We start from the raw sequence: 257,091 nt of genomic DNA on the forward strand, positions 1-257,091 counted from the left end.
CCTAGACCCTAATTAACCCTTCAGCCAGTCTCTCTGTAAAAAAGGGAAAAGTTAACCCTTTAAAGATTCACACACATCAGTGCCTGCCAAACTGCCCAACTGTTAACCCCTAAAGGTCATTTACATGTCCCAGATGATGATCCACTAGAGGAATTAACCTCCAAAGTGCTGTCCTTCAGTACCTAGAAGGCAAAGGCACATACCTGTGGATCCAGCTGCAGGGCAGGAACAGCTTCTTAGGTGTGATAGACACTCCACTCTCTATCAGGGACCTGAAGAAAAAGAAAGAACAGAGTAACCAACCCTGGCTTTCTATGAAGGGGTAGCAATAATGTTACAAATAAAGCAAAGACAACCTCGCCAATTTCTAACTGCTAATAGCCACCATTACTCTTATTAAAGAGATTGACATGGAAACAGCATAGCCTCTAATCCTTGCAGGAAAAAGTACCCATAAAAGCATTAAATATCTTCAGACACCAAATTCGCACATCCTCCATTGACAAAGGCAAAGAGAATGACTGGGGATTATAGGAAAGGGAAGTTACGCTTAACAGCTTTGCTGGGGTGCTCTTTGCCTCCTCCTGCTGGCCAGGAGTTGAATATCCCACTAGTTATTGGAATGAAGCCATGGACTCTCCATGCCATAGGAACGAAATACATATGTCAGTGACCTTTTAAAGAAACAGTTTGTAAATGTTTTATTATTAGAACCCAGACGTATGTATTTTTATAAATGTCCTTTTTTAAATTGACAACATGGCAACCCAATACGGGGGGCAGTGGTGCCTGTAGAGGTCTAGTTAAGTCCCTGATGTAAAAAAAATGCAAAAAAGGTGTCCCACTGCCTGAATCCTCCAACAAGGCAATCTAGGTGGATTCTGATCTGTCAACCTTACCATGCAGGCTAGTACTACTTAGTCTCTTAAAGGTAAATGATCTTGTGGTCTCTTAAATATGAAGTATATCCCCATAACGTATCTACATGACGTCTCACCATGCAGTCTATCTCCCCAAGGTGATCAGTGTGTAATCTATTATGCATAGTAAATACTGAAGCCTGCCTTACTTTTGCTCTGGGTCCACTGAGTATATTACCAGAAAAAAAAATGACTCCAGTCTCACATCCTGGAGGCTGGACACACCAGATTCGTACTCTAGGATTGAGCCTGACTAAACAAAGTCTTCAGGGAAATAGTACTTTTTACCCCAGTACCACACACTTAAGTGCGCACCACACCCCTGAAGCACCTTCCCTGAAGCAGAGAGACATTGCTAACTGGATCTTCTCTCCAGTTGTGGACTTCTGAAGTGGTACGCCTACTTTTTTCAGGGAGCAAAATAGCTCCTTCCTCTTCCTGGGCCTGTGCAGAACTAAGCCCTCCTGAGCTAGTTGAAAGTAAAGCAATTACACATTTTTACCTGTTTTTCTAAAACCCTTTAAATGTTTTTTACAACTTTGGAGGGTTTGATAAGTTGCCTTATTGTCAGTATCCTCTAGCAAACAATTAGAAATGAATCAGCACATGTTTAAACTGTGAGTGCAAGTTTCAAGCTGATGCACACAGCCCAGCAAAGAAAACAAATCCAATACAGCAGCACCTCAGATAAAATTCTTCTATATTGCTCAGAACTCCATAAAAACTGACAAAGTTTTGATCAACAGATCGTATTCATGTCACAACACACACCATTCCAACACACATTTTTTTAATCATTAAACAGAGCCATTTCACTGTTGGCTCCACCTCCTTCTCCTTACCCCTTCAACAACTTTAAACTGCTACCTTAAATAAAATAGATCGCCCCCTATAGAGGACACTTCAAATTACTAAACAATGTCTCTACCATACACCATTGAGTGACTAATATGCACAAATCAATTTAATAAAACAATGTTACAATGAGATATATTATTAACAGACCATTAATTATAATTAAATCAATATCCAACTGTGGTACTCAAAGAAAAGGAGACCAACCCATATCTCTATTCATACCATTTGGTTGTACTGTATTAAGAGTATAAATCTAAAAGGTCTCCCTTCATTTGAGTAACCTCTGTCCCTTCCCCTTTGTGGTTTAACTATGTGATCAATAACCTGGTATCTCAATTGTGACACACTGTGGCCAGCTTCTATAAAATGATGTGATGCTGGAGCTGATACATTTCTATTCCTAATATTTTATTTATGTTCTAGAATGTGATCCCACACTTTTCTAAGGGAATCTTCCCACAGGGGCATTTAATAAAATATATAATGAAATCAGTATTGCAAGTAAAGTAACCTGACATCACATATCTTTTACCACTATTAGGCTTATTAAAATACAGTCAATTGATCATATTATTACAATTGCTGCATTCCAAACAGTGGTAGCAACTAAATTGATGTTTGGTCAAAAAGATTTTTAAATGACCTCAATGGACTTATATCAGCTTATACCAATTAAATCTCTAAGATTCTTCAATCTTTTAAAAGCTGGCATGGGAGGTGACTGGAAGATTGGAATCTTCGGATGATATCTCTTTAAAATCTCCCAATGTCTATTAATAATCTTATTTATCTTTTCGCTTTCTTTATTTTATTCAGAGACAAACAATGTACGCTCATTGGCCTTTAGGGACAGATTACAAGCAGAGCGGAATTTAACGCTTGCGCACTAACTCCGCTAGAAGTAAGCTTTTTGCGCGTCAGGTAGCACTCGCATTACAAGTTAAAAATTAAACTGTTGACACAAACACTAACCTGAAGAGCGCATAAACTGAACTTGGAATAGTGCGATCATGCTAACGTATTCCCCCATAGAAGTCAATAGAGCAAAAAAAGTGGGGGGAAAACAAACACCCTACTTGCACGCATATCAGATCAATTATTCTCAAGTGCGCTAACCCAACATGAAAATAGGAATATTTCATATTCCAGTGTTCTTCACATAGAATAATATGTTCTATTTATTTATAAATACATATTTCTACATATATCTCATTGGTATTTTGGTACAATATATATCTACAATAATTATATAGGAATAGCTATTTAGAAATGCATAGAGCCTATTCTGCTTTGTGCAGAACATTGTAATGTGAAATATTTACAGTAAATACACAGTATAACACTTTATTAATATGAATATTGCATAAATATGCTTTTTTAAGTTTTCATTTACTTAAATGCAAAGGGGCTCCAATGCACTTGTATATATGTTTATATATGTATTCATATGTATTTATGTGTTTATTTGGATATATATTCTTGTAAATACATGTATACACATATAAATACATAAATACATACACATACTGTACAAACATATACACATTTAGATATGTATATGTATGTATCTCAATGTTAAAGCCCTTTTCCTGGCTATTTTTTTTATCACATGAGACCTCATATTTTTGAGCCCTTATAACTTTTTGATGCAATTTTTTGAAAAATAATTTTTATCAGATAGTGTTATTATGAGTGCAACTGTACTTTTAAATGTATTTTTTATGTTAAACAGTGCTCTGAGGATAAGCTATCCCGATTTTCCATAGTGTCACAACTTTTTCGGAATTGGGGTTGTATTACTAACTGATTTTTTTTAAAAAAAGTCACCCGTATCTTTAATATATGAGGCAGCATTTGCCACAAAACTTTTAAATTCATCAAGTCATTACTAGCTACTAAGGGGTGGCTCTGGGGTATTCTCTAGCAAGCCAATTAATTGCAGTCTACACCATAGACAAGGATTGCCCACACTTTTTTGTGTTGGGATCTACTTTTCAAATGACCAGCTCAACGAGATCTACCCACTATAAATGGTCAGGCTCCTAAGCTTACATTACTGCTTTTTCAAATAAAGATACGAAGAGAATGAAGAAAAATTGATAATAGGAGTAAATTAGAAAGTTGTTTAAAATTGCATGTTCTATTTACCGGGGCAACACGTTTATTTGCCAGACGTCAATCAGACTTGTTCCTTTAGCATAGCACAGCAGCCTCCGCATTTACTTTTTCTATCTATTGACGCTTACCCTCCTAACTTTACTATATCGCCATATCCATTGGGAGAGTACTCACTCAACCATGCTTTTGATAGGTCAATTGTGTTGTCATTCAAAACTCATCTACATTGATTCGTTGAAAACGATTTCCTTTAAGATCCAATACTGTAGCACCTTTCATGTCCGACCATTAGACTGTTTAATGACATGCCCTTTCACACACTGCGGTAGATAAAGCGGTATCCCTAGCAACCATACGCTACTCATGCCCCAGTTTTGAGATTGTGTAACTTGACTACATCACTTTTATCACATTGGCCGCGATCTGGAAGCAGCGCACCTATTGGGCATCCCTGCCATAGACTGTAACTAGAGTATCTAAGCTGTATATGGCAAGTGATAGGCGGCTATGAACATTTGCCAGTCCTTGTGGCTCTTGAGTAGACATTAAAGGGACACCTTTTACTTTGGATAAAAATCATGTCCACACTCCCTAGAGAGGCGAAAAAGCAAAATCTGTAACCTTGGATTTTGAAATGCTTTAAACCAGTAATTTGATTTGGGGTATTTTCTAGTTACTGAATCTGCACCCCCTGAAGACTGTGGGACATTTAGAGTAAAGGAGAGGACAGGAGAGTAAAGGAAGCTTGTGTGTGGTGCCATGTCAGAAGGGAACGTCACAGGCTGATGGTAGCGGGGTGGCCCTATAGGGTCGAGGTACTCACATGGCTGTGGGTGTGTCTGGGCTCGTTATATGTGTGACTCCAGTAGCTGTGATAGCAGAGAGGCTGTGAGAGGGAAGTCGGTCTGACCTTCAAAAAAAACATATAATTTCATATTCTTATATGATTAACAACTACATATTAAAAATATAAATTTATTGGGCTCTCCTTTCATACATTTTATATCCAAAATTCATCAAAAATTTCCACTCACAAGATTCAAAGAGAAATTCTGGTATCGGATTTGTTCTATATCACAACATTTGGTGGTGCCATGAAAAGTGGCTACAAAGTCAAACATCAAAAATGGACTTCTGTTACCTATTCATGCCTATACTTCCTTTTTCTACTTCTTTATCTCTTTTCTGGCCCTGATTAGAGCTCTAGACATGTAAAAAAAAGGAACTTTCCTGTAAATTCAGGACAGATTGCATGGAGCAGTGTCACTTTTCTACTTAAAATCTAATAATTTAATTTGTGCCTTGATTTTTTAAAATATGAGATTTAATACAAATAGTGCAATACTTTATTTAAAATTTCAACATTTACTACAGTTCTTTTAAGTATATTGTATGTGTCAGCTAATTGTTTCACTAAAGAGCTACTGTCTCCTCTTTACCATACTCATGCTAATGTTTCTATATTACGTTAGTGTGAATGCTGGTTGCACTATTCCAACTCTTATAGTTATTTTCTTATGAGTTCTCAAACTATGTAAAAGGACACTGTAATGTAAAAATTGTTTCCCTTAGTGGCCTAGATTACAAGTCGAGTGCAACTGATAACACATAGCTCGGTTTATATTGTGCTCAAGTGCTTGCCATTGTGCATATTAATACACTTAAAATGCTATCGGCGAGATTACGAGTTTGGCGTTAACAGGGGTGCGTTCCTAACTAGGCTTTTTTTCTAACTCTACCTTAAGCCAACGCTGGTATTACAGGTTTTTTTAAACCTGGCGTTAGCCGCAAAAGGTGAGCGTAGAGCAGAATTTAGCTCCACATCTCACCTCAATACCAGCGTTGCTTGCGGTAGTGGTAAGCTGGCTAAACGTGCTTGTGCACAATTTCCCCATAGGAAACAATGGGGCTGAGCTGGCTGGAAAAAAACCTAACATCTGCAAAAAAGCAGCGTCCAGCTTCTAACGCAGCACCATTGTTTCCTATGGGAAAATAAAAAATATGTCTACACCTAACACCCTAACATGAGCCCCGAGTCTAAACACCCCTAATCTTACACTTATTAACCCCTAATCTGTTGCTCCCAACATCGTCACCACCTGCATTATACTATTAACCCCTAATCTGCCGCTCCGGACACCGCCGCCACCTACATTATCCCTATGAACCCCTAATATACTGCCCCCAACATCGCCGCCACCTCCTTTTAATTTATAAATCCCTAATCTGCCGCCCCCAACGTCGCCGTCACCTACCTACAATTATTAACCCCTAATCTGCCGACCGGACATCGCCTCCACTTTAATAAATGTATTAACCCCTAAACCGCCGCACTCCCACCTCGCAAACACTAGTTAAATTTTATTAACCCCTAATCTGCCCCCCCAACATCGCCAACACCTACCTACATTTATTAACCCCTAATCTTCCGACCCCAACGTCGCCACTACTATAATAAATGTATTAACCCCTAAACCTAAGTCTAACCCTAAGTCTAACCCCCCCTAACTTAAATATAATTTAAATTAAATTAAATTAATGTAACATAATTAAATAAATTAATCCTATTTAAAACTAAATACTTACCGATAAAATAAACGCTAAGATAGCTACAATATAACTAATAGTTACATTGTAGCTAGCTTAGGATTTATATTTATTTTACAGGCAACTTTGTATTTATTTTAACTAGGTACAATAGCTATTAAATAGTTATTAACTATTTAATAACTACTTAGCTAAAATAAGTACAAAATTACCTATAAAATAAATCCTAACCTAAGTTACAATTACACTTAACACTACACTATCACACGGAGCCATCCTCTTCAAACAACGTCCTAACGAAGAATGAAGGTTCCTTTAAATGATGTCATCCAAGATGGCGTCCCTTGAATTCCGATTGGCTGATAGGATTCTATCAGCCAATCGGAATTAAGGTAGGAAAAATCCTATTAGCTGATGCAATCAGCCAATAGGATTGAGGTCGCATTCTATTGGCTGATTGGAACAGCCAATAGAATGCTAGCTCAATTCTATTGGCTGATCCAATCAGCCAATAGGATTTTTCCTACCTTAATTCCGATTGGCTGAGAGAATCCTATCAGCCAATCTGAATTCAAGGGACGCCATCTTGGATGACGTAATTTAAAGGAACCTTCATTCTTTGTTAGGACGTCATTTGAAGAGGAAGGCTCCTCATCGGCTGGATAGGAGATGGCTCCGCTCCGCACCGGAAGGATGAAGAAAGAAGATGCCGCTTGGATGAAGCCTTCTGCCATCTGGAGGACCTCTTCTGCCCCGATCGGATGAAGACTTCTGCCGTATGGAGGACCACTTGTGCCCGACTGGGTGAAGACGGCTCAAGGTAGGGAGATCTTCAGGGGTTAGAGTTAGGGGAGGATTGGGTGAGTTTTAGAGTAGGGGTGTGTGGGTGGTGGGTTTTAATGTTGGGGGGTATTGTATTTTTCTTTTACAGGTAAAAGAGCTGATTACTTTGGGGCAATGCCCCGCAAAAGGTCCTTTTAAGGCCTATTTGTAATTTAGTATAGGGTAGGGAAATTTTATTATTTTGGGGGGCTTTTTTATTTTATTAGGGGGATTAGATTAGGTGTAATTAGTTTAAAATTCTTGTAATTCTTTTTTTATTTTCTGTAATTTAGTGTTTGTTTTTTTCCGTAATTTAGTTTATTGAATTTAATTGTAATTAATTGTAGGTAGTTTAGGTAATTTATTTAATGATAGTGTAGTGTTAGGTGTAATTGTAACTTAGGTTAGGATTTATTTTACAGGTCATTTTGTACTTATTTTTGCTAGGTAGTTATTAAATAGTTAATAACTATTTAATAACTATTGTACCTAGTTAAAATAAATACAATGTTGCCTGTAAAATAAATATAAATCATAAGCTAGCTACAATGTAACTATTAGTTATATTGTAGCTAGCTTACAGCTAGATTTAGAGTTTTGTCGGTAACGACCCGCGTAGCTAACGCTGGCTTTTTTCTGGCCGCACCTTTAAAATAACTCTGGTATTGAGAGTCCACAGAATGGCTGTGTTAGGCTCCAAAAAAGGAGCATAGAGCATATTTAACGCCACTGCAACTCTCGATACCAGAGTTGCTTACGGACGCGGCCAGCCTCAAAAACGTGCTTGTGCACGATTCCCCCATAGGAAACAATGGGGCTGTTTGAGCTGAAAAAACACCTGCAAAAAAGCCGCGTTCAGCTCCTAACGCAGCCTCATTGTTTCCTATGGGGAAACACTTCCTACGTCTGCACCTAACACTCTAACATGTACCCCGAGTCTAAACACCCCTAACCTTACACTTATTAACCCCTATTCTGCTGCCCCCGCTATCGCTGACACCTGCATATTATTATTAACCCTTAATCTGCCGCTCCGTAAACCGCCGCTACTTACATTATCCCTATGTACCCCTAATCTGCTGCCCCTAACACCGCCGACCCCTATATTATATTTATTAACCCCTAATCTGCCCCCCACAACGTCGCCTCTACCTGCCTACACTTATTAACCCCTAATCAACAATTTTAAACTAATTACACCAACTCTAAGCCCCCTAATAAAATAACAAAGCCCCCCAAAATAAAAATATGCCCTACCCTATTCTAAATTACTAAAGTTCAAAGCTCTTTTACCTTACCAGCCCTGAACAGGGCCCTTTGCGGGGCATGCCCCAAGAAGTTCAGCTCTTTTGCCTGTAAAAAAAAACATACAATACCCCCCCCCCAACATTACAACCCACCACCCACATACCCCTACTCTAACCCAAACCCCCCTTAAATAAACCTAACACTAAGCCCCTGAAGATCTCCCTACCTTGAGTCGTATTCACCCAGCCGAGCCAAATTCTTCATCCAAGCGGAGCAAGAAGAGGTCCTCCATCCGGTAAAAGTCTTCATCCAAGCGGGGCAGAAGAGGTCTTCCATCCGATTGAAGTCTTCATCCAAGCGGAATCTTCTATCGTCATCCATCCGGAGCGGCAGCATCCTGAAGACCTCCGACGCGGAACATCCATCCTGGCCGACGACTGAACGACGAATGACGGTTCCTTTAAATGACGTCATCCAAGATGGCGTCCCTCGAATTCCGATTGGCTGATAGGATTCTATCAGCCAATCGGAATTAAGGTAGGAATATTCTGATTGGCTGATGGAGTCAGCCAATCAGAATCAAGTTCAATCCGATTGGCTGATCCAATCAGCCAATCAGATTGAGCTTGCATTCTATTGGCTGATCGGAACAGCCAATAGAATGCGAGCTCAATCTGATTGGCTGATTGGATCAGCCAATCGGATTGAACTTGATTCTGATTGGATGATTCCATCAGCCAATCAGAATATTCCTACCTTAATTCCGATTGGCTGATAGAATCCTATCAGCCAATCGGAATTCGAGGGACGCCATCTTGGATGACGTCATTTAAAGGAACCGTCATTCATCGTTCAGTCGTCGGCCAGGATGGATGTTCCGCGTCGGAGGTCTTCAGGATGCTGCCGCTCTGCTCCGGATGGTTGACGATAGAAGATTCCGCTTGGATGAAGACTTCAATCGGATGGAAGACCTCTTCTGCCCCGCTTGGAGGACTACCGGATGGAGGACCTCTTCTTGCTCCGCTTGGATGAAGAATTTGGCTCGGCTGGGTGAAGACGACTCAAGGTAGGGAGATCTTCAGGGGCTTAGTGTTAGGTTTATTTAAGGGGGGTTTGGGTTAGATTAGGGGTATGTGGGTGGTGGGTTGTAATGTTGGGGGGGGTATTGTATGTTTTTTTTTACAGGCAAAAGAGCTGAACTTCTTGGGGCATGCCCCGCAAAGGGCCCTGTTCAGGGCTGGTAAGGTAAAAGAGCTTTGAACTTTAGTAATTTAGAATAGGGTAGGGCATTTTTTTATTTTGGGGGGCTTTGTTATTTTATTAGGGGGCTTAGAGTAGGTGTAATTAGTTTAAAATTGTTGTAATATATTTCTAATGTTTGTAAATATTTTTTTATTTTTTGTAACTTAGTTCTTTTTTATTTTTTGTACTTTAGTTAGTTTATTTCATTGTATTTATTTGTAGGAATTGTATTTAATTTATTTATTGATAGTGTAGTGTTAGGTTTAATTGTAGATAATTATAGGTATTTTATTTAATTTATTTATTGATAGTGTAGTGTTAGGTTTAATTGTAACTTTGGTTAGGATTTATTTTACAGGTAAATTTGTAATTATTTTAACTATTTTAGCTAGTAAATAGTTCTTAACTATTTAATAGCTATTGTACCTGGTTAAAATAAATACAAAGTTACCTGTAAAATAAATATTAATCCTAAAATAGCTATAATATAAATATAATTTATATTGTAGCTATATTAGGATTTATTTTACAGGTAAGTATTTAGCTTTAAATAGGAATAATTTATTTAATAAGAGTTAATTAATTTCGTTAGATTAAAATTATATTTAACTTAGGGGGGTGTTAGTGTTAGGGTTAGACTTAGCTTTAGGGGTTAATACATTTATTAGAATAGCGGTGGGCTCCAGTCGGCAGATTAGGGGTTAATAATTGAAGTTAGGTGTCGGCGATGTTAGGGAGGGCAGATTAGGTGTTAATACTATTTATTATAGGGTTAGTGAGGCGGATTAGGGGTTAATAACTTTATTATAGTAGCGGTGCGGTCCGCTCGGCAGATTAGGGGTTAAAAAGTGTAGGCAGGTTGAGGCGACGTTGAGGGGGGAAGATTAGTGGTTAATAAATATAATATAGGGGTCGGCGGTGTTAGGGGCAGCAGATTAGGGGTACATAGCTATAATGTAGGTGGCGTCTCTTTGCGGTCGGCAGATTAGGGGTTAATTATTGTAGGTAGCTGGCGGCGACGTTGTGGGGGGCAGGTTAGGGGTTAATAAATATAATATAGGGGTCGGCGGTGTTAGGGGCAGCAGATTAGGGGTACATAAGTATAACGTAGGTGGCGGTCGGCAGATTAGGGGTTAATTATTGTAGGTAGCTGGCGGCGACGTTGTGGGGGGCAGGTTAGGGGTTAATAAATATAATATAGGGGAAGGCGGTGTTAGGGGCAGCAGATTAGGGGTTAAAAAAATGTAATCGAGTGTCGGCGATGTGGGGGGGCCTCGGTTTAGGGGTACATAGGTAGTTTATGGGTGTTAGTGTACTTTAGAGCACAGTAGTTAAGAGCTTTATAAACCGGCATTAGCCCAGAAAGCTCTTAACTCCTGACTTTTTTCTGCGGCTGGAGTTTTGTCGTTAGATTTCTAACGCTCACTTCAGCCACGACTCTAAATACCGGCGTTAGAAAGATCCCATTGAAAAGATAGGATACGCAATTGACGTAAGGGGATCTGCAGTATGGAAAAGTCGCGGCTGGAAAGTGAGCGTTAGACCCTTTTTTTAATGACTCCAAATACCGGTGGTAGCCTAAAACCAGCGTTAGGAGCCTCTAACGCTGGTTTTCACGGCTACCACCAAACTCCAAATCTAGGCCTTAGGGTTTATTTTATAGGTAAGTATTTAGCTTTAAATAGGAATAATTTATTTAATTATGTTAAATGTATTTCGTTTAATTTAAATTATATTTAAGTTAGGGGGGTTAGGGTTAGGTTTAGGGGTTAATAACTTTAATATAGTAGCGGCGACGTTGTGGGTGGCAGATTAGGGGTTAATAAATATAATGTAGGTGTCGGTGATGTTAGGGGCAGTAGATTAGGGGTTCATAGGTATAATGTAGGTGGCGGCGATGTCCGGTCAGCAGATTAGGGTTTAATATTTTTATTATAGTGTTTGCGATGTGGGGGGCCTCGGTTTAGGGGTTAATAGGTAGTTTATGGGTGTTAGTGTTCTTTTTAGCACTTTAGTTAAGAGCCAAACTCATAATCTCAGTGTATAGAAATAAATGAAAGGAGGTAAATTAATGCTTAATAAATATGAAAGAAAGGGTTAAAGGGTCAGTCAACGTTGTTATTGTTACATAATTCTGCATTTTGTTCAGAATTATGTAACATTAACCCAGCGATGCCTGTAAAAAAATTAGGTATTTTAATGTTTTAACCCTTTAAAACTTTACTTACCTTCCTTTCCTCGCCGTCCTCTTCAGCTCCTCAGTTTTTTTTCAAAAGTGCGTCATGGGCATACTGTCTAATCACAGCGCACCCGGTCACACCATTGATCTATATGTAGTGTGCTCCCGCAGAATTGTGTAAAAAAAACATTAAATAGAATGGACTTGACTAATCAGCAATTGCACAATAACAAAACAATGCAATAGCTATTACTTTGAAATTCAGCAGTAGATTTTTTTCTGACAAATTTCAAAATATGCTTACATTTCCTTTTCCTGTATCATGTGACAGCCAATCACAAAATGCATATATGTATAAACTGTAAAGTTTTGCACATGCTCAGTAGCAGATGGTGCCTCAGAAAGTGTCCATATAAAAAGACTGTGCACAGTTTGATAATGGAAGTAAATTGGAAAGTTGGTTGAAATTGCATTCTCTATCTGAATTATGAAAGTTTAATTTTGACTTTAATACAGGAAAAAGGGCTTTGGGGAATGATTAAAGAGTTAAGGTAGTGGGAAGGGTTCAAGAGTTTGTGTGTGTATTAAAGGTATTTAATTCAGAGCATAACAGTTTACTTCTAATAATAAATTTGCTTTGTTCTTATGGTATTTTTTGTTGAGGAGAGGTAGGTAACTGGAAGTAGGCAACTGGAGTATTACATGGCAGGAAATAGTGCTCCATCTAGTGCTTTTGCATATGGATAGAATTCTTGCAAAACTGCTGCCATATAGTGCTTCAGACGTGCACGCTCCTGAACTTACGCCCCTGCTTTTCAACAAAAGATATAAACAGACCAAAGAAAAATTGATAATAGAAGTAAATTAGAAAGTTGCTTACAATTAAACAGCCTATCTGAATCATGAAAACAAAATGTATGCTTACCTGATAAATTTCTTTCTTTCCGGATATGATAGTCCACAATGTCATTCAATTACTAGTGGAACTATCACTCCTGGCCAGCAGGAGGAGGCAAAGAGCACCACAGCAAAGATGTTAAGTGTCACTCCCTTACCCATAATCCCCAGTTATTCGACCGAAGGGAAATGGAAAAAGAATAACACAAAGGTTTAAAGGTTCCTGAGCTTTAGTCAAAAATAACTTAATAAAGGGTGGGGTTATGGACTCTCCATATCCGGAAAGAAAGATATTTATCAGGTATGCATACATTTTGTTTTCTTTTCTATTATATGGAGAGTCCACAACATCATTCAATTACTAGTGGGAACCAATACCCAAGCTAGAGGACACAGAATGAACAGGGAGGGAGAACAAGACAGGCAGACCTAAACAGAAGGCACCACCGCTTGAAGAATCTTTCTCCCAAAAGAGGCCTCAGCCAAGGCAAAAGTATCAAATTTGGAAAATTTGGAAAAAGTATGCAGAGAGGACCAAGTTGCAGCCTTGCAAAGCTGTTCCACAGAAGCTTCATCTTTGAAAGCCCAAGAAGAGGAGACAGCCCTAATGGAATGAGTTGTAATTCTCTCAGGAGGATGCTGTCCTGCAGTCTCATAAGCAAAATGAATCATACTTCTCAATCAGAGGAAAAGAGAGCCTTCTGACCCTTACGCTTTCCTGAGAAACAAACAAACAGGACAGAAGACTGGCGAAAATCCTTAGTCGCCTGTAGGTAGAATTGTACAGCATGCACAACATTCATGTTGTGCAACAGATGTTCTTTATGAGAAAGAATGGGACAGAGAGAAGGAACAACAATTTCCTGATTAATATTTCTATCCGAAACAACTTTAGGAAGAAACCCCAATTTAGTATGCATGAAAGATAAGGTAAGGTGAATCACACTGCAAAGCCAAGAGTTCCAAAACTCTCTGAGCAGAAGAGATAGCAATAAGAAACAAAACCTTCCAAGATAGCAACTTTATATCTATGGAATCTATTGGCTCAAATGGAGCCTGCTGCAAAACTTTAAGAACAAGACTAAGGCTCCAAGGAGGAGCAACAGGTTTAAAAACATGCCTGATCCTGACCAGGACCTGACAAAAAGATTGAACATCTGGCACATCCGACAGACGCTTGTGTAACAAAATAGATAATGCAGAAATCTGACCTTTCAGAGAACTGACTGACAACCCTTTCTCCAGGCCTTCCTGGAGAAAAGACAAAATTCTAGGAATCCTGACCTTACTTCAAGAGTAGCCCTTAGATTCATACCAATAAAGGTATTTACGCCATACCTTAACAGTAACAGGCTTGTGAGCCTGGATCATAGTCTCAATGACCGACTCAGAAAATACACGCTTAGACAGAACTAAGCGTTCAATCACCAAGCAGTCACCTTCAGAGAAACAAGATTTGGATGGAGGAATGGACCCTGAGTTAGAAGGTCCTTACTCAGAGGCAACCTCAAAGGTGGCTGAGAAGACATCACTAGGTCTGCATACCAGATCCTGGGAGACCATGCAGGAGCTATTAGAATTAAAGATGCTCTCTCTTGTTTGATACGAGCAATAACTCATGGAAGGAGTGCAAATGGAGGAAAGAGGTATGCTAGACCGAAATCCCAAGGAACCGCCAGATCATCTATCAGAGCGGCCTGAGGATCTCTTGACCTTGAACTGTACCTTGGAAGTTTGGCGTTCTGCCGAGACGCCATCAGATCCAACTCCGGCACCCCCCATTTGAGGGTTAACCTGGAGAACACCTCCGGATGGAGAGCCCACTCCCTGGGATGAAATATCAGTCTGCTCAGGAAATCCACTTCCCAGTTGTCCACTCCAGGAATTGTGAGCTTCGGCCCACTGAAAAATCAGTGCCACCTCCTTGATGGCTAAGGAACTCCGAGTTCCTCCCTGGTGGTTGATGTAAGCCACTGAGGTGATGTTGTCCGACTGAAACCTGATAATCCGGGCTAAGGACAATTTAGGCCAAGTCATCAGAGCATTATAAATCGCTCTCAACTCCAAGATGTTTATAGGAAGAGCAGACTTCTCCCGAGTCCGTAGTCTCTGCACCTTTAACGAGTCCCAGACTGCGTCCGTGGTTACAATCACCCAGGAAGGTCTCCGGAAGCATGTGTCCTGATAAAGCCACCACGGGAGAGAGTCTCTTGTCGGCTGGTCTAGATCTATCCTCTGAGACAGATCCGATGGTCTCCATTCCATTGTCTGAGCATGCATAATTGCAGAGCTCTCAAATGGAATCGAGCAAAGGGAATGATGTCCATGGAAGCGACCATCAGACCAATTACCTCCATACATTGAGCCACTGATGGCCGAACAGTAGACTAAAGAGAGAGGCAAGAGGAGAGAATTTTGGATTTTTTTACCTCTGTCAGAAACATTTTCATAGATAGGGAATCTATTATGGTCCCTAAGAAAACCACCCTTGTAGCTGGAGCAAGGGAACTCTTTTCCAGATTCACTTTCCAACCGTGGGAACGTAGAAAAGACAACAAGATCTCTGTATGAGAGTTTGCTTGTTGAAAAGATGGCGCCTGAACCAATATGTCGTCCAGGTGGTGCCACTGTAATTCCCCGAGACCTGATCACTGCCAAGAGAGCCCCCAGAACCTTTGAGAAAATTCTGGGCGCTGTTGCAAGGCCAAACGGAAGAGCCACAAACTGAAAGTGTTTGTCTAGAAAGGCAAATCTCAGGAATTTGTGATGATCCCTGTGGATGGGAACATGAAGATACGCGTCCTTCAGGTCTATGGTCATCATGAACTGACCCTCTTAAACCAAAGGAAGAATGGAACAAATGGTTTACATTTTGAAGGACAGTACCCTGAGAAACTTGTAGAGGCACTTTAGGTCTAAAATGGGTCAAAAAGTTCCTTCTTTTTTGGGAATTACTAACATATTTAAATAGAATCTTACACCCTGTTCCCTTACTGGAACTGGAACAATCACTCCCAGGGAGGAAAGGTCCTGAACGCAGTTCAAGAATGCCTCTCTTTTTACCTGGTCTGCAGATAATCTTGAGAGGTGGAATCTGCCCCTGGGAGGGAAAGTTTTGAATTCTATTTTGTAACCCTGAGATACTATGTCCACTGCCCAAGGATCTGGGAAATCTCATCTCTATGCTTGACAAAACAGGGAAAATCTGCCCCCCACTTGATCCAAACCCGGACAGGGGGCCGACCATTCATGGGGACTTAGACTCATCTGAGGGTTTCTTTGATTGCTTCCCCTTATTCCAAGACTGATTGGGCTTCCAAGGAGACTTGGATTTATCCTGCTTGGAAGAGGGAGAGGAAGACTTTTGACCTTTAGAGTTACGAAAGGAACAAAAATTACTTTGATGTCCTTTGAGTCTGTTCTTCTTGTCTTGCGGTAGAAAAACATAATTTATGCTTACCTGATAAATTTATTTCTCTTGTGTGTATCCAGTCCATGGATCATCCATTACTTGTGGGATATTCTCCTTCCCAACAGGAAGTTGCAAGAGGATCACCCACAGCAGAGCTGCTATATAGCTCCTCCCCTAACTGCCATATCCAGTCATTCGACCGAAACTAGCCGAGAAAGGAGAAACCATAGGGTGCAGTGGTGACTGTAGTTTAAAATATAGACCTGCCTTAAAAGGACAGGGCGGGCCGTGGACTGGATACACCACAAGAGAAATAAATTTATCAGGTAAGCATAAATTATGTTTTCTCTTGTTAGGTGTATCCAGTCCACGGATCATCCATTACTTGTGGGATACCAATACCAAAGCTAAAGTACACGGATGAAGGGAGGGACAAGGCAGGTACTTAAACGGAAGGGACCACTGCCTGTAGAACCTTTCTACCAAAAATAGCCTCTGAAGAAGCAAAATTATCAAATTTGTAAAATTTTCAAAAAAGGTATGAAGTGAAGACCAAGTCGCCGCTTTGCAAATCTGTTCAACAGAAGCCTCATTTTTAAAGGCCCAGGTGGAAGCCACAGCTCTAGTAGAATGAGCTGTAATTCTTTCAGGGGGCTGCTGTCCAGCAGTCTCATAGGCTAAGTGTATTACGCTCCGAAGCCAAAAAGAAAGAGAGGTTGCCGAAGCCTTTTGACCTCTCCTCTGTCCAGAGTAAACAACAAACAGGGAAGATGTTTGATGAAAATCTTTAGTCGCTTGTAAGTAAAACTTTAAAGCACGGACTACGTCCAAATTATGTAAAAGATGTTCCTTCTTTGAAGAAGGATTAGGACACAATGATGGAACAACAATCTCTTGATTGATATTCTTGTTGGAAACTACCTTAGGTAAAAACCCAGGTTTTGTATGCAGAACTACTTTATCTGTATGGAAAATCAGATAAGGAGAATCACATTGTAAAGCTGATAACTCAGAGACTCTACGAGCCAAAGAAATAGCCATAAAAAACAGAACTTTCCAAGATAAAAGTTTGATATCAATGGAATGAAGGGGTTCAAAGGAACTCCCTGAAGAACCTTAAGAACCAAGTTTAAGCTCCATGGAGGAGCAAAAGGTTTAAACACAGGCTTAATTCTAACCAAAGCCTGACAAAAAGCCTGGACGTCTGGAACCTCTGCCAGACGCTTGTGCAAAAGGATAGACAGAGCAGAAATCTGTCCCTTTAAAGAACTAGCTGATAATCCTTTATCCAAACCCTCTTGGAGAAAGGACAATATCCTAGGAATCCTAACCTTTCTCCATGAGTAATTCTTGGATTCACACTAATGAAGATACTTGCGCCATATCTTATGGTAGATTTTCCTGGTTACAGGCTTTCGTACCTGTATTAAGGTATCAATGACTGACTCGGAGAAGCCACGCCTTGATAAAATCAAGCATTCAATCTCCAGGCAGTCAGTCTCAGAGAAATTAGATTTGGATGATTGAAAGGACCTTGTAGTAGAAGGTCTTGTCTCAGAGGCAGAGGCCAAGGTGGAAAGGATGACATGTCCACCAGGTCTGCATACCAGCTCCTGCGTGGCCACGCAGGCGCGATCAAGATCACCGATGCTCTCTCCTGTTTGAATTTGGCATTCAGTCAAGGGAGCAGAGGAAACGGTGGAAACACATAAGCCAGGTTGAAGAACCACGGTGCTGCTAGAGCATCTATCAGCGTCGCTTCTGGGTCCCTGGACCTGGATCCGTAACAAGGAAGCTTGGCGTTCTGGCGAGATGCCATGAGATCCAATTCTGGTGTGCCCCAACGATGAACCAATTGAGAAAACACCTCCGGATGGAGTTCCCACTCCCCCGGATGAAAAGTCTGACAACTTAGAAAATCCACCTCCCAGTTCTCTACACCTGGGATATGGATCGCTGATAGATGGCAAGAGTGAGTCTCTGCCCAGCGAATTATCTTGGAGACTTCTAACATCACTAGGGAGCTCCTGGTCCCCCCTTGATGGTTGATGTAAACCACAGTCGTGATGTTGTCCGACTGAAATCTGATGAACCTCAGGGTTGCTAACTGAGGCCAAGCTAGAAGAGCATTGAATATTGCTCTTAACTCCAGAATATTTATTGGGAGGAGTTTCTCCTCCTGAGTCCACGATCCCTGAGCCTTCAGGGAATTCCAGACTGTACCCCAACCTAGAAGGCTGGCATCTGTTGTTACAATTGTCCAATCTGGCCTGCGAAAGGTCATACCTTTGGACAGATGGACCCAAGATAGCCACCAGAGAAGAGAATCTCTGGTCTCTTGATCCAGATTTAGCAGAGGGGACAAATCTGTGTAATCCCCATTCCACTGACTGAGCATGCATAATTGCAGCAGTCTGATATGTAGGCGCGCAAATGGCACTATGTCCATCGCCGCTACCATTAAGCCGATCACTTCCATGCACTGAGCCACCGAAGGGCGCGGAATGTAGTGAAGAACACGGCAGGAATTTAGAAGCTTTGATAACCTGGACTCCGTCAGGTAAATTTTCATTTCTACAGAATCTATCAGAGTTCCTAGGAAGGAAACCCTTGTGAGGGGTGATAGAGAACTCTTTCCCTCGTTCACTTTCCACCCATGCGACCTCAGAAATGCCAACACTATGTCCGTATGAGATTTGGCAATTTGGAAGTTTGACGCCTGTATCAGGATGTCGTCTAGATAAGGGGCCACTGCTATGCCCCGTGGTCTTAGGACCGCCAGAAGAGACCCCAGAACCTTTGTAAAAATTCTTGGGGCTGTAGCTAACCCGAAGGGAAGAGCCACAAACTGGTAATGCCTGTCTAGAAAGGCAAACCTTAGGAACCGATGATGATCTTTGTGAATCGGTATGTGAAGGTAAGCTTCCTTCAAATCCACTGTGGTCATGTACTGACCCTCCTGGATCATAGGTAGGATTGTCCGAATAGTTTCCATTTTGAACAATGGAATTTGTTTAAGATCTTTAGATCCAAAATTGGTCTGAAGGTTCCCTCTTTTTTGGGAACCACAAGCAGATTTGAATAAAATCCCTGTCCTTGTTCCATCTGTGGAACTGGATGGATCACTCCCATTATTAGGAGGTCTTGCACACAGCGTAAGAATGCCTCTTTCTTTATCTGGTTTACAGATAATCTCGAAAGGTGAAATCTCCCTTGTGGGGGGGAAGCTTTGAAGTCCAGAAGATATCCCTGAGATATGATCTCAAACGCCCAGGGATCCTGAACATCTCTTGCCCACGCCTGGGCGAAGAGAGAAAGTCTGCCCCCTAATAGATCTGTTGCCGGATAGGGGGCCGTTCCTTCATGCTGTCTTAGAGGCAGCAGCAGGCTTTCTGGCCTGCTTGCCTTTGCTCCAGGCCTGGTTAGATTTCCAGGCCGGCTTGGATTGCGCAAAAGTTCCCTCTTGTTTTGTAGCAGAGGAAGTTGATGCTGCACCTGCCTTGAAGTTTCGAAAGGCACGAAAATTAGACTGTTTGGCCCTTGATTTGGCCCTGTCCTGAGGAAGGGTATGACCCTTACCTCCAGTAATGTCAGCAATAATTTCCTTCAAACCAGGCCCGAATAGGGTCTGCCCCTTGAAGGGAATGTTAAGTAATTTAGACTTTGAAGTCACGTCAGCTGACCAAGATTTAAGCCATAGCGCCCTACGCGCCTGGATGGCGAATCCAGAATTCTTAGCCGTTAGTTTAGTCAAATGAACAATGGCCTCAGAAACAAAAGAATTAGCTAGCTTAAGTGTTCTAAGCTTGTCAAGTATTTCAGTCAATGGAGTAGCTGTCTGAGAGGCCTCTTCCAGAGACTCAAACCAGAACGCCGCAGCAGCAGTGACAGGAGCAATGCATGCAAGGGGCTGCAGGATAAAACCTTGTTGAATAAACATTTTCTTAAGGTAACCTTCTAATTTTTTATCCATTGGATCTGAAAAAGCACAACTGTCCTCGACAGGGATAGTGGTACGCTTTGCTAAAGTAGAAACTGCTCCCTCCACCTTAGGGACCGTCTGCCATAAGTCCCGTGTGGTGGCGTCTATTGGAAACATTTTTCTAAAAATAGGAGGGGGGGAAAACGGCACACCGGGTCTTTCCCACTCCTTAGTAATAATTTCTGTAAACCTTTTAGGTATTGGAAAAACGTCAGTACACACCGGCACCGCGTAGTATTTATCCAGTCTACACAATTTCTCTGGCACTGCAATTGTGTCACAGTCATTCAGAGCAGCTAAAACCTCTCCAAGCAACACCCGGAGGTTCTCAAGTTTAAATTTAAAAGTAGACATATCTGAATCAGGTTTCCCCCAGTCAGAGACGTCACCCACAGACTGAAGCTCTTCCTCAGCTTCTGCATATTGTGACGCAGTATCAGACATGGGCCTTAAAACATCTGCACGCTCTGTATTACGTCTAACCCCAGAGCTATTGCGCTTTCCTCTGAATTCAGGCAGTCTGGCTAATACCGCTGATAGGGTATTATCCATGATTGCTGCCATGTCCTGCAAAGTAATCGCTATGGGCGTCTTTGATGTACTTGGCGCCATTTTAGCGTGAGTCCCTTGAGCGGGAGTCAAAGGGTCCGACACGTGGGGAGAGTTAGTCGGCATAACTTCCCCCTCGTCAGAATCCTCTGGTGATAATTCTTTTAAAGATAACAGCTGAACTTTATTGTTTAAAGTGAAATCAATACATTTAGTACACATTCTCCTATGGGGTTCCACCATGGCTTTTAAACATAATGAACAAGGAGTTTCCGCTATGTCAGACATGTTTATACAGACTAGCAATGAGACTAGCAAGCTTGGAAAACACTTTAAATCAAGTTAACAAGCAATATAAAAAAGCGTTACTGTGCCTTTAAGAGAAACAAATTTTGCCAAAATTTGAAATAACAGTGAAAAAAGGCAGTTAAACTAACGAAATTTTTACAGTGTATGTAACAAGTTAGCAGAGCATTGCACCCACTTGCAAATGGATGATTAACCCCTTAATACAAAAAACAGATTAACAAAACGAAAAATATGTTTTTTAAACAGTCATAACAACTGCCACAGCTCCTACTTTTGAAGCCTTTTGAGCCCTTCAGAGATGTCCTATAGCATGCAGGGGACTGCTGAGGGAAGCTGAATGTCACAGTTTGTAATTTTAACTGCACCAACTGTAACTTTTATACTATAACAGTGGAAAGCCTCAGGAAACTGTTTCTAGGCAAAAATAAAGCCAGCCATGTTGAAAAAACTAGGCCCCAATAAGTTTTATCACCAAAGCATATATAAAAACGATTAAACATGCCAGCAAATGTTTTATATTGCACATTAATCAGAGTATATACCTCTGATAGCAAGCCTGATACTAGTCGCTATTAAATCACTGTATTTAGGCTTTAACTTACATTAATCCGGTATCAGCAGCATTTTCTAGCAAATTCCATCCCTAGAAAAACTTAACTGCACATACCTTATTGCAGGATACCCTGCATGCCATTCTCCCTCTGAAGTTACCTCACTCCTCAGACATATGTGAGAACGGCAGTGGATCTTAGTTACTTCTGCTAAGATCATAGAAAAACGCAGGCAGATTCTTCTTCTAAATGCTGCCTGAGATAAAATAGTACACTCCGGTACCATTTAAAAACAATAAACTTTTGATTGAAGAAAAAACTAACTATATTTTACCACTTTCCTCTAACTACCTCCAGCTATGTTGAGAGCTTGCAAGATAATGACTGGATATGGCAGTTAGGGGAGGAGCTATATAGCAGCTCTGCTGTGGGTGATCCTCTTGCAACTTCCTGTTGGGAAGGAGAATATCCCACAAGTAATGGATGATCCGTGGACTGGATACACCTAACAAGAGAAAGACCCTTTTCCACCCGTAATATCAGAAATTATTTCTGCCAGACCAGGTCCGAACAAGGTCTTCCCCTTGTAAGGAAGCACCAGAAGCTTGGACTTAGAGGTAACATCAGCTGACCAAGATTTTAGCCTCAATGCCCTGTGGGCTAGGACAGTGAAGCCAGACATCTTGGCTCCCAGTCTAATAACTACCATGTTAGCATCAGAAATAAAGGAATTGGCTAGTTTGAGAGCCTTAATCCTATATTGTATCTAGTCCAATGGAGTCTCTACTAAAATTAATTCAGATAAGGCGTCGCACCAATAAGATGCCGCACTTGCTACTGTGGCAATACAAACTGCAGATTGCCATTGAAGACCTTGATGAACATACATCTTCTTCAAATAAGCTTCCAGTTTTTTGTCCATGGGATCCTTAAAGGAGCAACTATCTTCTATAGGGATTGTAGTTCTCTTAGTCAGAGTAGAAATAGCCCCTTCTACTTTAGTCACCATGCGCCAAGTATCTTTAATGGAGTCAGCAACAGGAAACATCTTTTTAAATATGGGAGACAGGGAGAAAGGAATCCCTGGTTTCTCCCATTCCTGTGAAAAAATCTCCGTCACACGGTCTGGGACAGGAAAAACTTCTGCAGAGGAAGGAACATCATAGTGTTTATTAAGTTTACTAGACTTCTTAGGGTTGACAAAGACAGAAGTGTTGGAGTTGTCCAAAGTAGCCAATACTTCCCTTAACAGTACACGAAGGTGTTCAAGCTTAAATCTGAAGTTTACTTCTTCAGTATCAGATGAAGGAATAATACTGTCCGAATCTGAGATTTCACCCTCAGCGGCTTTACTACTTGAGCAGAATTTTTGAGATCAGCTTTCCAATATAAATAATTAATACAGGCCCTCATAGAAACTGTTGTGTTAGGGAAGTTGCAAGTGGTATAGATTGCGCTCCAGGGATGTTAACATTGTTTGCATTTTCCCGCTCAACTTGTAATCTTTGCTAATGTGTTTCCAATGACTTGTTATGCCAGCTGCAGAGCATTATCTATATTGGAAATCGCTTATTTGGGTTTATTTCTGTTTAATAAATCGCTGGGTTTTTTAAAACCACAACCCATTGTTCTCAAGAGTATGACCATTCAAATGGGCTAAGTCTACAGCAACAGCAGACCTCCCTATTTTTTTTCTCTCTTTATACACGAAGGCCAATACCTACATACTAACCTATTCATTATGGGAGGTGCTTTTAATGAGCAAAACCAGTTATTTAAATTGCAATAATAAACCTAAAAAAACAATTTCCAATACATTTAATACTCTGCACATGGTATTGAAAGTTAAACATTAAGGAGGGTGTTGGTGGGGGATTATCAGTATCTCCTTAGTGCTAAAACTGAGGTAAATACAGAAGAGCAAATGTTGCACACATTAATATTAGTGTACATAATGTGTTATTATTTTCATGGCAGGTAAATATATGTTATAATAGCAATATATCGTTTTGCATCAAATTACTCCTGTCAGTTTCACAAAGGAAAATACATCTGGTAACTGACATCTGCTTACTGACATCTGCTTGCGTTCTGCCTTTTGCTAGTTCCTGCTATGCTTTGAGAAGCTCCATATGGCTATAACACAGACACTACAGCTATATTTATTAGAATTTTTAGGTGAGTGATAAATCTGAATCCTATCTGAATCCTCTGTGCATCATGATGCTCGTAACAGATAATATAACTGTAACTAGGCTAATGTATTGTCAGATCAGGGAACTGATCTCATTAGTGAAACACAGCTTGTATAAACAATGCTCAGCTCAAAATATGAGTCATGCATCACTAAAAGTATCAGACAACACCAAACGTACACAATCTTTACCATATAATAGCACAAGGAAATGTCTTAAAGGGATGCTAAACCTAAATATTTTCTTTACTGATTCAGATAGAGCATGCAATACTAAGCACATTTCTAATTTACTCCTATTATCAATTTATCTTCATTCTCCTGCTATCTTTATTTAAAAAGCTGGATTGTGAAGCTTAGGAGCAGGCCCTTTTCTGGCTCAGTTAGAATGGGTAGAAGAATTGTATTCCAAATCATAATAATAGTTTTTAGCTGTTTTCCTAATCTATATCCTGTTCTTCAGGGGTGTAACTAGACATCACATGGCCTTAGGGCAAAGTCTGAGGTAGCCACCCACTCTCTTTTTTTCAAAAGCATCTCTTCCAAAGCACCACTAACTATTAATAGTTCTATTGTAACACCATATAAGCTATAATATAATCAGTATATCTGAACAAATATCATATCCACCAAAAAATAATATTGATAAGTAGACCCCCTAGAATCATAGTCCCAGTCTCAGCTAAGACCCCTGTAGTTACATCCCTGCTGTTCTTACTTGGTTACTGTACTACTTTTTTTATTTTTTTTATTTTAATTTTTTTATTGAGACAATTAGCAATAAGAAGACATGAACAACATTTATATATTGAAATTGAAACAACAAGAAGCGTCCTGCCCAATCATATATACATGCCCAGCAATAGACCTGCCAGAGCTGTATTTAGGTAATAACTCAGACTCTCGTATTCTGGCAGTGTTATCACAGGTAATGTCCATGTCTTCATTGGTCATTGACCCCACAATAATCAATAAAATGTCTCTTTTCAAGGTATTTTAACACCAGAACAATAGATCATAAACAAAACAAAACAAGGAATACAAAAACCGGTTGCATTAATTCAGGATACAGGTCACAAGACATATTTTACATATCTAAAAATAATGGTCATGAAGTTTATTGGGGTGTTCAAAAACTATGCATGATATATTTTCACGTACCAGTTACCTTCTGTGTATAAGACTCCCACAGAAACAACATATCATGAAAAAGATTTAAATTCCCTGTCCTAAGATAATAAAAACGTTCCATCAACAAGCAATGATCTACTAGTGTTCTCCACTCTTGTTCTGAGGGGATATTGGGTGTTTTCCACTTTCTTGGAATCAGCTGTTTTGCTGAGTTGAGTAAAATTTGGAAAAGGTGCTTCCTTATCTTACATGTTATCAGGGGCCTTTCATTAAGTAGTGTTATGTCTGTATTAAGAGACAGTTGTAAGCCTAAAATATAATTTATATTATTTCCTATCTTTTCCCAGAAGCGCACCAATTTGCTGCACTGCCACCAGATATGTGAGAAAGTCCCTTTCTGCCCACATCCCCTCCAGCATCTGTCACTTGCCCTACTAAACATGTATTGGATTCTTGTAGGAGTTAAATACCAACGCATCATGATCTTGATGTTCGTTTCTAGAGCTTTGTAGGAGTGGGCTGATTTTGCCAAGACTTTAAATCTCGTTTTCCAAGTTTTACTTGATGTTTGGGAACCCAGTTCCCTATCCCAGCCTGTGACATAACTAGGTAGTGTGGAATTCTTACAACTCAGGAGCAGTTTATAGATAATGGATATGAGTCTCTTGGGGACTATGTCGCTGACACAGATTTTTTCAAACGTGGTGAGTTCACGTGTCAAACTGCTATTATGTTTATGCCTAAGTATAAAATGGTACATTTGATGATATCTTATCCATGGTTTTAAAAAACCATCACCTAAATGTTCTATCTGGGCCTTGGGTAGAGGTTTCCCATTATGCGTTAAAAGATAAATGGGGAGTGCATTAGAGAAATCATTTTTAGTTGCTTTTTGGGATTCCCCACCTACAGGGAAGTCCTGAAGATTAAGCAGAGTGCATAGGGGCGAGTATCTGGATGACAATGTGGGATATTTTTTACGCAGGTAGGTCCAGTCTAACCAAGTCATGTTTATGGTAGAAGATAGTGAAATTGTAGGTTTATGAGCTACTTCTGGGTTCCAACATAGAACTCCCAAATTATTTGTGTTTGTCAAGTCATTTGCCAGCTGTGTCCATTTCTTGCAGTTAACTGCCTTAGAGGCAGTCAGTTCGACCACCTTTTGTAAGGATATTGCTTGTTTATAAGTTATCAAGTCTGGGACCCCCAATCCCCCCTCTATGGTTGGTGTATATAGAGTTTGTTTGTTTATCCTTGGGGGTCTACGTCTCCAAATATAGTCATTAATAATGGCTTGTAGAGTATGAATGTCGTGTATTGCCCCTTTCAGTGGCAAGGTTTGTAACAGGTACAGTGCCTTTGGTAGTAGTGTCATTTTTACCTCCTGTATTCTCCCCAACCAGGATAGATTTTTAGGTAGCCAGTTTGAAGTGAGTTGTTTGAATTCTCCAGTTTGCCGTAATTTAATTTTCATAATGTGGTAGGGTCTGGGGACAAGTGAAGGCCTAAATATTTTAAGGATTCTTTTTGCAGTCTAAATGGGCAAGATTTCAGATATGGTTTTAGGGGGCACATTCAGGGTGAGTAATTCTGACTTTTTAAGATTTACTAAAAAATTAGATACCCGCCCAAATTTGGATAATTCCCCCAGTACCACAGAGAGAGATGTAGTCAGATTAGTAAGGGTCATTAGGATATCGTCCGCAAATATTGCCAATTTATATGATTTCTTGTTTACCGATATTCCGCTAATTTTGGGGTTTGATCGTATGTTAATGGCCAGTGGTTCTAGAGAGAGTACAAACAATAGGGGGGATAAAGGACAGCCCTGTCTAGAGCCGTTCCTTATTTCAAACGACTCTGAAAGGGAACCATTGACTTTAATCTGGGCTGTCGGGGATTGGTATAGTGCAGTAACTTGTCTTATAAATTTGTCAGGGAGGCCAAAATGGTGTAGTGTGGATTGTAGGAATGTCCAGTCTAAACGGTCAAAAGCCTTTTCGGCGTCCGTAGATAAGTAAATGGCTGGAATGTTGTTAGTCTGTATGTGGTCTAAAAGGTCTAGTACTTTAATGGTGTTATCTTTTGCCTCTCTCTGTGGTACAAAACCTACTTGGTCCTGGTTTATTATTATAGGGAGAATACGGTTCATCCTGTTCGCCAGGATCTTTGCGTATAACTTCAGGTCGACATTCAGTAAGGAAATCGGCCTGAAGTTTGCAGGAACATCTGGATTTTTCCCGGGCTTGGGTAATACTGAGATATGCGCCTGTAGCATTGAATCTGGGAAGTGGATTTGGTCTGGGATGAGATTGAACAGGCGTGTAAGATATGGGGAGAGAAGATCAGAGAAGACCTTGTAATATAGACCCGAGAAACCATCAGGGCCCGGGGCCTTATTTATCTTCAGGTTTTTGATAGCTTCCCTAACCTCCAATTCCGTAACTGGAAGAGAGAGTGGTTCCAGCAGGTCCTCCGGTATTTTGGGCACCGGAATTTCCCACAAGAAGTCCTCACATGCTTTCTTATGGGTTGTTGGATCCCTATCTGGGAATAGGTTATATAGATGATGATAGAATTGTTTAAATAAGTCCGCTATACCTGTCGTGTCTTCAATATGTCTTCCGGTGTCACTAGTGAGGGAATGTACATATGATTTAGCCTTTTGTTTTTTCAATGCCTTTGCTAACAACTTTCCTGCTTTGTTCCCTTCGCTATAAAATCTTTGTTGGGAGTGTAGGTGTTGTTTTTGTGCCTTCATATGGAGGAGTTTGTTTAGCTTGGATCTATATTCATTAAGTTGACTTAAAATAGTCTCATTGGTCGGCTGCGTTTTGTGGAGGTAATCCAGTTCTAATACCCTTTGGGCTATGGAGTTATATTCTTGTCTATCTCTTTTGTTTCTTTGAGCTTTAAGCTTTATTAATTCCCCCCTAATGTAACTCTTGTGAGCTTCCCATATCGTACCCAGATCCACTTCTTTGTTGTCATTTATTGTGAAATAAGTGTCCAGGAGCTGTAGTAATTTGTCTTTAGAGTCAGCGTCAAGTAGGATTGATTCGTCTAGCTTCCAAATGAAAGCTTTAGGGGGAGCTGATGGCCAGTGTAGACTACAAGTCGTCATGGAGTAGTCTGACCAGGTAGTATGTTTGATATCTGCACCTGCCACCCAAGTGAGAGCCAAGTGATCTACTAGTATGTAATCTAACCTGGAGTATGTTTTTTGGGGATGGGAGAAAAAGGTAAAGTCCCTTTTCCCCGGATGTAGATATCTCCAAGTATCATGTAATGTTAATAACTTGAGATTTTGCCAGATAGAAGCAAGAGTTGTTTGAGGGACCCTAGAGATGGAGGTGGAACAGTCTATTTGTGGATTAAGGGTAACATTAAGGTCCCCAGACAATATGAGAGGTCCTTTTACCAAAGGGATTAGTTTAGAGGTGATTTTTTGTATAAAGGAGTCTTGGTTTTTATTAGGTACGTATAGGTTTACCAAAGTGATTGGCTTACCGAATAGAAGGCCTACTAAACATAGATATCTACCTTCTTCATCTTTGTCAGAGTGCAATAATGTGAATGGTAGAGATTTACTGAGGAGTATGCTCACACCATTAGTCTTTTTGTGTGTGTTAGGGCAGTGGAAGTGTTGGGTAAAATGAGAGGAAAAATATTTAGGTACTTTTCCTAACTTGAAGTGAGTCTCCTGCAGCATTACTATATTTCCCCCTCTATTTTGGATGTCCCTCAAAGCCGCCCTCCTCTTAGCCGGACAGTTAAGGCCTTTTGTATTTTGTGAGATTATAGATATTGTGTTCCCCTGTGTATCATGCATTTGGGTATAAATAGAGTAGCATTTGTAAGACCTGCTTATTTAGACGAGTCCTGTAATTGCAACCTAAACAAAAAAAAATACTTTCAAAACTAAACATGTCATAACTACTAACTAATATATTAGTATGAACATTAAAAGACATAAACATTATGTAACTGAGGAAACATTTCCTCTTTGCCATGCAACAACTTGTAATACTACAATAGCAATAATTGTAATTTTAACTAAAAATAGATACTTCCCCCTTGTATTTTCACCGGAGGAGGAAAATATTATTGCCCTATTGGATATGTAGGTGTCCAGCATAGTTCAGAATGCAATGGCAGATCCACATCTTGAGACACCTTTATTTTCTCCTAAAAGGAAAGGGGAAGACATATAGCAAACTTCAACATGTGAATAACAAAGCACATAAAACACCAAAAAAGAGACATTTGGTCTCTGTGGTAACGCATATATTTAGAAAAAGAAAAAGGATATATGATGTATCTGTTCATGTCCCCACTCCTGGGGTATTGTTTGAGGTCGAGGCTTGTCTACGTGGTTTTTTTGGTTGAGATCTCTGCCATTCCAGTCTCTGTGGAAGAGGGTCCATGAGTCGCTGAGCTGTTCGGTGATCCGCCTGTGGAGGGATATCAGGAGGTTGAGGTGTTGGTAAATCTAGAGTCTTGCAAATTTCTGGGATGTCCTCCCATGACCTTCAGGATATCCTGGTTCCCTTCCAACTGATCAGCAAGTGAAATGGGAATCCCCACCTATATACTATGTTCTGCTTTCTGAGCATGCTTGTAAGAGGGGCTAATTCTTTTCTTTTTTGTAATGTTCTCACCGAAAGGTCTGGGAACACCTGCAGGTTGGAGTTGTCATATTTAATTGGTTGTTTTGCCCTCGCCAATCTCATAATTTCTTCCTTAACTGTGTATTTTGTAATTTTAGCTATAACATCTCTTGGTGGTCAAGTGGTTTAGGGCGCAGAGTGGGTTTAGGGCGCAGAGCTCTATGAACCCTGTCAAACTCCACTATGTCAGCTGCTTCCTCTCCCCTAAGAAAGGTGAATAAGCCCTGCAGGTATCTTTCTAGATCCGCTGCCTCAATGTTTTCAGGGATCCCTCTAAATCTGATGTTTTGCCTCCTACTTCGGTTTTCAATGTCATCAATGTGGTTTTCAAGGTCTTGAATGTAATCCCCTTGTTTCACCATTTGGGAGTGTACTTCTGAAATAGTTTTTGCCTGTGAATCTTGGTCAGTCTCTATTTTTTCTATCCTGTGACCCAGATCATTGAGATCCTTTTTTATATCCAATAATTCATCCCTTATGCACTGCTTCACTTGGGAAATTAAAGATGAGAAATCTTGTTTTGATGGCAAAGAGTTAAAAACAGAATTTATGCTTACCTGATAAATTACTTTCTCCAACGGTGTGTCCGGTCCACGGCGTCATCCATTACTTGTGGGAAATATTCTCCCCCACAGGGAAGGGCAAGGAGAGCACACAGCAAGAGCTGTCCATATAGCTCCCCCTCTGGCTCCGCCCCCCAGTCATTCGACCGACGGTTAGGAGAAAAAGGAGAAACTATAGGGTGCCGTGGTGACTGTAGTGTATAAAGAAAAAAATGTTCAACCTGATTAGGAAACCAGGGCGGGCCATGGACCGGACACACCGTTGGAGAAAGTAATTTATCAGGTAAGCATAAATTCTGTTTTCTCCAACATTGGTGTGTCCGGTCCACGGCGTCATCCATTACTTGTGGGAACCAATACCAAAGCTTTAGGACACGGATGAAGGGAGGGAGCAAATCAGGTTACCTAAATGGAAGGCACCACGGCTTGCAAAACCTTTCTCCCAAAAATAGCCTCCGAAGAAGCATAAGTATCAAATTTGTAGAATTTGGCAAAAGTGTGCAGAGAGGACCAAGTCGCTGCCTTACATAACTGATCAACAGAAGCCTCGTTCTTGTAGGCCCAAGTGGAAGCCACAGCCCTAGTAGAGTGAGCTGTGATTCGGTCAGGAGGTTGCCGTCCGGCAGTCTCATAAGCCAATCGGATAATGCTTTTCAGCCAGAAAGAGAGAGAGGTAGCAGTAGCTTTTTGACCTCTCCTCTTACCAGAGTAAACGACAAACAAAGATGAGGTTTGTCTAAAATCTTTTGTCGCTTCTAAGTAGAATTTTAAAGCATGAACAACATCTACATTGTGTAATAAACGTTCCTTCTTTGAAACTGGATTCGGACACAGAGAAGGAACAACTATTTCCTGGTTAATATTCTTGTTGGAAACAACTTTTGGAAGAAAACCAGGCTTAGTACGCAAAACAACCTTATCTGAATGGAAAACCAGATAGGGTGGATTACATTGCAAAGCAGATAATTCAGAAACTCTTCTGGCAGAAGAAATAGCAACCAAAAACAGAACTTTCCAAGATAATAACTTAATATCTATGGAATATAAAGGTTCAAACGGAACCCCTTGAAGAACTGAAAGAACTAAATTTAGACTCCAAGGAGGAGTCATGGGTCTGTAAACAGGCTTGATTCTAACCAAAGCCTGAACAAAAGCTTGTACATCTGGAACAGCTGCCAGTCGTTTGTGTAACAAGACAGATAAAGCAGAAATCTGCCCTTTTAGAGAACTAGCTGACAACCCTTTATCCAAACCTTCTTGGAGAAAGGAGAGAATCTTTGGAATTTTAATCTTACTCCAGGAGAATCCCTTGGATTCACACCAGCAGATATATTTTTTCCATATTTTATGGTAAATCTTTCTAGTCACAGGTTTTCTGGCTTGAACCAGAGTATCTATCACAGAATTCGAAAACCCACGCTTGGATAAAATCAAGCGTTTAATTTCCAAGCAGTCAGCTGCAGAGAAACTAGATTTGGATGTTCGAATGGACCTTGTACTAGAAGATCCTGTCTCAAAGGTAGCTTCCATGGTGGAGCCGATGACATATTCACCAGGTCTGCATACCAAGTCCTGCGTGGCCACGCAGGAGCTATCAGAATCACCGAGGCCTTCTCCTGTTTGATCCTGGCTATGAGCCTGGGAAGGAGAGGAAACGGTGGAAACACATACGCTAGGTTGAACGACCAAGGCGCCACTAATGCATCCACTAGAGTCGCCTTGGGATCCCTGGATCTGGACCCGTAGCAAGGAATCTTGAAGTTCTGACGGGACGCCATTAGATCCATGTCTGGAATGCCCCATAATTGGGTTAACTGAGCAAAGACCTCCGGGTGGAGTTCCCACTCCCCCGGATGGAAAGTCTGACGACTCAAATAGTCCGCCTCCCAGTTGTCTACTCCTGGGATGTGAATAGCAGATAGATGGCAGGAGTGATTCTCTGCCCATTGGATAATCTTGGTTACTTCCTTCATCGCTAGGGAACTCTTTGTTCCCCCCTGATGATTGATGTACACAACAGTCGTTATGTTGTCCGACTGAAATCTTATGAACCTGGCTTCCGCTAGCTGAGGCCAAGCCAGGAGCGCATTGAATATTGCTCTTAGTTCCAAAATGTTTATCGGGAGAAGCGACTCTTCCCGAGACCATAGGCCCTGAGCTTTTAGGGAGTCCCAGACCGCGCCCCACCCCAAGAGGCTGGCGTCGGTCGTGACGATGACCCTCTCCGGTCTGCGGAAACTCATTCCCTGAGACAGGTGATCCTGGGTCAACCACCAGAGAAGTGAGTCCCTGGTTACCTGGTCTACTTGAATTTGGGGAGACAAGTCTGTATAGTCCCCATTCCACTGATTGAGCATGCACAGCTGTAATGGTCTTAGATGAATTTGAGCAAAAGGAACCACGTCCATTGCTGCGACCATTAGTCCTATTACTTCCATGCACTGAGCTATGGAGGGTTGAGGAATAGAATGAAGAACTCGACAAGCGTTTAAAAGCTTTAGCTTTCTGACTTCTGTCAGGAAGATCTTCATTTCCACAGAATCTATTATTGTTCCCAAAAAAGGAACCCTTGTGGACGGTGACAGTGAACTCTTTTCTATGTTCACCTTCCACCCATGAGATCTGAGAAAAGCCAACACAATGTCTGTGTGGGCCCTTGCTTTGGAAAGAGACGACGCTTGGATTAGGATGTCGTCTAGATAAGGTGCTACAGCGATGCCCCTCGGCCTTAGGACCGCTAGAAGGGACCCTAGCACCTTTGTGAAAATTCTGGGAGCGGTGGCTAAACCGAATGGAAGAGCCACGAACTGGTAATGTTTGTCCAGAAAGGCGAACCTCAGGAACTGATGATGAGTTTTGTGGATTGGAATATGCAGATACGCATCCTTTAGATCCACGGTAGTCAAATATTGACCCTGCTGGATTGTCGGCAAGATTGTCCGAATGGTTTCCATTTTGAAGGATGGAACTCTGAGGAACTTGTTTAATATCTTTAAATCCAGAATTGGCCTGAAAGTTCCCTCTTTTTTGGGAACCACAAACAGGTTTGAGTAGAAACCTAGACCTTGTTCCCCGGAGGGGACTGGGTTTATCACTCCCATCTTTGATAGGTCTCTTACACAATGTAAGAATGCCTGTTTCTTTATCTGGTCTGAAGATAAGCGAGACAGGTGGAACCTTCCCCTTGGAGGAAGTCCCTTGAACTCTAGCAGGTATCCCTTGGAGACTATCTCTAGTGCCCAGGGATCCGGAACATCTCTTGCCCAAGCCTGAGCGAAGAGAGATAGTCTGCCCCCTACCAGATCCGGTCCCGGATCGGGGGCTACCCCTTCATGCTGTCTTGGTAGCAGCAGCAGGTTTCTTGGTCTGTTTACCCTTGTTCCAGCCTTGCATGGGCTTCCAAGTGGGTTTGGGCTGGGCCGCGTTACCTTCTTGTCTAGCGGCAGTGGAGTTATTAGCCGGTCCATTCCTGAAATTGTGAAAGGAACGAAAATTAGACTTGTTCTTAGCCTTAAAAGGCCTATCCTGTGGGAGGGCATGGCCCTTACCCCCAGTGATGTCTGAAATAATTTCCTTCAATTCCGGCCCAAAAAGGGTCTTACCCTTGAAAGGAATATTAAGTAACTTAGTCTTGGACGACACATCTGCCGACCAGGATTTTAGTCAAAGCGCCCTCCCCGCTACTATAGCAAAACCTGAGTTTTTCGCCGCCAATTTCGTTATTTGAAAGGCGGCATCCAATATAAAGGAATTAGCTAATTTTAACGTGTGAATTCTGTCCATGACTTCTTCATAGGAAGTCTCTTTCTGGAGCGACCTTTCTAGTTCCTCGAACCAAAAGGACGCCGCTGAAGTGACAGTAATAACACACGTAGCTGGTTGAAGGATGAACCCTTGCTGAACAAAAATCTTTTTAAGCAATCCTTCCAATTTTTTATCCATAGGATCTTTGAAAGCGCAGCTGTCCTCTATAGGAATAGTGGTGCGCTTCGCTAGTGTTGAAACAGCTCCCTCAACCTTCGGGACCGTCTGCCATGCGTCCCTTCTAGGGTCTATTATGGGAAACAGTTTCTTAAATATAGGAGGTGGGGCAAAGGGTACACCTGGCTTCTCCCACTCCTTTTCCACTATGTTCGCTACCCTTTTGGGTATTGGAAAAGCGTCGTCGTGCACTGGGACCTCTAAAAATTTGTCCAATTTGCACAACTTCTCTGGTACTACCATAGAATCACAGTCATCCAGAGTAGCTAATACCTCCTTTAGCAAAGCGCGGAGATGTTCTAGCTTAAAGGATTACTTTCTGTTATAATTTTTAAGCTAAACAACTAACATATTAAAGTTAATAAACATTAATTAAAACCTACTGACCTATATTTTCTCCAAAACGAAGTTTCATAACGTTCTAAAAGTTATATCTTTTATTCGCCGATGATGTCACGTTATCCTGCCCACTATTTTCAGCACTGCATGTTCAAAATACTTAAACCAATAACTTTGTGTTTAAAGCGCCATTTTGAAACCTAGGTATTGTAAACGGATTGGTACAGAGCAAAGGATACCCACGGAGTGGGTTTGGAAAACAATTAAATTTGCAGACAAGATTTCTGATATACGGTAGAGATATGTTAATGAAATGCTATTGATAAAAAGCATATTTGGGGTAGTTAGTTAGTAACAGGCATAGAAAATATTTACTTACAGTGGCCCTTTAAACTTAAATGCTACTATATCAGGTTCTGCCTGTTGAGAAATTTTTCCTGAGTCTGAAATTTCACCCTCAGACAGCCCTTCCCTCACAGCCAATTCCGATTGATGTGAGGGTAAAATAGATAAAGCATCGTCAGCGTCTGATTGTTCATCCCTTTTATCTGTATTTAAAGCTGAACAATCACGCTTTCTCTGAAATGCTGGCAGTTTGGATAAAAGATTTGCTATAGAATTATCCACTACTGCTGTTAATTGTTGCATAGAAATAAGCACTGGCGCGCTAGGTGTCGCCTGCGCGGGCAAAGCTGGTGTAGACACAGAAGGAGAGGATGTAGAACTATCCCCACTACCTTCATTAGATAAATCATCTTGGGCAACATTATGAAATGTAACAGAGCTGTCCTCATTTTGTTTGGACGCTATGGCACAATTATCACAAACACTCAAAGGGGGAACCACATTTGTCTCTACACACACAGAACATAGGTTATCTGATGGTACAGACATGTTAAACAGATTTAGGCAGGCAAACAATGCAATAAAAACGATTTTAAACAAAAACGTTACTGTCTCTTTAAATAATAAAATGACACACTTTATTTCTGAATGTTGAAAAAACTATGAAGGCAATATCCGATTTTTCTGAAATTTGGACCCCAGTGTCTTAATGCTTAGAAAGTATTGCACAGCAAATATGGAGACTCTAGCTCTTAAAACAAGCAAACCAGAGCTGATTGTTGGATTTAACCGTTTTTATACACCACAATCCCTGCTACAGCATTGCTGCAGCTTTTACCTTCCTTAGGGGTCAACCATCCACAGAAATAAGCCTTCTGGAGTCACTTTCTGAGCCACAGGACCCTCTCACATGGAACTGCATGCACTGCCTTGAAATCAACTGCGCAGCTGAAATGCCAAAATGAGGCCTCCTCCCTCAGTACACTAGAGTGAAGGGGCCTTCCTGACTAGATTTAGGTGTCTAAAGCAAGCCAGATCAATAAAAAACGCCCCCAAGTGTATATGAGCTTATAAAACATTTCAATTGCCATCATATTGTAATAAAAAACAATCGATTTGGCCCCTAACAGTGTCTACCAGCATAAAAATCAAAAGGGGGAAGCCTGTTATCTTTTTTGCTGAGGTGAAAGAAAAATGGCTTACCGTTTTCCCTGAGGGGAAAAATGACTGTCATCTAGCATTAGCCTGTGTTGTTAGAAGGAGACTAGTCATACCTGAAGCAGATGAGTCTGCAAACTGTTACCCCCAACTGAAGTTCTCTGGTTTCAACAGTCCTGCGTGGTAACAGAAATGGATTTTAGTTACTTGTGCTAAAATCATAGCCCTCTTAAACAGAAATCTTCATCACTTTTCTGTTGTAGAGTAAATAGTACAAGCCAGCACTATTTTAAAATAACAATCTCTTGATAGAAGAATAAAAAAAAACTACAACTAACACCACAAACTCCTCACCATCCCCGTGGAGATGCTACTTGTTCAGAGCGGCAAGGAGAATGACTGGGGGGCGGAGCCAGAGGGGGAGCTATATGGACAGCTCTTGCTGTGTGCTCTCCTTGCCTTTCCCTGTGGGGGAGAATATTTCCCACAAGTAATGGATGACGCAGTGGACCGGACACACCAATGTTGGAGAAAAGGGCTTTTGGGATGGTGATTACCTCTGAGGCACTGTCCTCTTCAGAATCTGAGGAGATTGCTGTGTCTTGTAGATTTATTGCAGCCAGTTGTTTGTTAGAGGGATTGGGCTGTTCAAGAGATTTAAAAAAATTTTGTTATTGCATGGCTCAGAAGCGAGAGCTCACTTAAGGTGCAGCCGCCATTGTTGAGCGCTGGCTCCGCCTCACTGTACTACTTTTTTATTTAAATTTTAATGAATACTGTACAAGCAAAAAGCATATTTACACAATTTTGTATAAGACTGTGAAAAATTATAATAACATTTAATTATTGGCTGACCATAACATGTGTTGGTAAATCATGTAGGAATTGAAAAGGGTAATTTTAGTTGCTGGGTAGAATACATAGAAGGACATTATAAAATGACAGTAGTAATGTAACTATAGTAGAATGGATTGCAAAATAAGTAATAGAGTTGTTGTTTTTTCTATCATGATTCAGATAGAGCATGCAATTTTAAGCAACTTTCTAATTTACTCCTATTATCACCTTCTTTTCATTCTCTTGGTATCTTTATTTGAAATGCAAGAACGTAAATTTAGATGCCGGGCCATTTTTGGTGAACACACTGTGTTGTTCTTGCTGATTGGTGGGTAAATTCACCTACCAATAAACAAGTGCTTTCCATGGTTCTGAAGATGCTTAGATGCCTTCTTTTTCAAATAAAGAAAGCAAGAGAACGAAGAAAAATTGATAATAGGAGTAAATTAGAAAGTTGTTTAAAATTGCATGATCTATCTGAATCACGAAAGAGAAAAATTTGGGTTCAGTGTCCCTTTAAGCTCAGGTCCAGAATGTAACCATCCAATATTTTTACCTGTCCACTGCTTACTTAGTCCACAATACTCCCCTGCTTCACTAAATCTGTCTCACATAAATAATCTCCCTTGCAAATGTCTTGTCCTTATATGATCTGATTTTGTGTATACACGGGCATACTTCCCAACATTTCCCATAGGCTGTCTGTGAAAGAGAGGTAAGGAAAGTTGTGGGTGGTGCCCATCACCATTTTGTGGGATGAGCAATGTTGGGAGGAGTGTGTCCTAACCGAGTCATGTGTGGGGCTGAGATGTGTTGTGAATATGGATAGGGAGTGATGTGGATGAGACATGGAGTGCCATAAGTGGAGCTAAGGCAGTCTCTGAACATGGGAAATTTGCACCAGTCTTGAAGCTGTGGGTGGGAAGTGGGTTAGACTTCTCAAACTTTAACAATCCTACAGGATCCAGGTAGTTTGGGACATCTGTGCAGGTATCAAGTACCTTCCCTGCTGGAACGTAGGTGTTTATCTCTGGTCATTAGGGTTGTACGGCTATGCAGGGATCACTTGCTCATGTTCATGTGCTGCATCTGCGTGGACGTGTTTCCAGGTCTCTCAATGGGGCAGGTGTTTTTTCTTGTTCTCATATTCGCTATCCACGTGCATGTGCTTCTTGACTTCCTGGTGGTCGTCATCATAGAATACTTTGCTTATGCACTTATACAGTTAACCGTACACGTTGCTCACCTGCAATGACTGAGATTATTATGTGTGATAAATTACAGTGTTTCCACTGATCCCTTTTATTTGAGAATCCTTTATACATCCCCAACCACACTGTTCCAAATTCCCAACACAAAATATCATAACAGCATTGTCCCCATCCACTACTACACTTCGGCCCAGTACTGGCATGCTAATGATAGTGTGGGATGTTATAAGCAGTATCGCTAGACTGCGCTAACATTAATGCGCAACTTGATATTACAAGTCCATGGTAACTCAGATTTACCAGAGATAAGTTAACGCGGCCAACATCGCTTTAGCACACCCATTACTTTCAATGGATATCGCAACCATACTAAATTTCGCTGATATTACAAGTTGAAAGTTATGGGTTGAGCTTCAGAGAAAGGACAAATAGAGCTAGAAGAATTAGTGTGACGAGACCTCAAGTAAAGTGTAAATGTTAAAAAAGTTTGACAAGACACATCAAAAACATAGTAAAATAAAGTTTTACTGTCATATAGTTATATTTACTTTTAAATTAAAAAATAATAATTTTAATAATGATAAAAAGATTTAAAAAGGGATATGGTATATGGCAAGGTGTTTGACTAGAAAGGGCTCCATAGTATATATATATATATATATATATATATGTCTAAAAATGTTTATGTGTGTATGTCTATATCTGTGCTGTCCTTGACTTCTAACTCTCTAAACACTTAGGCCCAGACAGTGGCACGCTAATGATAGCGTGGGATGCGATAAGCAATATCGCTAGACCACACTAACACTAATGCACAACTTGATATTACAAGTCCATGGTAAATCAGATTTAACAGATAAGCTAAATATTGCTAATATTACAAGTTGAAAGTTATAGGTTGTGCTCAAGCAAAAGGCCAAATAGAGGAAATAATGTGACTTGAGACCTAAAGTAAAGTGTAAATGTTAAAAAGTTTCACAATACACATCAAAAACATATTAAAATAAATTATTACAATTTTTAATAAAAAAAATTTTTTTTTAATATTTTCTAAAACGGCCTATGTGTGTATGCATATATACTATATATATATAAATAAATAATCATATGGATATATAGGTATAGATATATATATATATATATATTTATATATATTTTACAAAAAATATACAGATATATATATATAGAAATATATATCTAAAATAAAATAATATTTTCTTCTAAGTGAAGAACATAAGAGCCTTCGGCTTTAGAGCAGTTGATCTAGTCGTCGCGTTAGTGTAAGAGAGATTAATGAACAGGCTTGTTATTGCGCACTCCATAGAAGTATATTGGGAGGAGTTAATATGGTTGTGATATCCGAAGTCCTTACATTAGCACTCCTGAGTCTTTTGCTCTTGTGCTAACTCTTTACTTTCAACTTGCAATACCCACACTAATTCGGCCGAGCTAATTTTTTCCTTGAGTACAGTTAGAGTTCAAGAGCGAAAGAAAATTAGGGTGCCACTTGTAATTTAGTCCTTAATGTGGCTATCTGAACCCCCTGTGATAATTATCTCTAACCATGAACTGCTCTAAATACAAATACCTCCAGTACACTTTCACAAGAAATGACTGAGGAGCAAATGGACTTAAGGAATGATAATTGTTTGTTTTTTAAACTATCTATAAGGGAGAGAGTTAGGGGTTATTGTTGATGGGGAGGGAATTAAGAAGGACAAGAGTTGCATGTGGGGGTCACGTGGATGGTTACATTTAGTGTTGGATCACGGATATAGGGTCATAAAGGGAAGTTGTTTGTCGTGGAAGAGTTGGATGGAGGGGTTAGAGTTAATGGTCTGTTGTGATGGAGAGATCATAGTTAGGATTAATTGTGACCATAGTCATATCAAATGATGTTTTTATTTAATAGGGCCACTATAATCCATTCACTTGTATTGAAATACTATATATATAATAAATCTGGTATCGTTAGATTTTTATTTAGCAACTCCTATATGACAACTTGCTATCTAGAACTCAGTTTGTTAAAGCATTAGTTAGTTTAACTTTAATTCCAAAAAGTAAATAATTTATCTTTGATAATTAGATATTTAGAAGACTTCTGCCGTAAAGCATCTTATTTAACCCCTCTATTGTTTAAACAGATTCTGAGGACAACAGGCAATATGCTAAACTTGAATCAATGTACAGTTTTGTGTTAAAAGAATAAAAATAAGTTATTTTCTTATAAGTCAATTTGTAATATTTAAAATTATAATTCTGTGAAGCAATCTATTTATTTCTATTGTGAGATGCAAATGGTGAAAACACTTTAACAGATTATAGATTTTAAAAAAAATCGTTCAATCTAAAATGCAGACTATAAATATTCACTACATTTACCTTGCCATTAACCGAGGACACTGATCTGTGACACTCACAAACTCAATCTTGTTCAAATAGGGCCTGTTTCACTTGCAAACTCAAATATCAGTTAAAGGACAATTACAATAAATTAACACACCAGCTGAGTGTGAAAATGTTTGGAATACATTAACACCTTGTTTACCTATTTTTCAGTGGCCAAATTGCCCTTACCACTTGACTTATTTGAAAGTGCTAATCCATGCTTTTTATTGTAGTTACCATTGTGATTTTGTTCCCCCCCAAAAAATTGCATTATTTTGCAGTACCTTATTTCATCAACTATCTTGCGGCCAATTAGGAACAGATATGTGTCAGGGCTATACCTGTGAAATTTGCAGTGTGCACCTCCAATTACCCACACTTCTTAGAACTAAATTACAGGAAAGGAAACAAAAAAAATAATGAAAATGAATTACCCATTTTTTTTATTCTATATAATTGAACATTTTACATTACAATCTCAAAGTGTTTCATTTTCCTTTAATATCCTGATTTATTCCTTTCTTTTATGTGCCTTTTTAGCAATATACTAGTATCTTGAATAAGTGTCAATAAAAAATGATATTTAAACAATGCAAAAACCAGGAAAAACCTATTTGATGTTATTGTGAAATTTCCGAAGGCTCTTCTCTGAAAATCAAATACAACCATTCAGTACCTCCCACACTAATCAGTGCTGGTACTATGAGCATTAAACTCGCTTAGTACTGGAAGCACTAAACCACCCAAGTACTGATGAGAGCTGTGATTTCTGGAGATACTGAGTTTTTGGACATCAATTAGGTTTCATTTGTGGGACTTTAATTGAGGTCACTTGAGTGCTGCAATTCATGAACTTGAAACTGTTGAAGAAGAAATTTGGAACAACTGAATTTTATTTAGATTAAAAAAAATGCCTGAAGGTTTTCAGTCACTTAACCAGACATTGCCATCTGCTATAAGTAGCATAGCTCATTTGGAATCCCTTAATGACAGTTTCATTTTAGGTGCAAAGCAAAGTGAAGATGTATCCCCTGGGTTAGAAATACTGGCTTTAATTTCTGTCACATATGCTGTTATTATTTCTGTCGGTATCCTTGGAAACACAATACTTATAAAAGTATTTTTTAAAATCAAGTCAATGCAGACTGTTCCTAATATTTTCATCACCAGCCTGGCTTTTGGAGATCTTCTTCTACTGCTGACCTGCGTGCCAGTGGACGCATCTCGGTATATAGTGGACACGTGGATGTTTGGAAGAGCTGGCTGTAAGATCATTTCCTTCATACAGCTTACCTCTGTCGGAGTATCTGTGTTTACTTTAACTGTCCTCAGTGCTGACAGGTAGGCAAATATATATATTTTTATATCAAATTGATTTATTAAGCATATATATATATATATATATATATATATATATATATATACATATATATATATATATATATATATATATATACATATATATATATATATATATATATATATATATATATATATATATATATATATTTTTATTAGAAATGTTTGAATTTTTGGAAGTAAAATATAATGTGTTAATTAAAAGCATATTATATTACCATTTGGCAAAAAAATTAAATATTTTAAAATACATTTTTTTACTGCTGACCCTTTTTTTCAGAAATAAAAAAATTATTTTAGTTAACAAAATCTAGATCTCTAGCACTTGAAGCTTGAAGTGACATGAAACCCCCAAAAAATCTTTCATTATTCAGAGAGTACAATTTTAAACAACATTCCAATTTACTTTTATTATCTAATTTGCTTCATTCTTTAGATATCCGTTGTCAAAGAAATATCAATGCACATGGGTAAGCCAAAACATACGAGGCATCTATGTGCAGCCACAAATCAGCAGCTACTGAGCCTATTTAGATATGCTTTTCAACAAAGGATGTCAAATGAAGCAAATTGCAAATTAGATAATATAAGAAAATTAGAAAGTTTTTTAAAATTGTGTGCTCTTACTAAATCATGAAAGAAAACTATTGGGTTTCATGTCCCTTTAAAGGGACACTAAACCCAATTTTTTTCTTTTTCAGATAGAGCATGCAATTTTAAGCAACTTTCTAATTCACTCCTATTATCAATTTTTCTTTGTTCTCTTGCTATCTTTATTTGAAAAAGAAGGCATCTAAGCTAAAGAGACAGCAATTGTTTGGTTCAGAACCATGGACAGCAATTGTTTATTGGTGCTGTCCAATCAGCAAGGACAACCCAAGTTGTTCACCATAAATGGGCCGGCATCTAAACTGACATTCTTGCTTTTCAAATAAACATACCAAGAGAATGAAGAAAATTTGTCAATAGGAGTAAATTAGAAAGTTGCATAAAATTGCCTGCTCTATCTGAATCATGAAAGAAAAAATGTGGGTTCAGTGTCCCTTTAAGGTAAAAACAGGAAGCTAGATGTATTTATTGGGTTTTATTTTCTGCTAAACTAGTTGAGTGAACATACGATTTTATATATTTTTTTCTATTTATAAACTAATATATTTTGCCTCAATATCTGAAAAATATTTAAAAGGACATGAAACCCAAATATTTTCTTTCATGATTCGGATAGAGAATACAATTTTAAATATCCTTCCAATTTACTTCTATTATTTAATTTGCTTCATTCTCCAGATATCCTTGTTGAAGAAATAGCAAAGCATAGGGGTGAGCCAATCACACGAGGCATCTATGTGCATCTACCAATCAGCAGCTACTGAGCCTATTTAGATATGCTTTTCAACAAAGGATATCAAGAGAATCAAGCAAATTAGATAATACATTTGTTTAAAATTACATGCTCTTTCTGAATCATGAAAGAAAAAAATTAGGTTTCATGTTCATAAGTGCATTATAGAACATGTTAATTTGTTTTAACATCAAATAGAATTATATGAGACACTTACGGCTAGATTTGGAGTTTTGTCGGTAACGACCCAAAAAAACTAACGCCGGCTTTTTTCTGGCCGCACCATAAAAATAACTCTGGTATTGAGAGTCCACATAAAGGCTGCGTTAGGCTCCAAAAAAGGAGCGTAGAGCATTTTTAACGCAGCTTCAACTCTCGATACCAGAGTTGCTTACGCAAGCGGCCAGCCTCAAAAACGTGCTCGTGCACGATTCCCCCATAGGAAACAATGGAGCTGTTTGAGCTGAAAAAAAACCTAACACCTGCAAAAAAGCCGCGTTCAGCTCCTAACGCAGCCCCATTGTTTGCTATGCGGAAACACTTCCTACGTCTGCACCTAACACCCTAACATGTACCCCGAGTCTAAACACCCCTAGCCTTACACTTATTAACCCCTAATCTGCCGCCCCCGCTATCGCTGACCCCTGCATATTATTACTAACCCCTAATCTGCCGCTCCGTAAACCGTCGCTACTTACATTATCCCTATGTACCCCTAATCTGCTGCCCTAACATCGCCGACCCCTATATTATATTTATTAACCCCTAATCTGCCCCCCACAACGTCGCCTCCACCTGCCTACACTTATTAACCCCTATTCTGCCGACCGGACCTGAGCGCTACTATAATAAAGTTATTAACCCCTAATCCACCTCACTAACCCTATAATAAATAGTATTAACCCCTAATCTGCCCTCCCTAACATCGCCGACACCTAACTTCAATTATTAACCCCTAATATGCCGACTGGAGCTCACCGCTATTCTAATAAATGTATTAACCCCTAAAGCTAAGTCTAACCCTAACACTAACACCCCCCTAAGTTAAATATAATTTACATCTAACGAAATTAATTATCTCTTATTAAATAAATTATTCCTATTTAAAGCTAAATACTTACCTGTAAAATAAATCCTAATATAGCTACAATATAAATTATAATTATATTATAGCTATTTTAGGATTAATATTTATTTTACAGGCAACTTTGTAATTATTTTAACCAGGTACAATAGCTATTAAATAGTTAAGAACTATTTAATAGCTACCTAGTTAAAATAATTACAAAATTACCCGTAAAATAAATCCTAACCTAAGTTACAATTAAACCTAACACTATACTATCATTAAATTAATTAAATAAAATACCTACAATTACCTACAATTAAACCTAACACTACACTATCAATAAATAAATTAAATACAATTCCTACAAATAACTACAATGAAATAAACTAACTAAAGTACAAAAAATAAAAAAGAACTAAGTTACAAAAAATAAAAAAATATTTACAAACATAAGAAAAATATTACAACAATTTTAAACTAATTACACCTACTCTAAGCCCCCTAATAAAATAACAAAGACCCCCAAAATAAAAATGCCCTACCCTATTCTAAATTACTAAAGTTCAAAGCTCTTTTACCTTGCCAGCCCTGAACAGGGCCCTTTGCGGGGCATGCCCCAAGAAGTTCAGCTCTTTTGCCTGTAAAAAAAAAAACCATACAATACCCCCCCCAACATTACAACCCACCACCCACATACCCCTAATCTAACCCAAACCCCCCTTAAATAAACCTAACACTAAGCCCCTGAAGATCTTCCTACCTTATCTTCACCATACCAGGTTCACCAATCCGTCCTGAAGAGCTCCTCCGATGTCCTGATCCAAGCCCAAGCGGGGGGCTGAAGAGGTCCATGATCCGGCTGAAGTCTTCATCCAAGCGGGAGCTGAAGAGGTCCATGATCCGGATGAAGTCTTCATCCAAGCGGGAGCTGAAGAGGTCCATGATCCGGATGAAGTCTTCTATCAACGGCATCTTCAATCTTCTTTCTTCGGGAGCCATCATCTTCCATCCGACGCGGAACATCCTCTTCTCCCGACGCCTACTAGCCGAATGACGGTTCCTTTAAGGGACGTCATCCAAGATGGTGTCCCTCGAATTCCGATTGGCTGATAGGATTCTATCAGCCAATCGGAATTAAGGTAGGAATATTCTGATTGGCTGATGGAATCAGCCAATCAGAATCAAGTTCAATCGGATTGGCTGATCCAATCAGCCAATCAGATTGAGCTTGCATTCTATTGGCTGTTCCGATCAGCCAATAGAATGCGAGCTCAATCTGATTGGCTGATTGGATCAGCCAATCGGATTGAACTTGATTCTGATTGGCTGATTCCATCAGCCAATCAGAATATTCCTACCTTAATTCCGATTGGCTGATAGAATCCTATCAGCCAATCGGAATTCGAGGGACGCCATCTTGGATGACGTCCCTTAAAGGAACCGTCATTCGGCTAGTAGGCGTCGGGAGAAGAGGATGTTCCGCGTCGGATGGAAGATGATGGCTCCCGAAGAAAGAAGATTGAATATGCCGTTGATAGAAGACTTCATCCGGATCATGGACCTCTTCAGCTCCCGCTTGGATGAAGACTTCATCCGGATCATGGACCTCTTCAGCTCCCGCTTGGATGAAGACTTCAGCCGGATCATGGACCTCTTCAGCCCCCCGCTTGGGCTTGGATCAGGACATCGGAGGAGCTCTTCAGGACGGATCGGTGAACCTGGTATGGTGAAGATAATGTAGGAAGATCTTCAGGGGCTTAGTGTTAGGTTTATTTAAGGGGGGTTTGGGTTAGATTAGGGGTATGTGGGTGGTGGGTTGTAATGTTGGGGGGGTATTGTATGGTTTTTTTTTTACAGGCAAAAGAGCTGAACTTCTTGGGGCATGCCCCGCAAAGGGCCCTGTTCAGGGCTGGTAAGGTAAAAGAGCTTTGAACTTTAGTAATTTAGAATAGGGTAGGGCATTTTTTATTTTGGGGGTCTTTGTTATTTTATTAGGGGGCTTAGAGTAGGTGTAATTAGTTTAAAATTGTAATATTTTTCTTATGTTTGTAAATATTTTTTTATTTTTTGTAACTTAGTTCTTTTTTATTTTTTGTACTTTAGTTAGTTTATTTCATTGTAGTTATTTGTAGGAATTGTATTTAATTTATTTATTGATGGTGTAGTGTTAGGTTTAATTGTAGGTAATTGTAGGTATTTTATTTAATTAATTTAATGATAGTATAGTGTTAGGTTTAATTGTAACTTAGGTTAGGATTTATTTTACAGGTAATTTTGTAATTATTTTAACTAGGTAGCTATTAAATAGTTCTTAACTATTTAATAGCTATTGTACCTGGTTAAAATTAAATATTAATCCTAAAATAGCTATAATATAATTATAATTTATAGTGTAGCTATATTAGGATTTATTTTACAGGTAAGTATTTATCTTTAAATAGGAATAATTTATTTAATAAGAGTTAATTAATTTCGTTAGGTTAAAATTATATTTAATTTAGGGGGGTGTTAGTGTTAGGGTTAGACTTAGCTTTAGGGGTTAATACATTTATTAGAATAGCGGTGAGCTCTGGTCGGCAGATTAGGGGTTAATAAGTGTAGGCAGGTGGAGGCGACGTTGTGGGGGGCAGATTAGGGGTTAATAAATATAATATAGGGGTCGGCGGTGTTAGGGGCAGCAGATTAGGGGTACATAAGGATAACGTAGGTGGCGGCGCTTTGCGGTCGGCAGATTAGGGGTTAATTATTGTAGGTAGCTGGCTGCGACGTTGTGGGGGCAGATTAGGGGTTAATAAATATAATATAGGGGTCGGCGGTGTTAGGGGCAGCAGATTAGGGGTACATAAGGATAACGTAGGTGGCGGCGCTTTGCGGTCGGCAGATTAGGGGTTAATAAGTGTAGGTAGGTGGAGGCGACGTTGTGGGGGGCAGGTTAGGGGTTAATAAATATAATACAGGGGTCGGCGGTGTTAGGGGCAGCAGATTAGGGGTACATAAGTATAACGTAGGTGGCGGTCGGCAGATTAGGGATTAAAAAAATTTAATCGAGTGGCGGCGATGTGGGGGGACCTCAGTTTAGGGGTATATAGGTAGGTAGTTTATGGGTGTTAGTGTACTTTAGAGCACAGTAGTTAAGAGCTTTATAAACTGGCGTTAGCCCAGAAAGCTCTTAACTACTGACTTTTTTCCTGCGGCTGGAGTTTTGTCGTTAGATGTCTAACGCTCACTTCAGACACGACTCTAAATACCGGAGTTAGAAAAATCCCATTGAAAAGATAGGATACGCAATTGACGTAAGGATATCTGCGGTATGGAAAAGTCGCGGCTGAAAAGTGAGCGTTAGACCCTATTTTGAGTGACTCCAAATACCGGAGGTAGCCTAAAACCAGTGTTAGGAGCCTCTAACGCTGGTTTTCACGGCTAACGCCAAACTCCAAATCTAGGCCTTAGAAATTACAGTTTGAGGTAATTACATTTAAAATCTATGTTTGTTACTTAAATTAAAAACTAAAACAGAGAAAAACTTCATAAGCTTTAAACACATATGTAGAAATCACACACAAACATATACACAAAACACACATAATTAATAAACTGTATATGTGCCTGTGTTTTAGATATATTAAAAGTACATGAATTATTTATAAAACACAAAAGATCATACATTATTAGCAATTAGATATTTGTATTATAAATAATTAAGAAATTAAATATAAATTCACAATACTTTGGTATTTTCATAAACTGAATTTAAAAACTGTTTTTCTAGATCAAAATGAATCTATTATATTTTTTTCCAGTTGATAAAAAAATTTTTTATTTTTTTTGCTATTAAGTAATTTATTACTTTTATAATATGCTAATTTTAATATTCCTTTTTCTTTACCTACTTAAAAAAATATTCACTTGTAAAATCCTAAACATTCAATATCCTGTTTAAAATCAATTAATTATGGGTATAAATGATATAAGGGAAATTTATAATATTGGGAACCAGGTACTGTAAAATGTGTAATATTATTAGGAATGGTCAACTAATTCATTTTTGTACTGACAGCAGGATTTTCAACATAAACAACAGCACTTTTTTTTTGTTTTTGGTAGTTCAAGATAAAATTAGATTTAAGGCTCATGCTATATGCCAATGATAATTTACAGCTATACATATGCAATATTACATTCAAATTATTTTGTTCATACATTAATACATCGTAGGACCCCCACACACACCACAAATCTTTTTTTTTCTTGTATCTGATAGTTTACCTTGTAAAATAAGGTAGGTCATAATTTGTGACACTATGGGGCCTATCAAGCTCCGAATGACTCGCCAGAAACATCAGTTATAAAGCAGCGGTCACAAAGAACACTGCTCCATAAACTGTCCGTCTGCTCTGAGCAGGCGGACAGACATCGCCGGAAATCAACCCGATCGAATACGATCGGGTTTATTGACACCCCCCTGCTGGTGGCCTATTGGCCGCGAGTCTGCAGGGGGCGGCTTTGCATCAGCAGCTCTTGTGAGCTGCTGGTGCAATGCTGAATACGGCGAGCGTATTGCTCGCCGTATTCAGCGAGGTTTGGCGGACCTGATCTGCACTGTCGGATCAGGTCCGCCAGACTTTCTTAAATAGGGGCCATTGTAGTGTAATCAGAGTTTTCAAAAGCTTTATAGCTATAAAGAATCAATATTTTTTTTTCTTAAAAAAACTAGCATTTAAACATTTAATTTGCAAAATATGTGCATACAAAATAAATATTTTAAAACCATTTAAAACTTGCAAAACTCTGCAGATTGCACTACCAAAGTGAGAAACAGAAAAAGTAACCAGCGAGTATGTTTTTCTTAGGTTTCTTGATTGTGGCCAGTTTGGAATAGCTGTAAATGATTTTATGCAATGTTCTTAAAGGGACATTAAACCTGTTGGCATTGTCATAAAAATGTGTAATTATATGTAGTAAAACAAACTTGCAATATACTTTCATTAGTTATTTTGTCCCCTTTTCCAGTAATTGTTAGAAATAGGATTCCAGATGTAATACTGCTTTACGCCATTCGGTTATTGGATGCTCAAGTAACCCATTCATAACTGTCCCTTATTGGCCTCAGCAGAAAAGGAAACCTAGGTTATAACATGGACATATCCATTGCTTGGAGGAGACTAAAACTTTTCTTTTTTTAATATTTAAACAGCTAATGTAATTTTTTTAAAAAATGCATTAATCTACTATACTAATCACTGCTTTGAATATATCATTCTTGCTAGCATTTATTTAGTTTTAATGTCCCTTTAAGCAACCACTATGCAGCTGGGTAATGCAATGTGCAGCATTTTGCTGGATACCTATGTTACAGGATATGACCTCCAGTCTCTCTACGGAACATGGAACAAGCACAATTTTCAGATGTATTTTTCAGCAAAACAAGCAAAATAAATAGTGAATGTATATTACAATGTTATTTTATTTTCAATAATTAATGTATGACTATTTAATATCCCTTTAAAAAAAAGAACAAACCTGTAAAAGGGAACAAACTGTAATAAATGTTTACATGATCAATAGAATGAATGCAACAGAGATTTTTTTTGTAAATTCAGTAGAGAAATTATACCTGCATTTGACCTATAGAATAAAATGCAACATATGTTAGTAAAACTATCAATACTAAAGAGATGCAAAAATGTAATAAAAAAACAAAGCATACACATACAGAGTATCTCATTGGATAATACTACAGCAGTAGTGGTCAAATTACATTATGAACACACCTGGGTTTATTATTTCTCTGCATTTGGCCTAATCAATGCAAAATAAATCTTTTAACTAACCCTTGTTAAAGGGACATTCTAGTGCAAAAAATTAAATGCTCTAATTTGTATCCAATTTTTGCACTACCGACGCTGCAACTCTATGGCCCTTATGATCTAAAGCTCTTCGCTCAGGCAAAATGATCTAAGAAGTCATGTCAGTACAGTGAGGTCCCTTAAACAATTTTAAAAACACCAGTTTTATCTAAAAGGGACAATCTACCCCTTAGTCATCTTAAAGTCTTACCTTAGATTAAGCTGCATAGCCTCCTGCACCTTTTCTATATCACGCAGCAGGAACAGTAAAAAATGTTATTTTAAAATGAATATTGTTTCTGGCTACTTTGAAATGGCTGCCAAGCTCCGCCCACTAATGACATCCCAATCTGGCCTGCATATGACATCCAATCACAAAAGGTTCACTAGTTGGATTCAACAGACTGTCAATGCTACTCAGCAGAGTGCCTAGATGTATCCCAGATCGTGATGTCATCAGTGGGCAGAGCTTTGCAGCCATTTCAATATGGCCAGAAACAATATTCATTTAAAAATAACTTTTTTACTGTTCCTGCTGCATGCTATAGAAAGGAGTGCAGACGGCTATTTGCAGCTTAATCTAAGGTAAGACTTTAAGATGACTAAGGTGTAGACTGTCACTTTAAGGAAATGTTTAACTTACTATGCAGGATTTCATAGATTTTGTGTGGTTTCTCAAAATCGATTTGAGTTTTCTTTATCACTGGGCCCTGGGGGGTCGATCCGATAAAAATCGTCGCCCGCAAAAGCCGGCGACGCCAATATTTACGTTGGTTTGGTATCACATATACGGCGTAACCTAGAAGTTAGGCGCGTATATTTCTGCTGTCGCCCGTAGTTTTTTGGGCCATAGGCAGGTATACCAAACCAGTGCAGTTTGGTATCCAATATGCAGCGTAAGGACTTACGTGGCGAAAATGGAGAAAACTTACTCCATTTTCACCTCGCCACAAAATGCAGCCGTAAGAAGCCTTACGCTGACTATTGGAGCCCTGTAACTGCCTAAACTGGCTGCTAAAATAAACCTAACACCTAACGCATGCGCAATGTCTATCTCCCTGTCAACCGCGATCTTCTAAAATAAACCTAACACCTAACGATCGGAACAGCCAATAGAATGCGAGCTCAATCTGATTGGCTGATTGGATCAGCCAATCGGATTGAACTTGAATCTAATTGGCTGATTCAATCAGCCAATCAGATTTTTCTAACTTAATTCCGATTGGCTGATAGAATCCTATCAGCCAATCGGAATTCGGCGGACGCCATCTTGGATGACGTCATTTAAAGGTACCTCATTCGTCGTTCAGTCGTCGGCCGGGATGGATGCTCCGCGGCGGCGGAGCGAAGAAAGAAGATTGAAGATGCCGCCGGAAGAATGAAGACTTTGCTGCCGCTTGGAGGAAGACGTCGCCAGAGGAAGAATTCTTCTTTGCCGCTTGGAGGAAGACATCGCCGGAGGAAGAATTCTTCTTTGCCGCTTGGAGGAAGACATCGCCCGGATCGGATCAGGAGTTCGGCCCGGTGTGGTGAAGACAAGGTAGGGAGATCTTCAGGGGGGTAGTGTTAGGCTTTTTTAAGGGGGGTTTGGGTGGTTTTAGAATAGGGGTATGTGGGTGGTGGGTTGTAATGGGGGGGGGGTATTGTATTTGTATGCAAAAGAGCTGAATTATTTGGGGCATGCCCCAGAAAAGGCCCTTTTAAGGGCTGGTAAGGTAAAGAGCTTTGAACTTTTTTTAATTTAGAATACGGCAGGGAATTTTTTTTTATTTTGGGGGTTTATTATTTTCTTAGGGGGCTTAGAATAGGTGTAATTAGCTTAAAAATCTTGTAATCTTTTTTTTATTTTTTGTAATTTAGTGTTTGTTTTTTTTGTAATTTAGTTTAGTTAATTTAATTGTATTTTTAGATAGATGTTTGTAGTTTATTTAATTTATTGATAGTGTAGGTGTATTTGTAACTTAGGTTAGGATTTATTTTACAGGTAATTGGGTAATTATTTTAACTAGGTAGATATTAAATAGTTAATAACTATTTAATAGCTATTATACCTAGTTAAAATAATTAACAATTTACCTGTAAAATAAATATTAACCCTAACATAGCTACAATGTAATTATTAATTATATTGTAGCTATCTTAGGGTTTATTTTATAGGTAAGTATTTAGATTTAAATAGGAATATTTTAGTTTATAAATGAATTAGATAGTGTTAGGGTTAGATAGAGTTAATATAGTTAATATAAATACTATAGTAACTATATTAACTATATTAACCCTAATATAATTAGGGTTAATATAGTTAATATATATAATGTAATACCTATATTAACTATAATATACTTAGGGTTAATATAGATAATATAGCTGGCGGCGGGGTAGGTAGATTAAATTAGGGGTTAATCATTTTAATAGAGATGGCGGCGGTGTTGGGGTTAATAATTTTAAGATAGATGGCGGCGGTGTTAGGGGCTCACTTTAGGGGGTTATAGATATAATATAGCTGGCGGCGGGGTACGGGAGCGACGGTTTAGGGGTTAATAACTTTATGAGGTTGCGGCGGGGTACGGGAGCGGCGGTTTAGGGGTTAATAGCTTTTTTATTGTTAGGATAGTGAGGGGGGATAGCGGATAGAGGGTTAGACGTGTCGGGCTATGTTAGGGAGGCGTGTTAGACGTGTCGGGCTATGTTTAGGAGGTGTGTTAGACAGTGCGGGTGATTTAGACTTTAGTCAGGTTTTATAGGCGCCGGCAGTTTCTAACGTGGCGCAAGTCACTGGCGACTCCAAAAATCTGTACTTATGCAGATTTGTGGACATCGCTAGTTTGTGAGACTTGCGCCACTTTAGCAAGTGACGGCGCCGCATATTGGATGGCTCGAGTTGCGAGCTGAAACTGCGGGCGACGTGGGTTCCCTCGCTTGCGCCGCAAACTGCGATCTATATCGGATCGCGCCCTATGTGTTTAACTCAAAGCAGTTAAAGATATAGTTAAAGAACCACTCGGGAGCTCAGCCACCAAAAACTACTTATCTAAAAAACAGCAGGTGTGCTCATGTTAGCAGCTGCAGTGTTTGTGGATCTGAACATGACTTTTACTATGTGTTTAACCCCTTTGTGGGATTAAACACATAGGGCTAGATTACAAGTGGAGCACAATCAATAGTGCAGGATGTGTTATCTTGCACTCTATCTCACACAAAGAATGGATGGTTAAATATTTTACCCAAGGCATCTTAACACTCTTTTAGCGTTCCCTATACTTTTAATGGATAGCGCAGAGTGCGCTATTAGCAAGCTCATTTCAAGTGGTGTTACAAGTGGTGAGTTAAGTGTTACTGTCGAGTGCAATGCAAAATACTCCTGTAACATTTAACAGTTTTTGAAATCTTAAAGGGATACAATACCCATATGCTAAATCTCTTGAAAATTATACAGCATAACTGTAAAAAGCTGACAAGAACATATTACCTGAGCATATCTATGTGAAAAAAGAAGATATTTTACCTCAAATTTTATTCTGCTCACCAGAGTAAGTGTTGTGTAAACAGTTATACGTCAGCTGCTGTCAGCAGCATGTTGAACAAAAACCACAACAGACAATCAGTTTCATCAGTGCTTACTTCACACTTTGCTTTACTGTGATCTCATGGGATTTCACTAAAATATTGTGAGATTTCATAGTAAACTTCCTTAAACTGTGGAGGGAAATAACATGACTGCGCCTGAACATGCCAGATGCCTGCTCCCTTGCACGTCCTTGGACTAGCATCTTGATTGGCTGCTTAAAGTCTATTTACAATGGGATGTGACTACTGAGGAAGTTTTGAGGTAAAATATCTTAAATTTTTTAAACATTCAGGATATATTTTCCCTTCAGCTTGTTTACAGCTATGCTGCATCACTTGCTTCAACATTTGGGTATGATGTCCCTTTAAGTAAATGATTATCTCTTGCTAGCTTGCATAACAAAACATATAAAAATGCCATGGCAATAAAGGTATTTACATTACTTTTAAACCTAATGTTCATGAAAGAAAGGTTTATTAATGAATAAAAGGTTTTGTAACAGAATTAGGCATATAATATATAACAAGGGGAGGGATTGGAAAGTGGTCAGGAATGTATGTGCATGTGTGTATATACACTATATGACCAAAAGTATGTGGACACCTAACCCTCACAACTATATGAGCTTGTTTGATGTCCCATAGTCCCCCTTTTTAGCTGTAACAGTCACTACTCTTCTGGGAAGGCTTTCTGAAAGATTTTAGGCTTGTGTTTATGGGAATTTTTAATCATTCAGCCAAAAGAGCATTTGTGAGGTCAGGCACTGATGTTGGATGAAAAAGGTCTTGTTTGTAGTTAGCTTTCCAATTTATCCCAAAGTTGTTGATGAGAGGGATGAGATCAGTCCTCTGTGCAGGCCACTGAGTTCCTCCTGACTAAATTCAAACCATGTCTCCATGGACCTTGTTTTATGCACAGGGGCACAGTCATGCAGGAAAGGGCCTTCCCCAAACTGTTGCAACAAAGTTGGAAGCACCCAATTATCTAAAATGTCTTTGTATAATGTATCATTAAGATGACCCTTCACTATGACTAAGGGACCTAGCCCAAACCTTGAAAAACAACCCCAGACCATTATCCCTTCACTCTCAACCTTCACAGTAGGTACTATACAATCCATTTGGAAGCATTCTCCTGGCATCGACTACACCCAGATTCTTCCCTTTGACTACCAGATAGTGAAACGTAGTTCATCACACCAGAGTTTCCACTGCTCCAGAGTCCAGTGGTGTTGTGCATTACACTACTCCAGCCGACAGATGCCTTCACACATGTAGATGTGAGGCTTGTGCACATCTGCTTGGCCATAGAAACCCATTTCTTTACATTCCTGATCCACACTCTTGTGCTAATGTTGCTTCTAGAGGAAGCTTGAAACTTTGTAGTGAGTGATGTAACAAATAATAGGTGATTTTTACGTGTTAATCACTTGAGCACTCATCAGCCCTGCTCTATGAGTTTGAGCAGTCTACCACTTTGTGGCTGGGCTGTTGTTGCTCCTAGGTGCTTCTGCTACACAATATTAGCACTTACAGTTAACTGGTGCAAATCTAGTGGGGGAGACATTTTACAAACTGACTTGTAGAAAAGATGGAATCCTATGGCAGTGTCACATTAAAAGTCACTCAAAGGGACAGTCTACTTGAAGATTTTTATTGTTTAAAAATATAGATAATCCGTATATTACCCAATCCCCTGTTTTTCCTAACCAACACTGTTATATTAAAAAATGTTTTATCTCTGTGATTACTTATCTAAGCCTCTGCAGACTGCCCCCTTATTTCAGTTCTTTTGACAGACATGCATTTTAGCCAATCAGTGCGGATCAATAAATAACTCCATGGGAATGTCAGGATATCTCTGAGCATTATTAAATAATATGTATATATATATATATATATATATATATATATGTATCTATATACATATATATATATATATATATATATATATATATATATATGATAAGACCAAATAATTAATTTATATATGAAGCTGTTTGTATCAGTTTTATTACTGTAAGTTGTAGTTCTCTCTGTGAGATGGTCTGGGCTGGGTAACACAACCACCCCTTTCTTTGTCAAGGATGCATTGCAAACTTTTGTCCCAATTCATCAAAGGGACAAACATTTGCGTAGATAAAAAGGTAGGTCTCTTCAAAGTAATTTTATCACATGGCACCCTCAGGTCTGAACACCCATATATGGGTTTCCTGTCTAAAAAGCTGAATTCACTACAGACCACCTGTGAAGACAACCAACATACTTTCCGTAATGTCTTTTTGAAGCTAGCTGAAGCTCGGGATGTGTAGTAATTAGCATATGTATGATATACAGATAAGTATCCATTACTAGGCTACAATACACATAGGTGTCTGGACTCATGTTACAGCTAACATATGGGAAGTTGAAAGTACATAGGGAAAAATAGTCATTTGAAATGGTTATAATTTTCAAATCTATTCCAAATGCTCAAATATATATATATATATATATATATATATATATATATATATATATAAACCTAGAAGATTGTCTTAGGCCCAATATACCATATTAGATGAGTGTCTGCTGTATTGAATAGGTGACACAATGCTTGGAATAATAACCAACTGTATTACCTTATTTTAAAATATATAACATAAATAACTTCTTCTGTGTTTTTCCAGGAACTAATAAGCATTACAGAGAAGGACCAGGTGTGAAGATGAGTTTTCTAAATAAGTACAGATACTATAAGTTATCACATAAATGCATCATAGATTTTGAGCCCATGTATTACACTGTTGAGACATGTATTAATAAATAACTATAATGCTCATCTATATATGATATAAGATGGTGACTGGGAAATGAGACCAGTATATCAAATGAACTGATATACAAAATAAGTCAGATATACATATATTTATTATTGGTTTACACTACTAGTCCATCATAAAAAAGTGATTTTTAAACGCAATATTATAAGTGGAATACCTCATGTTAAGTATGAAAATACTCAGATTAAATATTATTATATGGTCCCACACATATTGGACATATTGTTTGCTGATACTGGAAATTAAAGTGTATGTAATAAACACTTTAAACGTTAGATATTAAACTGTTAGCAGTATTGATAATGAAACTGCAGTTCCAGTTGTCTGCTGCCCTCTGGTGGTTTATGCGAGAATTGCAACCAAAGGGGATTGTAGTATCAAATAACCATATGCATTCTCAAAGAACCAATAAAATGTTCAGCTTCGAAGGGCCTATCAGAGACAAGCATTGATTGGTGCGTATCCAAATGTTCACCAATGATTAGAATAAAAAAGGTGTGATTTATCACATTATATATTCTCTTGCACTGGAGTTAAAAAAAAGGGGTTATGCTGCTGAATTTTAAGTCTCTGACTTATCTTGCTGCCTTGGTTAACGGAAAGCAAAATTGAGCCTAATTTTATCTCCGGAAATTGCAAATACCTTTCTTATTTATGACGGTGAACTGGATTAATCAGAAAAAGCTGAAACCTGCAAATTGTTTTTTTGTGTAATGTATAGAGTTTTGAAATTCAATATTTAAAGCAAAGGCATTCATTGTTGCTACAGTTTAATTGAAACTGATAATTTAAAGAGGTACTTTGTATTTTAAATCTATGTTCCATAGTCTGGTATAGTTTAAAAATAATTATAGTTTCTAAGTAAATCCTACTGCTAAGTAAGGTTTTTATATTTCATATTTAGAAGTCAGTCTTACTTATTGTGAAATCTCTTAGAAATTGGCATATAAATTGGCTGTTGCATTAATAATATACAATTTCTGGTGTTTTAATTGAAGTTATATAGAACCATTTGTGGGCTAAATAGCTAATTATACTTTTCTGAAAGTTTTCTTAGATTTATTGCGATTCAGTAAAATTTATGTGAAGTTTCTATAGTTATATTGTTAACTAAGCACTGTAAAGTTAGCAGTCCATATTTTGGCATTGGACTAAGAATTGTTGGCTAATTATAGCTAATTATATATTATTATTGTGGTATTGTAATAAGTGATTCATTGTGAGTAAGGTTCATTTTTTAGAGATATATTTTATGATCTGTTTTGTATTGAATAATTGTAACAGAATAAGCGTGTATAATTGATTAATAATCTAGTTTTCACATAAATGTAATTCAAGGTGTCTATAAAGATAACTAATCAAGAACAAAAGGATTAAATATTAATTTTAATAATAATATTGTTATCAAATTTATTGATATCTATATAGTGTTTTGGAGTACACCAAAGAGATCTCACTGAAGTTTATTGACAGCATTTTTGCTATATTAATTGTAGATATCGCTGACAATAGTTTTTTTATTTATATTGTTTCTTTTATTTTCCAAAAAACACAATACATCTTATGCATTAAGTGTAGAGTAGAAGGTACAAGGTAGTTATACAGGCAAAAATAAAATAGAAACAAACAACAACAAAACAAGTTAGTCAGGGATTTACAGTACAAATATCTCAATGATCATTTTCAAAACAGTACAGCCTTGGGAAATAACAGTCTATAAAAGTGTGATAATTAGGGAAAAGCTCTTGGGTCTTCATCGTACTAGATTTGCCCCGATTAGTCCCAACGTTCTTTATTTATTGTAAATATACTGTTCCCATAGGAACATCATATCCTGAAAGAAGTCCATTTGGCCTATCTTGAAATAATAATATCTCTCTAAAATCAACGTATTCTTTACTAAATCAACCCATTGAGATATAGTTAGTGGGCATCTGGGGGCTTTTCCAAAATGTGGGAATGAGCCTCTTCGCGGTACATCAGTGAGATTATCTTTTTTGGGTGCTGTGGAGAAGTGCACAAAGTTTCAAACACTGTGAGCTGTCTAAACATATCTTTATTTGACTTATGAGTGGTCAGGAAATGTCTTACCTGGTGGTAGTATAGCCAAGACCCACATGGAGTCAACTCTCTATCTATCAATACATCTCTTGTAGCTAATTGGCCTTGTGCCATTAGTAAATATATGGGTAGAAATTTTGTTAGGGAGGTTGGGGTGGAACTACTGGTAAATGTCCCCTGCAAGGATATTGGGAACTCTCTGTTGGGATGTAAGACCATTAATGGTGAGTAATTTGAGGTAATTAAGTGGAATTTACTCCGGATTAATGTCCAGTCTGACCATATTTCTTTTAGAATCTGATATACAGCTAGGACCTCCCCTGAAGGCTTTTGTGGGGCCTAGCACATACTACTAAGTGAGGGGTGTCTAGTAGTTGTGTCTCTAAATCAACGCACCTCTTATAGGAGTTATTCCCCTGCCTGCACCAGTCAATTACGCGATTCAGTGAGACAGCTTGTTTATATGAGTGTACATGGTGGCTTTCAGTATTCTAGGAGGCCTCCGGTGCCAGATGTAGGTATCAATAATAGATTGTAATTTCCGTATATACCCAGTGGTGTTAGGGATCGGGAGAGCCTGTAAGACATATAGAGCCTTTGGCTATTCGTCCTAGCCACAAAATATTTTTTGGGAGCCAAGAGGAGGATAAATATGAAAACTCCTCTACTAATCGGCCATAGTTTAATTTACGAAGATCTTACAATTTTAATGTTAAAAATACGCCCAAATACTTTAAGGCATGGCTTTGAATTTTCTAAATATTTGCATCTGCTACCTATTGGTGACACTATACATTATCCTTTGAGTCAGGGCTGAATTAATACGCCTGACCGTGAATATCCTTTTTCCATTTTTTGGATCACTGTGTGTTTTTTGGCCTCTAATAAGGAGCCTAGCCTTTCTCTGCAAGTTGCCTTCACCGAACTCCCCCTGGTGGGATCACAAGTACCCTGCGCTCATCTCTCCTGGACTCCCCCTGGTGGGATAGAGGGATCCTGCTACCACTCTTCTGTGGCAACATCCATTATACTGCCTGGGTGTCTACCGGACGACTTGAGGTTCCGGACTGCTCATATTGCACAACTGTGCTTTATATCACATGAGTAGCTATTTGGCTAACCTTAATATTTTGGATCCAGATCGCCTGACCTGCACTATGTGGTGCCCTCTATGTTTTGTTTTCTAGGATATCGTGATGTGTTACTGTGGCATAACACACCAGAGGAGCTGCCTAAAAGCTTATCATCAATAATTTTGGAACACTACATGAGAATTCTTTGAACACTGGTTTTATCCAAAGACACTTTTGTTTTAATTTTAAATTCCAGTTCCTAATATTCTTTATACTTTAGTTATTATTATACTTTATTGGGAATACACTTATTTATATGTGATTTATTACGTATTTTCACCTGTTTTTGTTACTCACAATCCTATGATATACATCAGGATATCCATTTTATTTGGTTCACTTTTATTATTACCTTTTGAGTAACTTTTATAGCTGACATTTAGTCATTCCACAATTATATGTGTATACACTAATCATTTATCCTACACTATTAGAGTATTATTTTTAGAGTAATTTTGAATTGTTTATACACTTCAGCACCTGGCGCCTCTTATCTAAACATCCGGTTAGTTTCACTGGTTGTGTTTTTTCATCTGCTTTGAATTTTAAAAGGGTGTTTCTGACTAATCTCTAAAATGTCCCCAGCAGGTAAATTTATTGAGAGTAGCTCTGATTTATTATTGTTAATCAGAAAATTTGAGACCTCGCTAAAGGCTTTTAGTTCATGCTGGACTGCTGGCAAAGAATGGACTGGGTCTGATAATGTCATTAAGACATCATCTGCAAACATGGCCAATTTATAAGTTTCTTCCCTAATCGTGATTCCCTGTATCTCGGGGTTATTACGAATTTTCTCCGCTAAGGGCTCTAAGGACAAAACAAACAAAAGAGGGAATAGAGGGCCCCCTGACGAGTCCCATTTCAGATTTCAAAATGCTCTGACAACACCCCGTTTACTCTGACCTGGGCAGAGGGGCTGGAATACAGGGCCAATATTTTATTTATGAATGTAGTATGAAAACCAAATTTTTGAAGGGTTGCCTGAAGGAAAGTCCAGTTCAACCTATCAAATGCTTTTTCAGCATCAATTGATAGGAGCACTGTGGGAGTATTTAAGGTGGAGTACTTTGCAAATGTTATCCCTAGCTTCCCGTTGTGGGACAAACCTAACTTGGTCATGGTGAATTAAATTTGGAAGTAGACTGTTAACTCTGTTTGCCAGCACTTTCGCATATAACTTCAGATCTACGTTAAGTAAAGAAATAGGCCTAAAATTTGCCGGGGTGGTAGGGGGTTTGCCTAGTTTGGGGATGACCGAGATATGTGCTTGCATCATAGTGTCTGGAAAGCGCCTAGAATCGGAAATACTATTGAATAGGCTAAGGAGGTGTGGGAGAAGTTGTGTTTTAAAAGGTTTATAATATTTATTTGAGAAGCCATCAGGGCCAGGGGCTTTGTCCGGTTTCATATCTTTTATGGCATCTGAAATCTCTTTACTAGTAATGGGAGAGTCTAAAAAATCTCTGTCATTTGAGTTCAGTTTAGGGAGTGTTAAATTGCTAAGATATTTGTCACATAGCTTCTTGTGGGATTCTATTTGTCTATTAGGGAATAGGTTGTATAGCTTATGATAAAATGATTTAAAAGTTTTACCTATACTTTTTGTGTCCTCTATTGTCGATCCCTGATGTGATACAAGGGAATGAATATAGGATTGTAGTGTTTGCTTTTTCAGGGCTCTAGCTAGGAGTTTGCCCGACTTGTTCCCCTCCTCGTAATATTTCTGTTTTATAAACATTTGATGCAGTTGAGATTCTATTTGTAAATGCTGGAGGAGGCTTTTATGCTTCTCTGCCAAGGCGGCGATAAGGGATTGGTCACTCGGGTTTAATTTTAGGAGGAAATCTGGTTCAAAGACCTCTTGCGCTAATTTAGTGTGAATCTTTAAGGATTGCTTATGTTTGTAGGCCTTGATCTTGATTAGCTCGCCTCTTATAAAGGCTTTATGAGCCTCCCAAATTATAGTATAATTAAGCTCTGGAAGGTTGTTAAGAGAGAAGTATAAATCTAGTTGCTTAATCATTTTCTCTAAGGTCTGAGGATCTGAAAGTAGTGAGTCATCTAGCCTCCAAACAAAAGGTTTAATCAGGATTGAGGGCCATTGCATGCTACATTCCACCGAGGAGTGGTCTGACCATGCTGTATGTTTTATCCGGATTGACTTAACTAGGGATAATGCAATGTGGTCTACTAAAATATAGTCAATCCTGGAATGACTTTTTTGTGGATTTGAAAAAAAGGTGTAATCTTTCATTTGTGGATGGAGATATCTCCAGGCATCGTGTAGTGTCATTGATTTTATATCTTTCCATATAGAATGAAGTAATTTTTGATGAACTCTAACATTGGGATTTGAACTGTCTAATTTTGGGTCTAGGGGGGTATTTAGGTCCCCTGCAACAATAAGAGGGCCCTTATGAATGTCAATTACTTTAGTGGTGATTCTGGATTTTTTTTTATCTTGACCGGTATTAGGGACATAGAGATTTACTATAGTGACCGGCTTGCCGAACAGCAATCCTGTTATACCTAAATATCTACCCTCCTTGTCCTTATCTATCTGCAGGAGTTTAAACTAAACAGATTTGTGAATAAGTATAATCACACCATTTGTTTTTCTAGCAGCATTAGTACTGTGATAGTGTTGGGTGTAGTGAGAGGAAAAGTATTTAGGAATGGTAGAGCCTTTAAAGTGGGTTTCCTGCAGCAATAATATAAGTCCCCCTCTTTTGTGCAAATCCCTCAGAGCTATGGTCCGTTTGTTAGGACAGGTGAGGCCCTTAACATTTTGTGTAATTATTTGGATCATCTGTGCATTCAAAGACAACCTTACCATATTATCAAATTAAGTGGGTTACCAGATATCGATAAGACTGGTCCTGATAAAACAATATTTCCAACATTTGTGAGAGAGATCCCTGAACAAACCATAAAAATAAATTGAGATAACAGTAAAACAAAAACAGTAACAAGAACCATAAATACACAACAGGTGTAATTAATAGGTGCAATTAATATAAGAGAGAGTAAGGACCCTCTAGGTTAGGAGAAAAAGTCTCCAGACGGGCAAGTGTATATTTCTTAAAAGTGTTGAACACCCTTGTTTATGTAATAAGTAGGGAAAGAGGGTGTTCCCATGGGCTTACTATAAAGTTTCAAGCGAGCTGTTGGCACCTAGTATGCTAAAGTGTAAGGCTAGCAAATGTCAGCTCTGGTCAAAGATCTAGAGTGGTCTGAAAGATTCCCTGGGACCTTAAACCCAAAATAATGCCCCACTTCTACAGTGTCATAAGAAACTATTCCCAGCATATTTTTATATGAACTCCCATGCCCTCCTCCCAGCTGCTTTAGGCCTTATACCTAACTTATTCTCGTATGGATTTCAGAGTAACATACAGTCCCACACAATATCAGGTCTATGCAATCAAATAGGAATTGATATCATATAACAATTATCAGTTACCGTCCCAAGGTAGTCAGCCCTCCGCTTCAGGAGGTGTAGAGCCCAGCTTAGTTTTGCGGGGCCTCCTAGAAGAGACATCTTGCCATTCTCCCCTTTGAGGGAGTGGTGGTGGATGCAATGTCCCTGTGGTGGCATGTTGATTGGTGTCATCTTGTACTATAGGCAGGCTAATGTCCAGTTCCTTGCAAATCCGGCTGACATCCTCTTGGGAATGGCACAATAACCTCTTGCCCTTCCAGGTGAGCTGCAAGTGAAATGGATGGCCCCATCTGTATGGGATATTCAACTGTCTTAATTTAGACGTTAGTGGTCTGAGTTCCCTCCTTTTCATCAGGGTTCTGTGTGTCAGGTCTTCAAACACTTGTAAGGGATCTGATCTAAATCTAATCGGATGCTTTTGTCTCGCTTTCTTCATTATTTCCTCTTTCATAGGAAAGCTAGTGATCTTAACGATCACATCTATCGGCGGTTGATCTCCTAAAGGCTTAGCTCTCAGGGCTCTATGAAAGCGATCAAGAGCTATGGTGGCATCATCTCCAGTGTCCAGTAAAGATGTAAAAAGGCCTTGTATGTATGACTCAAGATCTGCTGGGGATACCGTTTCAGGAATTCCCCGGATTCTAATATTATTGCGACGACTCCTGTTCTCCAGGTCGTCAATTTTATTTTCCATTTGGGCCAAGGCGACATCCTGCTGGGCCCTCTTAGCACTAAGAAAGGTGAGATTTGAGCCAGAAAGATCTGACTGATTCTCCAGTTTCTCCACCCTCTGGCCAATATCTGCTATTTCTTTTTTAACCTCCACAATCTCCTCCCGGATACACTGTTTAACATGGTTCACTAGTAGAGTAAAATCTTTTTTAGATGGCAGGGAGTCTAGTAGAGGCTTAGGGTCAGTAATAGCTGGGTTTGAGGTTTCAGATTCGGACTCAGATGATGATGAGGAGGGTCTAGAGTGTCCGCCAGCAGGCTTAGACGGCACCAAGGCCGGAGAGTCCAAAGTCTTAAAGAAATTATTTACTGAAAGGTTTGGCCCTTGTTTTTTGTTAGGCTTCTCAGATTTATTTCCCTTTTTGGGCGACACGTCTGATCTGCAGAGAATAAAAAGTGTTTCAGACCTTCTTCCCAGCAAATTCTGCCAGGTAGGTAGAGTGATGGAAAACAGCAGTTGTCTGGAGAGTAGGGGTTTCTAATTAGAAGGGAAGGTATTGTGCCCTATCTACATTCAGCTTCAATCAGCTTGCAAAAGCATATGTACATATATATTCATATATCCCCCATTACTGTGCTTTGTACAGGGGTGTCCACATTTTGCAAAATAGCCTACAGGTTTCCACAGTGTGGGATTTCAGACAGATCTTGTCAGTGTATGTATCCTTCCCCCTTTCTCCCGGTCAAAAGGAGGTGCAGACAGTGATCGGTGACCAGACTGAAATGCCACAGGTCACCTAAGTTATAGCACAGCAGGGCTGCTGAGTTATATGTGATCCGAAGATCCGTTATGTTTATCTGGTATCGCACATGTAAGTGTAGGGAATTCCCCTGTCCTCCGGAATGAGAGCATCACGCTTAGAAACAGTCAGAGTGTTTAAGCGGTCTTACCCGGTTGTCATCCGCTGCATAATCTGCTTTGATAAGCCTCTGTATTTGCCTTCTCTTGCCCAGATGCCGCCACTCCTGTCTGGCATTACACTCCGGATCCAGTAGCCATGTTTAAAGGCAGCCGGCCACGTGGTCTGCTTCTCCGCAGTAATTAATATTGAAAAGTTATGTACACGCTCCGGGCAGTCCTCTTTAGCCCCTGCAGTTCACTTTTAGCGTGACAATATTCACCAGCACACCAAGTTAGGTCAGATCATGCTTCCAATTAGGTGTATTATCAGCAGTTTGCCCTAAAGGGAGCACGGAGCTCACACAAGTGCAGCCATCTCGGTTGAGCGCTGGCTCTGCCCCCCGACAATAGTTTTATATTGATATTAATTATTAATATTCATAATTACAAAGATATACAACATTTTACTGGAGGTTACTACTAAAATAAGAATAAATAATATTTTTTTTTCTCAAAAGAGCTTTATTAAATTTAAACATGGTATACATCTTTCAAACATTGAAAATGACATTACAATCATCTTGTGTCAATTACAACAAGTTATATCGAAATAGAAGATAAAATTGTCCAAGGTTTAACGACTAACATGAGACCAAGTCAGCGCAGTCAAATATGAAGTCCTCAGGTGTTGAAAGGTTATTCTTGAAGCTCTTGGTTTTATATTATAGTAGACCTTTCCTATAATTTTTTGTTGAAAAAAAAAACAAAAAACAATCGAGACTTACAAACCATAAAAAAAGAAAAAGAAATGTACAGACTCTATCGGTCTTGCGTTAGCCTTAAAAAGCAGCGTTGAGGGGTCCCAACGTTGCTTTTTTAACGCACGCTGGTATTAGGAGTCAGGCAGGAAAGGATCTACCGCTCACTTTTTATCCACGATTTTAGTTTACTGCAAATCCCCTTACATCAATTGCGTATCATATCTTTTTAATGGGATTTTCCTAACGCCGGTATTACGATTGCCTGAAAAAGTGAGCGGTAGACCCTCTCCTGTCCAGACTCCTACCGCATTTAAAAGTCAGTAGTTAAGAGTTTTATGGGCTAACGCCGGAACATAAAACTCTTAACTAAAGTGCTAAAAGTACACTAACACCCATAAACTACCTATTAACCCCTAAACCGAGCCCCCACATCGGAAACACTTAACTAAAATGTTTAACCCCTAATCTGCCTACCGGACATCGCCGCCACTTTAATAAATATATTAACCCCTAAACCTCCGCACTCCCGCCTCGCAAACACTAGTTAAATTTTATTAACCCCTAATCTGCCGTCCCTAACATCGCCGACACCTACCTACATTTATTAACCCCTAATCTTCTGACCCCAACGTCGCCGCTACTATATTAAATTTATTAATCCCCTAAACCTAAGTCTAACCCTCAGTCTAAGCCCCCCTAACTTAAATATAATTTAAATTAAACAAAATAAATTTAACATAATTAAAAAAATTAATCCTATTTAAAACTAAATACTTACCAATAAAATAAACCCTAAGCTAGCTACAATATAACTAATAATTACATTGTAGCTAGTTTAGGATTTATATTTATTTTACAGGCAACTTTGTATTTATTTTAACTAGGTACAATAGTTATTAAATAGTTATTAACTATTTAATAGCTACCTAGCCAAAATAAGTACAAAATTACCTGTAAAATAAACCCTAACCTAAGTTACAATTACACCTAACACTACACTATAATTAAACTACTTACCTAAACTACCTACAATTAATTACAATTAAATTAAATAAACTAAATTACGGGGAAAAAACACACTAAATTACAGGGGAAAAAAAAGAATTACAAGAATTTTAAACTAATTACACCTAATCTAATCCCCCTAATAAAATAAAAAAGCCCCCCAAAATAATAAAATTCCCTACCCTATACTAAATTACAAATAGCCCTTAAAAGGGCCTTTTGCGGGGCATTGCCCCAAAGTAATCAGCTCTTTCACCTGTAAAAAAATAAAATACCCCCCCAACATTAAAACCCACCACCCACACACCCAACCCTACTCTAAAACCCACCCAATCCCCCCTTATAAAAACCTAACACTACCCCCTTGAAGATCACCCTACCTTGAGCCGTCTTCACCCAGCCGGACACAAGTGGTCCTCTAGAGGGTCCGAAGTCTTCATCCTATCCAGCCAGAAGCGGACATCAGACCAGCAGAAGGCTTCATCCAGACAGCATCTTCTATCTTCATCCTTCCGGAGCGGAGCGGGTCCATCTTCAAGACATCCAACGCGGAGCATCCTCTTTATCCGACGGCCGATGACTGAATGACTGGTCCTTTAAATGACATCATCCAAGATGGCGTCCCTTGAATTCTGATTGGCTGATAGAATCCTATCAGCCAATCGGAATTAAGGTAGGAAAAATCATATTGGCTGATGCAATCAGCCAATAGGATTGAAGTTCAATCCGATTGGCTGATAGAATCAGCCTATAGGATTGAGCTTGCATTCTATTGGCTGTTCCAATCAGTCAATAGAATGTGAGGTCAATCCTATTGGCTGATTGCATTTTTCCTACCTTAATTCCGATTGGCTGATAGGATTCTATCAGCCAATCGGAATTCAAGGGACGCCATCTTGGATGACGTCATTTAAAGTACCAGTCATTCAGTCGTCGGCCCTCGGATGAAGAGGATGCTCCGCGTCGGATGTCTTGAAGATGGACCCGCTCCACTCCGGAAAGATGAAGATAGAAGATGCCGCCTGGATGAAGCCTTCTGCCGGCCTGGATGTCCTCTTCTGGCCAGATAGGATGATCACTTCGGACCCTCTGGAGGACCACTTGTGCCCGGCTGGGTGAAGACTGCTCAAGGTAGGGTGATCTTCAAGGGGGTAGTGTTAGGTTTTTTTAAGGGGGGATTGGGTGGGTTTTAGAGTAGGGTTGGGTGTGTGGGTGGTGGGTTTTAAAGTTATTGTATTTTTTTTTACAGGTGAGAGAGCTGATTACTTTGGGGCAATGCCCCGCAAAAGGACCTTTTAAGGGCTATTTGTAATTTAGTATAGGGTAGGGAATTTTATTATTTTGGGGGGCTTTTCTATTTTATTAGGGGATTAGATTAGGTGTAATTAGTTTAAAATTCTTGTAATTCTTTTTTTTCTGTAATTTAGTGGGGTTTTTTTTCATAATTTAGTTTATTTAATTTAATTGTAATTAATTGTAGGTAGTTTAGGTAATTAGTTTAATTATAGTGTAGTGTAATTGTAACTTAGGTTAGGGTTTATTTTACAGGTAATTTTGTACTTATTTTAGCTAGGTAGCTATTAAATAGTTAATAACTATTTAATAACTATTGTACCTAGTTAAAATAAATACAAAGTTGCCTGTAAAATAAACATAAATCCTATCGTCTAGATTACAAGTTTTGTTTTTTTCCCAGCGCTTACTTTAAACAATGCTGGTATTACAAGTTTTCTGAATGGCTGCGTTAGCCTCATAAAAGTGAGCGTTGAGCATAATTTAGCTCCACTTCTACCTGTAATACCAGCGTTGCTTACAGTAGCGGTAAGCTGGCAAAACGTGCTTGTGCACGATTTCCCCATAGGATACAACGGGGCTGAGCTGGCTGGAAAAAACCTAACACCTGAAAAAAAGCAGCGTTCAGCTCCTAACCCAGCCCCATTGTTTCCTATGGGGAAACACTTTCTAAGTCTACACCTAACACCCTAACATGAACCCCAAGTCTAAACACCCCTAATCTTATACTTATTAACCTCTAATCTGCCACCCCCAACATCGTCGCCACCTGCATTATACTATTAACCCCTAATCTGCCGCTCCGGACACCGTCGCCACCTACATTATACCTATGAACCCCTAATCTGCTGCCCCCAACATCGCCGACACCTATATTATATTTATTAACCCCTAATCTTTTGCCCCCAACGTCGCCGCCACCTACCTACACTTATTAACCCCTAATCTACCGACCGGACATCGCCGCCACTATAATAAATGTATTAACCCCTAAACCGCTGCACTCCCGCATCGCAAACACTATAATAAATTGTATTAACCCCTAATCTGCCATCCCTAACATCGCTGCCACCTACCTACAATTATTAACCCCTAATCTGCCGCCCCCAACGTCGTCGCTACTATAATAAAGTTATTAACCCCTAAACCCTAATCTAAATAAAATTACTATAATTAAATAAATTATTCCTATTTAAAACTAAATACTTACCTATAAAATAAACCATACGATAGCTACAATATAACTAATAGTTACATTGTAGCTATTTTAGGATTTATATTTATTTTACAGGCAACTTTGTATTTTATTTTAACTAGGTACAATAGCTATTAAATAGTTAATAACTATTTAATAGCTACCTAGTTAAAATAATTACAAAATTACCTGTAAAATAAATCCTAACCTAAGTTACAAATACAACTAACACTACAATATCAATAAATTAATTAAATAAATTAACTACAATTATCTAAACTAAAATACAATTAAATAAACTAAACTATAGTACAAAAAAAACACTAAATTACAAAAAATAAAAAAATATTACAAGAATTTTTTTTGCCCCAAAGTAATCAGCTCTTTTACCTGCAAAAAAATAAAATAAGACCCCGCCCAACATTAAAACCCACCACCCAAACACCCCTACTGTAAAACCCACCTGATCCCCCCTTAAAAAAACCTAACACTAACCCCCTGAAGATTACCCTACCTTGAGCCGTGTTCACCCAGCTGGGCCGAATTCTTCATCCAATCCTGGCGATGTGGTCTTCATCCAAGCGGGGCAGAAGAGGTCCTCCATCCGGCAGAAGTCTTCATCCAAGCGGGGCAGAAGAGGTCCTTTATCCGGCAGAAGTCTTCATCCATCTGCGGCTCCATCTTCAAGACCTCCGACACGGAACATCCTCCTTGGCCGACGGACTAACGACGAATGAAGGTTTTTTTAAATGACGTCATCCAAGATGGCTTCCCTCGAATTCCGATTGGCTGATAGGATTCTATCAGCCAATCGGAATTAAGGTAGGAAAAATCTGATTGGTTGATTTAATCAGCCAATCGGATTGAAGTTCAATCCGATTGGCTGATTGGATCAGCCAATAGAATTGACCTTGCAGATTTTTCCTACCTTAATTCTGATTGGCTGATAGAATCCTATCAACCAATCGGAGTTCGAGGGACGCCATATTGGATGTCATTTAAAGGAACCTTCATTCGTCGTTAGTCCGTCGGCCAAGGAGGATGTTCTGCGTCGGAGGTCTTGAAGATGGAGCCGCGGATGGATGAAGACTTCTGCCGGATGGAGGACCTCTTCTGCCCCGCTTGGATGAAGACTTCTGCCGGATGGAGGACCTCTTCTGCCCCGTTTGAATGAAGATTTCTGTCGGATGGAGGACCACATCGCCCGGATTGGATGAAGAATTCGGCCCGGCTGGGTGAACACGGCTCAAGGTCGGGTGATCTTCAGGGGGTTAGTGTTAGGTTTTTTTAAGGGGGGGATCGGGTCGGTTTTAGAGTAGGGGTGTGTGGGTGGTGGGTTTTAATGTTGGGGGGGTCTTGTATTTTTTTTTACAGGTAAAAGAGCTGATTACTTTGGGGCAATGCCCCGCAAAAAGCCCTTTTAAGGGCTGGTAAAAGAGCTCATTACTTTTGTAATTTAGTATAGGGTAGGGAATTTTATTATTTTGGGGGGCTTTTTTATTTTATTAGGGGGCTTAGATTAGGTGTAATTAGATTAAAATTCTTGTAATATTTTTTATTTTTTGTAATTTAGTGTTTGTTTGTTTTTTGTACTATAGTTTAGTTTATTTAATTGTATTTTAGTTTATATAATTGTAGTTAATTGATTTAATTAATTTATTGATAGTGTAGTGTTAGTTGTATTTGTAACTTAGGTTAGGATTTATTTTACAGGTAATTTTGTAATTAATTTAACTAGGTAGCTATTAAATAGTTATTAACTATTTAATAGCTATTGTACCTAGTTAAAATAAACACAAAGTTGCCTGTAAAATAAATATAAATCCTAAAATAGCTACAATGTAACTATTAGTTATATTGTAGCTATATTAGGGTTTATTTTATAGGTAAGTATTTAGTTTCAAATAGGATTCATTTATTTAATTATAGTAATTTTATTTCATTTTATTTAAATTATATTTAAGTTAAGGGGGTGTTAGGGTTAGGGTTAGACTTAGGTTTAGGGGTTAATAACTTTATTATAGTAGTGGCGACATTGGGGGCGGGAGATTAGGGGTTAATAATTGTAGGTAGGTGGCGGCGATGTTGGGGGGGCAGATTAGGGGTTAATAAAATGTATTATAGTGTTTGCGAGGCGGGATTGCGGCAGTTTAGGGGTTAATACATTTATTATAGTGGCGGCGATGTCCGGTCGGCAGATTAGGGGTTAATAAGTGTAGGTAGGTGGCGGCGACGTTGGGGGGGGGCAGATTAGGGGTTAATAACTATAATGTAGGTATCGGCAATGTTAGGGCCAGCAGATTAGGGGTTCATAGGTATAATGTAGGTGGCGGCGATGTCCGGTCGGCAGATTAGGGGTTAAATAATTTTATTATAGTGTTTGCGATGTGGGGGGCCTTGGTTTAGGGGTTCATAGGTAATTTATGGGTGTTAGTGTACTTTGTAGCACTGTAGTTAAGAGCTTTATGTTCCGGCGTTAGCCCATAAAATTCTTAACTACTGACTTTTAAATATGGTAGGAGTCTTGGAGGTAGAGGCTGTACCGCTCACTTTCTCCAAGACTTGTAATACCAGCGTTAGGCAAATCCCATTAAAAAGATAAGATACGCAATTGACGTAAGGGGATTTGGGGTAGCCAAAATTCGCGGAACAAAAGTGAGCAGTACACCTGTACCTGCCATACTCATAATACCAGGGGGCATTAAAAAGCAGCGTTAGGACCCCTTAACTGCTTTTTAAAGCTAACGCAGAACTCGTAATCTAGCAGTAAGATAGCTACAATGTAACTATTAGCTATATTGTAGCTAGCTTAGGGTTTATTTTATCGGTAAGTATTTCGTTTTGAATAGGATTAATTTATTCAATTATGTTTAATTTATTTTGTTTAATTTAAATTATATTTAAGTTAGGGGGGGTTAGACTTAGGGTTAGACTTAGGTTTAGGGGTTAATAAATTTAATATAGTTGCAGAGACGTTGGGGGGGCAGATTAGGGGTTAATAAATATAATGTAGGTGTCGGCGATGTTGGGGGCAGTAGATTAGGGGTTCATAAGTATAATGTAGGTGGCGGCGGTGTCCGGAGCGGCAGATTAGGGGTTAATAATATAATGTAGGTGTCAGCGATAACGGGGCGGCAGATTAGGGGTTAATAAGTGTAAGATTAGGGGTGTTTAGACTCGGGGTTCATGTTAGAGTGTTAGGTGCAGACATAACTTTTATTTCCCCATAGGAAACAATGGGGCTGCGTTAGGAGCTGAACGCTGCTTTTTTGCAGGTGTTAGCTTTGTTTTCAGCCAGCTCAGCCCCATTGTTTCCTATGGGGAAATCATGCACAAGCACGTTTTGCCAACTTACCGCTACCGTAAGCAACGCTGGTATTGAGGTGAGATGTGGAGCTAAATTTTGCTCAACACTCACTTTTCTAAGGCTAAGGCCGGCTTGCAGAAAACTTGTAATACCAGCGTTGGCTTAAGTGAGCGGTAAGAAAAAAAGGAGCGTTAGCACCGCACAGCCTTACCGACAAAAACTCCTAATCTGGCCGATAGTTTCTCATTTGTCACAGAGTAGCAGACATCCTAAATTATTTTTCAGACTTTGAATAATGGAAAACTTGATACTCCTACTCTTAGTCATCATGTCTCGATTGGTAAACACTTTTATACTAAGCTGTGAAAGGGGCAGTGAAGGCCGTACCCTAGCCCTAAAAAGGGAACTAAAATACAACACTAGTCGTGAATGAATAATACCATCTAGGCAGCCTGCCTGGGGCCCCAAGGCTGTTCATCAGTTGCCCAAGCAGTCCAACAAGCCATAGAGGGTTGGGTGGGTGAAGCAAAATACTTGAGGGGAAGGGAAGGAGGGAAAGACAGGAGGGGAAGTAAGAGGAGAAAAAATAAAAAAATAAAAATTGTCTGGTACTAAAGCATACAGTATGTAAGAGCAGAGTAGTATAGACTTTCTGGGTTATATATTACAGATCCAGTCATTCCAGGTTCCCAATAGGTTTCCAGCCTGTCACTCTCTGGCAACAAATCTCTCCATTTTCGCAAAGTGGTTCACCAAATCGCACACATCATTTTGAACAGGGGGCTTTGTCAGCTTCCATCTTCTTGCAATAGTCAGTTTGGCTGCTGCCAATATATATATTAAGAGTTGTTTTGTATAGACTGGAATTAAGTCCTCAAAAATATGAAGGAGGGCCATTTGTGGGGTTAATGGGATATCTATGTTCAATGACCGAATGAGCACCCCAATGTCTCACCAAAGTGGTGCCAGCTTTGGACAAGCACCAGATATGCAGATCCGTGCCCTGTAAGTCGAAGGATCTCCAACATAACACCACCCCATTACCATACAGTTTTGCTAATCTCGTAGGCACCCTGTGCCATTTTAGAACAACTTTCAGATAGGTTTCAAGAACCGTCACACAATACAGGGATTGTTTAATTAATGTAATTGCCTTATTATTATTACAGGTAGCCCTCAGTTTATGCCGGGGTTAGGTACCAGAAGGAATGGTTGTAAATCAAAACCGTTGTAAATTGAAACCCAGTTTATAATGTAAGTCAATGGGAAGTGAGGGAGATAGGTTCCAGGCCCCTCTCAAAATTGTCATAAGTAACACCTAATACATTATTTTAAAAGCTTTGAAAGGAAGACTTTAAATGCTAGACAGCATTATAAACCTAATAAAATAACCACACAACACAGAATATATAATTAAACTAAGTTAAATGAACAAAAACATTTGCTAAACAGCATTATAAACCTAATAAAATAATCACACAACACAGACTTCTCTTGCATTTTTCTGCAAACAGTTCTTTCTATGCATTCCAATCTGGACTGAGTTATAGACAGGAAGATCTTGTTAATTTGAAATCTGCTCAATAGCTCAGGTCTGGTTAAACTGATTAATTTCAGCTTGCTTGGCTTTGCTGCAACACAAGCGGACAGCTCCACCTACTGGCTATTTTAATTAATGCACTGCTTCTCAATGCTTTTCAATAGAAGTCACATGACTGGGAAAAAAAAGGTTGTTATTCATAAACGGTGTAAATTGAACCGTTGTAAAATGAGGGCCACCTGTATTATCATTTATTTATAAAGCGCCAGCAGATTATGCAGTGCTATACAAAGAATAAAAAACATTACAGGGATGCATTAAATACACAAACAAGTACAATATTTGAGTACATTACAGTTGTAGGTGCAATAATGAGTTATACAAAAGGAGAGGAATGCCCTGCCCTTGAACACAATCAGTATTCAGTAATAGTTCACTTTAAATACAAAGTGGCCTAAAGATAGACAAGCTCTCAAGCTTACAATCTAAAGGAGAGGGAATGAACACAGAAGGTAAGGGAGAATGAAAATAAGTCTGATACAAGGCAGAGTGAATTGAGGGTGAGTGATGATATAGGGAAACAAGTGTTTGGTGACTGAGCAAAAGAGGTTTTGAAAAGTGTAAAAGAATGTGGTAAAATGTCAGTACAAAGGCTGTGAGTCTGAAGTGGTTTCTCTATTCTGGATTATTAGTGACGGCTGCATATAATTACTGTTAGCAGGTATGTGCAAATATTAAGGTAAACACTAGGGTGGGTTGGTGGTGGGAAGGGACTGGAGGGCTAGTGCGTGCAAATCTCTGTAGTCTGATGATATGCTTGTAGAATGGCTGTGCTGATGTGAGGTGTGAAGCTTGTAAAATGTTTTTTTTTTTCAAATCTCTGTAGTCTGATGATATGCTTGTAGAAAGGCTGTGCTGATGTGAGGTGATCTCACTTTCTGATATCATAATGCCTAGTTCCCAGCTCCATGCCTTAATTTGCCATGGAAGTCCTACTGAGTGATCACTAATCAGAGTGGAATAATGGAATGATAAGGACTTGCTCATCCCTCTACCCTTAGTCCATCTCTCCTCCCATTTAGTCCTTTCTCTCAAAGAGCCACTACGGAAGCCCCAAGATTTTATCAGGCTCAGCACTCTTAAACTCTCAAACTGAAACCACATTGGGGCATCACCAAGAGAGGCATATACCTGAGCGGCTGTGCACAAGTGACCCACAGAGTAGAGATCTGCTATTTTAGATAGACCTCTCTCAATCCAAAAGTCAGTATGGATGTTAGGGAAATTCCACAGTAGCCCGCCGAGAGCATGAATAGGGGAAGGGTGGGGTGAGATATCCGTGTGATGACGGAGGTCATGCCAAATATTGATGGCCTGCTTTACAATAGGATTTTCAATCCTACTACCCAGATTCATGTGTCTCGGGACAAAGATAGCATCTTGCAGACTAATCCCAGGTGGAAGCACCTGTTCCTCCAATTTATACCACCCAGGTTTTTTTGCTGACGGTCCCCAGGACTAAATATGGGCTAGTCTTGTCGCCTCATAATATAAGTATATATAAGGAAAAGCGATGCCCCCTCTATCAAAGCGTCTTTGTAAAATCTTGAATGCAATTCTCGGAATTTTGTTTTTCCAAACATTGTGCAAGAATATTCAGTGGATTTGTTGTAAGACTTTGAGTGGAACATTGACTGGCAAACACCAAAAGAGGTAAAGGGCCTTCAGGAGAAGGGACATTTTGATAGTGGCTAATCTACCTAGCCACAAAATTTCATGATAGTCCTATTTCGTCGTGAGTGCCTTAAGGTCAGAGAGAATAGTTTATCAAAATTAAGTTTCACCGTGGTGTCTATGTCACCACTCAGGAACACTCCCAGATGTGGGAGATGACTTGAGGACCACTTGAAACTAAACTTCTGCTAGAGGTTCATCAGCTTGTCTGCTTCGATATTTAAAGCATATGCCTCAGTTTTTGAAACATTAGACTTGTAGTAACTAAGTCTACTGAATTGGTCAATAAAACTAAATACTGATGGAATAGAGGACTCTGGGTTTGTTAGCAGTAAGGTGACATCGTCAGCAAAGAGCGCAATTTTTTCTTCATAGGTGCCACATTGAACACCCGAGACCTGATCCGATTTGCGAATAGCTTGGGCAAAGGGCTCCATCACTAATGCAAATATCAAGGGAGAAATTCGGCACCCTTGTCTAGTGCCATTTGTGATGGTTATTTCAGGCGAGCAAAAGCAGGGACCCCTGATTCTGGCATATGGTGTTAAATAGAGGACTTTAATAGTCTTGATAACTGGAGCAAGAAAACCGAAAGCCTTTAGAACCTCCCATATAAACTCCCACCGGACCCTGTCGAAAGCCTTTTCAGCATCCAGAGACAGGGCCACAAGTGGGGTCCCCTTCTTGGCAGCATCTGAAAATACGGTTAGTAATCTCCTGGTGTTATCTGGGCCTTTTCGACCCTTCGTAAAACCGACTTGGTCAGTCTGTATAAGGGTAGGTAAAAGATTAACTAACCTATCTGCCAGTAGCTTAGAATAGAGTTTGATGTCTACATTTATTAGTGATATTGGTCTGTAACTGCTACATGAGGAGCTTTCCTTGTCCAGTTTAGGAATGGCTATAATTGAAGCTTCAAGACTTTCCTTAAAAATACAGCCTTCAGATTTAATTTCATTAAACACGGCCTGTAAGAGAGGCACCAGTTGCAGGGAGAATTTTTTGAATAAAGTCCCCGAAAAGCCATCCGACCCAGGGGCCTTGTTATTTTGCAGGTTCCTAATCTCTAGTGCCATTTCTTTCCTGTGGAACAGTTCCATCAGGAACTTTTTGGCCTCCTCCAAGAGTGACGGAAGGTTCAGTTTCTGCAAGAAACCAGAGATCTCTGTCATCGTAGCCTCCCCAGGCTTCTTCGGTTCAGCTATATTGTAAAGATCTTTGTAATATTCTGCAAAGGCTTTCCCTATCTCAGCTGGCGTGTAAGCCTTCTGACCTTTATGAACAATAAAAGGGATTCTAGCAGACGCTTGCCGATTCTTAAGTTTGTTAGCTAGCTGTGAGTCGGCTTTGTTGCTCTTATGGTACAAAAGTAGTTTAAATTTAGCTAGCGCCGCTTGGACTCTCTTGAGTTCCAGTTCTTTTATCAAGCCTTTCAAATGAGAGATTTCTCCAGAAACACTCTGAGATGGGTCTCTCCTATTATGACTTTCCGCAAACCATTGCTTGCATAGTAATTTACCTAACGGTGCACTTTTATTTTTTCACATTGATGCTGATTTAGATATACATAACCCTCTTAGATATGCTTTCAGGGCCGCCCAGTGTATTTGATGGGAAGTTTGGCCTTTCAGATTGATTCTCAAGAATTTTTCAATTTCGTCACGCAGGAGTAGCTTGAAGGCATGATCTTCCCAAAGGAACCTTGGGAATCTCCAAGGTGACTTCACAAAGGGTGAATCCACGCCTTGAATCTTAAAAGAGACCGCATCATGATCCGACCAAGCACAAAAACTTATCTTGGACTCTTTGATCAGATTCCAGGTCCAGGAATCTACAAAAAAGTAGTCTAATCTAGAGTAGGACCGGTGCGAGGCAGAAAAGTACGAGTAGTCTCTGGAATCCGAATGGCATGAGCGCCAGACATCATACAGAGAGTGTTGGAAAATCATTTTCCGAAAACCTGGGGGCCGACGATGTAGAGAATGAGTCTACATTCCTATTGGCAGAGGTCTTCTTGTCCATTGAGGGATCCCAAATTAAGTTGAAGTCCCCACCCAGGATCAAGATCCCTTGCTTTACTCTCTCTACAAAGGCGCGGGTCTTTTTGAGGAATTTTATCTGGCCCTGATTGGGAGCATAGATGTTAGCCAACGTGAAAAGCTGATTGTTCAGTTTGCAGATCAGAGCAAGGAAGCGTCCCTCCTCATCCCGCTCCACATGAATTGGGTGAAAGGTTACAGATCTATTAATGAAAACAGAAACTCCCCTGGTCTTTTCAGCGTGAGTGGAATGGTAGACCACAGGAAATCGTGGAAACTTGAGCACCATGAGAGGTCGCCCAATGGGTTTCCTGAAGGAAGACAACTTCCATTTTTAAGCAATTTAGGAAATTTCTAAGGAGAATGCGTGTATTAGGAGAGTTTAATCCCTAAGGCCTAGATTTAGAGTTGGGCGGTAGCCGTCAAAACCAGCGTTAGAGGCTCCTAACGCTGGTTTTTACCGCCCTCTGGTATTTGGAGCCAGTCATTAAAGGGTCTAACGCTCACTTTGCAGCCGCGACTTTTCCATACCGCAGATCCCCTTACGTCAATTGCGTATCCTATCTTTTCAATGGGATCTTTCTAACGCCGGTATTTAGAGTCGTGTCTGAAGTGAGCGTTAGAATTCTAACGACAAGACTCCAGCCGCAGAAAAAAGTCAGTAGTTAAGAGCTTTCTGGGCTAACGCCGGTTTATAAAGCTCTTAACTACTGTGCTCTAAAGTACACTAACACCCATAAACTACCTATGTACCCCTAAACCGAGGTCCCCCCACATCGCCGCCACTCTATTAAAATTTTTTAACCCCTAATCTGCCGACATCACGCCGCTGCCACCTACATTATCCCTATGAACCCCTAATCTGCTGCCCCTAACACCGCCGACCCCTATATTATATTTATTAACCCCTAATCTGCTGCCCCAGCTATTGCTGACCACTGCATATTATTATTAACCCCTAATCTGCCGCTCCGTAAACCGCTGCCACCTACATTATAGCTATGTACCCCTAATCTGCTGCGCCTAACACTGCCAACCCCTATATTATATTTATTAACCCCTAATCTGCCCCCCTCACCGTCGCCTCCACCTGCCTACACTTATTAACCCCTAATCTGCCGAGCGGACCGCACTGCTACTATAATAAAGTTATTAACCCCTAATCCGCCTCACTCCCGCATCAATAACCCTATAATAAATAGTATTAACCCCTAATCTGCCCTCCCTAACATCGCCGACACCAAGTATTAACCCCTAATCTGCTGATCGGAGCTCACCGCTATTCTAATAAATGTTTTAACCCCTAAAGCTAAGTCTAACCCTAACCCTAACACCCCCCTAAATTAAATATAATTTAAATCTAACGAAATAAATTAATTATTATTAAATAAATTGTTCCTATTTAATGCTAAATACTTACCTGTAAAATAAACCCTAATATAGCTACAATATAAATTATAATTATATTGTAGCTATTTTAGGATTAATATTTATTTTACAGGTAACTTTGTAATTATTTTAACCAGGTACAATAGCTATTAAATAGTTAATAACTATTTAATAGTTACCTAGTTAAAATAATTACAAAATTACCTGTAAAATAAATCCTAACCTAAGTTACAATTAAACCTAACACTACACTATCAATAAATTAATTAAATAAAATACCTACAATTATCTACAATTAAACCTAACACTACACTATCAATAAATAAATTAAATAAAATTCCTACAAATAAATACAATTAAATAAACTAACTAAAGTTACAAAAAATAAAAAAATATTTACAAACATAAGAAAAATATTACAACAATTTTAAACTAATTACACCTACTCTAAGCCCCCTAATAAAATAACAAAGACCCCCAAAATAAAAAAAATGCCCTACCCTATTCTAAATTACAAAAGTTCAAAGCTCTTTTACCTTACCAGCCCTTAAAAGGGCCCTTTGCGGGGCATGCCCCAAAGAATTCAGCTCTTTTGCCTGTAAAAAAAAACATACAATCCCCCCCCAACATTACAACCCACCACCCACATACCCCTAATCTAACCCAAACCCCCCTTAAATAAACCTAACACTAAGCCCCTGAAGATCTTCCTACCTTGTCTTCACCATGCCAGGTATCACCGATCGTTCCAGGCTCCAAAATCTTCATCCAAGCCCAAGCGGGGGCTGGCGATCCATAATCCGGCGGCTGAAGAGGTCCAGAAGAGGCTCCGAAGTCTTCATCCTATCCGGGAAGAAGAGGCGATCCGGACCGGCAACCATCTTGATCCAAGCGGCATCTTCTATCTTCATCCGATGACGACCGGGTCCATCTTGAAGACCTCCACCGCGGACCCATCTTCTTCTTCCGACGACTTTCCGAAGAATGACGGTTCCTTTAAGGGACGTCATCCAAGATGGGGTCCCTTGAATTCCGAGGGACGCCATCTACAGCCAATAGAATGCGAGCTCAATCTGATTGGCTGATTGAATCAGCCAATCGGATTGAACTTGATTCTGATTGGCTGATTCCATCAGCCAATCAGAATTTTCCTACCTTAATTCCGATTGGCTGATAGAATCCTAAGCATGTTAGCATGCTCTAACATTTCCTATACAATTTTTGTACTAGAAGAATGTTCTTTTATAGCAAAGATATCCTATGTAGATTTGAATGTTGTATTTTTAAAGACCAACTGATTATTTTCCACAAATGAGATACAAATCATCTGACACCAGAAAGGTTTCTTCTCCAAGTACAGTGGTATATTGGGACATAATTACTAATGCTTTCCTTAATTGGTCCTCTATATTTTTAAGCAGGTGTTACAACTAATCCTATGCTACACCACTCACTTCTTAAATGTAATTAAAGTGATAGTAAAATCACTACTATTGCTTTGTATATTTATAAAGGTTAAGTTTCAGGGAATAAGTGCATGCTAGTTCAAGGACTGAAAACAAATTCACTCGCCTGCCTCTCCAGTGTCTTTTTCTTCATTTGACAAGCAGGCACTGCACCACCCGCACTATGTGTTTCTATAGCAGCATGTTGAAACTGCGGGAGTGCGCTGCTATAGACATAATATAATAGTGCAGGTGGTGCAAGTCCTATTGACTACAATATTAGTGACTTTACTATCATTTTAAGGACTCATTACAAGCTTTAAACATTGTCATGCTGACTTTTTGACCCAAGTTAAATGAATTAATATTTATTAATTATTAATTTAATAAATGTCCTTGAGCAAGTACTTACACTTTAAACATGAGCTTGCATATATATCACACTACTCGAGTAATGTCAAAGTCAGAAATACCCAGAGACTAAGGTAGGATAGAGATTAACCCTACCGAGGTCCTGGCAGAGACTGGACAAGTAGAGTGCAGAATATAAAATAGCACAGTACCTGAAAAAGGGACTTCTCCAATCAGGATGAGGAAAACAACAGAATCCAGAAGCAGAAGAATAGAAGAACCAAGGACTGTGGAAATATCGATACAAGGCCAGGAACCAGACCAATCTTGCCAGGAAACAAAATGGAGTTAGAGAAGGCAAAGTCAGTGTCCAATCCATATTCAAAGGCCAGGTATCAGTCCAATCTTGCAAGGTAACAAAAGGAAGTTAGAGTAGCCAAGGTCAGTGTCCAATCCGTATTCAAAAGCCAGGTATCTAGATTATCACAGAAAGCTCAAACAAAGGTAACAGGATACTATACTTGAGCAAGGAGAGTATGGCAGTTCTGAGATTTAAAGCCAAAAGGTCACGCCAAAAGTGACGCAAGTGTAACAACGCAGAAGCGATGCAACAACATTAGAAGCGACGCCCAAAAATGACGCAAGTAGTGACGTCCAAAATGATGCGCCCATAATGACGCAAGTAATGGTACCCAAGGATGACGCGACCACGATGACGCAAAAAGCACCGCCCAAATATGATGCGACAACGATGACACAAAAAGGTAAACAGGGCAGGCGATACTGACAATACACAGTTTTGTAACAATACTTTTAACTTATTGTTACAAAACTGCATGTGCAATGTTAAATGCCGACAGCGTATGCTGTCGGCATTCAGCGATGTGTGGTGGACATGTCCGCCAGACATTGATAAATCGGCCCCCAAGTAGGCTTTTTTTTCATCTTTTTATTAAATACACAGGGACAAATATTTTGCTTACACTTTTATTTACTACTCTATGCAGTATTTAATAGACATGTGCATGGCGAAAAAATTCGGTTCGGTTCGGATCGATTCGGAATTTTTTGAAGTTCAGTTTGTATCGATTCGAATTCGGAAAATTTTGAATCAATTCGTTTTGGATTCGTTTCGGATTCATTCGGATTCGAAGAAATTCGGCTGGATTCGGTTCAATTCGGTTCGATTCGGTTCGTAAATTCGGCATTTCGGTAAGTGTTAGGTGGGATTAGACTAGTATTATACTGTATATTAGGTGTTAACCTAACATACTGTACAATACTAGTGTAATCCAATGGCCATCCGAATTTATGAATCGATTCGATTCGGTTCGATTCGGAAAATTCTGTAAAATTTTAATTCGGAAATTCGGTTCGATTCGAATAGCCGAATTTGCCGAACTTTCCGAATTCCCGAATCGAACCGAACCGAATCGCACATATCTAGTATTTAAAAGTAAAAGAAAAAACAATAATAAAAATACAGAAAACGCGACCAATGAGAGGACACTCAGTTATGTTTCAGCAGAAAACAGCCACTAGGAAAGGTCGTTGAGTCCATAAAAAGTCCAAACAATTCCCAAAGCTCTACTTTCATCTTTAATGTTGAGAGGATAAAGTCTTAATAATAAAAGATAACAATAATTGGGGAAAAGCTAGTTCCCAACCCCAAATTTATCTACAGAAAAACGAAAAATCTAAAATGTATGATAGCACCTAGTATCCCAAGAAAAGGGAACACCAACTCTACCACTGACCATCGTGGCAAAAACATCAGAGGATTCTTCCCATGCCCGAGCTGTAAGGCATGTAAAAATGGGCAAAAAACTGAGACGTTTTCTTCACATCACAGAAATGAGAAATATAAGATCAGAGACCTGATCAGATGCAGCGACAAGAACGTCATATATCTAATCTCTTGCTCCTGTGGTCTCCAATACATAGGGCAAACATCAAGAGCCCTTAAGGACAGGATGAGGGAGCATATCCTCTGTATAGAAAAGGGAAAAGTAGATACCCCACTATACAAACATTTTGCTACCATCCACAAGGGGAATATGAAGGAGTTTAGTTTCTTTGGAATACAGAAAGTCAGAAGAAACTGGCGGGGAGGGAACCATGAGCAGAAACTTTTATATAATGAATCCAAATGGATATTTATGCTGGATTGCCTTTTTCCCAAAGGTCTCAATCACAAGGAAGACCTTGCTCATCTTCTTACTCTGCACTAGCCAAGATCCTCAGGCAGATCCAAACAACAGAGAGTTCCCTTCTACAAAAGAAGAGAATCATAAAACTAACTGCCATTAATTTAGGCAGTAGGTCCATCTTCTATAATAAGAGTATCCCCTAGATCAGTTACCAAGAACCAAAAGCCAGATAGCCTTTCCATCTAGAGATTTAGTAGCGAAAGCCAGTGGGCCTCTGACTACACGATTGATAACAGATCCATACATATAGCTCATAATCCGGAAAATAGGATTATGAAATAACAAAAAATAAACTAAAATAAAATAAAACCAATCATGACGATACATTTAGAGAATATATCCAAATTATTCCCCATAGATGGAAACCTTTTAGAGTCGATATGAACATGAAGACCCATTTATTTACTTATGTACGTATAGGTCCACATAAGTTTTCACAAACACGTCCCAGTCATACAGTTCAAATATACTCAAAAGAATTATTCCGAATATCAGAATCATCTATCCTGAGCACAGTATCAGCCCTCTGTTAAGAACAAATTATAGAAGCTAACACACACACTCAAGGTTGGGACTATACCCGGATACATATCACGATCGCTAAGTGGTGTCAAGATCGGACTTATCACACACACCACGACTATTAAGTAATGTAACAATCAGGTATGTCATATAAAGAAAAAACATAATTTATGCTTACCTGATAAATTTATTTCTCTTGTAGTGTATCCAGTCCACGGATCATCCATTACTTATGGGATATATTCTCCTTCCCAACAGGAAGTTGCAAGAGTCCACCCACAGCAAAGCTGCTATATAGCTCCTCCCCTAACTGCCATTACCAGTCATTCGACCGAAAACATGCAGAGAAAGGAAAACCATAGGGTGCAGTGGTGACTGTAGTTTAATGGAAAAATTACCTGCCTTAAAGTGACAGGGCGGGCCGTGGACTGGATACACTACAAGAGAAATAAATTTATCAGGTAAGCATAAATTATGTTTTCTCTTGTTAAGTGTATCCAGTCCACGGATCATCCATTACTTATGGGATACCAATACCAAAGCTAAAGTACACGGATGATGGGAGGGACAAGGCAGGTACTTAAACGGAAGTTACTACTGCCTGTAAAAAACCCTTTCTCCCAAAAATAGCCTCCGAAGAAGCAAGGTATCAAATTTGTTAAATTTGAAAAAGTATGAAACGCAGACCAAGACTCCGTCTTGTAATCTGTTCAACAGAAGCCACATTTAAAAAAGGCCCAAGTGAAAACCACAGCTCTAGTAGAATGAGCTGTAATCCCTTCAGGAGGCTGTTGTCCAGCAGTCTCATAAGCTAAATGAATTATGCTTTTTAACCAAAAAGACAGAGAGGTTGCTGAAGTCCTTTGACCTCTCCTCTGTCCAGAATAGACAACACACAAGGTGAATGTTTGATGAAAATCTGTAGTAGCTTGTAAGTAAAACTTTAAAACACGAACCACGTCCAAATTGTGTAATAGACGTTCCTTCTTTGAAGAAGGATTAGGATACAAGAATGGAACAACAATCTCTTGAGTGATATTCTTGTTAGATACCACCTTAGGTAAAAACCCAGGTTGGTACACAGGACTACCTTATCCGTACGGAGAACCAGATAAGGAGAATCACATTGCAACGCAGATAACTCGGAGACTCTATGAGCCGAGGAAATAGCTACCAAAAACGAACTTTCCAAGATAGAAGTTTGATATCTATGGAATGAAAAGGTTCAAATGGAACTCCTTGAAGAACCTTAAGAACCAGCTTTAATCTCCATGGCGGAGCAACATTTTTAACCACAGGCTTGGTTCTAACCAAAGCCTGACCAAATGCCTGAACGTCTAGAATACCTGCCAGACGCTTGTGCAAAAGAATAGACAGAGTAGAAATCTGTCCTTTTAAAGAACTAGCTGACAACCCTTTTCTCAAAATCATCTTGGAGAAAAGATAATATCCTGGGAATCCAGACTTTACTCCATGAGTAACCCTTGGATTCATAACAATAAGATATTTACACCATATCTTATGTTAAATTTTCCTAGAGACAGGCTTTTATGCCTGTATTAAGGTATCAATTACTGACTCGGAGAAGCCATGCTTTGATAACATCAAGCGTTCTGTCTCCAGGCAGTCCATCTCAGATTAGTTATATTTAGATGGTTGAAAAGACCCTGAGGTAGAGGGTCCTGTCTCAGAAGCAGAGACCGTGGTGGAAAGGATGACATGTCCACCAGATCTGCATACCAGGTCCTGCGTGGCCACGCAGGCGCTGTCAAAAGCACCAAAGCACTCTCCTGCTTGATCTTGTGCAAACCCCTCCGGAGGGAATTCCCACTCCCCCGGATGAAAAGTCTGACGACTTAGAAAATCTGCCTCCCAGTTCTCAACACCTGGGATAGGGATAGCTTTTAGACAAGAGTGAGTCTCTGTCCAGTGAATTATTTTAAGACTTCTAACATTGCTAGGGAACTTCTGTTCCCCCTTGATGGTTGATGTAAGCCACAGTCGTGATATTGTCCGACTGAAATATGATGTACCTCAGAGTTGCTAACTGAGGCCAAGTCTGAAGAGCATGGAATATCGCTCCCAGTTCCAGAATATTCATTAGAAGGAGGGTCTCCTCCTGAGTCCACTATCCCTGAGCCTTCAGGGAGTTCCAGACTGTATCCCAACCTAAAAGGCTGGCATCTGTTGTAACAATTGTCCCATTTGACCTGCGGAAGGTCATACCCTTGGACAGATGGACCCGAGATAGTCACCAGAGAAGAGAATCTCTGGTTTCTTGGTCCGGATTTAACAGGAGAACAAATCTGTGTAATCCCCGTTCCTCTGGCTGAGCATGCATAGTTGCAATGGTCTGAAATGTAGGCGTGCAAACGGTACTATGTCCCTTGCCGCTACCATTAAGCCGATTACATTCTTGTACTGAGCCACCAAAGGGCGCGGATGGAATGAAGAACACGGCAGAAATTTAGAAACTTTGACAACCTGGACTCCGTCAGGTAAATTTTAATTTCTACAAAATCTATCAGAATCCCTAGGAGGGAAACCCTTGATATTGGGGATAGAGAACTCTTTCCTTGTTCACTTTCCACCCATGCGATCTCAGAAATGCCAGTACTACGTCCGTATGAGACTTGGCAACTTGGATGTTTGACGCCTGTATCAGGATGTCGTCTAAATAAGGGGCCACTTCTATGCCCCGCGGCCTAAGGACCGCCAAAGTGACCCCAGAACCTCCATAAAGATTCTAGGGGCTGTAACCCAAAGGAAAGAGCTACAAACTGGTAATGCCTGTCTAGAAAGGCAAACCTGAAAAACCGATGGTGATCTTTATGCATCGTAATGTGAGGATAAGCATCCTTCAAATCCATTGTAGTCCTCTATTGACTCTCCTGGATCATAGTTAAGATGGTACGAATAGTTTCCATCTTAAATGATAGAATTCTAAAGGATTTGTTTAAGATCTTTTAGATCCAAAATAGGTCTGAAGGTTTCCTTTCCTTGGGAACCACAAACCGATTTGAGGAAAACTGTGTCCCTGTTCCTCTATTGGAACTGAATGGGTCACGTACACAATGCAAGAATGTCTCTTTCTTTATCTGGTTTGCAGATAAATGTGAAAGGCAAAAACTCCCCTTTTTTGGGGGGGAAAGCTTTGAAATCCAGAAGATATCTCTGAGGTATAATTTCCAATGCCCAGGGATCCTGGGCATCTCTTGCCCACGCCTGGGCGAAGAATGAAGTCTGCCCCCTATAGGATCCGTTACCAGATAGGGGTCCATTCCTCATGCTGTTTTAGAGGCAGCAGCAGGCTCCTTGACCTGCTTATCTTTGTTCCAGGTCCGGTTGTCTCCAGACCGCCTTGGACTGAGCAAAAGTTCCCTCTTATTTTGCCTTAGAGGAAGTTGATGCCACACCTGCCTTGAATTTTCGAAAGGCACGAAAATTAGGCCTTTTTTGTCCCTTGATTTGGACCTGTCCTGAGGAAGGGCATGATCTTTTCCTCCAGTGATATAAGTAATAATCTCCTTCAAACTAGGCCTGAATAGGGTCTGCCCCTGGAAGGGAAGTTAAGTAGCTTATTTATTAAAGTCACGACAGCTGACCATGATATAAGCCATAGCGCTCTGCGCGCCAGTATAGTAAAAAACAGAATTCTTAGCCGTTAGTCTAGTCAAAGGAACAAAGGCATCAGAAAACAAAGGAATTGGCTAGCTTAAGTGCTCTAAGCTTGTCAAATATATTCATCCAATGGAGCCTGTAAAGCCTCATCAAGAGACTCAAACCAGAACGCCGCAGCAGCAGTGACAGGAGCAATGCGTGCAAGGGGCTGCAGGATAAAACCTTGTTGAATAAACATTTTTTATCCATTGGATCTAAAAAAGCACAACAGTCCTCGCCAGAGGTAGTGGTACGCTTAGCTAGAGTAGAAACTCTTCTCTCCACCTTAGGAACTGTCTGCCATAAGTCCCGTGTGGTGGCAACTATTAGAAAACATTCTTCTAAAAAATAGGAGGGGAAGAGAACGGCACACCTGGTCTATCCCATTCCTTATGAAAAATTTTAGTAAACCTCTTTAGGTATTGGAAAAACATAAGTACACACCGGCACTGCATATTATTTATCCAGTCTACACAATTTCTCTGGCACTGCGATTGTACACATTCATTCAGAGCAGCTAAAGCCTCCCTGAGCAACAAGTGGAGGTTCTCAAGCATAAATTTTAAATGTAGAAATATCAGAATCAGGTTAAATCATCTTCCCTGAGTCACAAATATCACCCACAGACTAAGCATATTGTGAGGTAGTATCAGACATGGTTCTTAAAGCGTCTGTATGCTCTGTATACCCCCAGAGCTGTTTTGCTTTCCTTTAATTTCAGGTAGTCTGACTAATACTGCTGCCAGTGTATTATACACAACCTTTGCCATGTCTTGTAAAATAAACGCTATGGGCGCCATTGATATACTTGGCGCCATTTGAGCGTGAGTCCCTGGAGCGGGAGTCAAAGGGTCTGACACGTGGGGAGAGTTAGTCGGCATAACTTCCCCCTCGACAGAATCCTCTGGTAAAATAAACGCTATGGGTGCCCTTGATGTACTTGGCGCCATTTGAGCGTGAGTCCCTAAAGCGGGAGTCAAAGGGTCTGACACGTGGGGAGAGTTAGTCGGCATAACTTCCCCCTCGACAGAATCCTCTGGTGATAATGTTTTTAAATACAAAAAATGATCTTTATTGTTTAACATGAAATCAGTACATCTGGTACACATTCTAAAATGGGGTTCCACCATGGCTTTAAACATAATAAACACAGAGCCTCCTCTATGTTAGACATGTTAGAACTAATAAAGAGACTAGTAAGCTTGGAAAACACTTTAAATCAAGTTAACAAGCAAATATAACAAACGTTACTGTGCCTTTAAGAGAAACAAATTTTGTCAAAATTTGAAAAACAGTGAAAAAAGGCAGTAAATCAAACGAAATTTTTACAGTACATGTAATAAGTTAACAGAGCATTGCACCCACTTGCAAATGGATGATTAACCCCTTAATGCAAAAAACAGATAAAAAAAAAAAAACGACATTTTTTTAAACAGACACAACAAAACTGCCACAGCTGAGCTGTGGATTACCTTCCCTATAACTGTTTCTATGCAAAATTTAAGCCAGCCATGTGGAAAAATTAGGCCCCAATAAGTTTTATCACCAAACATATGTTAAAAAACGATTAAACATGCCAGCAAACGTTTTAAAACACATTCTTATAAGAGTATGTATGTCTATTAATAAGCCTGATCCAGTCGCTATCACTGCATTTAAGGCTTTACTTACATTACTTCGGTATCAGCAGTATTTTCTTAGTCAATTCCATTCCTTAGAAAAATATATTACTGCACATACCTTAGCATATATCTCTATCAATCAGCCTGGTACCAGTCGCTTTCACTGCATTTAAAGGCTGTACTTACATTACTTCGGTATCAGCAGTATTTTCTTAGTCAATTCCATTCCTTAGAAAAATATTTTACTGCACATACCTTATTTGCAGGAAAACCTGCACGCCATTCCCCCTCTGAAGTACCTTACTCCTCAGAATGTGTGAGAACAGCAACTGGATCTTAGTTACGTCTGCTAAGATCATAGAAAAAACGCAGGCAGATTCTTCTTCCAAATACTGCCTGAGATAAACAGCACACTCCGGTGCCATTTAAAAATAACAAACTTTTGATTGAAGAAATAAACTAAGTATAAAAAACCACAGACTCTCACGACCTCCTATCTATGTTGAGACTTGCAAGAGAATGACTGGGAATGGCAGTTAGGGGAGGAGCTATATAGCAGCTTTGCTGTGGGTGGACTCTTGCAACTTCCTGTTGGGAAGGAGAATATATCCCATAAGTAATGGATGATCCGTGGACTGGATACACTTAACAAGAGAAAACTAAGGTACATCTCAATAAAGCCAATAGGGACTTTATCCACTATAAACGTAGCTGCCAAAACTACCATTAGACTAATGTTGTATACAGAGACCCAAACTGGGCGTATCCTAGATTTAGACACAACCACATAGATATTTATTCTAAAAACACTATCCTCATAACTCCAAACTAGTGACATTAATGTAACTGAGTTGACAATGAGCTCACACATAGCTGAGGAACCACATGGGTACATCCTAATTATCAGAGAGACTATCTCACTTACGAGTTAACATACAAACATAAGAAGATACCCAATTATATAATTACTGAATAAAAACGGAGAAACTAAATATATAAATAAACAAATATTTTTAAATATTTTAAACGAGTTAACATACAAACATAAGAAGATACCCAATTATATAATTACTGAATAAAAACAGAGAAACTAAATATATAAATAAACAAATATTTTTAAATATTTTAAATATTTTTGAGGTTTACATAGGAGAGAAAGCTCACACAGGAGAGTAGATTCACTCATTATTTACAACATTTGTGAGCAGCACACAGCAGTAACATTAATGGAGCAATGGGTAAAACCGGAAATCCACATTAGACTACATATACCAGATAGCACCATGGGAGCCGTCATATGCGGTTCTGAAACCCCCTTTTTTCACAATAATGAACTATGTTATCGAAATCCAAGTATCAGCCACTATATCCCCTCACACAAACAAGTATATTTAGTCAGAATTTATAACATCCGTAAGCTACACATAGTAGTAGCAGTAATAGAACAACAAACCGGAAGCCCATGATAGAATTACATACACCAGACAACAACACGGGAGCCGTCACATGCGGTTCTGAAATATCAATTTTCTCCCAATAAAAACAAACTAAGCGATCGAAATCCAAATACTAGCCCCCACACTCCTTATTCCGAAGAAAGGAATACACTGTAAGATGTAACATACTAGAGAAAGATTTATACTTCATAATACGGTAGAAGGTTAACTTAGAGCCCTAACGGCATTACGTATGTTATAGCTCCGGGACACATTTTTAAAATAAAAATAAAAATTCTGATAATTTGCACTATATCATATAACCAATACTGATATAAGAAGATAGAAAACTATGATGAAAATTAGACTAAGATAATATTTGTACATTTCCCAGAGATGCTTTGAGGCAAACAGGAAGGGGATTACCCTCTCAAAATTTCCCAGAGATGCTTTGAGGCAAACAGGAAGGGGATTACCCTCTCAAAATTTGGCGCCAAAACCGCCCACAAACAATCCCACATCTAGGCTTTATAAGTTCCCAGTCCACACAAATTCAGTATAGTCTTGAGAAAGGCCAAATCGTGGCCGAAACGCGTTGACAGACATACTGGTGAGCTTGATTCTTATACCACTATTGTCCCTTATATACAGTGTTGCACTATTGTTCCTTTTTTTTCTCTTTCAGGCTTTTCATCTTTTTATATTTTTACATTTTTGTGATATTGACTTTATGAACAACATTTCTATATATACTATATGGACTTCCATCATAGACACTAACAATATACTTACCAGTTGGTAACTACCACCTCCGGATCTGGCACCTAGGGTGCTGAAGCGGCTCTGTGTTTAGGAGCACCTATATAGAATCTCTGCCAATTAAGACTTTTGCCCATCAAAATTTATATTTGTTTTACGTAATTTTACACTTTTGGATTGCGGATAATTTTGTTTTATTTTTCAAGGGGATTATTCATTTATTTTTGAAGATACACATTATTTTCATCTGTCTCACATTTTTTCATCTGTTCAAGATTGATCTACATTGAACTATATATATATTTTTCTATATTTCTTTATTTTTATATATATTTTTTATATATTTTTTTCTTTTTGAATTTTTTTTCACTAGCGCTAGTGTGGATTCACATTTCTCTGGGGTTAAACACCTACTTTTTGCATCAACGTCACGTTCTTTCACAGCCCCTCCTCCACTTGGTCCGGTAACGGATCTCACACGCCTTTGATTATTGCATTATTTTTTGAATTTTGTATTGAAGTTTGAACGAATGTTTTTACACCATGATGTGCTGAGATTTTAATGTTTATTTGAAAGTTGATATATTGTTTATTGTTTATTGTTACACATCACATTGGTTTGATCTGAACCACAGCCCACACATTTTTTTCATCCACTGACAATAGAACCATATCTAGAATGCCAAAGTCAGGTAACCAACTTATTAATCTATCCTAAACACACATAAGAACTTTGGAGATAGCTACATTCAAGGTTTTGTATAACTAAAGTAGCCAGGTACAAAACTCCTGGAATATTTCATGGATCCATGAACAGAATTTTACTGTATTTATATATGAACATTGTGTTTTAACATTGTATCTGTGATTTTAATTTGAATGTATATGGAATAAATTATTCGCCAGAATATAGTTTCCAGCCTTTTAAGCTATTCAGCGCTTACTATCGCCCCCTATTCTAATAAAAGATAACAGTCAGTAAGACAACAAAAAATAATCAGGAACACAGACCAGGTTATTCAAACTTGATCCACAAACAATTAAAAACTTGAAAGTGGAAGTCATGGAAAATAGCTCTGTATCTGGATATTCAGCCATTCAGAACTTAGAAAAAAAAGAAAGAAAACATGAAAGTTACATTATAGTGCAACAATGGCATGTTCTAATTTGTTAGAGTGTGCAATTTTAGCACTAGCACCCATGCAATGCTGGGGTTTAACTCAGCTGTGCAACCTAGCTGTGCAACTATATCTATTTGGGAAAAGTAGTGCTATGAAATAATGATAGAAATTAGAAAAAGAGAACAATACAGTATAAATAAAGATTTGTATGTAGGTAGTGAAGTTTTTGTTAATATTTTTCAAATATGAGGGTGACGTCCAACAGTTACCATCAATGAAGTGATGTATGGCAGAAGTAGCTGAACAGGCTAAATGAATGGCTCTATAAGCTAGACCAGAAATTAAAAGATGGGAAAGAGAATTATTTGAATTTAAGGTGCTGAAAAGGGATCAAAAGTCCATAGAGACCACCACCTAGACCATCTGGGCCATGCAAAAATGTAATATTATTTGGCCCTTATGATCCATGCTTCTTCCATAAAATTTTAAGAAACTAGAGAGTCCCTTGATTTAACAAGATCCAAGTGAAAAGATAGAGAGATACTAGGGAATGGAAATTGCTTTCTGGATATGAGAATATAACTGAGATAAGCATAAGGATAGGAGGGAGAACTATCCTTTATAAAATCTTTTTACCCCAAGAGAACCAGCAATGAGTTTTTCCCAGTTGTTTTTTTGTTTTGTTGTTGTTGTTTTTTAAAAGGGGACTATTTGCCTCCTTTTAAAGAGGAACCACATCTTGCTCCCTAGCCAGCATTTGATTCTAATCTGGTGTTTTGCTAAAAATGTCTCTCCCATTACAGACACTAGATAAATGAGAGTTACCAGGAGAGTTCCTATTTTACCTCCAAGGATAATAAAACATTGTGAGAATAAGTAAAGACCTTTAAAAATCTTCTGATGTTTTAGAGCAGGGATGGCCAACTGAGGCATATGGGCAACATGCTTTTCCCTCTGCACTAGTTTTTGCGGCCCCAGGAAACAAAATGTATGCTTACCCAGTAAATTTATTTCTTCCATGGTGGCGAGAGTCCACAAATCCATTAGTCCTGGTTTTCAACTCCTGGCCTCTAGGAGGAGGCAAAGATTCCCAAAACTGCAAGAGTACTCAATCCCTCCCACCTGGTAAGCCAGGTTTATGTATAGCCAAGCAAGGAGTAGTAGAAAGGTAGAAAAAGACAGAGCAGGGGAAATGGGGTATAAAACTAGAACTGCTGCCTGAGAAAAATTAACTTAATTTAATAAATTGGGTGGCTCTTGTGGACTCTCACCACCACAAAAGAAAGACATTTTTCAGGTAAGCATGCATTTTGTTTTCTTTCATAAGCTGTGGAGTCCCCGAATAACTTTGGGCATAATTTCCAGACACAGCTGCAAGGAAGACTTTCCTACCATAAATCCCTTCAGAAGAAGCAAATACATCAAAGCGTTAGAACTTAGTAAACATATGTAAGGATGATCATATTGCTGTCTTGCAAATTTGCTTAACAGAAGACCCATTTTTAAATGCTCAGTAATATACAGATAAGTCTCCATCTTGAGAAGAGGCCCGCTCTGAAGTGCCCTGAAGTTTGCTCAGAGCAAGCCTTCAATATATATTTCTTAGTAACCTTGCCTGAAGAGGAGACCAAACTCCTTGTGCTCCTCTGGGCCCACATACTGCGCCACAACCTAAGAGACTTGCGTCTGATGATAGGATTTGTAATTGAATGAAACTTCGCTCAAGTTGTCTGTAACTTTTGCTTTCTTTGATCTGTTAAGGATAAACTCATCGCAAAGAAATTATGGAGCCTAAACCAATATATTGTTCAGGTGTCAAACTACTGAAATACCCTGAGCTCTGATCACAGACAATAGAACCTATGTGAAAATTCTGAAAGCTGCCACCAGACCAAAATGGTAGAGGTATAAACTGAAAATGATTGACCGGAAAGGGAAATAAGAGATACTGATAATGCTCTTAGGCCTAGATTTAGAGTTCGGCGGTAGCCGTCAAAACCAGCGTTAGAGGCTCCTAACGCTGGTTTTGGGCGCCCGCTGGTATTTGGAGTCAGTGATTAAAGGGTCTAACGCTCACTTTTCAGCCGCGACTTTTCCATACCGCAGATCCCCCTACGCCATTTGCGTAGCCTATCTTTTCAATGGGATCTTTCTAACGCCGGTATTTAGAGTCGTTTCTGCAGTGAGCGTTAGAGCTCTAACGACAAGATTCCAGCCGCCTGAAAATAGCAGGAGTTAAGAGCTTTCTGGCTAACGCCGGTTTATAAAGCTCTTAACTACTGTACCCTAAAGTACACTAACACCCATAAACTACCTATGTACCCCTAAACCGAGGTCCCCCCACATCGCCGCCACTCGATTAAAATTTTTAACCCCTAATCTGCCGACCGCCACCTACGTTATAATTATGTACCCCTAATCTGCTGCCCCTAACACCGCCGACCCCTATATTATATTTCTTAACCCCTAACTTGCCCCCCACAACGTCGCCGACACCTGCCTACACTTATTAACCCCTAATCTGCCGAGCGGACCTGAGCGCTACTATAATAAAGTTATTAACCCCTAACCCGCCTCACTAACCCTATCATAAATAGTATTAACCCCTAATCTGCCCTCCCTAACATCGCCGACACCTAACTTCAATTATTAACCCCTAATCTGCCGACCGGAGCTCACCGCTATTCTAATAAATGGATTAACCCCTAAAGCTAAGTCTAACCCTAACACTAACACCCCCCTAAGTTAAATATAATTTACATCTAACGAAATAAATTAACTCTTATTAAATAACTTATTCCTATTTAAAGCTAAATACTTACCTGTAAAATAAATCCTAATATAGCTACAATATAAATTATAATTATATTATAGCTATTTTAGGATTAATATTTATTTTACAGGTAACTTTGTAATTATTTTAACCAGGTACAATAGCTATTAAATAGTTAAGAACTATTTAATAGTTACCTAGTTAAAATAATAACAAATTTACCTGTAAAATAAATCCTAACCTAAGATATAATTAAACCTAACACTACCCTATCAATAAAATAATTAAATAAACTACCTACAATTACCTACAATTAACCTAACACTACACTATCAATAAATTAATTAAACACAATTGCTACAAATAAATACAATTAAATAAACTAGCTAAAGTACAAAAAATAAAAAAGATCTAAGTTACAGAAAATAAAAAAATATTTACAAACATAATAAAAATATTACAACAATTTTAAACTAATTACACCTACTCTAAGCCCCCTAATAAAATAACAAAGCCCCCCAAAATAAAAAATTCCCTACCCTATTCTAAATTAAAAAAGTTACAAGCTCTTTTACCTTACCAGCCCTGAACAGGGCCCTTTGCGGGGCATGCCCCAAGAATTTCAGCTCTTTTGCCTGTAAAAAAAAACATACAATACCCCCCCCAACATTACAACCCACCACCCACATACCCCTAATCTAACCCAAACCCCCCTTAAATAAACCTAACACTAATCCCCTGAAGATCTTCCTACCTTGTCTTCACCATCCAGGTATCACCGATCCGTCCTGGCTCCAAGATCTTCATCCAACCCAAGCGGGGGTTGGCGATCCATAATCCGGTGCTCCAAAGTCTTCCTCCTATCCGGCAAGAAGAGGACATCCGGACCGGCAAACATCTTCTCCAAGCGGCATCTTCGATCTTCTTCCATCCGGTGCGGAGCGGGTCCATCTTGAAGCAGGCGACGCGGATCCATCCTCTTCTTCCGATGTCTCCCGACTAATGACTGTTCCTTTAAGGGACGTCATCCAAGATGGCGTCCCTCGAATTCCGATTGGCTGATAGGATTCTATCAGCCAATCGGAATTAAGGTAGGAATTTTCTGATTGGCTGATGGAATCAGCCAATCAGAATCAAGTTCAATCCGATTGGCTGATCCAATCAGCCAATCAGATTGAGCTCGCATTCTATTGGCTGTTCCGATCAGCCAATAGAATGCGAGCTCAATCTGATTGGCTGATTGGATCGGCCAATCGGATTGAACTAGATTCTGATTGGCTGATTCCATCAGCCAATCAGAAAATTCCTACCTTAATTCCGATTGGCTGATAGAATCCTATCAGCCAATCGGAATTCGAGGGACGCCATCTTGGATGACGTCCCTTAAAGGAACAGTCATTAGTCGGGAGACATCGGAAGAAGAGGATGGATCCGCGTCGCCTGCTTCAAGATGGACCCGCTCCGCACCGGATGGAAGAAGATCGAAGATGCCGCTTGGAGAAGATGTTTGCCGGTCTGGATGTCCTCTTCTTGCCGGATAGGAGGAAGACTTTGGAGCACCGGATTATGGATCGCCAACCCCCGCTTGGGTTGGATGAAGATCTTGGAGCCAGGACGGATCGGTGATACCTGGATGGTGAAGACAAGGTAGGAAGATCTTCAGGGGATTAGTGTTAGGTTTATTTAAGGGGGGTTTGGGTTAGATTAGGGGTATGTGGGTGGTGGGTTGTAATGTTGGGGGGGGGTATTGTATGTTTTTTTTTACAGGCAAAAGAGCTGAAATTCTTGGGGCATGCCCCGCAAAGGGCCCTGTTCAGGGCTGGTAAGGTAAAAGAGCTTGTAACTTTTTTAATTTAGAATAGGGTAGGGAATTTTTTATTTTGGGGGGCTTTGTTATTTTATTAGGGGGCTTAGAGTAGGTGTAATTAGTTTAAAATTGTTGTAATATTTTTATTATGTTTGTAAATATTTTTTTATTTTCTGTAACTTAGTTCTTTTTTATTTTTTGTACTTTAGCTAGTTTATTTAATTGTATTTATTTGTAGCAATTGTGTTTAATTAATTTATTGATAGTGTAGTGTTAGGTTAATTGTAGGTAATTGTAGGTAGTTTATTTAATTATTTTATTGATAGGGTAGTGTTAGGTTTAATTATATCTTAGGGTAGGATTTATTTTACAGGTAAATTTGTTATTATTTTAACTAGGTAACTATTAAATAGTTCTTAACTATTTAATAGCTATTGTACCTGGTTAAAATAATTACAAAGTTGCCTGTAAAATAAATATTAATCCTAAAATAGCTATAATATAATTATAATTTATATTGTAGCTATATTAGGATTTATTTTACAGGTAAGTATTTAGCTTTAAATAGGAATAAGTTATTTAATAAGAGTTAATTTATTTCGTTAGATAAAAATTATATTTAACTTAGGGGGGTGTTAGTGTTAGGGTTAGACTTAGCTTTAGGGGTTAATCCATTTATTAGAATAGCGGTGAGCTCCGATAGGAAGTTTAGGGGTTAATAATTGAAGTTAGGTGTCGGCAATGTTAGGGAGGGCAGATTAGGGGTTAATACTATTTATGATAGGGTTAGTGAGGCGGATTAGGGGTTAATAACTTTATTATAGTAGCGCTCAGGTCCGCTCTGCAGATTAGGGGTTAATAAGTGTAGGTAGGTGTCGGCGACGTTGTGGGGGGCAGATTAGGGGTTAATAAATATAACATAGGGGTCGGCGATGTTAGGGCAGCAGATTAGGGGTACATAGGGATAACGTAGGTTGCGGCGGTGTACGGAGTGGCAGATTAGGGGTTAATAATAATATGCAGGGGTCAGCGATAGCGGGGGCGGCAGATTAGGGGTTAATAAGTGTAAGGTTAGGGGTGTTTAGACTCGGGGTACATGTTAGGGTGTTAGGTGCAGACGTAGGAAGTGTTTCCCCATAGGAAACAATGGGGCTGCGTTAGGAGCTGAACGCTGCTTTTTTGCAGGTGTTAGGTTTTTTTTCAGCTCAAACAGCACCATTGTTTCCTATGGGAGAATCGTGCACGAGCACGTTTTTGAGGCCGGCCGCGTCCGTAAGCAGCTCTGGTATCGAGAGTTGCATTTGCGGTAAAAATGCTCTACGCTCCTTTTTTGGAGCCTAACGCAGCATTTGTTTGAACTCTCGATACCAGAGTTAAATTTATGGTGCGGCCAGAAAAAAGCCCGCGGAGCGTTAACAGCCCTTTTACCGCCGAACTCCAAATCTAGGCCTTAGTGAATAGAGATAAGAAGGTAGACATCCTTCTGAACAAGAGGAAAGATAGATCTTATTGTTTCCATCTTGAAAATCGAAAATCAGAGAAAGTTGTTCAAAGTTTTTAGAACTAGCATAGGCCTTAAAACTTCCTCTCTTTTGAGAACTATAAAGAGGTTTGAATAAAAACCCTGGCCTTTTTCAGACATTCATGAGTTCTAAATCCTGACCACATAGAGAAAAAGGTTTGTGCCTTTACTGAGATCTATGGGATGTTGGAAAGAAGAGACCTTCCCCTGGAAGACCTTGAACTGAAGCCTATTCTGTATCCCTGGAAAACAATGTTCAATACCTAGGGATAAAGAAAAAAATCTGGATCTGGTGCCGCACCATCATGCTGACTTGGAAAAAAGAGGAAATCTTTTTTTTTTTCTTTTTTTTTTTTCACTCTCTCTATTTAAAGTTTAGACTTGTTCCAAGTGAAATAGGTAAAGGTAAAGGTACACAGTTGCATAAGTGTTCCGTAGTTATGCAAATGGAGGATAATATATTGTTATACATAAACATATGTGAAAGTGAATCCAATTACATAGGATCGGTCTAAATTATGTGAATATAGCAAATAAACAAGGATATATAATCCCAGAGTCATGTATCTTCAAAAATCATCCTGTGAGACCGCTACCGTCCATCCATCCTATGTCCAGTGTTCAGCGGTGTTGGATTTCGTCAAACACACTCCTCCTAGACTAGGAGCTGCCATATTGGCGGCGCAGGAACTTCCTGTAGAACCTAGGAGAGTCCTTTGGAAACAATCGATGAAGAATCTATCACTGCAGTTACACCAAATCCAGCCCGGCTGCAATCAGTAGGTTAAAAATAGGAAACTTTATTAAGTCGGCTTAAAACTGAAGCAAAAAACACAACAACATAGTACAGCGGCCAGCAAAAAGGTGCTCACCACTCTCCAGTAAAACACACGGTTGCTACAACCATGGGGCCGTATGATGTCACTGACGCATTTCAGGTCTCCCCATAATCATAGATAATCATACATTGGCTATTCACTACCACTTATCTAAACGTAGCAAAACTAGTCACTAATAGCCTCAAGGCTTTCTAGGGGGTGTGTATGTATCTGCTAAATAACGCTATTAAAGGAGAACTACTCCTCAATATAAACTTACATATAAGAAGACTCATAGACATAAAGGATTAACCCTTATACCGCCGCTACAAAACACTGTTGTCTGCCGTTACAAATGTAACAAATGAGGTACACGTGAACCAGAGGTCTACAGTGTTGCACGCTGCTGGACCAAATACAATATCAAATGGAGAATAGAGAATGCAATATGCAACATTGCTCAACTTAGAGACTCATGTTTCTATCAAACTACTTTTATAGTCATAGAGATAATAAATATTTATATGTCCAGCAGGGCCGCCACTAGAAATTTTGGGACCCCTGACTTAACCATTGATCAGCCTTCCCACCTCCCCCCCTTTGACATGTGCAATTTTTGACCAAGTGACTAAAACGTATATGCAATTTAATCTTAAGTGTCTATTTAAACTTGGAAATGTTGCAAAGGTAGTAGCATACACACACACAGACACACTCATACACTGAAACACACTCTTGTCCAGGCTTAGACAGACTAGTATTTTACATATGACCTGTTACCATAGGCAAATAAGACTAGTAGTGATTTATATACATATTTGAAAAGGTAATTTCAGAGGTAAATAATTAGGGAGGCCTCCTACAAACATAGGCCTAGATTTGGAGTTTTGTCGGTAACAACCCGCGTAGCTAACGCCGGCTTTTTCATGGCCGCACCATAAAAATAACTCTGGTATTGAGAGTCCACATAAAGGCTGCGTTAGGCTCCAAAAAAGGAGCGTAGAGCATTTTTAACGCAGCTTCAACTCTCGATACCAGAGTTGCTTACGCAAGCGGCCAGCCTCAAAAACGTGCTTGTGCACGATTCCCCCATAGAAAACAATGGGGCTGTTTGAGCTGAAAAAAAAACCTAACACCTGCAAAAAAGCCGCGTTCAGCTCCTAACGCAGCCCCATTGTTTGCTATGCGGAAACACTTCCTACGTCTGCACCTAACACTCTAACATGTACCCCGAGTCTAAACACCCCTAACCTTACACTTATTAACCCCTAATCTGCCGCCCCCACTATCGCTGACCCCTGCATATTATTATTAACCCCTAATCTGCCGCTCCGTAAACCGCCGCTACTTACATTATCCCTATGTACCCCTAATCTGCTGCCCTAACATCGCCGACCCCTATATTATATTTATTAACCCCTAATCTGCCCCCCTCAACGTCGCCTCCACCTGCCTACACTTATTAACCCCTAATCTGCCGACCGGACCGCACCGCTATTATTATAAAGTTATTAACCCCTAATCCGCCTCACTAACCCTATAATAAATAGTATTAACCCCTAATCTGCCCTCCCTAACATCGCCGACACCTAACTTCAAACATTAACCCCTAATCTGCCGACTGGAGCTCACCGCTATTCTAATAAATGTATTAACCCCTAAAGCTAAGTCTAACCCTAACACTAACACCCCCCTAAGTTAAATATAATTTAAATCTAACGAAATAAATTAACTCTTATTAAATAAATTATTCCTATTTAAAGCTAAATACTTACCTGTAAAATAAATCCTAATATAGCTACAATATAAATTATAATTATATTATAGCTATTTTAGGATTAATATTTATTTTACAGGTAACTTTGTATTTATTTTAACCAGGTACAATAGCTATCAAATAGTTAAGAACTATTTAATAGCTAAAATAGTTAAAATAATTACAAAATTACCTGTAAAATAAATCCTAACCTAAGTTACAATTAAACCTAACACTACACTAGCAATAAATTAATTAAATAAACTACCTACAATTACCTACAATTTAACCTAACACTACACTATCAATAAATTAAGTAAATACAATTACTACAAATAAATACAATTAAATAAACTTGCTAAAGTACAAAAAATAAAAAAGAACTAAGTTACAAAAAATAAAAAAAAAATTACAAACATAAGAAAAATATTACAATTTTAAACTAATTACACCTACTCTAAGCCCCCTAATAAAATAACAAAGCCCCCCAAAATAAAAAAATGCCCTACCCTATTCTAAATTACTAAAGTTCACAGCTCTTTTACCTTACCAGCCCTGAACAGGGCCCTTTGCGGGGCATGCCCCAAGAAGTTCAGCTCTTTTGCCTGTAAACATACAATACCCAAGCCCCCCAACATTACAACCCACCACCCACATACCCCTAATCTAACCCAAACCCCCCTTAAATAAACCTAACACTAAGCCCCTGAAGATCTTCCTACCTTGTCTTCACCTCAACGGGTTCACCGATCTGTCCAGAAGAGCTCCTCCGATGTCCTGATCCAAGCCCAAGCGGGGGGCTGAAGAGGTCCATGATCAGGCTGAAGTCTTCATCCAAGCGGGGCAGAAGATGTCTTCCATCCGATTGAAGTCTTCATCCAAGCGGGATCTTCTATGGTCATCCATCCGGAGCGGAGCGGCAGGATCCTGAAGACCTCCGACGCGGAACATCCATCCTGGCCGATGACTGAACGACGAATGATGGTTCCTTTAAATGATGTCATCCAAGATGGCGTCCCTCGAATTCCGATTGGCTGATAGGATTCTATCAGCCAATCGGAATTAAGGTAGGAATATTCTGATTGGCTGATGGAATCAGCCAATCAGAATCAAGTTCAATCCGATTGGCTGATCCAATCAGCCAATCAGATTGAGCTCGCATTCTATTGGCTGTTCCGATCAGCCAATAGAATGCGAGCTCAATCTGATTGGCTGATTGGATCAGCCAATCGGATTGAACTTGATTCTGATTGGCTGATTCCATCAGCCAATCAGAATATTCCTACCTTAATTCCGATTGGCTGATAGAATCCTATCAGCCAATCGGAATTCGAGGGACGCCATCTTGGATGACGTCCCTTAAAGGAACCGTCATTCTTCAGTTGGACGTCGCCGGAAGAAGATGGGTCCGCGGTGGAGGTCTTCAGGATGGAGCCGGTCCTCATCGGATGAAGATAGAAGATGCCGCTTGGATCAAGATGGTTGCCGGTCCGGATCGCCTCTTCTTCCCGGATAGGATGAAGACTTTGGAGCCTCTTCTGGACCTCTTCAGCCACCGGATGATGGATCGCCAGCCCCCGCTTGGGTTGGATGAAGATTTTGGAGCCAGGACGGATCGGTGATACCTGGTGAGGTGAAGACAAGGTAGGATGATCTTCAGGGGCTTAGTGTTAGGTTTATTTAAGGGGGGTTTGGGTTAGATTAGGGGTATGTGGGTGGTGGGTTGTAATGTTGGGGGGGGTATTGTATGTTTTTTTTTACAGGCAAAAGAGCTGAACTTCTTGGGGCATGCCCCGCAAAGGGCCCTGTTCAGGGCTGGTAAGGTAAAAGAGCTTTGAACTTTAGTAATTTAGAATAGGCTAGGGCATTTTTTATTTTGGGGGTCTTTGTTATTTTATTAGGGGGCTTAGAGTAGGTGTAATTAGTTTAAAATTGTTGAAATATTTTTCTTATGTTTGTAAATATTTTTTTATTTTTTGTAACTTAGTTCTTTTTTATTTTTTGTACTTTAGTTAGTTTATTTCATTGTAGTTATTTGTAGGAATTGTATTTAATTTATTTATTGATAGTGTAGTGTTAGGTTTAATTGTAGGTAATTGTAGGTATTTTATTTAATTAATTTAATGATAGTATAGTGTTAGGTTTAATTGTAACTTAGGTTAGGATTTATTTTACAGGTAATTTTGTAATTATTTTAACTAGGTAACTATTAAATAGTTCTTAACTATTTAATAGCTATTGTACATGGTTAAAATAATTACAAAGTTGCCTGTAAAATAAATATTAATCCTAAAATAGCTATAATATAATTATAATTTATATTGTAGCTATATTAGGATTTATTTTACAGGTAAGTATTTAGCTTTAAATAGGAATAATTTATTTAATAAGAGATAATTAATTTCGTTAGATGTAAATTATATTTAACTTAGGGGGGTGTTAGTGTTAGGGTTAGACTTAGCTTTAGGGGTTAATACATTTATTAGAATAGCGGTGAGCTCCAGTCGGCAGATTAGGGGCTAATAATTGAAGTTAGGTGTCGGCGATGTTAGGGAGGGCAGATTAGGGGTTAATACTATTTATTATAGGGTTAGTGAGGCGGATTAGGGGTTAATAACTTTATTATAGTAGCGGTGCGGTCCGCTCGGCAGATTAGGGGTTAATAAGTGTAGGCAGGTGGAGGCGACGTTGAGGGAGGCAGATTAGGGGTTAATAAATATAATATAGGGGTCGGCGGTGTTAGGGGCAGCAGATTAGGGGTACATAAGGATAACGTAGGTGGCGGCGCTTTGCGGTCGGCAGATTAGGGGTTAATAAGTGTAGGTAGCTGGCGGCGACGTTGTGGGGGGCAGATTAGGGGTTAAAAAATATAATATAGGGGTCGGCGGTGTTAGGGGCAGCAGATTAGGGGTACATAAGTATAACGTAGGTGGCGGTCGGCAGATTAGGGGTTAAAAAATTTAATAGAGTGTCGGCGATGTGGGGGGACCTCGGTTTAGGGGTACATAGGTAGTTTATGGGTGTTAGTGTACTTTAGAGTACTTTAGAGTACAGTAGTTAAGAGCTTTATAAACTGGCGTTAGCCCAGAAAGCTCTTAACTACTGACTTTTTTCCTGCGGCTGGAGTTTTGTCGTTAGATGTCTAACGCTCACTTCAGACACGACAATTTACGTAAGGGGATCTGCGGTATGGAAAAGTCGCGGCTGAAAAGTGAGCGTTAGACCCTATTTTGAGTGACTCCAAATACCGGAGGTAGCCTAAAACCAGCGTTAGGAGCCTCTAACGCTGGTTTTCACGGCTAACGCCAAACTCCAAATCTAGGCCTAAGTATCTAACAATTTCTTATTTTGACATATCAGGTCCTATTATTAACAGTAGGGTTGCACCGATACCATTTTTTTATGACTGAGTACAAGTACCGATACTTGTTTTCAAATACTCGCCGATACCAATTACCGATACTTTTTTTTTTAATGTCATGTGACAGTTTACAAAGCACAATACAGACTAATTATTTAAGATTCCTTCTTTATAATTATAAAGGACTGCAATTCAAAAGAAATTAAGAAATAATAAAAAAGTTCACTGAACATGCTTATAAATAAAAAATATTACAATAAAATATTAAATTTAAAGGGGTGATGCAATTGGGTTGTAGGGCTATTATATAACATCAATCTGACATTTGTATGGAGGTTCAACTCTAAGTTGAACAGTCTTTCATTTTCCAAACTACTGCATGGGGCAGAAATATATTTTTGGGCCATTTTAACCAGAGCTGGAAATCTGTTTATTAACTGCCCAGTACTTCAGGGGTTTGTCTGAACGAGGTACAGTGATCTCTCCTACAATAATACAAATAACAGCAATTTGTATTGGCAGAACAGTAGTAAACAATTTTTAGTTTAGTCTCCACTCCAGTTTAAAATGAAATGGGAACATGCAGTTTGAAAAAACGCCACAAGATAGCATATGGGTAGGAAGTGGAGGTATCGGTTTAAGTATCGGTGCATTTGCACGAGTACAAGTACTCATGCAAATACTTGGTATCGGTACCGATACCGATACTAGTATCGGTATCGGTGCATCCCTAATTAACAGTATTCCAAATAGATAATCGTGTCCATACAAAACTCTAGTTACCACCAATATTAAACATTATTACACAATATAAACAATATTGAACAATATTATTAAACAGTGACCTAGAGATTCAAATGGAGGTTCCCTGTTGCACATTGGAAAACATAATTTATGCTTACCTGATAAATGTATTTCTCTTGCAGTGTATCCAGTCCACGGATCATCCATTACTTATGGGATATTAACTCCTCCCCAACAGGAAGTGCAAGAGGATTCACCCAGCAGAGCTGCTATATAGCTCCTCCCCTAACTGCCATTACCAGTCATTCGACCGAAAACATGCAGAGAAAGGAAAACCATAGGGTACAGTGGTGACTGTAGTTTAATGGAAAAATTACCTGCCTTAAAGTGACAGGGCGGGCCGTGGACTGGATACACTACAAGAGAAATAAATTTATCAGGTAAGCATAAATTATGTTTTCTCTTGTTAAGTGTATCCAGTCCACGGATCATCCATTACTTATGGGATACCAATACCAAAGCTAAAGTACACGGATGACGGGAGGGACAGGCAGGCTCTTTATACGGAAGGAACCACTGCCTGAAGAACCTTTCTCCCAAAAACAGCCTCCGAAGAAGCAAAAGTGTCAAATTTGTAAAATTTGGAAAAAGTATGAAGAGAAGACCAAGTTGCAGCCTTGCAAATCTGTTCAACAGAAGCCTCATTCTTAAAGGCCCAAGTGGAAGCCACAGCTCTAGTAGAATGTGCTGTAATTCTTTCAGGAGGCTGCTGTCCAGCAGTCTCATAGGCTAACCGTATTATGCTACGAAGCCAAAAGGAGAGAGAGGTAGCCGAAGCTTTTTGACCTCTCCTCTGACCAGAATAAACGACAAACAGGGAAGACGTTTGTCGAAAATCCTTAGTTGCCTGTAGATAAAATTTCAGGGCACGGACTACATCTAGATTATGTAGCAGACGTTCCTTTTTCGAAGAAGGATTAGGACACAAAGATGTAACCACAATCTCTTGATTGATATTCCTGTTAGTGACCACCTTAGGTAGGAACCCAGGTTTAGTACGCAGAACTACCTTGTCTGAATGAAAAATCAGATAAGGAGAATCACAATGTAAGGCAGATAACTCAGAGACTCTTCGAGCCGAGGAAATCGCCATTAAAAACAGAACTTTCCAAGATAACAACTTGATATCAATGGAATGAAGGGGTTCAAACGGAACCCCCTGTAAAACATTAAGAACTAAGTTCAAACTCCATGGTGGAGCAACAGTTTTAAACACAGGCTTGATCCTAGCTAAAGCCTGACAAAAAGCTTGAACGTCCGGAACTTCTGACAGACGTTTGTGTAAAAGAATGGACAGAGCTGAAATCTGTCCCTTTAAGGAACTAGCGGATAAACCCTTTTCTAAACCTTCTTGTAGAAAAGACAATATCCTCGGAATCCTAACCTTACTCCATGAGTAACTCTTGGATTCGCACCAATATAAGTATTTGCGCCATATCTTATGGTAAATCTTTCTGGTAACAGGCTTCCTAGCCTGTATTAAGGTATCAATAACTGACTCAGAAAAACCACGTTTTGATAAAATCAAGCGTTCAATTTCCAAGCAGTCAGCTTCAGAGAAATTAGATTTTGATGTTTGAAGGGACCCTGGATCAGAAGGTCCTGTTTCAGAGGTAGCGACCAAGGTGGACAGGATGACATGTCCACTAGATCTGCATACCAAGTCCTGCGTGGCCATGCAGGCGTTATTAGAATCACTGATGCTCTCTCCTGTTTGATTCTGGCAATCAATCGAGGAAGCATCGGGAAGGGTGGAAACACATAAGCCATCCCGAAGGTCCAAGGTGCTGTCAAAGCATCTATCAGAACCGCTCCCGGATCCCTGGATCTGGACCCGTAACGAGGAAGCTTGGCGTTCTGTCGAGACGCCATGAGATCTATCTCTGGTTTGCCCCAACGTCGAAGTATTTGGGCAAAGACCTCCGGATGAAGTTCCCACTCCCCCGGATGAAAAGTCTGACGACTTAAGAAATCCGCCTCCCAGTTCTCCACTCCCGGGATGTGGATTGCTGACAGGTGGCAAGAGTGAGACTCTGCCCAGCGAATTATCTTTGATACTTCCATCATTGCTAGGGAGCTTCTTGTCCCTCCCTGATGGTTGATGTAAGCTACAGTCGTGATGTTGTCCGACTGAAACCTGATGAACCCCCGAGTTGTTAACTGGGGCAAAGCCAGAAGGGAATTGAGAACTGCTCTCAATTCCAGAATGTTTATTGGTAGGAGACTCTCCTCCTGATTCCATTGTCCCTGAGCCTTCAGAGAATTCCAGACAGCGCCCCAACCTAGTAGGCTGGCGTCTGTTGTTACAATTGTCCAGTCCGGCCTGCTGAATGGCATCCCCCTGGACAGATGTGGCCGAGAAAGCCACCATAGAAGAGAATTTCTGGTCTCTTGATCCAGATTCAGAGTAGGGGACAAGTCTGAGTAATCCCCATTCCACTGACTTAGCATGCACAATTGCAGCGGTCTGAGATGTAGACGTGCAAAGGGTACTATGTCCATTGCTGCTACCATTAAGCCGATCACCTCCATGCATTGAGCTACTGACGGGTGTTGAATGGAATGAAGGACACGGCATGCATTTTGAAGCTTTGTTAACCTGTCTTCTGTCAGGTAAATCTTCATTTCTACAGAATCTATATGAGTCCCCAAGAAGGGAACTCTTGTGAGTGGAAAGAGAGAACTCTTCTTTTCGTTCACCTTCCATCCATGCGACCTTAGAAATGCCAGTACTAACTCTGTATGAGACTTGGCAGTTTGAAAGCTTGAAGCTTGTATCAGAATGTCGTCTAGGTACGGAGCTACCGCAATTCCTCGCGGTCTTAGTACCACCAGAAGAGCACACAGAACCTTTGTGAAGATTCTCGGAGCCGTAGCCAATCCAAATGGAAGAGCTACAAACTGGTAATGCCTGTCTAGAAAGGCAAACCTTAGATACCGGTAATGATCTTTGTGAATCGGTATGTGAAGGTAAGCATCCTTTAAATCCACTGTGGTCATGTACTGACCCTTTTGGATCATGGGTAAAATTGTCCGAATAGTTTCCATTTTGAACGATGGAACTCTTAGGAATTTGTTTAGGATCTTTAAATCCAAGATTGGCCTGAAAGTTCCCTCTTTTTTGGGAACCACAAACAGATTTGAGTAAAACCCTTGTCCTTGTTCCGACCGCGGAACCGGATGGATCACTCCCATTAATAAAAGATCTTGTACGCAGCGTAGAAACGCCTCTTTCTTTATTTGGTTTGTTGACAACCTTGACAGATGAAATCTCCCTCTTGGGGGAGAGAATTTGAAGTCTAGAAGGTATCCCTGAGATATGATCTCTAACGCCCAGGGATCCTGGACATCTCTTGCCCAAGCCTGGGCGAAGAGAGAAAGTCTGCCCCCCACTAGATCCGTTCCCGGATCGGGGGCCCTCGATTCATGCTGTCTTAGGGGCAGCAGCAGGTTTCCTGGCCTGCTTGCCCTTGTTCCAGGACTGGTTAGGTCTCCAGCCTTGTCTGTAGCGAGCAACAGCTCCTTCCTGTTTTGGTGCAGAGGAAGTTGATGCTGCTCCTGCTTTGAAATTACGAAAGGAACGAAAATTATACTGTCTAGCCTTAGGTTTAGCTCTGTCTTGAGGCAGGGCATGGCCTTTACCTCCTGTAATGTCAGCGATAATTTCTTTCAACCCGGGCCCGAATAAGGTCTGCCCTTTGAAAGGTATATTAAGCAATTTAGATTTAGAAGTAACGTCAGCTGACCAGGATTTTAGCCACAGTGCTCTGCGTGCCTGAATGGCGAATCCGGAATTCTTAGCCGTAAGTTTAGTTAAATGTACTACGGCATCTGAAATAAATGAGTTAGCTAACTTAAGGGCTTTAAGCTTGTGTGTAATCTCATCTAATGGAGCTGATTCAAGTGTCTCTTCCAGAGACTCAAACCAAAATGCTGCTGCAGCCGTGACAGGCGCAATGCATGCAAGAGGTTGCAATATAAAACTTTGTTGAACAAACATTTTCTTAAGGTAACCCTCTAACTTTTTATCCATTGGATCTGAAAAGGCACAGCTATCCTCCACCGGGATAGTGGTACGCTTAGCTAAAGTAGAAACTGCTCCCTCCACCTTAGGGACCGTTTGCCATAAGTCCCGTGTGGTGGCGTCTATTGGAAACATCTTTCTAAATATCGGAGGGGGTGAGAACGGCACACCGGGTCTATCCCACTCCTTAGTAACAATTTCAGTAAGTCTCTTAGGTATAGGAAAAACGTCAGTACTCGCCGGTACCGCAAAATATTTATCCAACCTACACATTTTCTCTGGTATTGCAACTGTGTTACAATCATTCAGAGCCACTAACACCTCCCCTAGTAATACACGGAGGTTTTCCAGCTTAAATTTAAAATTTGAAATATCTGAATCCAGTTTGTTTGGATCAGAACCGTCACCCGCAGAATGAAGCTCTCCGTCCTCATGTTCTGCAAATTGTGACGCAGTGTCTGACATGGCCCTAATATTATCAGCGCACTCTGTTCTCACCCCAGAGTGATCACGCTTACCTCTTAGTTCTGGTAATTTAGCCAAAACTTCAGTCATAACAGTAGCCATATCCTGTAATGTGATTTGTAATGGCCGCCCAGATGTACTCGGCGCTACAATATCACGCACCTCCCGAGCGGGAGATGCAGGTACTGACACGTGAGGCGAGTTAGTCGGCATAACTCTCCCCTCGTTGTTTGGTGAAATATGTTCAATTTGTACAGATTGACTTTTATTTAAAGTAGCATCAATACAGTTAGTACATAAATTTCTATTGGGCTCCACTTTGGCTTTAGCACATATAGCACAGATATCTTCCTCTGAATCAGACATGTTTAACACACTAGCAAATAAACTAGCAACTTGGAAATACTTTTCAAGTAATTTACTATAATATGAAAACGTACTGTGCCTATAAGAAGCACAGAAAAAGTTATGACAGTTGAAAATTAATAAACTGAAAAGTTATAGCATCAAATCTTTGTAAAAAACACAATTTTAGCAAAGGATTGCTCCCATTAGCAAAGGATAACTAACCCTGATAGCAGAAAAAAAAAAAAAAAAAAAAAAAATACAGAAATAAAAGTTTTTTGTTTTTTTTTATCACAGTCAACTACAATCTCACAGCTCTGCTGTGAGTGATTACCTCCCTCAAAACAAGTTTTGAAGACCCCTGAGTTCTGTAGAGATGAACCGGATCATGCAGGGAAGACAATAAACTTCTGACTGAATTTTTTGATGCGTAGCAAAAGCACCAAAAAAGGTCCCTCCCCCTCACACATAACAGTGAGAGAGATCAGTAAACTGTCATAAATTAAATAAAACGACTGCCAAGTGGAAAAAAATAGTGCCCAAAACATTTTTTCACCCAGTACCTCAGAAAATTAAACGATTTTACATGCCAGCAAAAAACGTTTAACATTAATAAATTGAGTGTTATTAAAAAGCCTGTTGCTAGTCCCTGCAAATTAGGCTAAAGTTTATGCATACAGTATAATTCCAGTGAAGTGCCATTCCCCAGAATACTGAAGTGTAAAATATACATACATGACAGCCTGATACCAGTTGCTGCTACTGCATTTAAGGCTGAGTTTACATTATATCGGTATGGCAGAATTTTCTCATCAATTCCATTGTCAGAAAATAATAAGCTGCTACATACCTCTTTGCAGATTAATCTGCCCGCTGTCCCCTGATCTGAAGTTTACCTCTCCTCAGATGGCCGAGAAACAGCAATATGATCTTAACTACTCCGGCTAAAATCATAGAAAAACTCAGGTAGATTCTTCTTCAAATTCTACCAGAGAAGGAATAACACACTCCGGTGCTATTATAAAATAACAAACTTTTGATTGAAGGTATGAAACTAAGTATAATCACCACAGTCCTCTCACACATCCTATCTATTCGTTGGGTGCAAGAGAATGACTGGTAATGGCAGTTAGGGGAGGAGCTATATAGCAGCTCTGCTGGGTGAATCCTCTTGCACTTCCTGTTGGGGAGGAGTTAATATCCCATAAGTAATGGATGATCCGTGGACTGGATACACTTAACAAGAGAAACACTGGATTTTTCCAGTAGTGAATACAAAGATACATAATTAATAATTAATAAATAAATACTATGGAAGAAAAGAGGGAGAACACAGGTGCATGTACGTATATATATACAGGGAGTGCAGAATTATTAGGCAAGTTGTATTTTTGAGGATTAATTTTATTATTGAACAACAACCATGTTCTCAATGAACCCAAAAAACTCATTAATATCAAAGCTGAATAGTTTTGGAAGTAGTTTTTAGTTTGTTTTTAGTTATAGCTATTTTAGGGGGATATCTGTGTGTGCAGGTGACTATTACTGTGCATAATTATTAGGCAACTTAACAAAAAACAAATATATACCCATTTCAATTATTTATTTTTACCAGTGAAACCAATATAACATCTCAACATTCACAAATATACATTTCTGACATTCAAAACAAAACAAAAACAAATCAGTGACCAATATAGCCACCTTTCTTTGCAAGGACACTCAAAAGCCTGCCAGCCATGGATTCTGTCAGTGTTTTGATCTGTTCACCATCAACATTGCGTGCAGCAGCAACCACAGCCTCCTAGACACTGTTCAGAGAGGTGTACTGTTTTCCCTCCTTGTAAATCTCACATTTGATGATGGACCACAGGTTCTCAATGGGGTTCAGATCAGGTGAACAAGGAGGCCATGTCATTAGATTTTCTTCTTTTATACCCTTTCTTGCCAGCCACGCTGTGGAGTACTTGGACGCGTGTGATGGAGCATTGTCCTGCATGAAAATCATGTTTTTCTTGAAGGATACAGACTTCTTCCTGTACCACTGCTTGAAGAAGGTGTCTTCCAGAAACTGGCAGTAGGACTGGGAGTTGAGCTTGACTCCATCCTCAACCCGAAAAGGCCCCACAAGCTCATCTTTGATGATACCAGCCCAAACCAGTACTCCACCTCCACCTTGCTGGCGTCTGAGTCGGACTGGAGCTCTCTGCCCTTTACCAATCCAGCCACGGGCCCATCCATCTGGCCCATCAAGACTCACTCTCATTTCATCGGTCCATAAAACCTTAGAAAAATCAGTCTTGAGATATTTCTTGGCCCAGTCTTGACGTTTCAGCTTGTGTGTCTTGTTCAGTGGTGGTCGTCTTTCAGCCTCTCTTACCTTGGCCATGTCTCTGAGTATTGCACACCTTGTGCTTTTGGGCACTCCAGTGATGTTGCAGCTCTGAAATATGGCCAAACTGGTGGCAAGTGGCATCTTGGCAGCTGCACGCTTGACTTTTCTCAGATCATGGGCAGTTATTTTGCGCCTTGGTTTTTCCACACGCTTCTTGCGACCCTGTTCACTATTTTGAATGAAACGCTTGATTGTTCAATGATCACGCTTCAGAAGCTTTGCAATTTTAAGAGTGCTGCATCCCTCTGCAAGATATCTCACTATTTTTGACTTTTCTGAGCCTGTCAAGTCCTTCTTTTGACCCATTTTGCCAAAGGAAAGGAAGTTGCCTAATAATTATGCACACCTGATATAGGGTGTTGATGTCATTAGACCACACCCCTTCTCATTACAAAGATGCACATCACCTAATATGCTTAATTGGTAGTAGGCTTTCGAGCCTATACAGCTTGGAGTAAGACAACATGCATAAAGAGGATGATGTGGTCAAAATACTCATTTGCCTAATAATTCTGCACTCCCTGTATATATATATATATATATATATATATATATATATATATATATATATATACAGGCTCAAACCTCAATTAATCTTCCTAAACATAGAAAAATATACACGTAGGAAAATATTAACATCATTACTCCCAATGGTTTATCAAGTCAAAGACAGAATTGATACCCTTAGGTAGGTGAGCCTGGAGAGTAAAGATCCAAAAAGCCTCTCTACGATAGAGAAGTTTGGTTCTGTCTCCACCATTTTGGTGGACACATGACACGTTCAATCACTTGCCATTTCAGGGTTTCAACATTCTTCGAATGTCTATTAATAAAATGACGTGCAAGAGCTGAACACTCCTTCTCATTGCTGATATTATTCAAATGTTCCCTTATCCTAGTTCTCACCATCCTGGTGGTGAGACCTACGTATTGCAAATTACAGTTAATACAGGTAATCAAATATACCACATATGGCATACTGCAATTGATACATTGTGATGTAATGTAGCTCTTGCCTGTAGCATAGGAAGACAAATTGGTATTTCTCTTGTAAGGTGTATCCAGTCCACGGATCATCCATTACTTGTGGGATATTCTCATTCCCAACAGGAAGGTGCAAGAGGACACCCACAGCAAAGCTGTTATATAGCTCCTCCCCTAACTGCCATATCCAGTCATTCTCTTGCAACTCTCAACACGCATGGAGGTAGTAAGAGAGAGTGGTGAAATATAGTTAGTTTTTTATCTTCAATCAAAAGTTTGTTATGTTAAATGGTACCGGAGTTGTACTATTTTATCCCAGGCAGTAAATAGAAGAAGAATCTGCCTGAGTTTTCTATGATCTTAGCAGGTTGTAACTAAGATCCATTGCTGTTCTCACATATGTCTGAGGAGAGAGGTAACTTCAGCGGGAGAATGGCGTGCAGGTTACTCTGCTATGAGGTATGTGCAGTTACAATTTTTTCTAGAAATGGAAAATGCTAGAAAATGCTGCTGATACCGGATTAATGTAAGTTAATCCTGAATACAGTGATTTAATAGCGACTGGTATCATGCTTACTCTCAGGGGTAATACCCATATAAAATTGCAATATAAAACGTTTGCTGGCATGTTTAATCATTTTTATATATGCTTTGGTGATAAAACTTTATTGGGGCCTAGTTTTTTTCCACATGGCTGGCTTAAATTTTGCCAAAAACAGTTTCCTGAGGCTTTCCACTGTTGTAGTATAAAAGTTACAGTTGTTGCAGTTAAAATTACAAACTGTGACATCCAGTTTCCCTCAGGAGTCACCTGTATGCTATAGGACATCTCTAAAGGGCTCAAAGGCTTTCCAAAGTCGTTTATTGGGGAAGGTAGGGCCACAGCAGGCTGTGGCAGTTTGTTGTGTCTGTTAAAAAAACGTCTATATCATTTTTTTGATCCGTTTTTTTAATTAAGGGGTTAATCATCCATTTGCAAGTGGGTGCAATGCTCTGTTAACTTATTACATACACTGTAAAAATTTCGTTTGATTTACTGCCTTTTTTCACTGTTTTTCAAATTTTGACAAAATTTGTTTCTCTTAAAGGCACAGTACCGTTTTTTATATTAGCTTGTTAACTTGATTTAAAGTGTTTTCCAAGCTTGCTAGTCTCATTGCTAGTCTGTACAAACATGTCTGACATAGAGGAAACTCCTTGTTCATTATGTTTAAAAGCCATGGTGTAACCCCCTCTTAGAATGTGTACCAAATGTACTGATTTCACTTTAAGCAATAAAGATCATATTCTGTCTTTAAAAAAATTTATCACCAGAGGAATCTGACGAGGGGGAAGTTATGCCGACTAACTCTCCCCACGTGTCAGATCCTTTGACTCCCGCTCAAGGGACTCACGCTCAAATGGCACCAAGTACATCTAGGGTCGCCCATAGCGATTACTTTACAAGACATGGCGGCAGTCATGGATAATACACTGTCAGCGGTATTAACCAGACTACCTGAATTTAGAGGTAAGCGAGATAGCTCTGGGGTTAGACGAAATGCAGAGCATACTGACGCTTTAAGAACCATGTCTGATACTGCCTCACAATATGCAGAAGCTGAGGAAGGAGAGCTTCAGTCAGTGGGTGATGTTTCTGACTAAGGGAAGATGATGCAACCTGATTCTGATATTTCTACATTTAAATTTAAGCTTGAACACCTCTGCGTGTTTCTCAGGGAGGTTTTAGCTGCTCTGAATGACTGTGATACAATTGCAGTGCCAGAGAAATTGTGTAGACTGGATAAATACTATGCAGTGCCGGTGTGTACTGATGTTTTTCCAAATACCTAAAAGGTTTACAGAAATTATTAATAAGGAATGGGATAGACCAGGTGTGATGTTCTCTTCCCCTCCTATTTTTAGAAAAATGTTTCCAATAGACGCCACCACACGGGACTTATGACAGACAGTTCCTAAGGTGGAGGGAGCAGTTTCTACTTTAGCAAAGCGTACTACTATCCCTGTCGAGGACAGTTGTGCTTTTTTAGATCCAATGGATAAAAAATTAGAAGGTTACCTTAAGAAAATGTTTATTCAATAAGGTTTTATCCTACAGCCCCTTGCATGCATTGCTCCTGTCACTGCTGCTGCGGCGTTCTGGTTTGAGTCTCTGGAAGAGGCTTTACAGGTAGAGACTCCATTGGATGACATACTTGGCAAGCTTAGAGCACTTAAGCTAGCCAATTCCTTTGTTTTCTGATGCCATTGTTCATTTGACTAAACTAACGGCTAAGAATTCTGGTTTTGCTATACAGGCGCGCAGGGCGCTATGGCTTAAATCATGGTCAGCTGACGTGACTTCAAATTCTAAGCTGCTTAACATTCCCTTCAAGGGGCAGACCCTATTCGGGCCTGGTTTGAAGGAGATTATTGCTGATATCACCGGAGGAAAAGGTCATGCCCTTCCTCAGGACAGGTCCAAATCAAGGGCCAAACAGTCTAATTTTCGTGCCTTTCGAAACTTCAAGGCAAGTGCGGCATCAACTTCCTCTAATGCAAACAAGAGGGAACTTTTGCTCAGTCCAAGACGGTCTGGAGACCAAACCAGACCTGGGGCAAAGGTAAGCAGGCCAAAAAGCCTGCTGCTGCCTCTAAGTCAGCATGAAGGAACGGCCCCCTATCCGGTAACGGATCTAGTAGGGGGCAGACTTTTGCTCTACGCCCAGGCGTTTGGCAAGAGATGTCCAGGATCCCTGGGTGTTGGAAATTATATCCCAGGGATATCTTCTGGACTTCAAAGCTTCCCCCCCAAAAGGGAGATTTCACCTCTCACAATTATCTGCAAACCAGATTAAGAGAGAGGCATTCTTACACTGTGTACGAGACCTCCTAGTTATGGGAGTGATCCATCCAGTTCCAAAAGAGGAACAGGGACAGGGTTTTTACTCAAATCTGTTTGTGGTTCCCAAAAAAGAGGGAACCTTCAGACCAATTTTGGATCTAAAGATCTTAAACAAATTCCTCAGAGTTCCATCATTCAAGATGGAAACTATTCGTACCATCCTACCTATGATCCAGGAGGGTTAATATATGACTACAGTGGATTTAAAGGATGCTTATCTTCACATTCCGATAACAAAGATCATCATCGGTTTCTCAGGTTTGCCTTTCTAGACAGGCATTACCAGTTTGTAGCTCTTATAGGAATGTGTAAATCTCCAGCGCCAATGAGTAATACTACTTTAGCTCCTATATGCAAGATCTCTTATAAAATAACAGAAAATAGTAGCTAAAAGGAGCACTGAGAGAACCTATAATAGGAGTCTCGGCTGGGTAGAGTCGAAGGGGGTTCCAATAAATACTATATGAACCAAACTTAAAAAATATACATATTTATTATAACAAAAAATATATAAAAAATATAAAAATGCAATGATATTAAGCATTAGCAAATCCTAAATTCCAATATATCCTGATCAAATATTCAAAGTGGTCTGAGTTACATTTGGTTTCAAGGATGTTAATCACAAGAGTTTGATAAACAGTGAGCAGAGGTGAAAAAATACAAAATGAAAAAATGCAATTGCTCAAAAGACAAAAAAGGTAAAAAAGTGAAAAATTGATAAAAAATAAAAATTTCAAAATATCAAAAAGATAAAAAAGTGAAATAGGTGTACACCTTCTAAAGTCTTAGTGCCATTATTCCTTGTGGATATTTGTGTGAAAAAATGTGGAGATGTGAAAGTTAATATAAAAAATGTGAAAGTTAATAAGAAAAGTCTCTTGGTGTGGAAATCCTAAAATCTTCTAGGTAACAGTATATATCCAATTTGTATCCTTATTGGAATGTTATTAATGGTAAATAGATCCTAATGTTCCTAATACTCCTTAGTCGAAATAACGGTTTTCACAATTTCTTCATTCTAAACAGAAAAAAATAAAAGTACATAGTGCAATATTGCTTTTCAAAAAAGATTGGTAATGAACTCACCAAATAGGGACCTGAGCCGTTGATACCAGTGTACAGTCTACGCGTTTCGATCCTACTGGATCTTTTTCAAGACTGGTCCACTGGACTTAGCCACATTTTGAAAAGCAATATTGCACTATGTACTTTTATTTTTTTCTGTTTAGAATGAAGAAATTGTGAAAAACGTTATTTCGACTAAGGAGTATTAGGAACATTAGGATCTATTTACCATTAATAACATTCCAATAAGGATACAAATTGGATATATACTGTTACCTAGAAGATTTTAGGATTTCCACACCAAGAGACTTTTCTTATTAACTTTCACATTTTTTATATTAACTTTCACATCTCCACATTTTTTCACACAAATATCCACAAGGAATAATGACACTAAGACTTTTTTATCTTTTTGATATTTTGAAATTTTTATTTTTTATAAATTTTTCACTTTTTTACCTTTTTTGTCTTTTGAGCAATTGCATTTTTTCATTTTGTATTTTTTCACCTCTGTTCACTGTTTATCAAACTCTTGTGATTAACATCCTTGAAACCAAATGTAACTCAGACCACTTTGAATATTTGATCAGGGTATATTGGAATTTAGGATTTGCTAATGCTTAATATCATTGCATTTTTATATTTTTTATATATTTTTTGTTATAATAAATATGTATATTTTTTAAGTTTGGTTCATATAGTATTTATTGGAACCACCTTCGACTCTACCCAGCCGAGAGTCCTATTATAGGTTCTCTCAGTGCTCCTTTTAGCTACTATTTTCAGTTTGTAGCTCTTCCCTTTGGATTAGCTACAGCCCCAAGAATCTTTACGAAGGTTATAGGGTCGCTTCTGGTGGTCCTAAGGCCGCGGGGCATAGCAGTGGCCCCTTATTTAGACGACATCCTGATACAGGTGTCAAACTTCCAAATTGCCAAGTCTCATATGGACGTAGTACTGGTATTTCTGAGATCGCATGAGTGGAAAGTGAACAAGGAAAAGAGTTCTCTATCCCCACTCACAAGAGTTTCCTTCCTAGGGACTCTGATAGATTCTGTAGAAATGAAAATTTATCTGACGGAGTCCAGGTTATAAAAGCTTCTAAATTCCTGCCGTGTTCTTCATTCCATTCCGCGCCCTTCGGTGGCTCAGTGCATGGAAGTAATCGGCTTAATGGTAGCGGCAATGGACATAGTGTCGTTTGCACGCCTACATCTCAGACCGCTGCAACTATGCATGCTCAGTCAGTGGAACGGGGATTACACAGATTTGTACCCTCTACTAAACTGGATCAAGAGACCAGGGATTCTCTTCTCTGGTGGCTATCTCGGATCCATCTGTCCAAAGGTATGACCTTTCGCAGGCCAGATTGGACATTTGTAACAACAGATGCCAGCCTTCTAGGTTGGGGTGCAGTCTGGAACTCCCTGAACGCTCAGGGATCGTGGACTCAGGAGGAGACACTCCTTCCAATAAATATTCTGGAAGAGCGATATTCAATGCTCTTCAGGCTTGGCCTCAGTTAGCAACTCTGAGGTACATCAGATTTCAGTCGGACAACATCACGACTGTGGCTTACATCAACCATCAAGGGGGAACAAGAAGTTCCCTAGCGATGTTAGAAGTCTCAAAGATAATTCGCTGGGCAGAGACTCACTCTTGTCACCTATCAGCTATCCATATCCCAGGTGTAGAGAACTGGGAGGCGGATTTTTTAAGTCGTCAGACTTTTCATCCGGGAGAGTGGGAACTCCATCCGGAGGTGTTTGCACAATTGATTCATCATTGGGGCAAACCAGAACTGGATCTCATGGCGTCTCGCTAGAATGCCAAGCTTCCTTGTTACGGATCCAGGTCCAGGGATCCCAAGGCGATGCTAATAGATGCTCTAGCAGCGCACTGGTCTTTCAACCTGGCTTATGTGTTTCCACCATTTCCTCTGCTCCCTCGACTGATTGCCAAGGTCAAGCAGGAGAGAGCATCAGTGATTTTGATAGCACCTGCGTGGCCACGCAGGACCTGGTATGCAGATCTGGTGGACATGTCATCCTTTCCACCATGGACTCTGCCTCTGAGACAGGACCTTCTACTTTAGGGTCCTTTCAACCATCCAAATCTAATTTCTCTGAGACTGACTGCCTGGAGATTGAACGCTTGATTTTATCAAAGCATGGCTTCTCCGAGTCAGTCATTGATACCTTAATACAGACACGAAAGCCTGTCACCAGGAAAATTTACCATAAAATATGGTGTACATATCTTTATTGGTGTGAATCCAAGGGTTAGGATTCCCAGGATATTATCTTTTCTCCAAGATGGTTTGGAAAAAGGATTGTCAGCTAGTTCCTTAAAAGGACAGATTTCTGCTCTGTCTATTCTTTTGCACAAGCGTCTGGCAGATGTTCCAGATGTTCAGGCATTTTGTCAGGCTTTGGTTAGAATCAAGCCTGTGTTTAAACCTGTTGCTCCCCCATGGAGCTTAAATTTGGTTCTTAAGGTTCTTCAAGGAGTTCCATTTGAACCTCTTCATTCCATAGATATCAAACTTTTATCTTGGAAAGTTCTGTTTTTGGTAGCTATTTCCTCGGCTCATAGAGTCTCTGAGTTATCTGCTTTACAATGTGATTCTCCTTATCTGATCTTCCATACGGATAAGGTAGTCCTGCGTACCAAACCTGGTTTTTACCTAAGGTGGTATCTAAAAGAATATCAATCAAGAGATTGTTGTTCCATCTTTGTGTCCTAATCCTTCTTCAAAGAGGGAACGTCTATTACACAATCTGGACGTGGTTCGTGCTTAAGTTTTGATAAAATAAGCCCAAAAGGTGTGAATTAATATATGTGGTGCCACTCACATATATTCAACCTAAATAAATTGATAAATAAAGTTCATATAAGTATATATGTATACTCTTCCTGGCACTCTTCAATCTTCTGTGTGGTCTCTCTTGATCCTCATAAAAAAGAAGAAATATGCCACATAGCGTAATTCTGTAATTTTGTTGCAATATAAAACTTGTGTCTGTGCAAATGGTTACTCACATGCGGTAGAGCTATAACCAAGCTCAGGTGGAAGCGCACACCCACTTTTATACTGTTGGGTAAAACAGATTCTTATCGTTCCTTGGCGCCTTCCTAAGTACCTGCACACCAATAAGGAGAGCAACAGTTACTGGACTTTCTGGGGGAGGTTGTGTGGTTCAGCTTCTACACTCCTTACCACGGTTTCTAGTATTCTGTTAAGCTCATATTGAGCAATTACTACACTGTATTGCCTATACTTATTATAAAAGGTGTTGTTAGCAGGTCTGGTGACGCTATTTTATATATTTTATATATGATGTTTTAATAAATTCATTTATCTGAACGACTAGAACAAGAATCTGTTTTACCCAACAGTATAAAAGTGGGTGTGCGCTTCCACCTGAGCTTGGTTATAGCTCTACCGCATGTGAGTAACCATTTGCACAGACACAAGTTTTATATTGCAACAAAATTACAGAATTACGCTATGTGGCATATTTCTTCTTTTTTATGAGGATCAAGAGAGACCACACAGAAGATTGAAGAGTGCCAGGAAGAGTATACATATCCTTATATGAACTTTATTTATCAATTTATTTAGGTTGAATATATGTGAGTGGCACCACATATATTAATTCACACCTTTTGGGCTTATTTTATCTTATCACATTTATTTCATCCATTTTCTTTTTGTGATACTTTGGTATTTGTTATTATATCATGCTTAAGTTTTACTTACAAGCTACTAAAGATTTTTTGTCAAACATCTGCTTTGTTTGTTGTCTACTCTGGACAGAGGAGAGGTCAAAAGGCTTCGGCAACCTCTCTTTCTTTTTAGCTAAGAAGCATAATCCGCTTAGCCTATGAGACTGCTGGCCAGCAGCCTCCTGAAAGGATTAAAGCTCATTCTACTAGAGCTGTGGCTTCCACTTGGGCCTTTAAAAATGAGGCTTCTGTTGAACAGATTTGCAAGGTGGCGACTTGGTCTTCGCTTCATACTTTTTCAAAATTCTACAAATTTGATACTTTTGCTTCTTCGGAGGCTATTTTTGGGAGAAAGGTTTTACAGGCAGTGGTACCTTCCGTTTAAGTACCTGCCTTGTCCCTCCCTTCATCCGTGTACTTTAGCTTTAGTATTGGTATCCCACAAGTAATGGATGATCCGTGGACTGGATACACCTTACAAGAGAAAACACAATTTATGCTTACCTGATAAATTTATTTCTCTTGTGGTGTATCCAGTCCACGGCCCGCCCTGTCATTTTAAGGCAGGTAATTTTTTCATTTAAACTACAGTCACCACTGCACCCTATGGTTTCTCCTTTCTCTGCGTGTTTTCGGTCGAGGAGTTAGGCAGTTAGGGGAGGAGCTATATAACAGCTTTGCTGTGGGTGTCCTCTTGCAACTTCCTGTTGGGAATGATAATATGCCACAAGTAATGGATGATCCGTGGACTGGATACACCACAAGAGAAATAAATTTATCAGGTAAGCATAAATTGTGTTTTATTTTAATGTGTTCACACGCCTTACATTTCAAATTTCCACACAAATGTTCCTTTATGCCTAAGCCATGAGCTCTTGGCTCCACTTTTGTCTGGCAACTGTATAGGGGATAAAATGTTCCCTAAAGTCAACCCTCTCCTATATGAGAAGCGACATCCATTTTAATTACATCCTTCAGTCTTTCATCAACTAGAAGGATGGGCAGATGTTTTTAAATTATGGAGCATACTTCCCTATATTGGTTACTAATGTTAGTTACAAAGTTTCATTAGTCTGGGATACCTCACTTCTCTTTGTCATCCCTTTGTCTTTGTCTCTTAGAAGGTCCTCTCTTTCACAGGCATCCGCCTGTGTCCTTACTTTTTTAATAACCCTATTCGAGTAACCCCTCTCTCTTCTTTTTATTTTTTTTTAAATCTCTTTATTTATATGTAAAGAACAGTAAATACATGAAAATCAAATTACATATCTTGCGCCACGCAGGGCCCAGCATACTGTATGGTACAAAGAACAAGAAAACACAAAAAGGGAAAATGAAACCAACACTGTAAAGATTTTATCTAAAAATCCACGAATTAAGGTATATCAATGTACAACATCTAAAACCAAATATATACCTGTTGGGTCCTTTCTTTCCCTCGAATTCCGATTGGCTGATAGGATTCTATCAGCCAATCGGAATTAAGGTAGGAATTTTCTGATTGGCTGATCGGAACAGCCAATAGAATGCGAGCTCAATCTGATTGGCTGATTGGATCAGCCAATCGGATTGAACTTGATTCTGATTGGCTGATTCCATCAGCCAATCAGAAAATTCCTACCTTAATTCCGATTGGCTGATAGAATCCTATCAGCCAATCGGAATTCGAGGGACGCCATCTTGGATGACGTCCCTTAAAGGAACCGTCATTCGTCGGGAGACATCGGAAGAAGAGGATGGATCCGCGTCGCCTGCTTCAAGATGGACCCGCTCCGCACCGGATGGAAGAAGATCGAAGATGCCGCTTGGAGAAGATGTTTGCCAGTCCGGATGTCCTCTTCTTGCCGGATAGGAGGAAGACTTTGGAGCCTCTTCTGGACCGGATTATGGATCGCCAACCCCCGCTTGGGTTGGATGAAGATCTTGGAGCCAGGACGGATCGGTGAACCTGGTATGGTGAAGACAAGGTAGGAAGATCTTCAGGGGCTTAGTGTTAGGTTTCTTTAAGGGGGTTTGGGTTAGATTAGGGGTATGTGGGTGGTGGGTTGTAATGTTGGGGGGGGGGTATTGTATGTTTTTTTTTACAGGCAAAAGAGCTGAAATTCTTGGGGCATGCCCCGCAAAGGGCCCTGTTCAGGGCTGGTAAGGTAAAAGAGCTTGTAACTTTTTTAATTTAGAATAGGGTAGGGAATTTTTTATTTTGGGGGGCTTTGTTATTTTATTAGGGGGCTTAGAGTAGGTGTAATTAGTTTAAAATTGTTGTAATATTTTTCTTATGTTTGTAAATATTTTTTTATTTTCTGTAACTTAGTTCTTTTTTATTTTTTGTACTTTAGCTAGTTTATTTAATTGTATTTATTTGTAGCAATTGTGTTTAATTTATTTATTGATAGTGTAGTGTTAGGTTAATTGTAGGTAATTGTAGGTAGTTTATTTAATTATTTTATTGATAGGGTAGTGTTAGGTTTAATTATAACTTAGGTTAGGATTTATTTTACAGGTAATTTTGTTATTATTTTAACTAGGTAACTATTAAATAGTTAATAACTATTTAATAGCTATTGTACCTGGTTAAAATAATTACAAATTTGCCTGTAAAATAAATATTAATCCTAAAATAGCTATAATATAATTATAATTTATATTGTAGCTATATTAGGGTTTATTTTACAGGTAAGTATTTAGCTTTAAATAGGAATAATTTATTTAATAAGAGTTAATTTATTTCGTTAGATGTAAATTATATTTAATTTAGGGGGGTGTTAGTGTTAGGGTTAGACTTAGCTTTAGGGGTTAATCCATTTATTAGAATAGCGGTGAGCTCCGATGGGAAGTTTAGGGGTTAATAATTGAAGGTAGGTGTCGGCGATGTTAGGGAGGGCAGATTAGGGGTTAATACTATTTATGATAGGGTTAGTGAGGCGGATTAGGGGTTAATAACTTTATTATAGTAGCGCTCAGGTCCGCTCGGCAGATTAGGGGTTAATAAGTGTAGGCAGGTGGAGGCGACGTTGTGGGGGGCAGATTAGGGGTTAATAAATATAACATAGGGGTCGGCGATGTTAGGGCAGCAGATTAGGGGTACATAGGGATAACGTAGGTGGCGGCGTTTTACGGAGCGGCAGATTAGGGGTTAAAAAAAATATGCAGGGGTCAGCGATAGCGGGGGCGGCAGATTAGGGGTTAATAAGTGTAAGGTTAGGGGTGTTTAGACTCGGGGTACATGCTAGGGTGTTAGGTGCAGACGTAGGAAGTGTTTCCCCATAGGAATCAATGGGGCTGCGTTAGGAGCTGAACGCTGCTTTTTTGCAGGTGTTAGGTTTTTTTTCAGCTCAAACAGCCCCATTGTTTCCTATGGGAGAATCGTGCACGAGCACGTTTTTGAGGCCGGCCGCGTCCGTAAGCAACTCTGGTATCGAGAGTTGCTTTTGCGGTAAAAATGCTCTACGCTCCTTTTTTGGAGCCTAACGCAGCATTTGTTTTAACTCTCGATACCAGAGTTAAATTTATGGTGCGGCCAGAAAAAAGCCCGCGGAGCGTTAACAGCCCTTTTACCGCCGAACTCTAAATCTAGGCCTAAGTGACTTCATCACTTCTTTTAGCTCTTTACTCAGATTTGAGTTTTTTCTTCTGATCTCACTATTCAATATGGTCAGTTCCCTTTCTACACTCTTGTGAAAGAGCTCCAAGGTGGACCCCCTACTATGTATTGGATAAGAGGAGGACTTACTTGTAAAGGTCCTTGTGATCCTACCACCTCTATAATCCTCCTCACTGGCCTTTAAAGATGTCTCTATAGGGGTATCCGTTGTGATATCCTCTAGATCCTGCAAACAGCAGATATCTTTAAAATCAAGAGCATCTCCCAAGGCTAGACCTAAGTCATCTGTATCTCTACTGTTATGATCAAATACCTCACTAACAGAAGTGGGGCACATAGAGGAATCCGGATCAGAAAAATGTCTCCTCAAAGTAAGATTTCTTACACATTTATTTAAATCTTCCAACGTCTCAAATAATTTAAAATTATCTACCGTAACAAAACCCAGGCCTAGGTTCAGTCATTTATATTCATTTGCTGACAACTCCTTTCCTGACACATTAATCACATTCCCTGCCAAGTATACCAAATTACCCTGTTCTGTGTATATGGTCTAAATGGGGGTGTTGGTTTTATGGTTCTTAGTAAATATCTGTTCTTTCCTCTCTGTCCTCTTTTGACCCCCCCCCCCCCCTTTGTTTCTTTCTTTGTCCAAGTGAAAAACCTGCTGCATGTTTTTTTGTTTATCCTCTTGCTCCCCAGACCTCTGACTGACCTCATTAGTATGTAACATATATTTCTTAGCTGGGTTCACATACCCTTTTTTATCTTTCCACTGCCTACTGTTTTGTGTTGCATAACTAATATGATCTGGTCTGTTTTGAACCTTTCCTCCTCTAGTGGAGCCTCTAAGCATGACACTCCTAGGTTGTTCCTGTAACACATTATGATAAGTATTAGAATTAGACCCATAACCCCACTTCTCCTTTGAAATAGGTAGAAAACTTTGATTTCCAGAACAGTCCTCATCAGTAAAGTCTCCTGATTCACAATTAACATTATCCTCCTCAAGAGACTCAGCTTCCGTTTTGGAAAAAGTCACTTTTTTGTGTTTATAAGATTTATTAGAGGGTCCTTTTTCAAACAGGGGATCAGTGGCAATGTCCTCCAACCTACCCCTCGACCTCCCTCTTCTACCTCTTCCTCTCAATCTCCTTGCTTGATTAAATGTCTGGACCTTTCCTTTTTCTTCCAGATGAATACCAGCCCCTTTTGTTAATCATCCGAGTTCCTGATGCACTTGGAATGCTTAATTTGGATAATTTCTGTCCTCACCTCCTCCACAGTGGTCTTTAAGATAACATCCATCTCTGCATACTGTGGACCCTCTGTGAATTCATCCAAGGTTAATTGTAGCTCCATTATCTTATCTCTTGTATTTGTCAGATCTTTTGTTTTATGCTTAATTATCAGCAGTAGGAGCCTTGTGGAACACTCATGTAACACATCGTTCCACTCTTTGATGAAGTCCTGGTCTTCCACATCAAATGTAGGATATGTTAAATCTCAGACCCCTTGGTAACATTTTCATTGAGTGGTAATGTTCAAGGGTCCACTTATCTAGTTTCAACCTTGTCTCTTTTATATCTAATACTTCCATTTCATAAACAGATATTCACTAAAAACAACAAAAACAACACCCAACACCCCCATAGATACCATATAAACAGAACAGGGTAATTTGGAATTCTTGGAAGGGAATGTGAATAATGTGTCAGGAAAGGAGTTGTCAGCAAATAAATATAAATGACTGAACCTAGGCCTGGGTTTTGTGCCGGATGATAATTTTAAATTATTTGAGACGGTGGAAGATTTAAATAAATTTGTTCGAAATCTTACTTTGAGGAGACATTTTTCTGATCCGGATTCCTCTACATGCCCCCCTTCTGTTAGTGAGGTATTTGATCATAACAGTAGAGATACAGATTGACTTAAGTCTAACCTTGGCAGATGCTCTTGATTTTAAAGATCTCTGCTGTTTGCAGAATCTAGAGGATATCAGAACAGATACCCCTATAGAGACATCTTCAAAGTGTGGAAATTCGAAATGTAAGGTGTGTGAACACATTAAAATACCAATTTTTCTTCCTGCGCTACAGGCAATTGCAGTATGACATATGTGGTATAGTTAATTACCTGTATTAACTGTAATTTGCAATACGTAGGTCTCACCACCAGGATGTTAAGAACTAGGCTAAGGGGACATTTTTATTGCTGTAATAAAACAGTTTTTGTTTTCCCGGATCCGTTGTGCAGCCTTTTTCCTTTTTATTAAAACATTTGAATAATATCAGCAATGAGAAGTGTTCAGCTCTTGTAAGTCATTTTATTAATACACATGCAAAGAATGTTGAAACCCTGAGATGGCAAGCAATTGAACGTGTAATGTGTCCACCAAGTGGTGGAGACAGAACCAAACTTCTCTATCGTAGAGAGGCTTTTTGGATCTTTACTCTCCAGACACACCTACCTGAGGGTTTCAATTCTGTCTTTGATCTGATAAACCATTGGGAGTAATGATGTTAATATTTTCCTATGTATATATTATTCTATGTTTAGTAAGACTAATTGAGATTTGAGCCTGTATATATATATATATATATATACGTACATGCACTACGATTTTTATTATCTCTATGACTATAAAAGTAGGTTGACAGAAACATGGGTCTATAATTTGAGCAATGTTGCATATTGGATTCTCTATTCTCCATTTGATATTGTATTTGGTCCAGCAGCACGCAACACTGTAGACCTCTGGTTCATGTGTACCTCATTTGTTACATTTGTAACGGCAGACAAAAGTGTTTTGTAGCGGTGGTATAAGGGTTAATTCTTTATGTCTATGAGTCTTATTATATGGGAGTTATATGGGAGTTAGTATTGAGGAGTAGTTCTCCTTTAAATAGCGTTATTTAGCAGATACATACACACCCCCTAGAAAGCCTTGAGGCTATTAGCCTTGAGGCTATTGGTGACTAGTTTTGCTATGTTTAGATAAGAGGTAGTGAATAGTCAATGTATGAATATCTATGATTACAGGGAGACCCGTAAAAGCGTCAGTGACGTCATACGGCCCCATGGTTGTAGCACCTGTGTGTTTTACTGGAGAGTGGAGAGCACCTTTTTGCTGGCCACTGTACTATGTTGTTGTGTGTTTTTTGCTTCAGTTTTAAGCCAACTTAATAAAGTTTCCTATTTTTAACCTACTGATTGGAGCCGGGCTGGATTTTGTGTAACCCAAGTGGAATAGAACTTCTGCAGTTTTAGAAGAGTCGATCTTTTGCTTACCAGATAAGTTCCTTTCCTTCCTGGAGGCAAAGACACCCCAAAGGCTTACATTTTCAGAAACTCTGCGCACAGAGGCAATAGCCAACAAAAAAATAACCTTCCAAGATAACAGTTTAATGTCAACAGTATGCATAGGCTCAAACGGAGCTTGCTGCAAAACACTAAGAAACACAGGTCTGATCCTAGCCAGAGCCTTAACAAGGGACTGCACAAACCCGGAAGCTTAGCCAATCTTTTGTGCAGTAACACCAACAGGGCCGATATCTGTCCCTTCAGGGAACTAGCAGATAGACCCTTCTCCTGTCCATCCTGGAGAAAAGATAAAATTCTGGCAACCTTAACCTTATGCCAGGAAAAACCATGCTCTTCACACCAGTACAAGTAAGTCCTCCACACTTTATGGTATATACAACGAGTAACTGGCTTACGAGCTTAAACCAGAGTGTCAATAACACTCTCAGAGAACCCTCTGTTGGCTAAGACTAAGCGTTCAATCTACATGCAGTCAGCCTCAGAGAATCTAGATTTTGATCAAAGAAGGGGCCCTGTATCAGCAGATCTCTGCGACATGGTAACCTCCACCGAGGAGATGAGGGCATCCCCACCAGATCCGCAAACCACATCCTTTGCCACCAATGGAGCAAGCAGAATCACTGATGCTCGCTCCTGCTTGATGCGAGCCACCACACGAGTGAGAAGTGGTAATGGAGGAAAAAGATATATGAGTCAGAGCCTCCATGGTAATGATAGGGAATCTATTAGTTCCGCCTGAAGATCCCTTGACCTCGACCCATACCTGGGTAGCTTGGAATTGAGGCGGGATGCCATGAGATCTATCTCCGGCATCCCCCACTCGCTGCATATCTCTGCAAACACCTCGGGGTGAAGAGACCATTCCCCTGGGTGAAATGATTGCCTACTGAGGAAGTCCACTTCCCAGTTGTCCACACCCGGAATGTGGATTGCTGACAGCATACATTTGTGAGTCTCCACCCACTCTAGTATCTGAGATACTTCTCTCATCACCAAGGAACTTCTTGTTCCCCCACGATGGTTGATATAGGCAACCAAGGTTATTTTGTCTGATTGGAATCTGATAAACTGGGATGAACCCAGAAGGGGCCAAGCCTTCAAGGCATTGAAGATTGCCCGGAAGTTTTAAAATATTGATCGGAAGGGAGGACTTCCACATACCTTGTACCTTCTTGGTACCCCAAACAACTCCCCAGCCGGCAAGGCTTGCATCCGTAGTCATAATCTCCCAGGACGGTCTCAAAAAGCACGTGCCTTGGGACAGATGATCCAGACAGAGCCACCAGGAGAGCGAGTCTCTTGACAGGCTGTCCAGCATGATCTGTTGAGACAGATCTGAATGGTCGCTGTTCCATTGTCTTAGCATGCATAGTTATAAGGGTCTGAGATGGAATCTGGAAAAAAGAATGATGCCATACAGGACACAATGAGTCTGATTACCTCCATACACTGAGCCACTGAGGGTCTCAAGGAGGCCTGGGAGGGCAAGACATGCAGAAGTTAGATTGCAATGTCTCTGATCTGTGAGGAATATTCTCATGGATATGGAGTCTATTATAGTTCCCAGAAAATTCACCCTTGTACTTGGAGTAAGAGAACTCTTTCCAAGTTTATCTTCCATTCATGTGATCGAAGAAGATTGAGACGGGACTTTGAATGTTCTTCAGCTACACGAAAAAATGGTGCCTGTACCAAGATATCGTCCAGGTAAGGCACTACTGCAATACCTTGTGTTCTGGCAAAGTAAATATACTTGGAGCAGTAGCTAGGCGAAACGGAAGAGCTATGAAATGGAAGTGCTGGTCCAGAAAAGCAAACCTCAGAAACTGAAAATGTTCCCTGTGAATCGGGACATAAAAGTATGCATCCTTCAGGTCTATTGTGGTCATAAACTGTCCTTCCTGAAACAGAGGAAAGATTGACCTATTGTCTCCATCTTGAAAGAGGGAACACTCAGAAACTTGTTTAGGCACTTTAGGTCCAGAATTGAACAAAAAGTTCCCTCCTTCTTTGGAACCACGAAAAGGTTTGAATAAAACCCCAAACCTCTTTCTGCTGTAGGTACCGGGACAATTACACCAAGAGAGGAGAGATCCTGTACGCAACCTAAGAAGGCAGCCCTCTTTTCTGGTCTTGTAGACAGACTGGAGAGTAGGACTCTGCCCCTGGGCGGATGAGAATTGAATCCTATTCTGTATCCTTGAGATACAACCTCCAGGACCCAAGGGTCCTGTACGTCCTGGAACCAAGTATCTGAAAAAAGAGGCAGTCTGCCCCCTTCTTGATCCGATCCTGGATCAGGGGCCGCCCCTTCAAGCCGATATGTTGTCGGTGGGCTTCTTGGTCTGTTTGGACTGAAGGAGGTTTAGAAACTAAAATCTATGACTCAGAAAGTTCACCCTCTGAAGCTACAGAGGTTAACTGATCCTCGGATAGCTGGGATATAGTAGCTAAATCCGACAGATATTTAGATGAGGAGAGCTATGTTTAACCTTTCTCTTGCATTTGTTAGAGCAAGGTAAGGCACTCAGGGCCGCAGACACAGTTGATTGTAACTGCACGGTAAAGTCTGCTGGAAAAAGCCCCCCTCCAGATGGAGGATTAGTTGAGCCGCAGGGAACTGCATGTGGAGCAGGTAATGTAGAAAGGGTAGTAATTTCTCAGGACACATATTCCTGAGAAGTAGACAGCTCAGAAGGGCTAATAGTGCTATGAGTATTAGCAGGTTTGTCTCTCTTCATATTATTAATCAGTACAGAAGGAGTGGAACCTTCTAATGTAGTATCAGAGTCCTCTATAGCTTTGTATATACCCACAGAAGGACAAACAAAAAGAAACGCTTTTATTTAAAAAACAGCACCTTAATACTCCCAATGGTTGGGGCACTCACCACCTCCTAGACCCAGACAGCTAACAGTGAAAACGCTCTCCTCAGGAGAGCAGCAGGATCTTAGGAAATGAAAGAAACCACATAAGGTCACGTGGTGCGTAAGACAGGACTTCCCCTGCTATGAAAAAGAGCACTACGCTATTATGAGCTGCACAAGACTTCAAAAACGAAAGTGAAACCTGTTTGTTCCAAGCCAAAAAACACAGTCTATGAGCCCAAAAAAACTCTCACATTAAGCAGATATAAATCTCTAACCTGTTTAAATAATCTCACTAAAGGAGATATTAACCCTTGATCCTATCAAGGTATAAAGGAGCCACACTGTGACCCTGTATAGCATTTTAAAGTGTATATATAAAAAATGGTCTTACCCTCCAGGATCCATGCTGTGGAACAGGCACACCCTCTCAAGTGTGACCGTCTTGCAGCAGCGCTTCTGACATGGACTTGAGTGTGTAACAGCAAGCAGTGAAACTCGTCAACACTGATTGCTCAGGAGCTGTTAGCGACAGTCTGGATGGGTTCGCAGAAAAACTTTCCCTGCATATCCAGACTCTAACTTTAATCAATACTCTCACTGAGAGGTTGACATGATTACTTAAAACTCCAGTCCTTTCTTGAAGGGAACATATCCATTACAGAACTAACAAAATCTTCTGACACTTCTCTGCCACCTCCTATAGTGACGAAAGGCAAAGAATGACTGGGGGATAAGGGAAGTTGGAGGGATATTTAAGCCTTTGGCTGGGGTGTCTTTGCCTCCTCCTGGTGGCCAGGTGTTGTATTTCCCAACAGTAAGGAATGAAGTTATGGACTCTCCCTGCCCTATGGAAGGAAGTATAGGTTTTCTAGTTCCTTATTAATTTAAAGAATAAAAAACAACTGTGAGACTTTTCTTTCCCCTTGGAATGGTAATCCTCCAGTTACACAAGAAATAATTGAGGGCAGACCAGAATGAAATTATTTATTTATTTTTTTAAAATGAAGAGATAAAAACCTGGTCTTAGAAACTGTGACTACTGACCATGATTTCAGCTACAAAGCCCTTCTAGAAAAGACAGCTAATATTAGACACAAAAGAACCCTCTCTCACTGACCATGAATGCATTACAATTACCGCCCTCCAAGAGGGCATCCAAAGGTATTGGCTTTATCAATTTCCCATGTCACACATATAATATTTATTTTAGAAAAAGCTGCGTATTGTCATGAAAGCCTCAAAAAACAATCCTAACCCAAACACATAATTACAAACCAGAGTACCGGGAGTAGAAAGCCGCCGCCAGTGAGAAAGGAATATTTTGTGTTGTGTCTCCTATAATAGTGGGGATAATTGTCCTTTTTGTATGAATGCCTCTGCTGTAATTAATTGTGCAATTATAAGATTTATGCCAGAGATAGTGGGAATTGATACAGTGTACATGTGTTTTCTTTATGTTTTTAATCGGCACTGTCAGTATATACCAGGTTATAAAAATTATTATTTATTATTATCTTAGCAGTTGCCAACCAATAAAATGTATATACAGTACATAACAATTAAAAATGTATATTTATTCCTTAGTTCTAGATTAGTTATCTCTATAGACACCTTGAAATATACTTCTGTAGAAACTAGATTATGAATCAATTATTCACGCTTATTACAATACCACAAATGGTTCTATAAAATTCCAATTAAGCCACCAGAAATTGTGTATTGTTAATGCAATAGTCAATTTATATGCCAATTAATCTGAGCTGAAATAACCTCTTATTTAGCCACAATAAAACAAGTTTTAAAATATATCACAATAGCTACAAATAACTTAATAAGCACCAGAGAAATGTAACTACAATAACCAATTTATATGAAATTTCACAATAGTAAAACTAACTTACAAATATAAAGTACAAATTCTTTTCTAGCAAATAAAATTATTTAGCATTAATGTAACTAGTTCTAAACTACACAGGACTATGAATATAAACTTAAAATACCGAATATGCTCTTTAAATTACCAGCTTCAATTAAACTGTAGCAACAATGAATGATTTTGCTTTAAAATATTAAATAATAGCCACTGTCATACGTTACCACATAACCGGATGAGAATTCAGCTTCCAGAGTTTCTTCTGGGTCATATAAGAAGGATTTAGTCCACTATTGCAAAGATACAGGCCTCAAATTGTTGTCTTTCTTATTCCAATTAAGTGTCCCAAAATTTGTAGAGAAGATACTTGGCACAAACCTGTGTGTTTCTCTCTCAGTCAAAAAGTTACGCCTCTTTGAGTCTGTTTTTTTTTGTCTAGTGTGTGTGGGCTGTTTAATCAAAGATATAACCCCTCCTTCTTTTCTTTAATCATTCCCACAATAATTTGATAGGCCTTTATCGAAGATTGTCACCCATTGGCCCTCGGAGCTGAACATATCATTGGTCCTGGAAACATATACGGCTAGATTACGAGTTTTTGTCGGTAATGGTGTGCGGTGCTAAAGAGCCTTTTTTTCTCACCGCTCACTTAAGACAACGCTGGTATTTCGAGTTTTCTGCAAGCTGGCGTTAGCCTCAGAAAAGTGATCGTAGAGCAGAAATTTAGCTCCAAATCTCACCTCAATACCAGCATTGCTTAAGTCAGCGGTAAGCTGGCTGAAAGTGCTCATGCGCGATTTCCCCATAGGAAACAATGGATCAGAATTGGCTGAAAAAAACCTAACACCTGCAAAAAAGCAGTGTTCAGCTCCTAACGCAGCCCCATTGTTTCCTATGGGGAAAGGAATATTATGTCTATACCTAACACCCTAACATGAACCCCGAGTCTAAACACCCCTAATCTTATACTTATGAACCCCTAATCTGCTGCTCCCAACATCGCTGAACCCTACATTTTATTTATTAACCCCTAATCTGCCCCCCCAACGTCGCCGCAACTATATTAAATGTATTAACCCCTAATCTGCCGCCGCCATTATAATAAATTTATTAACCCCCTAAACCTAAGTCTAACCCAAACCCTAACACCCCCCTAACTTAAATATAATTTAAATACATCTAAATCAATTTACTATAATTAACTAAATTATTCCTATTTAAAACGAAATACTTACCTGTAAAATAAACCCTAAGCTAGCTACAATATAACTAATAGTTACATTGTAGCCATGTTAGGATTTATTTTTATTTTACAGGCAACTTTGTATTTATTTTAACTAGGTAGAATAGTTATTAAATAGTTATTAACTATTTAATAGTTACCTAGTTAAAATAAGTACAAATTTACCTGTAAAATAAAACCTAACCTAAGCTACAATTACACCTAACACTACACTATCATTAAATTATTACATAAATTACCTACAATTAAATACAATTAAATTAAATAAACTAAAGTACGAAAAACAACAAACACTAAATTACAGAAAATAAAAAAATACGTTTTTTAGGCTAATTACACCTACTCTAATCCCCCTAATAAAATAAAAAAAGCCCCCCAAAATAATAAAATTCCCTACCCTATACTAAATTACAAATAGCCCTTAAAAGGGCCTTTTGCGGGACATTGCCCCAAAGTAATCAGCTCTTTTACCTGTTAAAAAAAATACAATACCCCCCCAACATTAAAACCCACCACCCACACACCCAACCCTACTCTAAAACCCACCCAATCCCCCCTTAATAAAACCTAACACTACCCCCTTGAAGATCTCCCTACCTTGAGCTGTCTTCACCCAGCCAGGCACAAGTGGACCTCCAGAGGGGCAGAAGTCTTCATCTGATCCGGCCAGAAGAGGACATCCAGACCAGCCGAAGTCTTCATCCAGGCGGCATCTTCTATCTTCTTCCATCCAGAGCGGAGCGGGTCCATCTTGAAGACATCCGACACGGAGCATCCTCTTCCATCCAACGGCAACTGAAGAATGAAGGTTCCTTTAAGTGACGTCATCCAAGATGGCGTCCCTTCAATTCCGATTGGCTAAAAGAATCCTATCAGCCAATCGGAATTTAGGTAGGAAAAATCCTATTGGCTAATTTAATCAGACAGCCAATAGAATTGAAGTTTAATCCTTTTGGCTGATCCAATCAGCCTATAGGATTTTTCCTACCTTAATTCCGATTGGCTGATCGGAATTGAAGGGATGCCATCTTGAATTGTAGGTAGTTTAGGTAATTAATTTAATGATAGTATAGTGTTAGGTGTAATTGCAATTTAGGTTAGGATTTATTGTACAGGTAAATTTTTTTTAACTAGGTACTGGTAGCTATTAAATAGTTAATAACTATTTAATAACTATTGTACCTAGTTAAAATAAATACAAAGTTGCCTGTAAAATAAATATAAATCCTAAAATGGCTACAATGTAACTATTAGTTATATTGTAGCTATTTAGAGTTTCTTTTACAGGTAAGTATTTAGTTTTAAATACAAAAAATGTAATTAATTATAGTAAATTTATTTAGATGTATTTAAATTAAATTTAAGTTAGGGGGGTGTTAGACTTAGGGTTAGATTTAGATTTAAGGGTTAATAACTTTATTATTGTGTCTGCGACATTGGGGGCGGCAGATTAGGGGTTAATAAATGTAGGTAGGTGGCGGTGATGTTAGGGCCAGCAGATTATGGGTTAATAAAATTTAACTAGTGTTTGCAAGGTGGGAGTGCGGCGGTTTAGGGGTTAATATATTTATTAAAGTGGCGGTGATGTCCGGTATAATATATTAGGGGTTAAAACATTTATTTAAGTGTTTGAGATTTTTGGGGGGCCTCGGTTTAGGGGTTAATAGGTAGCTTATGGGTGTTAGTGTACTTTTAGCACTTTAGTTTTATGTTACGGCGTTAGCCCATAAAACTCTTAACCACTGACTTTTAAATGCGGTAGGAGTCTGGACAGGAGAGGCTGTACCACTCACTTTTTCCTGCAATCGTAATACCGGCGTTAGGCAAATCCCATTAAAAAGATAGGATACGCAATTGACGTAAGGGAATTTGCGGTATGCGAAAATCGCGGAAAAAAGTGAGCGGTACACCTGTACCTGCCAGACTCGTAATACCAGCGGGCGTTAAAAAGCAGCATTGGGACACCTCAACGTTGCTTTTTAAGGCTAACGCAAGACTCGTAATCTAGGCGATAGTTATTTGATACTATAATTCCCTTTGGTTGTAATACCATTTTTATTCCATTGGAGGCAGCAGACAACCAGAAATGTAGTCTCATCATCAATACTGCTAACAGTTTAATATCTAACTTAAAGTGTTCATTAAATATATTGATAATTCCCAGTATTAATAAATTACATGTCCAATATGTATGGAACCATTTCACACCACTTACCCTGAGTATTTTCATACTAAACATGAGTATATTACTTATAGTATTTTAAAACGCATTCAAAAGTCATATTTTCTATGAAAGGATTTATAGTATAAACCAACAGTAAATTATATGTATATCTGACTTATTTAGAAACCTCATCCTCACACCAGGTTTCTCCCTGTAAGGCCCACCAGACTTCTGGAAAACAAAGAAAAATGTATTTATTTTTAAATAAATTGGTTAAACATTTTTAATTGAGTATATAGCTACTTATTCAATACATCAGACATTTATCCAACATAGTATAAGTAAGAGAGTCCCTCAAGTTTTTTAAGGACATCTAACGAATCTTTAACAAAGGAAGGTAAAATATCAAGGAAGGGTCTAAGGCAGTAATCAACATATTCAGAGATTTTTTCAGTAAGGGAGCCCATCCCAGATATAATAGGTTGCCCTGGTGGAGTTAGTTTATAGTGATGTCGCGAACCTAAAAATTTTGGTTCGCGAACGGCGGACTCGAACTTCCGCAACTGTTCGCAAACCGTCGAACCGGGCAAACTGCCATTGACTTCATTAGGCAGGCGAACTTTAAAACCCACAGGGACTCTTTCTGGCCACAATAGTGATGGAAAAGTTGTTTCAAGGGGACTAACACCTGGACTGTGGCATGCCGGAGGGGGATCCATGGCAAAACTCACACGGAAAATTACATAGTTGATGCAGATTCTGGTTTTAAGCCATAAAGGGCCTAAATCACCTAACATTCCTAATTTTTTTCGAATAACGTGCTTTAAAACATCAGGTATGATGTTGTATCGATCAGGTAGTGTAAGGGTTACGACCACTTGACAGTGACAGACCAAACTCCCTGTGTAACGCACCGCAAACAACTGCAAACAGTCCATTTGCACAACCACGAGATAGATAGATTTGATAGATAGATACATAGATTACATAGATCAAAAGATGCAAAATAGATATGATAGATACGAATTACATAGCTCAATAGATGCAATATACATTTGATAGATATGAATTACATAGATCAATAGATGCAATATACATTTGATAGATACGAATTACATCGATCAATAGATGCAATATACATTTGATAGAAACGAATTACATCGATCAATAGATGCAATATACATTTGATAGATACGAATTACATCAATCAATAGATGCAATATACATTTGATAGATACGAATTACATAGATCAATAGATGCAATATACATTTGATAGATACGAATTACATAGATTAAAAGATGCAATATACATTTGATAGATACGAATTATATAGATCAATAGATGCAATATACATTTGATAGATACGAATTACATAGATCAATAGATGCAATATACATTTGATAGATATGAATTACATAGATCAATAGATGCAATATACATTTGATAGATACGATTTACATAGATCAATAGATGCAATATACATTTGATAGATACGAATTACATAGATCAATAGATGCAATATACATTTGATAGATACGAATTGCATAGATCAATAGATGCAATATACATTTGATAGATACGATTGATAGTTACTCAATGGGGGATACAAAGGCGCGCTGTTATGGGCAAAAAGGAAATATATAAATGATTAAAGAAATATAGAATAATTCAACAAGTTTTTTTACAAACAAATAGTTACTTTCGGCTAGATTTAGAGTTTTGTCGGTAACGACCCGAAAAGCTAACGCAGGCTTTTTTCTGGCCGCACCATAAAAATAACTCTGGTATTGAGAGTCCACATAAAGGCTGCGTTAGGCTCCAAAAAAGGAGCGTAGAGCATATTTAACGCAGCTTCAACTCTCGATACCAGAGTTGCTTACGCAAGCGGCCAGCCTCAAAAACGTGCTCGTGCACAATTCCCCCATAGAAAACAATGGGGCTGTTTGAGCTGAAAAAAAACCTAACACCTGCAAAAAAGCCGCGTTCAGCTCCTAACGCAGCCCCATTGTTTGCTATGCGGAAACACTTCCTCTGTCTGCACCTAACACCCTAACATGTACCCCGAGTCTAAACACCCCTAACCTTATTAACCCCTAATCTGCCGCCCCCACTATTGCTGACCCCTGCATATTATTATTAACCCCTAATCTGCCGCTTCGTAAACCGCCGCTACTTACATTATCCCTATGTACCCCTAATCTGCTGCCCTAACACCGCCGACCCCTATATTATATTTATTAACCCCTAATCTTCCCCCCTCAACGTCGCCTCCACCTGCCTACACTTATTAACCCCTAATCTGCCGAGCGGACCGCACCGCTATTATTATTAAGTTATTAACCCCTAATCCGCCTCACTAACCCTATAATAAATAGTATTCACCCCTAATCTGCCCTCCCTAACATCGCCGACACCTAACTTCAATTATTAACCCCTAATCTGCCGACTGGAGCTCACCGCTATTCTAATAAATGTATTAACCCCTAAAGCTAAGTCTAACCCTAACACTAACACCCCCCTAAATTAAATATAATTTACATCTAACGAAATTAATTAACTCTTATTAAATAAATTATTCCTATTTAAAGCTAAATACTTACCTGTAAAATAAATCCTAATATAGCTACAATATAAATTATAATTATATTATAGCTATTTTAGGATTAATATTTATTTTACAGGTAACTTTGTATTTATTTTAACCAGGTACAATAGCTATTAAATAGTTAAGAACTATTTAATAGCTAAAATAGTTAAAATAATTACAAATTTACCTGTAAAATAAATCCTAACCTAAGTTACAATTAAACCTAACACTACACTATCAATAAATTAATTAAATAAAATACCTACAATTACCTACAATTAAACCTAACACTACACTATCAATAAATAAATTAAATACAATAGCTACAAATAACTACAATGAAATAAACTAACTAAAGTACAAAAAATAAAAAAGAACTAAGTTACAAAATATAAAAAAATATCTACAAACATAAGAAATATATTACAACAATTTTAAACTAATTACACCTACTCTAAGCCCCCTAATAAAATAACAAAGCCCCCCAAAATAAAAAAATGCCCTACCCTATTCTAGATTACTACAGTTCAAAGCTCTTTTACCTTACCAGCCCTGAACAGGGCCCTTTGCGGGGCATGCCCCAAGAAGTTCAGCTCTGTTGCCTGTAAAAAAAAACATACAATACCCCCCCCCAACATTACAACCCACCACCCACATACCCCTAATCTAACCCAAACCTCCCTTAAATAAACCTAACACTAAGCCCCTGAAGATCTCCCTACCTTGTCTTCACCTCACCGGGTTCAGCGATCGGTCCAGAAGAGGGTCCGAAGTCTTGATCCAAGCAGAGCAAGAAGAGGTCCGGCCATCAGCCAATCGGATTGAACTTGATTCTGATTGGCTGATTCCATCAGCCAATCAGAATATTCCTACCTTAATTCCGATTGGCTGATAGAATCCTATCAGCCAATCGGAATTCGAGGGACGCCATCTTGGATGACGTCATTTAAAGGAACCGTCATTCGTCGTTCAGTCGTCGGCCAGGATGGATGTTCCGCGTCGGAGGTCTTCAGGATCCTGCCGCTCCGCTCCGGATGGATGACCATAGAAGATCCCGCTTGGATGAAGACTTCAATCGGATGGAAGACCTCTTCTGCCCCGCTTGGATCAAGACTTCTACCGGATGGAGGACCTCTTCTTGCTCCGCTTGGATCAAGACTTCGGACCCTCTTCTGGACCGATCGCTGAACCCGGTGAGGTGAAGACAAGGTAGGGGGGTATTGTATGTTTTTTTTTACAGGCAAAAGAGCTGAACTTCTTGGGGCATGCCCCGCAAAGGGCCCTGTTCAGGGCTGGTAAGGTAAAAGAGCTTTGAATTGTAGTAATCTAGAATAGGGTAGGGCATTTTTTTATTTTGGGGGGCTTTGTTATTTTATTAGGGGGCTTAGAGTAGGTGTAATTAGTTTAAAATTGTTGTAATATATTTCTTATGTTTGTAAATATTTTTTTATTTTTTGTAACTTAGTTCTTTTTTATTTTTTGTACTTTAGTTAGTTTATTTCATTGTAGTTATTTGTAGCTATTGTATTTAATTAATTTATTGATAGTGTAGTGTTAGGTTTAATTGTAGGTAATTGTAGGTATTTTATTTAATTAATTTATTGATAGTGTAGTGTTAGGTTTAATTGTACCTTAGGTTAGGATTTATTTTACAGGTAAATTTGTAATTATTTTAACTATTTTAGCTATTAAATAGTTCTTAACTATTTAATAGCTATTGTACCTGGTTAAAATAAATACAAAGTTACCTGTAAAATAAATATTAATCCTAAAATAGCTATAATATAATTATAATTTATATTGTAGCTATATTAGGATTTATTTTACAGGTAAGTATTTAGCTTTAAATAGGAATAATTTATGTAATAAGAGTTAATTAATTTTGTTAGATGTAAATTATATTTAACTTAGGGGGGTGTTAGTGTTATGGTTAGACTTAGCTTTAGGGGTTAATACATTTATTAGAATAGCGGCGAGATTCGGTCGGCAGATTAGGGGTTAATAATTGAAGTTAGGTGTCGGCGATGTTAGGGAGGGCAGGTTAGGGGTTAATAAATATAATATAGGGGTCGACGGTGTTAGGGGCAGCAGATTAGGGGTACATAGCTATAATGTAGCTGGCGGCTCTTTGCGGTCGGCAGATTAGGGGTTAATTATTGTAGGTAGGTGGCGGCGACGTTGTGGGGGGCAGGTTAGGGGTTAATAAATATAATATAGGGGTCGGCAATGTTAGGGCAGCAGATTAGGGGTACATAGGGATAATGTAGCTGGCGGCGGCGTGCGGACGGCAGATTAGGGGTTAATAAGTGTAGGTAGCTGGCGGCGACGTTGTGGGGGGGCAGATTAGGGGTTAATAAATATAATATAGGGGTCGGCGGTGTTAGGGGCAGCAGATTAGGGGTACATAAGGATAACATAGGTGGCGGTCGGCAGATTAGGGGTTAAAAAAATTTAGTCGAGTTGCGGCGATGTGGGGGGACCTCGGTTTAGGGGTATATAGGTAGTTTATGGGTGTTAGTGTACTTTAGAGTACAGTAGTTAAGAGCTTTATGAACCGGCGTTAGCCCAGAAAGCTCTTAACTACTGACTTTTTTCCTGCGGCTGGAGTTTTGTCGTTAGATGTCTAACGCTCACTTCAGACACGACTCTAAATACCGGAGTTAGAAAAATCCCATTGAAAAGATAGGATACGCAATTGACGTAAGGAGATCTGCGGTATGGAAAAGTCGCGGCTGAAAAGTGAGCGTTAGACCCTTTTTTAATGACTCCAAATACCGGAGGTAGCCTAAAACCAGCGTTAGGAGCCTCTAACGCTGGTTTTCACGGCTACCGCCCAACTCTAAATCTAGGCCCATGTCTTTATCGAGTAAGTCTTACTCGGCTGATGGCTGAAAAACAACAATAGTTTGAGTCCGTTTTTTGAGGTGATCTTATTAGTTGGTGCTTTAATGAAGGCAGCTCCTCTTGTTCCCAGAGAGCGGGGATGTAGCTGTTAGAAAAGGAGATAGAGAGGGCGCCCTCTCTATCTCCTTTTCTAACGATTGATAGTTAGATAGATTTGATAGATAAATAGATAATTTGATAGATATATAATTTCCCAGACAGAGAATTACAAAGACGTGCAGTCTGTGACCCATGGTAAGGTTACTTCCTTTTGCACAATCGAGTACAGGTTGGGGTCAGGGATTGCCTTTTGTGCAAAGAAATTGTGGCCGGGTACGAATTATATAGATCAAAAGATGCAATATACATTTGATAGATACGAATTACATAGATCAATAGATGCAATATACATTTGATAGATACGAATTACATAGATCAAAAGATGCAATATGCATTTGATAGATACGAATTACATAGATCAAAAGATGCAATATACATTTGATGGATACGAATTACATGGATCAAAAGATGCAATATACATTTGATGGATACGAATAACATAGATCAAAAGATGCAATATACATTTGATAGATATGAATTACATACATCAAAAGATGCAATATACATTTGATAGATACGAATTACATACATCAAAAGATGCAATATAGATTTGATAGATATACGAAATACATGGATCAAAAGATGCAATATACATTTGATAGATACGAATTACATAGATCAATAGATCCAATATAAATTTGATAGATACGAATTACATAGATCAAAAGATGCAATATACATTTGATAGATACGAATTACATAGATCAATAGATGCAATATATATTTGATAGATACGATTGATAGTTAGATAGATTCGTTAGATAAATAGATAGATTTGATAGATATATAATTTCCCTGACAGAGAATTACAAGACGTGCGGTCTGGAACGCATGGTAAGGTTCCCAGAGGCAGTTGCGGTGCCAGGGGACGTGTATATGGCATGGATTTTCGGAACCGGGAGATGGAAAAAGATGCTTGGTCGGTCCTCCCGCTTCAAATTTGGGGCACTGCGCGTGCAATCTATTGTGCCACCAGATATGAGTGGTGTGTTAAGTAGTACTATTCTTAGCAGTTTAATACCTGTTACTCCCCCATTGGGGGCGGTGTATATGGCATGGATTTTAGGAACCGGGAGATGGAAAAAGATGCTTGGTTGGTCCTCCTACTTCAAATTTGGCCGAAACACAAGTGGCTGTCACAAAACAGTCCGGCCACGAGATATATATATTTGATAGATAGATACATAGATTACATAGATCAATAGATGCAATATACATTTGATAAATACCAATTGCATAGATCAAAAGATGCAATATACATTTGATAGATACGAATTACATAGATCAAAAGATGCAATTTACATTTGATAGATACGAATTACATAGATCAAAAGATGCAATATACATTTGATAGATACGAATTACATAGATCAAAAGATGCAATATACATTTGATAGATATGAATTACATGGATCAAAAAATGCAATATACATTTGATAGATACGAATTACATAGATCAATAGATGCAATATACATTTGATAGATACGAATTACATAGATCAATAGATGCAATATACATTTGATAGATGCGAATTACATAGATCAAAAGATGCAATATACATTTGATAGATACGAATTACATAGATCAAAAGATGCAATATACATTTGATAGATATGAATTACATAGATCAAAAGATGCAATATATATTTGATAGATACGAATTACATGGATCAAAAGATGCAATATACATTTGATAGATATGAATAACATAGATCAAAAGATGCAATATACATTTGATAGATACGAATTACATAGATCAAAAGATGCAATATACATTTGATAGATACGCATTACATGGATAAAAAGATGCAATATACATTTGATAGATACAAATTACATAGATCAATAGATGCAATATACATTTGATAGATACGAATTATATAGATCAATAGATGCAATATACATTTGATAGATACAAATTACATAGATCAAAAGATGCAATATACATTTGATAGATATATAATTTCCCTAACAGAGAATTACAAGACGTGCGGTCTGGGACACATGGTAAGGTTCAAAAGATAGATCAAACATAGATCAAAAGATGCAATATACATTTGATAGATACGAATTATATAGATCAATAGATGCAATATACATTTGATAGATACAAATTACATGGATCAAAAGATGCAATATACATTTGATAGATACGAATTACATAGATCAATAGATGCAATATACATTTGATAGATACGAATTACATAGATCAATAGATGCAATATACATTTGATAGATATGAATTACATAGATCAATAGATGCAATATACATTTGATAGATACGAAATACATAGATCAATAGATGCAATATACATTTGATAGATACGAATTACATACATCAATAGATGCAATATACATTTGATAGACACGAATTACATAGATCAAAAGATGCAATATACATTTGATAGATATGAATTACATAGATCAAAAGATGCAATATACATTTGATAGATACGAATTACATGGATCAAAAGATGCAATATACATTTGATAGATACGAATAACATAGATCAAAAGATGCAATATACATTTGATAGATACAAATTACATAGATCAAAAGATGCAATATACATTTGATAGATACGCATTACATGGATCAAAAGATGCAATATACTTTTGATAGATACGAATTACATAGATCAATAGATGCAATATACATTTGATAGATACGAATTATATAGATCAATATATGCAATATGCATTTGATAGATACGAATTACATAGATCAAAAGATGCAATATACATTTGATAGATACGAATTACATAGATCAATAGATGCAATATATATTTGATAGATACGATTGATAGTTAGATAGATTCGTTAGATAAATAAATAGATTTGATAGATATATAATTTCCCTAACAGAGAATTACAAGACGTGCGGTCTGGGACCCATGGTAAGGTTCCCAGAGGCAGTTGCGGTGCCAGGGGACGTGTATATGGCATGGATTTTTGGAACCGGGAGATGGAAAAAGATGCTTGGTCGGTCCTCCCGCTTCGCACTAGTTGGAAAGTGGGCCTGGCACACACGCTGGCAGGCAGGCAACTGCAATTAAATAACACTAGCAGACTGATGTAAAAGTTTTTTTTAAAAAAAATTTACACTAATGTTACAACAGATATGAGTGGTGGCACTGAGGATGGAAGTAGGCACAGTATATGCTGGGAGCCTGACACACAGGCTGGCACTAGTGGCAGGCTGCCCGGGCAACTAAAATTAAATAACACTAGCAGACTGATGTAAAAGTTTTTTTTGAAAAAAATTACACTAATGTTACAACAGATATGAGTGGTGGCACTGAGGATGGAAGTAGGCACAGTATATGCTGGGAGCCTGACACACAGGCTGGCACTAGTGGCAGGCTGGCCTGGCAACGAAAATTAAATAACACTAGCAGACTGATGTAAAAGTTTTTTTTTAAAAAAAGTTACACTAATGTTAAAACAGATATGAGTGGTGGCACTGAGGATGGAAGTAGGCTCAGTATATGCTGGGAGCCTGACACATAGGCTGGCACTAGTGGCAGGCTGGCCTGGCAACTAAAATTAAATAACACTAGCAGACTGATGTAAAAAAACATTTTTAGAAAAATTTACACTAATGTTACACCAGATATGAGTGGTGGCACTGAGGCTGGCAGTGGCAGGCTGGTCTGGCAACTGAAATTAGATTACACTAGCAGACTGATGTAAAAGGTTTTTTTTAAAAAAAATTACACTAATGTTACACCAGATATGAGTGGTGGCACAGAGCAATTAATCACAGTATATGCTGTGGGCCTGACATACAGGCCTGATGGAAAATTAAATTAGATTACACTAGCAAACTGATGTATAAGTTGTTGTTTTTTAATTTACACTAATGTTACACCAGATATGAGTGGTGGCACAGAGCAATTAATCACAGTATATGCTGTGGGCCTGACACACAGGCCTGATGGAAAATGAAATTAGATTACACTAGCAAACTAATGTAAAAGTTTTTTTTTTTTTTTAAATTTACACTAATGTTACACCAGATATGAGTGGTGGCACTGAGGATGGAAGTAGGCACAGTATATGCTGGGAGCCTGACACACAGGCTGGCACTAGTGGCAGGCTGGCCTGGCAACGAAAATTAAATTACACTAGCAGACTGATGTAAAAGTTTTTTTTTTAAAAAAAGTTACACTAATGTTAAAACAGATATGAGTGGTGGCACTGAGGATGGAAGTAGGGTCAGTATATGCTGGGAGCCTGACACATAGGCTGGCACTAGTGGCAGGCTGGCCTGGCAACTAAAATTAAATAACACTAGCAGACTGATGTAAAAAAACATTTTTAGAAAAATTTACACTAATGTTACACCAGATATGAGTGGTGGCACTGAGGCTGGCAGTGGCAGGCTGGTCTGGCAACTGAAATTAGATTACACTAGCAGACTGATGTAAAAGGTTTTTAAAAAAAAAAAATTACACTAATGTTACACCAGATATGAGTGGTGGCACAGAGCAATTAATCACAGTATATGCTGTGGGCCTGACATACAGGCCTGATGGAAAATTAAATTAGATTACACTAGCAAACTGATGTAAAAGTTTTTTTTTTTTTTAATTTACACTAATGTTACACCAGATATGAGTGGTGGCATAGAGCAATTAATCACAGTATATGCTGTGGGCCTGACACACAGGCCTGATGGAAAATGAAATTAGATTACACTAGCAAACTGATGTATAAGTTGTTTTTTTTTAATTTACACTAATGTTACACCAGATATGAGTGGTGGCACAGAGCAATTAATCACAGTATATGCTGTGGGCCTGACACACAGGCCTGATGGAAAATGAAATTAGATTACACTAGCAAACTAATGTAAAAGTTTTTTTTTTTTTTTAAATTTACACTAATGTTACACCAGATATGAGTGGTGGCACTGAGGATGGAAGTAGGCACAGTATATGCTGGGAGCCTGACACACAGGCTGGCACTAGTGGCAGGCTGGCCTGGCAACGAAAATTAAATTACACTAGCAGACTGATGTAAAAGTTTTTTTTTTTAAAAAAAGTTACACTAATGTTAAAACAGATATGAGTGGTGGCACTGAGGATGGAAGTAGGCTCAGTATATGCTGGGAGCCTGACACATAGGCTGGCACTAGTGGCAGGCTGGCCTGGCAACTAAAATTAAATAACACTAGCAGACTGATGTAAAAAAACATTTTTAGAAAAATTTACACTAATGTTACACCAGATATGAGTGGTGGCACTGAGGCTGGCAGTGGCAGGCTGGTCTGGCAACTGAAATTAGATTACACTAGCAGACTGATGTAAAAGGTTTTTTAAAAAAAAAATTACACTAATGTTACACCAGATATGAGTGGTGGCACAGAGCAATTAATCACAGTATATGCTGTGGGCCTGACATACAGGCCTGATGGAAAATGAAATTAGATTACACTAGCAAACTGATGTATAAGTTGTTTTTTTTTAATTTACACTAATGTTACACCAGATATGAGTGGTGGCACAGAGCAATTAATCACAGTATATGCTGTGGGCCTGACACACAGGCCTGATGGAAAATGAAATTAGATTACACTAGCAAACTAATGTAAAAGTTTTTTTTTTTTTTTAAATTTACACTAATGTTACACCAGATATGAGTGGTGGCACTGAGGATGGAAGTAGGCACAGTATATGCTGGGAGCCTGACACACAGGCTGGCACTAGTGGCAGGCTGGCCTGGCAACGAAAATTAAATTACACTAGCAGACTGATGTAAAAGTTTTTTTTTAAAAAAAAGTTACACTAATGTTAAAACAGATATGAGTGGTGGCACTGAGGATGGAAGTAGGGTCAGTATATGCTGGGAGCCTGACACATAGGCTGGCACTAGTGGCAGGCTGGCCTGGCAACTAAAATTAAATAACACTAGCAGACTGATGTAAAAAAACATTTTTAGAAAAATTTACACTAATGTTACACCAGATATGAGTGGTGGCACTGAGGCTGGCAGTGGCAGGCTGGTCTGGCAACTGAAATTAGATTACACTAGCAGACTGATGTAAAAGGTTTTTTTTAAAAAAAAATTACACTAATGTTACACCAGATATGAGTGGTGGCACAGAGCAATTAATCACAGTATATGCTGTGGGCCTGACATACAGGCCTGATGGAAAATTAAATTAGATTACACTAGCAAACTGATGTAAAAGTTTTTTTTTTTTTAAATTTACACTAATGTTACACCAGATATGAGTGGTGGCATAGAGCAATTAATCACAGTATATGCTGTGGGCCTGACACACAGGCCTGATGGAAAATGAAATTAGATTACACTAGCAAACTGATGTATAAGTTGTTTTTTTTTAATTTACACTAATGTTACACCAGATATGAGTGGTGGCACAGAGCAATTAATCACAGTATATGCTGTGGGCCTGACACACAGGCCTGATGGAAAATGAAATTAGATTACACTAGCAAACTAATGTAAAAGTTTTTTTTTTTTTTTTAATTTACACTAATGTTACACCAGATATGAGTGGTGGCACTGAGGATGGAAGTAGGCACAGTATATGCTGGGCCTGATGGAAAATGAAATTAGATTACACTAGCAAACTGATGTAAAAGTTTTTTTTTTTTTAATTTACACTAATGTTACACCAGATATGAGTGGTGGCATAGAGCAATTAATCACAGTATATGCTGTGGGCCTGACACACAGGCCTGATGGAAAATGAAATGAGATTACACTAGCAAACTAATGTAAAAGTTTTTTTTTTTTTTTAAATTTACACTAATGTTACACCAGATATGAGTGGTGGCACTGAGGATGGAAGTAGGCACAGTATATGCTGGGAGCCTGACACACAGGCTGGCACTAGTGGCAGGCTGGCCTGGCAACGAAAATTAAATTACACTAGCAGACTGATGTAAAAGGTTTTTTTTTAAAAAAAGTTACACTAATGTTAAAACAGATATGAGTGGTGGCACTGAGGATGGAAGTAGGCTCAGTATATGCTGGGAGCCTGACACATAGGCTGGCACTAGTGGCAGGCTGGCCTGGCAACTAAAATTAAATAACACTAGCAGACTGATGTAAAAAAACATTTTTAGAAAAATTTACACTAATGTTACACCAGATATGAGTGGTGGCACTGAGGCTGGCAGTGGCAGGCTGGTCTGGCAACTGAAATTAGATTACACTAGCAGACTGATGTAAAAGTTTTTTTAAAAAAAAAATTACACTAATGTTACACCAGATATGAGTGGTGGCACAGAGCAATTAATCACAGTATATGCTGTGGGCCTGACATACAGGCCTGATGGAAAATGAAATTAGATTACACTAGCAAACTGATGTAAAAGTTTTTTTTTTTTTAATTTACACTAATGTTACACCAGATATGAGTGGTGGCACAGAGCAATTAATCACAGTATATGCTGTGGGCCTGACACACAGGCCTGATGGAAAATGAAATTAGATTACACTAGCAAACTGATGTATAAGTTTTTTTTTTTTAATTTACACTAATGTTACACCAGATATGAGTGGTGGCACAGAGCAATTAATCACAGTATATGCTGTGGGCCTGACACACATGCCTGATGGAAAATGAAATTAGATTACACTAGCAAACTGATGTAAAAGTTTTTTTTTTTAATTTACACTGTTACACCAGATATGAGTGGTGGCAAGGAGCAATTAATCACAGTATATGCTGTGGGCCTGAGAAACAGGCCTGATGGAAAATGAAATTAGATTACACTAGCAAACTGATGTAAAAGTTTTTTTTTTTTAATTTACACTAATGTTACACCAGATATGAGTGGTGGCACAGAGCAATTAATCACAGTATATGCTGTGGGCCTGACACACAGGCCTGATGGAAAATGAAATTAGATTACACTAGCAAACTGATGTAAAAGTTTTTTTTTTTTTTTTAAATTTACACTAATGTTACACCAGATATGAGTGGTGGCACTGAGGATGGAAGTAGGCACAGTATATGCTGGGAGCCTGACACACAGGCTGGCACTAGTGGCAGGCTGGCCTGGCAATTAAAATTAAATAACACTAGCAGACTGATGTAAAAGGTTTTTTTTTTAAAAAAATTACACTAATGTTACAACAGATATGAGTGGTGGCACTGAGGATGGAAGTAGGCACAGTATATACTGGGAGCCTGACACACAGGCTGGCACTAGTGGCAGGCTGGCCTGGCAACTAAAATTAAATAGCACTAGCAGACTCATGTAAAAAAACAGTTAAAAAAAAAATTTACACTAATGTTACACCAGATATGAGTGGTGGCACTGAGGCTGGCAGTGGCAGGCTGGCCTGGCAACTGAAATTAGATTACACTAGCAGACTGATGTAAAAGTTTTTTTAAATTTACACTAATGTTACACCAGATATGAGTGGTGGCACAGAGCAATTAATCACAGTATATGCTGTGGGCCTGACACACAGGCCTGATGGAAAATGAAATTAGATTACACTAGCAAACTGATGTATAAGTTGTTTTTTTTTTATTTACACTAATGTTACACCAGATATGAGTGGTGGCACAGAGCAATTAATCACAGTATATGCTGTGGGCCTGACACACAGGCCTGATGGAAAATGAAATTAGATTACACTAGCAAACTAATGTAAAAGTTTTTTTTTTTTTTTAAATTTACACTAATGTTACACCAGATATGAGTGGTGGCACTGAGGATGGAAGTAGGCACAGTATATGCTGGGAGCCTGACACACAGGCTGGCACTAGTGGCAGGCTGGCCTGGCAACGAAAATTAAATTACACTAGCAGACTGATGTAAAAGTTTTTTTTAAAAAAAAAGTTACACTAATGTTAAAACAGATATGAGTGGTGGCACAGAGCAATTAATCACAGTATATGCTGTGGGCCTGACACACAGGCCTGATGGAAAATGAAATTAGATTACACTAGCAAACTGATGTATAAGTTTTTTTTTTAATTTACACTAATGTTACACCAGATATGAGTGGTGGCACAGAGCAATTAATCACAGTATATGCTGTGGGCCTGACACACATGCCTGATGGAAAATGAAATTAGATTACACTAGCAAACTGATGTAAAAGTTTTTTTTTTTAATTTACACTGTTACACCAGATATGAGTGGTGGCACGGAGCAATTAATCACAGTATATGCTGTGGGCCTGAGAAACAGGCCTGATGGAAAATGAAATTAGATTACACTAGCAAACTGATGTAAAAGTTTTTTTTTTTTAATTTACACTAATGTTACACCAGATATGAGTGGTGGCACAGAGCAATTAATCACAGTATATGCTGTGGGCCTGACACACAGGCCTGATGGAAAATGAAATTAGATTACACTAGCAAACTGATGTAAAAGTTTTTTTTTTTTTTTAAATTTACACTAATGTTACACCAGATATGAGTGGTGGCACTGAGGATGGAAGTAGGCACAGTATATGCTGGGAGCCTGACACACAGGCTGGCACTAGTGGCAGGCTGGCCTGGCAACTAAAATTAAATAACACTAGCAGACTGATGTAAAAGGTTTTTTTTTAAAAAAAATTACACTAATGTTACAACAGATATGAGTGGTGGCACTGAGGATGGAAGTAGGCACAGTATATACTGGGAGCCTGACACACAGGCTGGCACTAGTGGCAGGCTGGCCTGGCAACTAAAATTAAATAGCACTAGCAGACTCATGTAAAAAAACAGTTAAAAAAAAAATTTACACTAATGTTACACCAGATATGAGTGGTGGCACTGAGGCTGGCAGTGGCAGGCTGGCCTGGCAACTGAAATTAGATTACACTAGCAGACTGATGTAAAAGTTTTTTTTTTTTTAATTTACACTAATGTTACACCAGATATGAGTGGTGGCACAGAGCAATTAATCACAGTATATGCTGTGGGCCTGACACACAGGCCTGATGGAAAATGAAATTAGATTACACTAGCAAACTGATGTATAAGTTTTTTTTTTTTAATTTACACTAATGTTACACCAGATATGAGTGGTGGCACAGAGCAATTAATCACAGTATATGCTGTGGGCCTGACACACATGCCTGATGGAAAATGAAATTAGATTACACTAGCAAACTGATGTAAAAGTTTTTTTTTTTAATTTACACTGTTACACCAGATATGAGTGGTGGCACGGAGCAATTAATCACAGTATATGCTGTGGGCCTGAGAAACAGGCCTGATGGAAAATGAAATTAGATTACACTAGCAAACTGATGTAAAAGTTTTTTTTTTTTAATTTACACTAATGTTACACCAGATATGAGTGGTGGCACAGAGCAATTAATCACAGTATATGCTGTGGGCCTGACACACAGGCCTGATGGAAAATGAAATTAGATTACACTAGCAAACTGATGTAAAAGTTTTTTGTTTTTTTTTAAATTTACACTAATGTTACATCAGATATGAGTGGTGGCACTGAGGATGGAAGTAGGCACAGTATATGCTGGGAGCCTGACACACAGGCTGGCACTAGTGGCAGGCTGGCCTGGCAACTAAAATTAAATAACACTAGCAGACTGATGTAAAAGGTTTTTTTTTTTAAAAAATTACACTAATGTTACAACAGATATGAGTGGTGGCACTGAGGATGGAAGTAGGCACAGTATATACTGGGAGCCTGACACACAGGCTGGCACTAGTGGCAGGCTGGCCTGGCAACTAAAATTAAATAGCACCAGCAGACTCATGTAAAAAAACAGTTAAAAAAATTTTTTACACTAATGTTACACCAGATATGAGTGGTGGCACTGAGGCTGGCAGTGGCAGGCTGGCCTGGCAACTGAAATTAGATTACACTAGCAGACTGATGTAAAAGTTTTTTTAAATTTACACTAATGTTACACCAGATATGAGTGGTGGCACAGAGCAATTAATCACAGTATATGCTGTGGGCCTGACACACAGGCCTGATGGAAAATGAAATTAGATTACACTAGCAAACTGATGTATAAGTTTTTTTTTTTTTATTTACACTAATGTTACACCAGATATGAGTGGTGGCACAGAGCAATTAATCACAGTATATGCTGTGGGCCTGACACACAGGCCTGATGGAAAATGAAATTAGATTACACTAGCAAACTAATGTAAAAGTTTTTTTTTTTTTTTAAATTTACACTAATGTTACACCAGATATGAGTGGTGGCACTGAGGATGGAAGTAGGCACAGTATATGCTGGGAGCCTGACACACAGGCTGGCACTAGTGGCAGGCTGGCCTGGCAACGAAAATTAAATTACACTAGCAGACTGATGTAAAAGTTTTTTTTAAAAAAAAAGTTACACTAATGTTAAAACAGATATGAGTGGTGGCACAGAGCAATTAATCACAGTATATGCTGTGGGCCTGACACACAGGCCTGATGGAAAATGAAATTAGATTACACTAGCAAACTGATGTATAAGTTTTTTTTTTAATTTACACTAATGTTACACCAGATATGAGTGGTGGCACAGAGCAATTAATCACAGTATATGCTGTGGGCCTGACACACATGCCTGATGGAAAATGAAATTAGATTACACTAGCAAACTGATGTAAAAGTTTTTTTTTTTAATTTACACTGTTACACCAGATATGAGTGGTGGCACGGAGCAATTAATCACAGTATATGCTGTGGGCCTGACACACAGGCCTGATGGAAAATGAAATTAGATTACACTAGCAAACTGATGTAAAAGTTTTTTTTTTTTTTTAAATTTACACTAATGTTACACCAGATATGAGTGGTGGCACTGAGGATGGAAGTAGGCACAGTATATGCTGGGAGCCTGACACACAGGCTGGCACTAGTGGCAGGCTGGCCTGGCAACTAAAATTAAATAACACTAGCAGACTGATGTAAAAGGTTTTTTTTTTAAAAAAATTACACTAATGTTACAACAGATATGAGTGGTGGCACTGAGGATGGAAGTAGGCACAGTATATACTGGGAGCCTGACACACAGGCTGGCACTAGTGGCAGGCTGGCCTGGCAACTAAAATTAAATAGCACTAGCAGACTCATGTAAAAAAACAGTTAAAAAAAAAAATTTACACTAATGTTACACCAGATATGAGTGGTGGCACTGAGGCTGGCAGTGGCAGGCTGGCCTGGCAACTGAAATTAGATTACACTAGCAGACTGATGTAAAAGTTTTTTTAAATTTACACTAATGTTACACCAGATATGAGTGGTGGCACAGAGCAATTAATCACAGTATATGCTGTGGGCCTGACACACAGGCCTGATGGAAAATGAAATTAGATTACACTAGCAAACTGATGTAAAAGTTTTTTTTTTTAAATTTACACTAATATTACACCAGATATGAGTGGTGGCACAGAGCAATTAATCACAGTATATGCTGTGAACCTGACACACAGGCCTGATGGAAAATGAAATTAGATTACATTAGCAAACTGATGTAAAAGTTTTTTTTTTTTAAATTTACACTAATGTTACACCAGATATGAGTGGTGGCAGTGAGCAAGTAGGCACAGTATATGCTGTGAGCCTCACACACAGGCTTACAGGCAGGCAAATGCAATTAGATAACAAAAAAACAAAAAAACGACTGAAGTTCTAGCCCTAAAAAGGACTTTTTGGGCTGAAGTTCTAGCCCTAACAAGGGCTTTTTGGGGTGCTGCAGAGATCAGATGAGTCCTTCAGGACTGTAGTGGACACTGAATACACTAGCCTAGCTATCAATTTCCCTATAAAATCACCAGCAGCAGCACTATCACTCCTCTCACTAAGAATGCAGGATCATAATGAATCTAAAATGGCTGCTGCCCAGGAGCTGGGAGGGTCTGGGAGGGAGTGTCTACTGCTGATTGGATGAAATATGTCTGCAGACTGTGAGATAAAGGGGCAAAGTTTCCTCAATGATGACGAATAGGGGGCGAATCGAACATCGCATATGTTCGCCAGCCGCGGTGAACGAGAACAAGCTAAGATCGCCGGGAACTGTTCTCCGGCAAACTGTTCACGACATCACTATTAGTTTACCCTTATGCAATTTTGGAATGGTATAAAAAGTAGGTGTTATGGGAAATGTAACTTTCAAAAAATCAAATTCTCTTTTATGAATTATGCCATGTTTAGATCTATAACCTAAAAGTGCTTTCCCCTCTTGGGCTGAATGAGAAAATTAACTGCATGTTTTTTGGGAGAATAAAGTCTTAAGTGCATTCTGTATGTCTGACTAAAATTATTTCCTAGTAAATATGAAATTGAATTATACTGGACAAGGTGGGGTTCATATCAGGGTCCCAAGAAATGAAAAGTCTCCTTAGGGCATTTTTCACATTTTTGACTGCCTGTTTTAACATTAATAGCATTTTTTTTAATGCATATATAAATGTTAGCATAAGAATTGCCATATAACATTAAAAGAGATTAAATTCTCAAAATAAAATGGAGTGTAATAATTACTTTCCATTTCAGATAATATTGTGAAACTAATTTAGATATATATTCAATATCAAAAGACATTTTCGTATCTGCACAGCTTCAAAGGGAGTGAATATAATACTGTATCTTTAAGAATCAAATTGTTCCACTTTGTGTACATGAGTGTACAATATTTTTCTTTTATTTGTGCAATTGTAACCAATTTATTTGTTACAAAATAGTTACCATTTTACCCCAAATATGAAAATAATTTAAAGGCTTCAAGATGGGAGGAGTTTTCCTCCGTTACTACTCTTTAAAAGAAAGGTTGAAGATCTTCACACATGTGATTGTGATTGGAGCCGGAAGAAGCCCCAGAGCCTTAGGGGTGAAACGCGCATAGCTGGCTGTAGTGTTTGTTAGAGCAGCTTAAGCAGATGCCACATTGTTGGGAGTAACCAGAGGATGTGTCAGGAGGCGCATCCACAACTTTACTCCTCATCACCTGCACAGGAATACTTTGAGGAGACGAACACACTAGGTTGGAATAGACTGAGTCTATCTATCCCTGATAGGTGTACCTAGGAGATGTGATACCACGATTGTGGGACTCCCCTTACCGCAAGTCTGACCGTTATGACGGATGCTATGTCTACAGTGAAATCGTATTCTGGATGGTATTCTGGATGGTAACAGTGAGTAATAGTTGAAGTGTGGGACTGCCACGATAACCCTTGACACAGCCTTGATTGCCTGAAGCTCTGATGTTGAGCGCATCTGCCACAGTCGAGGGCACTTGCAGTTTTGTTTGTACCCTGACACCTCTGACTATTTATTTTATATCTGCATATCGTCAATTGTCAACCTCATTACGGGACATTTACCCTTCTACCCATTGTGCTGGAATTTGTTATAATTGTTCCCTGTGCCTTTAACAGGATATTAAGACATTACTAATTGGGGACTGTTTTCTTTTTTGGAGAGCTCTCATTTTTTTATTTACCTATTGTTACTTATATATAAAACATTTTCCATACATCCATATTTATATGTATTTATATTATTTGTCCATAGTGCACTATGGTTTGAGGGTATATGCCTGTTCTTGATGCATAAAAATAGCTGCTTTTGTCTGATTCAATAAAAGCTAAACTTTCTCCCTTTTTGCTGTGAATTTATGATAGATACATTTGATATATTTTGCTATGCTTAGTATTTCTAGCCCTGGGAAACTTATCCAATTAATATTTGGGATTAGTATGTGCTGGATAGGAAAGGTTTTTACTTCTTTTAGATTAATTTTGATTATATTTCTTTCCCCTTGCACCTTTGGCATGTGAGTACTTTAGATACAGGACATCAAACTAGCCCTTAATGGGGAACACTGGTAATTGCTGACAACGCTCTCTTTTTTTATTGATATATATATATATATATATATATATATATATATATATATATTAACTTATATGAATTTAAACTCAATTCATTTCATATTCAATATTATCAAAACAGACAATCTCTCAGACTATTTACATTTACCATACTAAGGTATAAATATTTTGAAATGTATAATATAGGTTGTTTAAAATCCATAACTGTCTCCCCATGCCTGTAAGTGAATTTTGGCATATGTTCCTTCCAGACCAGGATGCGTATTGAGAATCTTCAAGGGGCTTTGTGATCTAACATTTGATTGCCAAGTAAGTGTTAATTACTATCTTCCTGAGGTTCTGTCAGCTTGTTCTGACCTACAGCACAGACTTGTGTCTCTGTCACCCCAGGGGTCTATGGTGATCTGATAGGAAATCTCATTTCACATCTTAGGCAGGAAACCTTTGAAGGCAGTGAGCTTGGGACAAATGTATGCTCTTCTGGGACAGGTCAGGCTTGTAATATGTATTTGAATATAGCTAGGGGGGTCTGTGTTACCCATTCCAGTATTTGCTCACAATGCAGCCAACAGTAATTTAACTGATACAAACAGCTTCATATATAAATTAACTCTTTGGTCTTATAATGTATAAATTATATATATTATAGATATCCTGACATTAATCCCCCTTCCAATTTTAAATATATAGGTAGGACACATGTATTTGAATTGGCTTAAAGTCAGTGGTACTTGGTGAGTGTACGGACAGTATGCATCATAGACATTCTTCTATGAAGGGAGTCTGTTATTTTTTAGTCCTCATGCTCGCTAGCTAGGCATCTTTAAACTACAATATTTCTTTAGTGCATTTGGGGATATGACACTTCATTCTCCCTCTATGACTTGTAGTTGGGATTTAGGATGGCACGCTCGCAACTGGTTAATATGAACTCATTTATCCATAAAAGTATAATTTTTTGGTATCCTTATTTTATAGGGAACTGGAGATATTTTGTTAGTAATGACAAAAGAACCCTTCCATGACAGAAGAAACTACTCCTTAACCTGATCTCTTCCAAAATTATAAAGATAAACTTTATCATTAAATTCATATTCTTTTTGGAAGTTTTGAGATCATAATAGGTTTTAGTGGCAGTTGCAGACTTCTCTATGTTCCTTTGAGCAAATGCAAAGGCATATTGCAGGTGCTTCCTTAAGTTCTCCACATATTGATGTTTATTGGCAGCATTTATTAAGCTCTGATCTGATGTACGGTACAATAGACGTTGATCATCAATTCAAAAGGTGACATTTTAGTAGCACTACTTGGAGTTGCTCTTAATGCCATCAGGATTAGAGGTAATTTTACATAACAGTCCTTACCTGTTTCACTTACAAACTTTTTGAGGATTTTCACAATGGAGTGGTTGTAACACTCTACACCACCACTAGAGGCAGCTCTGTATGCAATATGGAGCTTTCTTTTGACCCTTAGTATTTTACACATTTTGATCATCACTTCACTAGTGAAGTGGGTCCCCCGATCGGATTCAATTCTCTGGGGTAAACCAAATCTGGAAAACACGTGGTTGATGAGCAATGCTGCACATGTCTCAGCACTATTATTAGGTGCACTGATGCACTCTACCCATTTGGTGAATAGGCATGTCACTGTTAACATGTATTTGTTACCTCTTGATGACCTAGTTACTGGGCCAACAAAGTCAATTTGGATATCTGACTATGGCATTACCATCCCCCTTTTCTGCAATGGCGCTCTATGCATTGGCGCAGTGGGTTGGAACTGTGGACAGATTAAACACCCTTGACAGTAGGTTTGAACATCTTTCAACATGTGCGGCCAAAAGGTGTAGTCACGCAATATTTCATACGTTAATTTGGTACCACGATGGCCAGATGTGGGAGCATCATGGGCATGTTGAAGCATGAGACCTCTGAACTTGTAGGTACCACCCATTGGTGGATGCCTGTTTTGGAGGTTCTAATTAACAAACCATCCTGTAACTTGAATTGTGATTTGGATTTCATTAAGATTCTAAGATCTACCTTGCCAATACTGCCCTCTTTTGTAAGGGGGTTGTTTTCAGGATCTTCTGTGTTTTTAGAAGATACCTATAATGGGGTATTCTTTTTGACTAGTGATCAGGTCCTTACTAGGAGAATTCTGACTCAATTGTACCAGGTTAGGCTCACTTTGTTGTTTAGCCTGGTTTCTGGTAATGGCTTCTACCTGAATTGCACCCATTAAGTGGTCGATATTAAGGAGTTCTCCAGTTATGGCTCCTTGTTTGGCTAATGAATCTGCAAGATCATTTCATTGCCTTCCTTATCAGGACCTAGAATTCTGGAATGACCCTTTGTCTTTTTCCAGTGTATGGTTAAACCATTGGACACAACTAATTTATCAATTTCGCAGAACAACTTGCTATGTTTGACTGTTTTTTTGTTAGTTTTCTGCATGCCATTGGCAGGTATTCAACAAAACTGTCACGCACATAATTTGAGTCAGTAATGACCACAAATTCATGAATACCTTGTTCAATAGCCATTTCAATGGCTTTTAGAACATCAGTTAGTTCTGCTACTTGACTGGATCTTGGTCCAATGTTGAAACCTACAGAAATATTTGGGAATCCATTTGGCCAAATTTTACCAATGCCAGCGACTAATCTGCGCTCATTTTCAATAGTGGCATGGTAAGAACAACCATCAACATATACCCAAGGTAATGTCTGACACTGGTCCTCATTATATATTTTATATCAGGAAAAGCAATTGTTCCTCCAGGAAATCAATTTCTAATAACTCTTCCCCATGATCTTTAGCCCCTGTGCCGCTGGATTCTTTTTGTTTTGCTTATAGCGAATTTCTAAAGGCCAGCCTTGTAAGGAAAGAGTCCAAGCTGTTATGCGGCTATTAGACAGGTTCCCATCTCTTATTCTCTCACTTTGCAGATATAGCAACGGCTGGTGGTCCGTTTCTACAATAATTTTCTCGCCCTGTATGTAGCTGCTGAAATTTTGTAGAGCCCATACAGTAGATAAGAGGGATTTTTCGCAATCACTAAATTTTATTTCTACTGGGGATAAAGTTTTGCTCGCATAAGCAATGACTTTGCTTAAATTATCATGATTTTGGTATAAAACAGCACTCATGTTTATATCTATGTAACCTGTCTCTAAGTAGAAAGGTTTACCCCCTTCAGGGTACGATAAGCAAGGTGCTTGAGTGAGTTTTCTCTTCAGTTCTCTGATGGCTGTTTCTTGAACCTCACTCCAGTGCCATTTCACATCCTTCTTAAGAAGAAGTAGCAGTGGTTTAGCTAATTCTGCATAATTATCAATACATTTGCGAGAATAATTTGTCATACCCAGGAATGATCTTAATTCCTTTAAGTTAGTTGGGTTCTTAGAATTTATTATAGCTTCCATCTTTTTCTTCTGAGGATTTAACCCTTCAGAAGTAACTTCATGCCCCAAGAAGTTTAAACGAGTGCGACACCATTGAGCTTTTTGTAGGGATAATTTGACACATGCCCTTTTAAGTTGGCTGAGGACATGTTTAAGTTCTGTGATGTGTTTTTCAAAGTCTGAGCTTTTGATCAAAACATCATCAACATAGGATAACGTCCCCCTTCAGTGCATCAGGCATAGCCTTATGCATGAATACAGCAAATACATGTCCTGAATTTATGGATCCAAACGGGAGCCTTTGGAATGCATACTGGACCTTTTGGAAGGAAAACGCTAGCTTATATTGGTCCAATACCCCTGTGCACAATCAATGGCAGTGAATATTTTTGATGACTGCATCTGCGCTAGGCACTGGTCAATATATGGCACAGGCCATCCAGACATGTACACTCGTTTGTTTAGCTGTCTTAAGTCAGCACACAAATGCCATTGTCCATTGGGCTAAAGAACACCTAGAATAGGATTGTTATAAGAGCTGTGCACCTGTCTGATGATACCCCTTCCAGGTTCCTTATGATTTCTGCGAGAGAATCATATGAGGCTAAAGGAAGTCTGTATTGTTTGGATTCTTGTAATGTGCAGGTCTGTAGTCCCACAGTCATAAGAATCCCTAGCAAAAATATCCTTGTACTTCATCAGGAGTTCTCGTAGCTGTTGGCGTTCATCATCACTGGAACAGCCATTAGCTAAGGAGATTTGCTCTTCGACTATTTGCTGAAATCCTGAAAAGATTTCAGGCTGTCCTTTCTCATAGGCTTCTTCCAACCTAGAGGTGAGATCCCCTTAATTATAATTTACATTGCCGCCATGATTCTGGGTATTGGGGTATTCTTGCTCTTTGATCTGCTGATTAAATACTAGGGAGGCTTCTCCAATTTTCCTCTAAGCTGAAGGGATAAATAGACTGAATTGTAAACAATCCCTCTGGCATAGATGCAAAGGATTGTTCTATTAACTGTTCTTCAGATAAGTATCCTTCAGGTATTAGCCCAATTATATTATTCTGGAATCCAAAAGTGTACTAACTTGATTCCAGCGCATATCCTATGGTAGTTCCCTTGGATAAGGTGATATTCTGTGGGGTCATGTTATACACAATAACATGTATTGGAATAGTTCCAATATTTACCATAGGAGTATGGGTCATTGTTATGCCCAGATTTTGCATTCTATGGGATATGCATATTAGTGTGTCAGAAGTTTTTAATTTCTGACCTCTTTTTACCTGTAAGGATAAGAGGAATTTATCAGCCCCAGCAGGAATTACAACATCGTTAGACACCTGCATATTCACAGCATATAACATTTGCTGGTTTGATTTCAGGGCTACATTTTCATCCTGAAATACTTCAGTGTCCCCTTTAACCTGCTTCAGAGGCAAAGGTTAATCAAATCTATTTGTATGGTATATCTATGTAAGAGATCATTGCCAATGTATATATTTATTATGGGGATTATTTAAAACTAAAAACAGGTGTTTCGCTGATTTATTACCTATGGATATAGATAATAAACCTTTAGCTGTGACGTTATAGCTTTCAGACCTGTCATCCAGGCCATTGACACAGAGATCTTGGGGAGAAAGATATTTAATCACTTTAGGTTCAGCGATCTGCACTAATAAGCCTTCGATTATGTAGCTAGCTTCCTGTTTTAAGTTCAATTTGGCATACTTGGTTTTTCCAAGGTCATGCACTTGCATAGGAATAAATAGATCATCTTTAACTTTTTCAATTTCTGTGAGGAATTGAGAGTGATCTCCCACTTTAGGGGATTTAGGGTCCCCCTTGTGGAGAGATATGGTTAATACATCGCCGTCTAAGACAATATTAGCTATCTTTCCAGGCAAAATTTTAAAAATATTACCATCAGAGTCACTTAGGGGAATCTGATTATCCGTTTGTAGGATAGTGATTTCAGGTACAGAGTTATTCCTGAAATGAATCTCCACAGCATCTGGCTTCTCTTCTACTACAGTACAGTTATGTCTGGTGCGAGATATGAGATCACTCATAATTAATAGGCCTTTTTACTTGTGACCAAATTACATTATTTGACAGATATTGCTTATTATTTTCAACAGTACAGATTCATTTGATTCACTTCTAGTATCAGACATTATTATTTTGGCTTAGTATTTGGTTAAATTAAAACGCTAATACAATTTTGACCAACGGAGAAATTTTTTATTTTTTTTTAAATTAATTATTTTATTTTTTTATTTTTTTCTAGATAATAATTTCTATTTACTACAAATATATTATATCAATGTGATAAAGATAATAATCTTACAGCCATGCCTCCAGATTATATGTCGGTATATACCAGGTTACAAAATTATTATTTATTATTATCTTAGCAGTTGCCAACCAATAAAATGTATATACGTAACAATTAAAAAATGATATTTATTCCTTAGTTCTAGATTAGTTATCTCTATAGACACCTTGAAATATATTTATGTAGAAACTAGATTATGAATCAATTATTTACGCTTATTACAATACCATAAATGGTTCTATATAGTTCCAATTAAGCCACCAGAAATTGTGTATTGTTAATGCAATAGCCAATTTATATGCCAATTAAGCTGAGCTGAAATAACCTCTTATTTAGTCACAATAAAACAAGTTTTAAAATATATCACAATAGCTACAAATAACGTAATAAGCACTAGAGAAATTTAACTAAAATAACCAATTTATATGAAATTTCACAATAGTAAAACTAACTTACAAATGTAAAGTACAAATTATTTTCTAGCAAATAAAAATATTTAGCATTAATGTGACTAGTTCTAAACTACACAGGACTATGAATATAAACTTAAATACCGAATATGCTCTTTAAACTACCAGCTTAAATTAAACTGTAGCAGCAATGAATGCATTTGCTTTAAAATATTAAATTATAGTCACCGTCATACGTTACAATTTAACCGGATGAGAATTCAGCTTCCAGAGTTTCTTGTGGTTCATATAAGAAGGATTTATTCAACTATTGCAAGGATACAGGCCTCAAATTGTTGTTTTTCTTATTCCAAGAAAGTGTCCCAAAATTTGCACAGAAGATACTTGGCACAAACCTGTGTATTTCTCTCTCAGTCAAAAAGTTATGCCTTTATGGGGCATATGTATCAAGCTCTGAATGGAGCTTGATGCCCTGTGTTTCTGGTGAGCCTGCAGACTCGCCAGAAACAGCAGTTATGAAGCAGCGGTCACAAAGACCGCTGATCCATAACCTGTCCACCTACTCTGAGCAGGCGGACAGACATCGCCAGAAATCAACCCGATCGAGTACGATCGGGTTGATTGACACCCCCCTGATGGCGGCCCATTGGCCGCGAGTCTGCAGGGGGCGGCGCTGCACCAGCAGCTCTTGTGAGCTGCTGGTGCAATGCTGAATATGGCGAGCGTATTCCTCGCCATATTCAGTGAGGTCTGTCGGACCTGATCCGCACTGTCGGATCAGGTCCGACAGACCTTGATAACTAGAGGCCTTTGAGTCTGATTTTTTTTGTCTAGTGTGTGTGGGCTGTTTTATCAAAGATATAACCCCTACTTCTTTTCTTTAATCATTCCCACAAGAATTTGATAGGCCCTTACCGAAGCTTGTCTCCCATTGGCCCTCGGAGCTGAACATATCATTGGTCCCGGAAACATATGGTTATTTGATACTATAATTCCTTTTGGTTGTAATACCATTTTTATTCCATTGGGGGGCAGCAGACAATCAGAAATGCAGTGTCATCCTCAATACTGCTAACAGTTTAATATCTAACTTAAAGTGTTCATTAAATATATTGATAATTCCAGGGGGCGTGTCCAACCATTGACCAAGATGGCTGCTAGCTATGACTGAATATTGGAGCTGCTAAAACTGCTGTTTACCTCTCCTAAACCTCGCAGACCTTTTTCTTCCCAAGAGAATTGGGACAAGTATTGCTTGTGGAACAAATTTATGCGATTCTTATATATAAATGAAAAAAGGCAGACCTACATAGAGAAGGTACACAGCAGAGGCCTTGAAATGGCCTATACCTTCCTCTACACCCCCCCCCCACATATTTCTGATAAGTCAGTACACACAGCCGTTTGTGCTGAAGAATGACCACCTCCTACAGCAACTTATTCTGCCATTATACTTTCTAGCATTCCCCATAGAAGTCAATGGAGCAAAAAAAGTTTGGGGAAACCTAACACCTTACTCACGCTCTAACCTGATTGCATATTCTCAAGTGTGGTAACCCGACATGAAGATATAAATGTTGTTTAAAATTGCGTGGTGTATCTAAATTATGAAAGTTTAATTTTTTACCTTTCTCTCCCTTTAATACTATATGGCTAGTATAATAAATAATTTAGATCACATTAAGGGGAAAAATATAACATTACTGTATCACTTTAGCCAAGCTACAACACATTTCAGGATCTTTTTACAGATCCAGTGGGCTGACGAAACACCAACATTGAGACAAGTAAATTGCAAAAGTGAATATTTCTTGATCACTGTGCAAAATGTACTGTTTCCTTTTGTTTATTGTGCTGCTGATAAAAATCTGACCCAATATTAAACTGCCAATTCTATGGTGCAAAGATTTGTCATTGCTGATCCTATCAATTTCATGTCAGGATGGTTGAGAAAAAGGCTGCAGGTTTCAATATCTCTGAAAAGAGAAATTAACACTATGGCCTAGATTTAGAGTTGGACGGTAGCCGTCAAAACCAGCGTTAGAGGCTCCTAACGCTGGTTTTTACCGCCCTCTGGTATTTGGAGCCAGTCATTAAAGGGTCTAACACTCACTTTACAGCCGCGACTTTTCCATACCGCAGATCCCCTTACGTCAATTGCGTATCCTATCTTTTCAATGGGATCTTTCTAATGCTGGTATTTAGAGTCGTGGCTGAAGTGAGCGTTAGAAATCTAACGACAAAACTCCAGCCGCAGAAAAAGTCAGTAGTTAAGAGCTTTCTGGGCTAACGCCGGTTCATAAAGCTCTTAACTACTGTGCTCTAAAGTACACTAACACCCATAAACTACCTATGTACCCCTAAACCGAGGTCCCCCCACATCGCCGCCACTATATTTCAATTTTTTAAGCCCTAATCTTCCGCTCCGTACACTGCCGCCAACTACGTTATCCCTATGTACCCCTAATCTGCTGCCCCTAACACCGCCGACCCCTATATTATATTTATTAACCCCTAATCTGCCCCCCACAACGTTGCCTCCACTTATTAACCCCTAATCTGCCGACCGGACCGCGCCGCTATTATAATAAAGTTATTAACCCCTAATCCGCCTCACTCACGCCTCAATAACCCTATAATAAATAGTATTAACCCCTAATCTGCCCTCCCTAACATCGCCGACACCTAACTTCAAGCATTAACCCCTAATCTGCCGACCGGAGCTCACCGCTATTCTAATAAATTTTTTAACCCCTAAAGCTAATTCTAACCCTAACCCTAACCCTAACACCCCCCTAACTTAAATATAATTTAAATCTAACGAAATAAATTAACTCTTATTAAATAAATTATTCCTATTTAAAGCTAAATACTTACCTGTAAAATAAACCCTAATATAGCTACAATATAAATTATAATTATATTGTAGCTATTTTAGGATTTATATTTATTTAACAGGTAACTTTGTAATTATTTTAACCAGGTACAATAGCTATTAAATAGTTAATAACTATTTAATAGTTACCTAGTTAAAATAATTACTAAATTACCTGTAAAATAAATCCTAACCTAAGTTACAATTAAACCTAACACTACACTATCAATAAATAAATTAAATAAAATACCTCCAATTACCTACAATTAAACCTAACACTACACTATCAATACATTAATTAAATAACTACAATTAAATAAACTAACTAAAGTACAAAAAATAAAAAAGAACTAAGTTACAAAAAATAAAAAAATATTTACAAACATTAGAAAAATATTACAACAATTTTAAACTAATTACACCTACTCTAAGCCCCCTAATAAAATAACAAAGCCCCCCAAAATAAAAAAATGCCCTACCCTATTCTAAATTAAAAAAGTTCAAAGCTCTTTTATCTTACCAGCCCTTAAAAGGACCTTTTGTGGGGCATGCCCCAAAGAATTCAGCTCTTTTGCCTGTAAAAAAAAACATACAATACCCCCCCCAACATTACAACCCACCACCCACATACCCCTAATATAACCCAAACCCCCCTTAAATAAACCTAACACTAAGCCCCTGAAAATCTTCCTACCTTATCTTCACCTCGCCGGGTATCACCGATCGGTCCTGGCTCCGAAATCTTCATCCAACCCAAGCGGGGGCTGGCGATCCATAATCCTGTGGCTGAAGAGGTCCAAAAGAGGCTCCAAAGTCTTCATCCTATCCGGGAAGAAGAGGCGATCCAGACCGGCAACAATCTTGATCCAAGCGGCATCTTCTATCTTCATCCGATGAGGAACGGCTCCATCGTGAAGACCTCCAGCGCGGATCAATCTTCTTCCTCCGACGTCCAACTGAAGAATGATGGTTCCTTTAAGGGACGTCATCCAAGATGGCGTCCCTCGAATTCCGATTGGCTGATAGGATTCTATCAGCCAATCGGAATTAAGGTAGGAAAATTCTGATTGGCTGATGGAATCAGCCAATCAGAATCAAGTTCAATCCGATTGGCTGATCCAATCAGCCAATCGGATTGAGCTCGCATTCTATTGGCTGTTCCGATCAGCCAATCGGAATTCGAGGGACGCCATCTTGGATGACGTCCCTTAAAGGAACCGTCATTCTTCAGTTGGACGTCGGAGGAAGAAGATTGATCCGCTCTGGAGGTCTTCACGATGGAGCCGTTCCTCATCGGATGAAGATAGAAGATGCCGCTTGGATCAAGATGGTTGCCGGTCTGGATCGCCTCTTCTTCCCGGAAAGGATGAAGACTTTGAGCCTCTTCTGGACCTCTTCAGCCGCAGGATTATGGATCGCCAGCCCCCGCTTGGGTTGGATGAAGATTTCGGAGCCAGGACCGATCGGTGATACCCGGCGAGGTGAAGATAAGGTAGAAAGAGCTTCAGGGGCTTAGTGCTAGGTTTATTTAAGGGGGGTTTGGGTTAGATTAGGGGTATGTGGGTGGTGGGTTGTAATGTTGGGGGGGGGTATTGTATGTTTTTTTTTACAGGCAAAAGAGCTGAATTCTTTGGGGCATGCCCCACAAAAGGTCCTTTTAAGGGCTGGTAAGGTAAAAGAGCTTTGAACTTTTTTAATTTAGAATATGGTAGGGCATTTATTTATTTATTTTGGGGGGCTTTGTTATTTTATTAGGGGGCTTAGAGTAGGTGTAATTAGTTTAAAATTGTTGTAATATTTTTCTAATGTTTGTAAATATTTTTTTATTTTTTGTAACTTAGTTCTTTTTTATTTTTTGTACTTTAGTTAATTTATTTCATTGTATTTATTTGTAGATATTGTATTTAATTAATTTATTGATAGTGTAGTGTTAGGTTTAATTGTAAATAATTGTAGGTATTTTATTTAATTAATTTATTGATAGTGTAGTGTTAGGTTTAATTGTAAATAATTGTAGGTATTTTATTTAATTAATTTATTGATAGTGTAGTGTTAGGTTTAATTGTAACTTAGGTTAGGATTTATTTTACAGGTAATTTTGTAATTATTTTAACTATTTTAGCTATTAAATAGTTCTTAACTATTTAATAGCTATTGTACCTGGTTAAAATAAATACAAAGTTACCTGTAAAATAAATATAAATCCTAAAATAGCTATAATATAATTATAATTTATATTGTAGCTATATTAGGGTTTATTTTACAGGTAAATATTTAGCTTTAAATAGGAATAATTTATTTAATGAGTTAATTTATTTCGTTAGATTTAAATTATATTTAACTTAGGGGGGTGTTAGGGTTAGACTTAGCTTTAGGGGTTAATCCATTTATTACAGTAGCAGCGAGATTCGGTCGTCAGATTAGGGGTTAATAATTGAAGTTAGGTGTCGGCGATGTTAGGGAGGGCAGATTAGGGGTTAATTCTATTTATTATAGGGTTATTGAGGCGGGAGTGAGGCGGATTAGGGGTTAATAACTTTATTATAGTAGCGGTGCTGTCCACTCGGCAGATTAGGGGTTAATAAGTGTAGGCAGGTGGAGGCGACATTGTGGGGGGCAAATTAGGGGTTAATAAATATAATATAGGGGTCGGCAGTGTTAGGGGCAGCAGATTAGGGGTACACAGGGATAATGTAGGTAGCGGCGGTTTACGGAGCGGCAGATTAGGGGTTAAAAAAAATATGCAGGTGTCAGCGATAGCGGGGGCGGCAGATTAAGGGTTAATAAGTGTAAGGTTAGGGGTGTTTAGACTCGGGGTTCATGTTAGGGTGTTAGGTGCAGACATAGGAAGTGTTTCCCCATAGGAAACAATGGGGCTGCGTTAGGAGCTGAACGCTGCTTTTTTGCAGGTGTTAGGTTTTTTTTCAGCTCAAATGGCCCCATTGTTTTCTATGGGGGAATCGTGCAAGAGCACGTTTTTGAAGCTGGCCGTGTCCGTAAGCACCGCTGGTATCTAGAGTTGCAGTGGCATTAAATTATGCTCTACGCTCCCTTTTTGGAGCCTAACGCACTGAAAACCCAGCCATTCTGTGAACTCTAAATACCAGCGGTATTTAAAAGGTGCGGGGGGAAAAAAGCATGCATAGCTAACGCACCCCTTTGGCCGCAGAACTCTAAATCTAGGCCTATGAAAATTCACAAAATCAATTGGAGAATCCAAGGGTCTGCAATAATATGGGACCAAGTGGGATACAAATTGGCCAAGAGTTGAAAATAGATAAGGATAAAAAGGAATGGAAATAGATAAATATATTTTATGAATTTAATTATATATGTAAATAATACACAACACAACTTGTACTGAGCAGCAAAGAAAAAAGAGGAGCATTGGCCACTGTATGGACTGTTTATGGATGATACCATGCGGTTCCTATTGGCTAGTGTCTGCTGTGCCAGTGTTGAATGGCCTCTTACTGTTCTCTTTTCTTATGCTTATCTCTGTATGTTTTACTGTCTTTATTAAAGGGACACTCAAGATAAAATATTTTTTTATGATTCATATAGAGCGTACCGTTTTAAGACACTTTACAATTTACTTCCATTATCAAATTTTGCACAGACTTTTTATATGCACACTTTCTGGGGGAAAAGATCCTACTGAGCATGTGTACAAGCTCACAGGGTATACATTTACTACTCTGTGATTAGCTGATGTCTGTCACATGAAAAAGGGGGCCAGAAAATGGGTGGAAAAAAATAAAATTTGTTAAGACAAAAATCTACTTCTTATTTGAAATTCACAGTAGTTGTTAATTCATTGTCTTTTTATTATGCACTTGTTTATTATGCAATTCTACTGCATTGTGTTGTCCTTTAACTGGTTGTGATTGTTTTTTCTTTTATTAATAAATGCTGCATGTAGTTAAGGAAGATTTAGGCAAAATATGAATTTCTCTCTCTAACACAGAGCTGGAGCAGCATATTCCTGTGTTAGTCTAGGGCATGATTGCCATGGTATGTAATTGGCTGTACTGCCTGTCTTTGATAAACAAAGAAAAAAACATTTAAGTGGTAACTGTTTGAGGAGAACTCATAAACGCCTAGATTACGAGTTTTGCGCTATAGAGGGTGCGAAAAGAACGCAACAAAAGTTGCGTTATTTCACCCTCCTTAGCGCTGCCATTACAAGTTTCTGAAAAGCCTCCTTGTGTGTGCGATATGGTGGCGATAAGCACCATACCGCACAAAAGCCAAGGGCTGCTTTGACGTGCTCGTGCACGCTTTCCCCCCATAGACATCAATAGGGAGAAGGTGTTAGAAAAAAAACTAACCGCTTTCCCCCATAGATATCAATAGGGAGAATGTGTTAGAAAAAAAACTAACACCTAAAGTGTGGAATGGCGATCGCCGTAACGCAACCCATTGATGTCTATGGGGGAAAAAAGTTACGTTTAAACCTAACACCCTAACATAAACCCCAAGTCTAAACTCCCCTAATCTGCTGCCCCTGACATCACCGCCACCTAAAGTTATTAACCCCTAACCTGCCGCTCCCAACATCACCGCCACCTTACTAAAGTTATTAACCCCTGATCTACCGCTCCCGACATAGCCGCCACTAATAAAAGTTATTAACAGCTATTCCGCCGCTCTCCGACATCGTCACCATTTGATTCTTGAAATTTAAATCAGCCAATAGGATGAGAGATACTGAAATCCTATTGGATGTTCAAATCAGCCAATAGGGTGAGAGCTACTGAAATTCTATTGGCTGATTTAAATAGCCAATAGAATTTCAGTAGCTCTCATCCTATTGGCTGATTTGAATTTTAAGAATAGCCAATAGGAAATCGGTTTAGGGGTTAATAGGTAATTTATGGGTGTTATAGTGTAATTTGCAACAGTTTAGTTATGAGTTTTGTGAAACTTTTTGTGGCGCAAAACTCATAACTACTGCTTTCAGATAGCGGAATGAATCGTGTCGTATAGGCTGTAACACAAGCATTTTAGACTCACCACACAACCTGTAAAACCGGTGCTATGGAAATCCGTAATTTTTTTGAGTGCAGGATTGATGTTGCATTACAGGCTAAAATGCTTGCTAAAATACCGACAAGACTCGTAATGGCTGCGTTACTGTTTTTACGCTGAAATGGCCATTTTTTCAGCATTAAACTGCAACGCAAAACTCGTAATCTAGCCGAAAATTAGTTGGGATGTTTTTTTTCATGTATAATGTGCAAATTATTAAAAATCTCTGAGGTCATTTTGGTGACAGCAATACATACACTGCATTTCACACATTTTCATAGAAAAATGTCCCATTACAAATAGGTCAATTTAGCAAAGTAACAAAGAAAAAATCAACACTACCAGTATGAGTTATGTATTAAAAATGCTATTCTAGGGGGCGTGTCTGACCATCGACCAAGATGGCTGCTTGTTAAACTCTGTCTAACAGTGGGAGTTGATAAATCTGCTGTTTGTCTCTTCTAAAGCTGTTGGACACTAATTTTTTCAAGATATTTGAAACAACCATTATTTTTGCAGCAGTTCTATATGACATTTATACGCTATTAAGAATAAGCAGCCTAAACTAGAGAAGGTACGCAGCAGAGGTCTGGGCCTATACCTTTCTCTACCCTCCATCATACTGATTTATCAGTATAACCAGCCTGATGTGCTGTAGTAAGAACACTTGCAAGAATTCATCATGGAAGCCCATTTCAGCTACAGAATAATAGAGTCGCTAAGTGCTCATCTCTCTCGTGTTGAGAAGGAAGTGACCAGTGTTTTGCGTCTAGCTATGGAGGAGATCTCTACAAAAAGACTGACGGACCTAGTGGAAGTTCCCCACCCGGGACTTAAAAAGGTTCCATTACTTCAATCGCCATTTATACACGATGTGGGTTCATCTAAAGATTTGGAGAATATGTTTAATTGCCAGGAGCCGGTCACCATAGCAAGACATACGATGTATATGCAACAGGGGACTGTGGTGCAGGAGGCAATCCAGAAATCTACACAGAATAAAGAGCACATGCTGCTACAGGGTGCCATCCCAGACGATTATAGCGGTTGAGAGCTGCATGTCTCTGGTGAAGCTTACCGGTACACTGTGTATTATGATACGGTGGGACCTCCGATCTTCTCCCTTCTGTCAAAAAAGGTGTTGCCAGAGCCCGCTGCGAGGTGGCCGATCGCGGCGGGTAAAGCAGCTTATTTGGAATGGGGTCCCAACCAGGACAGGTCATTGCGCCTACAGAGTCGGACGACGCAGAAGATTTGGAGCTGGATGTTGGGAGTAATTGGGGAGGCTGTGTCAAGTATGCTCTATTGTTATGTCTGGTCACCGGAGACTGCCGTTGAAGAACTGCGGTATACTCTGTTTCACCTCCACCTTCATTCAGAGACATGTTACTGCCCCAGCGTTCAAGAACCAGTCGGGGTTGGTTAAAAGATTGACTATTTCATTAATCAACTAGTTTGATATCTGTTGGGGACCTTCTAAATACCCTATAATAAGTAGCTGAAAATAATCTGGATAAAAGTTTATGTTCCCTGTTATTTATGGCATGTTTTCTCTGCTTTATTTTGTTCAAATGATGTTCCGAATGTTTTTTCTGCCTTCACATATCTTGATTAGTCTCATTTACATTTATATTTAACCTTGGCTGTATGTATATTTGGGTTTCAGCTCATGGTTTCACTGTAGATATACAGGGAGTGCAGAATTATTAGGCAAGTTGTATTTTTGAGGATTAATTTTATTATTGAACTACAACCATGTTCTCAATGAACCCAAAAAACTCATTAATATCAAAGCTGAATAGTTTTGGAAGTAGTTTTTAGTTTGTTTTTAGTTATAGCTATTTTAGGGGGATATCTGTGTGTGCAGGTGACTTTTACTGTGCATAATTATTAGGCAACTTAACAAAAAACAAATATATACCCATTTCAATTATTTATTTTTACCAGTGAAACCAATATAACATCTCAACATTCACAAATATACATTTCTGACATTCAAAAACAAAACAAAAACAAATCAGTGACCAATATAGCCACCTTTCTTTGCAAGGACACTCAAAAGCCTGCCATCCATGGATTCTGTCAGTGTTTTGATCTGTTCACCATCAACATTGCGTGCAGCAGCAACCACAGCCTCCCAGACACTGTTCAGAGAGGTGTACTGTTTTCCCTCCTTGTAAATCTCACATTTGATGATGGACCACAGGTTCTCAATGGGGTTCAGATCAGGTGAACAAGGAGGCCATGTCATTAGATTTTCTTCTTTTATACCCTTTCTTGCCAGCCACGCTGTGGAGTACTTGGACGCGTGTGATGGAGCATTGTCCTGCATGAAAATCATGTTTTTCTTGAAGGATGCAGACTTCTTCCTGTACCACTGCTTGAAGAAGGTGTCTTCCAGAAACTGGCATTAGGACTGGGAGTTGAGCTTGACTCCATCCTCAACCCGAAAAGGCCCCACAAGCTCATCTTTGATGATACCAGCCCAAACCAGTACTCCACCTCCACCTTGCTGGCGTCTAAGTCGGACTGGAGCTCTCTGCCCTTTACCAATCCAGCCACGGGCCCATCCATCTGGCCCATCAAGACTCACTCTCATTTCATCAGTCCATAAAACCTTAGAAAAATCAGTCTTGAGATATTTCTTGGCCCAGTCTTGACGTTTCAGCTTGTGTGTCTTGTTCAGTGGTGGTCGTCTTTCAGCCTTTCTTACCTTGGCCATGTCTCTGAGTATTGCACACCTTGTGCTTTTGGGCACTCCAGTGATGTTGCAGCTCTGAAATATGGCCAAACTGGTGGCAAGTGGCATCTTGGCAGCTGCACGCTTGACTTTTCTCAGTTCATGGGCAGTTATTTTGCGCCTTGGTTTTTCCACACGCTTCTTGCGACCCTGTTGACTATTTTGAATGAAACGCTTGATTGTTCGATGATCACGCTTCGGAAGCTTTGCAAATTTAAGAGTGCTGCATCCCTCTGCAAGATATCTCACTATTTTTTACTTTTCTGAGCCTGTCAAGTCCTTCTTTTGACCCATTTTGCCAAAGGAAAGGAAGTTGCCTAATAATTATGCACACCTGATATAGGGTGTTGATGTCATTAGACCACACCCCTTCTCATTACAGAGATGCACATCACCTAATATGCTTAATTGGTAGTAGGCTTTCGAGCCTATACAGCTTGGAGTAAGACAACATGCATAAAGAGGATGATGTGGTCAAAATACTAATTTGCCTAATAATTCTGCACTCCCTGTAGGTTAGAGATCAGATCAGAACCCTGCATTTATAAACTGGAATTTTTAACGCTCATATAGTTAGTCCTTGTCTATTTATAATTCTTATCATAGTCCTATGAGTTCTTATGCATATGACAGCATTCCCTGTTTTTTAAACTATCTATTTATCTAGTACTGACTGTGACACTGTTTAGCATGTAAAAGGAATATATCCCATACAGAAGCCAGACCTCAGTTAGGGTGAAGATTAAATAGTACTGTTATGTGTTTTTATGGTACTCCAGTGGGCTGGGTTTGTGTATCTCAGTGTATAACAGTGCAGTTTTATGGCCTTATGAAAGGGGCTCCTTTGCTCAGTTACATAGGAATACATATATACAATTCAGTAGGCATTTAAATTTTGTCAAGGGTGCATCAGTTGTTTTTTTGTTTTGTTTTTTTCCATTATTAAGTGCTAGGGGTATTTTATATAATATCATTATCAGAGTAGAAGCTTTGCTCTGTATTTGCCCCATCCCCCTATAGATCCCAGTAGTTATGTCATTATGTCAGCGTAGTCCTTCTGGGGCACTCCTAAATAAGCATAGAGCACACTAGCTCAGTTTTACCAGAGCAATGGCTAAGCCCTTTTTTTTTTTTTTTTTTTTTTTTCTTCTCTATAACCCTTTTACAGTCTCCTCCATGTATATGTGTACGGCATATTTTAACTGGCCCTTCCCTATAGTTGGGTTACTATTTCTTAGTCCTTTATAGATGATCATTAACATATATATTTTTTTTAATATATGAGCTGAATATATAAGCTGTGTTTTATTTATGATTTGGGGGTCCAAAAGTGACCTCAGTATTTGAAGCATAAGACATGGTATTGATTACTATGTTACAATAATCTTTAACAGGTCTATAAGGGATCTGATATTAATATAATCCTCCTGTAATTTTCTTTTCTTTTTGATAGATGTATTGGAAGCCCAAAAGTGGCTTCACTTTTGTAACAGGAGGTAGAAAGCCTGAGGATTTGTATTAGTTAGTTTTTTGCTTTATTTGACCATACGGCAACTATTTAGAAAATATTGGCTGAGCTATTGTATTCTATTTTATGGTTTATATATGCATTTATCTGCTTATAGGACAGCCCATTACCACTGGTATTCTATTTTATTGTTCATGTATACATTTATCTACTCATATGCCGTTCCATTGCTATGGAATATATTATCTACAAGTTTGTATTTATCTTAATCCTCAATAAAAATATTTAAAAAAAAAAATAAAAAAAAAAATGCTATTCTAGCACAAATATTTAATCCCATAACTATGTGGAAGATGCTTTATTGGAGATAATTGGTAGATATGTGATACTGCTTTCCAGTAGAAGATGTAGATTCTCCTTAAAGGACATTAAACTCATTTTGCTTTTGTGTAAAAACTGTTCTTGTCACACGCTCCCTAGAAATGCCTAAAAATTCTGTAACCTGCAAATTCTGCAAATCAAATAGCTGGTTTAGGTAATATGCAGCATTGTTATAACCTACGATACATATTTAGTTTCTTGGCTTCTATAGGGAGTGTGGAACAAAGCACAGTGTTTAAAGGGACATGAAACCCCACATTGTTTATTCATAATTCAGAGAGAGCATACAATTTTACAACTTTTCAATTGACTTCTATTATCTAATTTGATTTGTTCTTTTGATAGACTTTGTTGGAAAACATACCTAGGTGCTGTTGATTGGTGACTGCACATAGATGCCTCTTGTCATGGGCTCATCTGATGTGTTCATCTAGCTCCCAGTAGTGCATTGCTGCACCTTTAACAAATGGGAATGAAGCAAAAGTTGTTTAAAATTGTATGCTATATCTGAATCATGAAAAAATAAATAAATTGGGGTTTATGTCCCTTTAAGTTCTTTAAAAGGGTAATATTTATGACTAATACATGTAGTTTTGCAATTGAGGAAAAGAGAATATTAATGTTTTAATTCAATTTATTTTTAAAACGATGATTGTGACTTTATACACAGGTACAGAGCCATTGTGAAACCCTTGCAATTGCAGACCTCAGATGCTGTTTTGAAGACATGTGGCAAAGCTGTTTGTGTTTGGATCATTTCCATGCTCCTTGCTGCTCCAGAAGCTGTGTTCTCAGATTTGTATGAATTTGGCAGCTCAGAAAAAAATAGCACTTTTGAAGCCTGTGCTCCATATCCAGTCTCTGAAAAGATTCTGCAAGAGACACATTCCCTAATATGCTTCCTGGTATTCTACATTGTTCCCCTGTCAATCATTTCTGCATATTACTTCCTTATTGCAAAAACCCTGTACAAAAGTACTTTCAACATGCCAGCTGAAGAGCACACTCACGCCCGAAAACAGGTTAGTTGCCTAGTTATAACTGCAAAAGAAATAACAAGCTGTACAGATGGATAACACTGTAATACTACAAATAACACTTTATTTGTAAAACAGGCAGTGCTTTGCCACTCTCTTCAAATGTTTTCCTGTGCTTTATAAATTTCTAGAATTGTCTAAATACTCCAAGCACATCTGTGATCTCTTCTAAGAAAAAGCTTTGAATGCAGTATATATTAAATAGATATTAAAAAGCCTCTTGCTTGTCTCGCAATCCATAGAGAGGACAAAAAGCTAATTCTGTAACATAGGTTTTCAAAATGCTGCAAATCAAATAGCTGGTTTAGGCAGTTTGCAGCATTTTGTAAACCTAACTTACATAAGTCCCTTTTTTGGCCTGTCTATAAAGCCCTGAGACAATCCATGTTTTTTACACAACAGAGATGTTTTAGTATCCCTTTAAAGGGACAGTCAAGTATAAATTAAACTTTCATTATTCAGATAGGACTTTTAATTTTAATTGACTTTCCAATTTACTTTTATCATCAAATTTGCTTTTTTCTCTTGGTATTATTAGTTTAAACTAAACATAGGTAGGCTCATATGCTAATTTCTAAGCCTTTGAGGGCTGCCTCTTATCACATGCTTTTTAAATCTCTTTTCAACACAAAGAGACAGAAAGTACACGTGGGCTATAAAGATAACACTGTGTTCAGGCAAAGAAAGTTATTTAAGATCTAGCACAACACACTGCTAAATTTAAGACAATAGATAGTAAACAGTCACAGTCATGTGATCAGGGGGCTGGAAGAAGGTTCCTAGATATAAGGTAATCACAAAGGTAAAAAGTACATTAATATAAATGTGTTGGTTGTGCAAAACTGGGGAATGGGTAATAAAGGGATTATCTATCTCTTAAAACAATAACAATTCTATGGTTGACTGTCCCTTTAATAGGTACTATGTTATAGGCTTTTTCTTAGGAGAGATTGCAGATGTGCCTGGAGTATTTAGACAATTATAGGAATTTATAAAGCCCAAAAAAAAAAGCATTCCAAGAGAGTTGAAAGGCACTGCCTGTCCTTTTAATTAATTTAGTTATACCATGTATATGAAGGAGCACTATTTAAACATGTATAAATGTATTTCTTGTACAATAAAAGGTTAATGTAAAGCTGTTTGAACAAACAAAAAGAACATGTCTGTGCACAGCTGGTCTGTGGGATACGGGTTCACTGGCTGATATGCAATCATCCCACAGTCTTATTGCTAAACAGTGACATCACAACCCACAAGTATCCAACAAAGAACATGGTTTTGTTTTGTCTTTTAGTACAGGAACTTCTGATTCAGAAAAAAAAAATAAAAAATACTGTGAAACCTTTTTACATTTCCTATTATACAGTAGGTACAACAATAAAAACATATTTTATTGTCTTGTTAACCCTTTAAGGACACAGCTTTCAGTTTGTTCAATTGTTTTATGACGGATAAATTCCGTCATATGTCCTTAAGAGGTTAATGCTGTTATAAACATTGGGCTATATGTCTACAAGAAAAAAAAGTATGTGCCTCACTTAAATGGACATCAAAGTATTTTTATAAATGCTTCAGAAATTAAGCACCACATTGCAAAATACATGCATACAAACTAATGGATAAATTACGAGTTTTTGTCGGTAAGGCTTGCGGTGCTAACGAGCAGTTTATGCTCACCGCTCACCTACAAAAAACGCTGGTATTACAGGTTTTTACAAACCCGGCGTTAGCCGCTAAAAAGTGAGCGTAGAGCAAAATTTAGCTCCACCTCAATACCAGCACTGCTTACGGTAGCGGTAAGCAGGTAAAACGTGCTTGTGCACGATTTCCCCATATGAATCAATGGGGCAGAACCGGCTGAAAAAACCTAACACCTGCAAAAAAGCAGCATTCAGCTCCTAACGCAGCCCCATTGATTCCTATGGGGAAAGAAAATGTATGTCTACACCTAACACCCTAACATGAACCTTGAGTCTAAACACCCCTAATCTTACACTTATTAACCCCTAATCTGCCGTCCCCGACATCGCCGACACCTGCTTTATATTATTAACCCCTAATCTGCTGCTCCGGACACCGCCGCCACCTACATTATACTTATGAACACCTAATCTGCTGCCCCCAACATTGCCGAACCCTACATTTTATTTATTAACCCCTACTCTTCCGCCCCCAATGTCTCCGCCACCTAACTACACTTATTAACCCCTAATCTGTGCCGCCGCCAACGTCGCCGCCACTATAATAAATATATTAACCCCTAAACCCAAGTCTAACCCTAACCCTAACACCCCCCTAACTTAAATATAATTTAAAATAATCTAAATAAAATAACTTTAATTAACTAAATTATTCATATTTAAAACTAAATACTTACCTATAAAATAAACCCTAAACACTACACTATAATTAAATTATAAAATAATTACAATTTTTTTTAACTAATTACACCTAATCTAACCCCCCAAATAAAAAAAAGCCCCCCAAAATAATAAAAATCCCTACCCTATACTAAATTACAAATAGCCCTTAAAAGGGCTTTTTGCGGGGCATTGCCCCAAAGTAATCAGCTCTTTTACCTGTAAAAAAAAAATACAATACCCCCCCACATTAAAACCCACCACCCACACACCCAACCCTACACTAAAACCCACCCAATCCCCCCTTAATAAAACCTAACACTAACCCCTTGAAGATCACCCTACCTTGAGACGGCCAGAAGTCTTCATCCTATCCGGGCAGAAGAGGTCCTCCAGACGGCCAGAAGTCTTCATCCTATCCGGGCAGAAGAGGTCCTCCAGACGGACAGTAGTCTTCATCCAGACGGCATCTTCTATCTTCATCCCAGCGCTACGGAATTTGGCAGCGCTATACAAATAAATGATAATAATAATAATAATCCATCCGGAGCGGAGCGGGTCCATCTTCAAGACATCCGACGCGGAGCATCCTCTTCCTTCCTTCCGACTAACACTAAATGACAGTAACTTTAAATGACGTCATCCAAGATGGTGTCCCTTCAATTCCGATTGGCTGATAGACTAATGTTTGCGAGGCGGGAGTGCGGCGGTTTAGGGGTTCATATATTTATTAAAGTGGTGTCGATGTCCGGTTGGCAGATTAGGGGTTACAATTTTTATTTAAGTGTTTGCGATGTGGGGGGGGGGGGCTCGGTTTAGGGGTTAATAGGTAGTTTATGGGTGTTAGTGTACTTTTTAGCACTTTAGTTAAGAGTTTTATGTTACGGCATTAGCCCATAAAACTCTTAACTACTGACTTTTAAATGCGGTATCAGTCTTGACAGGAGAGGCTGTACCGCTCACTTTTTCCAAGACTCGTAATACCGGCGTTAGGCAAGTCCCTTTGAAAAGATAGGATACGCAATTGACGTAAGTGGATTTGCGGTATGTTCGAGTCGCGGAAAAAGAGTGAGCGGTACACCTGTACCTGCCAGACTCGTAATACCAGCGGGCGTTAAAAAGCAGCGTTGGGACCTCTCAACGCTGCTTTTTAACCCTAACGCAAGACTCGTAATCTAGGTGTAATTGTTTTAAAAGTATTTAAAACTGCTATCTTGTTAGCAATATTTACAGTACAGGAACCATCATGGTTTGCAGTGGAGGGACATTAGGTAGCAGAGCAGCTAAAAACTAGAATATAATGGATATTACTCACCATGCTATTGTATTTCCAACTGAGCCTGCAGCTCCTTTCAAAGCTGTTCTCTAATGTTAGCCCTTAACAGATGCCAGCCAAGCTCTACATCTTCATACTGCGTGCCGCCATCTTGTAGCTCAGGTATTCTTGCATCCTGTGACAGGAACTGTTCACAATCACGCATCCTAAAGTAACACTGCCAGCTTTTTGATAGCTGTATTGTGTGCTTTGAGTTAATGTGCACAATACAGTGAAGAAGCTTTACATGTTTGCAGTTATTTTACACAGTTTAAAAGTTACATTCAAAAGTCCTCAGGAACAATATAGAGCAAAGCGAAAATGTAAAGCTCCCTCGATGTATCATGTATACAAATCTAGAGTGCAGAATATAGTTGCAGTTGTCACTCCCCTACCCATAATCCCCATCCATTCGACTGAAGAGAAATGAAAAAAGGAATAACGCAAAGGTGTAGAGGTGCCTGAGGTTCAGTCAAAAATAACTGTCTTAATTAAGGGTGGGATCATGGACTCTCCATATCCGGAAAGAAAGAAATTTTTCAGGTAAGCATACATTTTGTTTTCTTTCCTAAAATATGGAGAGTCCACAACGTAATTCCAATTACTAGTGGGAACCAATACCCAAGCTAGAGAACACAGAATGAATAGGGAGGGAGAACAATACAGGCAGACCTAAACAGAAGGCACCACCGCTTGAAGAACCTTTCTCCCAAAAGAGGCCTCAGCCGAAGCAAAAGTATCAAATTTGGAAAATTTGGAAAAAGTATGCAGAGAGGACCAAGTTGTAGCCTTGCAAATCTGTTCCACAGAAGCTTCATTTTTGAAAGTCCAAGAAGAGGAGACAGCCTTAGTGGAATGAGCTGTAATTCTCTCAGGAGGCTGCTGACCAGCAGTCTCAAAAGCAAAACAAATTATACTTCTCAACCAGGGGGAAAGAGAAGTAGCAGTAGCCTTCTGACCCTTACACTTTCCAGAGAAACAAACAAACAGGGCAGAAGACTGGCGAAAATCCTTAGTCGTCTGAAGGTAGAATTTTAGAGCACGCGCCACATCCAAGTTGTGCAACAGACGTTCCTTATGAGAAGGATTAGAACAGAGAGAAGAAACAACAATTTCCTGATTAATATTTCTATCTGATACCACTTTCGGAAGAAAACCCAATTTAGTACAAAGAACCGCCTTATCTGCATGAAAGATAAGGTAAGGCGAATCACACTGCAAAGTCGAGAGTTCCGAAATTCTCTGAGCAGAAGAGATAGCAATAAAAAACAAAACCTTCCAAGATAACACCTTAATATCTATAGAATGCATAGGCTCAAATGGAGCCTGCTGTAAAACTTTAAGAACAAGGTTAAGGCTCCAAGGAGGAGCAACAGGTTTAAACACAGGCCTGATTCTGACCAGGGCCTGACAAAAAGATCAAACATCTGGCACATTTGCCAGACGCTTATGTAAAAGAATAGATAAAGCAGAAATCTGACCTTTCAGAGAACTGACTGACAACCCTTTCTCCAGACCTTCCAGGTTGATTGCATCAGCCAATAGGATTTTTTAACCTTTAATTCCTTTTGGCTGATATCCTTTAAAGGAACCTTCATTCTTTGTTAGCCGTCGTCAGAAGAGGATGCTCCTCGCCGGATGTCTTGAAGATGGAGCCGCTTCGTGCCGGATGGCTGAAGATAGAAGATGTCGTCTGGATGAAGACTTCTGCCGGCTTGGATGAAGACTTCAACCCATTTAGATGAAGGCTTCTGCCGGCTTCACTGAGGACTTCTGCCGCTTCGTTGAGGATGGATGTCCGGTCTTCAAAAACTGTAAGTGGATCTTCGGGGTTAGTGTTAGTTTTTTTTAAGGGTTTATTGGTGGGGTTTTATTTTTAGCTTAGGGTTTGGGCTGAAAAAAGAGCTAAATGTCCTTCCAAATGCCCTTTTCAGGGCAATGGGGAGCTTAGGTTTTTTAGATAGTATTTTATTTGGGGGGTTTGGTTGTGTGGGTGGTGGGTTTTACTGTTGGGGTGTTGTTTGTATTTACAGGTAAAAGAGCCGATTTCTTTGGGGCAATGCCCCGCAAAAGGCCCTTTTAAGGGCTATTGGTAGTTTAGTTTAGGCTAGGGTTTTTTTTTATTTTGGGGGGGCTTTTTTATTTTGATAGGGCTAATAGATTAGGTGTAATTAGTTTAAATATTTGATCATTTATTTTTTATTTTGTGTAATTTAGTGTTTGTTTGTTTTTGTAATTTAGTTAATTTTATTTAATTAATGTAATTTATTTAATTTTAGTGTAAGGTTAGGTGTTAGTGCAACTCAGGTTAGGTTTTATTTTGCAGGTAACTTTGTATTTATTTTAACTAGGTAGCTAGTAAATAGTTAATAACTATTAACTAACTAGTCTACCTAGTTAAAATAAATACAAAGTTACCTGTAAAATAAAAATAAAACCTAAGATAGCTACAATGTAACTATTAGTTATATTGTAGCTAGCTTAGGGTTTATTTTACAGGTAAGTATTTAGTCTTAAATAGGAATTATTTAGTTATTAATTTAAATTTTTATTTAGATTTATTTAATTATGTTCAAGTTAGTGGGTGTTAGGGTTAGATTTAGGGTTAGATTTAGGGGTTAATAACTTTAGTATAGTAGCGGGGACATTGGGGGCGGCAGATTAGGGGTTAATAAATGTAGGTAGGTGGTGGCGATGTTAGGGACAGCAGATTAGGGGTTAATAAGTGTAGGTAGGTAGCGACGACATTGGGGCAGCAGACTAGGGGTTAATAAGTGTAGGTAGGTGGCGGCGACATTAGGGGCGGCAGATTAGGGGTTAATAAGTGTAGGTAGGTGGCGGCGACATTGGTGGCCTCAGATTAGGGGTTAATAAGTGTAGTTAGGTGGCGGCGACATTGGGGGCGGCAGATTAGGGGTTAATAAGTGTAGGTAGGTGGCGGCGATGTTCGGGGGTGGCAGATTAGGGGTTAATAACTGTAATATAGGTTTCGGCGATGTCGGGGCGGCAGATTAGGGATGTTTAGACTCGGGGTTTATATAAGGGTGTTAGGTGTAAACATAAATTTTGTTTCCCCATAGGAATCAATGGGGCTGCGTTTACGCTCCTTTATTTGGAGGTGTTAGGCTTTTTTTCAGCCGGCTCTCCCCATTGATGTCTATGAGGAAATCATGCACGAGCACGTAAAACCAGCTCAAAGCAGTGCTGGTATTTGAGTGCAGTATGGAGCTCAATTTTGCTCAACACTGACTTATTGCCTGCTAACGCCGGGTTTTTGCAAACCTGTAATAGCAGCGCTATAGGGTGGTGAGCGGTGACAATAACTTAATAACCAAATAGTGAAGCCAAAGCTTCAAGATAGAGAAAGTGCGCTAACAAGCTGAAAGTATACACACCATATAAGGAATTGAAGTGAAAATTTAATAAACATATAGAATAAGATACACAAATATATACACTAAAAATAGGGACGTCTCCCTGTAATGTAAATAAAACTAGGAAAAAATCCTAATGAAAAAACAGGTTAAAACCTATAAATGATGAATAATGCAGATACTAATTGATAATCTATGACATAAAAAAAGATATAGCATAAAAATGATAATTAAAAGATATGGCATAACAGTGATATCATAAAATAAAACTTTAAAGACAAGCACCAAGTTCATATGTATCAACACAGTGCAGGTGGCCGTATGCAAATGAATGCCGATATTGGAACAGTGGAAAGAAAATAACGGCTTGTACCACAAATAGATACAGTTTACTGTACCGTAAGTCAAGAGAGTGTTCAGAGGGTGTTACCGAGGAGAAGAAATCCTTCGGTCAAGGCTTGGACCGCAGCTGCAGTAACTGCCGTTCCTGGAGATAGAAGTGTGCAAACCTCTGCACATGTGAGTCGGCGTCTGACGTCACAGGCTTCTCATCGGCTCCTCTCAGGGTGTTACTCGCTGCTCCAGCAGCGTAAAGGAAAAGCAGCTGATTGCTGTGTCCTGGTGGGAACTTTCTGTGAAGGCAGACTTGGCTGCTGTAGGTATGTTTAATGATCCAATACAGTGTCACAGTGTCACAAATGCAAGCGACGTGTTTCGCCCTCCCTTGGGCTTTATCAAGATAATCTTTATCTTGATAAAGCCCAAGGGAGGGCGAAACACGCATTTGTGACACTGTGACACTGTGACTTTGAAACAGCAAGGGATATTTCAGTACAGCCTGTACTGCAACTTTAAACCCGGGTTACCAGCATCTTTGAATATCCCAAGGTGAGGGATAACTTGTGCCCCACTATTGTATTGGATCATTAAACATACCTACAGCAGCCAAGTCTGCCTTCACAGAAAGTTCCCACCAGGACACAGCAATCAGCTGCTTTTCCTTTACGCTGCTGGAGCAGCGAGTAACACCCTGAGAGGAGCCGATGAGAAGCCTGTGACGTCAGACGCCGACTCACATGTGCAGAGGTTTGCACACTTCTATCTCCAGGAACGGCAGTTACTGCAGCTGCGGTCCAAGCCTTGACCGAAGGATTTCTTCTCCTCGGTAACACCCTCTGAACACTCTCTTGACTTACGGTACAGTAAACTGTATCTATTTGTGGTACAAGCCGTTATTTTCTTTCCACTGTTCCAATATCGGCATTCATTTGCATACGGCCACCTGCACTGTGTTGATACATATGAACTTGGTGCTTGTCTTTTAAGTTTTATTTTATTTTATGATATCACTGTTATGCCATATCTTTTAATTATCATTTTTATGCTATATCTTTTTTATGTCATAGATTATCAATTAGTATCTGCATTATTCATCATTTATAGGTTTTAACCTGTTTTTTCATTAGGATTTTTTCCTAGTTGTATTTACATTACAGGGAGACGTCCCTATTTTTAGTGTATATATTTGTGTATCTTATTCTATATGTTTATTAAATTTTCACTTCAATTCCTTATATGGTGTGTATACTTTCAGCTTGTTAGCGCACTTTCTCTATCTTGAAGCTTTGGCTTCACTATTTGGTTATTAACTTGTATTTGATACATACAGAGATTGTATCTTTAGAGTAGTGTTTAGCAATACCTTCCTTTAGCGCGCACTAATCCACCCAATTTGATTTGGTGACAATAACTTGCAAGTTAGCACTGAGCTGCTCATAACGCAAAACTCGTAATCTAGCCGATAGTATATATAATATAAAGAACATGTACTATAAAAAAAAAAGGGTTAATAATATTTTAAATATTTCTTAAAGTATAATCGACAATATTAAAAATAATGGCATTTTTACTATATACTTTTTGAGTTGCTCGTTCGTCTATAGGAGTGGCGAGACTTAGATCATCTCTCCAGAGAGGAGAGCTTTAGATCATCAGCCACTTAGCCAGAACAGAGAAAATATTTGATGATCTGATGATTTGCTGCTATAATCCTGTTAAAAGGATAGCTGTGTTAAAACAGTATTTTTTAAGCAAAAAAACTGAGAATTTGCGTATCTAATTTGCATAACTTACCCAGAATTCTCTTGTGCATTGGTAACATTGTATATGAGTTATTTATGGGGAAAAAGCAAGTGGGGATTCTTGCCTAGATGTGCTAATTTCCTATGCAAATATATTGATTTAATTTTGAGACATGGAGGATTTTAATTTCAGTTTTTTATCTCCCCCCATAATTTTAATGAATTTATATATATATATATATATATATATATATATACAGTATCCCACAAAAGTGATTAAACCCCTTTACATTTTTGTAAATATTTTATTATATCTTTTCATGTGACAACACTGAAGAAATGAAACTTTGCTACAATGTAAAGTAGTGAGTGTACAGCCTGTATAACAGTGTAAATTTTCTGTCCCCTCAAAATAACTCAACACACAGCCATTAATGTCTAAACCGTTGGCAACAAAAGTGAGTACACCTCTAAGTGGAAATGTCCAAATTAAGCCCAAAGTGCCAATATTTTGTCTGGCCACCATTATTTTCCAGCACTGCCGTAATCCTTTTGGGCATGGAGTTCACCAGAGTTTCACAGGTTGCCACTGGAGTCCTCTTCCACTCCTCCATGATGACATCACAGAGCTGGTGGATGTTAGAGACCTTGCACTCCCCCACCTTACGTTTGAGGATTCCCCGACAGATGCTCAATAGGGTTTAGGTCTGGAGACATGCTTGGCCAGTCCATCACCTTTGCCCTTAGCTTTTTTAGCAAGGCAGTGGTCGTCTTGGAGGTGTGTTTGGGGTCGTTATCATGTTGGAATACTGCCCTTCGGCCCAGTCTCCGAAGGGAGGGGATCATGCTATGCTTCATTATGTCACAGTACATGTTGGCATTCATGGTTCCCTCAATTAACTGTAGCTCCCCAGTGCCGGCAGCACTCATGCAGGCACAGATTATGACACTCCCACCACCATGCTTGACTGTAGGCAAGACACACTTGTCTTTGTTCTCCTCACCTGGTTGCCGCCACACACGCTTGACACCATCTGAACTAAATAAGTTTATCTTGGTCTCATCGGAGCACAGGACATGGTTCCAGTAACCTATGTCCTTAGTCTGCTTGTCTTCAGCAAACGGTTTGTGGGCTTTCTTGTGCATCAGCTTTAGAAGAGGCTTCCTTCTGGGATAACAGTCATGCAGACCAATTTGATGCAGTGTGCGGAATATTATCTGAGCACTGACAGGCTGACCCCCACCCCTTCAACCTCTGCAGCAATGCTGGCAGCACTCATACGTCTATTTCCCAAAGACAACCTCTGGATATGACGCTGAGCACGTGCACTCAACTTCTTTGGTCGACCATGGGGAGGCCTGTTCTGAGTAGAACCTGTCCTGTGAAACCGCTGTATGGTCTTGCCCACCGTGCTGCAGCTCAGTTTCAGGGTCTTGGCATTCTTCTTATAGCCTAGGCCATCTTTATGTAGAGCAACAATTCTTTTTTTCAGATCCTCAGCCAATAGGATTGAGCTCGCATTCTATTGGCTGATTGGAACAGCCAATAGAATGCAAGCTCAATCCTATTGGCTGATTGGATCAGCCAATAGGATTTAACTTAAATCCTATTGACTGATTGCCTCAGCCAATAGGATTTTTTCTACCTTAATTCCGATTGGCTGATAGAATTCTATCAGCCAATCGGAATTGAAGGGACGCCATCTTGGATGACGTCACTTAAAGGTACCTTCATTCAACAAGAAGACGTCGTCAGAAGAGGATGCTCCGCGTCGGATGTCTTGAAGATGGACCCGCTCCGCGCCGGCTGGATGAAGATAGAAGATGCTGTCTGGATGAAGACTTCTGCCCATCTGGAGGACCACTTCTGCCCATCTGGAGGACCACTTCTGCCGGATTCGTTGAGGACTTCGGCCCGGTTGGGTGAAGACTTCTGACGGTAAGGTGATCTTCAAGGGGTTAGTGTTAGGTTTTTTTTAAGGGGGTATTGGGTGGGTTTTAGAGTAGGGTTGGTTGTGTGGGTGGTGGGTTTTAATGTTGGGGGGTTTGTAATTTTTTTTAACTGGTAAAAGAGCTGATTACTTTGGGGCAATGCCCCGCAAAAGGCCCTTTTAAGGGTTATTTGTAATTTAGTGTAGGGTAGGGCTTTTTTTATTTTGGGGGGCTTTTTTATTTTGTTAGGGGGATTAGATTAGGTATAATTAGTTTAAAAATCTTGAAATTTGTTTATTATTTTCTGTAATTTAGTGTTTTTTCTTTTTTTGTACTTTAGATAATTTTATTTAATTGTATTTAGTTTAGGGAATTTATTTAATTATAGTGTAGTGTTAGGTGTAATTGTAACTTAGGTTAGGTTTTATTTTACAGGTATATTTGTATTTATTTTAACTAGGAAGTTATTAAATAGTTAACTATTTAATAACTATTGTACCTAGTTAAAATAAATACAAACTTGCCTGTAAAATAAAAATAAACCCTAATAGGGTCTCAAAACCTCTCTAACAACCTCCAATCTAGGCTCAAATTTCCAGTATCAGATACCTACTCTCCACACAAAAATGCCTCACACTTCCAGAAGACATCTGAAAACCCCAAGTTCTGTTAAAAAACCGGTCCTGGACCATTTCACGCAATCGTCCAAGGAGCAACCTGGTGAGGGTCTGAGCGACTCTGAATCTATAGGAGAGGGGTCTCAGTCGGACCATATGTCGTCTGCCAGACCACAACACTTTATAACGGAAGCCACCGTTAAGAAAATGCTCGCAAGCCAAACCCACTCTATAACCAAAGAGATCCAGCGCAACCAAGCTGAACTCCGTAAGGATATCTCAGAAATCGGGGATAGGGTGGACTCCTTGGAAAGGAAACAAGATGATATCGCCATCGACCAAACTAACTTATTGAGCTACTCAGAATCCCTTGCTGACCAGATCAGCCAGTTGGAGTTTAAGCTTGCAGATGTGGAAGATAGAGCTCGCAGGAAATAATGTCAGGTTTCGAGGAATTCCTGAGGACGTCCAGACGGCCGAACTACAAAACTTCCTAAAATATCTCTTCAAAGACCTTCTGGGTCCTACAGAGGGGCTGATTGACACCATGGAGAGAGATCATAGAGCCTTGCGCCCTAGAACCGCCTCCCAGGAGAAACCGAGAGACGTGATAGTTTGTTTTCATAGTTTTCTCTTCAAGGACAGACTCATGCAGACGGCTTTCCATAAGCCACAGATGTCGGAACGGTTTAAAGATATCCAGCTGTTACCTGACCACTCTGTGCATACCCTACAGCATCGGAGATACTTCCAGCATATTACACTAATTCTTCGCAGGGAGAATATCAAGTACAGATGGGGTTACCCGACCAAATTAGTAATAACAAAAGACAACAAAACATTTACAGTAACTTCCCTTCCTCAAGGGACATCTCTTCTCACACAGTGGGGACTCATGACAGAAGACATGAGAGCCCCCCCTCCTTCTGGCTCTAAACTGAGAGTCGCTGCACCTGAATGGTCTGTTAAAGAACAAAGACCCAAGAGGTTGAAAACACCTCAGCCTCAGGGCTCACTCAACAACAGACGGTACCCTCCTGAATACGTGCTCAATTCTTGGGACTCTGCCTAATCCCGGTATACCATGTCCTCTCTGGACTGAACTTTAGCAACTCACAGGGTGTTATCGAGAGCTTTTGGAAGCCTGACCGATTGACTACGGTTATACTTACAGGTTCGACAAGATAATTTTTACCTAACCCCAAGTACCTCATCATTTGTTTAACTGCATAATTTGACAAGGAGCAGGGCCTGTAATTTTTGTAATATGCCATTTTTTATCCTTATAGTCAATTTCCACTGTTTCTTGTTAGACACTTATTCTCATGATGTTGCTATTTGTTTTGTTGTTGCCCCCTTTTGGGGCCCGAAGGTTAACAAATGTTATAATTTTTCTATGATCTTCCTGTTAATTGTTTGACTAGTTTTGCTTATGGAGTGGGGCTGGATTTTCCGGCTCCCCTGGGTATAGTTTTGCCCTTAGCTCCTCCCCCATACAGGTTAACCCATTCCAGGGTTCCGCCTAGGTGGACTATTTCCACCTCATCTTGTTGGTACATTCCTATTCTAAGAGTTACCTGGTTCCCCTTCCCCTGTACCCTTCCCGACCCGTGCACCCATCCTGTCTGGGTCCTGTCCTAAACCTCCTTACTACTTTCCCTATCCCAACTTACTTTCCAGTAACAAATATTGAAAAATCCTTACACATAATTCCAGAGGTTTAAACTCCCCTTTTAAACGAAGTTTGCTTACCCGTATGCTTAACATCACAACCCTGACCTCGTGTTTCTACAAGAAACCCACTGGCAGTCAGACAACCCTCACACATTTTATTCACGATCATACACGACCATAGAGTTCTCCCCGTTCACAAAGAAAGCTAGAGGAACTGCAGTCCTGATTCATAGGAGAGTAGATTATGAAGAAATCCAGATACTAAAAGACCCCCAAGCTAGGTTCACCATCATAGTCTGCAAGTTAGATCATGTCCTCCACACCCTGGCCTCAGTATACTTGCCTAATTCTCACCAACCAGCATGTCTTAGAAAAATTCTGCAGTTAATAGATTAATACAAACAGGGCAGAGTCATAATAGCAGGGGATTTCAATATGATTTGGGACACTAAAATTGACCGCAAGACCTTATCCCCGACTAAGACTCCTTCCCAACTGATCCTTATCTCTACACGATTTCAGACTATTATGGCTGAGTATGGCTACTGCGACATCTGGAGGTCACTACACACAACAGACAGGGACTATACCCATTATTCTCAGGCCCATAAGACTTACTCTAGGTTAGACCATATATTTTGTTCAGCAGCAACCCTAGACTCAGTCCTTCAGGCCACCATCCCCCTTTGCTCATGGTCAGACCATGATCCTTGCGGTCCTACGTGTGAATGACCCTGGTTCCCACAGCAGTAAGTGGACCCTTCCGCGCCATATCTTGGCAGACACTCCCTTTAGGGAGGAATTACGCAGAGACATAGCAGAACTCATTAGACGCTCGGCAGATTAGGGGTTAATAAGTGTAGGTAGGTGGCGGCGATGTTCGGGGGTGGCAGATTAGGGGTTAATAACTGTAATATAGGTTTCGGCGATGTCGGGGCGGCAGATTAGGGATGTTTAGACTCGGGGTTTATATAAGGGTGTTAGGTGTAAACATAAATTTTGTTTCCCCATAGGAATCAATGGGGCTGCGTTTACGCTCCTTTATTTGGAGGTGTTAGGCTTTTTTTCAGCCGGCTCTCCCCATTGATGTCTATGAGGAAATCATGCACGAGCACGTAAAACCATCTCAAAGCAGTGCTGGTATTTGAGTGCAGTATGGAGCTCAATTTTGCTCAACACTGACTTATTGCCTGCTAACGCCGGGTTTTTGCAAACCTGTAATAGCAGCGCTATAGGGTGGTGAGCGGTGACAATAACTTAATAACCAAATAGTGAAGCCAAAGCTTCAAGATAGAGAAAGTGCGCTAACAAGCTGAAAGTATACACACCATATAAGGAATTGAAGTGAAAATTTAATAAACATATAGAATAAGATACACAAATATATACACTAAAAATAGGGACGTCTCCCTGTAATGTAAATAAAACTAGGAAAAAATCCTAATGAAAAAATCCTAATGAAAAAACAGGTTAAAACCTATAAATGATGAATAATGCAGATACTAATTGATAATCTATGACATAAAAAAGATATAGCATAAAAATGATAATTAAAAGATATGGCATAACAGTGATATCATAAAATAAAATAAAACTTAAAAGACAAGCACCAAGTTCATATGTATCAACACAGTGCAGGTGGCCGTATGCAAATGAATGCCGATATTGGAACAGTGGAAAGAAAATAACGGCTTGTACCACAAATAGATACAGTTTACTGTACCGTAAGTCAAGAGAGTGTTCAGAGGGTGTTACCGAGGAGAAGAAATCCTTCGGTCAAGGCTTGGACCGCAGCTGCAGTAACTGCCGTTCCTGGAGATAGAAGTGTGCAAACCTCTGCACATGTGAGTCGGCGTCTGACGTCACAGGCTTCTCATCGGCTCCTCTCAGGGTGTTACTCGCTGCTCCAGCAGCGTAAAGGAAAAGCCCAAGGGAGGGCGAAACACGTCGCTTGCATTTGTGACACTGTGACACTGTGACTTTGAAACAGCAAGGGATATTTCAGTACAGCCTGTACTGCAACTTTAAACCCGGGTTACCAGCATCTTTGAATATCCCAAGGTGAGGGATAACTTGTGCCCCACTATTGTATTGGATCATTAAACATACCTACAGCAGCCAAGTCTGCCTTCACAGAAAGTTCCCACCAGGACACAGCAATCAGCTGCTTTTCCTTTACGCTGCTGGAGCAGCGAGTAACACCCTGAGAGGAGCCGATGAGAAGCCTGTGACGTCAGACGCCGACTCACATGTGCAGAGGTTTGCACACTTCTATCTCCAGGAACGGCAGTTACTGCAGCTGCGGTCCAAGCCTTGACCGAAGGATTTCTTCTCCTCGGTAACACCCTCTGAACACTCTCTTGACTTACGGTACAGTAAACTGTATCTATTTGTGGTACAAGCCGTTATTTTCTTTCCACTGTTCCAATATCGGCATTCATTTGCATACGGCCACCTGCACTGTGTTGATACATATGAACTTGGTGCTTGTCTTTTAAGTTTTATTTTATTTTATGATATCACTGTTATGCCATATCTTTTAATTATCATTTTTATGCTATATCTTTTTTATGTCATAGATTATCAATTAGTATCTGCATTATTCATCATTTATAGGTTTTAACCTGTTTTTTCATTAGGATTTTTTCCTAGTTGTATTTACATTACAGGGAGACATCCCTATTTTTAGTGTATATATTTGTGTATCTTATTCTATATGTTTATTAAATTTTCACTTCAATTCCTTATATGGTGTGTATACTTTCAGCTTGTTAGCGCACTTTCTCTATCTTGAAGCTTTGGCTTCACTATTTGGTTATTAACTTGTATTTGATACATACAGAGATTGTATCTTTAGAGTAGTGTTTAGCAATACCTTCCTTTAGCGCGCACTAATCCACCCAATTTGATTTGGTGACAATAACTTGCAAGTTAGCACTGAGCTGCTCATAACGCAAAACTCGTAATCTAGCCGATAGTATATATAATATAAAGAACATGTACTATAAAAAAAGGGGTTAATAATATTTTAAATATTTCTTAAAGTATAATCGACAATATTAAAAATAATGGCATTTTTACTATATACTTTTTGAGTTGCTCGTTCGTCTATAGGAGTGGCGAGACTTAGATCATCTCTCCAGAGAGGAGAGCTTTAGATCATCAGCCACTTAGCCAGAACAGAGAAAATATTTGATGATCTGATGATTTGCTGCTATAATCCTGTTAAAAGGATAGCTGTGTTAAAACAGTATTTTTTAAGCAAAAAAACTGAGAATTTGCGTATCTAATTTGCATAACTTACCCAGAATTCTCTTGTGCATTGGTAACATTGTATATGAGTTATTTATGGGGAAAAAGCAAGTGGGGATTCTTGCCTAGATGTGCTAATTTCCTATGCAAATATATTGATTTAATTTTGAGACATGGAGGATTTTAATTTCAGTTTTTTATCTCCCCCCATAATTTTAATGAATTTATATATATATATATATATATATATATATATATATATATATATATATATATATATATATATATATATATATATACAGTATCCCACAAAAGTGATTAAACCCCTTTACATTTTTGTAAATATTTTATTATATCTTTTCATGTGACAACACTGAAGAAATGAAACTTTGCTACAATGTAAAGTAGTGAGTGTACAGCCTGTATAACAGTGTAAATTTTCTGTCCCCTCAAAATAACTCAACACACAGCCATTAATGTCTAAACCGTTGGCAACAAAAGTGAGTACACCTCTAAGTGGAAATGTCCAAATTAAGCCCAAAGTGCCAATATTTTGTGTGGCCACCATTATTTTCCAGCACTGCCGTAATCCTTTTGGGCATGGAGTTCACCAGAGTTTCACAGGTTGCCACTGGAGTCCTCTTCCACTCCTCCATGATGACATCACAGAGCTGGTGGATGTTAGAGACCTTGCACTCCCCCACCTTACGTTTGAGGATTCCCCGACAGATGCTCAATAGGGTTTAGGTCTGGAGACATGCTTGGCCAGTCCATCACCTTTGCCCTCAGCTTTTTTAGCAAGGCAGTGGTCGTCTTGGAGGTGTGTTTGGGGTCGTTATCATGTTGGAATACTGCCCTTCGGCCCAGTCTCCGAAGGGAGGGGATCATGCTATGCTTCATTATGTCACAGTACATGTTGGCATTCATGGTTCCCTCAATTAACTGTAGCTCCCCAGTGCCGGCAGCACTCATGCAGGCACAGATTATGACACTCCCACCACCATGCTTGACTGTAGGCAAGACACACTTGTCTTTGTTCTCCTCACCTGGTTGCCGCCACACACGCTTGACACCATCTGAACTAAATAAGTTTATCTTGGTCTCATCGGAGCACAGGACATGGTTCCAGTAACCTATGTCCTTAGTCTGCTTGTCTTCAGCAAACGGTTTGTGGGCTTTCTTGTGCATCAGCTTTAGAAGAGGCTTCCTTCTGGGATAACAGTCATGCAGACCAATTTGATGCAGTGTGCGGAATATTATCTGAGCACTGACAGGCTGACCCCCACCCCTTCAACCTCTGCAGCAATGCTGGCAGCACTCATACGTCTATTTCCCAAAGACAACCTCTGGATATGACGCTGAGCACGTGCACTGAACTTCTTTGGTCGACCATGGGGAGGCCTGTTCTGAGTAGAAACTGTCCTGTGAAACCGCTGTATGGTCTTGCCCACCGTGCTGCAGCTCAGTTTCAGGGTCTTGGCATTCTTCTTATAGCCTAGGCCATCTTTATGTAGTGCAACAATTCTTTTTTTCAGATCCTCAGCCAATAGGATTGAGCTCGCATTCTATTGGCTGATTGGAACAGCCAATAGAATGCAAGCTCAATCCTATTGGCTGATTGGATCAGCCAATAGGATTTAACTTAAATCCTATTGACTGATTGCCTCAGCCAATAGGATTTTTTCTACCTTAATTCCGATTGGCTGATAGAATTCTATCAGCCAATCGGAATTGAAGGGACGCCATCTTGGATGACGTCACTTAAAGGTACCTTCATTCAACAAGAAGACGTCGTCAGAAGAGGATGCTCCGCGTCGGATGTCTTGAAGATGGACCCGCTCCGCGCCGGCTGGATGAAGATAGAAGATGCTGTCTGGATGAAGACTTCTGCCCATCTGGAGGACCACTTCTGCCCATCTGGAGGACCACTTCTGCCGGATTCGTTGAGGACTTCGGCCCGGTTGGGTGAAGACTTCTGACGGTAAGGTGATCTTCAAGGGGTTAGTGTTAGGTTTTTTTTAAGGGGGTATTGGGTGGGTTTTAGAGTAGGGTTGGTTGTGTGGGTGGTGGGTTTTAATGTTGGGGGGTTTGTAATTTTTTTTAACTGGTAAAAGAGCTGATTACTTTGGGGCAATGCCCCGCAAAAGGCCCTTTTAAGGACTATTTGTAATTTAGTGTAGGGTAGGGCCTTTTTTATTTTGGGGGGCTTTTTTATTTTGTTAGGGGGATTAGATTAGGTATAATTAGTTTAAAAATCTTGAAATTTGTTTATTATTTTCTGTAATTTAGTGTTTTTTCTTTTTTTGTACTTTAGATAATTTTATTTAATTGTATTTAGTTTAGGGAATTTATTTAATTATAGTGTAGTGTTAGGTGTAATTGTAACTTAGGTTAGGTTTTATTTTACAGGTATATTTGTATTTATTTTAACTAGGAAGTTATTAAATAGTTAACTATTTAATAACTATTGTACCTAGTTAAAATAAATACAAACTTGCCTGTAAAATAAAAATAAACCCTAATAGGGTCTCAAAACCTCTCTAACAACCTCCAATCTAGGCTCAAATTTCCAGTATCAGATACCTACTCTCCACACAAAAATGCCTCACACTTCCAGAAGACATCTGAAAACCCCAAGTTCTGTTAAAAAACCGGTCCTGGACCATTTCACGCAATCGTCCAAGGAGCAACCTGGTGAGGGTCTGAGCGACTCTGAATCTATAGGAGAGGGGTCTCAGTCGGACCATATGTCGTCTGCCAGACCACAACACTTTATAACGGAAGCCACCGTTAAGAAAATGCTCGCAAGCCAAACCCACTCTATAACCAAAGAGATCCAGCGCAACCAAGCTGAACTCCGTAAGGATATCTCAGAAATCGGGGATAGGGTGGACTCCTTGGAAAGGAAACAAGATGATATCGCCATCGACCAAACTAACTTATTGAGCTACTCAGAATCCCTTGCTGACCAGATCAGCCAGTTGGAGTTTAAGCTTGCAGATGTGGAAGATAGAGCTCGCAGGAAATAATGTCAGGTTTCGAGGAATTCCTGAGGACGTCCAGACGGCCGAACTACAAAACTTCCTAAAATATCTCTTCAAAGACCTTCTGGGTCCTACAGAGGGGCTGATTGACACCATGGAGAGAGATCATAGAGCCTTGCGCCCTAGAACCGCCTCCCAGGAGAAACCGAGAGACGTGATAGTTTGTTTTCATAGTTTTCTCTTCAAGGACAGACTCATGCAGACGGCTTTCCATAAGCCACAGATGTCGGAACGGTTTAAAGATATCCAGCTGTTACCTGACCTCTCTGTGCATACCCTACAGCATCGGAGATACTTCCAGCATATTACACTAATTATTCGCAGGGAGAATATCAAGTACAGATGGGGTTACCCGACCAAATTAGTAATAACAAAAGACAACAAAACATTTACAGTAACTTCCCTTCCTCAAGGGACATCTCTTCTCACACAGTGGGGACTCATGACAGAAGACATGAGAGCCCCCCCTCCTTCTGGCTCTAAACTGAGAGTCGCTGCACCTGAATGGTCTGTTAAAGAACAAAGACCCAAGAGGTTGAAAACACCTCAGCCTCAGGGCTCACTCAACAACAGACGGTACCCTCCTGAATACGTGCTCAATTCTTGGGACTCTGCCTAATCCCGGTATACCATGTCCTCTCTGGACTGAACTTTAGCAACTCACAGGGTGTTATCAAGAGCTTTTGGAAGCCTGACCGATTGACTACGGTTATACTTACAGGTTCGACAAGATAATTTTTACCTAACCCCAAGTACCTCATCATTTGTTTAACTGCATAATTTGACAAGGAGCAGGGCCTGTAATTTTTGTAATATGCCATTTTTTATCCTTATAGTAAATTTCCACTGTTTCTTGTTAGACACTTATTCTCATGATGTTGCTATTTGTTTTGTTGTTGCCCCCTTTTGGGGCCCGAAGGTTGACAAATGTTATAATTTTTCTATGATCTTCCTGTTAATTGTTTGACTAGTTTTGCTTATGGAGTGGGGCTGGATTTTCCGGCTCCCCTGGGTATAGTTTTGCCCTTAGCTCCTCCCCCATACAGGTTAACCCATTCCAGGGTTCCGCCTAGGTGGACTATTTCCACCTCATCTTGTTGGTACATTCCTATTCTAAGAGTTACCTGGTTCCCCTTCCCCTGTACCCTTCCCGACCCGTGCACCCATCCTGTCTGGGTCCTGTCCTAAACCTCCTTACTACTTTCCCTATCCCAACTTACTTTCCAGTAACAAATATTGAAAAATCCTTACACATAATTCCAGAGGTTTAAACTCCCCTTTTAAACGAAGTTTGCTTACCCGTATGCTTAAACATCACAACCCTGACCTCGTGTTTCTACAAGAAACCCACTGGCAGTCAGACAACCCTCACACATTTTATTCACGATCATACACGACCATAGAGTTCTCCCCGTTCACAAAGAAAGCTAGAGGAACTGCAGTCCTGATTCATAGGAGAGTAGATTATGAAGAAATCCAGATACTAAAAGACCCCCAAGCTAGGTTCACCATCATAGTCTGCAAGTTAGATCATGTCCTCCACACCCTGGCCTCAGTATACTTGCCTAATTCTCACCAACCAGCATGTCTTAGAAAAATTCTGCAGTTAATAGATTAATACAAACAGGGCAGAGTCATAATAGCAGGGGATTTCAATATGATTTGGGACACTAAAATTGACCGCAAGACCTTATCCCCGACTAAGACTCCTTCCCAACTGATCCTTATCTCTACACGATTTCAGACTATTATGGCTGAGTATGGCTACTGCGACATCTGGAGGTCACTACACACAACAGACAGGGACTATACCCATTATTCTCAGGCCCATAAGACTTACTCTAGGTTAGACCATATATTTTGTTCAGCAGCAACCCTAGACTCAGTCCTTCAGGCCACCATCCCCCTTTGCTCATGGTCAGACCATGATCCAGTCCTTGCGGTCCTACGTGTGAATGACCCTGGTTCCCACAGCAGTAAGTGGACCCTTCCGCGCCATATCTTGGCAGACACTCCCTTTAGGGAGGAATTACGCAGAGACATAGCAGAACTCATCCAACTTAACGACAATGGACAGACCGCAGATGACACATTATGGGGAGCCATCAAGGCTGTAGTTCGAGGTTATATCATTCGTAAGCAGGCCCGACTTAGGAAACTAGCTGGACTTACCCTTGCTCAAGCCCACTGTAAACTCAGACTGCTTGAATCCACCAACCGAGCCAACCCCACGGATGCATTGATAACACAGATCTCGGCCGTTCGTTCACACATTAACCAATTAGAACTGCGTCGCACTCAAGAAAACCTCACAAAGCGGACACCATGCTAGCCCACAGACTGCGCCAGCAGAATAACACGTCTCGCATACACCAAATTCTGTATAATAACAAGACACACAGACTCCCCTCACAGATAGGTGACTGTTTCTCAGACTATTACTCTAAACTCTATAACATCGAAAACACTGAAAATAAAACTCCTGCTTCCATACAACAGATTAGACATTTCCTCGACTCATTAAACCTCCCAACTTTAACGTCGGAGCAGCAAGAGATCCTGACCAACCCATTCTCCCTGCTTGAACTTAAGCAAGTAATTAAGGGTCTTAAACCTTTTAAGGCTCCTGGGCCTGACGGTTTCCCTGCACAGTTCTATAAAACCTACTGTCAAGAACTGATGCCATTGCTCCTCCGGTTCTACAGTTTGGCCAGGCAGGAGGGAAGCTTTGGGCAAGAATTCTTGGAGGCTGATATCATTATGATTCCTAAGCCAAATAAAGACCCTTCTCTTTGCCCCAGCTACAGACCCATCTCGCTAGTCAACGTAGACATTAAAATATACTCTAAACTTCTGGCCAACCGTATATGCAAACTATTGCCCAACTTAATTAATCCAGACCAAGTGGGGTTCATACATAGCAGCGAGGGTCCAGATAACACGAGGCGTCTTATCAATATTGTTTGCGAGTCGACGAGGCTGAACAAGCCTTTCTCAGTCATCTCCTTAGATGCTGAGAAGGCCTTTGATAGAGTCAGATGGAGTTATCTTTGGGAGACTCTCAGCGCTTTTAAGTTTCCCTCCGACATATGCCTCGCGATACAAGCCTTATATTCCAGACCTACGGCAGTGGTCAGGGGCTTAGGCTTCCAATCGACCCCATTCTCCATCTTTAACGGAACGAGGCAGGGTTGCCCCCTCTCCCCGTTATTGTTCGCTCTGGCCATTGAGCCACTTGTCGAAACAATACGCTCCGATGCTGGCTTAGAAGGAATTACACTTTCTGGCTCCAAACATAAGATCGCTCTGTTTGCAGGTGATGTTACTGTGTTCTCTGCAGATCCTCTCCGCACAATCCCAAGACTTTTGGAAATCTTGGAGACCTTTGGTACTCTCTCTTTTTATAAGCTGAATACCTCCAAGACAGAAATTTACTGGTGGGGTTACCCTCAAAATTATGTCATGGAGTTGCAAAAGAAGTTTGACTTCAAGTGGTCTGACAAATGGGTCATGCACCTTGGAGTAAAGATCTCTAACAATTTGAAGCAGATGGTTGGAGACAATTATCTCCCCCTTTTTGCAGACTTATGAGCTCTGAAATCCGTATGGGAACACAAGAACATTTCCTGGATGGGCCGCATTGCTTCCCTCAAAATGTCGTTTCTTCCTCGGCTCACCTATCTGTTTCGATGCCTCCCCATTAGAGTACCTACTCACCTCTTGTTACAAGTGAGTGCACAGAATTTATTTGGCAGAATGGGACCCCCCGAATAGCCCATAGAACCTTGCAGCTGCTTATCGAGCTAGGGGGTCTGGCTTCCCTATCCATAGTCAAGTACTTTGAGGGAGCCATGCTCACGCATATCTCCCAATGAGGGGTGCGCCATGCTAAAGACAGATGGAGAGAGGTTGAACAAGCCTCATTACCCTTCGACATCTTCCTAAAGGATTTAATTTGGACCCCAGCCCATAGCCGCAGAACCCTAGGCATACATAATTTTGTAGTACTTGAGTGTTTGGCTATTTGGGATAAGATTCGGCATCGCAGCCTGATCGCACCTCATCCCTCTCCGATCACCTCTGTCCCGGGCCTTCTTACAGGCCTCGCGGAAACACATCCCAATACTTGGGCTCGATTAGGTGTCAAACAAGTTTCAGACTTTTGGTCAAAGTCGAATAGGGACGGTTTTATTTCACTGTCTCAGGGCCGACCCTGTGAAAATATCCCATCCTTTCTTCACTTTGAACTCCTTAGAATTAAAAGTTTCCTCTCCAGCTGGGGCTTCCTCCCTCCTGTTTCTCGCCAGCTCACTCCATGGGAGTCTGTGTGGAATGGGGGCCGTAGACTCCACAAGCCTCTTTCGAGACATTACGGTTTGCTTGAGGGCACCATACCTCCTGCCCTGGCATCACACCTACTAAAGTGGAATGCTGCTCTTCACACCCACATTTCTGTAAACTCCTGGCAGAGATCCATTACTTTAACTAAAAAATCATTACACTGTATAACAATGTTTGAGACCTACTATAAAGTTATTGCTCAATGGTACCTCGTCCCTACACGGTTATCCAAAATGTTTCCACTGACTTCACCCCTGTGTTGGAGGGAATGTGGTCTCCCTGGAGATATGCTCCACACGTGGTGGGAGTGTCCAAGGCTAACCCCCCTGTGGAACTCGTGCTTCCGTACTCTTGTGGCCTTTAAGATTGTGATCCCTAAAAACCCTGCAACGGCACTACTCCACCTAAACTTACACACCCTCCCTAAACAACAGCAGATTTTTTGTGTATACCTCATGTCATCGGTTAAAACCAATATTGCTACATGGTGGAAGAAATCAACTCCTCCACGGTGGTCCAATATCCTTAACACTATGGCCTACCTATACACAATGGAAAAGGACATATACTATAGTCTGGACAAAGTAGATCTATTTGAAATGGTTTGGGCTGACTGGAAAGACGCACATGACACTCAATGGATACCTCCAGTTAGGGCCTAAGCGATTCTATCTTGGGCACGTTGAGATGACTGCCTGAGATGTCCCCCCCCCCCCTCCTCCCCTTATTTGGGTCCCTTCCTCTCCATCCCCCCCCCACTCTCCTTCCCCCCTTCTTAATAACTATCTTGAAATGTACCAACTCCTTTTTCTGTCTGTTGAACATACAAGTTATATGTTATAGTTTTTTTTTGTACTCATACAGACTTGTCGTGTGTCATATTATGCAGGGGACCTGCGAGTCCCCAGTTGCTGTATTATATTGTTTAAAACAAATAAAAACTCTATGATTAAAAAAAAAAAAAAAAAAAAAAAACCCTAAGCTAGCAACAATGTAACTATTAGTTATATTGTAGCTAGCTTAGGGTTTATTTTATAGGTAAGTATTTAGTTTTAAATAGGAATAATTTATTTAATGATAGGAATATTTATTTAGATTTATTTCAATTATATTTAAGTTAGGGGGTGTTAGGGTTAGGGTTAGACTTAGGTTTAGGGGTTAATAAATGTAATATAGTGGTGGCAGTGTAGGGGGGCAGATTAGGGGTTAATAAATATAATGTAGGTGGCGGCGGTGTAGGGGGCGGCAGATTAGGGGTTAATAAGTATAATGTAGGTGGCGGCGGTGTAGGGGGTGGCAGATTAGAGGTTAATAAGTATAATGCAGGTGGCGATGGGCTCCGGGAGCTGCGGTTTAGGGGTTAAACACTTTATTTAGTTGTGGCGGGGTCCGTGAGCGGCGGTTTAGGGGTTAATACATTTATTAGAGTTGTGGTGGGCTCCGGGAGCGGCGGTTTAGGGGTAAAACAGTTTAGTATAGTGTGGGTGTTTAGTGACAGGGTACCAATAAAGCTGGGAAAAAGCCGAAGAGCAGCGAGATCGATGACTGTTAATTAACAACAGTCCGCTGCTCATCGCCCCGTACTTGGTGCGCGGCTTTTAGACAGCTTTTTTGGTAACTTTGGAGAACGTATTCAGGTCCGCGGGAGCGATGTTAGGTGATCTTAGGCGAGCGTATTGGTGCCGTCGAATGCAAGTATGTTGACGGTTTGATAAGTAGATGCCAATATGTTTAATTGCTGCTACTGCTAGAAAAGTATCGAGTGATATGTCCCTTTAAGAGTCTCAATGGATCTTCCCATGGTATGCTGGCCTCCCTCATATTTTAGGGTGAAGATTAGATGATAGAGCTGTCCAAGACTATTGATCCACATTTCTGTCCTGAAGCTTAAATTTCAAGATCTCTAAATTCTGCGTTAATTATATTGTATTGAGGGCTTTACTTCCTTAGACCCTAGTGATCATGCAGTGCTTTATTGTCATAAACTCTTACATTACTGGGACCTGGATTACTTGGTGTCCTGAGAGTAATGTATTTGAATTGTAGTAGTTGGTCAGTGGTCAGGGAAAAAGGACATATTGAGGTAGATTAGGGTGAAGGTGTCTGTGGCATAAAGAAGCACCACTAGTAGCTAGAATATACTGTACATACTGTTTTGTAATTAATGGGTTGAAATAGCTACTTATGATTGGCTACTGCCAGAGATATTACTAGCCATTGAAAACAAAAATGTTATAATCAAGGTGTCTATCAGAAGTAAAGTATATCAGGAAGAATATAGTACAATACATTTTAAATAGTACAATACATTTTAAATTCAGAGAAAAGTTGGATCTGGTGCCTATCACATGATACTAACTTTCTCTAATTTCATTGAACAGCTCATGCAACTCTGCTATTGTGTTCCAACAGCTAAAACAAAACAGATTATGGCTACCCTAGTGATGCAGCCATCTTTGTTAAAAAAAAACAAAAAACATTTGTTGGTTATAGTAATATTAATTATTAAAGTTATATGATTGGAAATTATATTGTCTGGAAATAATGTTACTCTATCCTCAAGTATGAATTTCCTCAAATTCACTAGCAGTACTGAAGAAATGCCCAATTTTTATATTATCAAAAACATAAAAAGAACCATCCTGTGCTAAGAAGATAAAATAAGAAGAAGAAAGCATGGAAGGTGAGACAGGAAGATATAGGGAGGGAAGAGAAGGAAACAGGGAAACAAATTGAGAAAGAAAAAGGATAGAATCCATGACAATATAATACAAATACAGATGTTTCTTAAAGGGACAAAAAACATTTAGCTCCGAAAATTGTAGATTTCCTCATTCTCAGTTCTTCAAATGCTCCTGATGACTTCTCAAGGCTAACCCTGCTATATGTCCCTAATTAGCATTAACTGATAACAACTACAAAACAATGCATTTTATACTAACATTATGACAATGACTAGCCTTGTTGTTTGCAGACTTAAGCCCAGATTGGCTTCTCCAAATAAGATAAATTGTGGGTGGTGTTTGGCTATGAACAATAATTGCTGTATAAAGGATGTTAATTTGTTTTATTAACATTTAAACTTGGCTGTCTTGTAATTACGTGTTTACTGTCCCTTTAACTTTAAATGAAATGTCTTTGCTAGCTATAATTGACCTCTTTTTTCTTTTCCAGATAGAATCGCGCAAACGAGTGGCAAAAACTGTGCTGGTTCTGGTGGCGCTATTTGCTGTGTGTTGGCTCCCTAACCATATGCTCTACTTGTATCGATCCTTCACATATCACTCCGCAGTGAATTCCTCTGTGTTTCACCTGTCAGCCACAATCTTTGCGCGAGTACTGGCTTTCAGCAACTCGTGTGTGAACCCATTTGCTTTGTATTGGCTAAGCAGGAGCTTTAGGCAGCATTTTAAAAAGCAACTGTATTGTTGTAAGACTGAACCTCCTGTATCCCAACAAAGTCCGACCCACAGCAGTACCATAACTGGAATTACCGCTGTGAAAGGCAACATCCAGATGTCTGAAATTAGCATTACATTATTAAGTGCTTACGATGTAAAGAAAGAGTGACAGTGTCGCCAAATAAGTTATAAAAAGTTTATAAAACTTACTGTTAACAAAAGATGGATAAAGTTTTTGTTGCTGCATATTGACGTCTGTTTATTAAAAATCCAGAGTATAAAGTTTTATTACTACAAACAAAAAATATACCTCAACATTCTAACCACAATTGAATTATTCATATATTACCCTTATTTATTCAGTTTGTAGAGTATGGGTGAAACAAGTATATCTGGTTCCATAATTTGTCCTACTTTTTATGCTAAAATGTTTAACCTTCACATGAAGAGATGGCAGTCAGACAAAATACTGTTGGCATGACAGGCATTGTTTAAATTATAGCTAGTGACAGTAATGTAAGGAAACCATTTAAATGCCACAGTTTAAGTGTACAATTCAGAAGTCAATGACAACTATTGCATCTTCTTACACATTACAATTTAGATTAAAAATGTATTTATTTTGTTGGGAAAGTGCAAACCATAATTTCAACATTTATATTACATTTATATCAAGTGAAAACATAAGTCTAGGAATTTCTTAGGTTTACAACTTTAATTACAAGGGAACAATATTTCACTCTCAGCTGTAGCAGAAAAATATTTAAAAGACCAATCCAATTGTTTTTTATTTTAACCCATAAAATAACAATTATACAACTTGCCACTTAGGAGCAAAACCCTCGGCTGGATTATGAGTTTTGCGGTAAGAGCGGCTCGGTGCTATCTTGCAAGTTATTGTCACCGCTCACCTCCCTATAGCACTGCTATTACAGGTTTGCATAAACTCGGCGTTAGCAGGCAAGAAGTGAGCGTTGAGCAAAATTGAGCTCCATACTGCACTCCAATACCAGCGCCGCGGTGAGCTGGTTTTACGTGCTCGTGCATGATTTCCCCATAGACATGAATGGGGATAGCCGGCTGAAAAAAAGTCTAACACCTACAATAAAGGAGCGTAAAGCTCCGTAACACAGCCCCATTGATTCCTATTTGGAAATAAAAAAATATGTTTACAACTAACACCCTAACATAAACCCGAGTCTAAACACCCCTAATCTGTGGCCCCCGACATCGCCGCCACCTACCTACACTTATTAACCCCTAATCTGCCGCCCCCGACATCGCCGCCACCTACATTACACTTATTAACCCCTAATCTGCCGCCCCCAATGTCGCCGCCACCTACATTACACTTATTAACCCCTAATCTGCCGCCCCAACATCGCTGCCACCTACAGTACATTTATTAACCCCTAATCTGCCGCCCCCAACGTTGCCGCCACTATACTAAAGTTATAAACCCCTAAACCTAACCCTAAGTCTAACACCTCTAACTTTAATATAATTAAAATAAATCTAAATACAAATTACTATTATTACCTAAATAATACCTATTTAAGACTAAATACTTACCTGTAAAATAAACCCTAAGATAGCTACAATATAACTAATAGTTACATTGTAGCTATCTTACGGCTAGATTTGGAGTTTGGCGGTAAAAGGGCTGTTAACGCTCCGCGGGTTTTTTTCTGGCCGCACCATAAATTTAACTCTGGTATCGAGAGTTCAAACAAATGCTGCGTTAGGCTCCAAAAAAGGAGCGTAGAGCATTTTTACCGCAAATGCAACTCTCGATACCAGAGTTGCTTACGGACGCGGCCGGCCTCAAAAACGTGCTCGTGCACGATTCTCCCATAGGAAACAATGGGGCTGTTTGAGCTGAAAAAAAACCTAACACCTGCAAAAAAGCAGCGTTCAGCTCCTAACGCAGCCCCATTGTTTCCTATGGGGAAACACTTCCTACGTCTGCACCTAACACTCTAACATGTACCCCGAGTCTAAACACCCCTAGCCTTACACTTATTAACCCCTAATCTGCCGCCCCCGCTATCGCTGACCCCTGCATTACACTTTTAACCCCTAATCTGCCGCTCCGTAAACCGCCGCCACCTACGTTATCCCTATGTACCCCTAATCTGCTGCCCTAACATCGCCGACCCCTATGTTATATTTATTAACCCCTAATCTGCCCCCCACAACGTCGCCGACACCTACCTACACTTATTAACCCCTAATCTGCCGAGCGGACCTGAGCGCTACTATAATAAAGTTATTAACCCCTAATCCGCCTCACTAACCCTATCATAAATAGTATTAACCCCTAATCTGCCCTCCCTAACATCGCCGACACCTACCTTCAATTATTAACCCCTAATCTGCCGACCGGAGCTCACCGCTATTCTAATAAATGTATTAACCCCTAAAGCTAAGTCTAACCCTAACACTAACACCCCCCTAAGTTAAATATAATTTTTATCTAACGAAATAAATTAACTCTTATTAAATAAATGATTCCTATTTAAAGCTAAATACTTACCTGTAAAATAAATCCTAATATAGCTACAATATAAATTACATTTATATTATAGCTATTTTAGGATTAATATTTATTTTACAGGTAACTTTGTATTTATTTTAACCAGGTACAATAGCTATTAAATAGTTAAGAACTATTTAATAGTTACCTAGTTAAAATAATTACAAATTTACCTGTAAAATAAATCCTAACCTAAGTTATAATTAAACCTAACACTACCCTATCAATAAAATAATTAAATAAACTACCTACAATTACCTAAAATTAACCTAACACTACACTATCAATAAATTAATTAAACACAATTGCTACAAATAAATACAATTAAATAAACTATCTAAAGTACAAAAAATAAAAAAGAACTAAGTTACAGAAAATAAAAAAATATTTACAAACATAAGAAAAATATTACAACAATTTTAAACTAATTACACCTACTCTAAGCCCCCTAATAAAATAACAAAGACCCCCAAAATAAAAAATTCCCTACCCTATTCTAAATTTAAAAAGTTACAAGCTCTTTTACCTTACCAGCCCTGAACAGGGCCCTTTGCGGGGCATGCCCCAAGAAGTTCAGCTCTTTTGCCTGTAAAAGAAAACATACAATACCCCCCCCCCAACATTACAACCCACCACCCACATACCCCTAATCTAACCCAAACCCCCCTTAAATAAACCTAACACTACCCCCCCTGAAGATCTTCCTACCTTGTCTTCACCATGCCAGGTTCACCGATCCGTCCTGGCTCCAAGATCTTCATCCAACCCAAGCGGGGGCTAGACATCCACTGAAGAAGTCCAGAAGAGGGTCCAAAGTCTTCCTCCTATCCGGCAAGAAGAGGACATCCGGACCGGCAAACATCTTCTCCAAGCGGCATCTTCTATGTTCTTCCATCCGATGACGACCGGCTCCATCTTGAAGACCTCCAGCGCGGATCCATCCTCTTCTTCCGACGACTAGACGACGAATGACGGTTCCTTTAAGGGACGTCATCCAAGATGGCGTCCCTCGAATTCCGATTGGCTGATAGGATTCTATCAGCCAATCGGAATTAAGGTAGGAATTTTCTGATTGGCTGATGGAATCAGCCAATCAGAATCAAGTTCAATCCGATTGGCTGATCCAATCAGCCAATCAGATTGAGCTCGCATTGTATTGGCTGATCGGAACAGCCAATAGAATGCGAGCTCAATCTGATTGGCTGATTGGATCAGCCAATCGGATTGAACTTGATTCTGATTGGCTGATTCCATCAGCCAATCAGAAAATTCCTACCTTAATTCCGATTGGCTGATAGAATCCTATCAGCCAATCGGAATTCGAGGGACGCCATCTTGGATGACGTCCCTTAAAGGAACCGTCATTCGTCGTCTAGTCGTCGGAAGAAGAGGATGGATCCGCGCTGGAGGTCTTCAAGATGGAGCCGGTCGTCATCGGATGGAAGAACATAGAAGATGCCGCTTGGAGAAGATGTTTGCCGGTCCGGATGTCCTCTTCTTGCCGGATCGGAGGAAGACTTTGGACCCTCTTCTGGACTTCTTCAGTGGATGTCTAGCCCCCGCTTGGGTTGGATGAAGATCTTGGAGCCAGGACGGATCGGTGAACCTGGCATGGTGAAGACAAGGTAGGAAGATCATCAGGGGCTTAGTGTTAGGTTTATTTAAGGGGGGTTTGGGTTAGATTAGGGGTATGTGGGTGGTGGGTTGTAATGTTGGGGGGGGGTATTGCATGTTTTCTTTTACAGGCAAAAGAGCTGAACTTCTTGGGGCATGCCCCGCAAAGGGCCCTGTTCAGGGCTGGTAAGGTAAAAGAGCTTGTAACTTTTTAAATTTAGAATAGGGTAGGGAATTTTTTATTTTGGGGGTCTTTGTTATTTTATTAGGGGGCTTAGAGTAGGTGTAATTAGTTTAAAATTGTTGTAATATTTTTCTTATGTTTGTAAATATTTTTTTATTTTCTGTAACTTAGTTCTTTTTTATTTTTTGTACTTTAGATAGTTTATTTAATTGTATTTATTTGTAGCAATTGTGTTTAATTAATTTATTGATAGTGTAGTGTTAGGTTAATTGTAGGTAATTGTAGGTAGTTTATTTAATTATTTTATTGATAGGGTAGTGTTAGGTTTAATTATATCTTAGGTTAGGATTTATTTTACAGGTAAGTATTTAGCTTTAAATAGGAATCATTTATTTAATAAGAGTTAATTTATTTCGTTAGATAAAAATTATATTTAACTTAGGGGGGTGTTAGTGTTAGGGTTAGACTTAGCTTTAGGGGTTAATACATTTATTAGAATAGCGGTGAGCTCCGGTCGGCAGATTAGGGGTTAATAATTGAAGGTAGGTGTCGGCGATGTTAGGGAGGGCAGATTAGGGGTTAATACTATTTATGATAGGGTTAGTGAGGCGGATTAGGGGTTAATAACTTTATTATAGTAGCGCTCAGGTCCGCTCGGCAGATTAGGGGTTAATAAGTGTAGGTAGGTGTCGGCGACGTTGTGGGGGGCAGATTAGGGGTTAATAAATATAAACTATGGGGATAGGGATAAACTGGCACTACACTGGTTTTAAGTAAGAAAAAGAATCATTAGATTCCGGTGCTACCCCTTGGAAACAATTGGTTAACAAAAGGGAGAAAAAGAATAGACAGGGGTTTATATAGCACTCATACTTACTTATGTGGGTATGAAGTTAGTTAAAAAAACTATACTTTAATTATTTGTTTAAAAGATATGGGGTAACAACCCCTACCGTTACACACAAACCACTACCTAATATCATGAAACTAAACTAAACTAAAAACAAGCCAACAGTCACTTCTCTGTTTCCTGGCCGATAGCAGGAAACGTCGGCATCAGGTGGCTGAAGTGACTGACCGGCAATATACAAAATATTTAGAGCAAACGCGTTTCGGCTATGACCTAGCCTTTCTCAATGCTATATTTTGCTGACAGTTAGTGAACCCGAGGCTGCCGGGTGAGCGGACTTTTAAACCCATTCTCGGACCGAGAATTAGCCAATTGGGTGAGTCTTTGAGAAGACGCCTTCTTAGTATCCAATGGTTACGCTGGGTGAGAGACGCCTACACACCTGATTGGACTATATGGCTGAGAAGTGTATTGGGTATGTCGCGCATGCGTGTTACTCCACTAATAGCCTCTATAGAGGATCACTTGTATGAAAACTGCTATATTTCCAAACAATACATATCTATGTTAATTAAACAAGTAAGTATCGTCTTCCAACGTAAACCATTCAAAACCTAAACTTAAACAATATTATACTCACACGATTCCAGTATAGCGATTATTATGTGCCCAAGCTTAAATAGTGCTATACCGTTATAAAGTTTTTACAGCACTAATAACAGCCACAATACTAATGTTAGCCATATGTTAAACCAAATAATGCTAACCACTGTACATTAAAAGCTTTATTCTGATGATAAAGAATTATCACATAAGTATCTGGCCAAACTAAAGTATATTGGGTTACATACTTGGTTATAATAATTCCCACAAAAAATAATATTTCTTGGAATTTATGTGGGTATGATCCAATTTATAACCTCCATATATAGCGATAGTAATTGGTGTGAAAAGTGAGTTCTTAGGCTTAATCCTCACTAGTTTATCACCAAATGTCTGCTTAGTAATGTACAGGTGACGCAATGGTATTACGTCTAAGGCTACAATATTGGTTTTTAATTCCGCTATTAATGGCATTAATATGATACTTGGGAAACCACAGACTTAGAATCCTACGGTAAATATCTTTTAATAATTATTGATTATTTACATTGTGGTTCTAAAAGAAAAAGTTTACTTAGATATATATTTTCTTTCTGGGTCCCAATCTGTACACACATAGTATTGACCAGATATCCTAGATCTTGAGGATCCTGGTCAGGCATATATTATGCACAGACTGGGACCAGCAAGCAGTGCTATAACGTTCCATACAAGAAGTGATCTCTTGCTGCTATACATCTCATCAGATATATACCCAGTAATTGTTGTATTCATTCATACCATGAGGCATGACGGTATTTAAATTGAAAACCCATTTGGTTTCCAACTGTAACAATTTATCCTCAGTGTTGCCTCCTCTTATTCCGGGCTTCAATTTCTCTAGACCCCAACATTTTAGGGCATTAGGTTTCCCATTATGACATTGTAAGAAATGCCTAGCGACACTGGTAATTTGTTTAGATTTGTCTACATCTCTTTGAGCTGTTCTAATATTACTTAGGTGTTCAGTTATACGTGTACACATACTCCTTGTTGTCATTCCTATGTAATATAGATTGCAGCTACAGGATATACAGTAGATAACATTTGTACTTTGACAATTTATATGTTGTTTGATATTACAGGTTCTTCCAAATCTATCCACTATTTTTTGTTTTTTAACCATGTGTTGGCATACTGAACAGTGTCCACATGCTATGGAGCCCTCATATATAGGTAATTTCTTAGCATTTCTATCATAATGGCTTGTAACCAGTGTATCCTTGATATTTCTAGCACGTCTGTATGTCACTAGTGGCTTCTCTGTTATTAAGGGTTTTAATAGATCATCCCTAGTTAGGACATGCCAATGTTTAGTCAGGATCTCGATGATTTGATCACTTTGTGCGGAATAAGTGGTAATACATCTTAAAGGGGTATTTTTCTCCTTAATTTTAGGGGTGAGTAATTCTGTTCTATCTTTAAGTAATGCTCTGTTATATGCTCTGGCAAGCAATTTTTTTGAATAGCCTCTTTCCAGTAACCTTTGTCTTAGTTCTCTAGCAGCTATTTTAAAATTCTCAATGGTGCTACAATTTCTCCTTAAGCGTATATATTCGCCCATCGGTAGTCCTCTAATAGTAGCAGGATGATGATGACTGCTTGCATGCAAAATATTATTAGTGGACGTGGGTTTCCTATATGCTTCAGTCACAATTGAATTATCAGTTTTTTCAATTGTGAGATCCAAAAACTCTACTTTAGACTTTTGTATATTGGATGTAAGATATAGTCCAAACGGGTTTTCATTTAGTGTTGTAATGAGATCATGTAGGAGATTCTCAGGACCATTCCATATAAATAGAATGTCATCTATATATCTGGACCAGTGGGAGATATATTTGGTGAGATGTTTAAGATTGTCATTAAACACCACAGTTTCCTCCCACCAGCCCAGATATATATTAGCGTAGGTTGGGGCACACGCAGTGCCCATCGCTGTCCCACAGGTCTGTAAATAGAACTTATCATCGAATACGAAGAAATTATGAGTTAGAATAAACTCTATCATATTCAATAAAAATTCTTTAACCTCCTCACTCATACTGGTATTTTGATTAAGAAAGTGTGACACCGCTCTACATCCCCAATGTGTTTTTATACTCGTGTAGAGCGATTCCACGTCACAAGTTACCAGTACTGAATTGCTGTCAATGTTGATCTCATTAAGTTTGTTTAACAAATGCATCGTATCTTTGGTGTGCGATGGAAGTGATTCAACAATATATCTTAATCTTGCGTCTATGTATTTGCTGGCTTTTTCAGTAAGGGAGCCTATTCCAGACACTATTGGTCTGCCTGGTGGTTTACGTGCATCCTTATGTATTTTGGGCAGCAAATACAAAGTAGCTGTTTTTGGTTCTTTTACTTCTAGAAATTTAAATTCCTTCTGATCTATAACACCATTGTCAAGGGCTGAACGAATCAATTTATTATAACTGTTGAGAAACATCTCTGTAGGGTTACATAGAAGTGGCTTGTAATTAGATGAATTGTTAAGCTGACGTAATGCTTCCTCCCTATACATCGTGTCAGGCCAAACAACAATGTTGCCGCCTTTGTCACTGCTTTTTATTTGTAAACCTTTCATATTTTTCAATTGTTTCAGGGCTTTAATCTCTTCATTAGATAGATTATGATTGTTAATGCCACTATTGTCCTGTATGTCTAAAATATCTTGACATACAAGATTAAGAAAGGTCAGTGTATTATATGACGTATGATTAGGAGGTACAAATTTGGACTTAGTTTTTAAGATAGTTCGCCAACTAGTGTCCTCATGGTCAGAATTACAGCTAATGGCTTCATCTAACAAAGCAATTAAATCATTAATGGCAGCTTGATCATTAGCATTAAAGGTGTCAGATTCAGAGTTACTGAAGTATTTTTTAAGGAGAATTTTCCGAGTGAATAAGTGAATATCCTTTATAGCCTCAAATTTGTTCAAATTTGGTGTGGGTATGAATGATAAGCCTCTTTTTAGGACAGATATTTGTGCATTAGAGAGAGTAACATCAGAGAGATTAATTATGTTCAATTCTGGAATGTCTACTTCTTTTTGTGTTGTGATTTGTGACTGAATTTTACTTGTCTGCGGGTTCTGGTTCCGATTTTTGCGGCCCCTTCTGGTTCTCCGCCTAAAGGGATATTGGTGTTATTAATTTTATGAGGTACAATTCTATTTTTCAGAATAGTCCTAGGTAAGGTTTCGCCATCAGATAAATCTACATCTGTACTATCACCTTCTCTGTCTGATGTGTCTGCATCTAGACTAGCGGTCTTGTTCTGCCCCCAAGAGTAGATTGTATCAGAAGAATAATCATTGAGATCTCTATCAATCTTACGTTCTTTCCTCTCTGAAATAAAACGTGCAAACTTCTCAACTTCTCCCTTAGTTTTATTATATGACTTTTGAAACTCTTCATTTAATTCATATTGTTTAAGTTCATCGCACAGTTTAGAAATGCCCTCATTAATATCATTTAATTTATCTAATTCATACTCAGTTAGATATCCCATTAATTTAAGCGAGCATTCAGTCAGGGCACTTTCCCATTTGATTTTAAATTCAGGTTTATAATCATTGAAAGAGGGAAACAATTTCAATCTTAGGCCTCTTGGAATGACACTGTTATCTTTATAAAAATTGTACATTCCTATATTCCATTGCTTCTTTATCTGTTTCCTTCTAATTTTTTTAAGATTCTTTAAAGAATCAGACCATTCCACAGAACTGTTACTCTCTGTAGTACTTTTATTTCTAAGTTCAGCTGTAAGATTTGTTATATCTTTAGTCCATTGGAGCATTTCTGCCCCTAAATCGAAAGAGGCCATAATTCAAAGTGTGTCTTTTTAAGTGTGTGCTCTAGTTTAAGAGAGAAATGTGAGTACAATTCTCACATACGAAATTACAAACTATGGGGATAGGGATAAACTGGCACTACACTGGTTTTAAGTAAGAAAAAGAATCATTAGATTCCGGTGCTACCCCTTGGAAACAATTGGTTAACAAAAGGGAGAAAAAGAATAGACAGGGGTTTATATAGCACTCATACTTACTTATGTGGGTATGAAGTTAGTTAAAAAAACTATACTTTAATTATTTGTTTAAAAGATATGGGGTAACAACCCCTACCGTTACACACAAACCACTACCTAATATCATGAAACTAAACTAAACTAAAAACAAGCCAACAGTCACTTCTCTGTTTCCTGGCCGATAGCAGGAAACGTCGGCATCAGGTGGCTGAAGTGACTGACCGGCAATATACAAAATATTTAGAGCAAACGCGTTTCGGCTATGACCTAGCCTTTCTCAATGCTATATTTTGCTGACAGTTAGTGAACCCGAGGCTGCCGGGTGAGCGGACTTTTAAACCCATTCTCGGACCGAGAATTAGCCAATTGGGTGAGTCTTTGAGAAGACGCCTTCTTAGTATCCAATGGTTACGCTGGGTGAGAGACGCCTACACACCTGATTGGACTATATGGCTGAGAAGTGTATTGGGTATGTCGCGCATGCGTGTTACTCCACTAATAGCCTCTATAGAGGATCACTTGTATGAAAACTGCTATATTTCCAAACAATACATATCTATGTTAATTAAACAAGTAAGTATCGTCTTCCAACGTAAACCATTCAAAACCTAAACTTAAACAATATTATACTCACACGATTCCAGTATAGCGATTATTATGTGCCCAAGCTTAAATAGTGCTATACCGTTATAAAGTTTTTACAGCACTAATAACAGCCACAATACTAATGTTAGCCATATGTTAAACCAAATAATGCTAACCACTGTACATTAAAAGCTTTATTCTGATGATAAAGAATTATCACATAAGTATCTGGCCAAACTAAAGTATATTGGGTTACATACTTGGTTATAATAATTCCCACAAAAAATAATATTTCTTGGAATTTATGTGGGTATGATCCAATTTATAACCTCCATATATAGCGATAGTAATTGGTGTGAAAAGTGAGTTCTTAGGCTTAATCCTCACTAGTTTATCACCAAATGTCTGCTTAGTAATGTACAGGTGACGCAATGGTATTACGTCTAAGGCTACAATATTGGTTTTTAATTCCGCTATTAATGGCATTAATATGATACTTGGGAAACCACAGACTTAGAATCCTACGGTAAATATCTTTTAATAATTATTGATTATTTACATTGTGGTTCTAAAAGAAAAAGTTTACTTAGATATATATTTTCTTTCTGGGTCCCAATCTGTACACACATAGTATTGACCAGATATCCTAGATCTTGAGGATCCTGGTCAGGCATATATTATGCACAGACTGGGACCAGCAAGCAGTGCTATAACGTTCCATACAAGAAGTGATCTCTTGCTGCTATACATCTCATCAGATATATACCCAGTAATTGTTGTATTCATTCATACCATGAGGCATGACGGTATTTAAATTGAAAACCCATTTGGTTTCCAACTGTAACAATTTATCCTCAGTGTTGCCTCCTCTTATTCCGGGCTTCAATTTCTCTAGACCCCAACATTTTAGGGCATTAGGTTTCCCATTATGACATTGTAAGAAATGCCTAGCGACACTGGTAATTTGTTTAGATTTGTCTACATCTCTTTGAGCTGTTCTAATATTACTTAGGTGTTCAGTTATACGTGTACACATACTCCTTGTTGTCATTCCTATGTAATATAGATTGCAGCTACAGGATATACAGTAGATAACATTTGTACTTTGACAATTTATATGTTGTTTGATATTACAGGTTCTTCCAAATCTATCCACTATTTTTTGTTTTTTAACCATGTGTTGGCATACTGAACAGTGTCCACATGCTATGGAGCCCTCATATATAGGTAATTTCTTAGCATTTCTATCATAATGGCTTGTAACCAGTGTATCCTTGATATTTCTAGCACGTCTGTATGTCACTAGTGGCTTCTCTGTTATTAAGGGTTTTAATAGATCATCCCTAGTTAGGACATGCCAATGTTTAGTCAGGATCTCGATGATTTGATCACTTTGTGCGGAATAAGTGGTAATACATCTTAAAGGGGTATTTTTCTCCTTAATTTTAGGGGTGAGTAATTCTGTTCTATCTTTAAGTAATGCTCTGTTATATGCTCTGGCAAGCAATTTTTTTGAATAGCCTCTTTCCAGTAACCTTTGTCTTAGTTCTCTAGCAGCTATTTTAAAATTCTCAATGGTGCTACAATTTCTCCTTAAGCGTATATATTCGCCCATCGGTAGTCCTCTAATAGTAGCAGGATGATGATGACTGCTTGCATGCAAAATATTATTAGTGGACGTGGGTTTCCTATATGCTTCAGTCACAATTGAATTATCAGTTTTTTCAATTGTGAGATCCAAAAACTCTACTTTAGACTTTTGTATATTGGATGTAAGATATAGTCCAAACGGGTTTTCATTTAGTGTTGTAATGAGATCATGTAGGAGATTCTCAGGACCATTCCATATAAATAGAATGTCATCTATATATCTGGACCAGTGGGAGATATATTTGGTGAGATGTTTAAGATTGTCATTAAACACCACAGTTTCCTCCCACCAGCCCAGATATATATTAGCGTAGGTTGGGGCACACGCAGTGCCCATCGCTGTCCCACAGGTCTGTAAATAGAACTTATCATCGAATACGAAGAAATTATGAGTTAGAATAAACTCTATCATATTCAATAAAAATTCTTTAACCTCCTCACTCATACTGGTATTTTGATTAAGAAAGTGTGACACCGCTCTACATCCCCAATGTGTTTTTATACTCGTGTAGAGCGATTCCACGTCACAAGTTACCAGTACTGAATTGCTGTCAATGTTGATCTCATTAAGTTTGTTTAACAAATGCATCGTATCTTTGGTGTGCGATGGAAGTGATTCAACAATATATCTTAATCTTGCGTCTATGTATTTGCTGGCTTTTTCAGTAAGGGAGCCTATTCCAGACACTATTGGTCTGCCTGGTGGTTTACGTGCATCCTTATGTATTTTGGGCAGCAAATACAAAGTAGCTGTTTTTGGTTCTTTTACTTCTAGAAATTTAAATTCCTTCTGATCTATAACACCATTGTCAAGGGCTGAACGAATCAATTTATTATAACTGTTGAGAAACATCTCTGTAGGGTTACATAGGAGTGGCTTGTAATTAGATGAATTGTTAAGCTGACGTAATGCTTCCTCCCTATACATCGTGTCAGGCCAAACAACAATGTTGCCGCCTTTGTCACTGCTTTTTATTTGTAAACCTTTCATATTTTTCAATTGTTTCAGGGCTTTAATCTCTTCATTAGATAGATTATGATTGTTAATGCCACTATTGTCCTGTATGTCTAAAATATCTTGACATACAAGATTAAGAAAGGTCAGTGTATTATATGACGTATGATTAGGAGGTACAAATTTGGACTTAGTTTTTAAGATAGTTCGCCAACTAGTGTCCTCATGGTCAGAATTACAGCTAATGGCTTCATCTAACAAAGCAATTAAATCATTAATGGCAGCTTGATCATTAGCATTAAAGGTGTCAGATTCAGAGTTACTGAAGTATTTTTTAAGGAGAATTTTCCGAGTGAATAAGTGAATATCCTTTATAGCCTCAAATTTGTTCAAATTTGGTGTGGGTATGAATGATAAGCCTCTTTTTAGGACAGATATTTGTGCATTAGAGAGAGTAACATCAGAGAGATTAATTATGTTCAATTCTGGAATGTCTACTTCTTTTTGTGTTGTGATTTGTGACTGAATTTTACTTGTCTGCGGGTTCTGGTTCCGATTTTTGCGGCCCCTTCTGGTTCTCCGCCTAAAGGGATATTGGTGTTATTAATTTTATGAGGTACAATTCTATTTTTCAGAATAGTCCTAGGTAAGGTTTCGCCATCAGATAAATCTACATCTGTACTATCACCTTCTCTGTCTGATGTGTCTGCATCTAGACTAGCGGTCTTGTTCTGCCCCCAAGAGTAGATTGTATCAGAAGAATAATCATTGAGATCTCTATCAATCTTACGTAAAATAAATATAACATAGGGGTCGGCGATGTTAGGGGCAGAAGATTAGGGGTACATAGGGATAACGTAGGTGGCGGCGATTTGCGGTCGGAAGATTAGGGGTTAATTATTTTAAGTAGCTTGCGGCGACGTTGTGGGAGGCAGGTTAGGGGTTAATAAATATAATACAGGGGTTGGCGGGGCAGCAGATTAGGGGTACATAAGTATAACGTAGGTGGCGGTCGGCAGATTAGGGGTTAAAAATTTTAATCGAGTGGCGGCGATGTGGGGGGACCTCGGTTTAGGGGTACATAGGTAGTTTATGGGTGTTAGTGTAGTTTAGGGTACAGTAGTTAAGAGCTTTATGAACCGGCGTTAGCCAGAAAGCTCTTAACTCCTGCTTTTTTCAGGCGGCTGGAATCTTGTCGTTAGAGCTCTAACGCTCACTGCAGAAACGACTCTAAATACCAGCGTTAGAAAGATCCCATTGAAAAGATAGGCTACGCAAATGGCGTAGGGGGATCTGCGGTATGGAAAAGTCACGGCTGTAAAGTGAGCGTTAGACCCTTTAATCACTGACTCCAAATACCAGCGGGCGGCCAAAACCAGCGTTAGGAGCCTCTAACGCTGGTTTTGACGGCTACCGCCGAACTCTAAATCTAGGCCTTAGGTTTTATTTTTATTTCACAGGTAAATTTGTATTTATTTTAACTAGGTAGACTAGTTAGTAAATAGTAATTAACTATGTACTAGCTACCTAGCTAAAATAAATACAAATTTACCTGTAAAATAAAACCTAACCTGTTTTACACTAACACCTAATCTTAGACTACAATTAAATAAATTACATTAATTAAATACAATTAACTAAATTACAAAAATAACCCCACGAAATTACACAAAATAAAAAAAGAAATCATCAAATATTTCAACTAATTGCACCTAATCCAATAGCCCTATCAAAATAAAAAAAACCCCCTAAAATAAAAAACACCCCTAGCCTACAATAAACTACCAATAGCCCTTAAAAGGGCCTTTTGTGGGGCATTGCCCCAAAGAAATCAGCTCTTTTACCTGTAAAAAAAAAAATACAAACAACCCCCCAACAGTAAAACCCACCACCCACACAACCAACCCCCCAAATAAAATCCTAACTAAAAAACCTAAGCTCCCCATTGCCCTGAAAAGGACATTTGGATGGGCATTGCCCATAAAAGGGCATTTAGCTCTTTTTCGGTGCCCAAAAGCCCTCATCTAAAAATAAAACCCACCCAATAAACCCTTAAAAAAACTTAACACTAACCCCCGAAGATCCACTTACAGTTTTTGAAGACCCGACATCCATCCTCAACGAAGCGGCAGAAGTCCTCAGCGAAGCCGGCAGAAGTCTTCATCCAAGCGGGCCAACGAATTCATTCAAGCCAGCAGAAGTTTTCATCCAGACGGCATCTTCTATCTTCATCCATCCGGCACGGAGCGGCTCCATCTTCAAGACATCCGGCGTGGAGCATCCTCTTCTTTCCACGGCGACTGAAGAATGAAGGTTCCTTTAAGTGACGTCATCCAAGATGGCGTCCCTTGATTTCCGATTGGCTGATAGAATTCTATCAGCCAATCGGAATTAAAGGTGAAAAAATCCTATTGGCTGATGCAATCAGCCAATAGGATTGAGCTTCAATCCTATTGGCTGATCCAATCAGCCAATAGGCTTGAGCTTGCATTCTATTGGCTGTTCCAATAAGCGCTCCTCGCCGGATGGATGAAGATAGAAGATGTCGTCTGGATGAAGACTTCTGCCGGCTTGGATGAAGACTTCAGCCCGCTTGGATGAAGACTTCTGCCGGCTTCGATGAGGACTTCTGCCGCTTCGTTGAGGACTTCTGCTGGCTTCGTTGAGGATGGATGTTGGGTCTTCAAAAACTGTAAGTGGATCTTCGGGGTTTAGTGTTAAGTTATTTTAAGGGTTTATTGGATGGGTTTTATTTTTAGCTTAGGGTTTGGGCGGAAAAAGAGCTAAATGCCCTTTTAAGGGCAATGCCCATCCAAATGCCCTTTTCAGGGCAATGGGGAGCTTAGGTTTTTTAGATAGGATTTTATTTGGGGGGTTGGTTGTGTGGGTGGTGGGTTTTACTGTTGGGGGGTTTACAGGTAAAAGAGCTGATTTCTTTGGGGCAATGCCCCGCAAACGGCCCTTTTAATGGCTATTGGTAGTTTAGTTTAGGCTAGGGGTTTTTATTTGGGGGGGGGCTTTTTTATTTTGATAGGGCTATTAGATTAGGTGTAATTAGTTTAAATATCTGATAATTTATTTTTTATTTTGTGTAATTTAGTGGGGGGGTTTGTAATTTAGTTAATTGGATTTAATTAATGTAATTTATTTAATTGTAGTGTAAGGTTAGGTGTTAGTGTAACTCAGGTTAGGTTTTATTTTACAGGTAAATTTGTATTTATTTTAGCTAGGTAGCTAGTAAATAGTTAATAACTATTTACTAATTATTCTACCTAGTTAAAATAAATGCAAACTTGCCTGTGAAATAGAAATAAAACCTAAGCTAGCTACAATGTAACTATTAGTTATATCGTAGCTAGCTTAGGGTTTATTTTACAGGTAAGTATTTAGTTTTAACACTTTGAGTGCTAAGCACTTTCCCACCTGGGTGCTAAGGTTTTTTTAAAGGTATTTTTTATTTTTAAAAATATTTTTTTGTAACTTTTTTTTACTTCAGATCCCCAAGACTTACACTGTTGGAAATGTTAGGCGATTACCTTTCCAGTGGGTCTGGGGGGGGGGGTCTGTAGCTGCTTAGATGCCTGAGATACAGGCTTCTAAGAAGCATGTCCCATGCTCCTATATTTAACATTGTTAATGTTAAATAAAGTTGCGCTGTGATGTCATCATGTCATTGCGCGTGACGTAACTGCGCGTAACATGAAGCCCCAGCGATGCCTGTCCCTATGCAGGCCCGATCGCCGGGGTAGGAGCAGTTGGAAGCCCCCAGATCTCCCTCAAAGTGGGAGAGTGCTAGTGACGGCTCTGAGCCGTCATTAGCACCTGACTGAGACAATTTGTGACAGCTCAGAGCCATCAATAGCACTCAAGGGGTTAAATAGGAATTATTTAGTTAATGATAGGAATTTTTTATTCAATTTATTTTAATTATTTTAAAGTAGGGGTGTTAGGGCTAGACTTAGGGTTAGGTTTAGGGGTTTATAACTTTAGTATAGTGGCGGCGACGTTGGGGGCAGAAGATTAGGGGTTAATAACAGTAATGTAGGTTGTGGCGATGTTAGGGACAGCAGATTAGGGGTTAATAATATTTAACTGGTGTTTGCGATGCGGGAGTGCGGCGGTTTAGGGGTTAATATGTTTATTCTAGTGGCGGCGATGTCCGGAGCGGCCGATTAGGGGTTAATAATTTTATTTTAGTGTTTGCGATGCGGGAGGGCCTCGGTTTAGGGGTTAACAGGTAGTTTATGGGTGTTAGTGTACTTTTTAGCACTTTAGTTATGAGTTTTATATCACAGCGTTGTAGCATAAAACCCATAACTACTGACTTTCAGTTTACGTTATGGATCTTGTAGTTTTAGGCTGTACCGCTCACTTTTTGGCCGGACAGGCAAACTCGTTATACCAGACTTTTCGAAAGCTGCGGTAGTTACGTTGCGTTATGGCCAAAAAACTGTGCGGTGCAGTTAAACCTGCAAGACTCGTAATACCAGCGGTAATGAAAAAGAGCCATAACGATGCACTTTAGAATTCAGATAAAAGTGTTTGTAAACAAGCTCCATCTGCAAATGATCTTGACTGAATATTTGTTTATGCTTACATAATGCAGAAAATGTACATTTTAAATTATAATTTATATCTATATATCTATATATGCTTATGTGAACAGATTTACATTTACCTTAGGGCTTGAAGTGTTTTGCAAAATGCCAAATTTTAGTCAAACTGGCTTTTGTAGTGCAGAATTATGACCATTTAAAAAAAATAAGCTTATAATGGAATATTTGTTTGAATAGAATTAGTCCCATTATCAAGGATCCAAGGATTACAAAAACTCCATCAAAATATTATAAAACAAACTGATGTAAATGGAACAAAAAAAAAGTAAAAGAAAAAGATAAATATGACAACCTCATCTGCTTTGAAATAGCCAGACTTGGCCACATGATACTTCACAAGGAAAATTGTATAAATTACATATCTCTGAAAGAGGTTTAACCCCTTTGCTATTTGGAATTTCAGAAAAAAACTTGTCCAAAATACCAGAGAATTTTTAGTTTTTTTGTTATCACTCCGTTTAAACAGAAATAGAGTCTTGTTTTTTTAATTCAATGCAAAGGTTCCAAGTATATGGGTGACAGTTAACAAAACTTCTTAACATTAATACTATTTAGTGTATCCAATAAATTGCATTGCTGAGTCAGGTGTCATTAAATTGAATGTCCCGTAATCCAGAAAAAAGAGAGATTATACAGTCTCTTGGGTTCCTTAGAATCCCATTTACACATTAATGTGAACCCAGATGTAGAATAATGGATCTTATGGGGTGGGTATGTATGGATGATCAGACATATAGATGACCGCTATTAAATACCTCTGCTAACCCGGTCCACAGGGCCAAAACACTCTCTGGGTTCTTTTATGGTCTAAATATCCAAACCCGATAATGCGTATCAATGCTCTTACCCCAGCAAGTCGGTAGATGCCCCTTCGTCAGGTCTTGCTCCACGATCTCCCAAATATGGCTGCGGGAGCCGGCGTAGTAAGGTTGCTTCCCCTCTGCTGTTCACACTCCCCTGATCAAACAGCGGTCCTGGATCGTGTGTTTAGCGGCCGTATCTGATGACGTCACTCTGTATCATACCAGCACCTGACACCCAGACAAGCAAGGAAAAAAACAGGTTTTCCACTTTCTCAAACGTGCTCACTCATAGAGCCAAAGACCATCAAGAAAAATGAGTGGAGGAGCACCGGATGGTAGTAAATAAAAACACGTTTCTTTATTCCAATTCAAATAGCGATGAAAACACACATGGATGAGACAACTGCAGTGATTGCAACATGTGAGTCCCCTAAGCTTCTGAGACCAGCTGAGGTGTCTTGGCGTGAGTCGTAATCTTAGCTGTGTTTGTACTCATAGCTACCACACAACTGTGATTGGTTAAAAATTAGTAGGATTAAACATATCATTTGTTTAGCAAGTACTTAAAATACAGTAAACCTCCACTCACATGTATATGTGTCTATATCAAGTCACTTAATCACATACCTCTTCTCTACGCATTACTTGGCACAAAAAATAAAAATCTGTACCCTATTACAATTCATCATACTAATTTTAAACACATAGATATATCACATAAATAAATCACAGTTTCCACGCTCTCTCTCAAAAAAAGTCCCCTTATGAAATAATTTCTTAACTACTTAGTATAAGTTAATTAATTACACAGTGAGACTTCCAAATGTATCTTATTTAATTATGTTAACTTGTGCCTTTGACTGTCTAAAGTATACTGCCTGATGTACATTAAATATGTTCATTGTACATGAAATTCTCTATTTGATCTATTTTGTGTTGAATCATTATCGCCAGTGGTTAATCAGATCAAATTCTGAATTTAACCCTTTGGGAAACCTGGTGTCCAATTTAAAAATCCTAAAAGTTTCCCTCTTGGATAATAGAGCTTCTCTGTCTCCCTTTCTATCACTTCATTCTACTTGTTGAATAATGGTCCAACATAAAGTTTTAGAGGAGTTCTGATGTTTTAACTTGAAATGTTGTATTAAGCGGGTACTCAGGGTTCCTTCCTTGATATTATTAAGGTCTTCCTGTATTCATACCCTAGTCTCTCTAGTAGTGAGTCCAACGTATTGGACCCTACATTGTGTGCATGTTAGAAGGTACACGGTAAACTTGGCCCTGCAAGTAAGTCTAGTGTCATGTCTAAACGTCTCTCCTGTAGTTTTACTAGTGAAACCTTCCCCCGTTGTCAGGTGCTCACATGCTTTGCATGTGCTGTTACGACACTTAAACACTCCACTATGTGCTAACTAAGTTCTAACTTGTCCCTTTTGCCTCCTCAGCTGTGTGGGTACAATCCTATTGCCAAGTGTTACACCCTTTCTGTATGAGTATCTGCAACCTCTCTTTATTGTCTCTACTACTCCGTCATCCGCTAGGAGAAGGGGAAAATGTGTCCTAATAATATTGCAGATTTGTTTGTATTGGGCGCTATACTGCGTTACAAAATTAACACCCTCAAAGGTATTAGCCTTTCTTTTCTTCTCCACAAGGAGCTCTTACCTATTTACCCTGGCCACTAAATTTCTATCCCTTTTAATTACTCTATTTGGGTAGGCTCTATCCTTAAGCTGTTTTGCCAAATTCTCTGCTTTTTGCTCATATGTTGTATTATCAGTGCAGTTCCTTTTCAACCTGGTGAATTGGCCCTTGGCCACAGCTGAAAAAAACTTTTTAGGGTAACTACTAGTTCCATGGAGCAACGTATTACCAGTAATTGGCTTTTTATACACTTCTGTGATAACCTTTTCTCCTGGTCTACCCAAAAGGGTAATGTCTAAGTAGTTTATTCTTTCCTCATGTCTCTCATAAGTGAACGTAAGATCCACCCCTGATTCTGATTCAAAAGTCTAACAATCTTCCAAATGATCTCCCATTCCAGATGAGCAACAGATCATCAATGTAGCATTTATAAAACGCTACATAATGTCCATAGATGTGGGACAGCTATCACCAACCCATAAAAAGGTTGGCGTATGAGGGAACAAACTTGGCCCCCATTGCTGTCCCACATCTCTGGAGATAGAACCTGTCCTCAAATCAAAATAAATTATGTGTCAAAAGAAACCTGACAAAGGTGCAAAATTCATTATCATACTTTTGTTCTCTTTCTAAAAAGAAAGTTATAGCTTTAAGACCCTGCTCATGGGGAATAAAAGAATACAGAGCTTTTACATCAATTGTTGCTCTTCTGCCCATATGTGACCATCCATTAGATTTAACACCTGCTTCGCATCCCTTAAAAAGCTAGGGAGCATCTGTACCATAGGTTGGAGAATGGCATCAACTCACTGAGAGAGGTGCTCCAATAAGGAGCCAATCCCACTCACAATGGGGCGGCCTTTCACTTTGTCTAGTGTCTTATGGACCTTTGGCAGGTGATTAAACATAGGGGTGACTGGAGAATTAACCATTAATCACCTGTATTTTTATCAAAATAGCCTTTGTATAAGCCCTCATCAATTAGTTTACCTAGTTCCATCTGGTACTTGTGGGTCGGGTCTAGACTCAATACTGCATAGTTATCTGTATTATTCAGCTGTCTCAAAGCTTCTGAAACAAAATACTCCTTACTAAGGACCACTAACTGACCCTCTCGTCTGCTGAGCGAACTATGAGGTTATCGTTATCGCTCAGTCTCTTGAGGGCTTCCTTTTCCCTGTCTACTGAGATTGCTTCTATTTAGCTTTATCTCTTGATGGAGTAACTTGAGATCGTATTCTACTCTCTTTTAAAAAGTTTCCAGTGTGCGTCCCTGTAAGGTCTCATGTGAATTAGACCTGGTATGTCTCTTTAAGGATCTCAACTGCAGATTTGCAAAAAAAATAAAAGTATTTGTATCACTTGGCACTAGATCAATATTTAACATAAGATCTGTTTTATGCGTTAAGTGAAGTCATTCAGTTCTTTATACAATTCAACAACAATCAAATATACACTCGTTGTTGCAGGAATAAAGGTGATGTAAATAAGTATCTCAATTTGTTGATGCGGTATTCATTTGAAGTAACTTCAATCAATATGCACTCGTTGTTGCAGGAATAAAAGTAATGTGTGCAGTAGCAGAAACATTCATTCACTTGCAATAACACAGAACACTGAATAACCAATGAGAGGTTCAGATTTACTGACAGGCAAGATGTGGGTGTGTCTTAGCTCCGGTCACAGTTAATATAGAAAGTCCCAGGAAATAAGTAGAAAGGTAAGTATAACAAAGTCCGTTTATCACTTTCTGATGAGAGAAAAAAATATTTGAGGGTAATCACTGTATCAAATGAGATGACATTCCCAGCATGCAAGTATAGACAATATTGTGACAAGTACAACAACACAGAGTAATTGGAATCAGTAGTATAAGCAGAGGTAGTCTGTATTATCCTTGATTAAACCTTTTGCAGATAAAGTCTAAATACTTGCGATTAGTTGGTTTCTTATTAGAGGAGTAGATAACAGCTTTGTAGCAGAGGAGGTGATTCAATAAACACAGGTTGCAGGAATCCAGGAATAAACAAAGTGAACAGAGAATTCTTTGGAGCTCAGTAGCTTGCTGGATACAAACAAATGAACTAAGCACCTGAGCTTGTCTGTGTGAGCATTAAGTAGAGGATGTGGGTTGGGCTAGCAGAGGCTGAGTTTGACAGGCAGGTAAGTGAACAGGTGAAACAACACAGGCAACAGAGAGAGTCCTGACATGACCCCCCCCCCCCTCAAGCAAGCCGTTCCACGGCTTGAAGCCGAGGCTGGTGATGATAATGTCGGTGGAAACATGATACAAGCCTTGGTGCATTAACTTTAGAATAAGGTTCCCAGGTATCATCATCAGTGGTATAACCTTTCCATCTCACCAAATATTGAAGTTCATCATTCAGAAGTCTGGAATCCAGTATATCTTGAACCTCATAAACCTCTGCATCCAAGAGTACCAGAGTAGGGGGTAATACTGTTTTGTAAGTCCTTGCTTAAGTTACAGGTTTTAGTAAGGAGGCATGGAAAGTGGGGTGAACCTTCAAGGAAGGTGGCAATTGCAAGGTGACGGCATTGGAGTTAACTATGCGTGTAATTGGGAATGGTCCAAGAAATAATCCAGCAAGTTTTTTACTGGGTATCTGTAATTTTAGGTTTTTTGTAGATAACCAGACCATGTCACCTACAGAATATGTAGGAGGTGTTCTTCTCCTCAGATCGTAGTACTGTTTCTGGTTGTTTTGAGCGAGTTGAATATTTTGCAGTAATATCTGAAAGTTTTCTGTTATTTTATGTGTTAAATCTTCAACACTTGGGGATAATGAACCTTCGGTAGTCATGTATGAAATTCTTGGGTGATAAGCATAATTAGCGAAGAACGGAGTAAAGTTAGTGGATGAATTTAAAGTATTATTATAAGAAAATTCTGCAATGGAGAGAAAATCCATCCAATTATTTTGTTGGTAAGCACAATAACAACGTAGGTATTGCTCTAACCATTGGTTTAAATGTTCTGATTGTCCATTAGTTTGAGGGTGATAGGCAGTACTAAGTCGATGATCAATTTGTAGCTTTTCACATAGATGGTTCCAAAATCGTGAGGTGAATTGACTGCCTCTATCAGTAGTAATGATGGAAGTTATACCATGGTATTTAATAACATGATCTAGAAAAAGTTGTGCTGTTTCGGAAGAAGTTGGTAACTTATGGTATGGTATAAAATGTGCCATTTTAGTAAGTAGATCGATTACCACTAGAATAGTATTTTTCCCTGAAGAAGTTGGTAACTCAACAATAAAATCCATTCCTAGATGATTCCATGGTCTGTCGGCTATTTGAATGGGCATGTGTTTTCTTTCAACTTTAGATGTAATTCAAGTGACACAACCCTGTAAGTAGTCTTTGATTGACGTGTCCATTTTAGGCCACCAGAATTCTCTCTGTATAAGTTCTTTTGTCCTTTTATAACCTGGATGTCCTGAAAGTGGAGAATCATGATACTGCTTTAAGATGATAGACCTCAGTTCTTTAGGTATGTAAAGGTTTGTTCCGTGGTAGAGGAGATCATTTATCCTTGTAAGTTCATCTAGTGGTAATTCTTTGTCTCTTCTTTGTGAGGTTAAAACTTGATTAGAGAAGTCAGGTAGTAACCCAACGAAATTCTCAGGTGGGATAATGTAATCCTTTGAGGGAGTGTGTGATGGTCTTTGTTCCCTTCGAGAGAGAGCATCAGCTTTCCCATTTTTGGATCCTGGTCTGTATGTGATCTGATACTTAAATCTACTAAAATAGAGACTCCATCTAACTTGTCTCGCTGAGAGTGTTTTGTTCCTTTGTAAATATTCGAGATTTCTATGATCAGTGTATATGATGATTGGTAGTTCAGTTCCTTCAAGGAGGTGCCTCCAAAATTCAAAAGATCTTTTAATGGCTAAACGTTCTTTCTCTCCTATAGAGTAATTCATTTCAGGAGGAGTCATGACCTTAGAGAAGTAACCCACTGGATGTAAAGGTTCATTCAAGCTTCTCCTTTGGGATAGGACAGCACCAAGAGTGTAATCGGATGAATCAACTTCCAATATATATTGTAATGTATGATCCGGAAATTTAAGAATCGGTGCTGTTGTAAAAGATACTTTTAGTGCAATAAAAGCTTTATCAGCAATAGAATTCCAATGGAAGGGTGTGTTAGAACTAGTTAAACTATTGATAGGTTTTGCAATCTTAGAAAATCCCTTAATAAATTTCCTGTAATAGTTACTGAATCCTAGGAATCTTTGGAGTTCTTTCCTGTTGGTTGGTGTGGGCCAATCTTTTACTACTTCCACCTTTTGTTCTTGCATCTGAATGCCCTTAGGACTAATAGTATATCCTAGGAATGATATGTTGTCTGTATGAAATACACATTTTTCAAATTTTGCATATAATTGATGTACTTGTAACCTTGAGAGAACCCACTGTACATATTTTATGTGATCTTCTAGATTCTGGGAGTAAATTAAAATATCGTCTAAATAGACTACAACACAAATATCCAAGAGATCTCTGAATACATTATTAATAAAATGTTGGAAGGTGGCTGGGGCATTGCATAAGCCGAAGGGCAACACCAAATATTCGTACAAACCATATCTGGTCCTGAAGGCAGTCAGCCATTCATCACCTTCCCTTATCCGGACTAAATTATAGGCTCCCCTCAGATCCAACTTGGTGAAAATCTTTGTGTGATGTAACCGTTCTATCATTTCAGGTATTAGAGGTAAGGGATATCGGTTCTTTATAGTTATCTTGTTAAGTTCTCTGTAGTCAATGATTGGATGGAGTGTCTGATCTTTATTTGTGATGAAGAACATCCCAGCACCAGCAGGAGATACAGAGGGTCTAATAAACCCTTTCTTTAGATTGTCTTCTAAATATTGTTTGAGATGAGTAAGCTCTGGTTGGCTTAAAGGATACAAATGTCCATAGGGTACACTAAAACCAGGTTTTAAATCAATTGGACAATCGTAGATACAATGTGGGGGTAGGTTTTCTGCTTCACGTTTACTAAAAACCGCAATGAAGTCAGAATAAACTTTAGGAATAGACATACCATCTTCTGAAATTTGAAATATACTCGAATGAGTGTAACAAGTCTGTTGGCAGAAAGTGGAGTTTAATGTAAGTTGAAGAGTTTCCCAATCGATTACTGGTTTATGTAGTTGTAACCAATGAAGACCTAGAACCATAGGGATAAATGGAGAAGGTAACACATTGAAAGTTATATATTCCTGATGTGAATCTTGAGTTGTTATCAGTATGGGGATAGTATGATGGGTTATGGGACCAGTAGATATTTCTGAACCATCAACCACTCGAATAGATACAGGTTTTTGTTTTAATATGAGAGGAATTTTGTTTTTTTTATCACAAGGTCTTTATCAATGTAATTCCCATAAGCTCCTGTATCAATAATGGCTTCTGTCATTATATGATTTTGATCCCATTGCAATGACAGAGAGAGGGTACAGTGAACAGGTTTATTATGTACAATAAATGATGTTAATGAGAAAGAGCACTTACTCTTCTTATTTTTCTCCAGAATAGGACAGTCCTTAACTGTGTGTGCAGGACTAGTACAGTACATACATAGAACCTTAGTTTTCCTTCTCAGTCTTTCTTCTGCTGAAAGTGGGCCCTTCATCATCCCTATATCCATAGCTTCTTGATTGATTGCTATAGGAGTTCCAGGATAGGATGAACTATAGAATCTCTTTGGGGAGGTTTCCTTCTGTTGGAGTTCATTTCTTCTCTCCCTTAATCTCCTATCGATTTGCATAGACAACTTCATCAGTGCATCTAGGGTGTCTGGCAGTTCAGTTCTTGCCAATTCATCCTTCACTGAGTCTGAGAGCCCAAGTCTGAACTGGTTTTTCAATGCGACTGCATTCCATTGTGAGTCTGTTGCATATTGCTTAAAATATGTAATATAAAGTTCGACTGGTCAATTGCCTTGCTTCAAAGCTCTCATCTTGCTTTCTGCAGTAATTTGTAAATTGGTGTCTAAATAAAGTTTGTCCATTACTGATAGAAAATCAGTTAAGGAAGAGAGTATGGGGTTGTCAGATTCATAGTAAGAGTCGGCCCAAACCCTAGGTTCCCCTCTGAGGAATGAAATCAGGGTTAAAACTTTTATCCTATCAATAGGGTATGTCTTGGGTTTCAGAGTAAAAGTAAGAAGACAAGCATTTTTAAATTTGACGATAGACTTTTCTATCACCGTAAAAGAGATCTGGTAAAGATATTTGTGGTTCTGGGTTGTTTTCATGGATAACAGAATTTATGCTTACCTGATAAATTACTTTCTCCAACGGTGTGTCCGGTCCACGGCGTCATCCTTACTTGTGGGAATATCTCTTCCCCAATAGGAAATGGCAAAGAGCCCAGCAAAAGCTGTCCATATAGTCCCTCATGGGGCTCCGCCCACCCCAGTCATTCGACCGACGGACAGGAGGAAAAAAACAGGAGAAACTATAGGGTGCCGTGGTGACTGTAGTTAGAGAAAATAATTCATCAAACCTGATTCAAAAAACCAGGGCGGGCCGTGGACCGGACACACCGTTGGAGAAAGTAATTTATCAGGTAAGCATAAATTCTGTTTTCTCCAACATTGGTGTGTCCAGTCCACGGCGTCATCCTTACTTGTGGGAACCAATACCAAAGCTTTAGGACACGGATGAAGGGAGGGAGCAAATCAGGTTACCTAAACAGAAGGCACCACGGCTTGCAAAACCTTTCTCCCAAAAATAGCCTCCGAAGAAGCAAAAGTATCAAATTTGTAAAATTTGGCAAAAGTGTGCAGGGAAGACCAAGTCGCTGCCTTACATATCTGATCAACAGAAGCCTCGTTCTTAAAGGCCCATGTGGAAGCCACAGCCCTAGTAGAGTGAGCTATGATTCTTTCAGGAGGCTGCCGTCCGGCAGTCTCGTAAGCCAATCGGATGATGCTTTTAAGCCAAAAGGAAAGAGAGGTAGAAGTCACTTTTTGACCTCTCCTTTTACCAGAATAGACGACAAACAGAGAAGATGTTTGTCTGAACTCTTTTGTAGCTTCTAAATAGAATTTTAGAGCACGGACTACATCTAAATTGTGTAACAAACGTTCCTTCTTTGAAACTGGATTCGGACACAAAGAAGGTACAACTATCTCCTGGTTAATATTTTTGTTGGAAACAACCTTTGGAAGAAAACCAGGCTTAGTACGCAAAACAACCTTATCTGAATGGAACACCAGATAGGGCGGAGTACACTGCAGAGCAGATAACTCAGAAACTCTTCTAGCAGAAGAAATAGCAACCAAAAACAAAACTTTCCAAGATAACAACTTAATATCTATGGAATGTAAAGGTTCAAACGGAACCCCTTGGAGAACTGAAAGAACTAGATTTAGACTCCAGGGAGGAGTCAAAGGTCTGTAAACAGGCTTGATCCTAACCAGAGCCTGAACAAATGCTTGAACATCTGGCACAGCTGCCAGTCGTTTGTGTAACAAGACAGATAAAGCAGAAATTTGTCCCTTTAGAGAACTCGCTGATAATCCCTTATCCAAACCTTCTTGGAGAAAAGAAAGGATCCTAGGAATTTTGATCTTACTCCATGAGAATCCCTTGGATTCACACCAACAGATATATCTTTTCCATATCTTATGGTAAATTTTTCTAGTTACAGGTTTTCTGGCTTGTACCAGAGTATCTATTACAGAATCCGAAAACCCACGCTTAGATAAAATCAAGCGTTCAATTTCCAAGCCGTCAGCTGGAGGGAAACTAGATTTGGATGTTCGAATGGACCTTGTACTAGAAGATCCTGTCTCAAAGGTAGCTTCCATGGTGGAGCCGATGACATATTCACCAGGTCTGCATACCAAGTCCTGCGTGGCCACGCAGGAGCTATCAAGATCACAGAGGCCCTCTCCTGCTTGATCCTGGCTACCAGCCTGGGAATGAGAGGAAACAGGGGAAACGCATAAGCTAGGTTGAAGGTCCAAGGCGCCACTAATGCATCCACTAGAGTCGCCTTGGGATCCCTGGATCTGGACCCGTAGCAAGGAACCTTGAAGTTCTGACGAGACGCCATCAGATCCAAGTCTGGAATGCCCCATAATTGGGTCAATTGGGCAAATCCCTCCGGGTGGAGTTCCCACTCCCCCGGATGGAAGGTCTGACGACTCAGATAATCCGCCTCCCAGTTTTCCACTCCTGGGATGTGGATCGCAGATAGGTGGCAGGAGTGATCCTCCGCCCATTTGATGATTTTGGTCACTTCTCTCATCGCCAGGGAACTCCTTGTTCCCCCCTGATGGCTGATGTAAGCAACAGTCGTCATGTTGTCTGATTGGAATCTTATGAATCTGGCCTTTGCTAGTTGAGGCCGAGCCCTGAGAGTATTGAATATCGCTCTCAGTTCCAGAATGTTTATCGGGAGAAGAGACTCTTCCCGAGACCATAGCCCCTGAGCTTTCAGGGAGTCCCAGACCGCGCCCCAGCCCACTAGACTGGCGTCGGTCGTGACGATGACCCACTCTGGTCTGCGGAAGCTCATTCCCTGGGACAGGTGATCCTGGGTTAGCCACCAACGGAGTGAGTCTCTGGTCTTCTGTCCACTTGAATGACTGGAGACAAGTCTGTATAGTCCCCATTCCACTGTTTCAGCATGCACAGTTGTAATGGTCTTAGATGAATTCGCGCAAAAGGAACTATGTCCATTGCTGCAACCATCAATCCTACCACTTCCATGCACTGAGCTACGGAAGGACGTGGAATAGAATGAAGAACTTGACAAGCGTTTAGAAGTTTTGACTTTCTGACTTCTGTCAGGAAAATCCTCATTTCTAAAGAATCTATTATTGTTCCCAAGAAAGGAACTCTTGTCGACGGAGACAGGGAACTTTTTTCTATGTTCACCTTCCAACCGTGAGATCTGAGAAAGGCCAGAACAATGTCTATGTGAGCCTTTGCCTTTGAAAGAGACGACGCTTGTATCAGAATGTCGTCCAAGTAAGGTACTACTGCAATGCCCCTTGGTCTTAGAACCGCTAGAAGGGACCCGAGTACCTTTGTGAAAATCCTTGGAGCAGTGGCTAACCCGAATGGGAGGGCCACAAACTGGTAATGTTTGTCCAGAAAGGCGAACCTTAGGAACTGATGATGATCTTTGTGGATAGGAATATGTAGATACGCATCCTTTAGATCCACGGTAGTCATAAATTGACCCTCCTGGATTGTAGGTAGAATCGTTCGAATGGTTTCCATTTTGAACGATGGTACTCTGAGAAATTTGTTTAGGATCTTTAAATCCAGAATTGGTCTGAAAGTTCCCTCTTTTTTGGGAACTACGAACAGATTTGAGTAAAATCCCATTCCTTGTTCCGCCGTTGGAACTGGGTGTATCACTCCCATCTTTAACAGGTCTTCTACACAATGTAAGAATGCCTGTCTCTTTATTTGGTTTGAGGATAAGTGAGACATGTGGAACCTTCCCCTTGGGGGTAGTTCCTTGAATTCCAGAAGATAACCCTGAGAAACTATTTCTAGTGCTCAGGGATCCTGAACATCTCTTGCCCAAGCCTGAGCAAAGAGAGAGAGTCTGCCCCCTACTAGATCCGGTCCCGGATCGGGGGCTACTCCTTCATGCTGTCTTGTTAGCAGCAGCAGGCTTCTTGGCCTGCTTACCCTTGTTCCAGCCTTGCATCGGTTTCCAGGCTGGTTTGGTTTGTGAAGCATTACCCTCTTGTTTAGAGGATGCGGAGTTGGAAGCCGGTCCGTTCCTGAAATTGCGAAAGGAACGAAAATTAGACTTATTCTTGGCTTTGAAAGGCCTATCTTGTGGAAGGGCGTTGCCCTTTCCCCCAGTGATGTCTGAGATAATCTCTTTCAATTCTGGCCCAAAGAGAGTTTTACCCTTGAAGGGGATATTGAGCAATTTTGTCTTGGAAGATACATCCGCTGACCAAGACTTTAGCCAAAGCGCTCTGCGCGCCACAATTGCAAACCCTGAATTTTTCGCCGCTAATCTAGCTATTTGCAAAGCGGCATCTAAAATAAAAGAATTAGCCAACTTGAGTGCGTGAACTCTGTCCATAACCTCCTCATATGGAGTCTCTCTACTGAGCGACTTTTCTAGTTCCTCGAACCAGAACCACGCTGCTGTAGTGACAGGAACAATGCACGAAATGGGTTGCAGGAGGTATCCTTGCTGTACAAAAATCTTTTTAAGCAAACCCTCCAATTTTTTATCCATAGGATCTTTGAAGGCACAATTATCCTCGATAGGAATAGTAGTTCGCTTGTTTAGAGTAGAAACTGCCCCCTCGACCTTAGGGACTGTCTGCCATAAGTCCTTTCTGGGGTCGACCATAGGAAATCATTTCTTAAATATAGGAGGGGGGACAAAAGGTATGCCGGGCTTCTCCCACTCCTTATTGACTATATCCGCCACCCGCTTGGGTATAGGAAAAGCGTCAGGGTGCACCGGAACCTCTAGGAACTTGTCCATCTTGCATAATTTTTCTGGAATGACCAGGTTGTCGCAATCATCCAGAGTAGATAACACCTCCTTAAGCAGTGCGTGGAGATGCTCTAATTTAAATTTAAATGTCACAACATCAGGTTCTGCCTGTTGAGAAATTTTACCTGAATCTGAAATTTCCCCATCCGACAAAACCTCCCTCATGACCCCTTCAGATTGGTGTGAGGGTATGACAGAGCAATTATCATCAGCGCCCTCCTGCTCTACAGTGTTTAAAACAGAGCAATCACGCTTTCTCTGATATGCAGGCATTTTGGATAAAATATTTGCTATGGAGTTATCCATTACTGCCGTTAATTGTTGAATAGTAATAAGCGTTGGCGCGCTAGAAGTACTAGGGGCCTCCTGCGTGGGCAAAACTGGTGTAGACACAGCAGAGATGATGTAGAACTATGTCTACTCCCTTCATCTGATTAATCATCTTGGGCAACTTTACTATCTGTGGCAGTACTGTCCTTACTTTGTTTGGACACTATGGCACAATTATCACACAATTTTGAAGGGGCAGACACATTGATCTTCATACATATAGAACATAGCTTATCTGAAGGTGCAGACATGTTAAACAGGCTTAAACTTGTCAAGAAAGTACAAAAACCGTTTTAAAACAAAACCGTTACTGTCTCTTTAAATTTCAAACAGGGCACACTTTATTACTGAATATGTGAAAAAGTATGAAGGAATTGTTCAAAATTTACCAAATTTTCACCACAGTGTCTTAAAGCATTAAAAGTATTGCACACCAAATTTCAGAGCATTAACCCTTAAAATAAAGAAACCGGAGCCGGTTACAGTTTTAACCCCTCTACAGTCCCAGCTGCAGCCTTTGCTGCGACTTTACCAAACCCAGGGGGGAATACGATACCAAATGAAGCCTTCTAGGAACTTTTCCAACCACTTTCAGATCCACACACATGCATCTGCATGTCTTGCTCTCAAAAGTAACTGCGCAGTAATGGCGCGAAAATGAGGCTCAGCCTACAACTGGGAAGGCCCTTCCTGACTGGAAAGGTGTCTAACTCAGTGCCTGACGTTAAAAAACGTTCCCCAAAGTTTGTAAGTGTGAATTTCAAAGCTAAAGATGTATAAAATGCCCAAATAAAGCAATCGATTTTGCCCATAAAAGTGTCTACCAGTTTTATAGCCCATATTAAGCCCTTTATTCTGTTTGAGACTAAGAAAATGGCTTACCGGTCCCCATGAGGGGAAATGACAGCCTTCCAGCATTACACAGTCTTGTTAGAAATATGGCTAGTCATACCTTAAGCAGAAAAGTCTGCTAACTGTTTCCCCCAACTGAAGTTACTTCATCTCAACAGTCCTATGTGGAAACAGTAACCGATTTTAGTTACTGCTGCTAAAATCATCTTCCTCTCACAAACAGAATTCTTCATCTTTTTCTGTTTCAGAGTAAATAGTACATACCAGCACTATTTTAAAATAACAAACTCTTGATAGTAGAATAAAAAAACTACAACTAAACACCACATACTCTTAACCATCTCCGTGGAGATGTTGCCTGTGCAACGGCAAAGAGAATGACTGGGGTGGGCGGAGCCTAGGAGGGACTATATGGACAGCTTTTGCTGGGCTCTTTGCCATTTCCTGTTGGGGAAGAGATATTCCCACAAGTAAGGATGACGCCGTGAACCGGACACACCAATGTTGGAGAAAAGAGATTTTGGAGTTACAGATTCTGAAATCATCTTACTTAATGTTTCATTTTCTACTTGCAGGTCCCTGAGACCCTGAACTAAGTGATCTACCCACTGAGACAGGGTATATACAACTTGTGGGAGATCTGCTGGATCCATCTTTATGGCTTAGTTAATATGTAAGGTCTCATGTGAATTAGACCTGGTATGTCTCTTTAAGGATCTCAACTGCAGATTTGCAAATAATATAAGTATTTGTATCACTTGGCACTAGATCAATATTTAACATAAGATCTGTTTTATGCGTTAAGTGAAGTTATTCAGTTCTTTATACAATTCAACAACAATCAAATATACACTTGTTGTTGCAGGAATAAAGGTAATGTAAATAAGTAACTCAATTTGTTGATGCGGTATTCATTTGAAGTAACAACAATCAATATGCACTCGTTGTTGCAGGAATAAAAGTAATGTGTGCAGTAGCAGAAACATTCATTCACTTGCAATAACACAGAACACTGAATAACCAATGAGTGGTTCAGATTAACTGACAGGCAAGATGTGGTTGTGTCTTAGCTCCGGTCACAGTTAATATAGAAAGTCCCAGGAAATAAGAAGAAAGGTAAGTATAACAAAGTCCGTTTATCACTTTCTGATGAGAGAAAAAATTATTTGAGGGTAATCACTGTATCAAATGAGATGACATTCCCAGCATGCAAGCATAGACAATATTGTGACAAGTACAACAACACAGAGTAATTGGAATCAGCAGTATAAGCAGAGGTAGTCTGTATTATCCTTGATTAAACCTTTTGCAGATAAAGTCTAAATACTTGCGATTAGTTGGTTTCTTATTAGAGGAGTAGATAACAGCTTTGTAGCAGAGGAGGTGATTCAATAAACACAGGTTGCAGGAATCCAGGAATAAACAAAGTGAACAGAGAATTCTTTGGAGCTCAGTAGCTTGCTGGATACAAACAAATTAACTAAGCACCAGAGCTTGTCTGTGTGAGCATTAAGTAGAGGATGTGGGTTGGGCTAGCAAAGGCTGAGTTTGACAGGAAGGTAAGTGAACAGGTGAAACAACACAGGCAACAGAGAGAGTCCTGACAGTCCCCTACTATGGATTGGGTAGAAGGTAGAGGGATTTTTGAAGGAAGGATAGTTATGGTTTTTCTCTTCCTCTGGATATATAGCTCCACCCTCCCTATATAATTCCTAAAGGGACAATAGATCACAATTTTCCATAAATGTTAAGCGGTCCTGTTGTATAATGTGATGTGGGCCCCTATTTTCCAATTAATTCTCACTGTTTTCCTTAAAATGTTTTCTAAGTGTGAGGTTAAGTATAAGCTTGTTCATAGCTATTAAAGTTTCAAATAGATTGAATTTAGTTACTGGTACAAAACCTAAGCCCAAACTTAACACCTTACCTCTACATCAGTCAGGGGGGTGTCACACCGCTCACCGCTCCATCTTCTTGTTGCCGTTGCCACAGACGCTGCCGGCTAGTCTCCTGTTGCCATGGCGGTTGCCATGGACGCAGCGGTTCCTCCTGGTGCACGGCGATTAAGTCATCGCCGCACACCAGGTCCTTCCGATGCCGGTTCAGGATCAGCTGTCTCCTCCTTGGCGCGAATCTGCATCTATGTAAGTACCTTAGTTACTTACATTCCTTGCCCGAGTATAGTTTATACTGTGTATTCCTGGGTGCTGTTTACGCTATTGAATACTTTCTGCTGCTGAACTCTGCTTGCCTCTGACCTCGCTCCTGTTTAACCCCTGAACTGCTGACTCTTTGGATTGCCTTACTGCTGCTGAACTCTGCTCGTCTCTGATTACTCTCTGCTTAACCCCTTGGTACTGTGAAGGATTGGATTGTCTGCCTGGTATTGACCTCTGTCTTCCACTGACCACTCTTTGCTTTTTAAGCCCTAAACTGCTGGATTGTCTTATTGTTGCTGATCTCTGCCTCTCTCTGACCACTCTGCTGTTTAAACCCTGAACTGCTGTATTGCCTCATTGTTGCTGAACTTTGCCATTCTCTGACCACTTTTCTGATTAACCCCTGAAGTGCTGTTACTGTGGATCACCTTATTGTTGCCAAACTCTGCTTGCCTGACTACTCTCCAGTTATCCCTGTAGTGCTGTGAAGGATTGCCCTCTCTACTGTGAGTACTGTTACCTCATTTACTTATCTGTTCTCTTGTTCTGGGATATTTCCTTATCCTTCCACTTAACCCCGGGATAAGAAGACTACTGGCCAAGTTTGGTCTGATAGGGAAATATTCCATGAGCATTACAGGGGGTATCTGAAAGATTAATAACTGTTTTAGTTGTACTTCCTGGTCTGTCTTGTCTGACAGACAGGATATCGTCCTGTTCCTTCTCTCCCTGTTTTTCCTTCCCCCCTTCTGGTTTTCCCTGTACCCTGTGAAAAATGAGTTCTCGAGTTGGCCATTGCAAACAAAGAATTTCAAGAATAGCAAGCGGGGGGAGGCACGGGCGAGTAGGGGGTCGGTGTTATGGTTTTTTTTTATGAGTTTTTTGTGTTTGTTTTTGTTTTTTTCTGTTTTTCTGTATTATTGTTGTTAAATGACACGAAATTTGCCAATTCAAGTACGCAAAAGTGTTTGAGCGTTATGACGGAAGTACAGATGGCACTACTGAATAATAACAGGTTATCGCAATTGTACTCTTCTTGTTTTATTATGACAATTGATATGTATGTAAACATAACATGCTGTTTTTCTGTTTTTTTATTTTTATTTTTTTTTAAAAAGTGAGATGAAAAAGGGGTTCCTTGGGCATGTCTGATTTTTTCTAACAGGTTGTGTTCTCCAAGCATATTTTATTGCACCTGCAAGTCTCGCTGTTTTATCTCATTATATGAATCATGGAGAGCTTGTCTTAAAATACACAATTCACACATATAAGCAAAACTAGATGCAAATATAAGATAAAGTGCAATGAAAATAGTGCAATCTGACTACTAATTTAAAAAAAATTGTTATCAGTTCCAGGTTCTGCCTGCTACTTTTGCTCTCCCCTGTGCAGAGAGCATCATTACTTTCTTTTTATTAAAGGGAAAGTCACTACAACAAAAACATGCTTCTAAATTACAACTCGGTGGGCTCCAGATTTGACTTCAATTGTAAACTCTCTAGGGAATAATTTAAAGCGCTCCGCTCTAGCAAGATTATCTAAGTCTCGTCAGTACTTCAAGGTCCCTCTAAGAATTTTAGAAAGGCAAATTTTAGCTTAATAGCTGTTTATATTACTATGCAGGCTTACTATGCAGGCTGGATATGCAGTAGCAACACATATATTACAACACAATAACTAAATTTATGCTTACCTGATAAATTATTTTCTTTTGGAATGATGATGGTCCACAGTCCTCCATAACATATGGGATATATCTCCTGCCACTAGGAGGAGGTCAAGAACCCAAAGACTAAAATTCCTCCCACCTCCAATCACTCTTTTAGTTTAGTTTGAGTAGAGAATAGGAAACATATAGGTAGGAAAGATAAAGCAGAGCCTGTAGACGTGTCATTAGAACTGTCACCCAAGAATTTCAACATTCCAAAAGAAAATAATTTATCAAGTAATCATTAATTTTGTTTGTTTTTCGTAAAATGATGATGGTCCACAGTCCTTCATAACATATGGAATTAATACCCAAGTAGATGGTCTATGTTACGGAAAGGTTGGGACAATTCCTATTTAGCCGACACTGCGACCTGAAGGACTTTCCTGCCAAAAGTTGCTTGCGAAGAAGCAAAAACATTAAAGAGATAAAATTTGTAAAAAAGTATGCAGTGAAGACAATGGGTAGATTTATTAAGCAGCGGATAATGCCCAAACCTGGTCCGCCTGAAACCTTAGTTAAGAAGCATCGGTCGTAAGACCACTGCTCCTTAACTTGTCTGCCACCTTTTAGCATTCACTAGAAATGCTTGTGCAATGTTAAATGCCGACAGTGTATGCTACAGCGAATCATGTCCGCCCAGCATGTGTCAGCTTTGCAAATCTGCTCCAAAGATGCAACATTTTTAAAAGCCCACAATGTTACAACTGCTTAGGAGGCAACTTATCGCCACCAAGTAAGCCTTGTGAATTACTTTTTTAAGCCAAGAAGCCAATGCTAACTTAGTAGCTTTTTATCCTTTACTCAAGTCCAACTGCTGCTAAAAGTCCAGAAAAGCAGGCGGTGCTACTGAGTCCAGCTTGTCAGTGAGAAAATGTAAATCAAAGTGAATCAAATAAGATGGATCCCAGAAAAGGTAACCCAAATAAACAAAAGGGCAGCTCTCTTCAATCACAGATTCGGTATTATACAAGCGTCAGTCTAGAAGACAAAAAAGAAGAGGTGCTTCCTTGTGTATATCAGCTATATACAAAACAGGTAAATGGCTCAATCTCAGTATACTCACAAAAGGAGTAGCACCCAGTTGTGCTAGTAGAGGCAGACTGGAGTCTCACAGCGCTCCAGCTCGCTGACACCAAAGACCTGGACACGGCACGCCTCAGGTGCAAACCAGCTACTGCTCGACATGATCCCAGGGCATGTTACCAATGATCAGGTCCGACTAATCAGCAATGTAAGGTGACTGAAGGAGATCAGGCAATGCGAAGTGAGTGGTTAAAAACAAACTTTAATAAAATTGTAAACAAACTTAAAACAATATAGCATTCATAAGTGCATCAGTGTGATATGCTACGCGTTTCTCGGCCCACTGACCATTTCATCAGGTATAAAAACCTATCACTTTGCAAACTATTTGAATCAACCTGAACCAATCGAATAATAGAAACTTCCTACAGTGTTACTAATTAGTAATTATATTGACTATGTACCCATTCAAGACTAAAGATATGATATGTTGATATCACCTCTGGTGCCTAAATTCTTATTCATAAATAGAAGCACCAACTTTCATTATAACGCATTACATATAACCAACCAATCATAGCATGTCTATCCCATTGAAATGTGGTTTGCTTTATACACATATTTTTGTAATTATGAACTATGGTATATCTTTTGCTATATCGCTGTCTATGTTTTGATAGCCACAACTATTTCTTACCATGGTTATATGTAATGCCCCAATTGTCAAAGAAAGATTTAGTGTCCCCAAGAGAAAGATTGTTTGACAGAGAAATCCAAAGCAATCTGTTACTCCTAATAATAATTTTGCCACTGAGGTAGTATAGACAAATAAAGGGGTCTCAAGTGAAGAGGGGCAAAAGGAACTGCATCTGGAGCAGCTACCATAAGAATCAATGCCTCCATGCACTGAGTTACTGATGGAAATGGAGCCCATTGTAGGGAGAGACATCTTTATTTTGTGAAGTTCTGCCAGGAACTAGATGCATAAGAATTTAGTCTATAATGACTCCTATCAATGATACCCTTATATTAGGATTCTCAGACCATGGTCTTGAATAAAAATAGAAGCTTAAACGTATGAGCAATAGTTAGTGACACGGAACATGTCCAGATACAGTGCAACTGAAATGCCTTGAATTCTGATCACCGCCAAGATTGTATCCATCACAGAGTGGCAAACTGGCAGTGTTTTGAAGATATGTAAACCCCAGGAACTGAAAGTGATCCCTGTGTATAGGGAAGTGCATATATGCACCATTGAGGTCTATAGTAGCCATAAACTGACACTTTTGGATTAAGGGTAACATTATGCGGAATGTTGTCATTATAGAAAAAGGAACCTTGACAAACATGTTTAGGGCTGTTAAATCTAAGACAGAACTGTAAGTCCCTTTGGACAATTAATAGATTTTGGTAAAACCCTTGACCCTGAGGTGACAATGGTACTGGGATTATTCCCATACCCTCCAATAAAGGCTGCTGCCTGTGCAGGATTTTTGGCAACATGTGATAGGACCACTGGTCAATAAGGAGAACTCTGCTTCAAAGAGAACAAACTCTTATGAGGCCAAGAACAAAAATAAGAGAGGGATGGGAGAGATTTTAAGCTCTAATATGGGTTATTGACCTCCTCCTAGTTGCGGATAATATATCCCATATGTTATAAAGAACTGTGGCACATCATAATTTTACAAAAGAAATGTTAAAAAAGCTCCCAAATATTGCGTAACTTGTCTCTATGCCAGCAAGTTTTTGACCTTCAGGCCTTAGGGAACAGGATCCTGTAATCCTTTAGTCTCAGTCTGCCTTCCCTGGTTTTTTTTTATTTATCACAACCCCTGAATAGCACAAAACAAAAAATAATAATATTAAGAAGAAGAACCTAAATGCAGACAATCTGTAGCTGTTACAGCCATAATTAATAAGTTTGCTCTTTTTCTGAACAATGGAAAGTATTTGAAGGCAGCTATCCTTTTAGCATTTCCAAACACTGCAAATGTGGCTATATGGCAGGTAAGTGCTTTTCATTTTTAGCACTTACGCTTTCAATTTTTTAAAGCATCTTTATTAATGTATGGACTTTTAAAGCCCCGTTTAGATTTATGGTTTATTATTAAAAAAAAAAGAAGAATGTGACAGAAAAGCAAATCTGAATTGCCAAAAGCAGTTTTCAGCAAATCCTAAAAGTCTGCATATTAATATGTTTTGCATAAATCTCTTGCACCCAACTGGTGAATCGAAAATAAGTAAGCACTAATGGCTATAATTTAAAAAAAATAGCAGGGGAGTGATGGACAATCTAGTAGAGGTATGTGAGTGCTGAGCAGGGCCTCATCCTAGGATCTTCTTCAAAATAATTTCATATTTCCTGCTTGTGCAAACTGAAGACATAGGGAGGACCAGGAGGGGTGGTAACAGCAGCATCTTGCCATGACAGTGATCTTGGAAATCTATGGTCTCTGGTGTACTTTAATTTACTTTACTTGAGGTGTGACATCATTTGAGAGAGCCCTAAAGCAAAGATTAGTTAGCAGAATTACTTTCCACAAGAAGATTGTTAGACAGCTGCTCCTACTCGATCCTCCTAAGAGTAGCATTAAGACCGTTGAACTGCGAACAACGAAGAACGGCGTCACGGGGCCTAGAAGAGAGCCCCATGTTTTAATCCTGTTAATGCTGGTGTACAGACATGTCGCAGGATCAGGCAACAATCTCACACAGTACCAACAATAAATATGAGAAACAAGATACCGCAACCGGAGGGAGTGCTGAGCTGACTTTTATGGAGATCATCATGGCGGGATGTCATCCCTCCTAGATTTACTACAACGCTCTGGGTGTGATCATATAAAAGTCCAGTGGGCTTTAAAGAGGAAAGGGAACCATGTAATTGAGCCAACATGAAGTAGCTAGAGGATATTACAAATATTTTATTCCTCAACCAGCTACTAGCACAACTCTTGCTTTTTGAAATACAAGAGATGTTTTCCTTTTGCTCTTTTCTGAGTCATAACTATGCTATGCAGGTGTGACATTCAACAATTTTCCTACACCTCCTGATATGCTAATTTGACCCATCTAACATTTTCTCTATAGAAGCCATAGGACCTGCCTAACATACAGTATAGTACTGCATATCCTCATCTGGATTATTAAAGCACTAATAGAGGGATTATTTATATTTTCTTTTTCTCTGCTGCAAAAGCTTATAAATTTATTTCCTAAACAAGAGAATTATTGCCGTTTAAATTATATTATATAAATAAGAGCAGCTATTTTTATTCCTTGAAAGATCTGGTTAATTGGATATATAACTTTCATACAGAATATATTAAATACCTTCAATATTACTAAAAAAGAGGAAAATCTACACATCTATATTATTTATTTAATCCAGAGAGGTCATTTATGCACTTTCTTCCCTTTTCTACATGGCAACAAAAAGCAAAATAGATCTTACAAAAAAATATTATCATTATCAGCAACATCAGTAAGCTAATTATTTCAGAAATAAGAGTCAGATATAAAAGACACCTCTGTAGAATCTCTCCCTACTGATAAAATGGCATCTCAGCCTCCTGTTACAGATTGTTACAGATACAGAATACCATCTCAAACTTATCATCTAAATCAGATAGAGCGGATCTAAAATCCTTCATAAAAACAAAAATGTCATCCTTGAGAAAAGATATAAATGAACTGGCTCTAGAATTAAGTTCCTAGAAGAGGGACAAAACACATTAAACACAATAGTGAATGACTCAACTCACCAAATAACGTGTCATGAATTCTATCATACAAACCTTCCACCTTCAAATTGAGTATCTAGATAATAGGAGGAGAAGGAGTAATCTAAGGATTAGGAGGGTGTCTGAAGAGGTGACACAGGAGACCTTCCTTCTTATCTACTAAAATTATTCAAAGCTCCCGACATAGATACTAACAGGCGGCATCACACAGAGGTTTTTATTATACATGCCATTGGTCGGCAATGCTGGCTATAGATAACACCCAGCATCGCTGGCTATATTGGAGATGTATAGTAAACGATCCCTTAGAATATAACTGCTGTGCCTAACCACTAATCCTAAGTACCCCTAAACCGAAGCACCCCACGATTGCAAACTAGAGTTATAAATATCTAAACCTGTTAACCTCTATACCCTCCACAAATATCTATCCTGTTAACCCCTATACCACCACATACCCACTGCAAGTATCTATCCTGTTAACCCCTATACCGCCATTAGCCCACTACAAGTACCCATCTAAACCATTAACCCTTATACCGCCACATACCCACCAAAAGTAACCATCTAAACCATTAACCCCATACCACCACTAACCCACCACAGGTACCCATCTAAACCATTAACCCTGATACCGCCATATACCCACCACAAGTACCCATCTAAGCCATTAACCCCTATACAGCCACTAGCCCACCACAAGTACCCACCTAAACCATTGATCCTGATACCGCCACATTCCCACCGGAAGTACCCATCTAAGCTATTAACCCCTATACCTCCACATACCCACCACAAGTACCCATCTAAACAATTAACCCTTATACCGCCACATATCCAGCCCAAGTACCCATCAAAACCATTAACCCCTATACCGCCACATACCCACCCAAAGTACCGATCTAAACTATTAACCCCTATACCGCTACTAGCGCACTGCAAGTACCCTACACTATTAACCCCTATACCTCCACTAGCCCACCGCAAGTACCCTACACTATTACCTCAAGTATCTATCATGTTAACCCCTATGTCGCCATTAGCCAACTGCAAGTACCCATCTAAACCACCCACCAAAAGTACCCATCTAAGCCATTAACCTCTATACCGCCACTAGCCCACCACAAGTACCCATCTAAACAATTAATCCCGATACCGCCACATACCCACCGCAAGTACGGATCTAAACTATTAACCCCTATACCACCACTAGCGCACTGCAAATACCCTACACTATTAACCCCTATACCACCACTAGCCCACCGCAAGTACCCTACACTATTACCTCCTTAACCACCACCACCCCTAATGCAAAACTAACCCTACTTTACCTAACACCTAGCCCCACCTCCAAACTAAATCCCTATTACTTAAAAATAAAAAAAGATCTAAGTTACAAAAAAAATAAAAAAGTCTAAGTTGCATAAAATAAAAGACAGTATCCAAAATAAAAAAACACCACTATACCTAACACTAAGCTACATGACCCATAAAAAAAACACCCAAAACAAAAAAAACATAAACCCTAACACTAAATATAAATTACAATAGCCATTAAAAGGGCCTTTTGTAGGACATTGCCCTAAAGTCAATACAGCTGTTTTACAATTAACAAATGTGCAACACCCCCCTCTACAATACAAGTAACCCCCCCAAAATAATAAAGTCTAACTAAAAAAAACTATCCTCAAAATAAAAATAAAAAATCCTATTCTATAAAATAAAAAAACCACCCCAAAAAAGCCCTAACTAAACCCAAAATTTTAACTCACCAAAAATCCAGCTCCTCCTCATTCACAACAGGGCCCTCTTCATCCCGGGTCTAGGCGCTGAAGTCCACCTCTGCCGCCGTGAAGATGGACCCCGGCATTAAAGAAGATTGCAGAGCGGAGGCTGTGGAAGAGGCTGCAAAAGTCCACAAAGATGGGCCCCCGGCACCTGGATCCGGGATGAAGAGTGCCCTGGCATGGATGAAGAGGAGCTGTATTTTTACATGGTGAGTTAAAACTTTGGCTTTAGTTAGGGTTTTTTGGGGTGGGGTTTTTTATTTTAAAGAATAGGATTTTTTATTTTTTATTTTAATTTTTAGGATAGGTTTTGTAGTTAGACTTTATTATTTTTGGTGGGTGCGGGTTACTTGTATTGTAGAGGGGGGGTGTTGTCATTTTTTTTTTAAATGTAAAAGAGCTGTATTGACCCTTTTAAGGGCTATTGTAATTTATATTTAGTGTTAGGGTTTAGGGTTTTTTTTCGTCTTGGGTGGGTATTTTTTATGAGGCATGTAGGTTAGTGTTAGGTGTTTTTTTTATTTTGGATATTTTGAAGTTTTTCCCATTCCTCCAAGAAGGTATCACTCCCAAACAAGTGGTATCCCCAGGTGCCTCATCATATTGCTGACAACATACTAAAAGGGCGACTTGATCCCCTGCATGATCGGAACTCCTTTTAAGACACGCTGGAGCGGGGCTCAATTCCGGTTTGGCGCTCAGTTCCAAGAGCCCGGCTAGGCCAGAGAGGATCTGCTGGCCCTTGGCGGTTGGCCGCCGGCATCTTCTATGGAAGGAGCTCACTGGGCCTTGAGGCTGAAGCCAAAACCTCCAAACCCAAAGAGATTTCATAATAAAATTCACGACCTGGGCAACTTTTACATTTCCTTTCCTGAAACAACAGGAGCAGAGATCCCAAAAAATTAATCTTTGACAGAAAAATCTGCTAAACCACAATCTGAATTGGTGGAAAGCGGCTTTTATATTTCCAGAACTGGTTCACATATCGAAGAGCATATTTTATAATTCAACATAAATATTCTAGAAATATGGTAAGACCTCTAACTAAATTTGAAAACGTATGTATCCAAACCACTCCTGTAAGACATACATTATCCTTGATATATAAAATTTTATTTCAGAATCCTTCTGGCTTTATTCCACCTTTTTTAGAAAGTTGAGAGAATGACCTGGCAGTTATAATTCTCTCACAAACAGGGATAAGACTTTTTTAAAAAAAACATGCTGAAAACATCAATTTCATTATCAATGTTAGAGATAAATTTTAAACTACTACATGGGTTGTATGATATCCTACCCCAAACAAACGACACCGTCTCTACCATACTAAGAAAATTCAATGTTGGAGATGTGGACATGTAAATAGTGGTATGGCCCACATGTGGTGGTGGTATAATTCAATAGTACAGACCTTTTGAAGAGAAGTGATAGCAGAAATTGAAATTATTGTAGAGAAAATATTTCCTTTTGACCCTTTAATCTGCCTGTTGAACAAACCCCCTCCTCTCAAATGTAAACCATACCTGAAACTATCTTATATTATGACTAACAGTTTTAAATACCTAATGGCAAAAAATTGGAGAAACAGGGAAGTCCCATCTTTAATGCTATGGGTTAGAAGGGTATCTGAATTCATGGAATTAGAAGAATATTGCTACCTTAAAGGCAACAAATTTATATTTTTTATGAAATGTCATGTATATGGGAACAATATATTAAGAAAAGTGAGATAAAATAAAAATACAAATCTATGTAACTCGTTGAGATTTCACTTATATCCTTATCAAAACCTTGGTAACAGAAAATTCAACCATTAATTGAGAGTGTGGATGGATTGATTTATTTTAATTCATTTTTTTTGTATTTTGTTTGTTTCCAATGAGTGTTTAGTTTGGTTTGATTTTAACTTGACACTAGATATTTCTAAAGTCTAATATACCATGGGGACGAATACTAGGCCTCTTATTCAGAACATTATCAGTCCTAAAAAATGGTATTTTGTTTATATTTCCTTTATCTTAACTTATTTCAATTATGTTTGTAAAATCCAACTGGCTTTTGTTAACTCTAATATTGGAGCTGCATCTCCAAATGTTGTACAATTATTTTAACATAAATAAAGTTGGTTTAAAAAAAAACAAACAAAAAAAACATTTTGAGATCAGGTTAAATTCCAGAGGGTGGTAGTAAAGCCTTGTTTAGAGTGGTAAATTGTTTTCACATTTGAAAGACATATGATTTTACCTACATTTTTTAATAAGAAATTATTTTGTCTGTATTCACACTGAAATTATTGGACAAAAAATGCTTTTAAGTAAATAAAACCATTTTTTTTAAGTTTCATTGTTATTTAATTGTTAATGTGCTAGGGCCCTAGAATGTTTAATGTTTTTGTTTAAAAATTAAAAATTGTAATGTCTCACTATGAAAACTGAAATATATTGTGAGGTGTCTTTGTATTTTTTATAAATATGATGTAAATTGCATTTTCAAATAATGTAATTTTAGAAAATGTAGTAGTTCTGTATATGGAAGATAAATACAATTATAATTTAATCATTAGACGAGCATTGGGGTCATTTGTGCAGATCTAGATCTTAGTGTGTTGCACTTTAAAGGGACATGAAACCCAATTTTTTTCTTTCATGGTTCAGATAGAGAATACAATTTCAAACAACTTTCCAATTTACTTCTATTATTTAATTTGCTTCCTTCTCTTGTTATCATTTGCTGAAAAGTTTATCTAGGCAAGTTCAGGGGCAGCAGAGAAGCTAGGTTCTAGCTGTTGATTGGTGGCTGCATATATATATTGATTGTGATTGGCTCACCCATGTGTTCAATTAGAAACCATTAGTGCATTGCTGTTCTTTCAACAAATGATACCAAGAGAATGAAACAGATTAGATAATAGAAGTAAATTAGAAAGTTGTTTAAAATTGTATTCTCTATCTAAATCATGAAAGAAATGTTTTGGGTTTCATGTCCCTTTAACAAGAAGGAATCCGGCTCTGAAAAGAGCAGAATGCAGCAAGGTGCCACCTTCTTCCGCACTAATGATCTGAATGCATATGCCCAGTAATCATTATTTTAACATTTTTTGTGCAGCATATGCACATATTGGGCACTCACTTTTGTAAACTTTATTAACGAGATTTTAGCCCCTGAAACCGACACCATTCCCTCATAACAGCTGGCCTCTCAGTATAAGCAACTTTTTTTTCATAAAACATCACTATGTTGTTTTGCCATTCACAATTAAGCAGCGTTCTAATGCACTAGATGAAGGTATCAGCTGCATAGAAGAGTTGCGCTACACCAAACCGGACACCCTCTATATGTGCCGGAGCATGTTACTTAATAGTAAATGGCTCTGTGGATGTTGCTGTAATTGGTCAAACAGCGTAGGGACATTTAAAAAAAAAAAAAAAGGCTGCTTCTACTGAGAGGCCAGCAGTACTAGTTAATGTGTGTCATATAGATGAACATTGTGCTCACTTCCGTGGAGTTATTTAGGAGTCTGCACTGATTGGCTAAACTGCATGTCTGTCAAAAGAACTGAGATAAGGGGGCAGTCTGCAGAGGCTTAGATACAAGGTAATCACAGAGGTAAAACGTGTATTATTATAACTGTGTTAGTTATGCAAAACTGGGGAATGGGTAATAAAGGGATTATCCATCTTTTTAAACAATAAAAATTCTGGTGTAGACTGTCCCTTTAAATGTCCAGTATTTTTAAAGTCTCATAAGTTTCAACTAACTGTGAATGTCCTCCTATGCCTCTATGCATTACAAATATGGCACAAAAAGAAGTAACACTGTGTATTTTCTATTATAGGTATTACAGGCAGCCATGGGGCTGTTAAATCAGTGCTGTGTGTGTGTGTTCTTGGCAGTCAATAGGGGGTCAAATCTCTACTACATATGTGTTAGTGGCAACCAAGGGGATAAACTGACTGCTCAGTTGTGAAAAATATACATGGTGGGATCTAGGGTGAGCTTTTGGGGAACATTGTATGGCCCCACCTACCACCAGTGCTAGGGTTGCCAGGTGTCCGGTATGAGGGGTCTATTTATGTAGGTGCAAACAGACATGATCCGCTATAACGAATCATGTCCGCCACACATCGATAAATGCCGACTGCATACGCTCAGCTGATCCTGTGAGGTGCCCCTCAGCCTGCGCCGTGCGTGCTGCCTCTGTGTGTGAGACTGTCGGACGTCACATGATCACGCGTGTGACGTCTCGACAGCAAGAAGACCTGCGGGCTGCGCTGTCAATGTCTACAAGCCTGCTGAGCCTGTGTGACTTTGAGTGTGAATTCACTCAGTCTGAGCCGGCAGCAAGATAGGATGAGGTATATAGGATAAAGTATGTCTGAGACAGTTATTTAAAATAATTTTTATATTTTAATATCACCCTTCCTTCACCCACACAATATATATATATATACACACACACACACACACACCATATACAGTATATATATATATATATATATATATACAAACACACCTTATACATACAGTATCCCACAAAAGTGAGTACACTCCTCACATTTTTGTAAATACAGTATGTTATTATATATTTTCATGTAAAAACACTGAAGAAATGACACTTTGCTACAATGTAAAGTAGTGAGTGTACCGCTTGTATAACTGTGTAAATTTGCTGTCCCCTCAAAATGACTCAACACACAACCATTAATGTCTAAACCGTTGGCAACAGTAAGTACACCCCTAAGTGGAAATGTCCAAATTGGCCCAAAGTGTCAATATTTTGTGTGGCCACCATTATTTTCCAGCACTGCTTTAACCCTTTTGGGCATGGAGTTCACCAGAGCTTCACAGGTTGCCACTGGAGTCCTCTTCCATTCCTCCATGACGACATCACGGAGCTGGTGGATGTTAGAGACCTTGCGCTCCCCCACCTTCCGTTTGAGGATTCCCCAACAGATGCTCAATGGGATCAACATTCAGGAAGACACTATTTTAGTGTCCCTGGACGTTGAATCCCTATATTCCTCTATCCCGCATGATGTTGGCCTTAAAACATGTGAGGAATTTCTTAATACAAGGGGTCTCGGTTATAAAAAACATACCAAATTTGTAATTGATTTATTAAAATTTGTGTTGGACAATAATATCTTCATCTTTGATGCAAAGTGCTACAAACAGAGACAAGGTACTGCCATGGGGGCCTCATGTGCACCAACCTACGCCTGTTTACATCTTGGTGGCTGGGAGAACCAAATTGTATTTGGTGATCACTCCAATGTGGTTGATGCACATGTGGCCCTCTGGATCAGATATGTTGATGATATTTTGCTATTATGGGATGGCACTGAGGATGAATTGATGAAATTAATTTCTCTTTTGAACTGTAATGACCGTAACATTTTTCTCACCTGTAATCATGACTTAAACTCAATTGATTTTTTGGATTTGAAAATTAGCAAAAAAGAAGGGAAAATTGAGACAGAAGTCTTTCGGAAACCAACGGCAACAAATAGCCTCCTCCTGGGGTCGAGCCACCACCCCACAAATTTGAAAAAAGGCATCCCCTACGGACAATTTCTGCGGCTCCGCAGAATATGTTCTGATGATAAAACATTTAAAATACAAGCAAAAGAGATGGCGACCCGATTCCATGATAGAGGCTATTCCAAAAGGTGTATTAAGAGAGCTCTCTACAGAGCCTCCCAACACCAAAGAAAAGACCTGTTATATAAATGTAAGAACAGGGATGACACAAATGATGAAAACAAGATCAGGTTCATCACTAAATATAATGCCCATTGGAGCAAAGTAAAAGACACTCTGAATAGAAATTGGCATTTACTAACTAATGATACAACACTTCACCAATATGTAGGAGATTATCCACAGATGACTGCAAGGCGTTGCAGTAATTTAAAAGACATTTTGGTTAAAAGTGAATTCAATAAAGTCCCAACATATAATTGGTTGGAACAAAATGCACAGAAAATTGTAGGCAGCACCCCATGTGGCCACTGTGTCTGCTGTCAATATATGCAGAGAAGCAAAACCTTTGACACAAATACAGGGCATACATATAAAATCAACTCCTTTATCAATTGCTCCACAAAAGGAGTTATATATTTACTTTACTGCTCCTGTAAAAGTTTTTACATTGGTAAAACTTTCAGAGAACTTCGTTCTCGAATTTCTGAACATAGGGACGATATTAAGGAATGTAATATTGACAGCCCTGTGGCAAGACACTACGCACAATTTCATGAATCTAAAACTGATGATTTGTATTTCATTGGAATTGAATCTGTGAAACTTAGCATGCGCGGCGGGGATATTGATAATATCCTTCTACGCAAAGAAACAAAATGGATATATAAACTTAATACCTTAGCACCTCATGGCCTCAATGAAAAATTAGAGTTTGCTTCATTTTTAGTTTAATCCTCTGCGGATATATGCACATTACTCTATGTGTAACTACATAGTCTTTGGTAGTATCAAAATTATGAATTGAATATAATGGCGTAATTGCAATATTAAATAATAAAAAAACACAATCTTCACAATGCAACCTAAACATACACACACACTAGTAACATAATAGATTAGATGTATAACATAATTTTCTAATGTATCGAATGCAAGTATGTAAGGATGAGTGTTTAAACACAAATGTATCCCTGTAAATATTCCCTTGCTGTTCTGATCTACAAGAAAGCAAAATGTTGCTATAAAGTATCAAAGCCGTCTTGAATGACAGATCTCTCTGCCAATGACTTCCATTCCCTGTGCGGCCAAATTCCCATAAATCAGCACAGCCACTGACGTGACGTCAGCACCCGGAAGAAGCTCCATGCTGCTGTATTGAAAGGAGTGAAACGAGCTCTAAGACTCGTCGGTTTGCAGCACTCTGTCAGAGGACCTTTTTGCCTGACTGGGGTCTACCCCTTGTCTTATCTGGAAGATCCAGTGTCTCAGGAGCTACGATTCAGGGTAGAGCAACCGCGTGAAAAAGACAGGTATTCTCATGAACTGTTATCTATTTGCACTTTACACATGCCTGTGAAAAAGACGCGGCGAGGTTAAGCTCCCCTTGACTCCTGATGACCTCACGCTACTATTTGCATTTAGACACGAAGGGGTAAGACTGTATCCACCTGGTCCGTGCATTTCTAGGGACACGCACTATACTTTGGATTACAATTATATGCTACCTATACATGCATCAAAGTGATGAACATTTGCCTATTTTTGTACACTGGTGCACCAGTCCCCTTCACGGCCCATCTGACATTTTTATGCATCCCTCATACCCCTGTATGTATGTGATATGTATGTTTGGATGTATGCATTTGTATAGTATAACCTTATTAAATTTATTTGTATTTCAAGAATTCGCTTTAGTCTCCTCTTTATTACATACAGTTGTGCTCTCTTTTGCCTAGACTTTTAGTAACCTGTATTTTAGGTTTCTACTCTCTTGTTCACGTTGTTAGATATTTATTATTCTAGGATGCACCTGTATTTCTTGATTGATTAATTAAGAGTGCTACTTACCCTGCTTCTTTTGTAGATGCTCAATAGGGTTTAGGTCTGGAGACATGATTGGCCAGTCCATTACTTTACCCTCAGCTTCTTTAGCAAGGCAGTGGTTGTCTTGGAGGTGTGTTTGGGGTTGTTATCATGTTGGAATACTGCCCTGTGGCCCAGTCTCCGAAGGGAGGGGATAATGCAATGCTTCAGTATGTCACAGTACATGTTGGCATTCATGGTTCCCTCGATGAACTGCAGCTCCCCAGTGCCGGCAGCACTCATGCAGGCCCAAACCATGACACTCCAACCACCATGCTTGACTGTAGGCAAGGCACACTTGTCTTTGTACTCACGTGGTTGCCGCCACACATGCTTGACACCATCTGAACCAAATAAGTTTATCTTGGTCTCATCGGAGCACAGGACATGGTTCCAGTAACCTATGTCCTTAGTCTGCTTGTCTTCAGCAAACTGTTTATGGGCTTTCTTGTGCATCATCTTTAGAAGAGGCTTCCTTCTGGGAAAACAGCAATACAGACCAATTTGAAGCAGTGTGCAGCATATGGTCTGAGCACTGACAGGCTGACCCCCCCCCCCCACCCCTTCAACCTCTGCAGCAATGCTGGCAGTACTCATACATATATTTCCCAAAGACAACCTCTGGATATGACACTGAGCACGGGCACTCAACTTCTTTGGTTGACCATGGCGAGGCCTGTTCTGAGTGGAGCCTGTCCTGTGAAACCGCTGTATGGTCTTGCCCACCGTGCTGCAGCTCAGTTTCAGAGTCTTGGCAATCTTCTTATAGCCTAGGCCATCTTTATGTAAAGCAACAATTCTTTTTTTCAGATCCTCAGAGAGTTCTTTGCCATGAGGTGCTATGTTGAACTTCCAGTGACCAGTATGAGAGAGTGTGAGAGCGATAACACCAAATTTAACACACCTCCTCCCCATTCACACCTGAGACCTTGTAACACTAACGAGTCACATGACACCGGGGAGGGAAAATGGCTAATTGGGCCAAATTTGGACATTTGCACTTACTTTTGTGGGATACTGTATATATATATATATATATATATATATATATATATGTGTGTGTGGTATATATATATATATATTATATAAGGCAGTGTTTTTCAACCAGTGTGCCGTGGCACACTAGTGTGCCGTGAGAGAGCCTCAGGTGTGCCACGGCAGACTGACAACAGTGTGGGGTGTCCCTCTTTCAAATTTTGAAATATTGGGAGGTATGTGACAGGCATCATTTACAACCATGACATTGACATTCATTCACAGACAATCATTATGATTGTTTGTGAATGAATGTCAATATGTCATGTACAGTTTGTAGGAGGCATGGCATGACAGCACAGTACAGTGTGTGTGTATGTATGTATGTATATATATATATATATATATATATATATATATACTGTATATATATCTATCCTGTATTAGGCTACAATGTGTGATTTTGTAAAATTTTGGGATGGTGGTGTGCCACAGGATTTTTTAATGTAAAAAAAGTGTGCCACGGCAAAAAATGGTTGCAAATCACTGATATAAGGTATAAGGTGTATATATATATATATATATATATATATATATATATATATATATAATATGTGTTATAATGTGTGTGTGTATGTATGTATGTATATATATATATATATAAATGTTTTTAGGTATATATATATATATATATATATATATATATGTCTACATATATAATGTGTGTGTATATATATATATATATATATATATATATATATACACACACACAGACATCCCAACAAGCAAAAACTCATTTCAGGGAGGTGGCTTTTCCTGCTGCTGCGCCGCCACCCCCCCCCCCCCCTCCCAGTTATATATTGGACACCTTGAAACCCTAAATAAGATAAAGACTTATCATTAAAGTTGTTGAATGCTCAAATATTTTAGAATACAAAGTTTAATTACGTACAGTAAATAAGATAGTATTTGTGTTTTATTTTATTAAAATCAGTGGGGGCTTTTTGGTTACTGGTGAGTTCTTTTACGGGGTTCTATAACGTCCCAGCAACTAAAGGCATTCTTTAAAGGGACATTAAACACTAAATACATGCTAGATAGAATGATGCATTCAAAGAAAAGATTAGTCCATGACTAACATGTAGATGTATTTTTTAAAGTTTCATTAGTTGTTTAAAAAGTGACAAAATAAGTGTAAAGTTTTAGTGTCTATAAAACACTGTGAGCTGCCATGTTGTAACTTGTGTTACCTTCTCTGCTGTGGCCAATTAAAGACCGTTATAAATAGGTCACTAGAGTGTGCAGCCAATGGTTGTGCTGGATTTAACAGTGTTCTGCACTTCCATTTCTAACAGGAACTGAAAAGCTCACAATTTCAGAATGGAATTACAGGCAAAGAGGACAAAATAAATAATGAAAGTATATTGCAGAGTTGTTTTATATATACAATTTATCATTTTATATTACCATCTCAAAGTGTTTAAGGTCCCTTTAAAGAAACACTTTTCCGGATTTGGGCCACATTGGATCATAGTACTTGGAGTTGGAGTTTCAGGGAGATTGCCTTCCATTTGCTGGCATCAGGGAGCCGCTATTACAATCAGGGAGACTTCAGGGAGAGTTGGGATGTCTGTATATATATATATATATATATATGCAGAGCAAGCAAGTGGGTTACTGGAGTATTGACGACCTACTGTTCAACTGCTCCGCCCACTCAGTTCTACAATCAAAACACATTTGAAAGTAATAGTATAATTTAGACGTATCCATAGTTTATTATACAGATTACAGCACCAAGCTCTTACACCTACCCAGTCTCTGTCTGGAACACATTCTGGGCATATGGTTATTTTTACAACACAGCATCAAAATTAGAAAGACAAATAATATGTGAACCCATTCAATAATAATAACAATATTCCCGCATACCTCCCAACATTTCAAAATTCAAGAGGGACCCCCCGCGGCAATGTGGTGGGCGGGGCTTAAAAAATCATAAGATTAACGTAATATAAATAAAATTCTAAATAAAGTCATATATTTTAATACACTTAGGCAGCAAATCAAACACAAGCTCAAACCACTAGTATGGCTATGTGAGCTATGTATTTAATTAGCCTTTGCAAAGAGATTGCTAAATATTTTTATCTTAATTGGACATTTAATAATAAATTATTTAAAACTGCTCTCTGCATTCCCCATTAATATTCTAGATTCTGGCCTTTAAAGTCAGCAAAAATGCACAGTAGCACACTACATAGCATACACTTACACATGCAGATACACACACACACTACATAGCATACACTTATACATGCAGATACACACACACACTACATAGCATACACTTATACATGCAGATACACACACACACTACATAGCATACACTTACACATGCAGATACACACACACTACATAGCATACACTTATACATGCAGATACACAGACACTACATAGTATACACTTATACATGCACACACACACTACATAGCATACACTTATACATGCAGATACACACACACTACATAGTATACATTTATACATGCACACACACACTACATAGTATACACTTATACATACACACACACACTACATAGCATACACTTATACATGCAGATACACACACACTACATAGTATACATTTATACATGCACACACACACACTACATAGTATACACTTATACAGGGAGTGCAGAATTATTAGGCAAATGAGTATTTTGACCACATCATCCTCTCTATGCATGTTGTTTTACTCCAAGCTGTATAGGCTCGAAAGCCTACTACCAATTAAGCATATTAGGTGATGTGCATCTCTGTAATGAGAAGGGGTGTGGTCTAATGACATCAACACCCTATATCAGGTGTGCATAATTATTAGGCAACTTCCTTTCCTTTGGCAAAATGGGTCAAAAGAAGGACTTGACAGGCTCAGAAAAGTCAAAAATA

At 39.2% G+C, this 257,091-nt stretch overlaps 1 protein-coding gene across 1 annotated transcript; it reads left to right on the top strand.

Moving 5' to 3' along the window:
• The first annotated feature begins 41,364 nt into the window (after positions 1-41,364).
• BRS3 (bombesin receptor subtype 3) lies at positions 41,365-203,592 on the top strand. Its single transcript, XM_053691818.1, has 3 exons — positions 41,365-41,795; positions 175,589-175,940; positions 203,120-203,592. The coding sequence occupies exons 1-3, from the start codon at positions 41,365-41,367 to the stop codon at positions 203,513-203,515; spliced, it is 1,179 nt and encodes a 392-aa protein (XP_053547793.1). The 3' UTR covers positions 203,516-203,592.
• Positions 203,593-257,091: the final 53,499 nt, after the last annotated feature.

The sequence above is a fragment of the Bombina bombina genome, chromosome 1 (genome assembly GCF_027579735.1).
Source record: "Bombina bombina isolate aBomBom1 chromosome 1, aBomBom1.pri, whole genome shotgun sequence".
Taxonomy (NCBI): domain Eukaryota; kingdom Metazoa; phylum Chordata; class Amphibia; order Anura; family Bombinatoridae; genus Bombina; species Bombina bombina.

Bases quoted from the DNA above. Each gene is read 5' to 3' on its own strand.
- BRS3 (XM_053691818.1), top strand. From the start codon at position 41,365: ATGCCTGAAGGTTTTCAGTCACTTAACCAGACATTGCCATCTGCTATA. The intron at 41,796-175,588 runs GTAGGCAAATAT...CTTTATACACAG, and splicing joins ACTGTCCTCAGTGCTGACAG to GTACAGAGCCATTGTGAAAC. The intron at 175,941-203,119 runs GTTAGTTGCCTA...TTTCTTTTCCAG, and splicing joins ACACTCACGCCCGAAAACAG to ATAGAATCGCGCAAACGAGT.